Source organism: Aquarana catesbeiana, linkage group LG04, assembly GCF_042186555.1.
Source record: "Aquarana catesbeiana isolate 2022-GZ linkage group LG04, ASM4218655v1, whole genome shotgun sequence".
Lineage (NCBI taxonomy): Eukaryota > Metazoa > Chordata > Amphibia > Anura > Ranidae > Aquarana > Aquarana catesbeiana.
Window position 1 is genome coordinate 440,752,303 of NC_133327.1, and position 288,358 is coordinate 441,040,660.

Below are 288,358 nucleotides of genomic sequence, written 5' to 3' on the forward strand. Positions count from 1 at the left end.
CTTATAATATATGTATTTCAAGTCTACAAAAATCAAACTTAAAGCAAAAACCAATCAACTTTCTATTTCAACATTAGTATAAACATTTGGTACATTAATGTACTTAGGCCAAAAAAAACGATGCTCCAGCATTTGACAATATAGTTAGAAGGGCCCTGCTCAAAACAGCTTACAATATACAAGGGTAAGACATTAAAAAATAGACACATTAAACAAATCACATTAGAAAAGCAGGGATACAAATCAAGCTAATAACAAGCATGACTAACCTTTTTTGTGGTCAGAAGTCCTCGTCCCAAACCCAAAAAAAGTTACATGGAAGAATTATCATAAGCAAAAACAGTTAACAATTAATGCAAAATCCAAAAAGGCAGCGCACAAACTACATTGACACACACAGCATGGATGAATTAGCAGGAACCTTCCCTTTCATCTCAACCATTACATAGAAGTTGTAAGTCTAACATGTGAGATTTAGAAGCAATCATCAAACAACAGCCTTAGTGGGGTGTGGGTCAGGAATTATGCACACAAAACCCACAAAACCATTTCTATTCGTAACCCAATATACACCTCTGTGGTGTAAAACAGTCCTAAGTCCCAGAAGTTCAAGAAGTTAATCAATGCAGATGTACTGTGGAAGGCCAGAGAGCCAGTGAACAACCTGTTTCTGGCATATGCCATCTGTTTTAACCGGTTCCCGACCGGCCACCGCAGTTTTACTGAGGCAGAATGGCACGGGTGGGCGAAACAAAGTTACCTTATGTCGGGCGCGCATCTGCCTAGGGTGCGTGCACGCGCATGTGCCTCCTAGGCGGCTGCGGCGATCGGATTCGTTTTAGAACCAATCGGTCTCCAGGCAGGCCTGGACCTGCTGATCGGTTCTGATGAATTAAATGCTTCCCCTGCCTGTAAGTGTAAACACAGGCAGGGGAAGTGATGTCATTCCCCTCTCTGGAATTCTTTTCCGTTCCAGAGAGAGGACATCCAAACGTGAGATGCACCAACACTACACTGACACAGTACATGTAGGCACACATTTCACCCCCCCGATCGCCCTTTAGCCACTTCACTCCCTGTCACTGTGTCACCCAGTGCAGTATTCATATTTTTCTTTGATCACTGTACTGGTGTCATTCATGACAATAATCAGCATTAGGGTACACAGTAGTAGGCCCAGATAGCTCTAGGGACCCCCCTAAATGCCCCTAATACAGGTTTAACCCCTTGATCACCCCCAATCACCAGTGATTACCGTATTAGTGTCACGGGTCAGTTAGTTATTTTTTTTGTAGCGTCAGGGCACCCACCGTACATTACCTAACAAAAGGTTTAACCCCCTGATCACCCAGCAGGTGATATCAGTTAGGTTTTAGCGTCAGTTAGGGTCTGCGTCGCCCCAGGCAGTGTCAGATTAGTGCCAGTAATGCTAACACCCACACACGCACCATACACCTCCCTTAGTAGTATAGTGTCTGAACAGATTTATATCTTTGATCTGATCAGAACTATATTAGCGTCCCCAATAGTTTAGGGTTCCCAAAAACGTTAACAGTTTTTTTGGTAGCGTTTGAAGCAGTCGCTGACAGTCAGGTGCTCTTTTTTCCTGTGAGTCTCACTAGTTGTACCAGTAAATTTAGAGGTCAAAATGTCTAATCGAAGGTACACTAGTGAAGAGGCCTACACGTTTCTGAGCATGACAGATGTGAGTGAAGAGGAACTCGCCCATCTGTCAGATTCAGGCTCAGAATACAAACCTATAGACAGCAGCGGCACCCTGACAGATAGCTCTGATGACGGAGTAGTGGTCCCTGCCAAGGTCAGGCGTACCCAACCCCGTTCTTCTGCTGTTGAGGTGCAAGAACTGCAGGGCTCTCATATGGAGCAGAAAGCCAGTACTAGTGCCGCTCATCCTTCTGGTGAACTGGCAAGCACCAGTGGCCCAGTACATCCTGGTCGTACATCCAGCACTGCAATAACACTTGGTGACCTGGCGAGTCCCATAAGTGCAGTTCAAGCTGGTGAAGCACAACTAGTGTCCCACAGCTACCAAGAAGACAAAGGCAGGCCCGTCGAGCCCATAGTGCCCTTCCTGCTGCATTTTTCAATCTGAATTTGGAGCCCACCACTTCTGCAGCACCCGTACTTCCCCCATTCACTGGCCAACTAGCTCTATTGTGGACCAAAGCAATTTGTATGCTGGTCAATTCATCGCTGCTAATGCCCAGTTGACCCTTGCCAGAGATTGGAGACCTTTTACAGTCTCCAAATTTGCTCCTAACATTTGGGGCGGATTGCCCCCATGCTTCGGCATATATTTTTTAGGCAAAGATTGCGTTAAAAAATCAAGTTGTTTTATTGAGTTAATGTTTTATCATTACCATCGTTTGCTTTTCAGGTACGCCATTCAGCTGCAGCACTGATTTATTTATCTTGACAGCAACAGCGTTTGCTCTCATGATATGCCGCTATCTGTTGTCTGGGCGCTATAGTGAGTTCGATTTTGGGAGTATTTATTCGCCAGTGCTATTGTGAATTCTGTTTGGGTGCTAATTCGTGCTATTTGGTATTTTGAGCGCTATTTACCACGCTAGCGCATATTCATGCTATAGTAAATGACCCCCTATGTATACTGCTACATTCCTTTGGTGAAAATAACCCAAATCAGTGTATATAATTTAGTCTTTAGGAAAGTTATCCACAAACTATGGTATGTATATCCGAAAATAGATTAATCCTGATGCTCTGATGGCCTATCTCATTTCTTGAGGACTGAAAATGCCAGGACAGTGCAAAAATTCTCCAAATTACCCCCTTTTGGAAGGTAGACAGTCCAAGATATTTAGTAAGAGGCATTGCGAGTTCTTTGAATTTGTATTTTTTTGTCTAGTACAGCGTCATCATATAACTTGTGTGGCGGTGATCAAGGAAACAAATTGGCGGTGATCAAGCAACCATTTTTTCTGAAGGCAATGCACTCGCATTCAGTGTTTACTATTGTGATTAGCTGTGAGTGATTGGCCACAGCTAATCACATGGTACAGATGGGCTGTGATTGGCCCTGTCTGTACCATGTGATCACTGTGAACAATCACAGCGAGCAACACAAATGTACACATTGAATGGCATCAATGGAAGTCAACTATTGTGTACAATTGGTATGTGATCCTCTGTTATTGGTCACAGGGAGCACATATTACCAGCAGCAGGCTGATAGACTGATCTGTCATCAGATGTGTCCAGTGCCTGTGGGGCCTGCGCAAGGTGTGTTCTGGGGAGGACGTCATATGATGTCCACCCAGAACAATAGAGCTCCCACCTAGCCATCATTTGTCTATAGGCCATGTAGGAAGCAATTAAACATGAAGGAGTCCATCTAGTGTTGGAGTGCATGGTGACCTTTATTGTGAAGGTCAGTACAGAGAGGTAAAAGTTTGCTCATAAGAGATTAATGGTAGTGGAAGTGTTCTCCACCTGCACCTTCTGGCAGCACTTCCCTGGGAGTGATATACTGGTATATCACAAATTGTATGGGACTACTATATTCACAATTACATGGACTTTTGCTGTTTTATTGTTTATGATTGGTTGATAGTTTTTTTCTGATTATTTGATGATTGCTGAAAAGACATACAACATCAGATTACAGATATAGGTTATTGCTCGCAGATAAACTATTGGTAATAGCACAGCATTCATTCTTTTATGCACATTCAAATGTGATTATGTCACAAACAGGTACCACCCTTTACGTGTTAAATCCAGTCAGGGATTTCCTCATTTCATTATTTGAAGTTACCAGCCCATCTGAGTAACTGAGTACCTATCACCAGCCCATCAGTCTACCCGAGTACCCATCACCAGCCCATCAGAGTACCCAAGTACCTGTCACCAGCCCATCAGAGTACCCGAGTACCTGTCACCAGCCCATCAGAGTACCCGAGTACCTTTCTCCAGCCCATCAGAGTACCCGAGCACCTATCTGCGGCCCATCAGAGTACCCGAGCACCTATCTGCAGCCCATCAGAGCTCCTGAGTACCTGTCTCCAGCCTATCAGAGTACCAGAGTACCCGAGTACCTGTCTCCAGTCCAGCAGAGTACCTCAGTACCTGTCACCAGCCCAGAGTATCCGAGTACCTGTCTCCAGCCCAGAGAACCCGAGTACCTATCTTCAGACCATCAGAGTACCCGGGTACCTGTCTGCAGCCCATCAGAGTACCCGAGTACCTATCTGCAGCCCATCAGAGTACCCAAGTACCTTTCTCCAGCCCATCAGAGTACCCAAGTACCTCTCTCCAGCCCATCAGAGTACCTGAGTACCAATCTGTAGCCCATCAGCGTACCCAAGTACCTATCTGCAGCACATCAGAATACCTGAGTACTTATCTGCAGCCCATGCCTCATAGAATATACGTTGGGGTGTTTTCTTTTCAAAATGTGGTCATGTTGTGGGTAATTCCATTGTCCTGGTGCTCCAAGGCCTTCAAAAGTGTGATAGGTAGTCAGGAAATTATATGTGTACTTTATGCTCCTAGAACACCTGATGGTGCTCCCTGCATGTTGGGCCTCTGTATGTGGCGCGGCTGTGTAAAAATCTCACACATTTGGTATCAACATACTCAGGAGGAGTAGCAGAATGTATTTTAGGGGGTAATTGTATGTACAATGTACATGCTATGTGTTATAAAAATCTTATAGATTAAACACTTTGTGTAAAAAAAAAAAAAAAATACTTTTTCATTGTCTTTCCACATTTTCCATAAACTTTTGGAAAAAAATGACATCATTATGCCTCATAGAATGTACATTGGGGTGTTCACTTTTCAAAATGGGGTCCTTTTGTGGGTAATTCCATTGTCCTGGTGCTCCAGGACCTTCAAAAGTGTGATAGGTTGGAATGAAATTAGATATGTAATTTATGCTCCTAGAACGCCTGATGGTGCTCCCTGCATGTTGGGCCTCTGTATGTGGCCAGGCTGTGTAAAAGTCTCACATATGCAGTATTGCCATACTCAGGAGTAGCAGAATGTATTTTGGGGTGTAATTGGAAGCATGCTTATGATGTGTGTGAGAAATAATTTGTTATGACAATTTTGGGTACAAAAAAATAATATATATTTTCTTATTTTTCCCAAGGATTGTGGGAAAAAATTACAACTTCAAAAAGCTCACTATGCCTCTTACTAAATACCTTGGACTGTCCAAAAAGGGGTCATTTGGGGGGTATTTTTACTGTCCTGACATTTCAGGGCCTCAAGAAATCAGTCAGGTCAGTACATCAGGTGTGATCAGTTTTTAATGATTTGCACTATAGCTTGTAGACTCTATAACTTTCACACAGACTAAATGATATCCACTAATTTGGGTTATGTTTACCAAAGATATGCAGCAGTATAAATTGTGGCCCAAATGTATGAACAAAAATTACTTGATTGCAAAATGTTATATTAGGAAACTAAAAAAAGTGGTTTTTTTTCTAAATTTAGGGTTTTTTTTTACTTATATCACAAAAAATTAAAAACCCAGTGGTGATAAATTACCACCAAAAGAAAGCTCTATTTCTGCATTTCCTGTATTGAAGTGGTTAAGAAATTGAATAAAATATATATATATATATATATATATATATATATATATATATTTTTTTTTTTTTTTTTTTTTCTTAAATACTGTCAGTAGTCAGTATTCATGATCACTACCACATATAATGATGCTGTACTGCACTGGTGACAGTATGTAAAAATAAAATGTATTTCATTTCTTAATTTTCCCAAAAAATGTGACAAAAATTTACAACTTCAAAAAACTTGCCATGCCTCTTGCTAAATACCTTGGACTGTCTACATTCCAAAGAGGGGTAATTTGTGGGGTATTCGTACTGTCCTGAGATTTTAGGGCCTGAAAAAATTAGATTAGCCATCAGTACATCAGGATTGATCAATTTTCATATACAGTATATATACCATAGTTTGCAGACTTTTTACCTTTCACACATGTAGCACCCTCTACTTTTGGGTAGGTGTTATAATGGCATTTTTGGTAGTGTAGGACTTAGCTGCAGTCAAGCAGAGGAACTATTCAGAGTAGTACCTTCTGTTCAACTTGGGAGCACTGTACAGGGGAATTTACAAAGTGGATAGTCCGAATAGCCCAGAGAAGCAATAGATTCCAAAAGGGATCTACAAGGTTAAAGTTCAGTAACCCAAAAATGGCTACAGTTATGGATTATACCCTCATAAAGTGGGGTCTGGTGGAGTATCTCATATCTACCCATAGATAACCCAGAGCATCCCCATAAATAAAGTGCAAGAAAAATTAACTATTGTCTGTTTGGTGTGTTATACTTGGTGATGGGGAGGTCAGAAGCGGGGTGAATGGCAAATTGTTATGAACTACTCAGCAGCCCCTACGGAGGTACCGCTACACACAGACTAAATATTATACATCGATTTGGGTTATTTGTACCAAAGAGACGTAGCAGACTACATTTTTGCCTAAATTTATGAAGAAATATTATTTATTTGCAACATAAACTTAGAAAAATGTGTTTAATTTCAGATTGTTTGGTATTTTTTCCAAGTGGTGATTAAATCCCACCAAATGAAAGCTCTATTTGTGTGAAAAAAATTATATAAAATTCAGCTGAGTACAGTGTTGCATGACCAAGCAATGGGCAGTTAAAGTAGCACAGTGCTGAATAGCAAACAAATGCCCTGGTCATAAAGAGGGAAAACCTTCCAAAGGTCAAGTGGTAATATATGCTAAATATTTTTGTGCTTTTTCAAACATGCTCTAAAGAAAGTATAATGGCAGGAGTACACAGGACAGTTATCCACAGTAATCAATCTGTTATCAGTCTAATAAATCCAATAATTCTAGATTGCTGAGGCTTGAATTATGTTACTTTAAACTTTCACAATATAATGAGCAGGACCAGATTTCTATTATACAGTCTTTGGCCCTCAAAGCAACACACCTCTGCTAAAGTATTTGTTTTTACACATAACATTTCCTTGTTTTACTTCTCCTAATTTGGCTCTCCATTATAGTACTGTAGCACCCTCTAGGTAGGTAGGATTTTTTTATCATAGGGTAGGCAAATTTAGGCAGGCTTGGCTAGCAGCCAGGCCTGTTTGTTTTTATCTGGGCTGGGAGTGGCTTAGGGTAGCAGCTGATGACTCACAGGCAGCATCACTAAGAGCTCCCTCTTCTTTCTAGAGAAGAGGAGAGGTGGAACTGCCTGGGCTACTCTAAGAAGCCCTGACCAATCCGAAACTTGGATTGGCAGGGGGCAGGCTTCCTTAAGTACCCAGGTTCAGCCCAGCTGGGGAGGAGTTGGAGTTGTTTAGAGCTTGAAGGTGGAATGCTAGGCTGTCGGGGCCTTTGAGGGAGCTCCCCAGTCTGGGGGGGTGACCTTGGGCTCGGATGTGGACGGGGCTCTTCAAAAAATCATGAAGGTGTCTTGGACAGGAGGCACAGGAGGAGCACAGAGGACAGCAGGAGAGAGCATTGGAAGGCAAGTCTTCAAGGTGAGGAACAACTGGTCGCAGCCAGGAGGGCTGGTGAGTGACAAGCACAGTTACAAGGACTAGGAAAGCACGCCTGAGAGGACTAAGAGCATGCAGTCTGGGATGGGTGCAGAGCCAGAGGAGTGGAGTGTATTGTCAAGGGCAGTGGAGAGGGGCAGCTGCACCCAGGAGAGCTGGCAGGGCCTGAAAATGGGTTACTGGGCTTAGTAACTGAAGTTAGGACAGCTAGCACCAGAACTTTCTATCTGCTACACTATAGGGGCCCGTGGTCCCTGCCTGCAAAAGGCTATTGCTAAGGCCTGGCTGGAAAAGTCTTTTTTTTGTCTCTGCCACTTACAGTCTAGTGGTGGCTATACAAGCTTTGATATATGATCAATTTATTTTCCAATAGAAATAACTGATCAATAGGCGACAACATATTCAAACTATATGACACACATGGAAAAATGATAAAATATGCTAATTCTTACATATTTTGATTAGATGAATTAGAAGGTATGATGATAAAGTTGCTGGCTGGCTAAAGTTTTCAAGATATTTCACAATAAAGATTTATTCACAGGTGAGTATATTTGCCTATGGGGGGGTCTGATGATCATGATGCCTCATAACTTCTCACAAAGTATGGCAGAACAATGAAAATGGTACCACGCAGAAGTGTATAAATGTATCTTCACTTTTAAACTAAAGATTATTACCCAACCGTAGATTATTGTTCTTTTATTGCATGGTACATTTGCCGGGGTCAGATCTATGCATTATACAGTTACATCTGGTGGCTTGTGAAAGTGTCTTTGCCTAACATTTCCAAGGAACAGTTGCGTGATATTTTCCCTCAGAAGCCAAGATGCCTCGAAACTGTAAACAATGCAGATAAGTTCTGTTACGTTAGCGGTGAGGTCAGGGCCGGTGCTACCACTAGGCAAACTAGGCAGCTGCCTAGGGCGTCCTGCTGCCTAGGGTGCCTGGCCACTGGTTTTCCTACTCTCTTCAGCAAGCAACTAAGTCTCAGCATCAGCAGACAGCTGCCGCTCCGTTCGCACATGGTATCAGAGGTGCAGCGGTGGCTGTGTCCCGACTCCCGAATGAATGGAAGCAAGCAAACATTCGTTAATGGGCACTGGTAGGCTGCATCGATGGGCACTGGTAGGCTGCATTTGATGGGTGCTGGTGAGGCTGCATTGATGGATGCTGGTGAGGCAGGCTGCATTTGATTGGCGCTGGTGAGGCTGCATTGATGGGCGCTGGTAGGCTGCATTTGATGGGCGCTTCATTAAAAAGGTGGGTTTACATGGGCAGGGGAAAGGGGGTGGAGTCAGGGATGGAGCCAAGGAGGGGGGTGCAGCAAAATTAGGTTTCGCCCAGGGTGTCAAAAATCCTTGCACCAGCCCTGGGCGAGGTTACATTTGCATCTCAAAAGTGCAGTATGGTGGCAGTGGTAAAAAAGGCATACCACCTATATTTTTGGAAGCAAAATAGGGGATCAGGACAAGAGTTGGGCCCCTCATTATTGTTGCATCACATGTGTAACTTACCTGCGTCATTGGCTAAACAAGAAGGAAAAGCAGTCCCAATGGTGTAGAGGGCGCATGAAAATGTTACATGAAAACTAATAAATGAATGGAAAATGATGCTATTGATATCAATAAAAAGATAAATGTGTAATGATTGGGGTGGCACCATTCTCATTGCTATATCACATTTTGCAGAAAAGTTATGGAGCATAATCGCACATCCCCCTCATAATTTTGAATTATTTTGATGCAATTTTGACCTAAAGCTGTATCTTGGAAACTGGAGCCAATTAATACTCAGGACTTAAAGTGTTACTAAACCCACAACAGTAAAATCAATCTGTATATTATTATTATTATTATACAGGATTTATATAGCGCCAACAGTTTACGCAGCGCTTTACAACATGAGGGCAGACAGTACACTTACAATACAAATCAATACAGGAGGGATCAGAGGGCCCTGCTCGTTAGAGCTTACAATCTAGAAGGGAGGGTCAAGTGGAAGCAAAAGATAATAACCTCTGAAGAAGTCACGTGACGACACGCGTTAGGAGCACGGGACGCTGCCACACAACAGCTGATGTTACGAGCACGGCGCTCGCGGAGTTTTACCCCCCAGCTGTCTGTTTTTTTGTAAGTGTACCACTGTTTTTAACATAAATAAAGTGTGTTTACTGTACTGGATTACGCTATATGCGGTCTTCTTGTCTTGCTACCACATTATCTTTATGACGGATGACGGGTGGAGAGCCACAGGAGATATGAGATGTTAGAGGGGTCTACGGCCAGCAGTGTGGACTATACGAGTTCGGCACTCGTGGATTGAGGCTTGCGCTCATCTGCCACAAAGTGAGTGCAACCCCCCCTCCTCCTTCAGCTCGTCCATCCCCCCAGTGTCATATGGTATCACACTATATGCTGTCTATATGTTTTTTCCGTATGTGATACCTCTGCATTCACAAGCCATACCGGCAGCCGCAACCATTCTGGATTCCATATTCCACTGAGTGTCTTTTATGCTGTATACCTTACAGCTGTAAGGTAAGGGGCCTGTGTTCACTGAGGTGCCCCCATCAAAGACCACCCCCCTCCCTTCACCTGTCAATTTGTTTGGATGTCTACTTGAATTGTGACCCAGCATTATTACACTTGGTGGTGGGACTGTCGTCTATATTCAACACCATCATTATATTTTTATATATACATTTGGAGATCCACGGTTTCTATATTTTTCTGGAATTATATTTCCTTTTGCCATCACTATTTATCATTATTTATTGATTTATTGGTCAAGCGTTTCTGATTTATGTTTAAGATTTACTCACTAGCTCTTTTGTGCACCTAGTGAGATATGCATTATATGTCATCAGTGTGATTGCCCTTCTTATCATGTGCATTGCTCATTTTTATGTGATTCATTACCACTTTGCTTTTATACCTACACTATTTAGTGCTCTCTATCCATTCGTTTATTATATGCACTAGTCACTTTTTTAGTCATTTATTATACACTAGTGTGCTGTGTTTTGTTTTATATATTTTACCTTCAGGTCACTTGGCATATTTGCCAGATACACTCTAGTGTAGATTCCCCCCCCCCTTTTTTCCCATCCCCTTCCCCATCACAACCACCACCCCCCTCTAAGATAATAACTGTGGGGGATGAGCTGATGGAAAAAATGAAAATACAGTTGTTAAGTGTGGGCAGGGTAGGCTTCTCTGAAGAGAAGGGTTTTCAGGGATCATCTAAAAGCTAATAGAGTAGGAGATAAGCGGACAGATTGGGGTAGGGCATTCCAAAGGATTGGAGAGGCTTTGGAAAAGTCCTGAAGGCGAGCATGGGAGGAGGTGATGAGGGAGCTAGAGAGCAGGAGGTCTTGACAGGAACGAAGAGAACGAGTAGGTTGGTATTTAGAGACTAAACTAGTGATGTAGCTGGGGGCGAAATTGTGGATGGCTTTGTACGTAGTTGTTAGAATTTTTAATTTAATTCTTTGACCGAGCGGAAGCCAGTGGAGGGATTGACAGAGAGGAGTATATGCAGCATAGCATGCTTGTTATACTCACTGTGAACCCTAGGGGGTTAATCCTCTGCATTGTGTAAAAATGCTGTTTTATCCTGTATGCACAGATCCTCCTCTACTCTCACTGACTCCAAAGCATGTCCGGATAAGACAGAGCCTTTGGAGTCAGGCTGCCAGAGAGTTGTTTTTTCTTGGGAGAGTGCATGTGATCAGCACAGGGCCAATTAGCACTGTCAAAACAGAGGGTCAGAGGTCCTGCATCCTCATAGGACAGCCAGTGCAGTATGAAAACTCCTACTACAAGCTTTAACCAGGCACTGATAGAAGTTGCAAGACTTCTGTATACTTCTGATGAGAAAAGGTATTTAGCAGTTTATATTTACTAAAATAATTGCATTTCCATGTTCTGTGTACTGCGGGAGACCAGATATAGTGAATGCAGGGTCCTGGGTTTAGTAACACTTTAATTTTCCTTTATTAGTGACCCAATTCTGGTAAAATTTAGCTACTATCATTTCCTGAGGCTTTCTCCTTGTAGACTAATGTTACAATTGTAAGTTATCTCTGCATCTCTGTTTCCACCATGTAATCTCATAAACTGATCCTTAAAAAATACAATCTTATTCATGTACAAAGTATCACAGTGCTGTTGGTTGATACAAAATGAACAATAGTATTCTGCCCTGGCTGGCCGACTCAGTTTGATCAAATCTGACTGAAGTCTGATCTGATCAAGTCTATATCGATCAGTAGGGAAGTTATGGCTATTTTTATAAAATTGCATATCCATACATATACCTCCCAACTTTCTGAGATGAGAAAGAGGGACAGCTTTTTAGCAGAAAGAGATAATGCAGACCATGAAGAATGAATAAACCAAAAATGACTAGTTAAACCAAAAAGTGCAAATTCTCCACACTACTTTTCCTTCATACTATTTTCAAACGAAATAAATGCAACTGGTTGATTAATACATTATTTTATATTTATTGTTATAGACATCCATAGATCAGACCAAAAAAAGAGCTTCCGGGTACTCCACAGACATTCTGGTAGGTAATTGGCTCCTGTCTAAATTGGCCCTTGTACATGTTTGAATGTGAATTAGGGACCTTAGATTGTAAGCTTTTTAAAGGGGGAAGGACTAATGTGAATGCAAAATATATATGTAAAGCGCTGCCTAAATTTACAGCGATATATAAGTACCTGTAACAAATAAAAAAAGACAGATAAATGGGGAGGAAAGAGGGACAGAGGTATTTGGTGCTAAAAGTGGTGCCAAAAGTCTCAATAAAAGAGGGTTATCCAGGAGATATGCCATACAGCACAAATTTATTAGCTCACAGAAGAGACATAAGCAAATACTCTAATGCCGCGTACACACGGGTGGACTTTTTGACCGGACCGGTCCGACAGACTTTCCGATGGACTTTCAACGGACTTCCAATGGACTTTTGAACGAACGGACTTGCCTACACACGATCACACCAAAGTCCAAAGGATTCGTACATGATGGCGTACAACCGGACTAAAATAAGGAAGTTGATAGCCGGTAGCCAATAGCTGCCCTAGCGTGGGTTTTTGTCCGTCGGACTAGCATACAGATGCGCAGATTTTTCGACCGGACTCAAGCAGGGCTGGACTGGGACAAAAATTTGGCCCTGGATTTCATCCAGACCGGCCCACTTTAATTTTGCAAACACACACAAAACAGTATATAAACTATACACAATTGCGCAAAAAACTTACTAATCAGTTATCGTGACCAGTGGCATTAAATTATCCATCAATTACCATGACCAGTGGCATTAAATTACTAATCAGTTATCGTGACCAGTGGCATTAAATTATTCATCAATTACCGTGACCAGTGACATTAAATTATTCATCAATTACCATGACCAGTGACATTAAATTACTAATCAGTTATCGTGACCAGTGGCATTAAATTATCCATCAATTACCATGACCAGTGGCATTAAATTACTAATCAGTTATCGTGACCAGTGGCATTAAATTATCCATCAATTACCATGACCAGTGGCATTAAATTACTAATCAGTTATCGTGACCAGTGGCATTAAATTATTCATCAATTACCGTGACCAGTGACATTAAATTATTCACCAATTACCATGACCAGTGACATTAAATTACTAATCAGTTACCGTGACCAGTGGCATTAAATTATCCATCAATTACCATGACCAGTGACATTAAATTATTCATCAATTACCGTGACCAGTGACATTAAATTATTCATCAATTACCATGACCAGTGACATTATATTACTAATCAGTTATCGTAACCAGTGGCATTAAATTATTCATCAATTACCGCGACCAGTGACATTAAATTATCCATCAATTACCATGACCAGTGGCATTAAATTACTAATCAGTTATCGTGACCAGTGTCATTAAATTATTCATCAATTACCGTAACCAGTGACATTAAATTATTCATCAATTACCATGACCAGTGACATTAAATTAATAATTGACCAGTGGCATTAAATTAATAATTGACCAGTGGCATTAAATTAATAATTGACCAGTGGCAATAAATTATTCATCAGTTACCGTGGTCAGCGGCATTAAATTAATAATTGACCAGTGGCATTAAATTAATATTAATGCCACTGTAGCATTAATATTAATTTAATGCCACTGGTCAATTATTAATTTAATGCCACAGGTCAATTATTAATTTAATGCCACTGGCCATGGTAACTGATGGATGAATAATTTAACCATGACCAGTGGCAGTACATTTACAGTACAGATTTACCCCTCCCCCTCTCCCCCCGCCATGCTGCATATTCAGTTACTTTATAATTTAACCATGACCAGTGGCAGTACATTTACAGTACAGATTTACCCCTACCCCCCTCCTCCCGCCATGCTGCATATTCAGTTACTTTAAGTAACTGAATATGCAGCATGGCGGGGGGAGAGGGGTAGGGGTAAATCTGTACTGTAAATGTACTGCCACTGGTCATGGTTAAATTATTCATCAGTTACCATGGCCAGTGGCATTAAATTAATAATTGACCAGTGGCATTAAATTAATATTAATGCCACAGTGGCATTAATATTAATTTAATGCCACTGGTCAATTATTAATTTAATGCCACTGGCCATGATAACTGATGAATAATTTAACCATGACCAGTGGCAGTACATTTATACAGTACAGATTTACCCCTCCCCCCCTCCATGCTGCATATTCAGTTACTTACTATTACTAATTACTATTATTATTAGTAAAGTTATTACTATAGTGCTGCTTACTTGAATGATGACACTATAGACTTGGTCTCGGTCACTGTACTTGCTGGTGGCTGCCTGCAACTTGGTCTGGTATTATGGTTCCGATCCGATTCCGAAATTCCGAATCCTCCTCCTCGGCCTCGGCTCCTCTAGGTTGCAGTCTTGCAGGCTTGCTTTGCTACGCCCTGGCTCCGCCTCCTCCTATGTCACCGGGCCGCCTCCGCCCTCCGTCCGTGAGTGACGTCACGGCGCCGGGACAAAGAGGCCGCCCAAATGGCTATATTGTTAGGGGGAGTGCCTGGGGGAGTGATAATGCCTGTCACTGTGTTTGTGTGACGTGGCCGGCGCCGCCCGCCGAGTGCAGGAGCGGAGCCGCTCGGCGCCCGGCGACGCTCGGACGGAGAGAGACAGTGACACTGACAGTCAGAGTCATTGGTGTAGTGGCCCGCTGCCAATCGGCCCACTGGGAAACTCCCGGTAGTCCCGATGGCCAGCACAGGCCTGGACTCAAGTCCGTCGGACAAATTTGAAACATGTTCCAAATCTAAAGTCCGTCAGATTTTGGACCGAAAAAGTCCTCTGCAGGTCTGATGAAGCCCACACACAGTCGGATTCGGTCCGTCGGACCAGTCTGGTCGAAAGGTCCGCTCGTGTGTACGCGGCATTAGACAGTGGTTCTCAACCTCAGTCCTCAAGTACCCCCAACCCATGTTTTCAGGTTTTCCTTTACTTTTTACTTTGCACAGCTGCTTTAAATCAGCAAGCTGCTTGCTGTGGGGGCACTCAACAGGAAGGAGGGGCCAGTAGCACCGAAGAGGGACCCGGGAAGAGGAGGATCTGGGCTGCTCTCTGCAAATCCACTGCACAGAGCAGGTAAGTATAACATGTTTGTTATTTTTATAGAAAAAAAAATAGACTTTAAAATCACTTTAACACGCTGAGACAAGTGCATTTGTACATGTATTCTGCAGCCAACACAAAAACAAAGCTATTTCTGTTTGTTTTCTGTAAAGCTCACATGTATAAGCTATCTATTCAAAAGAACAGATTGCCAAGTAATTACTATGCAAAATCAAGGAGGAAGTATGTCCTTTAATAAAAAAACCTCACTGTTTAGAGTCACGGGAAGAAAATGATTTGAGTGATGTGAATTTTTCAATACTTTAACACTTCACAAGCCACCTTATAACAGTTTTTGCAAGATATGAAGTGTTTGATAAGCTTACTAAAACCCTGATAAATGTATTTCTTTGATGTGTTGACTAAGGGGGAGGGCTGAGCATGGCGTTAGCAATCAGGAACTGACAATTTCTACATAAACAGCAAAAAAAACTTGCCAGTGCAGTTAATGGCACAGACATACGCAGATCTATGCAAAACTAAAATCTCATGTGACTCTGAGTCTTTAGAGCAGCTAAAGAAACTGGATTGAAACTGGTCTGGTTTTGCAAAAAAATTAAAAGCATGCATTATTTATATCTAAGAAAATAAATGTTTAGAAGTTGATTTATTCATACTTTATAAATGTTACTATAGCGTAGGTGCACCTTTAAAAGATCCCCTGTCATGTGTGCCACCATCCCCCCCACCACATTTTTAAATTCCACAAAGCAGCACTTGTAAAAGCAGTGTATTTTAATAAAAGCAGTTCACACCAGTGTGTTGCACTGATAAAAAAGTAGCACACGGCGTACTTTTTTGCAGCATAACACAATGCTGCACCTGTAAATGCACTGCAATGCGCAAAGACGCAAGAATCAAAACAGTCAGTTGACATTTCCGTTACAAATAAAGTTTAGTGAAATTTCTAATAATTAAAAAGAAAAGTATTACAGTGCATCTTCAAACATAATGCAGCATGCCAATGCATGTCATATTGTGGAGTGAATGGACCCTCAACTGAAAAACATGGAGGTTGTCATTGAAGTGTGCAGATTAGTAGTTCTCATTTTCTAATTTGTATGTGTTTTCCAAACTAGTACTAGTGTCCTTTTCAGGACATCAGCAATGGTACCCCCAATATTTCTTTCAATGCAAGTTTCCTAATTGCAGTTTTTGCCTCCTATCTTCCTCAAGGATGGAACATTACTATTCTTCTCTACCTCCCCCATTGCCTTTGGAATTCTCACTCAAGTAACAGGGCTTGCTATTAAAAAATATTGGCTATACTTGGCATATATACCCAACTAAAGAAGGAGAGGACCCTTAATCTCTAAGGCTAGTGATGGAGTAAGCATATACTGTATATTCAAAGAATACTAGCGGAAAAAAAAACTAGGCCCTCAATGTAAACTGCCATGTCTGCTGCTTTCTGTTAAAATATGTGGTTCAAATGGCAGAGGAATAAGATCAGGAGTGTGCACATAAAGTCCAGTATACAATTAATGAAAAAGTATCGGAAATATAGAGGACCAGTATTTAAAATTCACACTTCACAATAAGTAACAGGGCACAGGCTAGCATTATCTATTTAAGAAATGTCACTTGGCTTACAATTCAGTCGGTGGGTGGCCGTGCTCTAGAGCAGAGCAGGGTTTTTTTCATTTTGGGTCGGTTGGAGACTGCGGACATACTACAGGAGACAGTCAGAGACTACCAGCATATTACAAGAGATGGTCAGAGACTGCACAAATGGTGCAGGAGATGATCAGAGACTGCAGGCATAGTACAGGAGACAGTCAGAGACTGCAGGCATGGTACAGGAGACGGTCAGAGACTTCAGGCATAGTACAGGAGACGGTCAGAGACTGCAGACATAGTACAGGAGACGGTCAGAGACTGCAGACATAGTACAGGAGATGGTCAGAGATTGCAGACATACTACAGGAGACGGCCAGAGACTGCGGACATACTACAGGAAATGATCAGAGACTGCCGGCATACTACATGAGATGATCAGAGACTGTACACATACAGTGCACATACAGTATTCACGGCGCTTCACTTTTTCCACATTTGCTTATGTTACAGCCTTATTTCAAAACAAATTAAATTTATTATTTTCCTCAAAATTCTGCAAACAATGCCCCATAATGATAATGTGAAAGAAGTTTGTTTGAAATCTTTGCAAATTTATTAAAAATTAAAAAATTAAAAATTACATGTACGCAAGTATTCACAGCCTTTGCCATGACACTCAAAATTGAGCTCAGGTGCATCCTGTTTCCACTGATCATCCTTGAGATGTTTCTACAACTTGATAGGAGTCCACCTGTGGTAAATTCAGTTGATTGGACATGATTTGGAAAGGCACACACCTGTCTATATAAGGTCCCACAGTTAACAGTGCATGCCAGAGCACAAACCAAGCTATGAAGTCTAAGGAATTGTTTGTAGACCTCTGAGATAAGATTGTATCAAGGCACAGATCTGGGGAAGGGTACAGAAAAAATTCTGCAACATTGAAGGTTCCAATGAGCACAGTGGCCTCCATCATCTGTAAAGGAAGACGTTTGAAACCACCAGGACTCTTTCCAATCAAACTAAGCGATCGGGGGAAAGGGGCCTTAGTCAGGGAGGTGACCAAGATTCTGATGGTCACTCTGACAGAGCTCCAGCATTTCTCTGATTAGAGAGGAGAACCTTCCAGAAGAACAACCATCTTTGCCGAACTCCACCAATCAGGCCTGTATGGTAGAATGGCCAGACAGAAGCCACTCCTCAGTAAAAGGCACACGACAGCCCTCCTGAAGTTTGCCAAAAGGCACCTGAAGGACTCTCAATTCTCTGGTCTAATGAAACAAAGATTGAACTCTTTGGCCTGAATGGCAAGTGCCATGTCTTGAGGAAACCAGGCACCGCTCATCACCTGGCCAATACCATCCCTATAGTGAAGCATGGTGGTGGTAGCATCATGCTGTGGGGATGATTTTCAGCTGCAAAAACTGGGAGGCTAGTCAGGATTGAGGGAAAGATGAATGCAGCAATGTACAGAGACTTGATGAAAACCTACTCCAGAGCACTCTGGACCTCAGACTGGGGCGAAGGTTCATCTTCCAACAGGACAATGACCCTAAGCACACAGCCACGATAACAAAGAAGTGGCTATGGGACAACTGTGTGAATGTCCTTAAGTGGCCCAGCCAGAGCCCAGACTTGAACCTGATTGAACATCTCTGGAGAGATCTGAAAATGGCTGTGCACCGACGCTCCCCATTCAGCCTGATGGACATTGAGATATCCTGCAAAGAAAAATGGGTGAAACTGCCCAAAAATAGGTGTGCCAAGCTCGTAGCATCATACTCAAAAAGACTTGAGGCTGTAATTAGTGCCAAGGTGCTTCAACAAAGTATTGAGCAAAGGCTGTGAATACTTATGTACATGGGATTTTTTTTTGTTTTTTATTTTTAATACATTTGCAAAGATTTCAAACAAACTTCTTTCACATTGTCATTATGGGGCATTGTTTGTAGAATTTTGAGGAAAATAATGAATTTAATCCACTTTGGAATAAGGCTGTAACATAACAAAATGTGGAAAAAGTGAAGCACTGTGAATACTTTCCGGATGCACTGTAGATGCCCAATCACTCTGAGGAAAAAGCCCAAATACTCAAAGGTTGTAAACAGCAATGGCCAACTTAGCCTATCAAAGGCTTTTTCAGTGTCTAAGCTAAGTAAAAGCGTCTCCATTTTTTGTCTATTGACGAGGTCCACTAAATTGATTATTCTTCTGGTGTTATCTTCCGCTTGCCTCCAAGGGACAAGGCCCACCTGTTCATTATGAATTAAAGAAGGGAGGACCTCATTCAACCTCACAGAACGCAATTTTGTGAAGGTTTTCAGATCCAAATTCAGGTCTTTGTCCAGTTTAGGTATTAGGGTAAAGAAGATCTTTAATCCCTCGAGATCCTCCCCCCCCCCCAACACACACACACACACACACACATACACATACACACATAAAACCATTAAATAGACGAGTCATGTGTGGAAGCAGAACAGGTAGGAAAGCTTTTTCATAATATTCATAAGGAACACCATCCGACCCCAGGACTTTACGATTCAGCAGGAGTTTAAGACCTCCATCATCTCCTCTTCTGTAATTGGGGCATTAAGGGAGAGCCTGTTATTTTCAAGGATTCAGCTCTCTTCTGTCAACAGTCATTTTCTTCCTAATCACCCAAATGTCACTTTGCTTGTCCCAGCAAAGTGCCCAGAACCCTTAGTTCCTTACAACAGAACATATCAGGTGCACTGAGCCCATTGTTATGTTGCTGCAGATACATGAGGACACTTCCAGGTATCAAATTTCCCACCACTTTCTGTACCAGGGACCATCGCCACCTTAGCAAATAGAGAAGTTAAAAATCCCCTGCACAGCATTAAAAACCTAATAGGGGATTTAGCATTTCCTCACTCTATCCAAAAAAATTTAAAAACGTTTTGACTTTACATCCACTTTAACACTACTAAGATTATGACCCAGTCCAAAAGCTCCATTGGACCAATAAACTGAAATGCTATATTCCCAGCAGACTTTGGAAGCTTCAAGAAAGAGAGGTCTGCAGTGGTAACTCTTTCAGCTCAGTTTCTTTAAGCACAATTAAATCTTGACTGCAGGGGGAAGAGAAGTAGACTGCCTACTATTCTAATATGTAAAAAATGGCTATTCCTTTGAACGTGCTTGTTCATCTCTACAGCAAATGCTGTGTGACTGAAAGCATTTTTTTTTTTTGGAACACATAGCAATGTGCAGATATCCACAAAAACGGGTGTGTTTGCATGATAAAAATGCACTGTAGATTGTGAAAAAAACATTCATTTATATAAATCATGTAACATCCAATCTTATTTGTTAGTTAAAAGATCCTAGTTATAATTCCGTGTAAAGGGTCAGTGTAAAATTCCCCTGGTCACCAATAACCCTGTCTCCTGTAATGTCTGAACCTATGAAAGTCAAAAAGTCCAAGTTTATAACTACACCCATGAGTAAACAAACACAGAATAAAGTGCATTTTATTGCACATCAATCTAATTAAAGTGTACGTTACTCCAAAAATTCTAATCACATGTATATGTCTGTTTTACTATGTTGTGGGCAAATTTAGGCTGTTCTTCATTGAGATCCTTATTTCTTTTGAAATGCCTGGAGATCCCTGTTCCCCCTCTTGCCTGTTTCATTCTGGTCATATCAAGTACAGCAGTACATACACGCTGGCATGGTCAATTTGTGTATCTATGTTCTGAATGGAGATATAGTGCCCATGCACAGCGTGCCTGTATTTCCCATAGTCAGTTTGGTTCGTCACCCCCCCCCCCTCATCCAGGCCCACTGTGTTGATTGACAACAGCTCTCAACACAGCAGCTTCTGGGATGCAGCGCACACAGACAGGACATACTTCCCCACTGTGTGTGAGATCATCCTCTGCCTACCCACTATACTGATATGCCCCCTGCTGTGTGGAAGAACAAACCAAAGGAAGCTGTACGGTCAAGTGATCTCCAAAGAAAACAAAATAAAAAGACGCAACACATTAAAATTTTGAACTCATAAAATCTGATTTTGGTAGACAAATAATACTCCTTTTCTTGCAGTTTACCTTTTCTGTATTCTGTTTACAAATACTTTAATCATGCTCTGGAGTCATACCACCCTAATTAGGTTAATTAGAGGTTATTCGTTCGAATCACATACTTTTGGTCAAAAACCTTGCAGGTTCACTGACAGAAATGGGGAGCAACCTATAATTAACCATTTCAGCCCCAGAGAATTTGGCTGCTCAATGACCGGAGCTCTTTTTTCAATTTGGCATTGCGCTGTTTAACTGGTAATTGCGCGGTCATGCAATGTTGTGCCCAAATTAAATTTGTGTCCTTTTTTCCCCACAAATAGAGCTTTCTTTTGATGGTATTTGATTGCCTCTGTGATTTTTATTTTTTGCGATATAAATGGAAAAATACCGAAAAAAAATGATATTTTCTACTTTTTGTTAATAAACTCAATTTTAGTCATACATTTAGGCCTTCATAGGTATTCAGCCCCTGCAGGTGAGGCTCTCTTCTCACCTTTTCCTTTTGTATGCTTGGCTGATTACCAGGATCACACCTTTATTGAGGTATATGATGGGAGTCCTTTTAAGCCACTGAGGACGGGACAGTCTCTAGAGTGCTACACAGTGGCATATACTGTGAATGTTTCAGACCACAGGAGGGGGAAAAATTTCTGGTGAGTGCAGCCGCAATAGGAGCACGATTAAGGCACGCATGGTGTGATCACCTATTGGAAAGTGAATTAGATCAAGCGTTGTTTCTTCACTGGCACAAGAGCACTTTATTGACTTGAATTATTGATATATTTCTGGACAATTAAACTGCACTATATATTTGTTTTTGGATTAATATTGATCCATTGGATTGCAGTGTCACATTGGTTTTGGTATTATATTATAATATCTCATTTGGAATATTTATTTATAAATTCATTTATTTATTATTAGATATGCACATATGTTTATTTATACAAATATTTTCAATATTATTTTTTATCACGGTCACTGTTTATTTATGTGGAGACTGCGCAGATGGTATGAACAACATATGCATAGTCAAATGAGCACTATTTACACACGCTTAATTGAGTTTTAAAGGATCATCACCTGTCACCAGGTGCACAACATAACAGAATAGCGCCACATCTACTTCGTTTTCCTTTTTCTTTTCATTCAGCCACATGTATTTGGTAAAAAAAATGTCAATAACCGTATATTTATTGGTTTGCGCAAAAGTTATAGCGTCTACAAACTAGGGTACATTTTCTGGAATTTACGCAGATTTTAGTTTATGACTGCCTTATAATCTCATAATCTCATTTCTTAAGGTGCTAAAATAGCAGGGCAGTACTACCTCCCCCCCCCCCCCCAAATGAACCCATTTTGGAAAGTAGACACACCAAGGAAATTGCTGAGAGACATGTTGAGCCCATTGAATATTTTACTTTTTTGTCACAAGTGATTGAAAAATGATAAAGAATAAAAAATCACACAAAGGTGTCACTAAATGATATATTGCTCACACATGCCATGGTTATATGTGGAATTACACCCCAAAATACATTCTGCTGCTTCTCCTGAGTATGGGGATACCACATGTGTGAGACTTTTTTGGAGCCTAGCCACGTACAGGACCCCGAAAACCAAGCACCGCCTTCAGGATTTCTAATGTCACGTACACACGACCGGACTTTCCGGCAGAAAAGGTGCGACGGAATCATTCCGATCGTGTGTGGGCTTCATTGGACTTTTTCTTTTTAAAATTCTGATGGACCTAGAAATAGAACATGTTTCAAATTTTTCCGACGGAATCAGTTCCTATCGGGAAAACCGGTCGTCTGTATCCTATTCCGATGGACCAAAAACGACGCAAGGGCAGCTATTGGCTACTGGCTATTGAACTTCCTTTTTCTAGTCCCGTCGTATGTCATTGCGTTCTAAAGGATCAGACTTTGGTGTGATCGTGTGTAGGCAAGTCCTTTTCAGCGGAACTCCGTCGGAACTCCGTCAGAAAGACCGTTGGAGTCTATTCTGACGGAAAGTCCGGTCGTGTGTACGCGACATTAGGGTATAAATTTTTTATTTCACTCCTCACTACCTATCACAGTTTTAAAGGCCATAAAATGCCAAGATAGCACAAAGCCCCCTCCCCCCCAAAATGTAGACACCCCAAGCTATTTGCTGATAGGCATGTTGAGTCCATGGAATATTTTATATTTGCCACAAGTTGCGGGAAAATGACAATTTATTTATTTATTTTTTTTTGCACAAAGTTGTCACTAAATGATCTATTGCTCAAACTGCAATTGGCATATGTGAAATTACACCCCAAATTCATTCTGCTGCTTCTTCTGAGTATGGGGATACCACATGTGTTGAACCTTTTGGCAGTCGAACTGCGTACAGAACCCTGAAAACCAATCATCGCCTTCAGGCTTTCTAAGGGCATACATATTTGATTTCATTCCTCACTGCCTATCACAGTTTCGGAGGCCATGAAATTTCCAGATAGCACAAAACCCCCCCAAATGACCCCATTTTGGAAAGTAGACACCCCAAGCTATCTGCTGAGAAGCATGTTGAGTATTTTGCAGAAAAAATTAAAAAAAATACATTTTTCTTTTCTTTCTTCATTTTCAAAAATAAATGAGATCTGCAAAATACTTACCATGCCTCTTAGCAAGTACCTTGGGGTGTCTACTTTCCAAAATGGGGTCATTTGGGGGGGGGCATTTTATGGCTTCAAAACTGTGATAGGTTGTGAGGAGTGAAATCAAACATTTACACCCTTAGAAATCCTGAAGGCAGTAATTGGTTTTCGGGGTCCTGTACCCTCCCAAAAAGTCTCACACATGAGGTATCCCCGGAGAAGCAGCAGAATACATTTTGGGGTGTAATTCCACATATAACCATGCCATGTTTGAACAATATATCATTTAGTGACAACTTTGTGCAAAAAAAAAATGTAATTTTCCCAAAACTTGTGGTAAAATATAAAATATTCCATGGACTCGACATGCCTAACAGCAAATAGCTTGGGGTGTCTACTTTCCAAAAAGGGGTCATTTGGGGGGGTTTGAACTGTCCTGGCATTTTATGCACAACATTTAGAAGCTTATGTCACACATCACGCACTCTTCTAACCACTTGAAGACAAAGCCCTTTCTGTCACTTTTTGTTTACATGAAAAAAATTATTTTTTTTGCAAGAAAATGACTTTGAACACCCAAACATTATATATATATTTTTAAAGAAAAGGCCCTACAGATTAAAATGGTGAGTGTTGCATATTTTTTTTTACACAGTATTTGTGGAGCGACTTTTCAAACGCAATTTTTTTGTCAAAAACACACTTTTTTAAATTTTAATGCACTAAAACACACTATATTGCCTAAATGTCTGATGAAATAAAAAGGATGATCTTATGCCGAGTACATGGATACCAAGCACGACATACTTTTAAATTGTTCACAAACATACAGCGACGACAAACTACGTACATTTTTAAAAGCCTTTAAAAGCCTTTAGAGGTTACCATTTTAGATTTACAGAGGCGTTCTACTACTAAAATTACTGTCCTTGATCTGACCTTCACGGTGATACCTCACATGCATGGTGCAATTGCTGTTTACATATGACACCAGACCGATGCTTGCGTTTGCCTTTGCGCATGAGCACGGGGGGACAGGGGTGCCTTTTTCTATTATTATTTATTTTATTACTTATTATATTTTTAAACTGTTCCTTTAATTTTTTTTAAAATAATTTTTATTGTTATCTCAGGGAATGTAATTATCCCCTATGATAGCAATAGGTAGTGACAGGTACTCTTTTTTGAAAAAAATGGGGCCTATTAGACTCTAGATCTCTCCTCTGCCCTCGAAGCATCTGACCACACCAAGATTGGTGTGATAAAATGCTTTGCCAATTTCCCAATGGCGTTGTTTGTATCCGGCGAAACCTAAGTCATGAAATGCTCGTAGCTTCTGGTTACCTAGGCCATAGAGATGATTGGAGCCATTTTGGTCTCTGATCAGCTCTATGGTCAGCTGGCGGAACCACCGACTACATTCTCAGGTTCCTTGTTGGGACAGGAGAGCATGAGAAAACCATAGAAGATGGTGGGAGTGGGGGGGGGGGATGTTCCCTCCCACTGCTTAAAAAAGCAGTCTAGAGGCTAATTAGCCACTAGGATTGCTTTTGCATGAAAGCCTGCTGGCTAAAAAGAATGATACCAAGATGATCCCTAAACCTGCAGGCATCATTCTGGTATAACCACTCAAAGTCCAGCAACATACCAGTACGCTGCTGGTCCTTGTTGGGCATACATTGTAATGTTCTTTTTTCATGCAGCCTGTGGGCTGAACGAAAAAAAGGGATTGATCGGTGGGTATGCCTACCATTAGAATACTGCCCTTCATCCACCCACTTCTAATTATGGGCATAAGTGCACCATTTTTTTTTTTAACTGTGGTGGTGAAACCACCTCCGACAGGGCTGGAGTCACGGCTTTACGTATCGTGGAAGCAAACGCTGTTGCTGTCAAGATAAATAAACCCGTGCTACAGCTGAATGGCGTACCTGCTAAGCAAATTATGGTTAACAATAAAACAAAGTAACATTACAGTATAATAGTAATGCCCTGTACACACAATAGGATTTTCCGATGGAAAATGTGTGATAGGACCTTGTTGTCGGAAATTCCGAATATGTGTAGGCTCCATCACACATTTTCCATAGGAATTTCCGACACACAAAGTTTGAGAGCTTGCTATAAAATTTTCCGACAACAAAATCCGTTGTCGGAAATTCCGATCGTGTGTACACAAATCCGACACACAAAGTGCCACGCATGCTCAGAATAAATTAAGAGACGAAAGCTATTGGCTACTGCCCCGTTTATAGTCCCGACGTACGTGTTTTACGTCACCGCGTTCAGAACAATTGTATTTTCTGACAACTTTGTGTGACGGTGTGTATGCAAGACAAGTTTGAGCCAACATCCGTCGGAATAAATCCATGGATTTTGTTGTCGGAATGTCCGATCGATGTCCGACCGTGTGCACAGGGCATAAGACTTACCATACCTGCAAAGCAAATACAATAAAACATTGCAATCCGTGCCTAAAAAAATATATGCCGAAGCATGGGGGCAATCCGCCCCTAATGTTAGGAGCAAATCGCTCCTCCACCCCTGCCCCCATGCTTCGACATATATGCTCTTTTTTTTTTTAACTGTGGTGGTGAAATTACCTCCGACAGCGATGGAGTCGCGGCTTTATGTATCGTGGGAGCAAACATCATTGCTGTCAAGATAAATAAACCCATGCTGCAGCTGAATGGTGCATCTGCTAAGCAAATGATGGTTAACAATAAAACAAGCATTACAGTATAACATACCATACCTGCAAAGCAAATACAATAAAACATAGTAAAAATAAAAGAGAGAGAGAACAATAGATATAGAACAATAATGAGTGGACAATAGAGAGCGAACAAAAGAGAGAAAACAATAGAGAGAGAGAAGAAAAATAAAACCACAACTATTTTTGTATTTTTTATTTTATTTTATTTTTTGTGTGTTTTTTTTTTTTTTGTTTTTTTTTTTCACTTTTTTGTAAAAAACTGTAAACTGAACGTTGCAGATTAGGGTCTCTCAAAATTTGATGGCCATCATATCTTTCGAGACCCTGTGTACGTGTGCCTAGGACTGTGTGGTGCTGTACCCTACGCTAATACTCAACTAGTGTGTGGTAGCATTTAAAACAGTCACCGATGCAAAGACCAGGTTGGTCAGACCAGGAGGGACAATAAAAGCGGGTGTCACGCCTAAATCTGCATTTACTGCAGACACAACATCTTCTCTGGGGTGTTCAGGGAGGACATAAGGAAAATGCCTCTCATGAAGCCGGATCACTGCATTTGGATTGGGAAGTTGGGCCAGAGCACCGTCCGTCTGGAAACAGAAGGGCTGTGACGATCTCTTCCTGGAATTTAAGGAAGGATCCAGTCCATCCTGAAGCTTTGTATAGTACAAAAGCGTTCAGCAGAGCCAATTGAAATAAATATACAGACACTTTTTTGTACCAGCGTCTGGCCTTATGGGCAATTAGGTACGGCGCCAACAACTTGTCGTTGAGGTCCACCCCTCCCATATTAAGGTTGTATTCGTGGACACAGAGGGGTTTCTCCACAACACCAGTCGCCATAGGAATTTGGACTGTTGTATCTGCGTGAAGCGAGGACAGAACGAAAACATTCCGTGAATCCCTCCACTTCACTGCTAACAAATTATTACACTTCAAGCAGGCTCTCCCCCCCCCGTCTAAGTCGGGATTCTACAAGCCGTTGGGGGAAGCCCCAGCGATTAGATCGCACGGTGCCACATGCTTCAATTCCATAATCAAAAAGGTGACTAAAAAGTGGCATGCTTGTGTAATAATTGTCCACATACAAGTGGTACCCCTTTCTGAATAAGGGTGACACCATGTCCCACACAATCTTACCAGCGCTCCCTATGTAGTCTGGGCAGTTCTCTGGCTCTATGTGACTATCTTTTCCCTCATAAACCATAAAACTATATGTATAGCCTGTTGCCCTGTCACAGAGCTTATACATCTTGACCCCATATCTGGCATCTGGCTTGCTGGGAAGATACTGTTCAATAGACAAGCGCCAGGCGAACTTAATCAGGGACTCATCAACGCAGACAACTTGATCGGGAGTAAACAAGGCTGCAAAACGTTGGCTGAGGTTGTTTACTAGGGGCCGAATTTTGTAGAGCCGATCAAATCCAGAGTCACCCTGAGGACGACAGAGTTCATTGTCGCTGAAGTGCATGAACCGCAAGATCTGCTCGTATCGTGTCCTGGTCATGGAGGCAGAGAACACGGGCATATGGTGAATTGGGTCAGTGGACCAATATGACTGAAACTCACTCTTTTTAGTTATGCCTATGAGGAGGGCTAGGCCCAGATAGGTCTTAAATTCAGAAACTGTAATTGGTTTCCAATCTCTGGCAAGGGTCAAATGGGGATTGGCGGCGATTAATTGACCAGCATACAAATTGCTTTGGTCTACAATAGATCTATAGAGATCTTCGGTGAAAAACAGCGAATAAAAATCAAGTGACGTAAAATCAACTGTTTCCACCTGAATTCCGGGTTGGCCAGTGAATGGGGGAAGTACGGGTGCTCCAGAAGTGGTGGGCTCCCAAATAGGATTGGTGAATGCAACAGTAAGGGCACTATGGGCTCGACGGGCCTGTGTTTGTCTTCTTCTTGGTGGCAGCGGGACACTACTCGTGCTTGCCACCTCGACAGCTTGAACTGCACTTATGGGACTCGCCACGTCACCAAGTGTTACTGCAGTGCTGGATGTACGACCAGGATATACTAGGCCGCTGGTGTTTGCCAGTTCACCAGAAGGATGAGTGGCGCTAGTACTGGCTCTCTGCTCCATACAAGGAACCTGTGGTTCTTGCACCTCAAGGAGAGCAGAAGAATGGGGTCTGGTACGGCTGACCTTGGCAGGGACCACCACTCCATCATCAGAGCTATCTGTCAGGGTGCCGGTGCTGTCTACAGGTTCGTATTCTGAGCCTGAATCTGACAGATGAGTGACTTCCTCATCACCACGCTCCAGATGACGTCAGAGTGACGAAACGCATAGGGGAGAGAAAGCATACGTCCTTGCATGACTTCCGGCTACAGGCGCTAGTGTCAGCAACATATGGTTGTATTATTCCAGTTGAATGTGAGTACCTTTCCACATGTTTATGTAATAAACAGTTTGATACAGTATCACGCTATTGGGTTCCCTCTCTCTTTTATGACGTTTGGTATATGATGGGAGCTCTTCTTAACCACCAAGGACGGGACAAACCCTAAATTGCTACACAGTGGCATATACTGTGGATGCCTCAGACCCCAGGAGGGGGAGAAATCTCTGGTGAGTGCAGTCAAAATAGGAGCATGAATAAGGCACGCATGGTGTGATCACCCACTGGAAAGTGAATTAGATCAAGAGTTGGTTTCTTCACTGGCACAAGAGCACTTTATTGATTTATATAATTTTGGACTATTGTTATTTACCAGTTAATATTGGCATTTGGAATTTTACATGTTGGGATATTATTCAGTTTTATATGTTTATTTTTCACAATACTCCTTTGGAATATTGATTTTTGATTATATTGGTTTATGGGATAAATAGAGTCACGGTGATTTTTGCCTAATTTATCACAAATGTTTTATACCAGTGTCCATAGATTGCGATATATCTAAATTTACATAACACGTTATTTATAGACCACTGATTTGCACTATATACACTTGGAGTATAAATGATCCAATACATAAGCAGTATTATATTGTTTTTTTTTGTTTTTTTATAATATCACTTATACTCATGTGTATTTAAATTGTTTTTCATTATCACGTCCAAAGGAGACCATACCATTTGCAAATAGTAGCTCATATACATATTTATAGGAACATCATTATACAATTTTAATCGGGGTTTAACTAGAAGCACCTGTCACCAGGTACACATTAAAACAGAACAGCACCACATATACTTTGGTTTCTTTTTCTTTTATTGATTCACTCCACCTAGTGGTAGTAATTGGTAGTGGCAGCGGTTCAGTTAGCATTCTTTCCAAATCCAACCCTTTAATTAGAAGCACCTGCCATCAGGAACATATCAAAACAGAACAGCGCCATATCTACTTTGTTTTCTTTTTCTCTCAGTGACCTACTCCACCTAGTGGTAGTAATTGGTAGAGGCAGCAGTTCCATTAATTAGCATTTTTCCAAATCCAAACCTGGAGCTGGTACTTATTCCTTTGCGCAGAAACATCCAATTTTCCTTTCCTCATCACTGTCATGCTCAAAAATGTGTAGGCCACTTCACTAGTGTAACTTTGATTTGACATTTTGGTCTCTAAATTTACTGGTACACTAGTGAGACTTACAAGAAAAAAAGCACCTGACTGTCAGTGACTGCTTCAAATGCTGCAAAAAAAACTGTTAGCGTTCGCAGGGATCAGGCCTGACTCTGTGAATGCTGCAGTTATGTGTTTTGTGTTTTTGTAAGTGACAGTGATCGATCGATACTGCACTTGGGTGGGCTGGGCAGAGGGGCTAAACGCAGATGCTAGCAGGTATCTTGGCTGATCCTGCTAACACTGCGTTTTTGGGAACCCTAAACTGCTGGGGATGCTAGTATAGATCTGATCAGATCAGATATCGATCCGTTCAGACACTATACTACTAAAGAGAGGTGTATGGTGCGTGCGTGGGTGTTAGCGCTATTGGCACAAATCTGTCGCTGCCTGGGGCGACGCAGACCCTATCTGACGCTAAAACCTAACTTGTATCACCCACCGGGTGTTTAGGGGGTTTAACCTTTAATGGGTAATATACGGCGGGTGCCCTGACGCTATAAAAAATAAACTAGCTAAACTGCGTCACCTGTGACACCTATACAGCGATCACTGGTGACAGGGGGTGATCAAAGGGGTTAAACCTTTATTGGGGGGGTTAGGGGGGTCCCTAGACCTATCTGGGCCTAAGACTAATTACCCTAACACTGATTTTTGTCAGTAATTACACCAGTACAGCAATCAAAAAAAAATCTGAATGCTGCACTGGGTGACACAGTGACAGGGGGTAAAGGGGTTAACTGGGGAGGGTGATCGGGGGGTGAAATGTGTGGCTATGTGGACTGGTGTCAGTGTAGTATTGGTGCACTTACCCTGAGATGCTCTCTCTCCTCTCTCCTCGGTCTGGAACGGAAAAGACACGAGAAGAGATGACATCACTTCCCCTGTCAGTGTTTACAGTTACACGACAGGGGAAGGATCTTATTCGCCAGGACCAATCACCAGGTCCAGGCCAGATTTCATTGGAGATTGATCGGTTCCTGATCTAATCCGATTGCTTCACGCATCCGGACCAACCTGCCGCAGTATAACTGCAGCGGCTCGTCCGGAACCGGTTAAGTACAAAGCTGATGCCTTGGTCAGATGAGTCAAAAGACCATCATTTTAAATGGATAACTCTGCCCCCTTTCTATAAAAGGGTGAACTCACAGCAGGGATTTTGTCGGTATGTTTTGGAGTTGTCAAGGACCCATGGCAATTCAGATGACAAATAGGGAGATTTCCTTATTTTTATTTGTTTTTATTCATTTTCCCATTGGAATGCATGGCTTCCCATACATTTTGTTTGATAATAGCTTGCTTATTAGCCCTAAAAATGGCCAAAATTAAAGAAGATGCACCACCATGATGCATCAACTTGGATCGCTCTTCAGGAGATTCCCACGCTGTTCTTCAGTTTGGTGAGAGAGCATCCGCCCGCCAATGCAATCTTTGCTTTATCCTATCTCACAGAACACTGTATATAGACACCCTACACCTGGAATTGCTTTATCCTTTCTCACAGAATACTGTATACAGACACCTTACACCAGGAATTACTCTAAGGATTACAACTAGCCAGTCACAGCTGCTTTGCTTTGACCACATATCACTGTGCCACATTCAGGATTCTTGTTCTATGAGCTCCAACTTGCCGGTGAAGATCATTGCGAGGCCTTGCATCCTGGACATTGTTATACTATTGCTATTGCCATTTAAAGGGACACACCCCTAAGATCTAGAATACCCCATCTCTTATTAGGATTAAAGGTATAATAGGCCCCTGTGGGGTTCCCCTTTTTGCAGTGATGCTATATACAGCAATTAGTGGTGTTCTTTAGATATTCATTCATTGATTGTCTGTTCCTATGTGCAGTGCTATTTTATATCCATGATTCCAAATTGTTTATTTAATTACTTCAGGGGACCTTTTCAACTGAGTTTTGGCTGTTTACCCAGGACTTCATTGACTATACCCTGTTTTACTTGACTCTCCATTTAAACAAGTCAAATCAGAGAGAGCTAATCAATCTGCATTGTAGAGTGTCAGGAGGGCTGGAAAGTTCGCAGGGTCAAAGTGGCGCAGATGAACATGCAATTCTAAGCAACCCCCAAGGGGGCAGTGCTACAAACAGATTCCTCAATCCTCACAAACAAAGTGGGTAGAGGAATCCCCCCCACCACCACATATATATATGGTTAGCAACACATACTGTATATGTAATGGTATGCCTATCTACCACAAGCTTTGCAGGGAGTTTCCTTGGACAGTTCTTGATGTTCTAATAGCATTTGGTGCATATTTTCCTGTGTGTTGTCACCACATCGGATATAATTTTTTATATAGTTTGGGGCCCTATCCCTTTGGTTTATTTGATCTGATTTATATAAATATCTGAGCTACACCATCAGTTGGTCTTAGAGACATCAAGGAGATTTTTGTGGATTTGGCTGATGATACTGTTTTTCTATATTGAATATATCCCATTAATATCTTAATCAGCACAAATCCTGAGGAATCGATTCTATTGCGAAATGCGTGAATCTTAAGCACTATTTGATGATTACATCCATCTGGAAATCTAAGTGCATGTGGTTTAAATGACATTGTGAATTTTAGGCTTCATGCACACTAGCTTAAAAAAAAAACACTTCTAGCAGCAGCTTTTGAGCATTTTTTCTCTACTTCCATAGGCAAATAGTGTTATCATATGTGTCCATGCACACTATTTTAGTCTAGAAGTGTTTTTGAAGCTTCACTTTCTAGAAGCAGAAAAAAAACCCTTTCTTTTTTGTTTTTGGGAGCGATGTGCCAGCAAAAAACATGCTGAATGCTCCTAACTGCTGCCAAAGCTGACACTAAAACATTATTATGACCGTTTTTCTGGCTTTTTTTTTCGCTTATAGTGCGCATGGAGCCTGTAACTAGTGATAAAATTTAAAGTCTCACTTGATATATTTACCCCATTCCTGGGGCAAGCACAGAGAAAATACAGGGAAGCTCAAAGGAAACACTGGATCAACCATCGGGGAAAGGTGGCGCGTATAGGTGCATTGCTCAAACATTCAGCAAGCTGCATGCTAGCCTTTTCTAGACAGTGCCCCCTCTGTAATTGTCTGGAAACTGCACACAGATGGAAAGACATGAAAGCAGACACGTGGAACAGGTGGGTGCGACATCCACTTGGAATAAGCGATCCCCCTACAGCGGAAACGCCTACGCTTGCAGAATACACTGATCAGCACTGAAGCAGCTTATCGAATTAAAGTTTTCCTACAATCTCGTTCCACAGAAGCTGATCCTTATATTGACTTCTGTTGAGCGGGAACGGCCATAGATTGATCAAAAATTCGACTGGTCCCTGCTGAACAGTCTGAATATTGATCCATCGATGGCCAGCTAAAGACAATCTCTGAGGACAAAAAAACCACACACAAACTTACAATATACAACAATGATAATTAAGCCCCATACACACGGGCCAAATGTCGGAAGACATCGGCCGGTTAAAAAAAAAAAAAAATGGCCGACATTTGGCCCGTGTGTATGCCACCCTGTCCTACAGACAGGGTGGCATACCATTTGTCTGGCTTCTGTTGGACGAGCATGCTGGAACCCAGCAGCTGACGACTCCCATTCAGTGCTCTCAGCCAATGGCATAGAGTGCTGATCGGAGTGTTCTGGCGGGGGAGGGGGGCTGTCAGCTCAGCAGGGGAGATCGCTGTACTAACTTCACATAGTTAGTACAGCGGCTCCGACCAGAGCTGATAGTTTCTTTACATTCAATCCGCTGGGCTGAACGAAAAAAAAATCATAGTGTGTACCAGGCTTTAGACTGGGATAGTTAGTGAGATAAGGAATGGAGGGGGCTATGGAATGGGGTGAGGGAGAGTCACAGAGGTGAGAGTGGTCTTAAAACCTCTTGGATAGTGATTTATAGAACTTAGATCCACATTTAGTCCACCATCTTTTGTGTCAAATAGAATAATCATTCTTAGTTCAAAAATTGTCCTTTCCTGGGTATTTTTAAATTTGCCATTAAGAACTAAAACACTCACATGATTGTAATTTCCTTGAGGGCAGGGTATGCAATATATGTGTAAAGCACTGCATAAGATTGACGGCTCTATATGAGTACATGTAATAATAATAATAATGTCTTCCATAGAGTGCTTTGGTTGTGAATAATGATATCCCTCGTGTGCAAAAATCATCTTCCTTATGTTTTTAATTGGCATGCCTGCGTACATTTTTTTTTTTTGTAATTTCTGTGCTGTTTCACCAATGTAAAATCTGTGGTTGGATTTTTTGTATTGAAAGAGGTACACAACATTACTGGAGGTACAGCTGTATGATCCTGTAACATTGCAGGTCTCTTTAACCACTTAAGCCCCGGACCATTCAGCTGGCCAAAGACTTTTTGCGATTCGGCACTGCGTCGCTTTAACTGACAATTGTGCGGTCGTGTGACGTGGCTCCTAAACAAAATTGATGTCCTTTTTTTCCCACAAATAGAGCTTTCTTTTGGTGGTATTTGATCACCTCTGCGGTTTTTATTTTTTGCGCTATCAACAAAAAAATAGTGACAATTTTGAAAAAAACGCATTATTTTTTTACTTTTTGCTACAATAAATATCCCCAAAAAATATATAAAAAAACATTTTTTTCCTCAGTTTAAGCCGATACATATTCTTCTACATATTTTTGGTAAAAAATCGCAATAAGCATTTATTGATTGGTTTGCGCAAAAGTTATAGCGTTTACAAAATAGGGGATAGTTTTAAGGCATTTTTATTAATAATTTTTTCTATTAGTAATGGCGGCGATCAGTGATTTTATCCTGCGACATTATAGCGAACAGATCGGACACTTTTGGCGCGATTTTGGGACCATTCACATTTATACAGCGATCAGTACAATTAAAAATGCATTGATTACTGTATAAATGTGACTGGCAGTGAATGGGTTAACCACTAGGTGGCACTGTAGGGGTTAAGTGTGTCCTAGGGAGTGATTCTAACTCTGGGGGGTGGGGCTGTGTGTGACACAACACTGATCACCGCTCCCGATTACAGGGCGCGGTGATCAGTGACAGTGTCACTAGCCAGAACGGGGAAATGCTTGTTTACATTAGAATTTCCCCATTCTTCCGCTCCGTGAGACGATCGCGGGTATCCCCACGGATATCGAGTCCGCAGGACCTGCGATCACGCTCACGAGGCTCCCGGTGGGCGTGCGCACGCCTGCAAGCCGCCTCTTAAAGGGCAACATACAGGTACGTGATTCTGCCTGTACGTGCCCTTCTGTCAACGTATATCGTCGTGAAGCGGTCGGGAATCGGTTAAGAGAGATTTTTTTGGCATAGTTTGCAGCCTTTTATGTTGCAAGACTTGGTTCTGGTATTTGTGCCTCCGTAATCGGAATAAAGTTTCCTGATGATTAATTTATGTCTGAGGTTGGTTGGTTGGCTGAAAGCCAAAATTGGGGTTTGTTGCAATATTTCTGTTAGAGCAGTGGTCATCAACCCTGTCCTCAGGGCCCACTAACAGGCCAGGTTTTATGTATTACCTTGGGGAGATGCAGACTAGAATACTGAAATCACTGAGCAGCAAATGATATCACCTGTGATGTATTTCAGTTATCTTGCAAACCTGGCCTGTTAGTGGGCCCTGAGGACAGGGTTGATGACCACTGTGTTAGAGTTTCATTGTCTGTTATTATGGGTAGCAAATCTTTGATTATCTTTCTTATCTCTTCTAGTGTTGGATAGTGGTTACTAAAGGCATACCTCCCAACTTTAGAACTAGGGACCTCCCAACTTTAGAGAATGAGGGACATTTCAGGATGAGTGACCTGTGGGGCTCGTAGCGTGCCATGGCGAAGAGTGGTATGGATAATGGTGGGTGTGGGGAGGCCAAACTTAACAGTGGGAGGGGCTTAAGGGGTATAGTTAAAAAAAAACCTAGGCTTCCTTGTACCGCAAAATATGCGTTGATTGCTGTGCCACAAGCAAGAGTATTACATGCACATATAAACCTCAGCACAATCAGTAAAAAAAAAGAGACTCTGTTAAAAAAAAAAGAAACAAATGAGACTATTACTGTACATATGCTTTTGTGCACACTGAAAATAGACAGAGTTAACACTTTGTCTGAGCCTACCTTAAAGCGGAAGAAAACCGATCCATTTACCAGTTTCATTTCCGGCACGTGCCGGATATGTAGCACTCCCATTGGTTGTGCTCTCAACCAAACTGTCAAACCATCCAATGGCTGGTGTCATAACTGATCACATGTGCAGCATCATGGCAGTTCTAGATTAAACAGAGGCAAATATGGCAGCTTCCTTGGCTGAAAACGATAGGGGGGGGGGGTAACTGAATTAAAATATTCAGGGGCTACTTAACAAACAGCAACTGTTGAGACACTTTGATGAGAAGTATAGAATGTACATGTATTGTATATAGTGCAGGAGTCTATAAGGCAGAGTCCAAAAAAAACCAGGGTGTGCAATGCACAGAGTGCAAAAGTCAGGAGTACATAATGCACAGAGTTCTGCAGACAGTGTCAGGTTTAGAAGTACATAACACACAAAGAGCAGGGTTCACAAGTATGTAATGCACAGTAAGCATCGGGAGTACAAAACAAAAAGGGTGCCGGAGTTAGGGTTGTGTAATGCACAGTGTAGGGGGCAGGAGAGTGCATAATGCTTTGCCACAAGCAATACTCTCCCCCAACATTACCCTTTCACCAACCCTCCCCCTCCAAAAAAAAAACAGTACTAATCTGCATGCTCACCCCTTCCAGCACAAATCTTTGTCCCCCACCCCAATCCCCCCAGCACAAATCCTTCCCCTCCCAGAACAAATCTGCCCCCCCCCCCCCAAATCAGCCCTCTCAGCAAAAAATCCCCTCACCCCAAGTTCCCCTTCTAGTTCAAATTCTCAAATTCTATTCCCCTCCAAATCCCCCCTCTAACACAAGTCCTCCTTCACCCCAATCCCCCTCCTCTCCAAATCTTCTTTCCCTTGACTCCCCCAATACCAATCCCCAATCAGTTATCTGTCACTGCAGACTTATCCTCTGCCTTCTTAGAATGTCTCTGTATTCCCCTAGTGCTGGGCTCGGATTACCTGCATCATACTTCTGAGCCAAGCAGAAAGCATTGTGGGAACTGTAGTTTCCTGAACAGACATCCTTGATCTGCAGAACTATCCATTAACTACATCTCCCAGCAGGCCATCTGTTCCAGGGAGTGAACGGAGTAAAAGGATCAGCAGACCAGGCCCAAGCCTCTCTTGCTTAATGGAGCTCATCAAGTAAATACCCCCTCCGCTGCTGTGCGAGAGGACTGCGGCCTACCACGTTACAACACGGAGCTCCCAGCTCCGACCCAGGAGGAGAATCCACCACCGCTTGCTTCACAAGGGGCATAACAGCAGCATTGCTGTAATTAGCAGGACCAGACGACTCACTGTTCCAGCAGCCAGACCGTCATCTCAGCCCGTTCTGCAGAAGGAAAAATTGACTTGGATTGCTCTTCAGGAATTTTCTACACTGTTCTCCACCTGCCCAGAAATCCAATACCAGCCACCAGCATACTCTACAGGATACTGTATACAGACACCTTACACCTGGAATTGCCTTAAAGATTACTACTGGTCAGTCTCAGCTGCTTTGCCTTGACTGCATATCACTGTGCCACACTTAGAATCCTTGTTTCTTTGAGCTCCAATGTGCCAGGGGAAGACAATAGCAAGGCCTTGCATCTTGGACACTGCTATTCTATTGCTATTTAAAGGGACACACCACTTGCACCTATATTACTTCTTTCATTAGGATTAAAGGTATAATAGGCTGGCCTGGGGTTCCCCTTTAGCAGTGGTATTATAGACAGCAACCAGTAGACCTTTTTGAAATCCATTCGGTATTGTTTGCTATGTGTACATTGATATTTTGAATCCTTGATTTAAACCTGTCATCTCATTGCTTTTGGGGACATTTTCAACTGAGTCTTGGCTGTTTATCCAGGACTTAGCTGACTAATACCCTGTTACAAGACTCTCCTCTTGATTAAGTAAAATCTGAGAGGGATAATCAATCTACCTTGTGTCGGTGTGTTATTTAAAGGTGTACACAACATGTCTGAACCTAGAGTGTCAAGAGGGCTGGACAGTTCACAGGGTCAAGGTGGCGCAGATGAACATGCAATTTTAAGGAACCCCCAAGGGGGCAGTGCTACAGAGGATAGTGTCAGATCTGAGGAGGAGCCTAGAGAGAGCTTCCCTCAACTGTGAGGGCTCATGCACACAGGATGTTTTAAAAACGCCAGCGCCACAGCAGTGTTAAAAACATCTGTTTAGCCGCATTTTTACATTAGCGTTTTTGCTCGGTTTCCCAAGTTTTTTGGTGTTAGTGTTTTTTCATTAAAAACGCTCTTTATAATTTTAAAACACATAAAAACATAAAACGCGGCTAAATGCAGATTGACGTGTTTAGACGCTTTTTTTGACGTTTTTTTTGTTTTTACTGTTCCTGGAAGCACAGGCTGTTGTTTTTTTCTACTGCCCCTAAACGCTTATGCCTCCAAACACCTCTGACAATTTGTGTGTGCATGGGCACATAGGCTAACATGGAGGGGCTTTTAGAGGCAGTTAAAAAAAACATCATACGACCCTAACAGCAGCTGTAAAAACGTCCTGTGTGCATGAGCCCTAACATGTATGTTTCTGACCTGGTAGAGATGCCAGCTGCCTTTCACGACAATAGAGCACACAGAAAAGTGATCACTTGTGTCTATCTGAGCCTACCTTGATGCTATGTACATATCAAAAGTTTTTTTTCCTTCAACCCAGCGGGCTGAACAAAAAAAAAACTGACAGGTTGCTGTACCAACTAAGTGATGTTAGTGCGGCAATCTCCCCTACTGTGCCTGTGTGTTATGACAGGGGGACTGCCCCACACTCATCATCACTGGCAGAAAATTGTCTGCTGCGCTGATCGGATGCTGGTTTTCCAGCATGCCAGTTTGACAGAAGCAGATCGTTAGACCGGCTTCTGACAGGCTGCTGTACACACTGGCCAAATGTCGACCAGTTTCTGTTGAACCTAGCATACAGGAGTAAGTAGCATACAAAACAACATATAGAGTGCAGCAGTCAGCCCCCCTGTTCACATCAAATTCCCCCTTTACATAATGAATCACCATCAATGTCCCCCCTTCACATCAGAGTCTCCCCACTTACATCAGGTTTCCCAGAATCACCCCTTAATATGAGAGTCCTCCTTACATCAGGTTCCCCAGAGTCAACACCCCTTACATCAGGGTCCCCAGAGTCACCCCCCTTACATCACAGTTGCCAAAGCTCCTCCCTTACATCAGAGTCTCCAGAGCCACCCCCTTACATCAAAGTCCCCAGAAACACCCTCCTTACATGAGGGTCCCAAGAGTCACCCCTCTTACATCTGGGTCCCCAAAACCACCACATCCTTACATTAGAGTCCCAAGAGCCACCACCCCTTACATCAGGGTCTCCAGAGCCACCACCCCTCACACATCAGTGTCCCCAGAGCCACGCACCTTACATCAGGGTCTGCAGAGTCCCTCTCTTTACATCAGGGTCCCTAGAGTCACCCCCTTTTACATCAGATCCCCAGAGCTACCCCCTTACATTGGGGACCACAGAGTAACCCTCTCTTACATCAGGGTCTCCAGAGCTACCCTCTTTACATCAAGGTCCCCAGAGTCACTCGCTTACATCAGGGTCCTCAGAGTTACCACAACTTACATCAGGGTCCCCAGAGTCATCCCCTCTTACATTAGGGTCACCAAAGCCACCCTCCCCTTTTATCATTACCCTGTATGGGCAGCCCCTCCTTGATTAAAAAAAAGACTGCCTAATGTAACACACAAAGATACGTTTCTCAGCAGCTCAGGGAGTTCAGAGAGGCCACACCTGATGAGGCAGAGGTAGCTGGGCAGAGCCTAATAGCATACAGCTACTCCAAAACACCCAACTACTCTGATTGCTACAAGAGTAGATTAGTTCCAGTGGGGTGTTCCCCCTGTGTCCTTGGGCATAGTCAGGAACCCATGGAGTTGTTGAAAAAGGAGTTAAATGGTCATGCCTGGGAAAAGAAAACTAATGTAGCCACCACATCTAATGTTATGAAAGGTGCAATATATTACATTTTTGGTTTTGGGTATAATACCACTTTAATTTTCTGAAAGTTTCCTTCCCCACTGTGCTGATCATACTCATTCTCACCCTCTTCCCCTGTATACTCACAAAGGTCTGGTGTCAAGTACACAATATTTACCTGTGGCCAGTGTGTCTTCTTCCCATAAAATTTGATGTGTCTTCCTACCCCATAGAAGACTACAAGGATCTACTGCATAGGAAGCAGGACCCAACATTTAGTGACAGTGCTGCTGATCTCTAACCTCCAGCAATCTACACACATGCCAGCACCAACAGCTCTCAACCCAACTGTTCATCGCTAATAACATATTTGCATCTCTCTTCAGTAGATCATGGACATGTAGCAGCCACAGTTACCTTAGTGATGGAAAACTTCCTGCACTGGGAGCTGATTTATCTGAAAAGATTGCAGCAGATTAGAGGAGATCAGCATTGTCACTAAATGCCAGGTTCACTCTAGAGGTTGTGTGAGTCACAATGGCACCAATACCAGCCACATGCATGGTAGTGGCAGGAATGTAATAACATTATGTTGCTACTACGCATGCACGGTAGTATTAATGTTCATATGTAGACGAGAGCCATCCATAACTGTCATACCCAGCAGGAAGCATATCCAGAGTGGTCCCTGCAGCAGGTGAGTCTGTTTTTCAATGGGACATGACCTTGTAATTTCTGGCTCTGTCAGCTCAGACCCCCGCCCTACCCCCTGGCTTCCACTGAAAATTATACAGCTGGCAGAGGCACCAACTACCACAATGCCTGCAACCATTCACCTCACAACCACTGCACCAGCATCCAACGCCACATTCCCCCATCACTACTATGCATGCACTCCCCTTGAAACCTACACAATCCTGCCCCATCACGCCGACATCAACAACCGCCACCCACGCTTTCACCACCACAGCTGACCTGCATTCTCCTCTGCCTGCACCAGACTTTGTACACAAACATCCACTCTCACCACGGCATCTAACCCCCATCCCCACTACCTGCTCTCACCACCTCTCATACTTCACTTGCAACTACACTTAACACCTGCCTCTGTGCTCTCTGCCACCACACTCACGCATGCCTCAGCATCTTCTGCCACTGTACCAATACAAACTACTATGAATTCTGGTACTGGAGTGATGCGCCCTTCTGTATTCAGCCCACTCAGTGAAGGAGCACCCATTTCCTAGTATAGGTTATATTAAAAATACAGTGTAGTTTTTCAGACAAATTTCATACACAACAATACCTCCCAACTTTCTGAGATGGAAATTAGGGACACCTATTAGCAAAAGTATGTAGGCATAGGGCGCACCCCCTGCCATGCCCCCTTAAAAAAAATCCTTTATACTGTTTTTTTGTAATTTACAAATGCAGCAATTTATAAAATTGGATGAAAGGTTTAGCACTGTAAAACCCTTTTTTAAAATTGTTTAAGATGATGTACAATTCATATAAAACTATATCCTATACAGTATATACACAACCATATAAAGCAGACCAAAATGAGGGACAAATGAGCAGGAAAGAGGGACACAGGGACTTTGTTACAAATGAGGGACAGCCCCTCGAAATCAGGGTCAGTTGGAAGCTCTTCATAACATACAATTTCAATGCACTTTTTTAAGATTCTGCTTAGTTCAACATATTTTCACTTTTGAGAAACTTGTTTGTAATTGCTAAATGCCTTTAAATGCCAAAAATGTATATGACCTTAAAAGTTTTGTAATATCAAGAAATTAAACAGCCAATGTCAGTGCACTGTACAGGAATTCTAACAAATGTGATTAATAATAGAATGTCAAGGAAAAAAAGCTTTGACAATTAATTGCATATACATAACATGTGAAAGCACCGTAATTTATATAACTTGTTAAATAAAATACAAACTTTTTAATGAACCACTGCAGGCTCAACTGCATAGCTATATAATATTATGTCTATGCAATGCTACACTATATAGTAAATAACATAATAATAAAAAGACAAATATATAAAAATTGTTACAGTACTTACAGACTACTAACAGATCAGTCTTCTGATTGCACAAGTGCATGTTTAGACAGTCAGTTGATGAAATGCACTAAAATAGAAATCTGTGCTTCTACCAGGAAACTGTAGAGCTATATTTACAAGTAAGCTATACAAATTAACCTGGGCAACTATTTTTTTTTACTTCTACTTCCTTCTAGGATAATAGCTAGCAAAATATTTGCCATTGTGCTATTGCAGCTTGGTATATACTGTATATTTCTGTGTATAATAAAAGAAATTAGTTTGGAGCACTGTTGAAAATGTGCAATTTTTAACCTTACATTACCTGCAAGGTAAAACACTTCTTTTAGTTAGCACCTTTTATCATAGAACAGCATTTAGAACACTGGTCATAAACCATAATTAAAAAATCAATATTATATTATTAGTTTGAAGTATAATAAATGCACAGCCTGATTTTTGCTAGCAATGCAAGCATTCCTTTTGACAATCTGGCAGTTTATGCAAAAAGATTATGGAACCTTGAGCTCTGCAACAAATCTAGAAAAAGCAGAGATCATTTTTAGACAAAAATAGAGAGTCCCCATACATTAACATCCTGTATTAGGGTGGCAGGGGATCTCAACAGATAAAGGGGCCTAAAGAAAAGGTAAAAACTAAGGTCTAAAGCAGTGGTTTTGAACCTTTTTAAGACCAGGGCCCTGTAAATTTTTCTTCCATGCCCCAACAGTAAATAATAAGGTTTATATGAGAATTCCAAACTTGTATGCATTGCAATGCTGGAAGGCTCTGGATGAGGCTGGGTGTCACCGTGTGTGTGGGGGGTGGGCTCAGACTTGGTGGCCCTGTAGGGAATGGATTTCTGGAGGGGGCTGGCATTTTGGGAGGTTGGTGGGGGCACTGTGGTGGCAAAGGGCTCCCAGGAGCTCACTGGGTACTGTTAGCTAATATAGGAAGTTGAGGGGCACTATGGGAGCCGGGAGGCACTGTCAAAGTTAAGGGATCTGCAGCTGGCTCGAGGCCCAGGAGAGGGGTGGCCACTCTATTGTCCTGGATTCCACATTTCGGGCCCAGGGACAACATGCAGCCATTTGTCACTTACTATGAAGCCTTGGGGCCCCTGAAGACATTAGTCCGTGTTTTACTTACCTAGGTGCCTAATCAAGCCAGTGAAGAAAAATATTCTTTAGACTGACATCTAGTAGATTTTTTTTTGTGTTGTCCATCTCTCTTAATCTTTCATTCTTCTGATCTTTTGCAATGGATCTTGCTGAGAGAAATATCAGATGTGGCACAAGTAACAGCTTTGTAGGGGGCACAAATTAGTGAGTCACATTCGACAGGGCAAAAACAGCGCAAAAGTTATAGTGTCTACAAACTAGGATACATTTTCTGGAATTTACACAGCTTTTAGTTTATGACTGCCTATCTCATTTCTTGAGGTGCTAAAATGGCAGGGCAGTACAAAACCCCCCAAATGACCCCATTTTGGAAAGTAGACACCCCAAGGAAATTGCTGAGAGGCATGTTGAGCCCATTGAATATTATTTTTTTTGTCCCAAGTGATTGAATAATGACAAAAAAAAAAAAAAAATTTACAAAAAGTTGTTACTAAATGATATATTGCTCACACAGGCCATGGGCATATGTGGAATTGCACCCCAAAATACATTTAGCTGCTTCTCCTGAGTATGGGGATATCACATGTGTGGGACTTTTTGGGAGCCTAGCCGCGTACGGGCCCCAAAAACCAAGCACCGCCTTCAGGATTTCTAAGGGCGTAAATTTTTGATTTCACTCCACACTACCTATCACAGTTTTGAGGGCCATAAAATGCCCAGGTGGCACAACCCCCCCCCCCCCCCATGAACCCATTTTGGAAAGTAGACACCCCAAGCTATTTGCTGAGAGGCATGTTGAGTCCATGGAATATTTTATATTTTGCCACAAGTTGCAGGAAAATGACAAACTTTTTTTTTTTTTGCACAAAGTTGTCACTAAATGATATATTGCTCACACAGGCCATGGGCATATGTGAAATTGCACCCCAAAATACATTCTGCTGATTCTCCGGAGTACGGGGATATATGTGGGACTTTTTGGGAGCCTAGCCGCGTACAGGGCTCCGAAAACCAAGCACCGCCTTCAGGATTTCTAAGGGCGTAAAGTTTTGATTTCACTCCTCACTGCCTATCACAGTTTTGAAGGCCACAAAATGCCCAGATGGTACAAAACCCCCCCCAAATTACTCCATTTTGGAAAGTAGACACCCCAAGCTATTTGCTGAGAGGCATGTTGAGTCCATGGAATATTTTATATTTTGACACAAGTTGCGGGAAAGTGACAATTTATTTATTTATTTTTTTGCACAAAGTTGTCACTAAATGATATATTGCTCAAACATGTCGTGGGCATATGTGGAATTACACCCCAAAATACATTCTGTTGCTTCTCCTGAGTCTTTTGTCCTTTGTCTTTTTCCCACAACTTGTGTCACAATATAAAATATTCCATGGACTCGACATGCCTCTCAGCCAATAGCTTGGGGTGTATACTTCCCAAAATGGGGTCATTTGGGGGGGGGTTTGAACTGTCCTGGCATTTTATGCACAACATTTAGAAGCTTATGTCACACATCACCCACTCTTCTAACCACTTGAAGACAAAGCCCTTTCTGACACTTTTTGTTTACATGAAGAAATAATTTCTTTTTGCAAGAAAATGACTTTGAACCCCCAAACATTATATATATTTTTTAAAGCAAATGCCCTACAGATTAAAATGGTGGGTGTTTCATTTTTTTTTTTTCACACAGTATTTGCGCAGCGATTTTTCAAACGCATTTTTTTGGGAAAAAACACACTTTTTTAAATTTTAATGCACTAAATATATTGCCCAAATGTTTGATGAAATAAAAAAGATGATCTTAGGCCGAGTACATGGATACCAAACATGACATGCTTTAAAATTGCGCACAAACGTGCAGTGGCGACAAACTGAATACATTTTTAAAAGCCTTTAAAAGCCTTTACAGGTTACCACTTTAGATTTACAGAGGAGGTCTACTGCTAAAATTACTGCCCTAGATCTGACCATGCATGGTGCAATTGCTGTTTACATTTGACGCCAGACCGACGCTTGCGTTCGCCTTTGCGTGAGAGCGGGGGGGGGGACAGGGGTGCTTTTTTATTTTTTTTTTTCTCTTTATTATTTTTTTGCATTTTTATCTTATTTTTAAACTGTTCCTTTCATTTTTTTTTAATCATTTTTATTGTTATCCCAGGGAATGTAAATATACCCTATGACAGCAATAGGAAGTGACAGGTACTCTTTTTTGAAAAAACTGGGGTCTATTAGACCCTAGATCTCTCCTCTGCCCTCAAAGCATCTGACCACACCAAGATCGGTGTGATAAAATGCTTTCCCAATTTCCCAATGGCGCTGTTTACATCCGGCGAAATCTAAGTCATGAAATGCTCGTAGCTTCCGGTTTCTTAGGCCATAGAGATGTTTGGAGCCACTCTGGTCTCTGATCAGCTCTATGGTCAGCTGGCTGAATCACCGGCTGCATTCTCAGGTTCCCTGTTGAGACAGGAGAGCCAGAGAAAAACACGGAAGACGGTGGGGCTGGGGGGGCATTCCCTCCCACTGCTTTTAATAGCAGTCTAGAGGCTAATTAGCCGCTAGGATTGCTTTTACATGAAAGCCGACCGCTGGCTGAAAAGAATGATACCAAGATGAGATTGATCGGTGGGTATGCCCACCATTAGAATACCTCCCTTCATCCACCCAGTTCTAATGATGGGCATACATGCACCGTATATATATGCCGAAGCATGGGGGCATCCTCCCGTAAAAGTTAGGAGCAAATCGCTCCTTTGCCCTCTGCTGCCCCCATGCTTCGGCATATATGCTGAAGTATGTAACTGTGGTGGTGAAATCACCTACGAAAGCGCTGGAGTCACGGCTTTATGTATCGTGGGAGCAAACGCTGTTGCTGTCAAGATAAATAAATCCGCGCTGCAACTGAATAGCGTACCTGCTAAGCAAATGATTGTTAACAATAAAACAAAGTAACATTACAGTATAACAGTAAGACTTACCATACCTGCAAAGCAAATACAAAAAAAATAGTAAAAAATAAAACATTTAACGCAACCTGTGCCTAAAATATATATATGCCGAAGCATGGGGGCATCCTCCCACAAAAGGTAGGAGCAAATCGCTCCTCCACCCACTGCTGCCCCCACGCCTCGGCATATATGCTGAAGTATGTAACTGTGGTGGTGAAATCACCACCGACAGCGCTGGAGTCACGGCTTTATGTATCGTGGGAGCAAACACTGTTGCTGTCAAGATAAATAAATCCGCTCTGCAGCTGAATGGCGTACTTGAAAACAAAAAAATGGTTACTAATAAAACACAGTAAAGTATAAAAAAATTGCATATCTGAAAAGAAAACACAGTAAAACATATTAACAATAAAACATTGCAGAATAGAATACAGTAAAAAAGAGCAGAACAATAGAGAGAGAATAGAGAGAGAGAGAACAATAAAATGACAACTATTTTTGGTTTTTATTAAATTTTATATTTTTTTTGTGTTTTTATTTTTTTTACACTTATTTTTGCAACTATAACTTTTGTAACTGGTACCAGGTTCGGGTCTCTCAAAATGTGATGGCATCTTGGGAGACCCTGTGTTAGTGTGCCTAGTCTGTGCAGTGCTGTACTCTACGCTAATACTCAACTAGTGAATGGTAGCGTTCAAAACGCATAGACCAGGATTGTCAGGACAGGAGGGACAATAATACCAGGTGTCACGCCTATATCCGCGCTTGCTGCAGTAATGACATCTTCTTTGGGGGGCTCGTTGGGTAGGGGTACTCAGGAGGACATAAGGAAAATGCCTCTCATGCAGCCGGCTTACTGCATTTGGTTGGGAAAGGTGAGGTGGAGCACCGTCTGGATAAAGAAGGGCTCTAACGATCTCTTCCTGGAATTTAAGGAAGGATCTAGTCCAACCTGAAGCTCTGTATAGCACATGAGCGTTCAGCAAAGCCAATTGAAATAAATAGACACTTTCTTGTACCAGCGTCTGGCCTTACGGCAACTAGGTACGGCGCCAACAACTGGTCGTTGAGGTCCACCCCTCCCATATTTTGGTTATATTCCTGGACACAGAGGGGTTTCTCCACAACACCAGTCGCCGTAGTAATTTGGACCGTCGTGTCTGCATGAAGAGAGGTAAGAAAGAAAACATTCTTATTATCCCTCCACTTCATAGCGAGCAAGTTATTACACTTGAAGCAGGCTCTCTCCCCCAGCCTAAGACGGGAATCTACAAGCCGCTGGGGAAAGCCCCGGCGATTAGGTCGCACGGTGCCACATGCTCTAATCTGTTGATCAAAAAGGTGATTAAAAAGTGGTACGCTCGTGTAATAATTGTCCACGGACAAGTGGTACCCCTTTCCAAATAAGGGTGACACCAAGTCTCACACAATCTTGCCAGCACTTCCTATGTAGTCAGGGCAGTTTGTCGGCTCTACGTGACTATCTTTGCCCTCGTAAACCATAAAACTACATGTATAGCCTGTGGCCCTGTCACAGAGCTTATACATCTTGACCCTGTATCTGGCACGCTTGCTGGGAAGGTACTGTTTGAATGACAAGAGGCCAGAAACCTTAATCAGGGACTCATCAATGCAGACAACTTGATGGGGAGTAAACAAGTCTGCAAAACGTTGGTTGAAGTGGTTTACGAGGAGCCAAATTTTGTAGAGCCGATCGTATTCAGGGTCTCCACGAAGACGACAGAGTTCATTGTTGTTGAAGTGCATGAACCGCAAAATCTGCTCGTATCGTGCCCTGGTCATGGAGGCAGAGAACAAGGGCATATAGTGAATTGGTTTAGTGGACAGAAAGGTCTTAAATTCGGAGACCGTAATTGGTCTCCAATCTCTGGCAAGGGAGGACTGGGGAATAGTGGCGATGTGTTGACCAGCGTATAAATTGCTTTGGTCCACAATAGATCTATAGAGATCTTCGGTGAAAAACAGCGAATAAAAATCAAGTGGCATAAAATCAACTGTTTCCACATGAATGCTGGGTTGGCCAATGAATGGGGGAAGTACGGGTGCTGCAGAAGTGGTGGGTTCCCAATTCGGATTGGCGAATGCAGCAGGAAGGGCACTGTGGGGTTGACGGGCCTGTCTTTGTCTTCTTGGCACTACTCGTGCTAGCCACCTCGCCAGCTTGAACTTCACTTATGGGACTCGCCACGTCACCAAGTGTTACTGCAGTGCTGGATGTACGACCAGGGAGTACTAGGCCGTTGGTGCTTGCCAGTTCACCAGAAGGAATAGCGGCGCTAGTACTGCTCTGCTGCATACGAGGGACCTGCGGTTCTTGCACATCAAGGACAGAAGAAGAAGTTCGGGGTCTGGTACGCCTGACCTTGGCAGGGACCACAACTCCGTCGTCAGAGCTATCTGTCATGGAGCCGCTGTCCTCTACAGAATCGTATTCTGAGCCTGAATCTGACAGATGAGTGACTTCCTCTTCACTATCTGTCATGCTCAGAAATGTGTAGGCCTCTTCACCAGCGTACCTTCGATTTGCCATTTTGGGCTCTAAATTTAGTGGTACACTAGTGAGACTCACAGGCAAAAAAGCTCCTGACTGTTAGCGACTGTATCAAAACGCTACCAACAAAAACTGTTAGCTGGATGGCCTCCCCCTCACCTCCGATCGCCGGGGAGAAATACCGACCGCCTCGGGCACTGGGGGAGGTCCGATCGGACCCCCCGCCCGCGGGAGGCAAGTAACGTACCTGTACGTTACTTTGCCTGCCCGTGCCATTCTGCCGACGTATATCGTCGTGAGGCGGTCGGCAACTGGTTAATAAAGGAATTGTCAAAAATTGCCTCCTGTCGTTTTTACTTTTTTGACACTTTTTTGGTGAATGGCTAGGGGTACAATGTACCCCTTACCCATGGGGGATTAAAGGGGGCTTCCAGATTCCAATAAGCCCTCCGCCCGCAGACCCCCACAATCAAAGGGCAATAGTTGTGGGGATAAGGCCCTTGTCCCCATCAACATGGGGACAAGGTGCTTTGGGGTAGACCCCAAAGCACCCTCCCCCTGTTGAGGGCAAACGGCCTGGTATGGTTCAGGGGGAGGGGCGCTTGCCCGTCCCCTCTTTCCTGGCCTGCCATGGCTGCTTGCTCGGATAAGGATCTGGTATGGATTTTGAGGGGTACCCCCACGCCATTTTTAGAAAAAAAAATTGGCGCGGGATTCCCCTTAACCACTTCAATACACTGTGTTATATATACTACACTGCCTGCACTGACTGAATATATAGTCTACACTAAATCCAGAGTGTATATATAATATATACATACATATATATATACATACACACACACGTCATTTTGTGGATGTTTCTACTGTCCCGGTGCTCCAGGGCCTCCAAAAATGTGATAGATAGTCTGGAAATGAATGTGTAATTTATGTGCCTATGATGTCTGAAGGTGCAGAGAGTAGGTGAGCCTCTTTAAAATTCGGTTGGTTAGCAGGCTGGTTGGTAAGTTGAGCAAAGAATTTTTTTTTTTTTTTTTAATGCGTTGCCCTTCTATGTGCTCCTTGCTGCAAAGGCCAGTTATAGGTAAGGGCAGTTGCCACCTATTTGTCATGTTTAAATACTGGTGAGGAGACCCACTAGATACCTTTGTTGCCATAGTGCTATATGCTGGGTGTTCAGTGCGCCCCGTGCCTTTAAGGAGGGGTGGACTGCCTCTAGGCTTATCTGCCCTCTGCCTATCCATTATAATGCATGTGCTTTCATTGTGGAGGCTCTCAACATTTAGAGTTAGGACTACAGAGACTACCGGGATGCCGTGACAGGGCTCTGTAGCTTACGCATGTATTTGCAAATGTATGCAAACTAAACCCGTTTTTAACATATGCTGTTGAGACAGGAAAGTTGGTTAGCAGGCTGGTCGCTAAGTTGAGCAAGGAATTTCTGTTTTTTTTTTTTTGTTCCATGCGTTTGCCCTTCCATGTGCTCCTTGCTGCAAAAGCCAGTTATAGGTGAGGGCAGTTTGTTTGTAATATTGGTGAGGGGATGCACTGGACACATTTGCTGCCATAGTGATATGTGCTGGGCGCCGATAGTGGCCATTTGTTTGTACTGGGGGAGGCATTGGAGGTAGAAGTGTACTGGGGGAGGTAGAGAAGGAATGTGATGTAAAGGGGGGATTGTGAGATGTGGGGGGGGGGGGGGGGGGGGCAGAGGACACTGACGTAAGAATAACATCGTTGCACCCCAGCCTCACCACCACCTGAATGAGATGAACTGTGCACTATAAATCAATGTTCTGTGTTACTGGGATTTGTATTCCTCTATAGCTGGTGCTATTATGCATTGCTGGAATTTGTATTCCTGGTGGTATTCCGTATCGCTTCTTTCTTGTTCTCCGCAGAGATGTAGACACCTCATCTTATTCAACTGCCCTTTCTCTTCAGTGTTGAGAGCACATAAAAGAAATATGAAACAGAGCAAAATAAAACTTTTTCATTAAAACAAAAGCTCAACCTACTACTGTGGAGTCACAATCAAACACTATAGAAAAAGACAATGAATCGAGCAAATCCAGCTGCTAGTTGTACAGTGGAACCTCGGTTTGCGAGTAACGAGTTTCGCAAACCGAGCACTGTACTTCTAAAATTCCTAACTCGGTTTGCCAGTGTTGTCTCGCAAAACGAGCAGGATTCAGGCTAAAAGCAGTGTGCAGTTCCACTTTGGCCTGAGGTGGGGAGCGCCGAAGCCGAGCAGAGTCAAAAGTTGCCATTCGGAAATGCACGGAAAGGCCCGAGGACATGTCGGCTGACCTCGGCAAACCTTGGAAAGGCTCGTGAACGGACTCTTTCCGAGGTCCGCCGAAATGTCCCTCAGGCCTTTTCGTCCGTTTCCGAGGCTCTCCGGCGCCCCCCGCCTCTGGCTGCTTGCGGTATTGCATCCCATTGAAGTCAATGCGGAATAAAATTATTTTCGGTTCCATTGACTTCAATGGGAAAACTCGATTTGATATGCGAGTACATTGGATTACAAGCATACTCCTGGAACGGATTATGCTCGTAATCCGAGGTTCCACTGTAGTTTGTCTCACAACTCGATTGCCATAACAGCTAAGAGGAAAAATTATGGTGATGCTGAGCAGACCTCTTAAAAAAAAAAATAAATAAATAAAAAACACACCCTTTCAATAGGCATTAGCTGGAACAATTTTCATGGCTTATTTTTTCAGAGGATACAGTTACAGGTAAAGTTTGCAGTCTTTTCCCCCAAAGATCTGATGCAAAATGATAAAGGCGCCAGTTAAAAGGGAAACCTTTGTATGGCATGAGAAAAGTAATAAGCACAAGGAGAATGTTGATAAACCCTAAAGAGAGACCTTTAGCTGTGTGTGTGTGTGTGTGTGTCAGAAGAATGGACGCCGCAATGTTTCAGCACAACACACACGTTTAACGTCGCTTATTATGTAGCTAAATATGAAAAGTCATTTCGAGATTTCCAATTGGAAAGCTCCCAATTGCACATATGCATTGGGAGCTTTCCAGTAACTGCCCGGCGACTGCGCTCTGAGCGCACTCTCACCACGGTAAGTGGTTTACACAGGCCCATGTATATACAGCCGCTCAGCGTGAAGGCCCACACGCCGCATACAGTATATGTGTTCCGCCAGCATGAAGAGGTTAAATACCTCATGCCTTGACCACTACTTATTTAAAGTGGTTTTTTTTTTCCCAAATCAAGTCATTTTTATTCAGAAAAAAGTTTTTCATACATCTTTCACATCCAGATTTAACCCTCCACCCCAAAATTTATACATACACAATTTATTTAAACAAAAAACACTACAGTAAATTTTTCCCCTATTTTTATACACATACACAGATTTTTTTTTTTGTTTTTTTTTTTTGTTTTTTTTACACCAAAGAAATGTAGCAGAATACATTTTGGGCTAAATTCACGAAGAAAGATTTGTTTGCAAATTTTTATAACAAAAACATGTTTTTGTTTTTTTTCCTCAATATGTTCGGTAGTTTTTCATTTACATAGCAAAAAATAAAAAAAACCCAGTGGTAATTAAATACCACTAAAAGAAAGCCATTGATATTAGGGATGCACCGATACCATTTTTTTACGAGTACAAGTACTGATACTTTTTTCTAGTACTCGCAGATACCAATTACCGATACCTACCGCAATTGTTTTGTTTTCACTTCAGCTGTCAGCAATGGTACAAAGCATTGAAAAGTTATAAACTATACATTTTCAATGTAAATATATGTTAATATATATGTGTAAAAATATTCACTAACAAAGCAAACAAAAAAAAAAAAAAAAAAGTTTTAATTGTTTATCATTTATAAAAAAAGGAGGAAAATAATTAAATGGAGAATAGGGAGTTTATTAAGGCTGATTCGAGTAAATTAAGAGTTAATAAGGGGTTAAACATTTGCTCATCGCTTTGATCTGCAGATAAAGAAACAGAAAGATACAAAAAGAAACAATGTTATTTTAGTGCTTCAGCTGAGCAATGTTAATTTAAGAAAAAAAAAAAAAAAAAAAAAAAGAAGAGCACCTGGCAATGTTTGAAAGCTCCCATTACTGGACTTCTTTAACACTTCAGCTGTCAACAGAGGAGACTCACTGACAGCTCAATGAACCGAGCTTGAAAGTATTGGTTTCAGGTATCGGTGCATTTACACGAGTACCGATAGTTGTGAAAATACTTGGTATCGGCACTGATACCGATGCTGGTATGGGTGCAACCCTAATTGCTATACAAAAAACATTCTTGAAGCAATACGCTACTTAGGTATACAGCGACCTAGCACTTATGGTACAACATAAAATGCACTATATTTACAAATATTTGTTTAGCATTTTTCCCTTTCATAATCAGATGTTAACCACAAGGGGAATTCCTCGTGCCATCACTAAGGGGATCCCCACAATATATTTGATACTTTCCCATGTATAAATATCCCCTACTGTTTTTTATTGAACAAAGAAATCCCCCATGTGGTATACTTTGCTTAAAGTGTCAACGGAAGCACTGAAAGAAAAAAAAAAAAGTAACAAGTTTTTAGTCTGTTATCTATCTTTTAATTACACATGTATATCACACATTGGAATATACGAATATTTTTTATTCTATAATGTATGAAATGGATATATGCATTTTCATTGTTTAAAATATTATGCCTCATTTTCACAAATGTATGGGCTGGACTCTGTTTAAAGTTCTACTTATTAAATAGAGCACAGCTAAATGCAAGATGGTAAGATTTCATGGCGACCAATCAGGATCCATCTTGCACTGGCCTGCCTTCAGTTAAATGAATAATTTTACTTGTTATAAATAATTGTGCTTTGCTCCTTGCAGTGCATATTGTATAAACGGTATAAGAAAATGTACCCCTACTCAAAAATTTTAGGCCTGTACAGGTAATTAAGCCTGAAGTTAAATATCCAGCATGTGCCAAGCCATGGTACACCGTGCACTTCCATCTGATATTCATAACTATGACCCTTTCTCTCTGCCGTTTGGTTTGGTTAGCCCACTGATGTTTTATTTGTTTTTCTATAATAGCAACATCTGCTTTACAATTAGACCCCTTTCACACCGGAGGCATTTTTCAGCTGCTTTAGCGCTAAAAATAGCGCCTGTAAAGCCTCGGCTGGAATCCCCGTGTGAAAGCCCGAGTGCTTTCACACTGGGGCGCTGCGCTGGCAGGGCGTCACAAAAAGTCCCGCAAGCAGCTTCTTTGCAGCGCTGCAGGAGCGGTGAATACAAAAAAAGCCCCTGCTCATTGAAATCAATGGGCAGCGCCGCCAAACTGTGGCTGCAGTGGCGTTTTGCGGGCGGTTTTAACCCTTTTTCAGCCACTAGCTGGGCTTAAAAGTGTCCCGCTAGCGGCCGAATACTGCCGCTACAAAAATAGCAGCGCTTTACTGCTGACGCCCGGGCGCTGGCAGTGTGAAAGTGCCCTAAGAGATTCTTGTGGGTTTCAAAATATTTAGAAGAAAAAAAAAAAAAGGGAAATTCACTTAAAAAAGGGAGGTTCCGCTGATTCTCCTCCAACCCACCCTAACATCACACAACCACGCCACCCTCACATCAGCCAGCCCCCCCCCCCATGGATTTTTTCTTTTTCTTCTGGGAGCACCGATTTCTGGTTCATGCTCGCTCCCATTTCTGCTCGGCTCGCACATGAGCAGTGGGAAGCCAGCTTTGAAACATCTGGATGTCACAGCCAGATTCTCATAAGCAAGAGGATGGCACTGGGGACCTGAAGATTGGCAAATAGCCGGCCCAGGTGATGACAGCACTGGAACTCTGGACTGGTAAGTGCCGGTTCACACTAGGACGACTTGTCAGGCGACAAGTAGCGTCCCGTTCTGTACAATGGAACCGTTCTAAGCGGAGCGACGCAAGTCGCTCCGACTTAGAAAAAGGTTCCTGTACTACTTTGGGGGTGACTTGCATAGACTTCTATACAGAAGTCGTTTTGCAAGTCGCCGTGGCAGACGTGTGCAGGTCGCTTCGGTGAGGCGACCTGCAAGTCGTGCCGCCCCTAGTGTAAACCGAGCCTAAGTGTCTGTATACTAAAAGACAGCAGCTGCAGTATTTGTAGCTACTTTTTTCACAATGACCAGAGCTCCTCTTTAAGCATTCTGTGACTGCAGAGATCCTGAACTCCTGATGGCGTGATAAGTTGCCCTGTTTTTCAAAGGGGATTTGTGCTTAAGTCAGAGGTTATCTATACAATGTAATACTGACATATAATCACACACATAGGTTGGACTTGTGTGTCTTTTTTCAACCTCACCTCCTATGTAACCTAATTTACCCTAAAATGAGTTCAGTGTAACAAACTGCAAATTCTGTGTTTATAGACTATGGAATGGTTTAAAACCCATGTCAGTGTTTGTGTGTGTGTATAATTTTCCCTTCACCTCTTTTTTTTTTCCTGTAGGCAAAAAAGGAAATTAGAGGAAACTTTGCAAAGTGATGGGAAATCCAATCTTAAAACAGTTCTCCAGGACAGGTGCCCCCATTGGAAGATTTTTCTACTCCAGTAACAGCTGCAAAATTTTGGATTTCACATCAGCATCTTTCTTGGTACTTGGACCTCTCTTTGTACTGCTTGGGACTTCTGTCTCTTCTCCTGTCCTTGTCTCTTTCTTTTGCATCCTCCCTGGAGCTATGGTAACTACTACGCTCACGGGAAGGACTACGACTTCTCCTGCCTTCTTTTTTCTCACTTCGCCTCTTCTCTTTGCAATAATCCTCCTCATGTCTTCGGTGGCGATCATTTCTATCAGGATCCTGCAAATGCAAAAAAGCTTATAAAATACATACAAAGGGCTAAGTGATCCAAACAACGCATACCATATATTTTAAGATAAATCAAGTTATTACAGGGATATTACAAGAAACTAAATATAATCTTTGTGTTTAGGGTCTGCACAGGGCCCTCTTCATAGTTATATTGCATTGAACAACTCAGCAATTAAATCCAAAATCAGCAGGCTAAAGTTAAAATGTACAAACAGAATTAGGGGGCACACCCTAAAAATGTGACAGCAAACAGAACAAAATAGATTTTAGCGCACAGGTACAAAAATAACATTTGAGCACCCCCCCTTCATTACCTCATTAGTTTCCACCTGTGTTATAGGAGTCATCCTCTTAGTTCTCCCATAAAGAGGAGTGTATTTCTCCCATGGTTGAGACGCAGGCTCTTGCATTCTATGAATAGTGTAGGACCCACTGATAATGGGGTACTTTGACACAGTAAGTGGGCTTGGCACTATATGACCATATAGTGTCACCAAATCCCCATATTTTTGAATATGTTCAGGTGTTTTTAAATAGCCTTGCAGGATTTAAATGTAATTTTTCTATGTTTACGCTATAATCCATTTTGTTCTGTTTGCGGTCTTATAGCAGCACCATCTTGAATGAAAACGCAAGTCTCTTTGTATATTGTATGGATCCTGACCAGGTCCCTTGGGCCGGAGCACCCCATCCCCCTTTCATTATGTCTCATTGGTGTCCACCTGTGTTATAGAAGGAGTCCTTTCAGTTCTCCCATAAAAAGGATTTTGGCTCCCATGGTTGAGACGCAGGCTCTTTCATTCTATGAATAGTGTAGGACCCACTTATAATAGGGTACTTAGACACAGTAAGTGGGCTTAGCACTATATGACCATATAGTGTGACCAAATCCCCATATTTTGGAATATATTCTGGTGTTTTTAAATAGTCTTGCAGGATTTAAATGTCATTTTTGAACACTACAATCTATTTTGTAAAGTTAAAATGCATCTGTGCAACCTGGATTGTAGTAATGTCATTGGTGAACAGCGTTTTTTTCCTTTCTCTTCGATATATTTTAGTTGTCGTGAAAACAGCAACGGAAGGAAAAAATGTTCCAGTGGGGACACTTTTAGCAGAGATTTCCCCTATTTGGGGTAACAGTGCTGAAGTATAAGTACAAGAGTTAGGCCCCTTTAAAACGAAGGGTCAGAACAGTTCCACACTGTCAGTTTTTCAGTTGGATCCGATTGGATAGTCCATTCACCTCTATGGACCAGCTGGTGTAAAAAGGACTTGTGTCCATTTACATGCACCTACTTCCAGTCCAATCCAGAAGGGGGTTTATCCTCCTCTGTCTAGGTGGATCAGAGGGCAGTCGGGTGTAAGTGTACAGTGGAGTCCATTTACTCCCAGCTGCTGACAGAGCAGAGCAGGCTCTGTCTGTGTCAGCTCTGCATAAACTGAACAGACATGGATGTGTCATCCACTCACTCTGCTCTGACAGATCTCCTGCTAATCTCAATGGAAGTTTTTAAATAGATTCCTGTATAGCTCATTGAATTATAGCCCCCAGCTGTACATAAAGCACCCGTTATTAAATTGTCAACTTCCACATCTTCAGAAGGCAGTACAGATTCCCATTATAAAACAACCAAAAAAACCCAGCACACTTGCCAACTAGTAAAAAACACACAAGGATAGTCAAGGAGTCTCACCCTTGTGTATGTTTCTGGAAATGGGAGGATTAGATAGCAAACACAACACAGCTCTACAGTCCAGTTAAAAATACCATTCACCTGGTTGCATATCAATCGTCAAAACGGTGTGTTACTCTGAATCAGATCAACATATAGTAAAAAGGGGGAAGGACTAGAGAGTTCAAAAAGGAACAAACTGGTAATAGTAAAAAATGTATATTTTCTTTATTATGAAAAATTTCCACCAAAATATTATTCAAAAAATACCTCCACCACTAAGTTATAAAATATGATGATAACGTTATCAAGACATAGATGGCCACAACAGTCATTCACCCTCATTCAAATCATAAACCAGCTAATAAATATCTTCCTCCTCTAGGATTTCATTTATCAGATACATGGAAGCTAAAATGCCAATAGTCACAGAGGAAGTCCATAGGCATTTCAACATATAATTGCTGGGAACACTGAAATCGTGTATATGGAACAATTACAGATAGTCCTAGAGGATCACTAAAAAATTTTACCAAGTTGAGGCTTAGAATCAAGGACTAGGACAGAGGAGGGTTGGTGTCTGTGTAGTATGGCAGAATCACAGCAAGTGAATCACTGTAGAATAAACGAGCCAAAGTTCAGTCTTAAAGCACAGATTTCATGCATCTGATGAATATCTTCCTCCACTAGGAATTCCTATATTAATTAGCTGGTTTATGATTTGAATGAGGGTGAATGACTGGTGTGGCCATCTGTGTCTTGATAATGTTATCATCATATTTTATAATCTAGTGGTGGAGGTATTTTTTGAATAATATTTTGGTGGAATTTTTTCATAATAAAAGAAAATATATATTTTTTGCTATTACCAGTTTGTTCCTTTTTGAACTCTCTAGTCCTTCCCCCTTTTTTCTATACACTTGCCAACTAGCCTGCAAAAAAAAAAAAAAATTGCCCCGGTCTAACAAGTTCATGTAAAAGACAAGGTTTAGTTGCACACATTTGCATATGTAAAAGCCACAGTGCCCCAAGGCTCCTACGTATACTGTGGTCCTAACTCTATAGTTTTGAGGGTCTGCAAGCTGGACCACATATAGCAGTGGATAAATTAAGACAGGTTAAAAAGGTGCAGGGACACCATGGACACCCAGCAACAGCACAATGGCAGCTGAAAGCACCCGTGTGTTCCCACGCACCACCCCAATCTATAACTAGCCTTTACCGTAAGGTGCATATGGAAGGGGCCTAACACACTAAAAAACAAAAAAATTCCCAGCACACTTACCAGCTAGCCTGCAAAAAAACAAAAAACAAAAAAAAACAAAATGAGCCCTAACAGTACAGTACAGATTCCCACCAGGGGGACTGGGGCTTAATCTTGGTTTGGGAAGAAATGGGAGCCTCTTGTAGAGCCTTGGATCAGCACCAAGGTGGATCACAGGGATCTGTTTCAAGACAAACACAAAATTCTTTTAAAAGAACTACAAAGTGTCCACACTTTAGGAAATTTCCCAGAGAGACTTTCCTTTTCCAATAAAGCCTCACCTAAAAATTCCTCATAACCCTGGCCACTCAGGCTCTATTTTTTTTTAGCAAGCCCAAGAACCCTGACCGTTCAGGGAGACTCAGCTCAGGTGGGAAAGAAGGGACTCGTTCACCGAGGGGGGGGGGGGGCAGAAAAAAAAAGGCAAAAGAACCACTGAGCAGGGTGGAACAAGGAGGAATCCCCTATAGGGACTACCCTGTGAGGAACAGAAAAGGGGGCACTTTCCAAGGAAACATGTTGCAGGGAGCCACAGATGACAGTCCTGACCCCAACCAGAGGGTGAATCGTAAAGTATTTGATATGCATTCAAGGCAGCACATAGGAAACTGGGAGAAGCCAAGGCTTGACTACAGCTGCAGGGGCAACAGAGAAGAATCGATTCTTACGGAAGAACCTTAATAGAAGTAACCCCCCTGAACAAAAGAGGAGGGCTCTGCTTGGACAAGAGTACCTGAAGAAGGCCCCAGAGGGACAAAAAAGGTCACAGCCAGCAATGAAGAATAACAAACCTCCTGCTAAGAGTACACATGGAGTGTGAATGTGTTAGAAAGAAGATATACCCGAGACGTGCAGCAAAGGGTACGTGTTTGATGATTCTAAATAGAACAAGTTGGAGGGTGAACAGGAACAGCTCTAAGCCATAAAATTCTGTGCATATGCACAGAAAGTAGAGATTTGATAAACTACACTCTCCATGCAGCATATTAGGGCTAAGAGCCTTATCAGAACTTAAAGGTTGAAACAGAGCACTTTCTTTAGGAAAAAGCTTGTTAACCCCCTTGCAATAGAAATAAAGTTAAGTACAAAAAAAAAAAAAAAAAAAAAAAAAAAAAAAAAAAAAAAATTAAAAAGTAAAAAAACAAAAAAAAAAAAAAAAAGACAAATTCTGCGTAAACAAATGCACCACACATATACTGTACATTAGAGGTCGACCGATATGGGTTTTTCTCTGGCCCATACCAATATTTAGAAATTGGGGCGGCCGATGGCCGATATATGATGCCGATTTTTGTGGCCGATTTAAAAAAAAAAAAAACTCACCCACTCCACTCCTCCCTGCTTGCTCCTGTCACTCTACAACACACTTGATGTCCTCAGTACAGATGGCACTGGTTGGCTGTGGCAGGTGGCACTGGTTGGCTGTGGCAGGTGGCACTGGTTGGCTTAGGCAGGTGGCACTGGTTGGCTTAGGCAGGTGGCACTGGTTGGCATTGGCAGGCGGCACTGGTTTGGAACCGACAGATGGCACTGGCAGGTGGCGCTGGCACGTGGCACTGATTGGCAGGTGGCACTGATTGGCAGTGGCACTGGTTTGGAACTGGCAGGTGGCACTATTGGCACCAGCAGGTGGCACTGATTAGCATGGTACTGGCAGGTGGCACTGATTGGAGTGGCACTGGTTGGAGGTGGCACTGATAGGCAGCACTGATTGGCGGTGGCAGGTGGCACTGGCAGGTGGCACTGATAGGTTTCACACTAAGCTGAGTGTAACTGTGTGTGAAACTGACAAGTAACAGAGAGATGTCAGAATTGAGATTAATGTCGGGATAGGGGGGACCCAGCAGTTATCAAACCACCAGCCAATGATTGGGCTGCTTAAGAAAAGGGACGGGGCCACATACACGTAGCGGCCCACCCAGATCCCATCCCATTGGCTGGTGTTTGATAGCTGCTGGGTCCCGTCCACCCCCGACATCAACCTCAATTTTGACAGATTCCCCCCCCCCCCTCTCTCTCTCCTCTGTGTTATGTGTCAGTTTCACACACTCAGCGGCTCTGGCAAGCATCAAGCGCCGCGCTGAGTGTGGAGAAGGGAGGAGGAACAGCGGCCAGTGTTAAATATCGGCCTAATTTTGATAATAATCGGCCTCGGCCGATATATCGGTGGACCTCTACTGTACATTGCCAGAGAAAAAAGAATTCTAGGTCCCTCATATACAGTTAACTTGCAACTGATGAGCTGTAAAGGAATATAAAGTGTCACCAATTGATAATTTCAAAGTACCATCATTTTTTTTTCCATTTTGCAGGCACACAAGAATTTTAAGGCCTGACATATTTGGTATCCATTTACTCAACATAGCCTGCTCTCTTACAGTATTTTGTACAAAAAAATGGCTGCTGGGGGTTTTAGGCAATTTTATAGCCTAAAATGTTGGTTTTAATGTGTGAAATATTTAAAAACTGCTCTAGATTGGAAGTGGTTAAACAAAATCTAAAACCTGACATGAGAATTAAAGTGGATGTAAACCCCAAAAAATATTTTCAAATTAAGACTCATATCTGTTACAGCAAAGGATGTCATTTCATCTGTGCCCAGTCTTGCCGTGAAGTTAATCCAGCTCTGAGCAATCCTCTTATCTTTCTTCAGTAAGATAAAAAACACAAAGAGAAATAGAAGTCCCTTCTTCCCTCTTGCTGTGACTGACAGGGGAATTCCTTATTTCATGCATGAGTGTGAGAGAGGCATTCTGTGTACTTCACATCCCCCCTCTTCTCCAGCTCTCCCAGGATTGGCTGCTCCACACCTCAGCATAAATGGGGGAGCTGAAGTCATGTGGTGACTTTGGTAAATTTCCCGGGGTTTGACTGGAAGTTAGTGATCATGGGGCATAATCCACGAGACCAGCAGAAGTTCAATGTAAGAAATATCGATGCCTGGCCAAGGGGAGTGTAGAGGTGGATAGGGAGTCTGACATCACGACTCCACCCACCGAAACCTGGACAACAGATCTGCCCACAGAATCCAGAGTATTGCAGGGCTCCAAACAGCTAAAGGGGAGATATTTGACAGGTAAGGATACATGCAGGAGGCATGTATATCCTTAAAGATCACCACTATGGAAATAATTTAGAAATGATGAGAGTGGGTTTACATCCACTTTAAGTAAGCTACTTTTGCATCAAAGTTGCTTGACTGTCATGTTGATCCAGTGGTTTCTGGGTCTCTGACTTAGAACAGGCGTAGATATCAGAAATTCCGAATTTTCAGACTTTGTTTGCTCTGTGCTGGTTTTCGAGTCTGTGATCCAGAGCTACTAAAGCCAGACTGTCAGGAAACTAGCATTCTCAAGAAACCAGCAAATGCATTTATCTTGTGATAATTTACCAGGAGGGTGGGGCTTGATTATAGGGCTTTAGTTCTAAAGTTCACATTTAGAGCATTACGTAGGCTTTGCAACATCAAGGTTCAATCTACAATTTGCATGTCAATGTACTGTTTGTGATACCAGAATATTTTAACATTGCTGCAAATGTTTAAAGAAATGAACATATAATATATATATATATATATATATATATATATATATATATATATATATATATATATATATATATATATATATATATATAAAAAAAAGGGGGTCATGTTTAGCAGTGCAAGTTGCATAAAGTACCTTTGACTTTTTTGTTCTCCTTTCATCTTCATCATCAGAGTAGTGGCGTTTCTTTTCTTTTTTATGTTTAGAATGTCGATGACTTTTGCTTGTCTCCTCTGCATTGTCTTCGATCAGAAGATCATATTTACTGCTAAAGATTGTCAAGGTTGTTTTATTTATTTTTTATTTACAAGGATAAAAATATCCCTTACAGAATGACAACCTCTAAACCAGTGGTTCTCAACCTCAGACCTCAAGTACCCCCCCAACGGGCCATGTTTTGGGAGCTTCGCTTAGATAAACTAGCTCTTAACACCATGTCATTGATAACGATTTAAAGCAGCTATGCAAAGTGAAGGAAAACCTGAAAACATGGCCAGTTTGGGGTACTTGAGGACCGAGGTTGAGAACCACTGCTCTAAACAGCAGTCCATAAGGGTGCCCCCCCTGGAGCATACATGCTCCACAATTAAAGTTTTGCAACACCAAGATCAGCGGGGAGGTGCCTTGCATTGTTACAGCGCAAGGCTTTTTTGTTTGTTTTTTTAATACTTTACTGCAATGACATTTCAGTCATTGCTATGCACTGCAGCTGTACTGCAGTTTGGCGATGGATGGCGACTTCAGATGAGCTGCGGTGTGCTGTGGAAAAATGTGAGTATGCTGCATTTTCTGTACCACATCCCTCTGCTGAGTTGTGGTGTGAATGGGGCACACGGAAAACAATTATTTTCTATTTACCATGGAATTTGCCTCTGCTGATTCAGTGCAGAATAACAGGTAAATGGGCACAGTGTAAACATGGATGACCATCATATTATTTCTTTCAATTAACCCTATCTAGCAGGGGTACAGTACATGTAGTAGACACAAAATATATATTTTTTTCTCAAATGTATGTCTTATTGTGCAATCTAATTGGGAGAAAAGTGATGTTGAGACCCTTGACCTCATGGGCTTAGGAAAAGCTGCACCACCATCCTGTGCAACAGCAATAGATCTCATGTCTGATAACAATTCTAGAGACACAGTCTGCTTTAGAGGTGTGACATTTTTATAACCCTAAATACAATTTATTACATTTTCACTCTTTAGTTGTAGGTTAACTTTGTGGAGTACTGATAAATATAATGAACACTGGAAAAAAAAGGGTAGTTTTACCTTACCAATGCCTTTTTAATATATGAACAGTGTACAAGATTAGTTTTGTGATAAGAGACAAGCTATACTTACATTTTCCAATCGGATATAAAAACAGACATGCATTTTTGCGATCTATAAATGCATATACAAAAGAGATCACCTTGATACCACATCCATTATTACACATTTGGGGACATTTACTAAAACTGGTGTACACAGAATCTGGTGCATCTGTGCATAGTAACCAGCTTCTAACTTCAGCTTGTTCAGTTAAGCTTTGACAATAAAACCTGGAAGTTCACTGCTTACTATGCACAGCTGCACCAGATTCTGTGTGCACCAGTTTTAGTAAATCCCCCTATAGTGTATTTATGAATGCACGCAAATTTTGAATGCAGAGTGTAAAGCTCCATCTACTGGCTAGAAAGGAGAATGTAATATTTAATATGCAACGGACTGAACCACCATTATATTCTCATTAAAAAGCAAAGCTTACCTTGCAACATAATAAATGCACATTTCAAATGTGTATAGAAAAACCATTACATCTGTTTTGCAATTGAAAGCAACTTATTGAAAGTTAATAAACATTTTTTGAGTTAAAAAGGAGGCTTAAAGTGATTATAAAGGAAATTTAAATAAATTAAAAAAACATCTCTATACTTACTTGCTCTGTGCAATTCCATTGCACAGAGCGGCCCAGAATCTCCTCTCAGGTACCACCCCTCTGGTGCTCCTGGCCCCTCCTCTCTGTCCTGTGCTCCCACGGGAAGCCACTTCCCATGGGGGGCACTAGTGCATGCTGGCTTCAAAGCCCCGCTACTGCATCCATCGACACAGAGGGACTTGGCCCTGCCCCCCACTCCCTCGTCACTGGCTTTGCTGGTGCACCAGCGGCTGTCAATGAGACATGGAAGTGAAGGGAGAGAAGAGCTGCAGACGTGCACAGCGTTGGATCGAATGAGGGATTAGGTAAATAAGGGGGGGTGAGGGGCCAAAAACAATGCCTAAACATTTTTTACCTTAATGCAAGTGATAAAAAAAAAAAAAATAAAAAAAAATAAAGTTTAGGCTTTAGAACACTTTAACAGACATCTGCCTTTAAGATTACTTTGGTATATGCTGGAAAGTATCCCTGCTCAGGATCAGTTGTTGACCAATTGCTACTTAAACTGTACATAGCAGATAAAAGAGATTTTGGTTGATTAACCACTTACCGCAAAACGCCGTAGCTGTACGTCGGTACTTTGACGTAGAATACCGGGGTCACAGCAGCCATAACCCCGGTATTTACTGAAACGGCGGGCAGTCCTCTTATCTTAAAGTGGTCTCCACTGCGAGATCATGTTAATCAGCGACGGGAGAGGTGCCCACCCCCCTCCCGTCGCGTTTGGGTGGTCTCCGCTGCTTACCGGACCTGCCGTTAGCGGCGGAGACGATCTGGTATTTTCCCCTCAGAGACTGAGTTGAGTGAGGGAATGATGGCCCCCACTCGACTCAATGATGTTAGCGACATCAAACTTCCCTTCCGCCAACGGCCTTAAAGAGGATTTATTTTTTTATTGAAATGAAAAAAAAAAAAAAAAAATTAACTTTTCTTTTTATTGCATTTAAGTGTAAATGTGAGATCTGAGGGGCCTTTTTGACCCCAAATCTTACATTAAAAAGAGGTCATGCTTTTTTTCTATTACAAGGGACATTTACATTCCTTGTAATAGACATAAAAGTGATTCAAACTTTTTTTTTTTTAAAAAGGGACCGTGTAAAAATAAAAAATAAAGTAAAAGAAAGAAAAAAAAATACACACATTTAAAGCGCCCTGTTTTGCCATGCTCGCACGTAGAAACAAACGCATACGCAAGTCCCACCTGCATATGTAAACAGTGTTCAAACCACACATGTGAGGTATTGCCATGATTGATAGAGAGAGAGCACAATAATTCTAGCTAAAGACCTCCTCTAACTCAAAACTGGTAACCTGTAGAAATTTTTAGGAGATTTAAGGGTCAAAAAGTTTGTCGCCATTCCACGAGCGGGCGCAATTTTGAAGCATGACATGTTGGGTATCAGCTATCAGGTATTTTTATTCCTGCACTACCATGCAGAAAAGCTAGTAATAAAGGAAAAGCAGCTTGCACCGAATGTGGTCCAGCCTGACCCTAAGAACTGGCTTATTTACATGTTGGGTATCAATTTACTCGGCGTAACATTATCTTTCACAGTATAAAAAATTGGGAATTGGGCTAACTTTAAGGTTTTCTTATTTTAGAATTAAAAAAGGTGCATTTTTTCCAAAAAAGTGCGCTCGTAAGACCGCTGCGCAAATACAGTGTGACAAAGTATTGCAACGACCACCATTTTATTCTCTAGGGTGTCTGAAATAAAAAAAAAAAAAAAATATGTTTGGGGGTTCTATGCAATTTTCTAGCAAAAAGGATTTTTACTTGTAAACAAGTTTGAAGAATAGGCCTGGTCCTTAAGTGGTTAAAACAGTAAAAGGCAATTCACTTAGTTAAGCATAGCATTTCAACAAGCAAACATTAGATCCAGATTTACACAATAAACTGCCCGTTTCAAATCTCTTTAAAACATTAAAAAAATATTCTAAATCAGGGCATTGACAACACCCGTTTCTAACCTTCAAATTCTCTAATTTCTTTCTGAACCATACCTTTTAACATCTTTTTTAATCCAAACTCCTATTGATATTAAAAGGTCAGAACAAGAAAATAGATACATCACATAAGATATGCAAACGTGCATAGATATAACGGATTAGAAAGGATCATATCCACCGTGTCAATAACTTCTAAATCTATTGCTAGGAGTTCTGTAAGCGAGGAGGGTAAAAGTGACTAATCTGTGCACCAGTTCAAAAAGGTGCAAAACAAATGAAAAAAACAGAAAATAACTAAACAGATTTAATAAGGCGGGAATATCAAAAGCCAGTATACCATGGGAGATAATGTCAACACTGATTAAAGCTGCAGCAGCCTATCCATTACTAGTTTTGGGGGGCCAACCCTGCTGAGTCTAGCCACCTTTGCCAAACCAGCTGAAACTTATGTATGACACTACAGTGGCGGCAGGCAATTTGCTTCCTCAGTATTAAATAATTAACATTATCCATTGTTTAACTGTCGGAATGGTGGAGGCCATCCAATATCTTGCCATCCACTTTCTAGCCAAGTATATTGAGTGAGTGAGATCATTGGGTACGCTCCTGGTTGGTACAATTCAGGGTCCAGGGCACCCAATAAGCACACTGTTTGTACCACTTGCATCTCTTAGCTTTTCATATTGCAGCAAGCTTTTAGAAAGCCAGCCCAGCTGTTTAACTGAGGTAGGAGAGATTCACCCCTGTCTAAAATGGACACCTCCATATCATATGGATAAAATCGCCTCTATGAGGTGTACATTTTAGACAGGGGTGAATCTCTCCTACCTCAGTTAAACAGCTGGGCTGGCTTTCTAAAAGCTTGCTGCAATATGAAAAGCTGAGAGAGTTTGTGTGATGAGGATAGGGCGATAAAGGATATCGATTCCAAGGCCAAATCCCATTGTTGACCATCTATCCCTTCAATGTCTTATCCATGCTGCCCTCCTGAATGCTGCAGGGTCTTGTATGGAGGCAAGCAGCTATTGATATATACGATAGAATACCCCTCTCTTCTCTGATACTGAGACTACTTCAGCAATTACAAGGGAGTCTGATTCATGAAGTATTCTGATGCGGTTTTGGGCTTGGAGTGCGTGCCAAAGCTGCAGGTATTGGTAGAATGGTTTTTGAGATAGCAGAAATTCAGACCGTATTTGATCATAGGATTTAAGTATACTACCAGAGAATGTCTGATCTATATAAAGTAAACCCCTACAACTCCATTCATGGAAGTCCTCTAATATAGCCAGCTCAGGGGTATATCGTGTTATTCCACAAGGGGGTGAATCCGAACCCCCCCCCCTATAAATTTCAGAGAGGTCTTTAAGGCACTCCAGACTCTACGCAGAAGAACCACAGTAGGGGAAGAAGGCAAGAGAGCTGGTAAATCCATCTCTAAATGGCAAATTGCAGGTAAAGCAGGGTCAGAGGTAGTGATTAGGTCAACTATGGGATCTCCATTAATCTATTTGTCCCAACCCAGCTAATTCCTGAGACTGGGCAGCAAGGAAATACATTTTAGGATGGGGCACCTCTAGGCCGCCCTTATCTCTGGCATACTGCATAGTGGCAAGTTTGATTCTAGGCTGCTGCTTTTTCCAAATAAGGTCTTGAAAATGGGAGTCAATACATCGGAACCACCTTTGAGGAATCTACATAGACGAGGAATGAAAAATGTAGAGCAGCTGGGGCACTCAAATCATTTTTTATTAAAATAACTCTGCCGACCACAGATAGGGGGAGCTTATATCAACTAGGACACTTCAAGCGCTGTTTATCTAACAGGGGGGCCAAAATAGGATTTTTATAACAGCTTACCTGTAAAAATCCTTTTCTTGAAGTACATCACGGGACACAGAGCACCATAGTAATTACTATGTGGGTTATAGGCCACCTTCAGGTGATGGACACTGGTAGACCCTAAACAGGAAGTTGCCTCCCTATATAACCCCTCCCATTACAGGGAGTACCTCAGTTTTTGTAGCAAAGCAATATACATATGTCCCAAAAGAGGGGAGGGACCTCTGTGTTCCGTGATGTACTTCAAGAAAAGGATTTTACAGGTAAGCTGTTATAAAAATCCTATTTTCTTTATCGTACATCACGGGACACAGAGCACCATAGTAATTACTATGTGGGATGCCCCAAAGCAATGCTATCTCAGGGGAGGGAGACACAAACAATCAGGGCGTCATCAGACCTATACTGCTGCCTGCAGAACACTGCTCCCAAAGGCGGCATCCTCATGCCTTTTTTACATCCACCTAATAGAATCTAGTGAATGTATGGACCGAAGATCAAGTTGCGACCTTGCAAGTCTGAGTCATGGAGGCTTTGGTGACGCATCGCCCATGAAGCACTTACTGCTTTGGTAGAGCGTGCTCTAACTCGAAAAGGCAGTATCCTCCTATATATATATATATATTAGATTTTGACGCTGCCTGACCCTTCCTGGGCCCTACTGGCAGCACAAACAAAGCATCAGTCTTCCGTATCTGAGCAGTTGCTTTCAGATAGCCTAACCGCTCTCACTACATCGAGAGAGTGTAATAATCCTTCTTCTGCAGAACGGAGTTCTGGAAAAAAAAAAAAAGTTAGGGAAACATCTTTGGTTCCTATGAAAACTAGATACTAACTTGGGTAAAAAAAAAAAATATATGATGTGTGAGGACGCAGCATCACCTTATCCTTAAGAATGATTACGTATGGCTCTTTACAAGAAAAAAGCTGCCAACTCTGGAACTCTTTTTGCGGAAGTTACCGGAACCAAGAACACCAAATTCCCTGTCACAAGGATCAAGGGGACATGGCGCAAGGGCTCAAGAAAAGCTGATCTTGTAAAGCCAACACAACCACACTCAAATCCGTCTAACTTAATTTCTGCTCCTAATTGTAGGAAGGCAAGAACTCTAATTATGACATACTTCCGAGGATGCCATCTTTTGGTTTCACACAAGGAAATGTAGGCCTTCCAGACCCTATAGTTAATGTTCCTAGAGGCCGGCTACCTTGCATTAATCAGGGCAGTTGCTACTGAACCTGAAAGCCCCCTACTCCTTAGAATGTAGGTTTCAATAGCCAAACCAACACATTTAGCACTTGTAAGGCAGGATGGAACACCGTCCCCTGCGAAAGCAGGCCTGGCCGAGATGGAAGAGACCAAGGGTCCCTTTACTGCCATCTTTAAGATTCCTGCATACCAGGATCTACTGGGCCACTAGAATTACCGGCTTCTGTTTCTCCCTGAGCCTGCGTAACAGCCGCAGTAGCAGCTGAACTGGAGGGAATGCATAGATCAGTGAGAACTGATTCAAAAAGTCATTAAAGCATCTGGCCCATAGGCGAGCGGATCCCTTGTCCTTGACACAAACCTGTCCAACTTCTTGTTGAACCTAGATGCTAATAGATCTATGTTCGGGGGTACCCCCTTTCTGGCCATTGGCTAGAAAGACATCGGGATGCAAGACTATTCTCCCGGGAACAACTGTTGGCGGCTCAGAAAAACTCGCCTGCCAATTCTCCACCCCTGCGATAAAGATTAAAAAGATAGGCAAGGAACACGTTTCCTCTGCCCAAGTCAGAACATGGTTTACCTCACTCTGGGCTGCATAAGTTCTTGGTGCCCCCTTTTTGGTGATTGAAATAGGCCACTGCTGTGGCATAGTCGGACTGTATCCTGACGCAACCTGAACGTCCAGGCTATTAAAGCCAGACGTACTGCCCGAATGTCCAGGATGTTGATGGGCAAGGACTTCGCAGACTCTGATTATTTTCTTTGAACAGTGGTCTCTTCTAGGACTGCTTCCCAGCCCCACAGGCTGGCATCCGTTGTTACAATTTTCCAAGTAACTGGAATGAAAGTTTTCCCTTCCTGAAAATCCCTGGTTATCAACCACCAACTGAGACTCTGGCGCACCCTTGGGGCCAGATTCATTGGATAATCCAAGGCTTAGGCCTACCTGTTTCAAGCAGACAGAATACTGTATTTCACCAATCTTGAAACTGGACATATGGACCTGCTTCGAATGAAGCCAGCATCTTCCCGGGCAACCTCATACAAAGGCGAACGGAAGAACCCTTCCTTGCTTTGACCACCTGGACCAGCTCAGCTTCCTTATAGCATTGATTTTGCCTGGGACAAAAATAATCCTTACTGATCGCAAGGATGATTTCTCTAGGTTGAGAATCCAGCCCAGGTGTTCCAGATAACTGACTGTACTGGACACCCTTGGTTTAACTGTGCCACCGACAGACGACCTGCTGTCGTAGATCAAGGTATGCCATTACAGCTATACCCTTGGCCTCTTAGTCTTGCTAGTACTGGGGCCAGAACCTTTGTAAATACCTGGGGAGCGGTGGCTAACCCAAAGGGCAAGGCCACGAACTGAATGTGGCGCTGTACCACCGCAAAACCCAGAAATTTCTGATTAGCTGGGAAAACTGGCACATGTAGATATGCATCTTTGATGTCTATTGTTGCTAGAACTTCTCCTCCCCGTAGGGTGGATACGACTGACCGGATTGACTCCATGTGACAAGAGCGGATTTTTAGGAAGCAATTCAGATCTTTAACATCTAAAATGGGTCCGACATCTCCAATCGGTTTCAGTACCGTAAAGAGATTTTGAATAAAACCACATACCCTGCTTCTTCTGAGGGGGTCTCTGTGATTACCCCCCCGAGACATCAATCCCTCCTTGGCTGTGAGCGTCTGGGCGCCTGGCCAGACGGCCCCCTCACGAGGGGCACCCGTGCTCGAGGCTTCCAAAGCTCCTGAGCCCCCTCTGCCCATCCCGGGTAAGGGGCGGCGGGGCCCATGCAGTACCCGGCTTGGTCTGCCAGCGGGCCTCGAAGCAATCTAGCGCCAGACATAAAGGCTTACTTTTCGTAGGGTCTCTGGAGGAGTAGCCTAGAGCTACAACAGAGATGACTGATCCGTCAAGGATCTCTTCTTGCCAAGCCCCTGAAAAAAAAACAAAAACACAGAAGTCTTCCCTCCTTCTTGATCGAACGGGGGCGCCCCCTCATAAGGAGGTCTTGGGACTCTGTTTTGTAGGCCTCTCCCCTCAGGCAGTTCCGTAGTTTTATGCAAATAAACACATAGGTAAATAATTCCAAAAGAAAGCAAGTATATACGTATACAGTAATGTATGCAGCATGCATCAAAGCAATATGCCTCTATGGAAGCGTGTGTTCATGGAAGCATGGTCCATACAAATATGCTTTTAGGCAAAATATGAAAGTGCACGCTGTACAGTCGCATTCATGTAGCACGTGCCATGGAACAAACATTTTTGCAAAGCATGCGTTTACGAAACATGGTATGCAATACGTATCTAGGTAGACATGCATTTCCTATGAGAACATAAGGAATCATGTATATTTAACCACTTCACATCCCGCATATTGTCATAGGACGTCCACAGGAGGGATCTCCCATCCTGGGCGGGCGTCATATGACGTCCTGGGCTTCCCGTCCCAGGCATTTTTATGATCATGTAATGCGATCACATGTTTTTAAGTGATCATGGCTGCTTCCTTGTTTAAGGGCCTGGTGTGGGGAAGGGAAATCTGTTGCCTTTCTTTCCACTGCAGGAAGAGGATGCGATTAAGCAGCTAACCTCTATAGTAACCCTTTTAACCAAAGCTGAGGACAAACGTCTTCAGTAACAAACAGGGGCTGGCACTGCTGCTCCCTGCTTTGTCTGGTGAGGAAGGTACTATGGAAGCATGACCAGGGACCTCAGAGCCTGATGTAGAGCCCTGTCTGTTCGAGAAGCCAGTTAGACCAGCTTCCGTCAAACTGGGGGGGTTGAAGTCTGTGCTGTCAGAATACAATAGTGTTGTTTTTTTTCGTTCAACCTACTGGTTGAAGAAAGGGAATAAATAAACACCCATACCGCTACAAGTATATCCATATTAAAACCAGGACAACGTGATCACACACTTCCATGAAATTCTTGGCTCACAAAAAGGAAGGTTTAAAAAGGCAATGAGCTTAAGAGTGCACACTATAAAAAGATACTCTTGTTTAGGTCGGGCTTTGTCCTTTAGGGCAAGTTTGGACTGTTTTCCCATTTCCGTTTCATACGCTTTAAAGTCATCTTTTGTATACTTTCCCCCTGGAAAAAACAAAAAAAAAAAAAACAAACACTTTTGTACCCAATTTTCTACAATTCCTAAAGGTTAGTAAACAGATATTCCCTGAGAAATACGGTTTAAAACAGTTGCGCATGTTAGTAACACTTTGCAGTAGAGAGTCTACACTAATCCTCAGCTTTCCACCAGGCTGAAAACTCTAATAATATCTGTGCAGACATCTTGTCCATTAAAAAAAAAAAATCCAACACTAACTAAAATGCTGCCCATAAACTGCAATGTTTATCAGAGGGAAGCCATCAAGGAAACCCTAAACAAGGTGGCATAATGTTTTTTAAATATACAGTTTAACTATTTTTTTCAAAGTTTACATTTCAAGCTTTTATAAACTTGGGGAAAATTCATGGCAAAAAGCTAAAATATTTTGTCTGTCTTAGAGAACGCAACAGCATTTACGATTGACTGAAGGAGTAGCAAGCCTAAAACTGAACTTTACTTGTTTTAACTGTTACAAATACATGCACCAAAAAATATTCTATTAGTATAATAATGATGGTACCTTTTCCTTTCCACTTCACTTTAGCAACAGACTGACTGAAATCCACATGTATTCGCCGGTCATCAATAAGCACATTGTCCATCTTAAAATAGGCTTTCTCACAGTCTTCCTCCTGTTTAACAAGTAAACAAATATAAGCAATGTGCGTAGTTGATATTTTTAAAATCGACAACAAACACTAAGAATCAATACCTTTTCAAACTCAATAAAAGCATAACACAATGATTCACCAGTCTTCCAGTCTCGAATTATCTCACAGCTGGAATTAAAAAAAAAAAAAAAAAAAAAAAAGGGGGGGGGGAGAAAGTCAAGATAGACAATAGAGGTAAACAAAGCAAGGCATATTCATCCACGGCTACTAATAATTATAATACTTATTAGCTTCTGAGCATTCGTGCTATACAGGCATGACTGTACAGACAAGTCACCACTCCAGGTGGGTCCACATTTTCCTGCCATAATACTCCAGATGCTTATACAGCTTATTTAAGCTGTCCTCAAACCCCACACCCCGTTCGCTGTTTTTTATTTTTTCCCCCATCCTAATAAGGTGGATGAAGGAATCCACGGGAGGTATTCTCACTTCTGCACCACTGTCACACCACACTGATCAGTGGCTGCAGTCACTGACTGAACAAAACATTTTGTTTCGAAACTTTTTATTTTAAGAATGATCATTTTATTTTCTATTCTTTAAGGGGGGTCAAAATGACATTTGCTTGACTATAGTGACAAAAAAAAGAAAAACACATTTTTTGAAGAAGCAGCCTTCTATGGAGGCACACGGCGGAGCCAGAAACAATGGCGGGGGACGTGAGAAGAGGAGGTTCGGGGCCGTCCTATGCAATTCCATTGCACAGAGACGAAAGCTATTGGCTATTGCCCCGTTTATAGTCCCGACGTATGTGTTTTACGTCACCGCGTTCAGAACGATCGGATTTTCCGACAACTTTGTGTGACCATGTGTATGCAAGACAAGTTTGAGCCAACATCTGTCGGAAAAAATCCATGGATTTTGGTGTCGGAATGTCCGATCAATGTCCAACCGTGTGTACGGGGCATAAGGGAACACAGTTAACCCTTTAATTGCCCCTGATGTTAACTCCTTTCCTGCCAGTGTCATTTATACAGTGTCAATGCATATTTTTAGCACTGATCACTGTAATTATATCACTGGTTCCCAAAAAAATGTGTCAAAAGTGTCAGCTAGGTGTCCGATGCAATGTCGCAGTCCTGCTAAAAGTCGCTGATCACAGCCATTACAAGTAAAAAAAATTAAAGTTACGTACCGGTAACGTCTTTTCCTGTAGTCTTTCAGGACAGCCACTATAGAGAGATAGTCTCCTCCCCTTCCTCTGGAAACACTGCGCCAGCCCATAAATTCTCTCCTCCCCTGCCGGACCTCAGTTCTTTCAAGAGTACCTCCGGCCAGCTGGGGAGACACAAGAACACATTAATAACATACCAATCAATATCATTACCATATTGCGTTCTGGTCTTTAATAAGACCCCCCCAAGCTTAGGGTGGGTAACTAGGGCTGTCCTGAAAGACTACAGGAAAAGACGTTACCGGTACGTAACTTTAATTTTCCCTTTTCGTCATTTCAGGACAGCCACAATAGAGAGGATAATCGAGCACTTACCAATTAGGGTGGGACTACAGCTTGCAGAACTTTTCGCCCAAAAGCCTGCTCACCTGCCGCCACCAAGTCCACTCTGTAATGTCTAACGAAAGTGGAGTAGCTGGACCAGGTTGCTGCCTTGCATATTTGCTCTGGCGTTGCTCCAGCCTTCTCTGCCTGGGAAGTTGCCACTGCTCTGGTGGAGTGTGCCTTTATGCCTCTAGGGATCTCCTTCCCTGCTAAAGAATATGCCTGCCCAATAGCTAATCTAAGCCACCTAGCAATCGTGCGTCGGGACGCTCTGAGACCCTTTCTGGCCCCAGAAAACAAAATAAATAGAGAATCAGACTTCCTTATTGTTTTAGTCATCTCTAGGTATTGTAGGATACACCTCCTTACATCTACAAAATGAAATTTTAGTTCCCTTTCACCTGAAGGATTGGGGCAAAACGAGGGTAGGACTATTTCCTGGCTTCTGTGAAAGCCTGACGCCACTTTAGGCAAAAAAGCTGGATCAGTCTTAAGGACTATCCTGTCTGGCAAAATAACACAAAAAGGAGGTCTAATTGATAACGCCTCAATTTCGCTGACCCTCCTGGCAGTTGTCACTGCTACTAAAAATACTGTTTTTAGGGTAAGCTCCCTTAACAGGCACTTGTCCAATGGCTCAAAGAGACTTCACGTAAGGCTCTGTAAAACCAGAGATAGGTCCCACCCGGGAAAGGGAGGACCCCTGGTAGGTCTCTGTCTTAAAGAATCTGACCACCCATGGATTGGTAGCCAGAGACTTCTCCAGATAAGAACTGAGTGCTGAAACCTGACTTTTAAGGGTACCTACAGATAAACCCTTGTCCGCTCCACACTGCAGAAACTCCAACACAGCTACGGGACTCTGCACCGAGAAGGAGTTTTCTATGCACCATTTGTTGAAAAGGAGCCAGACCTTTTTGTAAATCCTACGTGTCTCCTTTTTCCTACTGTTGAGGAGGGTAGAGATTAAGCTCTCCGAAAACCCCTTGGATCTTAATATACCCTCCTCAGTAGCCAGGCCGCTAATTTCCACTGCTGCACCTGTGGGCAGAGGACTGGACCCTGCGACAGAAGATCCTTTCGAGGTGGAAGGAAAAGGGGCGGCTCCGCTGCTAACTGACAGGATTGAAAACCATGCCCTTTTCGGCCAATGTGGAGCTACTAGAATGAGAGAGGTGCTCTCTAGTTGAAACTTCCTCAGAACCGCCGGTAACAGCACTGGAGGAGGGAAGGCGTAGCATGTCCTGAAATGCCAATTCTGAGACAATGCGTCCACCCCCAGTGCTCCTTCCCCTGCATTTAGGGAGTAAAACCAGGGGGTTTTCGCGTTGTCTTTTGAAGCGAAAAGATCCACTTCCGGGGGTCCCCATTTCTTGGATATGAGATTGAAGACCTCCTGGTTGAGGGCCCAATCTCCTTCCTTTAGACTCCTCCGGCTGAGGAAATCTGCGATTATATTCCTCTCCCCTCTCAAAAAAACCGCTGAGAGTGAGAGGGTGTTGGACTCGGCCCAGCTTAGAATATCTTTTGCTAGGGCCAACAGACTTCCGCTCCTGGTGCCTCCCTGCTTGTTTATATAGGCCACGGTGGATGAGTTGTCCGACCGTACCTGTACATGGTGGCCCTGGAGTTCCTTTTTGAAAAATCTGAGGGCTAGGCCTACTGCCCTCAGCTCTTTCCAGTTGGAAAACCTTTGCAGTTCGTCGCCCTTCCATGTGCCCTGCGCTAGAAGGGATCCCAAATGTGCCCCCCAGCCTTTGCCACTTGCGTCGGTGGTTACGATCTGCGGGACTGGGATAAGCCACAGACGTCCCTGTGACAAGCTCACTTCCTTCCTCCACCACCAAAGAGATCTTTTTATTTGATGGGGAACCTGTACTAAGGTGTCTAGATCCCTCTGACTGTGGTCCCATACTCTTAGTACATATGACTGCAGGGGACGAAAATGTAATCCTGCCCACTGCACCGCTGGAAGAGTAGACGTTAGAAGGCCTAACGTTGACATTATGGACCTTTTTGACACCAGATGGTTGCACTGGAGGGAGAAAACTGCTCTGTCCAGCTTTAGAATCTTTTCCCTTGGAAGGAAAACTCTCAAAAGCGTAGTGTCCAGCAGGTATCCCAGGTACACAATGCGCTGTGAGGGAAGGAGACTGGACTTTTCTAAGTTCAGCAGCCACCCCAACCCTGTTAGTACCCGCTTTGTAAGATCGAGGTCCTTGATCAACTGTTCTGGGGATACTGCAAATAGGAGCAGGTCATCCAGATAGGCTATGACTGACACCCCCTGGAGTCGCAGGAAGGCCAACGCCTCTGCCAGTACCTTTGAGAATATGCGGGGCGAGGAGGATAGCCCGAAATGCAGTGCTTGAAACTGTAGATGCAGTATTGTACCTTTCAGGTCTATTGCTAACCGGAGAAACTTTTGGGAGGTTTCTGCGATAGGGACGTGTAAATATGCGTCTCTGAGGTCCAGAGACACCATGTAACCGTTGTGTGGCAGCAGGGCCCTGACCGTAAAAATTGACTCCATGCGGAATCTTTTGTAGCAAATTGACCTGTTTAAGGGTTTTAAATTCAGAATCAACCTGAATTTCCCTGAGGGTTTTTTCACCACAAATACATGGGAATAGAACCCCTCTCCTTCCTGTCCCTTTGGTACTCTGTGAACTACGTTCTGAATCTCCAGTTCCTTCAGGGCGTCTACCAAAGCTTCGGCCCTTGCTGTGCAGGGGGAAAGCTGCGTAACAAGGAACCTTTGCGGGGGGGGGGCTTTGAGAATTCCAAGAGATACCCCCTTCTTATGACCCCCAGGATAAATCGATTGGGTGAGAGGGTCTCCCACTGTGGAAGGAAGGCCCCCAATCTTCCTCCCACTGTGCCTAGAGAGTCATTGATCTTTGCGGGCTTTCTCAGGAGGGCGAAAAATCGCCCCTCCTCTGCCCTTGCCTCTTTGGCCCCAAGTTTTCTTCCCTCGTTTGGGAGATTCCTTGCCTTTTTTCGGACGAAACCCCTTCCTTGCCTGAGCTGGGGCTTTCCGTTTAAGCGGAAAGGACTTCTTTTTGTCCGCCGTACGGTCTAAGACCGTCTCTAACCCAGGGCCAAAGAGTAGATCACCTGTCAGGGGTATCCCGCACAATTTGACTTTAGAGGCGGTGTCCCCCGGCCAAGTTTTCAGCCAGAGCGCTCTTCTGGCCGAATTTGCCAGCGCCGCTGATCTGGCCGACATACGGACTGACTCTGCCGAGGCGTCTGCAATGTATGCGATTCCTCGCAGAATCGTGGGGAACGAAGCTAGGATAGTTTCCTTGGCTGTGCCAGCTTCAATATGCTCCTGAATCTGGAAAAGCCAATGTTCTAAATTGCGGGCTACCACAGTAACAGCCATTTCTGGCTTTAAATTACCCACAGTTGAATCCCTTGTCTTTTTTAGAAGTGAGTCTATCCTCTTGTCCATGACATCCGACAAGGCCCCCATATCCTCGAATGCCAGGTCTGTGTGTCTAGAGACCTGAGAGAAGGCGGCGTCCAATTTGGGATTTTTATTCCAAATGGACCCTGCATCCTCTGAAAATGGGAACCTTCTTTTAAGGGAGCTAGAAAAAAAGGGTTTCCTCTCAGGATCCTGCCACTCCTTTTTAATCGTTTCCACCAGAACTTCATGTACTGGAAAAACTTTTCTTTTTTGATCTCCCAAGCCCTTATACATAAGGTCATGGAGGGATAGGGGTTTCTTATCCTCGTGTATACCGAGGGTTGTATATATTGCCCCTAAGAGGTCTTCCACCTCATCCAGGGACAATTTATACCTGGAGATTTTTCTGGACTCCCCGTCCTGGTCGTCCCCTTCGGACTCCTCATGGGAGTCAGACGTGCCACTGTCCGGTTGCCTCAGCTCCACCCCGGAAGGGCCTGACATTTCCTCTGCCATAACTAAATTAGAAGATCTGGCAGGTGCAGAGCCCTGAGCATGAGGCGGGGTTGTATCCTGCTGAATGGGTTTAGAGGGAAGCTGAAACGTCTCAAAAAACGTTTTAAAGGACGAAAAGGTGGATGACAGCTCCTTCACAGAAGCTGCCAAACCAGACTGCTGTTCAGATTCCCTTTCCTTAACCAGGGAGTCTATGCATTCTTTACACAAAACCTTAGTCCATGCTTCCCCTAAACTGTCTCTGCAAGAGGCACACTTCCTTTTAGAGACATGAGTGGACTTTGTTTTTTCTGTAGATTTCTGAAATTACATACAAAAACCACATATTACATTCAGCATGTTTAAGTGGAAACAACCCTGGGAGTGTACCAGAACCACCTTAAGGGAACTGCGCACACCCCCCCACCCCCTGACCACCCAGGGGGTCTGCCCCCCCCCTCTAAGTAAGGAACCATACATGAGGAGGAGCAATCCTTAGATAGAGAGGACCCTTCCCCAGGGAACTCTTACCTTTGGAAGGCTGGAGATAGCGTCCGTATGAGTTGCAGCATCTGCCTCAGACATGACTGCAGGTGGTTGCCTGTGTAGTCTCACACTGTCTCCACGTGTAGCGACTCACTCCAGCCTGAGCCCGGCCCCCTATCAGCACCGCGACCCGGAACCGGAAGTCGCGGGTCAAAGGGAAAGCGTCCGCCCCCCCCACCGGAAATGACGTCACCCGTCGTCCGGCCCGCTGGTTCCAAATTTTGCGGCCTGTACAGAGTACAGGGAGAGCGGACAGTCTCCATGCTGCGGCCCTGTGGACGCGATAGGGGTCCCCCACGACCTGATGCTGCGCTCAGCAAGGAAGGGGTGGCTTCAGCTGCGGTAAGCACCGCCATTCTTTATCCTGGAAGCCGCTGCTTCCCTAGGGATGTTTCTTTAAAAAGAAAAGCCACAGTCTCCCTGACTGCACCCGGCCTGGTTCCTCTGCACAGTGTCTCCCCACCGGAGGAAACACTAATAACTGAGGTCCGGCAGGGGAGGAGAGAATTTATGGGCTGGCGCAGTGTTTCCAGAGGAAGGGGAGGAGACTATCTCTCTATTGTGGCTGTCCTGAAATGACGAAAAGGGAAAAATAAATAAAAATGCTATAAATATATCCCCTATTTTGTGGACGCTATAACTTTTGCGCAAGCCAATCAATATAAGCTTATTGCGATTTTTTTTTTTTACCAAAAATATGTAGCAGAATACATATTGACCTAAATTGAGGAAGAAATTCGATTTTTTTAATGGATATGTTTTATAGCAGAAAAGTAAAAAATTTGTTTTTTTTCCCCCAAAATTGTCTTTTCTTGTTTAAAGTGCAAAAAATAAGAACCGCAGGAGGTGATCAAATACCATCAAAATAAAGTCATTTGTGGGAAAAAAAAAATGACATTAATTTTATTTGGGTACTGTGTCGCATGACCACGCAATTGTCAGTTAAAGCAATGCGGTGCCGTATCGCAAAAAATGGTCTGGTCCTAAGGGGGTAAAATCACTTTAAAAACAAACAAAATTGCAAACTAGTTTCAAAAAACAGTCGTCAAGTCATCAAATGTACTGAAAAATGTTGTAAGAATTTGCATTAGAAAATATCCAGATTAAACCGACTTCCTAAACGATAGCTGGTGGAGATTAGAAATGGTCCTCTAAATTCATGGAGGGGTTTACTTGAGATCACTCTATGATTAAGCACTAAACTACATGAAACTTGTCAGAGGTTTAGGTGCTCTGGATGTACCCTATTACATCTCAAAGATTTATAAACAACAACATTTTCTGGTTTGTGTAATGCATTGTGTAAAGCACCTGCAGCAGCAGATCAGTGTATTCTGATGACAGGGATGTCACCCTAAAGTCAGAATACAAAATGGCTCTTCAGGAAACATTACCCCTCAACCACATCGAGTGTGTGGATGGGAGTCAGGTTTTTTTGGTCAACCAGCTGGTTGAATGAAAAAAACTAAATATACACACACACACACATACACACACACACACACCAATATCTATGGGCTGCTTTAGACAGTAGGCTCAATTCACTAAGCTGTAACCATCATTAATGTCACAATAGCCTCTATTTTCAGCAAAGACTTCCAATAGGAGGTGAAAGAAAACATCACATGGCTAAAAAGAAAGATCACTATAGTAAATACAAGCTTGGTGAAATAAAATGTATATGTGTTGCCTAAATCTATTTTTTCAGTTTTGGATAAAGTAGTGAGGATAGAACTGCATTTTTTTATTGCGGTTTGTGTCCCTGCTGGGGAGATTAACCTCATAAATTTGTCCTGGGGCTGAAAGTGGGGAAAAATACCTAACTGAGGATTTACCTTACTTTGGAGAGATTTCCTCTCCTTTAATGTTGTATCAACAGGACAGAATTTTTTTGGGACACAGATGGTGTCCCAAAAAACAACCCCCCCCCCCCCCCCCAAAAAAAAAAAAACAAAAAAAAAAAAAAAAAAAAAAAAAAACACACACACAAAGACCAAAAACACATGACAGGTTTTGACCATTTGAAAAAAAACTTGAGTAAAAATATACCTTTTTATAGATCCAAATCGGGAAAAGATAATCTCCAAATCCTCATCTGTTGTTACAGGATTTAGTTTGCACACAAAGAGTACATTTTCAGGTGGCTTGATCTCTGCATCTGGTATGTCACCAACCTTTGAAATGAGCAGTAGGCAGTGTCACACAATTACAGCAACAGTACAATGCTGTACAAAACCACAGGGGCAGCATATATTAAAGAAGCATTTATAGGTTTATTAAGTCCGGCAGTTTAAAAAATTATGAGGTAAAGGTGCCTTTTGTGTTACTATACGTTTCCCTTGTAATCTTCTCGATCACTTTAAGCATTATTGTGATTTTTAGAGGAGCCCAAGCAATCATTACTGTTTAAAATACAAGCAAAAAGGATTTCTGCGTTAAATGGTTATCCTTTTAAAGTGGCTGTAAAGGTAGAAGGTTTTTTACCTCTGCGTTGAGTTAAAAAAAACCTTCTGTGCTCAGCTCCCCCCATCCAGGCCCCCCTTATACTTACCTGAACCTGCCCTTGATTTAGCGATGTGCATGAGAGCAGAGGCGCTTTCGACTCTCTCCCTCCTCATTGGCTCCCGATGCGGTCACCCACAGCCAGGGGGGGTGGGAGTGACAGGGGTCAAGCTATGCTCTGTGAGTAATGGACACAAAGAGCTGGCTTGGAAGCCAGTCTGTACAAGTGCCCCCCATAGCAAGCAGCTTGCTATGGGGGCATTCAGCAGACAGGAGGAGCCAGGAGCGTTGGCTTGGGACCTCGAAAGAGTAGGATCAGGGTTGCTCTGTGCAAAACCATTGCACAGAGCATGAAAGTATAAAATGTTTATTTACCAAAAAATAAGGTTTACAAGTCATTTTAAGCTGTTATAACTGAAGCAATTACTGAAGCATCCAGTTGGAATTTTTACAGTAAATTAAATTAATATAAACCCATATAGTGATGATCAATGTTGCATTGTATCCCGATAACTGAAAAAATATGGCAGTTAGGGTTTGTTCACTGTAATGTACCTTGCTTATATTCCACAGAGAGAATCTTAGCTTGGACCACCATAGTAAATTGCTTTTGTTATCATGGATAGTGCTGTAGATAAAGCTGGACATAGTAAAAATTTTCTTTTTGGGATTCAATTTTATTTTAACGATTTTTTTTTTTTTTTTTTTTAATATAAAGAAAAATAAATAACACAAAAAAAAAAAAAAAAAAAAAAAAAACCACACACAGCAGCTACTACCGGTACTAAATGTGGCTGGTGACCAAATGTTCTTTTGACTCTTGAGGAAACAGTTTGAAGCTAAAGTGGGTTAGCGGTGAATCTGGGCTTTAAAAGGTACTTTCCCCTCCTTCCCTCTTCACTTCTCCAAGGAGACTGGTTAAATAATTCCTAGCACAGACCGTTAACGAACAGGCATTAACAAATGGCAGCTTGACAAGGTAATACTTTTTTGTATGTTAAAAAAGTTTTGAATATGCATTTGGAGGGTAGGTGATCTTTACCATTTCCAGCAGGACAGCTCTGGTCTTGGCTTCTTTCTCTGCCAGCTGTTCTTCGACTTCTTCTACTGACTTTCCTTTGTTGTCGTCAATTTCTTCATCTGCACCAATCCTCCCACTCTATTTATTGTATAAAGAAAAACAAACAAAACAATGATAAACATATAAAGGACATCTTTTTCCAAACTCAAAATCAGAACAGAAATGGCCTTCCATACATTAACTCAATAATGTAATAATATATTCTATGCAATACCTCAATAAAGTTTCTTTGAATAGGTGAACTGGTAAGACAATACACTGAAATGTCTCAGAAAACAACACTGAATACCTAGTAGTCTCATTGTTTTCTGCAGTCATCATGACTAGGTCCAGTAAAAGGAAGAGTAACAGTGAAAGTTCTAGCTAATAGATGACAGCATTGAATTTTATGAGGCAAATGTGCAATATATTCAGCATATTGTTCAATCTTTGCTCTGCTAACGCCTATTTCTGAATCCACAAGATTCCAGTGCTCACCACAAAGTATCCAAATCGATCCCAAAATAAGGAGGCACAAAGTCCATGTATAAAAAAAAAAAAAAAAAAAAAAAAAAGAAGAAGAAAGAAAAAGAAGTAGAAGGCTGCAAGGAAAGCAGCTGTATCCATAGATGTTTTATGTGGTCACAGTCATTATTTATTAAGGCTAATAGGAGCTGCAGGCTGCATGTCCTATGCCAAAGTTAAACATTCTGGGAATGGTCCAGAGATGCAACAGTCTTGTTCTGCACAAAACACACTACTACAACTCAGCAAACCATCATAAAACCTGATGGTTAGTTACTATATGTATGATAAAAAAAAACAAAAAAAAAAAACAAAACACACCACACACACACACACACACACACACACAAGGGTGCAACTCCTCGTGCATTACCAACATACAATTTATTGACTCCAACAAATGGATACTCACAAGTGGTTAAAAACAACAGGCATATAATGCATATGCTTCAGCCTTGGGTGGTGACCCATTGTGACCATTTAAGAAACGTCAGGACACTGGGTGGGTTCAGCTCTGAGGAAGAGACTTGACTCCCGAAATGCATTAGCTTTCCAAATCAGATGTTTTTGTGATGGGACTCACCGCCTAAAACTGAAGTATATGAGTTACATGCCTGTTTTTAACCACTTGTATTTGTTATTGGGGATTGAATAAGTGGTGCCGTTGTAATGCACGAGGAGTCGCGCCTTCTTATGTGCGTCTTTTAGAGTTGACTGGAGATTTCCTGATCCACGGAGGGCTTTACCTGAAGAAGTACTGAGCATTTTATTTGTATGGATAGATGTATAATATATATATATATATATCTATATATCTATCCAATGGCTGCACTGCTATCAATCTATCCAATCAAGAGCCGTGAACCCAGGGCAGAGGGACAGCGCGTCCCCGCCGGGTGAAGTTACAGGGCTCAGGTAAGTAAAATGGGGGGGGTCTGGTCACTGCCAAGTGTTTTTTCACCTTAATGCATATGATGCACAGATTCTCAATTGGATTTAGATCTGGACTTTGACTGGGCCATTCTAATACACAAATATGCTTTGATCTAAACCATTCCATTGTAGCTTTGGCTGTATGTTTAGAGTCGTTGTTCCGCTGGAAGGTGAACCTCTGCCCCAGTTTAAAGTCTTTTGCAGACTAACTTTCTTCTAAAATTGCCCTGTATTTGGCTCCAGCCATCTTCCCATTAACTCTGACCAGCTTGAACATCGCAATAAGACACAACATTATATCAACTGTGCAATTTAATGTTATGTTTAATGGTATGTTTTTTTTCTCCTATGTATGTTCTCAAATGTGTCCTATGATTAAATAAATAATACATTTGAAAAAAAAAACTCTGACCAGCTTCCCTGTTCCTGCTGAAGAAAAGCATCCCCACAACATGATTCTGCCAACTACCATGTTGCACGGTGGGGATGGTGTATTCAGGGTGATGTGCAGTGTTCGTTTTCCGTTTGGTTTCAACTGACCAGAGCACCTTCTTCCACATGTTTGCTGTGTCCCCCACCTTGCTTCTCGCAAACTGCAAACGGGACTTCTTATGGCCTTCTTTCAACAATTTCTTTCCATTTTCAGATAGTGGATTGAACAGTGCTCTGTGAGATGTTCAAAACTTGGGATGTTTTTTTAATTTTTATAACCTAAGCCAGCTTTAACCCTTTCACGCCTAAGCCTATTTCTGACATTTGGTGTTTACAAGTTAAAATCCATATATTTTTTGCTAGAAAATTACTTAGAACCCCCAAACATTACATATAATTTTTTTAGCAGAGAATCTATAGAATAAAATGGGGATTGTATGTTGTATTTTATGTCACACGGCATTTGTGCAGTGGTGTTTTAAACGCAACTTTTTGGGAAAAGGGACACTTTCATGAATTTTAAAAAAACAAAACAGTAAAGTTAACCCAATTCCTTTGTATAATGTGCAAGATGTTACGCCGAGTAAATAGATACCAAACATGTCAGGCTTTATAATTGCATGGCAAACTACGGTACCTAAAAATCTCCATAGGTGACGCTTTACATTTTTTTTATGGTTACCAGATTAGAGTTATAGTGGCGGTCTAGCACTAAAATTATTGCTCTCACTCTGACGATTGTGGCGATACATCACGTGTGATTTGAACACCGTTTACATATGCGGGCACGACTTCCGTATGAGTTTTCTTTGCTGCGCGAGCTCACAGGGATGGGGGCACTTTAAATTTTTTATTTTTTTTATTTTTATATTATTAAATTGTTTAAAAAAAAAAAAAAAATAACTTGATCACTTTTATTGCTGTCACAAGGAATATAAACATCCCTTGTGACAGTAATAGGTGGTGACAGGTACTCTTTATGGAGGGATCGGTGATTCTGAATACTGTATATTTGTTTTAAAATCCGGCGCCATTGGCAGACGAGTAAACAGGAAGGGACGTTGTGATGTTGCTTCCGTGTTTACATTCAGGAGACTGGAACGAAGCAGTTTCCGGCTTTGTGCCAGTCTGTCTCTAGCCGCCGGAAGTGGCAGATCAAAGATCGGGTCTCCCAGTGGGACGGGAGGCCCGGTCAGAGCGGCAGGAGGTGGCGATGTCCCCTCCCGCTCCTCCGGGATAACAATCAAGTGGCTTTTAGCCGCATTGGTTGTTATCCCTGGATAGCCGATCGCCCGCTCTAAAAAAACGGTACCGGGATGATGCCTGTAGCTGCGGGCATCATCCCGATATAACCCCCGAAAGCCGGGGCCGCATATCTGCGTACACTCGGCGGGAAGGGGTTAAAGTTCTCCACAACTTTATCCCTGACATGTCTGGTGTGTTCCTTGGCCTTCATGATGCTGTTTATTCACTAAGGTTCTCTAACAAACCTGAGGGCTTCACAAAACAGCTGTATTTATACAGAGATTAAAATTACACACAGGGGGACTCTATTTACTAAATTAGGTGTCTGAAGGCAATTTGTTCCACTAGATTTTAGTTAGGGGTATGAAAGTAAAGGGGGCTGAATACAAATGCACACCATACTTTTTAGATGTTAATGTGTTAAAAAACAAAAAACAAAAAATTGAAATCATTTATCATTTTCCTTCCACTTCATAATTATGTGCCACTTTGTGTTGGTCGACCACATAAAATCCCAATAAAATACATTAACCTCTTTGATTGTAACATGACAAAAAGTGGAAAATTTTAAAGGGGTATGAATACTATTGTATGTATGTAATTACCAAAAGTATTGGAACGCCTGCCTTTACCCGCACAAACTTTAATGGCATCCCAGTCTTGGTCCGTAGGGTTCAATATTTGAGTTGGCCCACCCTTTGCAACCAGAACAGCTTCAACTCTTGGGGAAGGCTGTCCACAAGGTTTAGGAGTGTGTCTATGGGAATTTTTGACCATTCATCCAGAAGCACATTTGTAAGGTCAGACACCGATGTGGACGAGGAGGTCTGGCTCGCAGTCTCCACTCTAATTTATCCCAAAGGTGTTCTATCTGGTTGAGGTCAGGACTGTGCAGGCCAGTCAAGTTCCTCCACCCCAAACTCGCTCATCCATGTCAACCTTGCTTTGTGCACTGGTCCAAAACATTTGGTGGAGGGGGAATTATGGCGTGGGGTTGTTTTTCAGGGGTTGGGCTTGGCCCCTTAGTTCCAGTAAAGGAAACTCCTTAAGGCGCCCAACCAAGACATTTTGGCCAATTTCATACTCCCAACTTTGTGGTAACAGTTTGGGGATGGCCCCTTCCTGTTCCAACATGCCTGCACACCAATGTACAAAGCAAGGTCTGTAAAGACATGGATGAGCGATTTTGGGGTGGAGGAACTTGACTGGCCTGCAAGTCCTGACCTCAACCCGATAGAACACCTTTGGGATAAAATTAGAGGAGAGACTTTGAGCTGGGCCTTCTCGTCCACATCAGTGCCCGATCTCAGAAATGCGCTTCTGTAAGAACAGTCAAAATTTCCCATAGATACACTCCTAAACCTAGCCATCCCAGAAGAGTTGGGTGGGCCAACTCAATATTGAACCCTACAGGCCAAGACTGGGGTGCCATTAAATATCATGTGCATGTAAATGCAGGTGTCCCAATACTTTTGGTAGTGTGTGTGTGTGTATATAATGAAAAAATTCAGAATAAAAGAATCTCCCTGCAAAGGTAATATAATATGCATCACATACTAGCACACTATGATAATTTTACCTTAAAAACAAAGTCTGCCAGTGAAGCGCTGTCACGGGAGTTGCGGTTCATATCACAGAGCTCTGAAGGAATGGTATGGGTATGATGTCACCAGTAGCTGCTCACTGGAATATCTCCTAAACGGTGAGCGTTTAAGAGATATTCATTTTACCTACAGATAAGCTTACCTGTAGGTAAAAATAGGTGAAAAGAGTTTACTATCACTTTAAGATTTCTTTTACTAAAGTAAAGCAGTTAAGCACCTTCAATCACTGTGAAAGAGCCTAATTTTATCTAACATAATAAGTGGGCCCTTAAAGGGTAAATTGTGCTGTCCTCAAGTAGTGACAGGAATCCCTTTCATATGCCCCTCTTGTATTCATGTTGGTCATTTCAACTGATGAAGGAGAGATAATCGTACTCAGACTATTCTGGATAGGGGATAGGAGTCTGTGGAATTATGTACCTCTTAAAGAAGAACATGTATATTGAGTTGCAGCTTTTCTGCACGGAGTTTGCATGTTCTTCCCAGTTTCCTTCCACTCTAAAAGACATTCTGGTAAGTTATTTGGCTCCTGTCTAAATTGACCCTAGTATGCATGTATGCAAGCATGCATATGAGGTAGGCACCTTTGACGGTAAGCTCCTTAAGAGCTGGAACTGATGTGATGTGAATGTATATGAAAAAGCACTGTGTAAAATTGTTGGTGCTATATAAATACTTACATCTAATTGCTCTTTGGTGGGTTCCGGGGAGCGATCTGGAATAACCAGTCCTTGTGGATCATCAAATGGATCATCTAGAATCACAGTATGGTTTATCCTAAGACAACACAGTATTTCATGTTTATTAAAAATAAAACTGTCAATTCTAAAACAAAGCGTAAGTGTATTGAACAAAAAAAAGTCACAGAAGCTTTTAAAAAACTATTTTTTTTTTTTTTTTTTTTTTTTTTTTAAGTATATGAATTTGTAAACGGAGATTTTTTATTTTTTTCTTAATTTTTGTATAGAATCTTTGATTTGCACTACACAGGATGAACTGGATTGACTGGTGTCTTTATTCAACCTTACCAACTATGTAACAAATAAAACTTTGTTTTTATGACACAGCATTTACAGAGCACCAAGATAGCTAAAAAACCAGAGCAGCATTAGCACCTTGCCACTTGACTGGCTTTGTCTTCAGCCTTTCCAAACCTTTCTAAATATTACTTGGCTGCCCAATTACGCCTCTTGGCTTCCTGACTCACTTTGCATGCATACAACCACTGGACGGAGTTGGAGAAGTTATGGATGGCCCCAGTCCACCCAAACTCCATGCTATGGAGTTCCTTTCCTCTTACACACCAAACTCAGCTACCTTACATTGCCCCGTGGCCCTTCTATACACTTTGTGTCGCCAGGCCCAAAGGCTATACCCATTAAACTACAGCCGCGTTAACTACCTCCTTTTTTATTTACCCCCACTATACCAGACAGCCTAACCTCCCAGATGTCTACAGTATGGAAAACTAGAGGCCTCTTCCACTTTGACCACTTGGTGGATCACAGAACTAGGATTTTGCAATCTTTCCAGGAACTCCAGAAAGCCCATGATCTTCCTAAACAAGCCTTTTACGGTTACCTACAAATCAGATATTACGCCCAATCCTTGACAAAAACTCTTATGTTTTTTCAATTGACCCCATTTGAGAGACTTTTTTTTTGATGGCCTGTCTAGTAAAGGGCCGATCTCCCAAATTTACAACATTCTAAAATTTCCCTGCCTTCTCATACCCCCTCCAAAACATCTCTACAAGTTAAAGTGGGAACAAGTTTTAGGAGAGGAGCTCCTGGCAAATATGGTTTCAGGCAGCAAAGAGCTCCATTTGTACTTTGTATAAAGAAAACCAGTATAAAATTACTTTCACTGGTACTATACTCCAGACAAATTACGTTCTATATATCCCACTGCAGATGATAGATGCTGGAGATGTAGGAGGGGTTGTGGGAACTCTCCAACATATTTTCTGGTCCCATCCACTATTGCACCTTACTGGCAGGCAGTGCATGTACTCCTCCATCAGGTCTTTGACTCCTGGATCCCATTAACCCCTAAAGCCTTTTATGGGCTTAACACCTATAACATCCAAACGACTGTTATCGCATCTCTTTACAGCAGCATGGTGTTTAATAGTGCTTTGATAAAAACAGTGGACGCCACTTTTTTTGACAGAGCGCCATGCTAGGATCCAGGATGTTCAAAGAATTGAATATCCAACGGCCTCTCTGAATGACTCCACGGATAGTAGATCTGCAAGATCTGGCTAAAATGAGAAATCACAATTTTTTTGCTTAGACTAAAGATCATGATTCTCGTGACCTAACAGCTTTCACATTATACAAAAAAAATGGGCTAACTTTAAGGTTTAGTTTTTTTTTTTTTTTTTTAATTCATTAAAGTGTATTTTTTCCCCCAAAAATTGCATTTTAAAGACCGCTGCACAAATACAGTGCGACATAAAATATTGCAACAACCACCATTTTATTCTCTAGGGTCTCTGCAAAAAAATAAATAAATAAAATAGAATGTTTGGGGGTTCCAAGTAATTTTCTAGCAAAAAATACTGATGTTAACTTGTAAGCAACAAGTGTCAGAAAAAGGCTTAGTCTTTAAGTGGTTAAACTGACCTCATTTACAGACCAAAGTTCATTCCTTTGATCTAAAAGATACTTTGTTTATAAGCAAACAAATTCAGCAGCTCCAGGTGGGTGACAGTGCTCCAAAGTAAACAGTTTGTAGGTAGGGGTGCACACCTTGTCATTGCAGCAGAAACTAGTGTGGAACAAAGAATGAAGGAACAAAGAATGGCCACACTCCCATACACGATGCAATTCGGACTTTTTGGAAAAATAAAAAAATCAGCACACAATGGTACATAGGCAGGGGCACACGGGTGACGCATTTCACACGACTTGCGTGGGGTCTGACAAAGCATGCAAGTCATGTGAAATGCATCACCTGTGTCCCCCTGCCTATGTACCATTGTGTGCGTTTTTTACTTTTTCAATAAATTAAAATTGCATCTGTATGGGAGTGCAGCCATCCTTTGTTCCTTCATACTTTGTTTATAGTCATCTCCCAGCGCTGACAATGTTGCAATAAACTTGGCAGGCTGCCTGTTTATTTTTTTGACAGCTGTCAGCAGAGAACTCTCTGCACTAAATAAATGCTGAATTAAGATCGTGAGAGGGATTGAATCGAGATCGCAATTTTTTTAACGATTAATCATGCAGCTCTACTGGATACACATAAGAGGACCTGGGAGTTGTGGTGTGCCACAGAATACCCCCTTGATTAACGCTGGTCATCATTGTGTATAACCCATCCTTTTCTGCTTGGGGGTGGGTGCGGGGGGGGTAGGCGGGCTCCTCTGGTTCGCAAGACACATTGGACATCTTTCGCTCTTTTTTTTCCCCCTCTCGCCTCTTTATTTCCTCGTTTAGGTCTCTTTTTCTTCAAGAGACTATGGTATACTGCCGATTCCTTGTTTCTATACCCACTCTATGCTTAAATTGGCTTTCTTTAAAGCAGTAAGCAGAGTTTATTATAAGGTAATTATGCCTGATATAACTTTTGGATGTGCCTTTCTTGAGCAGTTCAATTGAGTATAACTGAATCTGCCCTCTCACTCTGATGTATTATCAGTCGAATTGGTCCCGGTTTGTATGTTATTGTGGACCCCCCCCACTTTTTCGGTTGTCATCTGTATTGTGGGGGTGGGGGGACACCAAAAAAAACTTTTAGACTGAATCATTTGATAAAATTCTAAATCATTACATTTAAATTGCAGCAATGTCACCTTTGGTGAAGATGTTCTTTGGCAAATAACATACTTACTTTCCTCCCTGGTTGGATGTTAAAGGCCAAGTTCACCTTTTTGCACCATGTTTCACCTGTTTTTAGAGTCTAACATGGTGCAAATGTCTACCACATCATCCCTGCTGGCAACAGTAAATGGGGTCTTTTCTCCCCCCGCACCTGGCATCACATTAGAAATCACCACGGCTGGCCAGAGCTTGTCCCTTACAGTCACATCATTCATTCACAAACATCTGTGAATTAACGAACTACAAGTCTCATCTTCCTCCACAGCAGATGAACTTCTAATTCTCAATGGACTGCCAGTAATCAGAGCACTCATAGTCCATTGAATCTTCCTCCAGCTCTCCAACTGATACAGCCTGTACAGAGATGCATACAGAGAGCCGGAAGAAGAGTCTGCAGGAGCCTGGCATTGCACCTGCAATCTACTGATCGCAGGTGCAATGCTTTGTAGGTTCCTGCAAAATAGAAACATTTTTTATTTTTTTTCAAAGGTGAGTCTTTAATCACTGTTAATGCCAATTAAACAGAGGTAAACTGCAAAATCAGCAATGATAAATATCATTCCATACAAAAGTTTATCGGCCTCTGAACACTGCCATTTACATGGTTTAATAAATGCAAACAGTAACTGTTGATTCTGCCACAAATCCAGTGCTGTCCTATCACAGATTGCGGTTTCCAAATCAACCTGTGCCCCTGTCTCCAGCAGTTCATGTTTCAGCTAAGTTAGGATCAGTTTGCGGTTTCACCCTAGGTCTCTTTTATTCCATTTCTCTACCGAACCACTTCAGATTTAGAAACATGCTGTAGATCTTTTTCACTCTGAAAGTTTAGATGCTCTTGCACTTCTGCTGTAAACTGGTTATTAGTAAGAGTACTGTTGAACACTTCCTCCAAATTCAAGTCTGGGAGAGCAATTTAAACCTGCTCAGTGCATTTGGTAGATAGTTGCCTGCGCAAAGACCTATATGACTGTTACCAGGCTCCTATCCCCATGAACCCTGTTCCAGTTCTGATACTCGTTTACAGCCAATGTTAGTTTGACGATCCTTATTATCTGATCGCTGTGACCTTGCTTGACTGGGCCATGATAGTGGCTTCCATATGTAACTAAGGGCCGCAAACCGGGAGCAGTCCACAGCAAAGCTCATCATCCCTTGCTGGGTACTCTGGAGAACAAGGAGGCATTCCTTGGACCCTTCACCTCAGCCTGCTTCACGATACCTGTGCCCTGTTAACGCTGCAATTTTATCTCAAGTAGTCTCATCTTCCTTCCTAGGTTTCAACTTATCTGCAGAACAACCTCCTCAAGGAAGAGGGCCAGGGGGTAGGGGGGAGGTAGTGTAGAATCCTAAAATACCTTCTGTACTAGAGTAATAACTCTGTTCCTCCATAAATACAGTACAGAGAAAGTTAGTGTTGTCACCCTAGGACATAAGGCCCTGTTTAACACGGGGCAGGTCTGTTTTTTTTCAGCAGGAGATCTCTCCGCTCCCGGATCTCCTTCTGTTCGTTTTCAAATCGGAGGTAGGCAGGTGCAAACAAACAAATGGATATAAAAGTCTGATCGGGTCCGCCTGAAAAGTTGACAGGCAGACCCGTTTAGAACGCTTGTGTGAAAGGGGCCTAAGGTGTTACTGGCAGGATTATCATCAGGTAATCTCCCACCACACATGCAAAATTATGCTCATCCAGTCCAAATAGGTTCCAAAGACTAGTTGGCAACTAACCCCCAACCACTGACTTGACCATTAGGCGAACCCTCGGACTTAAAGCAGAACTTCACCCAAAAGGAGGAAGTTCCGCTTGTATGCATCCCCCTCCACTGCCACATTTGGCACATCTTTTGGGGGGGGGGGGGGGGGGGGGGTGACATATTTGAATGACAATACGCTCAACATTGAGTTTACATATGAGCATAGTAAGGACATCATAAACTTTTCAGACATCACACTTATAGGCAGCCAGGAAACGGAGTATTGATACCAGAACTTTCCGCAAGCAAAGTGCAGGAAATTCCCTGCTCCTGGCTACCGGTTGTCACCCCTCCCACACTAGTCGCTCAATCCCAGTTTGGGAATTTTTTTGGGCCAGGAGAAACTGTCCACCTTGGATAGCTTCTATGATGAGTGTCAAAATATTTCTAAACGTCTTAGAAATCGTGGCTACCAAACAGTGGCATCTAGATAGAGCCATTGCCTCTAATAAGAGTAGAGACGATTTGATCTCCAATAGAAGTAAATCCAAGATTAAATATATGGGAGGCAATTGCCCTGTAACATTTGTAACTACCTTCTCCAAAGAATACAATCAAAATAAAAAAAAAAAAAATCATTTTAAATGGAGATGGTGATCTGGTGAATGTTTTGACTAATGGCTACAGTTTTTCTTGCCGCCGGGCATATACCCTGGGCAAGTCACTGTCCCCCAGCTTATACTGGTCAGTCTTACCTTCCAAAAACCTGGCTTAGTACCAAAGGCTCATACAGCTGTGGTCTGAACACCTGTACATACTGCAGTAAACAGATTAATTATTATTATTATTATTATAATAATAAATCACAAGTCCATGACTTCCTATCACAACGGCAAAACATTCCCCATTAGGGATTTTATTAATTGCAGTACAAAATATGTGATATATGTAATTGATTGCAGCCTCTGAGGGTTACAGTATGTAGGATGCACAACAAGGTCTCTGCACACTAGGATAAGTGAGCATTATAAAAAAGGTACTGCCTCATGCAATAATGCATGATGACAATATGGCCCAAATTTACCTTCTGTGCAGTGCAGAAAATTAAAACAAGCATGGAGGGGACACACACAGAAGACTTCTAGAACAGGAAGTGAGATGGATCCTTTCTTTGGGGACACAGATCCCCGCTGGAATGAATTACAGATGGGATGTAGATTTATCCCTAAATAGTGCAATCCACTTCCCTCATCCCTTTTCCGACATTATGCTTCTGTCTCAGTTTCTATATTTTTAAGTCTTCACTAACTACTTAACATTTTTGACTTTTGTTGAAACATGTTTACGAGGTCTTTTGCCTCTCCTGTTTTATACATAGTGGTTTAACATGATGCCATATGGACCTTACACATGAGCTACATGCACCAGCATAGGGATTATTTTTTCTTCTATGATTTATCATTATTGATATGTTTTTCTTTGTGACGTGTGTGTGTGTAGGATGATCATGTATAGTACTCCACTGTGCTTTTATATCTTGTGAAACATCTTTTGAAACATGAGATTATAGATTTTCTCATCTTTTGTCTCAATTCTTTTCCTGCATTTTGGCACCTTGATTATTAACTTCATTGCTCAGTTAATTGCTTCAATTTATCATGCAAATTGATTTTGGGATGTAGCTTATGAGTATAAATGTATTGCCACTTTTATATTCAACATGCTACGACTAAGGCGGTTGCCAAAACACATCAGTTGTTTTCCTTGTTTTTTTTTGTAACCAGCTATTAAAATTGCTATATGGGACTACAGAGTTTCCGGCTCAATCCTTTAACTTGTAGGGGGAGAGGTACCTGGTTTTGATAGGTACCCAATACGACTTCTAGGTCAGATCACTGCGGCGATCTGTGCCAGAGGTTTGCGCGTCTTCGTGGCACACTTTGGGCCCCTTAGTACCACTTGAGCATTGTTTAAACGCCACGACCTGAGTATTGTTGCTGACCATGTCCATCCCTTTATGACTACAGTGTAACAATCGTCTGATGCCTACTTCCAGCAGAATAATACGCCATGTCACAAAGCTCAAAAGGATCTCAAACTGGTTTCTCGAACAGGAAAATGAGGTCACTGTACTCCACTGGCCTCCGCAGTCACCAGATCTCAATCCAATAGAGCACCTTTGGGATGTGGTGGAATGGGAGATTTGCAACATGGAAGTGCAGCATCTGTGTGATGCTATAATGCCAATATGGACTAAAATCTCAGAGGAATGTTTCCAACACCTTGTTAAATCTATGCCATGAAAAATGAAGGCAGTTCTGAAGACAAAAAAGAGGGGGGCCAACCCGGTACTAGCAATGTGTACCTAATAAAGTCTCACACACACACACCCTTACAAAAGTGAGCACACCCCTCACATTTTTGTAAATATTTTTATTATATCTTTTTATGCAACGACAACACTGAAGAAATGACACTTTGCTACAATGTAAAGTAGTGAGTGTACAGCTTGTATAACAGTGTAAATTTGCTGTCCACTCAAAATAACTCAACACACAGCCATTAATGTCTAAACCGCTGGCAACAAAAGTGAGTACACCCCTAAGTGAAAACGTCCAAATTGTGCTCAACATGTCAATATTGTGTGTGGCCACCATTATTTTCCAGCACTGCCTTAACCCTCTCAGGCATGGCGTTCACCAGAGCTTCACAGGTTGCCACTGGAGTCCTCTTCCACTCCTCCATGATGAGATCACAGAGCTGGTGGATGTTAGAGACCTTGCGCTCCTCCACCTTCCATTTGAGGATGCCCCACAGATGCTCAAAAGGGTTTAGGTATGGAGACATGCTTGGCCAGTCCATCACCTTTACCATTAGCTTCTTTAGCAAGGCAGAGGTAGTCTTGGAGGTGTGTTTGGGGTCGTTATGTTGGAATACTGCGCTGCGGCCCAGTCTCCGAAGGGAGGGGATCATGTACTGTGACATACCGAAGTAGAGCATGTTGCCATTCATGGTTCCCTCAATGAACTGTAGCTCTCTAGTTCCGGCAACACTCATGCAGCCCCAGACCATGACACTCCCACCACCATGCTTGACTGTAAGCAAAACACACTTGTCTTTGTACTCCTCACCTGGTTGCCGCCACACATGCTTGACACCATCTGAACCATATAAGTTTATCTTGGTCTCATAAGACCACAGGACATGGTTCCAGTAATCCATATCCTTGGTCTGTTTGTCTTCAGAAAACTGTTTGCAGGCTTTCTTGTGCATCATCTTTAGATGAGGCTTCCATCTGGGACGACAGCCATGCAGACCCATTTGATTCAGTGTGCAGCGTATGGTCTGAGCACTGACAGGCTGACCCCCTCACCCCTTCAACTTCTGCAGCAATGTTGGCAGTACTCACACGTCTATTTCCTAAAGGCAACCTCTGGATATGACCCTGTACACTCAACTCCTTTGGTCGACCATGGCAAGGCCTGTTCTGAGTGGAACCTGTCCTGTTAAACCACTGCATGGTCTTGGCCACCATGCTGCAGCTCAGTTTCAGGGTCTTGGCAATCTTCTTATAGCCTAGGCCATCTCTATGTAGAGCAACAAGTTGAACTTCCAGTGACCAGTATGAGAGATTGAGAGTGATAACACCAAATTTAAACACACTTGCTCCACATTCACACCTGAGACCTTGTAACACTAACGAGTCACATGACACCGGGGAGGGAAAATGGCTAATTAGTCCCAATTTGGACATTTTCACTTAGGGGTGTACTCACTTTTGTTGCCAGCGGTGTGGACATTAATGGCTGTGTGTTGCGTTATTTTGAGGGGACAGTAAATTTACACTGTTATACAAGCTGTACACTCACTACTTTGCATTGTAGTATAGGTGTAATTTCTTCAGTGTTGTCACATAAGATAAAATAAAAAGATTTACAAAAATGTGGGATCTGTACTCACTTTTGTGACACACACACAGGGTAAAATAAGTATTGAACACGTCACCATTTTTCTAGGCAAGTAGATTTCTAAAAGTTGCTGCTGGCATGAAATTTTCTCCACAGGTCAGTAACAACCCATGCAATCCATACATACAAAGAAACAAAAAAAATAAGTTCAGAAATTAAGTTATGTGTAATAAAATGGACTTATGTCTTTTTTCAACCTGACTAACTATGTATGTAACTATGTAAAATGGAATGACACAGAAAAAAAAAAAGTATTGGACACATGGAGAAAGAGAGGTGCAAAAATGCAATGAAAGCCAAGACACCAGCTAAAGTCTATCAGTAATTAGAAAGCAATCCGGCCCCTTGTCAGTGCAAATTATTATTCAGTCTCAACTGATGGTCTATAAAAAGGTGTCTCATTACCAATGTGTTACCCAAGAAACACCTCATGATGGGAAAAAGAAAAAAAAGAGTTTGGTCAAGACCTTCGCAACTTTATTGTTGCAAAACATACTGATGGCATTGGTTACAGAAGGATTTCTAAACTTCTGAATATTCCAGTGAGCACTGTTGACGCCATAATCTGGAAGAACATCATTTCACCATAAACTGGCCACGACCAGGTTCTCCTCGCAAGATTTCTCACAGCGGAATGAAAAGAATTATGAGCCAAGGATCACTTGCGGAGAGCTTCCGAAAGACCTGGAATTAGCAGGTACAATTGTTTCAAAGAAAACAATAAGTAATGGACTCAACCACCATGGCATGTAATAACACGCTCACCACGCAAGACTCCATTGCTGAGAAAAAAGCATGTTGAAGCTCGTTTAAAGTTTGCTGCACAACATTAAGATAAGCCTGTGAAATACTGTACTGGGAGAATATAGTCTGGTCAAAGGAGACCAAAATTGTACACACAATGCCATAATACACACCATGTTTGGAGGTCAAATTAGGGCTGGGGAAAAAAAAAAATTGATTTGAATCTTGAGTTGAGAGGTCAAATCGATTCAAAATTTCAGCAAATCGATTTTTTTTTTCCCACCAGGATCGGCGCGGACACCGCGTCGTTTCTGAGGAGCTGCAGGCAGGAGTTTTTAAGCGAGGCCGTGGCTTCGGCCTAGTCCGCGAGGCCGGACGCAGCGGACTAGGCCGAAGCCGCGGCCTCGCCTAAAAACGCCTGCCTGCAGCTCCCCAGGACCGGCGCGGTGTCAAAACTCGATTTGATTTAGTTTTTAAAAAAAAAAAAAAAAAAAAAATCGCCCAGCTCTAGGTCAAATGGCATTGCACATCACCCCAAAAACACCATACCAACAGTGAAGTTCGAAGGTGGGAACATCATAGTGTGGGGCTTTTTTCAGGCAAAGTTCATATTATTAAAGGAAGGACGAATGGGGAGAAAAAAAAAAAAAAAAAAAAAAAAAAAAAAAAAAAAAAAAAGATACCAAAACATTCTTGATAAAAATACGCTGCCATCTACCAGGATGATGAAGAGGAAATGAGGTTGGACATTTTAGCAAGACAATGATCCCAAACACAAAGCCAAGAAAACTCTCAATTGGTTTGAAAGAAAGAAAAGAAAGCTGATAGAATGGCCCAGCCAACCACCTGACTTGAATACAAAAGAAAATCTATGGAAAGAACTAAAGATTAGAGTTCATAGAAGAGGCCCACTGAACCTTTAAGATTTGTGTGGAAGAACGGGCCAAAAATCACACCTGAGCAATGCATGCAACTACTTTCTTTATACAGGAGGCGTCTTGAAGCGGTCGAAAAAGGATTTTGTACAAAGTATTAAATAAATTTCAGTTAGCATGTTCAGTACTTTTTCCCTGTGTCATTTCATTTTATTACACAGAACTTAGATTCTGAACTTATTTGTTTGGATTTGAATGCATGGGTTGTTACCGACATGTGGTGAAAATGTCATGTCAATAGCACCTTTACAAATATATTTACCTAGAAAAATGGTGACGTGTTCAATACTTATTTTACCCGCTGTAATTACAGTGCCTTGCAAAAGTATTCACCCCCCCATTGCATTTTTCGTGTTTTGTTGCCTCATAGCCTGGACTTAACATGGATTGTTTGAGGATTTGCATCATTTAATTTACAGAACATGCCCACAACTTGAAGATTTTTTTTTTTTTTTATTGTGAAGCAAACGACAAATTAGGACAAAACAACAGAAAAAGTCAATGTGCATAACTATTGACCCCCCTAAAGTCAATACTTTGTAGAGCCACCTTTTGCGGCTATCACAGCTCCAAGTCGCTTTGGATAAGCATCTATGAGCTTGCCACATCTTACCACTGGGATTTTTGCCCATTCCTCCTTGCAAAACTGCTCCAGCTCCTTCAAGTTGGATGGTTTGCGCTTGTGAACAGCAATCTTTAAGTCTGACCACGGATTTTCTATTGGATTGAGGTCAGGGCTTTGACTATGCCATTCCAACACATTTACATGTTTCCCCTTAAAACACTCAAGTGTTGCTTTAGCAGTGTGTTTGGGGTCATTGTCCTACTGGAAGGTGAATCTCCGTCCTAGCTTCAAAAATCACACAGAGTGGTACAGGTTTTGCTCAAGAATATCCCTGTATTTAGCACCATCGATCTTTCCCTCAACTCTGACCAGTTTCCCAGTCCCGACTGCTGAAAAACATCCCCACAGCATGATGCTGCCACCACCATGTTTCACTGTGATGGTGTTCTTTGGGTGATGTGATGTGTTGGGTTTGCGCCAGACAGTTTTCTTTGATGGCCAAAAAGTTCAATTTTAGTCTCATCAGACCAGAGCACCTTCCTCTACATTTTGTGAGTCTCCCACATGCCTTTTCGCAAACTCAAAACGTGCCATTTTGTTTTTTGCTGAAAGTAATGGCTTTCTTCTGGCCACTCTGCCATAAAGCCCAACTCTATGGAGCGTACGGCTTATCGTCGTCCTATGTACAGATAATACAGTCTCTGCTGTAGAACTCTGCAGCTCCTCCAGGGTTACCTTAGGTCGCTGTACTGCCTCTCTGATTAATGCCCTCCTTTCCCGGTCTGAGTTTTGGTGTGCGGCTGTCTCATGGCAGGTTTGCTGTTGTGCCATGTTCTTTCCATTTGGTTATGTTAGATATGATGGTGCTCCTAGAAATCATCAAAGATTTGGATTTTTTTTTTTTTTTTAAATAACCTAACCCTGACTTGTACTTCTCAGCAACATTGCCCCTTACTTGTTTGGAGAGTTCCTTGGTCTTCATGGCAGTGTTTGGTTAGTGGTGCCTCTTGCTTAGGTGTTGTAGCCTAAAAAGGTGTGTATATGTAATGACAGATCATGTGAAACTTAGATTGCACACAGGTGGACATAATTTCACCAATTATGTGACTTCTGAAGGTAATTGATGGCACCAGAGCTTTTTATGGGCTTCATAACAAAGAGGGTGAATACATACGCACATGCCAATTATCAGTTTTTTTTTTTATTTCTCAAAAATAGTTTTATGTATATTATTTTGTATGCCCCTTGCACCGCAAGTACAGGAACGTATAGAATAAAGCATTTCACGTGAAAAAAAAAAAAAGGATTTGAATTGATACCTAAAGGGGTTAGAGAGGAACTTTACATTTAGTAAAGTTTGCCTTTGGGGAAACAGCCCCCATACTTACCTTTAGCACCAGGATCTTGACCGTTTGGCCATGTCAAGTGTCAAAAAAGTATTTTCTTCAAAACAGTCCAGACTGGGCCATGTGCCTACCACGCATGTACAAGTTGATCTCCACTCATTCCTAGGGATGGCTCCATACTTTGTACAGCTGAAGTATCATATGAACCCATCCATAAGAATGAACAAAGACTGTGGGGGACGTGCTGTATGGGCAGGGCATGGCCAAGACAATTTAAAAGAAATGGCTGGGTGGCATTCAGTTTTGATTTAAATTTAGACTGCGCTTCAGACGCTGTAGCTTTAAATGCTCATTCTGAATAAAGTCTAACACATCAAGAGGAGTTGTTTTGTATGCAAGATGCCAGCTATCGTGAGGATGTTTATTAATTCATTCTTTTATTAGCTGGTTTTTAGTTGTTGCCTTTAAAGCAGAGTTCCACCCAAAAGTCATTTGCCCCCCCTTCCGGTGCCACATTTGGCACCTTTCGGTGGGAAGAGATACCTGTCTTTGTCTCCACTTTCGGGAGTCCGGGCCACAGCACATTATGTCCGCAGCTCGGCTCCCTCCTTCCTCAGCCGCCGGGCCAGTAGGAGAGCGCATGCGTAGTAGGGACCCGGTGTGAAGCTGTAATGCTACACTCTCCCGGGTTCTCCTACCCGCCAATGGCGGCGGCAGCACCCGACAGCTGATGGAAACATCAGCTGTGGTGCCGACATCGCTGGACTCCAGGACAGGCAAGTGTCCTATATTAAAAAAAAAAAAGTCAGCAGCTGCAGTATGTGTAGCTGCTGGCTTTTAAATTTTTGCAGGGGTGAGCGGACCTCCGCTTTAAGGTTTTATTGATTTCTCATTTCTGCCTATGGAAAGTTTTCCAAAGAATTTGTCTTAAAGGATAACAATTAGCTGCTCTTGTAATTCCTCCCATACAGTGGATATAAAAAGTCTACATACTCCGTTAAAAGATAAAATCATTTCAGAACTTTCCACCTTTAAAAAGGTGACCTATAAACTGTACAACCCAGTTGAACAACAAACTGAAATCTTTTAGGTGGAGGAAAGTAAAAAATAAAAATAAATAAAGGTTGCACAAGTGTGCACACCCTTAAAACCAATACCTTTTTGAGGCTCCTTTTCATTTTATTACAGCACTCAGTCTTTTTTGGGTATGAGTCAGCATGGCATATCTTGACTTGGCAATATTTGCCCACTCTTTCTTCTGGTGAAGCCATTCCTTTGTTGATTTGGATGTATGCTTTGGGTCATTGTCAAGCTGAAAGACGAAGTTCCACTTCATGTTCAGCTTTCTAGCAGATGCCTGAAAGTTTTGTGCCAATATTGACTGGTATTTGGAACTGTTCATAATTCCCTCTTCTTTAACCAAGGACCCTGTTCCATCTGAAGAAAAACAGCCCCAAAGCATGAGGCTGCCACCACCATGCTTCACTGTGGGTATGGTGTTCTTTTGGTGATGTGCAGTGTTGTTTTTGCACCAGTTCAACCTTGGTTTCAGACCATAACACATTTTCCCCACATGCTTTTGAGAGACTTCAGATGTGTTTTTGCAAAATTTAGCCGGGCTTGGATATTTTTCTTCGTAAGAAAAGGCTTCCGTCTTGCCACTCTACCCTATAGCCCAGACATATGAAGAATATGGGAGATTGTTGTCACATGTACCACACAGCCAATACTTGTCAGATGTTCCTGCAGCTCCTTTAATGTTGCTGTAGGCCTCTTGGCAGCCTCCCTGACCAGTTTTCTTCTCGTCTTTTTATCAATTTTGGAGGGACTTCCACTTCTTTGTAACGTCACTGCTGTGCCATATTTTCTCCACTTGTTGACTGTCTTCACTGTGTTACATGGTATATCTAATGCCTTGGAAATTCTTTTGTACCTTTCTCCTGACTAATACCTTTTAACAATGAGATTTCTGATGCTTTTGAAGCTCGCTGTGGACAATGGCTTTTGCTGTAGGATGTGACTAAGAAAATGTCAGGAAAGAACTACTAGAACAGCTGAACTTTATCTGAGGTTAATCAGAGGCACTTTAAAATAATGGCAGGTGTGTACTGACTCCTATTTAAACACGAGTTTGAATGCAATTGCTTAATTCTGAACACAGCTACATCCCCAGTTATAAAAAGAGGCTGTGTGTACACTTATTCAACCATATTATTTTAGTTTTCTATTTTTATAGCCCCCCCCCCCCCCAAAAAGATTCCGGTTTGTTTTTCAATTTTGTTGTACAGTATATAGGTCACATTAAAAAGGTGGAAAAAGTTCTGAAATTATTTCTTTGTCTCAGAAACCTGACATCCACTGTAAATTGTCAAAAGCATGTGTGTTCCAACTGAAGAACAACCCTGAACTACAATTTTATTACTGGGCAAAATAAAAAAAAAAAAAAAACCTTAGACTTACCGGTAACAGTATTTCTACGAGTCTTACAGGACAGCACATGGAGAGAGCGCAGCTCCACCCATTTCCCAGGAAACCCTGCAGTCACCACTTTAAAGCCTGGACACTTTCACCATGGCCTCAGTTGTTACCTAGTACCTCCAGCCATACTGAAAATATAAGCAGAACATAGCAACAATACCACAGTAAAATCACAATCAAGGGAGGGTCATAGATGCTGTCTTGAAAGACTCGTAGAAATACCGTTAACGGTAAGTCTAACTAAGGTTTTCTCACCTCATCTTTCAGGACAGCACCTGGAGATAAGTAGTAGAGTAGTTACTCTAGGGTGGGACCACCTGGGGATAAAAACACACAGGCGCCACTCTAAGTGAAGTATAACCATAAATTTATTGCAAAACAAAAAACACAAACGGATATGGGTACCCCCCAAAGAGTAGGGTAAAAACAAGCATTTTTTGGCACCAAGCAGGGGGTAGTTGCTGGTGACTCAGAGCGAATTGCGCCAGTGGTCGCCGATGCTTCCTGGAGCTAGAACACACAGGGAGCCGAGAGATGACGTCACTTCCGGATTGTGAAGGCCCATTAGGCAACGCGTTTATGGTGCATGCACTCCTTCAGGCCTCTAGGGGGGGATCACCACCTGCAGGACCTTCCTGCCAAAAGAATGCTCTGGTGCTGAGAGCAAGTCCATCCTATAGTGACAAGTGAAGGTGGAGAAACTCGTCCACGTGGCTGCTTTGCAGATTCGTCCTGGCGAAGCATGCATGTCACAGCACGGGTTGAATGGGCCACTACCCCTGCAGGAGTTTCTATTCATATAAGCTTCTTTGATGGCCATCCGAAGCCACCTTCCAATTGTGTTTTTAGAAGCTCCGCAGTCCTTATGCAGCCCCGAAAACAGAACAAACCGAGAAGTGGATGTCCTAAACTGTTGTAACCTCCAGATAGTGTAACAAGCATCTCTTTACGTCCAAACTGTGAAACTCCCTTTCTTTAGGACAAGGTGGTAATGGACAGAACTATCCCCTGGAATCTGTGGAAAACGCAAGAGACCTTTGGCGAAAACCCCAGGTCTGTCCTCAGCAACTACCCGGTCTAGAAAAACAGTCAAAAAAGGTTCAATAATAGATGAGGCCTGCACCTCGCTGACCCTTCTAGCCAAGGTAACTGCCATTAGAAGTGCTAGTTTTAACTACCAATCTTTAATTGTAGCTTCCTCTGGTGGTTCGATAGGCCTTTTAGTCAGACCCCGTAGACAAAAGATAAGGTCTGGTGTCACTGGAAAACCACCTCCATCCCAATATATGCAAAAAAACAGGAAATCGCCCCGGGACTTTAAATAAGGTGAATGCTGTTAGCCAACAATTGACAGAGTAAATGCAGTCTCAAAATTTATTAAAATTGTCATGCAAACATAAACATGAATCATAGCCAAGCCACTGAAATGATACATACAGTAAAAAAGTCATTACACGTATCATGGTATAAAATGTACATTGCAAAGTACACAGGCATGAAAAGTATTCCAACGCGTTTCACAAGACCATGCTCACTTCATCAGGGGTAGATGCGTGTGTAGTACATCAAAGGCTGGATTAGACTATCAATTGCTGGATACCCAGAGGTGGCAGTAATGAGCGTCCGGCTCGGGAGCTGAGGAGGCAGAGGAAAAACCAACCCAACAGAGCACAAAACGGGGGGGGGGGGGGGGGGGCAGACATGGCCGGGAAGGGGAAATGTGGCACCAAAATAGTCAGACCCCGCAAAACCACAGACAAATCCCACTTGGGGGGGGGACCTTAAAACTGAACTGGCCTAGCTCTGGCCAGTGCCTTAAAAAAAAAAAAAAAAATCTAAAATGGTCAAAAGGGTCTTGAGATAACTATCTCTAAAAATACTGACAACGCAGCTACCTGAACCTGCCATGGAGAGCAATTTTTTGAAGTGCACCAGGTGAAACATTTCCATGCTTTAAAATAAATGGCCCTTGTGATCCTTTTTCCTGCTATCTAGCAGAGTACAAATAATCTACTGGACAAACACTTTCTCTTCTAAGATTTTCTCCTCAGTATCCAGGCTGCCAGCCTGAGATGACCTACATTGGGATGAAGAAGGGGCCCCTGACTCAGCAGGTCCCCTCGTAGAGGTAGAAACCAATGGGGCTCTACTGCTAACTTCAGTAGGGTCGAGAACCATGCCCTCTTGGGCCAATACGGGGGTAGTAAAATTAGGCTTGTGGCTTCTCCCTGTAACTTTTTGAGCACTAGAGGAATCATCTGCACAGGGGGAAAGGCGCAACGCAAGTGGAGGGTCCAGCGCGTCCAGACCAGCTGCTTGGTCCTACCTGTTCAGAGAGAAGTAGACTGGTACTTTTGCATTTGTTTGAGATGAAAAAAGGTCGACCTGGGGAACACTCCATCCATCTACTATCATCTAGAAGATATCTGCATTTAGGCTCCATTATGACTCTAGCACCCATCTTCTGCTTAAGAAGTCTGCTGCTTGATTTAGGCTGCCCTTTAGATGCACTTCTGTCAGGGATGCCAAGTTGTCCGTGTCAGAATCTGGAGGGCCAAAGTTAGAAGAATCCTGCTTTTTGTGCCCCCTTGCCTTGAGATGTAGGCTGTGGCGTTGTCTGATAATATTTGGAAGTGTTGGCCCCTGGTTATCTCTTTGAAGGACCCCAGCCCCAGGAGAATGGCTCTTAGCTCTCTCCAGTTGGAGGACCTCCTGGTTTCCTCATTTGTCCAGGACCCCTGGGCCATCTGGCTCTCGAGATGTGCACCCCACTCCCAGGAGCTTGCATCCGTTGTCAATGTTTTTTGCTGTCCAGAACAAACCCTTTTAGATTTGTTTGGTTTGACTCTTCCACCACCATAATTTCCTCTTGACCAGAGAGAGAATCCTAATTTGTTTATCCAATGACTCCCCGTAAGACCATATCTGCAGAATTGCCTGCTGGAGGTCCCTTGAATGGAGGTGGGCCCACTGAACAGCTGGGATTGAGGCTGTGAGAAGGTCCAGCGGGGACATGGCTGCCCGAACCAAAATAGATACGTTAGTCTGGACCTTCTTCACCGCACCTTGCACCTTCAATATCTTTTCATGCACAGAGTTGATGGTATAACCCGGGAATTTGATCTGGGAAGAGGTCAGGTTCGACTTCTCTCTGTTCAGAAGCCAGCCCAAACTTTCTAAGTGGCTCTGCGTCTTAAGTCCCTGTACAACAGGTCGTTTGTGTTGGCGAATAAAAGGAGATCGTCCAGATAAGGTAGGATTGAGACCCCTCCCACCCTGAGCGGTGCCAAAGCTTCCGCCATAATCTTTGTGAAGATCCTTGGGGAAAAGGAGAAACCAAACGAGAGGGCCCTGAACTGAAGATGCGACACCACTCCCCCTGTCCTGATTGCCAAATGCATATACTTTTGTGATGCTGGTGTTCATTAGAAATTTTTTGTACTGAATGGACCTGTTCAAGATTTTTTTTTTTTTTTTTTTTGTGAATAAAACCCTAGTCCTTCCTTAGGAACTGGGATGATTACCTTCTGTTGTAGAAGTTCCTGCAAAAGGGACATCATTGCTAAAGATTTTTCTAGATCCTTGGGAACCTGTGTTACATTAAACTGTGATGGCAGGGTTTCTGAGAACTCAAGCCCGTAACCCTCCGAGATCACCCTGAGGACAAAACGCACTGGATGTCGCCCCCTTCCACTGTGGGAAAAAGGACTGCAGCCTTCCTCCCAGTCGGAAAACGGCTTTTCGTGATAAATTAACTAGTGTCGAAGATCTTGCGGACAGTCTCACGGATTCTGCCAAGGCGTCTGCCATGTAACCTACTGGACTTTGTAAGACTGGCAGAGTATCCAGCAAATCTCTGCGAGAGGTCCCTGCTTTTATATGACCTTTTAACTGTTCTAACCAGTGTTCCAAATTCCTGGCTACTACACAGTTGAAGCCACCACAGGCTTGAGATTGGCTAGCATAGAGTCCCAGACCTTTAACAGGGAACCAGCTCTCTTATTCATAGTGGCTTTCAAGGCCCCCATATCCTCGAACGCCAAGTTGGTATTTTGTGATACCTATTAGGGGAAGAAGGGATGGAAGCAAAAATAGCCCAGGTGAAAAGAACTGCTTGTGGCTCCTCCTCCCACCACCAGTTCCTCTGGCGCCATCATGCAGAGGGCATCCGGCAGCTTTATTTCAAATTTTCCCGGTTCTTTTGCTGGAAATACACCAGCCGAGGCTGCCTTCCCCTCCTGCATTCCAGCGACCGGAACTGGAAGCCGCTGCACACCGCCGGAAGTCCCACCCCATCTGGCAGGGATGTTGCCAAGGACAAGTGAAGGCCTTCATGCTAGAGACGCCGTACTGCATAGCGCAGCCCCCGCCCTCAGGTCTATCGATGCAGGACCATCCTCCGTCCGGCCTCGAGGAGGAGAGAAGCACCGGAACACTCCCCTCCCATTGGGGGGGGGGCTGACCAGAGAAGATCAACAATATGCAGAAAGGAAAGGAAAGGGTATGCCCTTCGCCCTTTCCCACCTGGAGAGAGAGGAGCACACCCCTGGTCCCCTGCAGCGCTTCTACCATGGCGGAGGAAACACTACAACTGCGGCCATGGTGGAAGTGTCCAGGCTTAAAGTGGTGACCGCAAAGTTTCCTGGAAAATAGGTGGAGCTGCGCTCTCTCCAGGTGCTGTCCTGAAAGATGAGGTGAGGAGAGAGAAAAAAAAAAAAAAGGGGGGGGGGGGAGAGAGAGAGATAAAAGTTTAATGTTACTGCAGCAAAGGATCAAGTTCATTCATGGTTTCAGATGCAAAATCTCAATTAACATTGGAGAACCTGTGGTTTACAGAAAACTGGTCCTAGAGAATAAAACATATCCTGCATACCTGATGTCTTGATAAGGAACAAAATCTTTATCCACAAAAGCCTCATTAATTTTCTTCAGTACATCCATTCCTTCCGTTACTTCTCCAAATACTGTGTGCACCCCATCCAAATAATCCAGATTCTCCCCTGTTGTGATCAGAAACTAAAAAGGGAAAAAGGAAAATCATAGAGTAATCCTAAAAGAAATCAGTTTACAGAGTAGTGCAAAAACACAAAATATGGAGTGGAAAGGATTAAAATGTGCATTCACAGTACTGTTTAGAAATAAAACATGTAATGGATCAGATTGCACACAATGTTGCAGCTACAGACAGCAAGGAAAAACGTGGCCAGGAGTACATATATATATATGTAATCTTAAAGAAAAGGTAACGAAGGACATCGGGAGCAATAGGTATATGCACAAGCGTGTGTATATATGAAAGAATAATTTTTAGAATTTCTCTAGCAAGGGGGACGCCTTTTAGGAGTACACTGGGCAAAATTAAAGACACTGCTACCAAAGAAATTGTTAATAAAATTCTGTTGTTGCCTTCTGCAATTCATTAGCTATCGATTAGAAAACAGCATTACAAAATGACTAACCAAATATATAAATATTTTTTACAATATTGTTACGGTTTCCTGAAATTTTGCTTTAGACTAAAATTAGCCTTCTTCACTTACCTGAGATCCATGCTGATCACTGCCATTGTTCACCATTGACACTGTTCCCACTTTTTTGTGTTTTATCCGTGGCACTTTTTCAGGTTCAAAGTAACGAGCTTGGTCACCATACAGTTTACTAAAGGGAATACGAGAGACTTGTTTATAATCATAACAAGAACTCCTACTGTGCAGAACTCAAGGGACAAAGTCATTTTGCATGGATAACAGTGATGGTTGTCAGTCCCTCTAAATTCTTACAGAAAATCTCCGTACCCATCATCAGCTACATCGTGCAACAGTAAGTGGCACTTGACATTCCCCCAGGTAAATTCAAAAGCACAGAACAAGGCTCCACCACCCCATTTCCAGACACTACATTCAGCAGCAACTCTGGACGCTCTCCATCCAACTGTCAGAAGACATTGCTGGCAATCAAAATGCACTTTAGAAAAAAAAAAAAAAAAGTCAAACTCTAGTCAGTTACCCACACAGTGTTGTGCTTTATAACAATCATTAGGACTGTACTAACACTACTTTTACCTCTATAAAAGCTGAACGAAGACCAGTCTGCTGCAGAACTTTATTATAGTAGTCATACATAATAAACATTATACAGCTAAAGTGCGTTATTGAGTTCCCTAGATAGGACTTCATAGGACACTGACTGTGTGATAATACTCTGTTTAAATGGGCTTTGTATATATTACACACCAGGTTTCTGCAATTTACTTGCCAGCAAGGAATTTCGATAATACCCAGGTCTGGCAGCACAAAGGAAGGAGTCTAATCAGTGTTGCTGAATGGAGATGAAAACCCTGTATTGCTTTTCCTATATGTAGGCAAGACAGTAAAGTGGCAGAAACAACAGGAAAAGGAAATTGTGTAGCCCTGAAACATACCCATATTAGATGAAGTTAATCCACATTTAGAAAATAAAGTGCAAGAAAGCTGAACAAACATACCTAAAAATAGATTCTCCTCCTCGGCCTGTTCCCAGAGGATCACCAGTCTGTATGATAAAGTCTCTCTATGAATAAAAAAAGGAATTATATTAGGGCACAAGGGAACACATAATCAATGTTACTTGGCAAGTCCAATCCCAAAACTGATCCTCTACACTTTAAAGTTTCTGTGGCACGCTGACAAACTGAGCTAGCCGACGGTCAGGCATCTGGGTGGATTCTGACATTATTGTCGGGATCCCTGAAGAGCCTGGACGGGCTTTGTGATATCAGCTGACAGCAGGCTTTAGCCAGCTTTCGGCTGAATCTGGGTCACAGGAGTGCAGAACTAAGTGCATTTCTGTGACCCTTTAAATTTCTCCAGGACCCCACCTGTAAGCTACCATTACCAGAATTTCCTTCAATGGATTCTACATCTATTTTGGCTCTAACAAACTATCTATAGTGATCTGAAAGATAGAATTCTAATCCAAGTTAAGGCAGGATAAGGTTTACATTGTAATATCTCGCCAAGCAGTCAACAGATGGCTTTATTTATGGAAAAAATAACCTCCCATCAAAAATTAATCAGAATTCAGCATCCATTGTCTAGTACACATTGCAATGTGAATGCACAGATCTGTCTTTCTAATGGTAAAATAAATCACAACTAAAACCCCCTATTACTGCCAAGGAAGCAGCCATCTTAGCCTCTGTTTGTTCTGCAGTTGCCCTGTTACTGCACATGTAATCCATTATGACATCAGATGGTTTGAAACTTCGGATGAGAGCCTATACAAGCACACTAGTAACTAACTAGTTACAGGGGGTTTTTCACTGTCAGGGCAATAAGGATGTGGAACCCTCTTCCACAATTGGTGGTGTCAGCAGGGAGTATTGATATTCTTAAAAGACTCTTAGACGTGCATCTTAAAGAACACAACATAGAGGAATATGGGAAATGATTATCAACAATGACACACGTACACCTACACAGGTTGAACTATTGTCTTTATTCAACCTTACCCACTATGTAACTGTATGCAACTATATAACAGTTATCATTCAAGGCATGCCTTGAATTTAAAGTGGTTGTAAACCCTTACATACATTCAGTGAAGTGACAAACCTCAGGTTATAGACAGACGAAACAAATCCTCCAATATTTGTTGTGAGATAGTAGAGCAGACTGCAGGTCACCTTCATGTTGCAGGGCTCAGTGTTCTCCTCTGACCACAGTTATCCACAAGTATGTATGTATGTATATTCAGTTTGTTTCTATTCTTTGCTTGTGACATCACAAGCTGACCCTCCTGTCCAGAGCCTGGTTCCCAATATCAAGAGAAATGTCACAGCACGGATACTTGGGATCACATCACACCCCTGCCTTGCAGAAAAACTCTGTAAAAGGGAGCGATTGCGGTACTTAGCATAAAAAAAAAAAAAAGAAGAGCTTACCAAGTGACACAGAGAGAATAAGACACCCCCCCCCCCCAAAAAAAATATAAATAAATAAGTATATATGGATCCTGCTCCTTTAAAGCATTTTATACAGCACAGTGCTTGTGCTGTATAATTTGGACCCCTGTAACACCTAAAAAACCTGGCCGATCCTGCCAGTTTCTCCCCTTCCCCATGCAAACAGACGATGATAATTATGGCTGCTAAGCCCCTGACATCGTGGTCTGTTTGCATGCCTCCGTCATCCGCAGCCTGCTCTCCTAGGTCTGTCTCCTCTGTGCTCCTCCCCCCTCTCTGCGTGTCACCTTGTGACAATGCCGCCTCATCAACCTCCTGCTGCAGGAATATCCAACATATTTTAATACTATCCATTTTGTTTCCTAATAGAGTGCCCCCCTGTCTGTGTGTTTTATAAAAGAAAAAAAAAAACCCTCCTTCACCGTGGCTCCCGGTGGTCACATGCCCGGCCGTGTCTCTCCTCCTCCTGACATCAGCGGGGTATCCTCAGCCCCGCCCACTGCTTCTGCAAGACGGGTAGAGAGGAGACACAGCTGGTTACATGATCGCCGGGAGCCGCCCTGAAATACGGTAAAGGAGGATTTTTTTTAATAAAAAAAAAAAAAAAAACACAGACAGGGGGGCACTGTATTAGGAAACAAAACAGATAGTATTAACATGTGAAAGTGGGTTAACCACTTCCCGACCGCCGCACGACTATGTACGTCCTAAGTTTGAACGGGGATATCGTTGTTATGGCAGCAGCTAGCTGCCATAACCCCGGTATCCCCGTTTTCGTGCGGCGGCCGGCTTTCAGATAAAAGTGGTCCCTGCGGCGGATTCGCCGCGAGATCACTTTTATCGGTGGCGGGAGAGGGCCCCCCCCTCCCGCCGCCCTCCACCGCTTACCGGAGCCGTCGGTAGCGGCAGAGGCGATCGCGTCCTCTGCCGTGGTGTGTATAGAGACGAGTGAGGCCAAGATGGCGCTCACTCGTCTCCATGACACTGCTGGGCGGAAGCGACGTCAAAACGTCACTTCCGTCCACGCCTCTTAAAGGCATATTTTTTCAAATGTCATTTTTCTAAATTACTTTTTTTTTTTTTTTTTTTTTTTTTTATTGCATTTTAGTGTAAATATGAGATCTGAGGTCTTTTTGACCCCAGATCTCATATTTAAGAGGTCCTGCCATGCTTTTTTCTATTACAAGGGATGTTTACATTCCTTGTAATAGAAATAAAAGTGACACAATTTTTTTTTTTTTTTTTAAAAAGTGTAAAAATAAATAAAATATTGTAAAATAAATAATAAAAAAAAAAAATTTTTAAAACCCCCCTGTCCCGACGAGCTCGCGCGCAGAAGCGAACGCATACGCGAGTAGCGCCCGCATATGAAAACGGTGGTCAAACCACACATGTGAGGTATCGCCGCGACCGGTAGAGCGAGAGCAATACTTCTAGCCCTAGACCTCCTCTGTAGCGCAAAATATGCAACCTGTAGAGTATCAATTTATTCGGCGTAACATTATATTTCACAATATAAAAAAAAATTGGGATAACTTTACTGTTTTATTTTTTTTTCAAAAAAGTGATTTTTTTCCAAAAAAAGTGCGCTTATAAGACCGCTGCGCAAATACGGTGCAAAAAAAAGTATTGCAATGACCGCCATTGTATTCTCTAGGGTGTTAGAAGAAAAACCATATATAATGTTTGGGGGTTCCAAGTAATTTCTAGCAGAAAAACCTGTTTTAAACATGTAAACACCTAAAATCCAAAACGAGGCTGGTCCTTAAGTGGTTAACAACCACTTTAAGTGTTGAGCATGACACAAGAAGCCCCTCACTTTTTGAGGATGCTGGTGGTGCGTTTACTCTGCCAGACTTATCAGCAGGTTGGGTCCTTCCATCAGCCTCTGATGGCTCCCTCTTTTCCTTTATTCCTGATACTATAAAATGGAATAAATATCCATCAGAAGAGCAAAGCCTACTTTTTATTGGCCAAGGCAAAAGGACAGATATAAAAAATAGCTCAAGCACACATCTTCAAGAAATGAAAGAAAACGTTTAGATGGTTTAACTCTTCAGCATCTCAGCAGATATTAAATTAGGATTTTGAAATACTGAACCTTTAACTTGAATCAATATATTAAACAATTACCAGCATTTTAAATGTCAAAACCACAAAGATTAATTTTAATGTCTATGCTAAAAAAAAAAAAAATTAAAAATCATATTATATAATACTCACCTGCACATTGTGCACAAGCCCATAATTATAATATTTTATCTTGCACAACTTCAGAAAATTTAGGCAGGCTGAAAAAGAAAAACATAGTAGTTAATAAGAAAATATATTATTGTACAGTGGTGGGGGTCACTTTTTTTTTTTTATCTTTATGCCTTATTCACATGGGTGTACCTATCTATAATCCTGTGTGAAGAGCTGTCTCTGCCTGCAGGGGATGCACAGGTGTTCTGCAGGCAGTCCCATTCATGTCAGAGAGGTGTAGTTTTATTATGAAACCAAGATCAAGTACACGTGGACAGAACCTTAAATTCCCCAGGTTGTTTCAATATGGACCTAAACAAGAAAGAAGGGGACCCAGGTAGTCCCAAGAATGCCAAAGAAGGAAGAAGCTACCACGTTATGTGATCAAAAAATATACAGAAAACTTTATTGAGACATCTATATAAAAACATGTGATGATAAGGATCCCACATCTGCGGATCTAAACCACACAGGTGGGATCCATACCTCCACAGTATAAAGAGACCATATAAAAATAAAAAAGCAAATGACAACGTTGTATTAAAAATAGACAGTGGTGGGTCGACCCACCTACCCCTTGATACCCCTTCCACTTCCTAAGACCCCCAAGGAGACCACACAAATATATTGATGGAGAAATGGAGTCTTCATCCAGGAAGTTTTCAACTGCCTGGCTCCTCTACGGACTTTCCTTACAGTAGTATGGCTATGGAACTGTGAAACAGTGCCCTCCAGTGGCTGTTCATTCCCACAGCAAACAGTGCACCAGCAGCACGCTGACACGGAAGTCCCAGTACGCTAAGCCTGTCTCTCCACTGTCTCTTCACTGATGGCAGCCCACACGAGGATTCAGAGGCAAAGCGGGAGCCGAGTCTCCACACGCTGACCCCATGCCTGCATGGAGGGAATCTGCCGGCTATCGTGCTGAACAGCAGAACGGGTAAGAACCGAACACTTTGAAATTGACTTATACCTGTTGCTGCACTGCTACATATCACATCCCCCATGCTCAGACTGGTCAGCCGCACAGCGCTGTACACTGTATAAACATTGAGATGGTTACCACATGCCCAGCATAGGAGCCAGCTCCGAGGACAGGACTGTACACATCCCATTATTAGTATCTTGGGTACTGTTGGATGCCAAGATCGTATGTCCATTCAAACAAATATAAGGAACATATGCGATTGTTGAAGCATCAGTGCCGGTGAGACTCTCCCTTCTATAGTCTATATACTCTATTGACATTGATCCTACAGGTTATCTATCCTAGTTCCGGATGTGACCAACCGCACTGGCTTAACCTGGATTAGGTGTCATTACTACCCTGTCTTATTTTGACACACAGCGATTTTCCTTATAATGGTCATATTAGACATCCTCACCCATGGTACACCACTGCATGTTGAGGACTTGAATTTCATGTTGCCTATCAGTGGATGCATATAATAATATTGGGTTAAAGTGGTAGTAAACCCGCTGGCTTTTTTTTTTTTTTCCCCTACACCTGTAAGGGAAAAGGCATAATGAGCTAGTATGCACCGCATACTAGCTCATTATGAGATACTTATCTTAGAACGAGGCGCCAGCATCTAACCCTGTCCACGCCGAGGGAGCTGACATTTCTCCTCGGCGTGTCTTCCGGGTATCGCGGCTCCGGCGCTGTGAGTGGCCGGAGCCGCGATGTCGTCACTCCCGCGCATGCGCGCAGGAGACTTCTATCCGGCAAGCTCCGGAGTTTGCCGGGCTGTCAGCCGAGAATCCCCTGTGCGCATGCGCCGCTGCAGTCAGCGGCTCATTGCGAGGGGAATATCTCCTAAACCATACAGGTTTAGGAGATATTTTTTGTACCTACAGGTAAGCCTTATTATAGGCTTACCTGTAGGTAAAAGTTAAAAAAAAGGGTATACAACCGCTTTACTCTACCAGCCGTGACACAGGCATTATTGGGTATTACTGCCCATACCCTTATAACAGAGTGGGCTCCCCCCAGTGGCTGCATTTCAAGTCAACAGCTCCAATGACTCCATTTCTCCATCAATATATTTGTGTGGTCTCCTTGGGGGTCTTGGGAAGTGGAAGGGGTATCAAGGGGTAGGTGGGTCGACCCACCACTGTCTATTTTTAATACAAACGTTGTCATTTGCTTTTTTATTTTTATATGGTCTCTTTATACTGTGGAGGTATGGACCCCACCTGTGTGGTTTAGATCCGCAGATGTGGGATCCTTATCACATGTTTTTATATAGATGTCTCAATAAAGTTTTCTGTATATTTTGTGACCACATAACGTGGTAGCTTCTTCCTTCATTGGCATTCTTGGGACCACCTGAGTCCCCTTCTTTCTTGTTTAGGTGCATCATTTTGTGCTATTTGGAAAGGAGCCCGTCAGTTTGACGAATCGTTTAGATCTTTTCTATATAATTATTTCAGTACATGAGTTGATTCACACGTAAGGGGTGGTTTTTTTAGTATCATTGTTTCAATATGGACACTAGTTCTGGTGACCTGGGGGTCCCCAAGAAAATCCCTCACTTTGCAGGGATCTCCGCTCACTTCCTGTTTGGCAATTGGACAGGAAGTGAAGGGAAATCTCCACAATGGGACACAGATGGCAAAAAAAAACCCCGTTAGACTTACCGGTAACGGCATTTCCAGGAACATTCCAGGACAGCTACTTGAGAGATGATTGGCTCTGCCCTCTACAGGATACACAAATCAGATACCATTTAAAAGGCCCCTCCCTTTCCTCTGACCCTCAGTTGTTTAGAATATCAAGTAAACCTCCACCAAAAGTGGTGCACTCGGCAGAATAGGGTGGGAATATAGACACTGTCCTGGAAGGTTCCTGGAAATACTGTTACCGGTAAGTCTAAACGGGGTTTTGTTCCCCCCCTCACCTTCCAGGACAGCTACTTGAGAGGGTAAGCAAGATTCTATACCTTAGGGAGGGATGACAGCCTGAAGCACTTTCCTACCAAAGGAGAGGTCCTGGCTGGAAAGCATCTGTACTCTATAATGTTTGACAAATGCATGAGAGGAGGACCAGACGGCAGCTTTAGAAATTTCTTACCATGAAGCCACCGCTCTTTCTGCCCATGACGTGGCCATGGATCTCGTTGAATGAGCCCTAATTCTAGGAGGGGTGCGACCTGACACTTTGTATGCCTCACAAATAGCTCCCCTAATCCATAGTTACATAGTTAGTCAGGTTGAAAAATGACACAAGTCCATCCAGTTCAACCTTAACAACAATAAATAACATAAAAAAATATCGTACAATCCAATATACCCTATTCTATACCCACAGTTGATCCAGAGGAAGGCAAAAAACTCCAGCAGAGCATGCTCCAATTTGCTACAGCAGGGGAAAAAATTCCTTTCTGATCCCCCAAGAGGCAATCGGATTTTCCCTGGATCAACTTTACCTATAAATGTCAGTACCCAGTTATATTCTGTACATTTAGGAAAGTATCCAGGCCTTTCTTAAAGCAATCTACTGAGCTGGCCAGAACCACCTCTGGCGGGAGTCTATTCCACATTTTCACAGCTCTTACTGTGAAGAAACCTTTGCGTATTTGGAGATGAAATCTCTTTTCCTCTAGACGTAAAGAGTGCCCCTGTGTCCTCTGGGTTGACCGTAAAGAGAATAACTCAACACCAAGATCACTATATGGACCCCTTATATATTTGAACATGTTGATCATATCCCCCCTTATTCTCCTCTTCTCAAGAGTGAATAAATTCAGTTCCTTTAATCTTTCCTCATAGCTGAGCTCCTCCATGCCTCTTATCAGTTTGGTTGCCCTTCTCTGCACTTTCTCCAGTTCCCCGATATCCTTTTTGAGAACTGGTGCCCAAAACTGAACTGCATATTCCAAATGAGGTCTTACTAATGATTTGTAGAGGGGCAAAATTATATATCTCTCGCTCTAGAGTCCATACCTCTCTTAATACAAGAAAGGACTTTGCTCGCTTTGCAAATCGCAGCTTGGCATTGCATGCTATTATTGAGCTTATGATCCACCAAAACCCCCAGATCCTTCTCCACCACAGATTCCCCCAGTTGTACTCTCCCTAGCATGTATGATGCATGCATATTCTTAGCCCCCAAGTGCATAACTTTACATTTATCAACATTAAACCTCATCTGCCACATAGTCGCCCAATCAGACAGTGCATTGAGGTCGGCTTGTAAGTTGGAGACATCCTGCAAGGACGTTATTCCACTGCATAGCTTGGTGTCATCTGCAAAGACAGAAATGTTACTTTTGATCCCAGTCCCTATATCATTTATAAAGATATTAAAAGGTAAGGGTCCCAGCACTGAACCTTGGGGTACACCACTGATAACCTTAGACCATTCAGAGTAAGAATCATTAACCACTACTCTCTGAATTCTGTCTTTTAGCCAGTATTCTATCCATTTACAAACTGATATTTCCAAGCCTGTAGACTTAACCTTACACGTGAGCCGTGTGTGGGGAACTGTGTCGAACGCTTTTGCAAATTCCAAGTATACCACGTCCACAGCCACCCCTCTGTCCAAGGTTTTACTTACCTCTTCATAAAAAGAAATCAGGTTTGTCTGACAACTTCTGTCTTTCATGAATCCATGCTGTCTGTTGCTTAAAATGTTTTTTTCCAGCAAGAACTCGTCTATGTGGTCTTTTATTAAACACTCCAGTATCCTCCCGACTATAGAAGTTAAACTAACAGGTCTATAGTTACTTAGTAATGACTTTGATCCCTTTTTAAATATAGGCACCACGTTCGCCCTGCGCCAATCCAGTGGCACTGTTCCCATCATTAATGAGTCCCTAAAAATTTGATACAATGGCTTTGAAACTACAGAGCTCAATTCTTTTAGGATCCGTGGGTGGATGCCATCAGGTCCAGGTGCTTTATCCACCTTTATTCTGTCTAAATAATTCTGGACCATATCACTTTTGAGCCATTGTGGATCATTCGGGACTGTGTCACTACCACCCCCATTATGGACATGAGCTCCCCCATGCTCCTTTCTATACACAGAGCTGAAAGAAGTATTTAATAAATTTGCCTTCTCTTTGTCCCCAGTCACCCACTCTAGATTATTTTGTAAAGGGCCTACATGCTCAGACCTGGCCTTTTTACTATTAATATGTTTGAAGAATTTTTGGGGGTTTGTCCTACTATCTTTTGCAATGTCGTTCCTTTTGAATTTTTGCATCCTTGATTTCCTTTTTACATGTTCTGTTAAATTCTTTGTAACATTTAAATGACACTAGTGTTCCTTCATTTTTATATTTTTTAAAAGCTCTTTTCTTATTGTTTATAGCTTCTTTAACTTTGGCCGTGAGCCAAAGCAACCTAGCAATAGAACTTTTCAATGCTTTGGAACCCTTCTTGGGGCCACTGAACACCACCAACAGTTGGGAGGAACTCCTAAAACCACTGGACTAGATAATGCAGAAGACATCTCTTCACGTCTAAAAGACTAAATCTTTCCTCCTTCGCATTCTTGGGAGAGGTGCAGAAACTAGGAAGGACTACCTCCTGGGACCTATAAAAGTTGGAAGAAACTTGAGGGTCTTTACAGGAAAGAGACTCTAGATCAGAAATCCTTCTCCCTGACGTAATAGCTAAAAGGAAGGAAATCTTGAAATAAATAAATTTCAGGGAAGCCTCATGCAAAGGCTCAAAAGGAGCCCTTGTTAGCGCATTTAACACGAACGACAGATCCCAGGGAGGAATATGTTTGATGACCTCGGGATCATGTCTAGATCTGGCTAAAAGGAACCTCCTGACTAAAGGATCCTCCACTAGTCTTCTCTCTGTAAACAAAGATAGGGCAGTGTAACGAGCCCCTGCTCGATCGGCTCCACTCTCCCGACACTCCTCTGCTGCTATAGAATCAGATTGCAGATCGCAACATCTGATGGTTCGGTCATCAGATGCTCCGGGACTAGAACTACAGCTATGTGCCGTTCTAATCCAGTTGTGTAGCTCAGAACAAACACCAGGCAGGCTGTATGTAAGTTCAAACAGGAATCTCTCTTATTGACAGGAACACAGGCTCTTTTATACAGTAAAAGAGGAGGTGCATACCTCCTGCTCATATTACTCTAACAATACACCTGTAACTTAACATGAGCTAGTTTACTAACATGACCTTTTGCCCAGACTTGTGGTCACCGAGCTTCACACAGTACATTATACATTATCATAAGTACAACCACAGGACATTTTCACAATAGCAGGAGCTAATTACAACTAAAAATACAAACAGTGTTCTCCCCCCTCCTCAGCCTAGTCATCAACACTTATAGTAGGAGTAGACTGTTCGTCTCCTAGCCAGTCCTGGAGGCTAATGTGATCAGCTCACTCAATTAACATGTTGAGTTCAGAATCAAACAAACCAATAATAGTCTTTACATATATATCCTGGGAGATATTGGGGATAAATATTACTGTCCCATTTTAAGCAATCCAAGACATACCCTCCAAGTCACCATTTCCCATATGGCATACACAGGGTCCCCAGAGTGTGTGTCCTGGGGGACCAGGACCCGAATCCACAGTAATACCACCTCAAGAGTCCCCAGGCATACAGCTCACAAAGAGCACCGTTCCCCCAAATGCCAGGGCCCATAATCGGTCGGCAAGAGGCTTGCAGTCAGTCCCCTCCAACAGTTTCTATCCCGGGTGAGTCTGTCACAGGCAGCAATCTGAACCCTAAGGGCGCTGACAGAGTCCCTTTTCTACTCCCCCCCTGAAAAAAATTCAATATACAGGGAGTGGAAAAATAATCTAAACCGATTTTCCTTTGCCAGGGAATAAAAAAGTTTTCCCATAGAATCTTCTCGTGACTAACTTACGGCTGTCCAGGATAGTTTGAATAACCCTCTCTGAACAACCCCTTAACTGTAGGATGCGCCGCTCAGCCTCCAGGCCATCAAATGGATGGTCTGAGGGTTTGGATGCAACACCGGTCCTTGATGGAGCAGATCCTTCCGAACTGGTAGGGGCCAGGGAGGATCCACAGAGAGGGCCCTCAGAGAGGAAAACCAACTCCTCCTGGGCCACTAGGGGGCAAACAGAACAACTTCTGCCTGGTCCTGAATAATTTTCCGAAATACTAGAGGTAAGAGGGGAAAAGGAGGGAAGGCGTAGGCCAGAGTGAAATCCCACGGGAAGGAGAGAGCATTCGTCCCCAAGGACCCCGTCTCTCTCTCCAGTGAGAAGAATGTCAGCAGTTCTCTGTTGAGACTGGAGGCAAAAAGCTCCACTGTGGGAAGACTCCATCTTAGCACAACCTCCCGGCACGTGCCTTGATGTAGTTTCCAACCGCTGGCACTGATGCTCACCCTGCTCAAATAGTCCGCCAGCACATTCTCTGACCCCCTGATGTGGACTGCCCTGACTGAAGTAACATTGATCTCTGCCCAGGACAGAAACTGCTGTGTTAACGTTAGAAGCGACTTCGAGCGAGTGCCCCCTTGCATGTTTAGGTACGCCACAGTTGTGGCATTGTCTGAGAAAATTTAATAGGTCTTTTGAATAGACCCTCCCTTCCAGAGACACAAGGGCTTTCCCCACCGCTAGAAGTTCTCTGAAATTTGAGGAGCGGCCTGCCTCCTCTGGCAACTAGGCTCCCTGGGCCTGCCAGTCCTGTGAGTGAGCACCCCAGCCCCACAGACTGGCATCTGTGGTAATTTTTACCAGGGTATGTTGTGCCTAATCCTTCCCTCCCTGCAGATGTTCTCGCTGCTCCCACTAGGGGAGATCGAGAAAATCCTCTCCTGGCAGCTGCACTAGCCGATCTAGAGAATTCTTCCTGCGATCCCAATGGAGTAAAAGAAATGCCTGAAGGGGTCTGGAGCGTAATTGGGCCCAAGGCATCCCTGGAATGGCCGCAGTCATCAACCCTAGCAGCTGCATGATCCGCCGAAGGGAGGTCTAAGGGAGCAACTTGAAGGCCTGCACGGAGAGAAGGATTTTCAAAATATTCTCCCTCGGGAAGAAAAATGTTTTGGACAACAGAGTCTATTAGATAACCCAGGAAAAGTATGTTCTGGGAGGGCACCAGACAAGACTTCTGATGGTTGACTTTCCACCCCAATTCCTGAAAGGTCCGTAAGACCAACTGCAGATCCCAAAAAAAGGACTCCCTGTCTCGAGCAAAGATCAAAAATCGCCTAGATATGGGACAATTGACACACTTTGTATCCGAAAAAGAGGCCATGACTTCGGCCATGATTTTTGCCGAGAGACCAAAAAGGAAGGGCATTGAACTGCCAGTCACTTGGCTCGTTTTCCATGAGAACCGCAAACCTGAGGAACCTTCGGTGACTCTGGCAGATTGGTACATGAAGATAAGCGTCCTGAAGATCCAGGGTAATCATGAAGACCCCTGGCAACAACAGACTTTTTACAGAATAAATGTTCTCCATTCGGAAACGCCTGTAGACTATGTATTTGTTCAGGACGCTTAAATTGATGACCATACGAAAGCCACCGGAAGCTTTCTTGACCAGAAAGACATGAGAATAAAATCCCTGATACAGGAGAAATAACTCCCTTGTTTATCATGGCTTGCCGTCTCTCTTGGTCTCTTGGCAGATGGGTGGGGGGTGGGAGACTTTTGCATTCCAACCTGTAACCCCTTTCCAATGTTTGAAGAATAAAGGAATTGCCGGAAATCTCTGCCCATTCCTTAATGAAATGAGACAACCTTCCCCCTACCCCTATCCTGGGGTCACTGGGGATATTTGGCCAGGGCTGAAGGAACAGAGTCCCCGCTTTTTGCTTGTCTTTGTTAAGAGACCATTTCTTCTTTGCCTGTTGGCCTTAAAATTAGCCTTGTTTTGGAAGCCACGAAAATGGGGTTATTCTGGGGTTTATCCCCTTGGAAAGAAGGGAACCGTTTACCCTTCTCAGAGGAACGAGCTAGGACCTCCACTAAGGAGGAACCGAATAATAGCTTGCCTTCAAAGGGAATGCCGCAGAGCTTATTCTTGGAGGTAAGATCACCTTCCCAAGATTTAAGCCAGATAGCTCACCTAGCTGAATTATTGAGAGCAGAAGCCCTGGCTGCAGATTTTACGGAATCTGCTGCTGCATCAGCCAAAAAGGCAACTGACTTGGCAATAAGTGGGAGAGATTCCCTAATCTCTTCTTTGGAGGTGTTGGATGAAAGAAGATCATTCAGACGCTGAACCCATACGTCTAGGTTCCTAGCCACACAGGTGGATGCTACTGCCGGACCTAAAGAAAAAGCTGAAGCATCCCAGGCCTTACGCAACAATGACTCGGCCTTTCTAGCCATTTGATCCTTGAGGACCCCAGAGTCTTCAAAAGAAAGATCTGACCTCTTGGACACCTGCGACATAGGGGCATCTAATCTAGGGCACTTAAAGAAAATACCCTCGAACTCAGATTGAAAAGTAAACCTTCTTTTGTGTCCTCTAGACTGGAACAGCCTTTTTTCAGGCTCTCTCCACTCAGAAAGAATCATGTCCTTAAGTGACTGGTGTACTGGAAAAGCTCTCGATTTCCGCCCCTGTAGACCCCTATACATTTTATCCTGTATAGATTGGGCTTGCTGTGGCATCTCAATCTGCTCCGAGGTATATATTGACTTAAGTAGTTCGTCAATATCTTTAACTGGAAAAAGATACTTAGAACTACCCGTATCCTCCTCTGATGCAGATTCCTCATCATATGAAGAAACTGGATTCTCACCTTTTTCCAGATCAGAAGTATTGCGTGAACTAACGGTCTCAGACACTAACAGGGGAAGGGATCTAGCTGAGGCTGAAGGTTCTTGGGCTATGGGCCTAGAGGAGGAAGGCCCTAGACCAGTTACCCTGTCATTAAAGGGACCGAAAGGAGTCTACTACCTCCTTCATAGAAGATAACTCCTTAAAAGAGGAAGTCTTTGAACTAGCTCCGGATGGGATACAATCCTCACAAACTAGTTTTTTATAACTATCAGAAAACCTGGCCCTACAGTTCCCACATTTCTTCTTCACCGGTTTGGCCTAGAAAAAAGCAGAAACAAGAACTATAAACGAAAAATTTCCATACAAAAAAAAAAAAACCCCTGCTGTAGAAGTAACTATCCACACACCAGGGTCGTAGAGACAATCTGGTGCTGTACCATTAAGTGCGCCTGTCCGGCATTTAGCAAACTTATCGCCAAGCAGCATGTCCTCAGTGTAACGATGCCGTGCTTCTTTAACAAAAAAACGTGCTCGGAAGTGCGTCATGTGGCTTCTGGTTCCGGCGCCATCTTGCCGCGTCACCGGAAGTCCTCCGACACCATCTTGGTACACCGCAGTGAAGCACGAGGAGGACACAGATCCACACAGCTAGAGCTGGGGAAAAAAATGGAAGGGAGTTGCCACCACTCACACCACCAGGTAGGCAAGTAACCCCAGAAATAGGGAACCCTTCTGGTAGAAGACTATCACCCAGAACTTGGCCACAACTAATACTGGATGATACCAGAGAAGGGGGGGTCTACCAACCAGTTACCAGACCTAAGAAAACAAAAAAAAACATGTCAGTGCTCCTGGAGGGTCTGGAAACACAAAACAACTGAGGGTCAGAGGAAAGGGAGGGGCCTTTTAAGTTGTATCTGATTTGTGTTTCCTGGTGGAGCCAACCATCTCTCAAGTAGCTGTCTTGGAAGGTGAGGGGGGAAATAAACCTTATAGGGGTTACTACCCTCCCTTGCTCTATCCAAAATAAAAAGAAATGTTTTTTGCCTATAGTTCTACTTTAAACTAACTGGAGGAAAGTTCAAAACTAATCTTAGAAAGAATTATTTTACTGAAACGGTAGTTGATGCTTGAAATATAGACTTCCAGCAGAGGTAGTAAGTCAGTCATCAGTAAGTGGTTCCAAAACATGCATGGGACAAACATAGATCTACTGCATCAGACAAAAAGTTAACGAAAAAAAAACTAAATAAAAAAACATGTATATATAAAAAAGGGGCAGACTCGATGGACCACTTGGATTTTTCTGCTGTCACTTTTCTATGTGTATTGGGGCGCAGCAGCTATAAAGGACCCAGCCGCTGGTCTCAATTTGATAGCTGTGCAGGTGCATGTGCCCAAACGCACACTATCTGCGTTGAGGGTCATGAACCCACACAGCTGTCAAATTGGGACCAGTGGCTGTGTCCATGTAGCCGCTGCTCCCTAATAGACATTAATAGGACTGCCTGCAAACCTGTGCATCCCTTGCAGGCAAAGATGGTTCTTCGCATAGGTTTACAGATAGGTACACCCATGTGAATGAGGCCCTAAAGTTTTTTTTGCACAGATCTGAAGATAGATAGATAGATAATTAGCACTGAAAAGTGAATTTCCATGAGGAGCATATCAAGAAGAGCAACCAAAAGAGCTATTGAAGTAATAAAATATCAGCTCATAAAAATAGCAGATCTATGAGGCGTCTATTGAGGGCTCGTTTTTATATACTGCAGCCGCTGGTTTGCACTGTGCAGGGGGCAGTGCCAATTCATCATAATTGAAGCATCCCACAGTTTACTTTATAAACCTTATTGAAATGCCACAAGTTTCATTCAAAAAAAAGCGCACAACACTGCAGTACACTGGTGTGAACTGATCTCATGACTCAGGGGCAAAATTCCTCGTGTTTAAGCTGGGACTGTTTGGACATGGCTGCCCAACACAGACCAACACATATGGGATGAACAGCTAGATTCACATCTCAGCTTTTCCTGCAGCTTGTGTTTGCATGGGCACAGCAGCCCATACATTTGAATGGGCTGCTGTACCTGTGGGAAATGCAGGGAAAAAGTCCCTGCACCTTTTGTTAACCACTTCAGCCCCGAAAGATTTGGCTGCTCAATGACCAGGACATTTTTTGCGATTCGGCACTGCGTCGCTTTAACTGACAATTGCACAGTCGTGCGACATTGTACCAAAACAAAATTGACGTCCTTTTTCCCCACAGGTAGAGCTTTTTTTTGGTGGTATTTGATTACCTCTGCAGCTTTTATTTTTTGCGCTATAAAACAAAAGAGTGACAATTTAGAAAAAAAAATAATATCTTTTACTTTTTGCTATAGTAAATATCCCATTTTTAAAAAAAAAAAAAACACACATTTTTCTTCAGTTTAGGCCAGTGGTTCTCAACTCCAGTCCTCAGGACCCATCAACAGGCCAGATTTTAGGTATTACCTTGGGGAGATGCAGACTAGAATACTGCAATCACTGAGCAGCAAATGATATCACCTGTGATGTATTTCAGTTATCTTGCAAACCTGGCCTGTTAGTGGGTCCTGAGGACAGGCGTTGAGAACCACTGGTTTAGGCCGATATGCATTCTTCTACGTACACTTTTTGTAGCTGCTGACTTTTAAATGGGTGGAACTCAAAAGTTAAAGTGGTTGCAAACACTTACGTATACCCAGTGAAGTTACTGGCCTCAGGTGACAAACAGAAATTAAACAAATCCTCCTAAATAAGTTGTACCTGTTTATCTGAAGTTCTCTCTTCATCTAATCAAAGTGTAGAATTTATAAAGCTTGTCTGAGCTTTCAGAAAACAGGGAGTGGGGAGCTGAAGTTACACTTTGCAGAGCTCAGTGAGGAGAGCTCTGATTGGAGGGAAGGAACACACCCCCCCTTCACACAGCAACAGAGGAGCGTCCTCCCATCACCATTTTTCACTTGGTGTCAGGAAAACTTGTCAGAAGTGACTGATGCTGATAGCAGAGGAATGAAACTGCAGACAGAAATAAGACTTTGTGCCCTTAATTGAGATAAGTACACACTATAGAGAGATATGCTTTGTTCATATTTCGTGTCTGAGGTTTACAACCATTTTAGGCCAGGTTCACACATATGCAGCCGTGGTTCCCAGCATGGGGTCTGGTGCGTTCTTGTTCACCGGTTCCGATCCAAATTTTGCCTGAATTCGCACGTGAACCAACCCTTTTGGGATGTGGGCCACGTCCGCCTCGGACGTGTGTGAACCAGCTCAATTGAGAGTCGGTCACACTCACTTGTAATGCGAATTGGACATGGGGAACCCTGAATTCAATTTGCACATATGTGAACCCGGCCTTAAGTCGAAGCCACACAGAAAGCGCATAGTGCAAAAGCACCCATATGGCATCCCTGTGTATCTGAAAAAGAGCAGCGTGTTTTGGGTGAGGGAACATGTTCCATTTACACCAGGGGTCTCAAACTGGCGGCCCTCCAGCTGTTGCGAAACTACAAGTCCCATCATGTCTCTGCCTGTGGGAGTCATGCTTGTAACTGTCAGCCTTGCAATGCCTCATGGGACTTGTAGTTTTGCAGCAGCTGGAGGGCCACCAGTTTGAGACCCCTGATTTACACACTATTCCGCACCAGTGTGAGCCTGGACTAATGGAGCTGAAATTGAACAGGATTATGAGATGTGATTTATAATAAACAGTGATTTTCCAGCTATTGATTAGAACCCAATGGGGAATGTCTGCCATATCAATGAAATGGGTTGGGGACTACAGATCAATTATTCCGATCGTGAGATCTGGATGAGAAAAGAAATGGATCATTTACTGAAGGGTATGCCTTCACTTTTGCTAGTATTGGAGAATGATAAACATGCATACCGTATTTTTATTCTGCATTATGCTCCTGGGAAGCAACACAATGGGAGAGATCTACTAGAACCAGCGCACAAAGAATCTGGTGCAGCTGTGCATAGTAACCAATCAGCTTCCAGGTTTTATTGGCAAAGCTTATTTGAACAAGCTGAGGTCAGAAGCTGATTAGCTACCATGCACAGCTGCACCAGATTTAGTAGATCTCCCCTCTTCTCCCCGACATCAGACATAAGGTCCCCCAACATCACATTACCTCTGGGTCTTTCTTCAGTATAAAGATCTATGACGATGTCTCCTAAAGTGGTCTCCAGAAGTACAGCCATGACTGCTAGTAGAAGCCGCCTTCCTAGAAGAGCAAATAAAGAACATAAACTGTCCTAATCTATGTACACAAATCCGAACACCTCCATCAACACGTAGTCTTAGAGCGCTGTGCACAGCATAAACCTCCAACAATATGATTCTCTCCAGGCTAACTACCGCATGTCACGTATTCCTTCCCTCCTAGGTTGGCATACGTTAATTACGTCAGCAAATAAACGTCCAATGACAGAGAGCGGGAAGCTCAGCAATACAATGAAATCCGTCGCAGGGAGAATGACATCCCCGCCAATCACGGAGCGGACAAAGTGGAGGCGTGGCCTCGCTTCCATATTTGGCTAGTATTGCGGAAGTAGGAAGGTTGTGATTGGCTGAAAGGTAGACAAGGTGTAAGAAGTTTGGTATGGAGTTGTCATCTTCCTGGATAGGGGCGTGTGTCTGCTGAAAAAGAGGAGCTGCAATTTTGGCCTCGTCTCTTCCTGATCCCAGTTAATGTGTGACCGAGGATGGAGAAGAGTACAGTGCGGTGTATAGGGCCGGCCTGGAGCTGTCTGTCTGTGGCTTTCCTTGTCTTCCTTCTGTGTGACAGCCAGAGCATTGCAGGAGGAGCCCCCTTTCAGGTAGTCTTAATCCATACACCTCTAGGGCTGCTAGTAATCAAGGCTGTGTTCCTGTATCACATACCCACTCTGACAGGGACCGTCCTCGACTCCGACATGGACCGTCCACGACTCCGACAGGGACCGTCCACGACTCCGACAGGGACCGTCCACGACTCCGACAGGGACCGTCCACGACTCCGACAGGGACCGTCCACGACTCCGACAGGGACCGTCCTCGACTCCGACAGGGACCGTCCTCGACTCCGACAGGGACCGTCCTCGACTCCGACAGGGACCGTCCACGACTCCGACAGGGACCGTCCACGACTCCGACAGGGACCGTCCACGACTCCGACAGGGACCGTCCTCGACTCCGACAGGGACCGTCCTCGACTCCGACAGGGACCGTCCTCGACTCCGACAGGGACCGTCCTCGACTCCGACAGGGACCGTCCTCGACTCCGACAGGGACCGTCCTCGACTCCGACAGGGACCGTCCTCGACTCCGACAGGGACCGTCCTCGACTCCGACAGGGACCGTCCACGACTCCGACAGGGACCGTCCACGACTCCGACAGGGACCGTCCACGACTCCGACAGGGACCGTCCACGACTCCGACAGGGACCGTCCACGACTCCGACAGGGACCGTCCACGACTCCGACAGGGACCGTCCACGACTCCGACAGGGACCGTCCACGACTCCGACAGGGACCGTCCACGACTCCGACAGGGACTGCCCCCCACTTTTTTTTTTCTTGTAAGCAACCAATGTCAGAAAAAGGCTTAGTCCTGGGGGGGGGGTTGAGTACAGAGGAGAGTTGCGGATGACAGAATCATGTTAATGGACCACGGTGAGCAGCCATGATAAACCGTGGTCAGTTTGCAGGGAAGAGCGCAGGATCAGCCAGGTATTTCAGGTGATGCAAAGGGCCAAATGACACAGCTCAAGCACTGTGCTGTTGTTCATGCTTTAACCACTTAAGGACTGGAAGGATTTGCCCCCTTAATGACCAGGCCATTTTTTGCGATAAGGCACTGCTTCGTTTTAACTGGCAATTGCGCGGTCAGGCGACGTTGTACCCAAAAAAAATTGATGTCTCTTTTTTTCCCCACAAATAGAGCTTTCTTTTGGTGGTATTTGATCACCCCCGAGGTTTTTATTTTGTGCGCTTTAAACAAAAAAAGCGTGCCAATTTTGAAAAAAAAACAATATTTTTTACTTTTTTGTTATAATAAATACCCCAAAACAAAAAAAAAATCAGTTTAGGCCAATATGTATTCTTCTACATATTTTTGGTAAAAAAAAAAACGTAATAAGCGTATATTGATTGATTTGCGCAAAAATAGTGTCTACAAAATATGGGATAGATTTGTGGCATTTTTATTTATTTATTTTTTACTAGTAATGGCGGCGATCTGCGTTTTTTTTTTTAGTGGGACTGTGACATTGCTGTCGGCGGACAGATCGGACACTTTTGTCACATTTTTTACATTTATACAGCGATCAGTGCTATAAAAATGCACTGATTACTGTAAAAATGTCAATGGTAGGGAAGGGGTTAACACTAGTGGGAGATCAAGGGGTTAAATGTGTTCCCTGGGAGGTGTTCCTAACTGGGGGGATGGGCCTGACTAGAGGAGGAGAGATCTCCGTCCCTAATTTCTAGGAAGAGCAGTCTCTGTGTGTGTGTGTGTGTGTGTGTGTGTGTGTGTGTGTGTGTGTGTATATATATATATATATATATATATATATATATATATATATATATATATATATATATATATATATATATACATATACATATACATATACATATACATATACATATACATATACACATATACACAGTCAGGTCCATAAATATTGGGACATAGGCACAATTCTAATCTTTTTGGCTCTATACACCACCACAATGGATTTGAAATGAACAAGATGTGCTTTAACTGCAGACTTTCAGCTTTAATTTGAGGGTATTTATATCCAAATCAGGTGAACGGTGTAGGAATCACAACAGTTTGTATATGTGCCTCCCATTTTTTAAGGGACCAAAAGTAATGGGACAATTGGCTGCTCAGCTGTTCCATGGCCAGGTGTGTGTTATTTCCTCATTATCCCATTTACAAGGAGCAGATAAAAGGTCAAGAGTTCATTTCAAGTGTGCTATTTGCATTTGGAATCTGTTGCTGTCAACTCTCAATTTGAGATCCAAAGAGCTGGCAATATCAGTGAAGCAAGCCATCATTAGGCTGAAAAAACAAAACGAACCCATCAGAGATAGTAAAAACATTAGTTGTGGCCAAATCAACTGTTTGGAACATCCTTAAAAAAGAACGCACCGGTGAGCTCAGCAACACCAAAAGACCCAGAAGACCACGGAAAACAACTGTGGTGGATGACCGAAGAATTCTTTCCCTGGTGAAGAAAACACCCTTCACAACAGTTGGCCAGATCAAGAACACTCTCCAGGCGGTAGGTGTATGTGTGTCAAAGTCAACAATCAAGAGAAAACTTCACCAGAGTGAATACAGAGGGTTCACCACAAGATGTAAACCATTGGTGAGCCTCAAAAACAGGAAGGCCAGATTAGAGTTTGCCAAACAACATCTAAAAAAGCCTTCACAGTTCTGGAACAACATCCTGTGGACAGATTAGACCAAGATCAACTTGTACCAGAGTGATGAGAAGAGTATGGAGAAGGAAAGGAACTGCTCATGATCCAAAGCATACCACCTCATCAGTGAAGCATGGTGGTGGTAGTGTCATGGCGTGGGCATGTATGGCTGCCAATGGAACTGGTTCTCTTGTATTTATTGATGATGTGACTGCTGACAAAAGCAGCAGGATGAATTCTGAAGTGTTTCGGATAATATTATCTGCTCATATTCAGCAAAATGCTTCAGAACTCGGCGACGGCGCTTCACAGTGCAGATGGACAATGACCCGAAGCATACTGCGAAAGCAACCAAAGAGTTTTTTAAGGGAAAAGTGGAATGTTATGCAATGGCCAAGTCAATCACCTGACCTGAATCCGATTGAGCATACATTTCACTTGCTGAAGACAAAACTGAAGGGAAAATGCCCAAAGAACAAGCAGGGACTGAAGACAGTTGCAGTAGAGACCTGGCAGAGCATCACCAGGGAAGAAACCCAGTGTCTGGTGATGTCTATGCATTCCAGACTTCAGGCTTTAATTGACTGCAAAGGATTTGTAACCAAGTATTAAAAAGTGAAAGTTTGATGGATGATTGTTAATCTGTCCCATTACTTTTGGTCCCTTAAAAAGTGGGAGGCACATATACAAACTGTTGTGATTCCTACACCGTTCACCTGATTTGGATGTAAATACCCTCAAATTAAAGCTGAAAGTCTGCAGTTAAAGCACATCTTGTTCGTTTCATTTCAAATCCATTGTGGTGGTGTATAGAGCCAAAAAGATTAGAATTGTGCCTATGTCCCAATATTTATGGACCTGACTGTGTGTGTATGTATATGTGTGTGTGTGTATATCTCTAATCTCTAATCTCTAATCTCTAATCTCTAATCTCTAATCTCTAATCTCTAATCTCTATCTCTAATCTCTATCTCTAGCGTTGGGCCCCTTATTGCTCTTTAAGGCGGCCGATGTAATGTATACCTACGGCAATTTGCCCAGGAGAGCCAACCTGCCGTAGTATGATGGCGGCTGGTCTTAAAGCGGTTAAAAGATCCTTCTATTTTTTTTTTAATTTTTTTGTTACAAACACTTTATAAGCGGGAGGGGGGTTGAATCAAGATCGCAATTTTTTTTTTTTTTTTTTTTTTTTTTTTTTTAATATTAATCATGCAGCTCTAATTTTCATCATACAATACATGAAGTAGAGTAACATAAAGGGGGAAAAAAAATTAGCAATCACAGGTATCACTAATTCCTGTGCTAAAGCAGTAAGAAGTAGTAACTATAACATTGCAGCTGCTGGTCTCTCCATGTCGGAACCAACCACTCTTGGATCATAAATCGTGCATGGCAGCAAAATGCCCATACACCTCCCCGGCTGCAGCCCAGCTGTGGGTGGAGCAAAGAGCTGACCACCAGCGAGGCCAGACGTAGACTCACACAAGGTCTAATAGTCGACCTCTGGCCATAAATGAACAACCCAAATAAAAATAAATAAATATCGCTTTAAACGACACGCTAAAAATATTGAGATATATAGGGCTTGAAAGCACTGCTCAAGTGCCTAAATTTAGCATTCACACATGGTTTCCTGGCTGCTAGAAAAAGGGGGGGAAAAAAAGAAGGTAAATGATTCAAAATTAAGATTGTTGATTACTATATTACTCACCAATGGCTAGTGTGGTAGTGAACGGATGGACATCTGATCCCTTCCCCCTGGGCAGGGGAACTCGCCAGGGATGCCCACTGTCCCCTTTACTGTATGCCCTAGCGGTGGAACCCCTCGCCATTTCCCTTAGGCAGAACCCACACATTCATGGGCTACGGGTGGGACCTGTGACAGAGACGCTAAGTTTGTATGCAGATGACATGCTTCTCTATCTAGAGGATACTGGCCCATCACTACAAGCAGTCCTATCGACCATCGAGGAATTTGGTAAACACTCAGGTCTCAGTATGAATTGGTCCAAATCCCAGATCCTCCCCCTTGACATGACATCTCCAACACACAGTGCAGCTTCCCTCCCCCTACAGAGAGTTGCCTCTATCAAATACTTAGGTATAGAGATAACTAGGCACCCACTGGACTTTATCGCTAACAATATAGAACCGCTTTTCTCTTATTTAAAATCCCGTACACAAACATGGGCAAGACTCCCACTGGGAATAATGGGTAGAGTCAACTTGTTTAAGATGATACTATTGCCAAAGTTCCTTTATGTGCTCTGGAACTCCCCAATACTTCTTCCCCTTAAAATCTTTAAAACAATTGATAAAATTATTAATTCTTTTATTTGGGGCCCCCATAGACACAAATTGGCCTGGAACACGCTCAAGAACCCGACCTCCTCCGGAGGTGCAGCCTTACCGGATTTGTACACATACTATATAGGCAGCTCAGCTCTCACACTTTTATTACATTCACAAGACCGATGGAGAAAGATACCAATTCTTAGTATGTAAACAAGCTAATAGTAATTTGTATTCCCCATTACAAGTCCTATTTAGAGGTGGGAACAGAAGGCATAAGAGAGAAGACCGAAACTTGCTACTGTCCCAACATAGAAGCGTATGGGAAAGGGCGACCAAACTTATTGGAGCCGACTTCTTTCACTCGCACACACCCCTATGGCGCAACCCTCAACTGAATGAGCTGACATCCCTATCTGGGGCCACCAGTTGGGCCGCTAAGGGGATAGTATTCCTATTCCAGGTCATTACTATATTTGGTGTGAGACATTTCCAAACACTATGTGAGGAATTTGACCTCCCCCTCCACATGCAATTTAGATACATGCAACTAAAACACGCGCTCCAGGCTCAGTTTGCGAATGGTCTCCCAAACCCACAAACACTGTCTTTGGTAGATGTAATAACAGGAACAAACCCAGATAAACTCATCTCTACCCTATACACTGTGCTGCGAAACAAGTCGGTAGCAAGGATCATTGACACAGCAAGGATTAGATGGGAAGAGGACGTAGGGCCAATAGACATCTCGGACTGGGAGGATATACTCGAGAATGTAAAAAAAAGTCACCTAAGATTTCAGAACGCCTGACTCAACTGTATATAATACACAAATCCTATCTCACGCCTTCTAGAATTGCCAAATTCTCCCCACATCAAAACCCGCACTGCCCAAGATGCTCTAGTAACCCGTGCTCGTTCTTCCACCTACTATGGCTATGCCCGGTGATACAAAGTTACTGGACACAGATTATAAAATTCCTGCATGATCACATGGGTTCACCGGTCCAACTTAACCCCAAAGTATGTCTCCTCGGTCTACTTCCAGATGCCACCACAGATAGATCCCTAGTCATATTTCTCAGCGAGTCATTATTTTGCGCCACAAAATTAGTTGCTAAACATTGGTTGAGCACAGACCCTCCTACCATACAGTCTTGGCTTAGAGAAGTGAATGTGTCATTACCATACAAAAAGGTTATGTACAAACACAGGGGATGTCCAAACAAGTACCATAAAATATGGGATAAATGGTTAAACAATGCCAATACATGTGTGAGCTAACTTATTATGTTAAACTGTATACCCGATATATGAGACACGGTAATTGTCTAACACAACGCCGCAATGTGATATACTGTAGCCTGTACCAAATGTTATAACTCCTATCTTTGATAGTGATAACATGTGGAAAATGCCAATTGCCGTTACTTAAAGCCTTATAGGTATACATGTACTGCCACACTCCTCAGGTTACATTGTACTTACCTGCGTTCAATGTACAATATCCTTTCCTACGCCTGTATGTCATGTAACTATCAATGTATGTTGACCTTTTTTTTGTTCACAATAAACATGTTCTTTTAAAAAAAAAAAAAAAAAAAATTAAGATTGTTGCTGTGCCTGGACAAGTTGTCTAAACGTTGGATCCGCCAGGGCCAACAGTGCTACATCTAAACTGGATGAGACCGAGAGCGACCCAGAGACATGGTTCTTCCATGGAGCCAAGATAAAGTCAAAACATTCCAGGGAACCCGTACAGGTAGCAATCCACTCCTCCGCCTCCATAATCTCCGTCATCTTCCCAAACCAGTCATGTTCACTAGGAACATTTACTCTTCAAGTAAATTTAGTATAAGACGTTTTGCAGCATTGAGAGGGTGAGGGAGAGTGCTATGTTTATAATGAGAAAAGGGAATGTGGAGCACGAAGTGTTCGGTAAAAGGAGAAGATCAATATGCATTTCTAAACCATGGATCAGAAGTTCGATAGCACAGGGCAGTCTCGCCACATATGGAGGAATGAACCTCTTTGGCCACATCCCCTCCAAATAGATCCGAAATGGATAGGTAGATCCTGGCAAGAGATGTGGGCACTCGATACCATCTCAGCAACAACTTGTATCTGTTTTCTTGAGTCTTGGTATCTACTGAACTGGAGTGCGTCTGTTGGTATAGATGGTGCAGGCGCTCATCAGTAAACTCACATTGGAGGACACATTCCCACTCTCTGATGTAAGAGCCCTTGCACACTGGGGCGGGGGGCGGCGTCGGCGGTAAAACGCCGCTATTATTAGAGAAAGGGTTAAAAACCACCGCAAAGCGCCTCTGCAGAGGCGCTTTGCCGGCGGTATAGCCGCGCCGTCCCATTGATTTCAATGGGCAGGAGCGGTAAAGGAGCGGTATACACACCGCTCCTTCACCGCTCCGAAGATGCTGCTGGCAGGACTTTTTTTTACCGTCCTGCCAGCGCATCGCTCCAGTGTGCAAGCCCTCGGGGCTTTCACACTGGAATACAAGCAGCGGCACTTTCGGGGCGGTTTGCAGGCGCTATTATTAGCGCAATAGCGCCTGCAAACCGCCCCAGTGTGCAAGGGCTCTAAAGTGGTTTGGGAATAGAGGCAGCTGAAGCAAGAAGCTTCTAGAGGGTTGAAATCATATGGGGAACAGGGTTCCTGGCAACCCACAGGCATTAAAATTCAGTAGGGGTAGACCTAATTTAAGCCATATGGTGTTGGGTAGGAAAAAAAGGTCACAGAGCTGGCGATCTCTCCGAAAATCAAAAGGGAAGCTGCCAAACTGCTCCCTAAGGGTAGCAACTTGAGCTAAGGTACCACCCAACATGAAATGGGTAAGCTAACATCTCTGCCACTTACCCATGTCCCAAAAAAGGTCATCTTCTCACCCGGGGGAACCAGGGGAAACCACCTACTGGTGCTAACAGTGATATGGGAGGGGCCAAAGCTAGAGATTTATTTAATCTATCCCAGATCCTGAGGACATGGACGTTCAACGGGGAGACCCACTCTGAGAAACCTCTACCACTCGGGGGGGGGGGACTCACAGTTGACAGGTTTCTACCCGCAATAGTTTTTTCAAAGGGAACCCACAGTTTAGTGGAAGTGTGAGACCTCCAGAATTCCCTGTAGCGCAACCGCCTGATAATATTGTTGGACATCAGGTATTCCAAGGCCTCCCATCCATTTGGGCCGTTGCAATAAAGCTATGGCAAGTCGTGGTCATCTACCACATACAAACTAGATAAAAAAGCTGCGGAGCTCCACAAAGAAGTGTTTAGGCAGAGGGACTGGCACCATCTGCAGTAGAAAAAGTATGCAGAGCAAAACCATCATCTTAATGTTTATGCGGTTGATCCACATGAAAGTAGTTCTGTCTCAGAACTGTATGTCAGGAGTTTCCTTTTTAATAAAGACCAGTCACCGATTTCTCTCCCTGTGCAGGGTGACTTGTCTCTGCCCCCTGGAGATGAAAAGGCCTGGGGAAAATAAAAATGGAAAAATTGAGGGAATCGATTTCCCCCCCCCCCCCAGCTGTTTTTTCAGGGATTATTTGGGGGGGGGGGGGGGTGGAATATGTTCTTTTACAAATAATACATCTATGACATGGTATTCACACTATATAACATGAAGACCTTAATGAAAAATTTTTGAGACTTTATCTAGTCTTAAATTATTGCAAGTTCTCTCAGCTAAAGACAAGCCAATCGTGGAACACAATTTCAGAAGTAACACTGTACTTCTCAATGCAGTTCTCAAACAAGAGATATATGCATTTCTGCCACTAGGGGGCACTGCAGAGGAAAGGCTCCAGTTTAGTGCTTGTGGGGTCCATCTTGTACTTTCTACAGTTGGGTTGGAAAACAGATGATAGTTTCTGTTCTCTCAGACCTTTAAAGTGGTTGTAAACCCATGGGGACAAACAAAAAAAACCTGCAGGACAAAGGCATAATGAGCTAGTATGCATAGCATACAATTTCTGCTGAGAGCAAAGCTGCAATTTGCAAATATTGTGAGAAGAAATCTTCTTTTCCTAATGCTACAAGGATGACAAAATATATCCTTGCATGCCAGAGATGCTCTAAAGATGTAAAAAATACATTATGGATTTCAATTATAATGAAAGTGTAAGGCACTTTCCCTCCAGAATTCTCATTCTAAGTTTAGTTTAGTTACTGAATAAGCTGTACATTTATTTCAAGCATAATACCTATTGTATATACACTGCATTTAACCTTCCCAGTGTAACAAAATGACTTTCAGTTTGTAAAACTACTCCACGATAACCCCCCCCCCTTTTTTTTTTTTTTTTTTTCTATTTGTTTATGGCTTTAGAATTTTCGGAAATGTTACATTACATCCACTGCCCCCGCCTGTAGTTTTCTGCAGGCAGTCTGTAGTGAGTGGGGCCTGCTGGACCCTAGGGGGGAGAAAATCCTGTACCTTTACTTCAGTCACCTCCTAGATCTTACTCAATCAGACATTTCATTACATGCACATCCAAATGTAGCAAACCATACATGGGCAGAACTACCAGATCATTTTCAATACATGTAAATGAACACATTAATAACCTTTAAAGGCATTAAAGAACATACGGTTCCAAAACACTGTTTGCTGTCATCACAGGGATCCAAGTGGGACATCCTTTGTGGCACCATGTAGAGGGAGATCAACAAAAAGGGGGGTCTCCCAACTAGAGACCCATTGGATTGTCATGGTTATGCAGTAATGTGTGTCTGTCAGCTCACCTTTCCTTCTGTGTTCACCTTTAGAGGCCAGCCATCCTCACCTGACTGTTTAAATAATCTTTCCTCAGCATAGCTCCACCCTGGTCTCTAATTTGGAACACTATATTAACCTGGGCATTGCAAGCCATCCTTGCTGATCAACCATTGTGTATTCATTGTGTGTTTGGCTTCCTGTTTCCTGCTTGCAGTGTGCTCTTCGCTTGTCTCTGTTACGGACCTTGGTGTGTTCTCGACTATTCCTGTCTGCTCGTGACCCTGACCTTTTTGGCGTGTCCCTGACTATCCTTGCTTGCCTGTGACCCTGAACCTTTGGCGTGTACTCTGTTGTTCCTGTCTGCTAGTCGCCCTGACCTCTGCCTTTATACCTTTACCAACCTTGCTGTTCTAGCCTGCTGCTTCCTTCTCCTGTAGTCTACCGTGAGCTGTGAGACCCTGGGGCCGCGACCTGGAGCCAGACTGCAGCGCAGTCCATCCTCACCACTAGAGGTTCTGGTGAACACCTGCTGGCTCTTAGACTCTGCACCCTGGGGAATCTATGCTCTAGCTCCCACTGGGATCTGTGTCAGTGTTGCAGTAGACCTGCTTCCTGGACCTCCCAGGGTTCAATCCGCAGCAGTCAGTTCTAGGGTCCACTATCTTAGCGGTGCACTTCCGACTTCTAAGGAGTGCATCTGTCACCTGGTCTCAGGTGACCTGACATGGATCTACAAATTGAGATCCTTTATCCCACACGGCATGAATGTTGAGTGGGATATAAATGCTTTTATCAATAATGGATAATATTTCCCCTCCATCCACATTACTGGTATTATCTGTATACATATGTTTTGACATTCCCTTTTTTCTTTTTCTTTTGAACATTAGCACTATCCACATAGCTATAATGCACATATGATAGTTTGAGTGATGGATCCTTATCACCCATATAATTACTCCATTCAGTTGCGTATTGCGGCCCACTCTTAGCCCCGGTTCACACAGGGGCGGCACGACTTGCAGGTCGCCTCAGCGAGGCGACCTGCAAACTACTTCCGAGGCGACTTGCAAAACGACTTCTGCATAGAAGTCTATGCAAGTCGCCCCCAAAGTAGTACAAGAACCTTTTTCTAAGTCGGAGCGACTTGCGTCGCTCCTATTAGAACGGTTCCGTAGCACAGAACGGGAGGCGACTTGTCAGGAGACTAGGTCGCCTGACAAGTCGCCCCTGTGTGAACCGGCACTTAGGGTTTATTTGCAAATGTTTCATTTATATTTAAAGTGTAAACCCTCACATATACCCATTGAAGTGAACAGCCACCGATGAAACCAATCTCCCTATATAAGTTTTTTACACGTATATCTGTTATCATCTTCTTTAGATACTATTTATAAAGTGCCCTTCTTGTTAGGATTTTTTTTCTCTTCCTAGTTATCATTGCAGAGAAGTCTGGGCACACAGCCAAGACAGCTGATTGGAGGGAAGGCACACACCCCCCTCTACACATAGGTAGAGACTCTCAGCTCTCTCCATTGTATCATTCAGGGCTCTGCTAAACTATGGCAACCTCCCCCGACTCAAAATTCCTGTTGGTTTTATCATATGCACGGAAAACTTATCAGGCTTCTAACGGTGGAACACAGCAAGAGAAAGCTACAAGACACAGGGCTTTGGAGAGAGATAAGAAAACATTGCAGATCTATCTGCCCAGCTCAAATTTAATGAATTGGCTTTACATTCACTTTAAGTCACCTTTGCTGAAACTGGAGATGTTTTTTACTTATTGTCTATATGTATTTATTTATATTTCTGTATTTGTTCTCTGATTTGTTTTTATGCCAATGATATTTTAGACTTCCACTCAATAGGGGACAACTATAATATATTTTTTTCATCTTTTCAATTTGTTTCTTTTCTATTATTTTTTTTTTTTAAAAAAAAAAAACAAAAAAAAAAAAAACAAAAAAAAAAACAAAAAAGAAGGGGGCAAAACCCAACGACAACAAAAATAGATTTCCTCCCCCTGCTGTATCTCAGCCCCCCCCCCCCATCCTCCCATCCTCTACCCAGACCCAACATTGTCCCTCTCCCATATTGATTCATCTTTTATTTTCATTGTCCCAGGCCTCTACCCAGCTTTTCCAGATGGCGTCAAATTTATCTTGGCTCCCTCTATGTGTATAAATAAATTCCTCCTTTATTATGGCTTCTTTTATTTGTGTTCTCCATTCTTCGACCGTTGGGGGGTATTTAGATATCCACTTCTGAGCAATTAGCTTTCGTGCCTGAAACAAGCCTCTCGTCATTGCGGTATGGGTATGTTTTGAAATATTTGGTTCCTCCACTATATTTAATAAACATAAATTTGGATCTAGTGAAATTTCTATACCCAATGCGCTATTTATGTTTTTAATTATATCCTGCCAGTAACGATGGAGTTTGGGGCATTTCCACAACATGTGTATTAGATTAGCCGGTGCACCACTGCATCGGGGGCATAAGGGGGATTCCCTGCGTTTCCATTTAAATAGTTTTTCGGGGGTGTAGTATGATCTATGTGTAATAAAAAGTTGTGTTAATTTTTGAGTAGCTGACAGAGATACCTTTGGGATCGCAGACAAGACCTCCGACCACTGAGCGTCAGTCAGTGCTCCCAGGTCTCGTTCCCACTGCGACCTGGCCGGTACCACTATAGTTTCCTTAAATTTACACTGCAATATCTCATATATTTCAGAGATCAGTCCCTTCTTTTGATCCCTTTTCTTCAACAATATTGTTATTTTAGAGACATTAAGCTTAAATACAGATATACGGGCCTGGACATGAAAAGCATGTCTAAGCTGGAGATACTGAAAGAACCTCTGTCTTGGAATCCCGAATTCCTCAGATATTTGCGCAAATGATTTTATCTTATCGTTCCAAAACAGTTGTTCCACATGTCTCAGCCCCTGAGTTTGCCAAAGCCCAAATCCCTCCAATCTCTGCACTTCCTCATAATTTGCGTTATTCCATATTGGTGTATAGGAAGTATAACCTGTAATGTTAGTAATCTTTTTTATTGCTAGCCATACCTTACTGAATAGCTCACCTGTCATGAATTTCTTATCTTTTTGAAAGGTTTTTGTCTCTAGTAGGGACATCAGTGAATATCCCTTACCCAGTGGAAGTTATAACCCCTGTATGGGATCATTCTCATCTACCTCTGTCCAGCCAAAAAATTGCTGGGTTTGTGAAGCCAAAAAATAATTTTTTGGATGTGGGATAGAGAGTCCCCCCTCATCTTTAGCCAGCATTAAGGTTGTTAATTTAATACGTGCATATTTTTTCTTCCAAATGAGTTCGCGAAAGAGCGATTCTATCCTTTTAAACCAAAATGCGGCTATCCACATCGGGCAATTATGAAAAATGTACAATAATTGTGGGGCCCAGATCATCTTTATAAGATTGGCTCTGCCAATCACAGTTAGTGGGAGTTTGCACCAGGTCCGACATTTATCTTTAAGCCTAGTCAATAGTGGTCTAAGGTTAAGGTCCACATAGTCCCCCACTTTTCGAGTTACCTGGATCCCTAAATACTTAATTTTATGTTTTATTTGCACAGTCTGGTAATGAAATTTTGGCTTTATGTAGTGGCATCAATACCGACTTCTCCCAGTTGATGCGAAACCCAGAAAACTGTCCAAATGCAGATACAAGTGCCATGAGTTCCTCTAGGGATTTTGTGGGGTCGCTCAGAAAGATTAAGGCATCATCTGCATATAAGGATATTTTGTCCTCTCTTCCTGCACGTCGGAATCCCTCTATCCCCGAAGACTGTCTAACTGCGGCGGCCAATGGTTCCACCGCCAATGCAAACAGCAACGGGGATAGAGGGCAGCCTTGTCTAGTTCCCCGGGACAACGGGAAAGCTGGTGACATAGTGTCATTGATACGCAGCCTTGCCCTAGGGTCTTTATATAATAATTTTAGCCAGGTTATAAAGCCTGGACCTATACCAAAGGCAATCAATACCATCCATAGATACTCCCATTCTACCATGTCAAATGCCTTCTGGGCATCCAATGACAGAATGGCACCGGCTCCCCCGTCGTCCATTGGCAATTGCAGATTCAAAAAGAGCCTGCGAATATTTGTTGCTGCTGATCTGGAGGGGATGAAACCTGTTTGGTCCCTATGGATCAAAGTATCAATATGTCTGGATAACCTATTTGCCAAGACCTTAGCTAGTATTTTAACATCAGATGTAAGGAGAGATATTGGGCGATAAGAACCGGGCTTTAGTGGATCTTTATCCGGTTTTAGAATTATGATTATTATTGTTTCCATCATCGATTTAGGGAGTTCCCGTGTGACATATGCTTCATTGAGTACTTCGAGGAGTTCTGGGATCAGGATCTGACCGTATAGTTTATATATCTCCACGGGGAGTCCATCCATCCCTGGAGCTTTGTTGTTTTGAATTTGTCCCACCGCTTCCTCCAGCTCTGCCATTGTTATAGGAATATCCAAGGATTCCCTTTCTATTGAGGTCAGCTTGGGCATAGTTAGATTATCTAAGAATTGTTCAGTCTTTTCCTTTACATTTAAGTTTTCAGATTCATACAGCTGTGAATAGAAATCTACAAATATCTTTTGGATGCCCTCTGTATCATACTTTACTGTCCCCTTTCTGTCTTCAATAGCAGCTATAGTGGATGGGCCTTCCTGGTTCCGTGTTATCATTGCTAACATATGACCCACCTGTTCCCCCATTTCATAGTGCTTTTGGTTCTGCAAGAATCTATTATTCTCTGCCTTGGTTAAGACCAACTTTTTATATAGATTCTGCGCGTCCTGCCATGCTCCAAATTTCTCCCTATTGGAATCTGATGTGTATTCTTGTTCTGTTTGCTTAACTCTCTGGGTTAACTCTTCCTCCCACTGTCTTGTGGCTAATTTAATTTTAGATATTTCTTTAATTATTAGGCCTCTAAGGTATGCTTTCATTGTATCCCACACCATCATCGCGGAACTTGAGCCCTTATTATCTCCAAAAAAGCCCATTAGCAGTTGTTTTATTTGACTGCTCTCTGGGATCAAGGATAGCCACTGTGGATTGACTTTCCACATTGGCCGAATCAGGTGTTCTGTCCACTCCAAAGTCACAGTTAATGGAGAGTGATCCGAGATTCCCCGTGCTTCGTACTGAATTATTTTTACTAATGGGAGAAAATGACCATTTCCCAAGGCCATGTCAATTCTGGATAGTGATCCATAAGTACTTGAATAGCATGAGTATTCTTTACTGACCGGGAATCTTACTCTCCATATATCTGATAGACCCATCTCTTGTATCTGGCTGGCCCATCTTGTGACCTTTCCCCTCCCATTACTCTTTTTGTTACTTTGCCTGTCCAACTCTTCATTTAGTACATTATTAAAGTCCCCAATTATCACTGTTGGAACATCAGGCAGTTGTGCCATTTTTTCAAAAACCTTTTTTAAAACGTCGTCTTTATATGGAGGGGGAATATACACATTCACCAAGAGGATTAGTCTATCATTTATGGAGCATAATTTATTTATTTTATTTATTTCAGGTACTTATATAGCGCCGTCAATTTACGCAGCACTTTACATATACATTGTACATTCACATCAGTCCCTACCCTCAAGGGGCTTACAATCTAAGGTCCCTAACTCACATTCATACATACTAGGGACAATTTAGACAGGATCCAATTAACCTACCAGCATGTCTTAGGAGTGTGGGAGGAAACCGGAGTACCCGGAGGAAACCCACGCAGGCACAGGGAGAACATGCAAACTCCAAGCAGGTAGTGTCGTGGTTGGGATTCGAACCAGTGACCCTTCTTACTGCTAGGCGAGAGTGCTACCACAGCATAATAGCATCAAATATCGACCAGCCGGATCTTTAATACACTGCTTACAGGTAAACCTAATAGCATTCGAAATCAAAATACTCACACCACGGGAGTATGTAGAATATGTAGCATGAAATTCATATTTATATTTAAATGTACAAAACATTTTGTCATCTTCATTCCCCTTATGTGTCTCCTGTAGGCAGACTATTGCGGGATTGTAGAATTCAATTAGTTCTTTTACAGCACGTCTCTTTCTACCATCCCCCAATCCTCTGACATTCCATGACATCACTTTGATTTTACTTGTCATCTTGCATCAAAAGAAGACAAGAATACAAATAGAGTAAGAATTTTTTGGGGCATAGCAGAGATCCCCGAAGGGTAGGAGAGGATGAGAGAGAGGGGGCCGAGAGGGGTAGATGACGAGGAGGAGGAGAAAGAGTGAGAGAGTAAAAAAAAAAAAAAAAAAAAATTTCATCTTTAAATACAGAATTAATTTTATTGCTTCAAAGTGAGACTTGGTAGGTTACCTTGGATATTTTGTGGCCATCTGCGAAAATCAAAAGGGGCTTGGTGACTTACTACAGAATGTGGCCATCTTTACAATCGAAATGAGGCTTGGCTGTTCATTCCATATGCATTGTGGCTATTTTGTAAACTATAGTGAGGCATGGTTAAAGCCCGAATTGACAGCAAAAGGGTTTTCCCCTTCTGAGTGGGTGTTGATAAAGCGTGGAGACGAGTGTGATCTCCATGCCCCCGATGACGTCAATTGTGTATAAGGTGGAGCTTGTGCTTGTGATGTCACTAGGCACACTTGTACCAGGATACTGATGGATTTGATCCTAGGACTGGTTGTTTTTCTATTTAAGTGCTTGTTTATGAGATTTCATAAATCTTGTGAGTGGCTAGCTTTTTTTATTTAATACATTTGTATACAGTTTTACACTATGTGGTTTCCCCCCCCCCCCCCTCCCCAGTTTTGTTCTCTTATATGATATGATGGAGTATCTTATGTGGTTGTTTGGGAGACTGCAGTGGCCATTGATAATGAGGAGGAGAGAAAGGTTCCCATTACAGATGACACATTAGTTAGTACAGCCTATTTGACTTTTAAGGGTCTGCATTCTCTGGTAAGAGTCCATTTTGTCTTATGGTGGGTGGTACCACTGGGTGATTCACATTCTGTATTGGAATTTACACCATACACCCGATCTCTTCACCATCCTGGATTGAATTGGGACTTTGACGCTTTCTTTTTTTGATTTTCACCAGGGTGGATTTGATTTAAATCACTAGTAAAAAGGCTTGATTTAAATCAACTCTATTTAAATCATAATTTTTAAAGAGAAACTGTCATCTCTGTCCCGCAGCAGCTCCTCCTCTGACCTGCTGTTTACTCGCCTACAGTCCCATTCACTTTACTGGGAAGGCTGGTGATGTGGCAGTGACACAAGGTGAGGGACGTGGTGGCAGCAGGTGAGTGGATGCCCGCTAACAGGCGCTGCCATGATCTGAAATGACAGGTTCTCTTTAAATGTAAGGACTCATTCTTGCTGGTAGTTACAATCTTTAATATTTGCAAACCAAATTTAAGGTTTCCTATTTTGACCTTGTAACTGTTAGGTTAGTAAAACAGCAATATCAGGACCAATTCAATCATACAGTTTGTAGTGTACATAGATTTGCAAAACAATGGGATAAAGGAATATTCCTGAACTTTGTTATAACTCTTGGTCACTGTGACATTGTGTGAATGCATCAATGCAGTGCATGGTATCTCCAATTGCAGGGCTTGGATTCATTGAATGAGTTTACCAAAAATGTAAATATTGCAGAATATACAGCCTCATGCTACATAACTAAGCTCAATTTCATGCTGAATAAACAAAATTATTAATGTATCTTAAATAGAAAACTATCTTTACATAAGGTTTTTATTAAAATAAATTTTGATTAAAAATCAAAAAAATCGATTAAAATAAAAAAAATCTGATTTTATATCCACCCTGATTTTCACACATCAGACTGTGTCTACACCATATCAGACTTATTTTGGGACTTCTCACATAAGCTTATTTTAATTCATGTTTTTATTTTCTGTGTGTGTATAGATAGATTATCTAATTTATCACTTTTTAGCGTGGCAAAGATTTGTGCATTTAGACATTTGTGACTCCTCTATTAAACTTAGTAAAACTGTCTTACTTGGGCAGTGCTTTGTGAGGACAGTCATGTCAGAGACTAATCTTTATGATATATAATTTTCATTGTTGGCACACATGGTAGTGCGTGGTTTGGTTCAGGACAATGAATGTATTTGTTCCGTGCCCAATAATGCAGAGCAACCAGTATGTTATAGATATGATGTATCTGTCTTGTTGTAAATGTGTTTAGTGTATGCATTTATTGCTTTTATCTGCCATATAGAAAACACAATATACTGCAATGATTGTACCTTTTTTTTTTTTTTTTTTTTTTTTTTTTTTTTTTTTTTTTTTATTTTGTCTTTAGGAGCTTATAAGTGTTAACGTGACAGCACAGCATGACAATAAGACGGTAATAGAACAGGTGAGTGTTTGTTTTTATAGTGATTTACTGGGCAATTTCACAGAAAAATATCAATTTATTTAGTATTTATTACAGGTACTTATATAGCGCCAACAATTTACACAGCTCTTTACATACATATATTGTACAATAGCATCAGTTCCTGCCCTCAAGGAGCTTACAATCTAAGGTCTCCAAGTCGCATACACATACATATGTAATACATAACACATAGATAAATCAATACAGTTTATCTTCATGGCAAAAGTATTTATGGGAATTATGGGGTTTATTTACTAAAGGCAAATCCACTTTGCACTACAAGTACACTCGGACGTGCAGTCACTGTAGATCTGAGGGGGGCATGCAAGGGAAATAAAAAAAAAAAAAAAAAAAAAACAGCATTTTTGCTTGTACATGATTGGATGATATAAATCAGCAGAGCTTCCCCTCATTTCGATCTTCCCCTCAGATCTACAGCGACTGAACTTCCAAATGCACTTGCAGTGCAAAGTGCATTTGCCTTTAGTAAATAACCCCCTATGTGATGAAGCCAGAGCTGTTTTTTAGAAACTCCAGTACTACTGGGAAAGACAGCTTTTATTTTTGCACAGTGGGAAAAGGTTAAAACCCCTGTTGGGTTTATATTGCTATATCTGTACTAAGTGTGAAGATTTTTTTACTTAGTACCTGTGCGATCACCTGAAAGTGAAGTTAGCTAAATTCCTCAACGTTATTTCATCATTAAATAATGCGCTCTGGGAATCCTGACCAAGGGGTTGGTAATAAAATACATGGTAATTGAACTCCCCCCCCCCCCCCCCCCCCCCCCCCCAAAATAGAGTAGGAAAAGCTGAGACCACCATAAGGTCACCAGGGCATAAAGTGAGATAAACAGCTCCCAAATGGAACATGGCATGATTGCCTTTAATGGTAAAAGGATGGAGCAAATTGAACCATGGGTTTTTTTTGTTTGTTTTTTTGTTTTTTTTTTTGGGGGGGGGGGGGGGGGTTCCAACCTATGTAAGTATGTAGTTTATGCACTATGTTTTACTTTTAGCTGACTGAAAATGTGTATTTTATTATTGAATCTTAATAAAGAAGCAAGCAAAACCATCATTTTGTTTCCTTTAAGATGGCAAGGAATGCATTAAGGTAAAAAAAAAGTAATGAATTTAGAACCACTTTTAGATCAACATAACAGCCACCAGGCAAATAAAGTTTTTAAAAATAGACTTCAGCGATGAAAGCCCCTGTGTTTCTTTCAGTACAGGTTTTCTTCAGTCTATTGCTTTAAATGGTATGTGTATAGTCTGATTGTAACAAGCAATTTACGTACATATGAATAATAATTTAAATCAACAAAATAAGTTTATTCTTTACATGAAATAAACATGAAATGTTTCCTAACAAAAACAGAACAGTGCAAAGCATTTTGTAGAAAAAGATTGTTAAAGTTTATAAAAAAATATAATGGCTTACTCGTATTTAACCACTATTTGCCTTCCCAATGTTTTTGTTTTACCTAAAAAGATTTCCCCGGGATCTTGATATCACTTTGTCTCCGTTGTAAGGGTTTGTTCCACTTCCAGGGTATTGTTGTATTGCTGTATTACAGCCTTTTTTTAACAATTAAAATAACTAGCATGCCATAATTATGTGTTACTTTATTTTACTTAGTATTCATTGGAGGTGTATATCTTCCAAAACATAATTAGTATAGCATAGTGCAATTCATAGAAGTGATATGCACAAGCATTAGGTTACTGCTTTTATTTTCACCTCTGTACATTTTTTTTTTTTTTTTTTTTTGTATATTCTCAGATCTGTTTCCTGAGGATAGCCTCACCCTATTCCTGTTTAACCCCAGCTGATCCTAGCTATTAGTCTCAGACCATTCTACTCTTCCTGAAGTTCAAGAATTGGCTTCATATACCTACATCCATCAGTTAAATAAAGAATCATCCTTTAAATTGGCAGACTTTAAGAGAAATTATAAAGAAGGAAGGAAGTTGAGATTAGGGATCCCTCAAGAACAATGGCATCAATGAAAATCATTCTAATCAGTATTTGTTAATCCACAATGTTCCCTTATAGATTTGTTTCGCTGGCATACCACATTGTTATTTATTAAACCTGAATCAATTCTTTAAAATGTAGAAACAACCCCTGGTGAGGATTCCTAAAGAGTATTATTGAATGGTGTAAAGATCATCGCACCAACGTTCTATAATATTGCTGACAACATACCCCCTCTGATGGGTCCTTTTTACGTCTATGTAACATCTAATACTTGATAGAGATGTTTCTAAATCGGACTCTTATTTCCATATGTGGATTATTTTTCCTAAAATGTATTTGCATAGTAAGATTAATATTTTGCTGCATAAAAAACAGATATATCAATGTTTTCTTGCTGGAATTACTGGCTTTATTAATAATAAAATGTTTTTTGTTATCTTTAAAATAAACCAAATTATTAACTGCCACTTCAACCAGAGTGCTGAAAAAACTTCTTGACGGCGGGGGTCTCCCTCTGGAGGCCACTGGCTTTCCGATAGTCTGTCTGGTTCAGCTGTATAGTCTGCCTCACACAGAGCAGTGACAAAGATGTAGAAGTAAAGAAAGTGACCCAGAGTCTGCGATGACTGACAGGTAAGTAGTTACGTGCTGTAGCTGGGACAAACTCACTGGAGGCTTCCATCTGCTCACTTCAACCTGTGGTGGCATGGTTGTGTCTGCATCTTAGTGAGCTGCCTTTTAAAGTGCACCTGATTTAAAAAGGTGAAGAGTTTGTTATGGGGAAGCTCTAGAAATATTAGTGTGCGTAATCCGTACCCTGAAAAGCCGCCTGTCTTGAATTCTTCCTGGAAAATATGGGTGCACTTCTTGTGCCTACAACTTCATAGCTGTATTTCTGCATTGTGAAATTCAAGGCATTGCCACTGCCATTAACATCTAGTTTTGAGAGTTTTGGAGTGCATTTAGTGGTGTCACTACAGCATTGTTCGTTTGGCTTTTTTTTTTTTTTTTTTTTTGTGTTGGTGCTTTGCTTCCTTATGTCAATGCTTCTTTTCTACCAAGATGGCTGCCCCCACAAGGCATAGCAAATTTCACTTGTAATGAAAGGGGCTTCCACGCCTTCTCTTTTTTTTTTTTTTTTTTTTCGATTTATTCGTGTATTTTTTACATTCAGCTGTCAGCGGGGAAGCCTGCTGACAGCTGATGACTCATCAGTTGTTAAGGATGTGGCGGACAGCTTCCCGGCCACCTCAGCAATCAGCTATATACAGTGTTTGAAGTTCAGGTCAGTCACTGTTTTTTGTAAAAAAAACAGATGAATAATGGATGTCAGCAGACATGTAAAAATTGACATCCATATCATATTTGATCCATTTTTTTTTTACAAAAAAAAGTGACTGAACGCCCGTGTGAAGGACCTTGTATGTGTAGGGACCCTGTATATAAAGTGACTGGTTTAGCTAATTTTTAAACTGCTAAAAGCAGTGGGTGTGTTTACAAAAAAAAAAAAAAAAAGAATGCACTAGCTTAATATCTGCTGAAGGGCAGAACGTTTGGACTAAAATTGTCAATAGTGTGGGTCTCTCATAGGAATATAAATTCTCATTTATAACTTTATCCTTTTATTTTCCTTTAACTCTGCATATCTCTGACATACTATGGTTTGCTATCACATGAACAGGAACTGATGGAAAATCTCACTGGACACAAACAGCCATAGAAGCCAGGCAGATGTATTATCTGTATATATTATTACCTGTATAACCTCATACTTTTGGGCTATACGTTGGCTTTAAGGCCCCTTTTCACACATGCATATCCGTTATACAGATTCCGCTTGCTTAGCAGGGATCGATCCATTGATCCCAGCTGAGCCGGCGGATGACAAATCCATCTCCGCTCACTGTGCAGAAACAGACCTGTCTGATCTCCGCTCTCCTCTATGGGGAGATCGGATGAAAACGGACCGCTTGTCTGTTTTCATCCAATCCGCCAGGGGGTTGGAAAATAGGACCACCATCCGTCTGGACTTGGCAGATCGGAGCGGATAGGATCGGATATCAGCAGACATGTCACCGCTGACATCTGTCGCTCCATAAAGATGCATGGACCTGAATGGTCGGCATGTGTGAAAGGGGCCTTAGAAGGTGGAAGAAGCATTGTTATGTAAAATTATTTTTTTTGTTTTTGTATAATCTTTATTACTACGTTTTCAAAGTACAATATATAGAAATACAAATGTATAGAATATGGAGGGTGTTGCAAAAGGAATAAAGCAGAGGCTAAACAATCGGCATGCATTTCCCATAAATGCATGTAGGAACATTAGGTAAAATTAGGAGTTTGTAAATCCTGTGAAGACAAAGACAGTGAGGTTTATTTACTAAAGCTGGAGAGTGCAAAATCAGGCTCTGCATAGAAACCAATCAGCTTCCAGGTTGCATTGCCAAAGCTTAATTGAACAAGCTGAGGTTAGAAGCTGATTGGCTACCATGCACAGCTGCACTAGATTCTGAGTGCACCAGTTTTAGTAAATCATTATCAAACCATTATCAAAAAAATAAAGTATGCAAATGTAGCATGAAAATATCATGAAATTGCAAGATTGGTTAGCAGTGACATGCAGTATCTCACAAAAGTGCATACACCGCTCACACTTTTGTAAATATTTATTATATCTTTTCATGTGACAACACTGAAGAAATAACACTTTGCTACAATGTAGTGAGTGTACAGCTTGTATAACAGTGTAAATTTGCTGTCCCCTCAAAATAACGCAACACACAGCCATTAATGTCTAAACCGCTGGCCACAAAAGTGAGTACACCCCTAAGTGAAAATGTCCAAATTGGGCCCAAAGTGTCAATATTTTGTGTGGCCACCATTATTTTCTAGCACTGCCTTAACCCTCTTGGGCTTGGAGTTCACCAGAGCTTCACAGGTTGCCACTGGAGTCCTCTTCCACTCCTCCATGACGACATGGCTGAGCTTGTGGATGTTAGAGACCTTGCGTTCTTTCCCCTCTGTTTTGAGGATGGTCAATGCAGACAGATGCTCAATAGGGTTTAGGTCTGGAGACATGCTTGACCAGTCCATCACCTTTACCCTCAGCTTCAGTAGCAAGGCAGTGGTCATCTTGGAGGTGTGTTTGGGGTTGTTATCATGTTGGAATACTGCCCTGCAGCCCAGTCCTGGAAGGGAGGGGGATCATGCTCTGTTTCAGTATGTCACAGTACATGTTGGCATCCATGGTTCCCTCAATGAATTGTAGCTCCCCAGTGCCGGCAGCACTCATGCAGCCCCAGACCATGACACTCCCACCACCATGCTTGACTGTAGGCAAGACACACTTGTCTTTGTACTCCTCACCTGGTTGCCGCCACACACGCTTGACACCATCTGAACCGAATAAGTTTATCTTGGTCTCATCGGACCACAGGACATGGTTCCAGTAATCCATTCCCTTAGACTTCTTGTCTTCAGCAAACTATTTGCGGGCTTTCTTGTGTATCATCTTTAGAAGAGGCTTCCTTCTGGAAAAACAGCCATGCAGACCAATTTGATGCAGTGTGCGGCGTATGGTCTGAGCACCGACAGGCTGACCCCCCCCCCCACCTCTTCAACCTCTGCAGCAATGCTGGCAGCACTCGTACATCTATTTCCCAAAGACAACCTCTGGATATGATGCTGAGCATGTGCACTCAACCTCTTTGGTCGACCCATAGCGAGGCCTGTTCTGAGTGGAACCTGTCATGTTAAACTGCTGTATGGTCTTGGCCACAGCGCTGCAGCTCCATTTCAGGGTCTTGGCAATCTTCTTTTAGCCTAGGGCGCTAGGCCATCTTAATGTAGAGCATCAATTCTTTTTTTCAGATCCTTAGACTTGCCGTGAGGTGCCATGTTGAACTTCCAGTGACCAGTATGAGAGAGTGAGAGTGATATAACACCAAATTTAACACACCTGCTCCCCATTCACACCTGAGATCTTGTAACACTAACAAGTCACATAACACCGGGGAGGGTAAATAGCTAATTGGGCCCAATTTGGACATTTTTACTTAGAGGTGTACTCACTTTTGTTGCCAGCAGTTTAGATATTAATGAATGTGTATAAAAATGGAGAGAACCGCGCTAACAGAAAATATAAATAAGCAGCAGCATATAGTGCGATTACACCAAAATTCTAAAGTCCTGTAAATAAGCTGCGCTAAGAGTTAAATAATAGTCCATATAGATAACATCAAAAAAGAAAGCTTTATGAATCCTTCCAGAGTAAAAACACCACCACCGTGCACTTAAAAGCAATAGTGTCAATCCACCGTAGTAGTTGATCCTGCTTACCAGATGGCAAGCATAAAAGGGCGAGTGGCTTTAGCCCAGCCAAGGCCTTTTAGCTTGCTGGCACTCCCGGTGTTCCGGTAGGGGGGTAAAACTCCAGGCTCACATAAGATGTCCACATATCCCCATTTTGCAAAGGAAAACCCGGATAACTCAGAGGAAAGAAAGACTTGCCATAGTGTAAAATCCTCCAGATATTTTAGTTAAAAAACAAGTAGTCACTTACATTAAAATTTGCAGAGTTGCGTGTACGAAAAGCAGGCCGGCATACAAACAAAACGGAGCCCGTTCTCTCACTCCGAAAGCGTGGTGACGTCACGCTTTGTTTGTATGCCGGCCGGCTTTTCGTACACGCAACTCTGCAAATTTTAATGTAAGTGACTACTTGCTTTTTAAATAAAATATCTGGAGGATTTTACACTATGGCAAGTCTTTCTTTCCTCTGAGTTATCCGGGTTTTCCTTTGCAAAATGGGGATATGTGGACATCTTATGTGAGCCTGGAGTTTTACCCCCACACCGGGAGTGCCAGCAAGCTAAAAGGCCTTGACACTATTGCTTTTAAGTGCACGGTGGTGGTGTTTTTACTCTGGAAGGATTCATAAAGATTTCTTTTTTGATGTTATCTATATGGACTATTATTTAACTCTTAGCGCAGCTTATTTACAGGACATTAATGAATGTGTGTTGAGTTATTTTGAGGGGACAGCAAATTTACACTGTTATACAAGCTGTTCACTCACTACTTTGCATTGTAGCAAAGTGTTATTTCTTCAGCGTTAAAATAAGAAAATATTACAGTGCACACATGCAAAAAAAGACCTTTACCTCCAGCAAGGCAAGTTTAAAACGCCTAAACATTTTCAAAAAAACATTATCAAAAAATATGGGATTTGGTCACACCATATTGCTATATGATGCTAAGCCCACTTACTGCAACAAAGTACCCCATGATTAGTGGGTCCTACACTATCCATAGATTGAGAGATCCTGCTTCTCTGAACCATGAGAGCAATACACTCTTCTAAAATGGGAGAATCTTGAGGTCTCCACCCATGACAAAAGTGGACATGAGAGGTACTTAATGAGGGAGTGGGGTGCTCCTCACCCAAAGGGATTTGGTCAGAATCCATACAATAGACAAACAAGATATTTGGGGGGCACACCCTAAAAGATGCATTAAAGATGGTACAGCCGGGGTTGTGGCCTGGCAAGCGATGGTGTAGGACGCAGATAGCGGGAGCTCCTCTTGCTGAAATCCTGTATCTCAGCCTGACTGCGGATTAAGATATATAAAAGCTCTTTACAGACGCTGTTTCAACCCGGGATCCGCTATGTCACCACCGAAAAAAAACGACAGCGACGGCGAACAAGCTTGCTAAATATCGGCATGACGGAGAGGATGGACAGGCCAAAGATGGCACCGCCACATGTTCAGGAGAAGACTGTCAGAATGCTGATACAGCCAAAGTACTGGATGAAATAGCAGCGCTTCAAACCACTCTCACGACTAAGATTGATGAGGTTAAAATTGACATCTCACTCCTGAGACAAGATCTGTCCAAAGTTAAAGACAGGGTCACTGAAACTGAAGCCCGCATAAGCACTGTGGAGGACATCCTAAACCCACTACAGCACACTACGGAAGACATGAAGCGACAGCTCCAACAGCTCCATTCTCATCAGGATGACATGGAGAACAGGATTCGCAGATGCAACCTCAGATTTATTGGCCTGCCTGAAAGGGCTGAAGGTAAAGATCCAGCGGAATATCTGGAGAATCTCCTCATTGCCACATACGTCCGAGAGGCTTTTTCAGTGATGTTTGCGGTGGAAAGGGTACATCGTATACCAGCTAAGCCCCCACCTACAGGAGCACCTCCCCGCATTCTTATTGCTAAGTTTCTGAATTTTAAGGACTGGGTTAAGATTATGCGGCTTACAAGAGAGAGAGGAAACATACAGATAGAAAATGGCCACGTGGCTGAGGTACAGCGCAAGAGATCACAATTTCATAATGTCAAGCGTCGCCTAAGGGTACTGCACCTTAAATATGCCAGGCTCAGGGTGGAGGAAGATGATTGGGTGCAATTTTTTGAGACCCCACGCAGCGCAATGTCATTTCTGGACCGCTGAGACAGACCGACCTAGTTGGTATACCGGAAAACTGCCACTGTAAGTACATTCGCCTGCTTCCCTTACCGCATAAGAACCCAGGTTGAATGTGTCCTTTACACAAGCTTAGCATACTGTATGTCTGTCTGCACTCCGCTGCTGGCAAAATCGAAAGAACCACATCAGCCGGGACTTATGAGATTACATGGGCTGTGTTTCCTGTATATGCTACATCCTATGCTGGGTTTGGTGAGGATGTTTGGGGGCTGTGTGGTGGTTTTTTTTTTTTTTTTTTTTTTTCTTCCCCCTTTTTTCACCCCCCCCCCCCCTTCTTCCTTTTTTTTTTTTTTTTTTTTTTTTGCCAGAGAGCAGAAGACATCTCCTATATAAGCAAGAGGATGTAATAGTTTCCCTATATTGCTCTACCACACTCTGTTCAGTGAACAATCGTCCCCATAGGACTAAGGTTACCAGTTGAAATGTACCAAGTATCGGTATTAAGTCATGCACCTCCAGCCAGGTTTTTATGCTGGATGTTGGTAATTTTGACAATTTGTTTAGGGTATTGGATGCTCTCGCCATGTTGGGGAGGTGCGGAGCTGGGAGGAATGTTACCCGTGTACAGGGCCTGAGTTCTGAAACCAAAAATTGTCTATATAAATGTTGGATTTGTTTACCAGATACACACATGCATAGGTATGGGTACAATAAGAGGCATGCTACAAAAATGTGGATGTGCAATGTTTTTAGTTATCTTGACCCTGGTGATCTGCTTCATGATTTTCCACCGAATGATTAGATGACTACAATTAAATTCCTGACTTGGAATGTGAGGGGACTGAGAGATAAAATCAAACGCACTGCGGCCCTTACATATTTAAAATCACAGAAAGCAAATGTGATAGTTCTAACTGAAACCCATGTTACTGGTCACCTACAAGCTGCATTAAAGAGGCCGTGGATTGGGTGGGCATACCATAGCGCGCGCACACACCAACTTTTCTAGAGGGGCCACCTTAATGGTAACTAAAAAACACTCCATTTGAATTTATATCCATGGAGTCGGATCACCAGGGCAGGTTTCTATTCTTACATGCTACTATAGGGGGATTACCTGTGTTAATGATAGCGTGTTACATTCCCCCCTTACAGCTCGGAAGTGGTTAGGGCAGGCCTATCTTTTATGGCCCAGTATCCGACGGTCCCAGCTGTGTGGATGGGGGATTTCAATATGACAATGAACCCCTACTTAGATTGCCCTGCACAGTCCGGGAATGTGGCTAATGCAAATCGACAGACTAGACTATGTCGAATTATGGCGGAGTTTGCGCTAATTGATGTATGGAGGTATAGGAATCCCACTGCAAGGGCATATACATGTCATTCTACTAGTTATGAGGACCCAGGGCCTTGTCAGACCATTCCCCAAGTTGGATACAGATGTCTATGCCTAATATGGTATATATATATATATATATATATATATATATATATATATATATATATATATAATTTAATCCATTTTGGTTGTCAGCTTTGACGGACCATAGCTCTATAGAAAGAGAACTGAAGTTTTTTCTTCCCAGCCTATCAAAGTCTCCTATGCAGGAAGAGTATTGGATAATAGAATTACAAGACTTAAAATGATAGTGCGTTTGACGGAAGACACACTGCGGGACTTGGAAGAGGCGTATAACACTCATCCTTCTCCTGACAATCTTAACAAAGTTAAAATGCAAGAACGGGTGGTGTCACAATTATAGGTAGAAAAAGCCAAGCAGCGGTTGTTTTTCTGTAAGACAAGAATGTACGAACATGGAGAAAGGGCAGGGAAAATGCTGACATGTTTAGCTCACCTAGAGGATAAACCGCCAATAGTAGTATCATTGCATGAAACAGATGGCACGATTATCACAGACCCCGCACTAGTGGCCGCAAAGTTTTTACGATTCTATGGGGAACTCTATGGTTCAAAATGCAACTACACTCCCCAAGAGATTCGATCATACCTGCACACGATACAATTTCCACGTCTAAATTTAGAACAGTTCCAGGCATTAGAGGCCCCCATTACTGCCCAGGATATAGATATAGCAATCTCCCAGTTGGCAAAATCTAAAGCCCCGGGATTAGATGGTTTACCTCTAGAGTTTTATACCACATACTCAGAAACACTTACTCCAAAGTTAAAGACTCTTTTCCGCTCAATTTTTGAAACGGGAGTGCTTCCCCCATCAATGCAGGAGGCCCGAATTATAGTCCTCCCCAGTCATACAGCCCCATTTCCTTATTGCCAGTAGATATTAAAATATTGGCTAAGATCTTATCCTCTAGATTAAATTCAGTTATCCTATCTTTGATCCACCCGGATCAAACTGGGTTCATGCTGGGGAAGAACACAGAAATGAACATCCGGAGGCTGTTCATGAACCTACAGGCCCAGCATGATAATGCAGGAACTAGAGTGGTGGTGGCACTTGACACAGCTAAGGCGTTCGATTCTGTCGAATGGGTCTACCTTTGGGAATGCCTGGGTTGTTATGGGTTTGGCCCCAACTTTATAAAATGGGTACAGCTTTTGTACCAGACACCAAAGGCGAGGGTGTATGTGAATGGGTGGTTATCCGATCAAATTTCCCTGGAGAGGGGCATGAGACAGGGCTGCCCTCTGTCACCTTTGCTGTATGTCCTTGCAGCTGAACCCCTGGCAATGGTGATTAGAGCGAGTCCGGAGGTAGTAGGCCTTAGATGCGGAGACTCTTGGGAAAAGCTAGGTCTCTATGCAGAGGACACAATCCTATACCTGGTGGATCAGGGTCCCTCATTACAAGCAGCATTGAAAATGATAGAAACAATGGGGAAATACTCTGGCCTGAGAATTAATTGGGAGAAATCACAAATTCTCCCCATAGATCAATTTCCCCCTACAGCAGTTGTGCTGGAGCTTCCTTTGCAGAGAGTAGCGGAAATTAAATATCTGGGTGTTAAAGTTACCAGAGATCTCAGAGAATATATAGCCCTAAATATAGAACCTTTATTCTTGGTGCTTAAATCCAAAACACAAGTCTGGTCAAGATTACCTTTGGGAGTAATGGGCAGAATCAACTTAATAAAAATGATTCTGCTGCCCAAAATTTTATATATGGTATGGCATGTTCCCTTATATATCCCACTTAAAATATTTAAACAAATGGAAGCCATCTTGAACTCCTTTGTATGGGGTCAAGGGAGACATAAGATAGCATGGCATATTCTTAAAAATCCCACTCTTGAGGGAGGATGTTCTCTCCCGGATATCCAAGGTTATTATGTGGCCTCACAACTGTCGCACATATACTACTTTAATACTACTGAAGCTCAGAGATATAGATCTTTAGTGTGTGATGAGCCGGGAAATGTATTGCTTACCCCGATTCAGGCAATCTTTAGAAAGGGAAAATATCAACATAATGCTGCACGTTTCAATATGGGCGTGTTGAAACATCATTTAAAAAATGTGGGAAATAGCAACTAAGAAACAAAATCAGTCCAACATACATTCACACACCCCGTTATGGCTAAATGACCACTTACCTGCGCTGAAAACGATACCTGATCCCCAGATTTGGGGATGCACTGCAGATGGGCCTTTAAGCTTCCAGTCACTCAAGGAAAGATTTTCGCTTCCAAACCAGCTACTGTTTAGGTATTTTACAGCTCAGACATGTGCTTAGAGCGCAAATGGCTTTCATTGACATTACTCTTGACACCCCGTCGGTTGTTGGTATTATACTTGGAGCAGACTCAACTAAGCTTATATCAAATCTGTATTATGCCCTTAGATTACATAGATCTCATAAAATATCCAAAATAGCAAAAGAAAAATGGGAACAAGACTTGATAACAGACTGGGTAGAAATCTTGGAGGCCATTGGGGTGGCTTCCCCTAAATTATTGGATAGATTAACACAGCTAAATATTGTGCATCGCACATACATTACACCAATAAAATTGGCTAAGTTTCAACAAAATAGAAGTCCTATGTGTCTACTGGCTCCGGGTTCTTTTTACCATTTAATGTGGAGCTGCCCGAAAATACAATCCTACTGGTTACAGGTAATACAGTTTCTACATGACATTATGGGCTCACCTGTGGGTCTTGATCCAAAATTATGTCTCCTAGGTTTACTACCTGATGCTGATGTAGATAAATACCTAGCTATATTTTATATCTGAAACATTATTCCTAGGAAGGAAAGTAATAGCTAAAGTCTGGATGCAAGCAATGCCCCCAACAATACAAAATTGGAAAAAAGATACAAATGATACCCTTCCCTATAGAAAAATTATGTATACTCAGAGGTCGCCTGCAAAAGTTCTCCAATATATGGGATCGTTGGCTGGAGGATAGTGAAACTTGTACTATATGAATTGCAGTTGGAAATTGTGACCAATTTGTGAATTACTCTGCCTCAACATAAGTATTAGATACACATCTGTACACAGATATGAAGTCTGCTGTGACTGTCAACGTTTGTATATCTCATGATAGAATGTATACCTCAACTTGACCCAATTGCACTGTATATGTATAACTGGTATAAACCTCAATAAACTGAATTTCTGGTTAAAAAAAAAAGATGGTGCAGCCATAAGACCGTACAGTAGAAGAAAATATTACAGCGCACACATGCAAAAAAGACATTTACCTCCACTTTTAAACACCTAAACATTTTCAAAAAAACTTTTTTTTTTTTTTTTTTTAAATTTCTTCAGTGTTGTCACATGAAAAGATATAATAAAATATGTGAGGGGTTTACTCACTTTTGTGAGATACTGTACATGTATAATATTCCACAAACGTCATCCTCCTGCTTTGGGGATAGAATGTGTTACCAAGACGTTAGAGTGGAAAAAAATAAATAAAACCAGAAATCATGAGTGGAGTAATTTTATTATGATTCTATTCCTTTTTTTTTTTTTATTTTTTTTATGATCATTATTTTTGCTTTTTTGACATAAAGGTGGCTTTTAACATCAGCTATGATAGAGGACAGATGCAAGTGAATGGATTTCCCTTAAGTAAAGGTGTTTCAAGAATATCCTGCAAAATGGAAAAAAGTAAGAAACTTGTTATTTAATCCTGGCATGGGGGGATTGTGCGTGCATGTTGTGTGCATCGTTGTAACATGGGGAAAAAAGAGTAAACCATTTATGTATTTACCAATAGAGTGAAGAAAGGATAGAAATGCTTGGCTTTTATTGCTGTCTGGGGCCTATCAGCAGACATTTCTACTCTCTTCCAGTTTTGATGGCTGGGTTTTCACCAGGTCAAAGAAAAAAATGGGAAACGCTGTGATAGGGACACAACAGCTGTAAAATCGTAACCTTACTCATACAGTACAGGACACAGGTAAAGTATTCATAGACCCTGGGTTATAGACTTGTACCTTCAGGTGATTAGACGCTGGCAAAGCTTTGGGGGACATGTCTCCTTGCCTTCTCGCCTATAACCCTACCCCACTCTATGAGTACTTTGCTGAGAAATCACTCTTAGTTTACCCATTATTATGATCCCTTTTTTTTTTTTTTTTTTTTTTTTTTTTTTTTTTTTTTTATTCTTTAACTCTTCAATCATTATCTTCCCTGCTTTCTAATGCCACAGATAGTAGCCGTGCACCAGGATGGGTGCAACCTTGCTAAAACCTTGGGGCACTGGATCCTGCATGAACTCTCACCTTGCCACTTAGCATAACTCTAAGGGGGTTGATATACTAAAACTGGAGAGGGGAAAATCTGGTGCAACACTGCATAGAAACCAATTGGCCTCCAGGTTTATTTTCAGTGTTTAATTGAGCAAGCTGAAGTTAGAAGCTGACTGGCTTCTGGATTTTCCATGAGAGTTTCCAACAAAATATCTTGTCAACCTGGAACAAACATGCTCCTTCTCTCTATCTATGCTCCTTTTCCCAATTAATCAAGAAATTCCCTAAATCTATGGACCTTCAGCCCAGCCTTAACAGTAGGGAAGGCTTTCCCGCCTTACAACTGGAAAGTGATAACAGATGACAGTCTTTCAGGCTGGGGAGGAGTGTTCCAGTCCCTCACAGTCCAGGTAACCTAGTTATCTGTGAAGGCCAAGCTCCCCATCAACATCCTGAAACTGGCTCTGCAATGCTGGACTCCCCTAATGCAAGTACAACCAGCCAGGGTGCAGTCAGACAATGCCATGGCTGTGTCCTACGTCAACTATCAAGGGGGCACCAGGGGTAACGCAGCCTTTAAGAAAGTAAGCTTCCTAAACTAATAGACAGAATCTCACTGTTTAGCGATCCCTGCAGGCCACATCCCAGGAGTGGACAACTGTAAAGTGGACTACCTCAGCTGCCACAGCCTGGATCAAGGGGAATGGGCCCATCACCCAGACATCTTCAATCTATTATGTCAAAAATGGGGGAACTCTGGATGTAGACATACTACCCCCCTGATTCAACAACAAACTACCTCTTTGTGGCCAGGACCAAGTATCATCCTGGTATACAGACAACTTCTGGCCTCTCCCAAACAGGCTATATCTGCTGTCTCAGGACCCTCTATTCCATCCTGCTTCTGTTTCTAGCTACAACAGCATGGCTGTTGAAGCTCAGGTCCTAAGAGATAAAGGGGGCTCTCTGAGTCTGTTAATCCTACTTTGCTGAAAGCAAGAAAAGCCACTTCCAGAAACCTCTATTATCTACCTGGAAACCCCCCCCCCCCCTTTTTTATTTTTTATTCTTTATTTTAAACTTTTTAGCAAAATACGGAATGCGGATACCATTAAAAAAGCAAATTAACATGTCTGGAAAACCCTCTACAAATAGTACTAAAAGAAAAAGAAAAGCTGTGGCTTCACAGAAAAAGCAGGTGCCCCTGTTCCACCTTCAGGGTTTGCATTATATGTGTGTATGTGTGCTATAATTCTGGGCCTCCAGAGTACGGGGGGAAAAAATGGGGAGGGGGGAAGCAGTAGAGTGAGAAAAGTTCAAGCAGGCGCTCGACCCTAGAAGTCCCATACAATGGCCCTTGAGGCAGAAGCGGCCTCCCAGGAGGCAAGGATACCTTCCACTCATCCACTATCTTTCCTCAATTTTTTGTGTAACCAAACACATATCGGGGGAGCAATAGGTTGCTTCCAGAAAAGCGGGGATGCGGGTCTTGGCAGCATTAAGTAACTGAATCGTAAGTGAGCTTTCCTTTCAATCTTCTTCCCTTTTTTTTTTTTTTTTAATATTTTGAAAAAGTAGAGTACAAACATACACACGAAAGTGAGTCCAGAGCACTGGCGGGACATAGTAAAATATATGGCTTGGTATACGTAACCGAACAGGGAAGGACTGAAAAATATCCAAATACCACATTATCATCCATACAACAAGCAATAGGACCATCTGTCCTAGAGAATAGAACATCTATACCATGTTTTCCTGTACTCTATGCTCTCACGGGATATACATTGTGAGAGAAAAACGATGCATACAAAGGGGGAGATAAGTAAAAGGGGGAAAAAAAAGAGGAAAAAGAGGAAATGTGGAGGAAAAACAATAAGGCACATTAAGAAAAAAAAAAAGGCTAGACTGCCGATCTCTAAAGGTTAGTCTGGAAATAGGTGGTCCATGGGCTTCAAGCCCATTCAAATCGTTGTGAAGTGCCATTAAATTTGCTGGCGAGGTGCTCGTTGAGCATAATCAGAGACACTTTGCGCAGGAACATAGAAATTGAAACGAAGGGTCGTTTCCAAGAGCAAGCTATAGTGAGCTTAGCAGTCAATAACTTAAAGAAAATCATTCTTTGTGTTGAACAGGGGAGCTTCTCTAATGGTTCATTTAGTAAGGCAACACGGGGAAGTTGAGGTACCGGGGCCCCCAAGAACGCTCCTAATTAAGGCAAAGATGTTGTTCCAGAAGCCCCGCAGTTTAGGAAATTCCCACTAAGTATGATACATGGTGCAATTAGAGTGACCGCCTCAAAAGCACAATGGCGAGGAATTCTTAAAGAGCCTTAAGAGACAAGAAGGGGCCATATACATCTAGTTATAACTTTCACATTCACTTCCACCAAGGAAATTTTTGAAACACTCTCTTTTATGCTGAGTGGAAATAGGTGTGCCAATGGTCCGAATCCTTCTCCCAAGCCAAGTCCCAGGCCCACATGTAAGACAGTTTGTCAGCGGTTTCCAGCAATAGCCTGTAAATGACCGAAATCCCACCTCTCTGACCCACATTGTGGGTGCTTCATTTTTCCTAAGAAGTTACCCTGGGATCCACAAGAACCCCTGGTCCCAAATAGGAAATGGGAAATTTGGAAGAATTCGAAGATCTTCAAGGTAGGCATTTTCAGTTTGGATCGACCATTGTAGCAAGGTAAAGGGTTCCCTAGGGGTCAAGAAGTTACCGATCCTATAGGTACCTTTTATTGAGCCACCATCGGAAGGCCTCCGAATCCAAGCCCAGAGAAAAAGTGGATTATTAAAAAGGTGGGACAATGGGTAGAAGGGCGATTTATAAGGTTATGATTTCTCCTCACCCTGTCCCACATAGCCCAGCAATGAGACAGCATAGGAGCCAAAACGGGAGACTGGCGCTTCATGGGTTGCCATTTAATAAAGAACTAAGGACACTGCCACTCTCTCCATAGCTATCCATTTGGGATTTTCATTGCGAGAGTCATCCACTGAAAATTTGGCCAGCTGGGCTGCCTAATAGCACTTTGCTAAATGCGGGAGACCAAGTTCACCCTCCGTCGTGTGAGCGAAAGGAACCTGTTTCGGATGGTGAACGAGACCAAGCACAGTACTCTGAATATGGAGAGCAGTGGTGTCCGCTGGGCCTCCTGGGCATAAGGAGAGCCCTGGTGGCTGAAGACTGTAGTGAGTCGGTATCATCTGGTGCGGCAACTAGCTTCTCAGCTATGCGTCCATCTTGTTGGAGCCCAAGCATGCCTGACCTTTTATAATGTTTGGATGACATAGGAGTTAAGTGAAGCAGATAGACTGCCAGATCGTCCCCCATTTGAACATTAGTGAGTTTGAATATGAGGTCACAAACCTTTTCCCAGAAGGGCTTCAGAGCCATACAACTCTAGAACATATGGAGGTATATGCCCTCATGCTGGGAACAGTGCCAGCACAAAGGGACCCTGTACCAGCGCTTCTTGGATAGAGCTGGAAAGAGATGCGGTGTCCCCAAAATGCAAAATGCATGTCTTATGCTTTTCGGGAAAACTGATGGCCAAGTCATACTCCCATTTCGCAATGTTGGGTGGGTCTATATGGCCCGGCGGGCGAGAAAGTAGCTCATCAGGTAAGAATAGATCATGTTGAATTGGGGAGGATGAAGTGCATACATTTTCAAACTCGAGGTAAACGCGTTCCAAAATGGAAAAGGCAGGTCCGTCATTAGTTAGTTCTGACAAAGATTTACAGCCTGTAGGAGTAAGAAATACCGCAAGGCGAAACTGATTGAACCCATCAGAAATATTGTTAAATTACCTCTCCTGCAAAGTGCCCTTTTTTGGTGCTGTCAGACATGTCTCTCTAAGCTGTCAGCTCTCACTTGTAAGGAGTTGTTCCTTATCCTTCACAATGACAAGGTAGTCTTGAGCCCAAGACCTTTTTCCTTCTAAGATAATATCCATCTTCCACCTCAATGAGCACATGATCCTACTATCCTTATGCCTTGCTCCAAAGTATCAGAAGGAAATCTCTTGATGACCTGGATGTAGTTGGAGCCATTAGAGTCTACCTTAAAGCAACACTTTTGATCAGGAAGGCCGATTCCCTATTTGTTTTGTTCTCAGGACCTCGAAAGGGACCCCCCCCCCCCCCCCTGCTTCTAAATCCACCATTGCTCGATAGACAAGTAATCTCATCACTAAATATTGCACTCCTAAGGACAAATCTCCTGTGCCTTTTACGTGCCCACTTCACCTGATTAATGAATGTACTCAGGGCTTTCTGGCACTAGGCCTCTGTAGCCAAGGCCGCCACCTTGTCCTCTGTTCATACTTTTACAAAGTTCTACCAGGTTGACTGCAGCGGTACTCTAAAGTTGGGTCTTTTAACCCTTGTTGCGCCTTTTGGCACAGTTGTATGCCTTTGTTGTTGCCCATTGTTATCAGTGATTTGCATGTGGATGTCCCAAAGCCTGTGTCCTGTGCGGTATGAGTAGGATAAGTGGAATGTGAACTTGCCTGTAAATTCCATATTTGGAGTACAGTACAGGACACCCTCCCTTCAATTCCTTGGTTACTTTCATTGCTTGCTACAAAACCGAGGGCTCACGCAGTGGGGTAGGGTTAAAGAAACAGATGCCCAGGGTGCATATCTATGAAAGCTTTTCCAGTGTCCAAGAACTTGCTGGCACGAGCCTATAACCCTGTTGCTATGAATAATTTGCCCGTGTCCTGTACTTTACACCAATATTTGAAATTTGCAGGTAAATTAACCATTTCCTCGGCCACGCTATAGCCAAAAGACAGCTGTAGCGCGATCGTCCAGTTCTGGAAGAGCATCCTTGGCTGTCCTCCCAGAACCATGCCACCTGGAGCACGCTCAGTGATTGCTGTGTCCTTTGGACACAGGTGATCATAAATCAGTAAAGGGCCAATCACAGCGGCTCTTTAGCATGTGATCAGCTGTGTCCAGACACAGCTGATCACATGTAAACAAACTTGCTGGTTATCCTGCATACCTTTGCTCATGTGCTGTCACAGAACAAGGTAAGGAAAACTGGCAATTCTGACAGTGATTATCAGTGCATCCCTATAAGTGCTACCTCATAAACGCACGTCAGTGAAGGAGAAAAACTACCTATTTGCAAAATGTTTTAACCGAAACAAAGATGGCGTTCTTCCTTTTTTTTTTTTTTTTTTTTTTTTATTTAAATTTTTTGTTTGAGCAAAAAAACAAAAAAAAATGTGGTAATTAAATACCACCAAAAGAAAGCTCTACCTGTTTAAAAAAATTGATAAACATTTTCATATGGGTACAGTGTTGCATGAGTGCACAAATTTCATTCAAAGTGTGACAGCGCCAAAAGCTGGAAATTTGCCTGGGCAGTAAGGGAGCGAAAGTGCCCAGTTTTTGAGTGGTTAAAATTGCTTTTTTTCCCACCCCTTTTGTTAGAAGCAGGATCTGGTCCATTTCCTCAGGAATAGAGCTTGCAACATTCTGTTTCTTTCCCCCAGTGAGTAGAAAGTTTTAGAAGAAAAATGTCGTGTTCATACTGGTAACAGCCCTGTTTAAGTCAGTTTGGATGTTTTAGAGAAAGACCGAGTGTATTTAAAAGGGGAAAAAACTTATGGAGATTTTTCTGAAGGAACTTCTTTGTTTACTTGAACATAAAGATACTTGCATGCCTTTTGTGTATCACGTTCTACACATAAACATGTCGTGGGCAGTTCTTATCTAAAGGTTGAGCCACTATTTTTGTACCCGTTAAGAATATTGAGTTTATACTTGCCTGTATACCCTTCAGACTTTAATAAAAACTTACACTGTTAAAAAAAAAAAAAAATTTGTTTGGGACTGTGCTATGGTAAAGTATCTACAGTAAAACCTTGGATTGCGAGCATAATTAATTCCGGAAACATGCTTGTAATCCAAAGCACTTGTATATCAAAGCAAATTTTCCCATAAGATATTATGTAAATTCAGCTGATTCGTTCCACAACCATTTATTCATAGGTCCTTCAGTTTATAGTCCATATAAAAAGATTATAGCAATGTGATAGGTTGTGTAACCATAAAATGTCCATTTACAAATGGCAGCCTCCACAAGGGGATTGGAAGCAAAATCCAACAGGAGCTACAGTTTATAAAAGAGAAGAGAGGTGCCTCTAAGTGTAACAATATGGTTACATTTATGGTTACATTTATTGAGGTACAACATTTAGAGCCCATTCACACAGGGGCAACACGACTTCCAGCACGACTTTGGGAGGCAACTTGGACACGACTTGAGTATGAATCACAGCACGACTTGGGGCAACTTACAACACAACTTGAAGTCGCCTCCAGGACAGGGAACTTTACAAGTGGCCAATCAGAGCTTATCAGCTGTGTGTGAGAAGGAGGGGGCCGGCTGTTTAGTGGAGGAAATTACTTTGTTTCCTTTCTGCTTCCTGTAAAGTTGCCTCAGTATGAACAGTGATCAGACTTGGAGGCAACTTCCATTGAAATCAATGGGTACAAGTTGCCTTCAAATCGGATTGAAGTAGTACAGGAACCTTTTCTGAAGTCGGAGCGACTGCAGTAGTGTGCATTAAGACAGATCCATTCACTTACATTGATTTATTCATGTAGCGCGACTTGAGGCGACTAGGGGCGACTTGAAGTCGGATCCAAAGTTGCCCCTGTGTGAATGGGCTCTTAGCAACTCACATGATTTGAAGATTAAAACTGCCACATCTAAGTATGCAGGCATATGGGGTAAAGCTGTCCACGTAGACCGTCTCTCACCGCTGTCAATCTTCGCTCGTGACCGGGAAGACTACCCTGTAGTAGAGCGATCTGTAAGCAAGGATTGAAACGCTTGTGGAGTGCAGCCTGGAAGCGATGACATCGATGGCGGTGAGGAGGATGATCTGTGTGGACAGCTTAAGGCCCCTTTCACACTGGGGCGGTAGGGGGCGTCGGCGGTAAAACAGCGCTATTTTTAGCGCTGTTTTACCGCGGTATTCGGCCGCTAGTGGTGCGGTTTTAACCCCCCGCTGGCGGCCGAAAAAGGGTTAAAACCCCTCGTATAGCGTGGCTATAGCCGCGGTATTTCTGCGGTATAGCCGCGCTGTCCCATTGATTTCAATGGGCAGAAGCGGTTTAGGAGCGGTGAATACACCGCTCCTTCACCGCTCCAAAGATGCGGCTCGCAGGAGATTTTTTTCTTCTCCTGCCAGCGCACCGCTTCAGTGTGAAAGCCCTCGGGCTTTCACACTGAACAAACAGCGGAGGCTGTTTAGGGGCGGTTTGCAGGCGCTATTTTTAGCGCAATAACGCCTGCAAACCGCCCCAGTGTGAAAGGGGCCTTACCCCAGATACCTGCATACTTAGATGTGCCTGTTTTAATCATCAACCATGTGAGTTGCTGAATGTTGTACCTTCGTTAAATGTAACCATATTGCTACACTTAGAGGCACCTCTGTTCTGTTTTATACCCAGTTGTTTATACTCTACTCTTCTATCAAGACAGCGCTTGTTTAAGTCAGAATTTATTTAAACATTTTGCTTGTCTTGCTAAACACTCTCAAACCAAGGTTTAACTGTATATCCTTTTGATATATCCATTTTCATACTGTCCTCTGCACACCAGTTGAAACATAAAATCGGGCTAATGCATGTGGTGTCCAGTTGCTAAAATAGGAAACGGCTTATACAGTATGTATATTTACATGCATTTTACGTACATGCATGTTTTGCTATTAGAATTATCACTGTCTACTTTACTTTACTTTTATTACAATGTCACTAGCTAAATTGCTGTTTATTAGGCCTAAAGAACCTTGTGGTGGTTTTTTTTTTTTTTTTTTTGTCCCCCTTTTTCTTATCTTTTTGCGGCATGTATCTCCTATTGCAGATTTTTCCTCAATCTCTGCTTGTTTAATCCCCTATGAGCCGAACAGGAAGTGAGGGTAAATTTTTTTTTTTTTTTTTTTTTAATGGAAACCCAACAACTTTAAAAAAAAAAATGACTAAACATACACTGGTTCTAAAGTGCTGCTCTCTCTTTTTGAATTCACAGGATACACTGAGAGCAGTGGGAGCCATTGCTTCTGCCAGTCGAATCCTGTGAGGTGGGAGCATGGGGGGGGGGGGGTGGTGGTGTGTGTGGCCAAGCTGAGCCATGCTGCATGTGGATGCACACAGTCTGGCTGAGGAGCACGCCTGCTCATGGTGCCATCTCAGTACACGGCTTGCTAAGGGGCACTCGTTAAGAGGAGCTGAGAGTGCCAGTGGGGTACTCCAGAACAGGAGATAAGCCTCCACTATCTGCAATACCATTGCACAGAGCAGGTAAGTATAACTGTTTGTTTATAAATGTTAGCGTTACAGTAACTTTAAATCTGATTGTTGATGGGTGGATGACATCTCTTTACAGTGGATTGGCCTCAGAACTGCATTGACATGTTTTACACTTTAATAAAAACCTTGATTTAAAAAAAGTGGTTCTAAAGACAGAAGGTTTTTCTCTTTCGTTCATTGACGGACACAGCTCCATTAATCTTGACCGTAGGGTTATTACTCCACCTTCAGGAGAGGACTAGGCAGAACATGTATTACATGTGAAAAGCAACAGAACTGTACAGCTCCGCCCAGGGTGTGGTCCCTCTGGTAATAACCCCTCAGCCTGCTTCCTGCAGCTCAGTTTTTTTCTGCCTAGTGAAGAAGGACCTAGGCTCCCTGTTGGGACCATCGGTCCTGGGGATTTGTTTCTGGATTTTTGCCTTTTGCGCAAGATTTTAAGATCGTGTGATCTTCTATCAACAGCCAGCTGGGTGACAGGCTGGATATTCTAGATCCTTGTAGTCTCCCCAGCCTGGTCATCAAGCGTGTGCAGGCCCTAGCTACGCGCTGGGTCGGCCACGACATGCCCCTCAGGCTCCAGGGGCGGCCGGTGAGCACAATGCTCCGGGGCACATATATGACCAGACTACGGATGTCTTTGTCACAGTGTGCCGTGGCCCGCAGCCACCCCAAACTGCTCAGTGTGGGTCTGTGATTGGATGCCTCCAGCTTGTCCGGATGGTAAGTACAACTCTTCCTGTCTTGGCAGGACAGAGCAGCTGGGCATTCCCTGGGAGGTCGATTAGGGGGTCCCGGGGTCCCTCTTCTCCCTTTATTCTCTCATTGTCCCCGCGCCCCCCCGTGGGGGATGCTGCATGACTGGGCTGTAGTGCGCTGTGTGTACCTGAGCCAGGGGTCCCACAGGGGGCTCTGATCCTTGATTGGGGGCTGCGCTGACTGTCTGTGTCTCTGTGCTGTCATCTGTCTCTCTAGATGTCTGTGGGCTCTGCATGTGCTGCTGCCATAGCGCTGACCGCCGCAATTATCTGTACATTTTCTGTGTACAGCAGTGATCGTCTGCCATTTTCTGTTAGCCTCTGTGAGAAGCTTGGCGGCGGCCATTTTCTCTGAGTTTGGTGGCCCTATTCACTGTTTTTTCTTCCTGTACAGGGCACCCGGCGGCCATTTTCTTGTAGCCTCGGCGCGGTTTTTCCCCACAGCGCTGGTTCCTGTGCCACAGAACAGCACGGTTTTTGTTCCTGGACACTTGTGAGCTGACACAGGATACAGCCATCAGCAGCAGCATGACGCAGCACTCGGTCAGGGTGGTGAGTTCTGCGGTGGGGGCCCCTCAGTCTGTAGCAGCTAGGAGGGTGGAAGAAGCACCTTGTCCTAAGTCCCCAAGGGTGGCAGACAGGGTGGGTCAGCATGACGTCAGCAGCAGGCGTTTCTTCCCCAGACCTCCCTGCAATTGCAACCGGCTCGCCTGCAAGTAGTGCAGTGCCTTTGGAAGCTTTGTCGAGGTCATTGAAACGTTTGTTGCTAGGGTGGAGGCGGCGTGCGGGCACAAGAGGGGAAAGAAACCGCCCCTGCCCCCCCGTCCTCCGGGGAGAGCTCTGATTTAGACTCGGGCCCCGCAGTGACTGGCGGCCCCTGTTCTGATGTGTCAGAGGATGCTGACCAGGACTGATCGGACAGTGAGAATGATTCTGGGTCCACGCAGGAAAAAGCGCTAGCTGGAGCACTTATCACCGCTGTGCGTGATACCCTGAAAATACAGGATGCGGCAGGATCCTCTGCCCTTTTGGGTCCCGTAAGCCAGCCCGTATCTGACTTACTTTGATAAGTTCATATACAAGGAATGGGGAAGCCCGCAACGGACCTTTTCGGTCCCAAAAAGAATGGCGGTGCGTTAGCCCTTTGAGGAGAGCCTGCTTAAAGAATAGTCGGCTCCCCCGGTCGTGGACCCCCCAGTATCCAGGTTAAACAAAGTAACCACGATCCCGGTAGAAGGGACTCCCTGCATTTTAAGGACCCCACCGTCAGGAGGACCGAGGCAGTGGCAAGAGTGCTACCGCATGAAGGTTGGCCCCCGCCCAACACACGGGTGGGGGGTCGCCTTCGGGAGTTTGCAGTTCGGTGGACCTCTCGGCTGTCTGACCGATGGGTCTGCGAACTGATTTCATCGGGCTACAAGATAGAGTTCCTCTCTTGGCCACCAAACAGATTTTTTCCCTCCAGCATACCCTTACTCCTGGCTCGCCGGGAGGCCCTGTTTGGGGCAGTAAGGGACCTGCTCAGCTGCGGGGTGATAGTGCATGTTCCAGAAACTGAAAGGTTTCAGGGGTTCTATTCCAATCTGTTTGTAGTCCCCAAAAAGGAAGGGGTACGTCCAATCCTGGACCTGAAAGCCATCAATTGCTTTGTGAAAGTACAGAGGTTCAGAATGGAATCAGTTTGCTCCGTAGTCGCTGCACTCCATCAGGGGGACTGCCTGGCATCTCTGGATATCCAGGATGCATACCTGCACATACCCATATGCCTCAGGCATCAGAGGTTTCTGCAATTTGCAGTAGGGGAAGTCCACTACCAGTTTGTGGCTCTCCCCTTTTGGTCTGGCTTCAGCATCCTGATTCTTTACCAAAGTATTGGCTCCAATTTTGGCGTTGTTGCGACAACATGGAATCGCAATTGTGGGTTACCTAGACGATCTCCTTCTGAAAGCAGCTTCTGCCTCAGAATTAAGAGAGGATGTGGCGATCACCATGCACACTCTACAAGAGTTTGGGTGGGTGTTCAACCTCAGGAAGTCGGTACTAGTGCCGACTCAACGTCTGGAGTACCTAGGCTTATTGCTGGACTCCGTAGAAGTGAGTGTTTTTCCCTTCGGACAAACTGCAGACTCTCAGGAAGCTGTTGAGGAACCACAGGTGGTCTTCGCTGCATTTCTGCATGCGAGTTCTGGGCCTTATGGTTCCACACCAGAGTCCTGCAGAAGGAGATATTGTCCAAATGGGACAAATCTCCGTTATCCCTGAATTGGCAGATTCGGGTGAGCCAGTTAGTCAGGGACTCTCTTCTCTGGTGGCTGAGATCTCCGGCCCTTCGGTCCGGGAAATCATTCCACCTCTTCATTGGATGGTGATCACAACACACGCCAGCCTGACCGGCTGAGGTGGAGTATTGGGAGTATAATCGACCCAGGGCCTCTGGTCGAGGGAGGAATCCCAGTTACCGATCAATGTGCTCGAGCTTCGAGCAATCAGGCTATGCCTCTCCACATGGTTGATGAGACTACAAGGACGTCCGATCAGAATTCAGTCAGACAACTCCACGGTGGTGGCATATGTCAACCATCAAGGAGGAACAAGAAGCTCGGCTGCAGCACGGGAGGTCGCTCACATCCTTCGGTGGGCAGATCGACGCATACTGGCCCTGTCGGCCATATACATCCCGGGAGTAGAAAACTGGCAGGTGGACTATCTAAGCCATCAGATGCTGGACCCAGGAGAATGGGCTCTGCATCCGAAGGTGTTCAGGCTTCTTTGCCTACGGTGGGGCACACCAGATGTGGTCCTTCTGGCCTCTCGGCTCAATCAAAAGGTGAGGAGGTTCGTGTCCAGGACAAGAGATCCTTGGGCAGACACGTCAGACACATTGGTATCTCCATGGGAGCAGTACCAGCTGATTTACGCCTTCCCTCCGCTCAAACTGTTACCCCGTCTGCTCCACAGAGTGGAGGCCGAGGGGATTCCAGTAATACTGATTGCCCCAGGTGTCCTTGGTACGCCAACCTGGTACGCCTGGTGGCAGATGCTCCTTGGCGGTTGCAGATGCGGGAGGACCTCCTATCGCAAGGTCCGATACTCCATCTTGCTTTACCGTCGCTGGTTTTAACGGCATGGCTGTTGAAAGCCAGGTGCTAAGGAACCGAGGTCTGTCGGACTCGGTAATTTCCACTATGCTGAGGGCACGAAAATCTTCTTCTCGGAAGATATACTATCGTACGTGGAAGGCTTATATCTCCATGTGTGAGGAGATGGGGTGGCGCCCACGCACCTATTCCGTGGCCAGGATCCTGCTGTTCTTACAGCAAGGAGTGGACCAAAAGTTAGCCTTGAGCACCGTCAAGGGACAGATATCAGCCTTGGCTGTTTTTTTTCCAACGACCCTTGGCGTCTCACTCATTGGTGAGCACTTTTGTGCAAGGGGTTCGGCATGTAGTCCCTCCGGCATGTCCACCCCTACCTCCGTGGGATCTGAACCTGGTGCTCAGTGCTTCAGAAACTGCCGTTTGAAAACATCAGGGAAATTCCTTTTGTTGACTCTTTCTGAGAAAGTGGTCTTTTTAGTGGCTATTACATCTGCCAGGAGGGTTTCTGAGCTGGCAGACTGGTCTTGCAAGTCGCCCTATCTGGTTATCCACAGGGGTAAGATGGTGTTGCGTCCGCAACCTTCCTTTCTGTCGAAGGTGGTTTTGGCCTTCCACCTCAATGAAGACATTGTGTTACCATCTCTGTGTCCTAAGCCGACACATCCTAAGGAGGTGGCCCTCCATTCCCTGGACGTGGTCCGGGCTCTAAGGGTATATCTGTCTGCCAGGGCTCCCTTCCGGAAGTCGGATTCTCTGTTCGTTTCGGTGGCTGGTCCGAAAAAAGGGCTGGCGTTCTCGTCGACTACCATTTCCAGGTGGATCAGACAGATCGTGGTCAAGGCTTACGCCTTGAATGGGCAGGTGCCCCCCTTTCCTGTCACAGCCCATTCCACTAGGGCAATTGGGACCTCTTGGGCTTTCCGACATCAAGCGTCAGTCTTCCAGGTGTGTAAGGCAATGACTTGGTCATCCGTTCACACTTTTACAAAGTTTTACAAAGTTGATGTAAACGCATCTTCGGATGCCTGCTTTGGTTGCAAAGTTTTGCAGGCGGCCATGTAATTGTTGCAATTTACACCATTTCCTTTTGTTAGAGAAAGTTACGCTTTAAATGTCAATGCATTCTGATGCATATGTTGACCACAAGTTCTGCTGCGGTTGGTTCAGGTGGTGACTCCTCCGTTGGGGAGCACCTCTGGTTGTGGGTGAAGTTATGTTTGCTGTTCCCACCCCTCGTTATGACACACTGCTTGGGGACGTCCCTACGGTCAAGATTATTGGAGCTGTGTCCGTCAATGAACGAAAGAGAAAATAGGATTTTTGTACTCACCGTAAAAACCTTTTCTCTGAAGTTCATTGACGGACACAGCACCCACCCCTCCTATTAGTTTACGTTATACTGCTTGTTGACGTACTGAGCTGCAGGAAGCAGGCTGAAGGGTTATTGCCAGAGGGACCGTCCCCTGGGAGGAGTTGTACAGTTCTGTTGTTTTTCACATGTTCTGCCTAGTCCTCTCCTGAAGATGGTGTAATAACCCTACGGTCAAGATTAATGGAGCTGTGTCCGTCAATGAACTTCTGAGAAAAGGATTTTACGGTGAGTACAAAATCCTATTTTTGCATTCGATGCATGTACTGAAATATGTAATGCAGACTGCATACACTGCATATAAAACTAACTTTGTTTTATTTATAGCAGTCCAATAATTTTTGTTACAGTGGATTATGGATTGCCCTATGAGCCGTTGAACGTGGTACATGAGGCTTTGGTCAGCATGCGATTACTCGTTTTGCATTGGCCTATGAACTCCAGTACTGGAGAAACTAAGATAATTGTTCAGCAAGAAATGGTTGAAATTGATGGAAATCAGGTTAGTAAAAAAGAATGTTTTGTACTGTTGGTGTGACATAATTGCCATATCTCCATTTTATGTGTGTACAGTGCCTTGAAAAATTATTCATACCCCTTGAAATTTTCCACATCTCATGTGGAAAGTGGAAACCAAAAATGTAAATGTATTTTATTGGGATTTTATGTAATAGACCAACACAAAGTGTAGTAATTGTGAAGTGAAAGGAAAATGATAAATGGTTTTCAATTTTTTTTTTTTTTTTTTCTTTTACAAATATCTAAAAAGTGTGGCATGCATTTGTATTCACTTTATTCTGATACCCTGATAACTAAAATCTAGTGGAACCAATTGCCTTCAGAAGTCGCCTAATTAGTAAATGGTCCACCTGTGTGTAATTTAATCACTGTTCCGTGAAGCCCTCAGAGGTTTTTTAGAGAACCTTAGTGAACAAACAGCATCATGAAGGCCAAGGAACACACCAGACAAGTCAGGGATAAAGTTGTGGAGATGTTTAACCACTTCCCACCCGGCCTAAAACAGAATGACAGCTGGGAAGTGGTTCTGTTATCCTGACTGGGCGTCATATGACGTCCAGCAGGATAACATGCCGGTGCAGGGCGCCGAACGAGACGTTTCAGTCTGACGCACCGCATCTCCGATCGTGATAAGAAGCCTCTGGCAGCTCACCAATCACAGCTGATCACTGCGTGAACCAGGAAGTGCCAGTAAACGGCATTCCTCAGTTTGCGCTGACAGGGAGAGCCGATTATCAGCACAGACCCCATCAAATGTACCAATAAGCTGCCAATCGGTGCCCAGTCAGTGCCCCATCATAACCCCCTGTCAGTGCCCATCACAGTGCAAATCAGTGCCCAGCATTAACACCTGTCAGCACCTGCCCATCAGTGCCATCTATTAGTGTCCATCAGTGCCGCCTGTCAGTGTCCATCAGTGCCACCTATCGGTGCCCATCAGTGCTGCATATCAGTGCCGCCTATCAGTGCCCATCAATTCTACATATCAGTGCCACCTTTTAGTGCCAACTCATCAGTGCCCATCGGTGCTGCCTCATCATTGCCCGTCAGTGAAGGAGAAAACAAAATTTTATAACAGAAACAAAGAAAAAACTTTTTTTTTTTTTCAAAGATGTCGGTCTTTTTTTAGTTTGTTTAGCAAAAAAATAAAAACCGCAGAGGTGATTAAATACCGCCAAAAGAAAGCTCTATTTGTGGGAACAAAATGATAAAAATTTAGTTTGGGTACAGTGTTGTATGATCGCGCAATTGTCATTCAAAATGCGACAGCACTGAAAGCTCAAAATTGTCCTGGGCAAGAAGGGGCGAAAGTGCCTGGTATTGAAGTGGTTAAAGCAGTGTTAGGTTAGAAAAAAAAAATCCCAAGCTTTGAACATCTCGCGGAGCACTATTCAATCCATCATCCGAAAATGGAAAGAGTATGGCAAACCTACCAAAACATGGCCGTCCACCCAAACCGACAGGCCAGGCAAGTGGAGCATTAATCGGAGAAGCAGCCAAGAGGCCCATAGTAACTCTGGAGGAGCTGCAGAGATCCACCACTCAGGTAGGAGAATCTGTCCACAGGACAACTATTAGTTGTGCACTCCAAAATCTGGTCTTTATGGAAGAGTGGCAAGAAGAAAGCCAATGTCGAAAGAAAGCCATAAGAAGTTCCCTTTGCAGTTTGCGAGAAACCATGTGGGGGACACAGCAAATATTTGGAAGAAGGTGCTCTGGTCAGATGGGACCAAAATTGAACATTTTGGCCTAAAAGCAAAATGGTACGTGTAGTGTAAAACTAACACTGCACATCACCCTGAACACACCATCCCCACCGTAAAACATTGTGGTGGCAGCATCATGTTGTGGGGATGCTTTTCTTCAGCAGGGATAGGGAAGCTGGTCAGAGTTGATGGGAAGATGGATGGAGCCAAATGCAGGGAAATCTTGTTGAGCCTCGTACACACGATCGGATTTTCCGACAGGAAATGTGTGATGACAGGCTGTTGGCAGAAAATCCGACCGTTTGTATGCTCCATCGGACAATTGTCGGATTTTCCGCGGACAAATGTTGGATAGCAGGTTTTAATTTTTTCCGCGGATAAATTTCTGTTGTCGGATTTTCCGAGCGTGGGTACACAAGTCCGTCAGACAAAAGTCCAAAGTACAAACATGCATACTCCGAAGCAAGGACAAGCCAGAAGCGGACGGTCTTGTAAACTAGCATTCGTGATGGAGAATTAACAATTGTGACTTGGCAAATTATGAAATCTCGAAATGCAGCGCACAATTCTCTTCTTCTTTATTTAATGGGATAATAATGAAGCTGCTTTGCTGGTGATACTGATGGAGTTATCGCAAACAAATTTTCAAAGGCTTTTTTTTTTTTTTTTTTTTTTTTCTAGTGATATCAAGAATATTATTATTATTATTATTATTATTATTATTATTATTATTATTATATATTTTTTTTGGGGGGGGGGGGGGGGCGGGCAAGTTACCACAACACAATTATCCCGTAGTTTTTAAGATCAAAGATACAACTATGTTGGTGTCCCTTGTCAATTTTACATTGTATTTTTTTAAATGTAACTGCTTGCTCCCAAACTGTTATTTGAAGTAAAACACATAGCCAAGTATTATTCTACACTATTTTTTTTTTATTGTGCATTAAAAAAAGAAAACAAATAAAATTAGACATGCTATCTGCCAATAGAACTTAACCAAAAAGTGCATTCTATGTATCCAAAAATATAGAAAATACCAAATCAAATCATTATTCAACCAAAAAAATAATGTCAAAGCAATAACTCCAAGGCCAATAATAAATAACACGTTATCTCCTCCGATTCCGCAACCTTTCTGTTTGATGAACGGCCGTTCAGAAACGAACTGGAAAGCACGAAATGAAAAGCACCAGTCAACACTCTAACACGAAATTAGCAGAAGGAGCCCAAAGGGTGGCGCTAAAGAGCTGAAAAACCATGTATTACGTCACTACGTTCGTGATTGTTGGCCAACAGTTGTGTGCCGTGTGTATGCAAGACAAGTTTGGGCCAACGCCCTTCGGACAAAATCCACGGTTTTGTTGGCCAACAATCAGATCGTGTGTACGAGGCTTAAGAGTCTGCAAAAGACTTGGGACTAAGGTGAAGGTTCACCTTCCAGCAGGACAACAACCCTAAACATACAGCCAGAGCTACAATGCAATGGTTTAGATCAAAGAATATTCATGTGTTAGAATGGCCCAGTCAAAGTCCAGACCTAAATCCAATGTAGAATCTGTGGCAAGGCTTGAAAATTGCTGTTCGCACGGGGGGAGATGGGCGGAGCCTAGCGGAGCAGACATGCATTGTTAGAGCTCCGCACCGCTGAGAAGAGAAGGACAAAGCGGAGCCTGCAGGCTCAAAAGGTATCCATTTGAACCTTTTTGCCCCAGGGAACAAACTGTGAAAGTTTGGGCAGGAAATATGGTACTGGGAGGAAACCGCGGCAGAAATAAAAATCACCTCACAAAGAGCTCACAGGCACTCACTGCAACTAAAGCAGCTCCAGTCACCTCACAAGATACAGCATCAGGGCGCTCTCACAGACAGAAAATGTCACAGCAAGACTCTCCATTTGAGTCAGATACAGAACAAATCCTCTCACAAACTTCTCCACAAGCCTCCTCAGCATCCCCAGTAATATTATTACAATTTGAAAAGATGCTTCATAAGGCTTTAAAACAAACCTCAGAACAAATAACAAAAAGCCTAACCAAAGAAATAAGAGAGCTGGGAAACCGCACCGCAGCCTTAGAAATAAAAATGGATGAAATTGAAATTACAACCCAAGTAAATATAACAGAATTGGAACAATTAAAAAAAGAGAATTTAATACTTCAAACTAAGCTCGAAGATTATGAAAATAGAGCCAGACGTTCAAACTTGCGCATAAGGGGAATACCTGAAACTGTGACAGACCTGCAATCTACTATTACTGCTCTATTACAAGAACTAAAGCCAGATATCCCTATTGAACGTTTAGAACTGGACAGAGTACACAGAGCCCTCACAGCCAAAAAGAAAGATGGACCCCCACGTGATATAATCACAAAATTTCATTATTACAGAACGAAAGAACAAATACTAATTGCTGCAAGAGAAAAAAAGGAACTTAATTTTCAAGGACACAATTATCAAATTTTTGCTGACCTATCCCAACTTACTATTACTAAAAGACGATCCATGAAACCCCAACTAATGGAACTGCAACGCCACAACACTATGTATCAATGGGGCTTCCCCTTTTCAGTCAGATTTAACTACCAAGGTACAATTTACAGAAGCAGATCAGCAGATGAACTACAACAAACCCTTTTAAAATTAAATCTGACAGAACCCACAAGCAGCAACTCTCCCACACACAGAAGAATGGCATCATCTTCACCTTCAGGCAGCACTCAGAAAATTTCAGAACAAAATGGGAATCATCATTCTCACAAAAGAGGCCGTTATGCCACATCATCCATGGACCGAGAAGATTCAATGGACTGACATCCTAATTCCTGATATCTCTTCATTTATTATACTAAGAGATGGTTCTCTATAAAAAAACCTGTATTTATAACTGAATGTAACTGAATTCTGATAGTCACACACTGTGTGGGATCATGTTACATTCCAGTTATATTTCTTATTACTTCTGATTCATATAGCCTTTAGAATATATAAGTGAAATAAGGAAATTCTTGTTCAGTTATATATTATCAGGTAATAACAATAGATTTATTACTTTTTAGGACAAATATATTCAATAATCCAGAAGTAATGGAAGCTTTTTCTTTCTTTTCTTAAAACAAATATATTATTACCTAACTAGTTCCTAGAATTATGTTTTTGTTTGTTCTAATCTTAAGCAATACAACCTCAATTTTATGAGTTAACATAAAAGGGTTAAAATCCCAAAATAATTCAAACTATCTTCATCAATACCAAAGTTATTAACAGTACCTTTCTAACTGAATTATCTAGCCTAGGGCAAGACTAACCATATACAACCACCCTGGAATAAATAATTTCAACAAACTATATTCTGCACTCCAATTAATGAAACATCATTTTGATGTCTTTTGACATAGCACTTCTCTCCTGTAAGCGGAAGATCCGTGTACCCCCATTAGCCCTCCTGATTCTCCCAACCATATTATGTGGGAGTGTGACGAAGGCACTTATTTCCCTGAGAGAGATATTTATTCTTTTTCACGGGTAAATTGTGATTACTTGCAAAAAATAATTTATACAATGTATCATCTAATCTCATATGTTTTTTGTTTACTCTTTACTCCAGAATTCACTGGTTTCTTTTCTATCTATTCATCTCTTCAGTCCACACAGGTTGATCTGCGCAGTCAGCTCTGCATAACAAAAAGTAAGTCAAAACTATTTGATCTGTTGCCATGGCACCACTGAATATACTTTCCCTGAATGTTCAGGGAATAAATGTCCCTCAAAAAAGGACCAAAGCCTTCCGTACTTTCCATAACAAGAAGGCTCACATAGTATGCCTCCAAGAAACAAACTTCACCAAAGATTCTACTCCAAAATATATTTCTCCTTTTTATCAACAAATTTACACGGCTTCTGCCTGTACCAAGCAAAGGGGAACTCTAATTGCATTTCACCGATCCACACCATTCACCTTATCATCAGAAATTAAAGACCCAGAAGGTAGATACCTGATACTCATGGGTTATATAATGGATACAGCAATCACGGTGATTTCCTACTACGCTCCTAACAAACAACCTACACCATTCCTCTCACATATATTACAAGTGATTAATACACACAAAATAGGAACAGTGATAATGTGTGGGGATTCGAACCAGGTCCTCCTCCCATTTCTAGATAAATCACCTTTTACACCATCCAAAATAACCTCTAGATTACCTTTTTCTCAACTTCTTTCCAAATACAATCTGGTAGATTTGTGGAGAGAAAGTAACCCAATGAAAAAGAAATTCACTTATTTCTCGCACCCTCATCAAACCTTCACCAGAATAGATCATATTTTTCTAACAATAGGAATGATACCAGAAATTATTGCATCAGATATAATTCCGATTCCGTGGTCTGACCATAATGCAGTATACACTACTATAGCCTCAGCCATACCAAAAGCGCATGACCCAACGTGGTACTTACCGGACATAATGCTCAAACACCCACTACATCAGATGGCCATTGAACAAGCTTTAAAGGAATACATATCAATTAATAATACAACAGACATCTCCCCAATAACACTGTGGGAAGCTCATAAGCCTGTCTTGCGTGGTACAATACAAAGACAAATGGCACTATTTAAACGGGAACGCAAAAATCTAGCAAAAAAACTAGAACTCAATTTTAATGCAGCCTACATATCATTTCAAGATAATCCATCTCAGAGTACAAAATCTCATCTGGAAAAATCTAGATTGGAATACGATCTATTTCTCACTGAGTCAGTTGATAAATCCCTCAAACGCTCCAAACACAATTTCTACATGAATACAAACAAACCAGGTACATATTTGGCTCGGGCATTAAATTCAACTAACAAATCTTTCAAACCAATATGTTTGAAATTATCAAAAAATGTTTACACTTGTAATCCAGTTAAAATAGTCCATAAATTTCACTCACATCTCGCAACTTTATACAAGACAAACAATGAATTTAATCCTACAGAGGCTGAATCCTTCTTCTCAAAAATAACCTTACCTGAGTTATCTCAGAATCAAAAAAGCAGTTTGGATGAGCCTATAACTATAGATGAAGTTGCTAACGCCATAAAAGACCTAAAACTTAACAAAAGACCAGGCCCAGACGGCTACTCGGCTTTATACTATAAAACATTCTCAGAAATACTCTCTCCCATTCTCACTGAAACTTTTAACAAACTTCTAGATGGACATTCTTTTCGGCAAGAAACACTAATGGCAATTGTTTGTATGATCCCAAAACCCCTTTCTGATGATACTTCCTGTGTGAATTATCGGCCTATCTCTCTGTTAAACCTTGATATTAAATTATTAGCAAAAATAATAGCAAAACGCCTCAATAGCATTATAGGAAAATTACTACATAGAGATAGGGCTGGGAAAAAAATCGATTTGAATCTTGAATCGAGTTGAGAGGTCATATCGATTCATATCTTCTTCAAATCGATTTTGTTCGTTTTTTTTTTTTTTTTTTAACAGCACCGCGCCGGGCCTGAGGAGCTGCGGGCACGATTTTTCAGGCGAGGCCGCGGCTTCGGCCTAGTCCGCGAGGCCCGACGCTGTGCATGGGTGGGTGGGTGTGTAGGCGGGGTAATGGGCGAGGCTGTTGGTGGAACACTGCTGTGTATTGGAGGGCTGTGATATCAGAAGGAGGAGGGGGTGGGGGGATCACAGGGACATTCCCGGGCTGCAGAGAGAGAGAAGGGAGGGTGAGTCAGAGCTGCCTGTATGGTGTATTTCATGAGATACTGATAGCCATGTGATCACTGCCAGAAAGAATAATACCTCAGAGGAGAGAAGTCACATCACATCCCATTCCATATATTCACCCTTCTTAAATTTCATTACACAGCACTGTGCTCAATATATGACAATACCCCCATATGACATCACACAGCAATGTGCTCATCACTGTATACTGACATGCTACATCACTGAATACTGACACACTACATCACTGAGTGATGTAGTGTGTCAGTATACGGTGATGTAGCGGCGTGTCAGTATACGGTGATGTAGCGGCGTGTCAGTATACGGTGATGTAGCGGCGTGTCAGTATACGGTGATGTAGCGGCGTGTCAGTATACGGTGATGTAGCGGCGTGTCAGTATACGGTGATGTAGCGGCGTGTCAGTATACGGTGATGTAGCGGCGTGTCAGTATACGGTGATGTAGCGGCGTGTCAGTATACGGTGATGTAGCGGCGTGTCAGTATACGGTGATGTAGCGACGTGTCAGTATACGGTGATGTAGTGTCACCTGTCACCACCGAGCTTGCCTCAACCTGCTGTTGTTGCTAGGTACATTTTCCTTGCAAAGAATGTTTAAAATGCACTTACATTTTTTTTGAAATTTTGTTTGTTGATGCACTTTAAGATAATAAAAAAAAAAAATCGGATTCGAATCGTGAATCAAGTTTTTTATAAAAAAATTGCAGATTTTTTTTGGGGGTTAAATCTCCCAGCCCTACATAGAGATCAAGTAGGCTTCATGCCAAATAGACAGGCAGGCGATAATATACGCAGGGCAGTGTTATTGGCACATATTGCTAAAAAACGGAAAATCCCTTTTATGTTTTCTATCTCTCGATATCAAGAGGGCATTTGACACAGTATCCTGGCAATATATGCAATATTCATTACAAAAATGGGGTTTTGGACCCCACTTTTTAACATGGATCAAAGCATTATATAATAAACCCAAAGCCTATATAAAATATGCTGGATACAAATCTGAAGCCTTTAATATCGAAAGAAGTACCCGACAGGGTTGCCCATTATCTCCCTTATTATTTGCCCTTATACTCGAACCCATGGCCCAATACATCAGAACAAACCAAACTATAACTGGCATTGAAGTAGGAGGTATTACACACAAATTATGTATATTTGCAGACGATATATTACTTTTTCTATCATCACCACAGGTCTCTGGTCCTAACTTAATACCAGCTCTTGATGGATTTGCAGCCCTATCCGGCCTTATGATTAATCCTAAGAAATGCCTAGTGCTTAATATTTCACTCACAAACATGGAATTGATCCCGGCTAGGGCTGCACTCCCATTCACATGGGCAGAAAAATCAATCCCATATCTTGGAATTCATTTAACAGCATCTCATTCTGACTTATTCTCAACCAGTTATCCTCCTGTATTAAGACAGATCACAAATCTAATAAAACAATGGTCGCAACTTCCTTTATCCTGGATAGGGAAGATTAATGCAATCAAAATGACTATTCTACCCAAATTGCTTTATCTATTCAGAGTCCTCCCTATTCCAATTCCTTCCTATTTTTTGAGAATCGTACAAAAAAGAGCAACTTCGTTTATAAGGGGCTCTTCTGAACCACGTATACCTATACACACACTACATCTTCCCAAAAATAAAGGAGGCCTGGGATACCCTAATTTTACTAACTACTACAGAGCAGCACATTTGGCCAGTCTGTCCAAATACCATGCAAAACAGGAAATCCCATTATGGGTATTTATAGAGGCTTCAGAAAATGACCCTCTATTAATATCAAATTTATTATGGCTTGATCCTAAAGACAGCTTTAAAATTCATAATCCCATAACTAAACACTTCTTATCTCTCTGGGATAAACTAAAAACCAAATATCAGTTACAATCTCCACACAATCCTCTCCTTTCTTTTATCAGAAATCCGGCCTTTTATCTGGCATGGATCTACCCAAATTCTTTTAAAGCTTGGACAACATCAGGCATTCAGACACTAAATGACTTCATAGCATCTAAATCATTCCTTTCATTCCCATCGCTTAGAGAAAAATATGATCTACCAAACTCTGAGATATTTAGATATCTCCAAATCAAAAATTTCTATACACCATTCCTAAAGGGGGATACACCATTATCCCAATTATCCATTTTTGAATCAATCTGTACAAAAGATCCATTTGCTAAAGGTACAATTTCATCACTTTATAATCAATTATATGGAGTAGCAAATCTTAATAGACCCTCTTAAGTTCAGAGGTGGGAGGAGGACCTGGGACGAACTTTAGAAGACACGGACTGGTCTAACATATGGCTCACATCTAAGTCATCTTCACCCAACATCTTAGCACTGGAGACAAATTATAAAGTCCTAACTCGCTGGTACCTTGTACCCGCTAGAGTGGCAAAATATTCACCTAATACCTCAGCTCTTTGTTTTCGAGGATGCCCAGAAATAGGCACATATTTACACATATGGTGGACGTGCCCAGTAATCCAAACCTTCTGGAAGGAAGTCTTCGTGATTGCATCTAAAATATTTTAAAAAATAATACAACCAGATCCATATTTAACTTTACTTAATCTAAAACCGGAATGGTTAACACTCTCTCAATTCAAACTTATGATCCAACTAATAACGGCTGCAAAACAAACAGTGGCCAAGGCATGGAAATCTCCTACGTTGGTACTAGCAGAAACAATTCACAGAATGAATAATACAATTTCCCATGCTAAGATGGTAGCCATCAATCAAATTCCAAAATTTGAAAAACTTTGGCATCCTTGGATAAAACAACAGTTCCTGTCAAACTTCAATGACTCTGTCCTGTTGCCATGGTAACAGATTAAATGACTTACAGAGACACCCATTCTAAGGCTTCAAAGAGAACTAAAAAGAATAATAAACTGACGAGCGGGACAACCTTGTGGACCATACCTCTACCTTTCCTTGTCAAAAGAAGTTTATTGAGTATACAATGTTATAAAGATACATAAAGTAAGTTTACAAGGATCTATAAAGTAAGCTCATTGTTTTACAGTAGGGTTTATATAGGTAAATATCATGAAATTTCAAATATTAAACATTGGGTTCAAGTAAACCTAAATTAAAGATATATATAATTTCCTTAGTTACTTTTGTAGGTATTTTAATGATTTATACCTACTATACATATTGTTTACAAGTAGAGTGTATATAGGTCAAATAAATTCTGATAATGAGCTTTAATCGTAAGGTGGGGAAACATACCTCTACCTTTCAACCCTTTTTCTTCTTTCTCTTTCCTTTTCTCCACCTTACGATTAAAGCTCATTAAAAATTTATTTGACCTATGTACACTCTACTTGTAAACAATATGTATAGTAGGTATAAATCATTTAAATACCTACAAAAGTAACTAAGGAAATGATATATATCTTTAATTTAGGTTTACGTGAACCCAATGTTTAATATTTGAAATTTAATGATATTTACCTATATAAACCCTACTGTAAAACAATGAGCTTACTTTATAGATCCTTGTAAACTTACTTTATGTATCTTTATAACATTGTATACTCAATAAACTTCTTTTGACAAGGAAAATTGCTGTTCGCAGACGCTCTTCATTGAATCCGACAGAGCTTGAGCTATTTTGCAAAGAAGAATTGGCAAAAATTTCATTCTGGATGTGCAAAGCTGGTAGAGACATCCCCAAAAAGACTTGCAGCTGTAATTGCAGTGAAAGGTGGTTCTACAAAGTATTGACTCAGGGAGGCTGAATACAAACACACGCCACATTTTTCAGAAATGTATTTGTAAAACATTTTGAAAACCATTTATCATTTTTCCTTCCACTTCACAATTATGTGCTACTTTGTGTTGGTCTAACCACATAAAATCCCAATAAAATACATTTACGTTTTTGATTGTAACATGACAAAATGTGGAAAATTTCAAGGGGGTATGAATACTTTTTCAAGGCCCTGTACATTTAAAATGCCAAAGTGATACTTCTCTTATCCCTTATCAGTATCCCCTTATACCTTATCACAGTTTATCAACTTTTAGATGTCTTTCTTTCATTCATAAAGGATACCCTCTTGTATTTTGTGTGAATTTAAAGTCTGGTATACACAGAGTGTTTGTTTTTTTTTTTTTCATTCAACCCAGTGGGTAGAACAAAAAAAAAACCTGTCAGCTTCGGTTGGAGCTGCTGCACTAACGATCTGATTTTAGTTCAGCGATCTTCCCGCTGAGGTGTTGTTTTCAGATAGGGGGGCGCCCCCTTCCCCGCCGCCAGAACACTCCGGTTGGCTGCTGCACGTCGGACAGAAACCAGCCAAACAGCCGGCCTCTGTTGGACCAGCTGGTACATGAGCCGAATGTCGGCTGATTTTTTTTTTTTTTTTTTGAAAAATGTTTATTGGGTTTTACAGCATACAGTAGTATACAACAGAGTATAAGACGGTTATTAATCAATTACAATCAAGATCTTCAGACAGCAAGAAATTCTTATAACGAGGGAGGGGGGGGTCAAATAATTCACATTTACCATCTTGTCAATATAATTGAGCAAAACATTGCTCGAGATAAGGAAACTTAACACCTTAGCACCTTCAGGAGTGGAGGCAGCGTCTGCATATACCTGGCTAGAGATGAGATACATTGGTCAGGGTATAATAGCTAACCTGACTGGTCTTACTGAAAAATAATAAAAGGGGAATGGTGGATGTTAAGGAGCAATATGGGCTTGTGGGCATCCTACGGCGGCTTGAAGGTAGAGGGGTCCGAGGTGGGAGGTATTTTTGAGGTTGCCAAGGGAATTGGTGAGATCTCTCCTTAGGTACCAATCCATGAACCTGAATGGGTGCATTATAGCTATCATTGCTTGTTGAGTGAATGTAGCTTCCATGTTTCTTCTCCATCTCTTAAAGCGTGAGATCGAAAATTAAGGGTGATGGTATCTAGTCTCTCTAGATAGAAGAGTGAGGCCAAGGCTTTTTTAAACGCTGATAAAGTAGGTGGTGTAGCTGAGATCCAATGAGACATAATAGTTCTGCGAGCAAGTAGGAGGCACAGATGAGCCCATTGTGGAATATTTTGTGGGACCATCGTTGATGAGGGGGGTGATGGAGGTATACTGAACAGGCAGAAGAGACAGTCCTTAGTCAACAGAGTTTTGTGAATTTCGTTGATGTAGGCTATCACATCATTCCAGTAAGTAGCGATCTTAGTGCAGTCCCAGAGACGGTGGAGCAAGGTGGGGCGAGGTAAGGCACACCAGGAACATTGCGTTTGAGTTGGGTCCGCTTTGTTGAAAAGAAATGGAAAATGGGCCCTGTGAATAATTTTGAATTGCGTCTCCCTTCATGTTTCGGATGTGGTAAGATTGCGAATAAGTCTGTAGCCCTCAAGGATCTTTTCTGGCAGGTTGTCGTCTCCCAGTATGTGAGACCATTTTTGAAAAGGTTTGAGACAATACTTCCGTGCTTGGTGTTGTATGAGACGGGAATATATATTGGAGATAGAATAGTTATTGCTTTTAAGAAGAGTGTCAATACAGGATGTTTCAAGTGGATCAGACTTAGGGCCATAACAAGAGTTGAGATAATCGATGAGTTGATGATGGAAAAAAACGTGAGTTGGTGGTAGTGAGAATTCCCGCATCAGGGTTTGAAAGGGTTTGATTTCGCCAGGCTTGTTATGATAAATGGACGTGACATTGGTAAGGCCTCTGAGTTTCCACTGGCCAAAAGCTTTATGGATAATAGATGGAAGGAACATAGGGTTGCCTTGGATTTTCAGGTGGCGAGATGCTGGATGGCAGTCTGAGTAGCTTTCTTACTTCTCTCCAGGCAATGACCGTATCCTTGATAAGTACACTTGTTTTGAGGTGGGGGGGCAAAGCATTGGGATTGGAATGGAGGATGGCTGAAAGGTCATAAGGGTACGCCATAGCTTCCTCCAGGGCGTAGTTGGAATATTTAGATCCTCCAGTTAACCAATCTAGGCCCTGTCTAAGTAGACATGCTAAGTTGTAAAAACGCACATTGGGTAGTCCCGCCCCGCCCTCGCTCTTCGGGAGACATAGTTTTTGCAGCGTTATGCGTGTTTTTTTGCAGGACCATATGAAAGCAGTTAGGGCTTTCTGGAGTTTTTGAATATCAGTGTCTCAGTAGGAGAGGTATGGTCTGCATTGGGTAAAGCAAAAGACACCATTTTGAAAAGGTGACATCACCCAAAAAGCGAGAGAGGAAGGGCCCCCCAAGCTTCCAGCTCCTTTACAATTTTGGTTATTAATGGGGGGTAGTTAAGTAAATATAAAGAAAATGGTTCACGTCCTATCTGAATACCCAAGTACGTAATATGTTGATTGGCCATGGCTAGCGGAGATAGATGTCTCCATTTTTAGTGTAGAGGTGGGGGTGTAGTGCTAGGACCTCACTTTTGTCAAAGTTAATTCGGAATCCCGAGCAGAGTCGGAAGTCTGTAAAAAGTTGTTTGAGTCTGTCAAAGTCTGATATGGTATCGGTGGAAAATAGGAGTATGTCATCCACAAACAGTGCTGAGCAGAGAGTGTGGTCGCCTAGAGTGATGCCACTAATCCCAATATCCGAGTTTAGTATTCTAGATAGGGGTTTGATTGCTAATTTGAACAACAATGGGGACAAGGGGCACCCCTGTCTCGTTCCCTTTTGTTAGGGGGATCGTGTCAGAAACAAAGTCAGGAGTGACAAGGCGTGCGGTTGGGGAGGCATACATTTGCAGCAAAAATCGCATAATTTGACCCGAAAATCCAAATTGTTCCATCGCCTTTTTTTATCACGTATTTTGGCCAGCAGAGCGTCAGCAGTAAGTTGGTCAGTCTGGTCAGCTTTATATAAATTAGTGTAATACTCTGCAAGTAGATTACTAATCTCGGCAAGCGAGGTAACCAGAGAGCCTGCCGCATCTCTAAGGGTAGAGATGCGAGTAGGATGTCTAGGTCCTGAGCATAGTTTGGCCTGCAGTCTGCCTGCCATGTTACCGAATCCTGTGAAAATGTAGCTTAGAGTAGGACATTTTAGCCGCTTCATGTTGTTCTGCCCAAAGGTCAAATGTATTTTTAGCCTGTCTCCATTCTTGTATGTTCTCTAAGGTACGGTTTAGTGTTAGCCGCTCATGAGCCAAGCGTAAAGCTTCGCTTGACTGACTGCATTGTTGTCTGGTTCGTTTTTTAAATTGGGCGGTATAGGAGATTATTTTACCCCATAGAAAAGCTTTACCGGCTTCCCAAAAGAGGTTTGGGTCAGTGATGTGAGCTCCATTGGTGGAGATGTAATCCTTCCAGGCACCATATAGTGTATGTCGGAAGTATTCACTATCCGCCAAGTATGAGGGGAAGCGCCAGGTAGGGGAGGGGGATGAACGGGTAGCTTGGATTACGTGTACAGCAATAGGGCTGTGGTCCGAGATTCTGGCGTCTTGTATGTCTGGGGCACTTATTGAGGAGATTAGAGCAGGGGAGGCAAAAAAGTAGTCTATGCGGGAAAAAGTGTTATGTGGGGGCGAAAAAAAAAATCCGTCAGGTGCATTAGTCGCCAAACGTCGACGAATTGCATGGAGGCGATGGATTGTGCCAGGAGAGTAGAGTTAGAGAGAGGGGGGGTATGTGTACGTGATCCATGTGATGGGGGGGCATGTGCGATCAGACAGCGTGGACATAACTGAATTAAAATCCCCACCCATTAGGTGTAGTGTGTCAGGGTTAGTTAGCACCCATTTCACCAACTCCTGAAAGAAGGAGGCGTCAGGTGAGTTAGGAGCATAAATGTTGGTGAGTGCAACAGCTTTATCATCTAAGGTCAAATGTAGGGTTATTTTCCGGCCCACCTTGTCTACCGTAACATCTCTAACAGTGTGTCGTAAGTTTTTGTGCAGAAAGATAGCGACACCCGCTTTTCGGCCTACCGCATGTGAGCCATAGACAGATCCCACCCACATTTTGCGAAGGCGTTTTTAAATCGTCTGCGGACAGGTGTGTCTCCTGAAGCAGAGCCACATCAGCCCGGAGACGCCTCAGGTGCCTAAGGATGGACATGCGTTTATTTGGGGAACGTAGCCCCTTAACATTCCACGAAACAAACTTTAGGTGACTCCCATCAGCAGATTGCGACATGACTGGGAATAAAGTTTTTTGGTTTAGGGGTTTGCAAGGGAACCCCTCTAAGTATAGTATCTACCATTTGGGAGTCACCAAAGCGCCGTAAAACTCCTGAAGACATAGGTACCAGGTTGGCAAACATGAATTTCAGCTTATCTAAGCAACAGTAGATTATAAACATTAGTAAGGCATAGTATCAGGTAAGGAAAAGCAGAACGAACAATACGGACTTCTCTTTTTTCCACGTGAGGTTCACCTACCTAACATAGCTCCCGCCGGACACTAGCTCCTCACGCAGGGGCAAGGTTTGGGCTACGGGGGGGTGGGGGGAGGGAGGGAGGGGGTGAGGGGAAAAGGGAAAAGAGGGGGGGAAAGGGAGGGAGATGGGTAGAGGATCAGAAGGAAGGGTAGTCAGAGGGGGGAGTTCCCATGATGGAGCAATGCAAGTTTTAAGCATGTAAACAGTATGGTAGGCTTAGGAAAGGGGAAGGCCCATCTCCAGTGTCTAAGCTACACAGGTGCAGTAGCTGCGATTATTACTAGTGATCCTGAAGAGGATCTTCAACCAGATAGTAGGTGGCTACCCCAGGCACTGGGGTGAGAGACCATAAATCATAAAATATAAAACTTTAAGCAACAGGCTGATATAAGTATTTCTTCATAAAGTTCAGTCATGACGATTTGGAGAAACATTGAAAGTACCTATAACACAAAGGTGAAAAGAGAGATAAGAGGGGGTAATACTACCCGTCTGTGGAAGCACAGGTGATGAGGGTGGTGCTTTGGAGTCTTTCAGCGATTCCCAGAGCGGTCCTCTTGATTGGTGAAGAGGCTGCATTCGTATGGAGGTTTGGTCGGGCTTCGAGGATGTTTAGGAGGTGCAGTTGAGTAGGACGAAGATGGTGAGCCCTCTGCAGCGGTGCTGTGTTCCATTTTCGGTGCTTCTAGTGGTTAAGTAACTTTCCGCCTCATCAGGTGTGTTGAAGGTGAGGTGTTCTCCTTCAGGAGTTTGGATGCGGAGGACAGCTGGATAGGCTAAGGAGAATCGAATTTGATTGTGATGATGAGTGGAGCAGATCGACGAAAACGCTTTACGTTGTTTCATTAACTCCATGGAGTAATCCGTAAAGAGCAGCAATTTTGCGCCATCCACAACTAGCGAACATGAACGACGAAATTTTTGCATTATAGCATTCTTGTCAGCATAGTTCAGGTATTTCACTATGACATGGCGAGGTTTGGTGCGCGTTTCTGAGTACTGACCCATGCGGTGTGCACGTTCAGTAGTGCAGGGTATGCGGAGGCCCAGTTGCTCTGGGATGGTTTTTGCGCATATATTTGTGAGCTGAGAGGCTGGGATCGATTCTGGTAAGCCGATTATGCGCAAGTTGTTTCTTCTTGAGCGATTTTCCAAATCATCGAGCTTGTCCCAGTTTGTGGCATTGATGCGTGCAAGTGCCGCAGATGAAGCTGTGCATTCGTCTTCAAGCAATGATATCCTCTCCTCCACGTGGGTGATACGCTGAGCCTGAGCCTGGAGTTCTATATGAAGCTGCTCCAGCCCTCTGTGTACAGCTGCATCCACAGTGGCCGTCAGTGAGGGTCCCAGCAGCGTTACCACAGCCTGGGCAATGCCTGCGGGGGATGTAGGATCTGTCACCGCCAGGTCAGAAGCAGAGAGAGGCTGTGGCTGCATCTGAAGCAGCTCTGCTGTGCCTGGGGCGGCCGTCATCTTGGCCGTGTCGGCCATTGTATCTCCCTCCGGGGGTACCGTGGAGGACACCGTCCGTGCATAGGATCGCTCCACAAAGCGATCCATCTGTGCCTATAAAGGAGCGGAGGTAGTAGGGGTCCCCCCCGAAGCGGTAGCAGGTTTATATGCCGGTTTAGTGAGGAGTGGTGCGGGAGCTGAAGCTGTTCACCTCCTCCTCATGTGGCGCTGGAACCGGAAGTTCGTCGGCTGATTTGTCTCCCGATGTTCGGCCCGTGTGTACAGGGCTTATGTTAGAAATCTTCCACTGCATTTTCTGCATGGACCTTTTTTTTTTTTTTTTTTTTTTTTTTTCTCCAGCCTAAATTTCCTTTACCCCTTAGTCCTTTTATTTGCCCTTCTTGGCACTCTTTCCAGTCCCTTCTTTTTATGAACTGTTACCCAAACTTAAGGCTCGTACACACAATATGAAAATCGGAGGGAAAAATTCATGCAAAAAGCTGTCTGCTGATTTTTGGATCATTGGTACGGTGCTTTCGACAGCCGATTTTTCGCTTTTTCGTCAGACAAAAGCTGTATGTGCAGACTATACATTTTTTGTCGGATGTCAACTCAACGTTTTGATTTTCGTTTCATTAGTACGGTTTTCATACAAAAAAATTTGTAAGAGCAAGACTACGCATGCTCAGAAACTAAAGAATACATACAAAACTATTCAACACATTACGTCACTTCTGACGTTGTATCCTGTCATACGAAAATTTTTGTATTGTGAGTAAACTCTTCACTTTCAACATGAGACTAGCATGCCACAAAAAACGGACATTCGTCGTCCAAAAATCTAAGTGCGTGTACGAGGCTTTAGACTGGAAATGTGAGGTTGTACCAGTTTTTTTGCTTTTGGGAATTTAGAAGCCACAAACTGGTATTAAATGCTTGTACTGAACCTTATGTTCTACAACAGGGGTAAGCAACCTTTAAGAGGTGGAGAACAACATGAGAGTTCGAAGATTATTAGAGTTCAGCGTTTTGTTTAAAAAAATAAAAAATTAACTAGACCTAAGTAATCCAGTAAGAAAAACTTAAAAAAATAAAACGAATGTCACTGTAAATATACAAACTTGGCCTACCTTTTTTAAAAGTGGATGGTGTCAGTCAATAGGACAGTGGAGGGTGTCAGTAATTTTTATTTTTAATTTTTACAATAAAACAGAGCAGGAAGCGCACCTTCCTGCTCTTTTCTTTCAACTAAGGAGTGGGGGAGGAGTTTTCAGAGCACACCAGAATTTGATGTGTTCGATCTGGAAAACATGATACATCCAAGTAGAAGTCCTCCCATACCAGAACCGAGGGGATTTGTGAAGATCCATCTATACATGAGACACCTGAGCAATTTAGGTTTACCTATGTGATGGTTTAATCATTCCTGCTTGTGTGACTCATTACCATACGGTATTTGGGTTTGCAATTTCTGGCAAGCGCATTATCCTCCACGGTGGAGGGATTGACATGATGGTGGTCGTTTTCATATAGGGAATGTCACTCCAAGCACTGTTGTGGATTTTGATTTTATATGGACACTTTCTTGATGGCCCTTTGTGGAATTTCATGGTTTTTATTTTTGCACTTTAGTGGTGTGATTTTTATATTACTTTATCACTTTGATTGTGACTTATGTTTTTATGTATGATCATGTCATGCATTATTTAGTGCTGCACTAAGGGGGGGCGGGCAGCAAAAAAAAAAAAACGAACAAGGACAGGATGGGCAGCGGGGTAGGCATTTACTGGAACTGATCCTCCTGCAGCAGCTGTATGCTGGTGGGAGGGAGAGGAGAAGCTCGCTTTCAGCTGGTGCAGGAGGAAAGTAAAGAGGATCGCTGGAAGACAGATATTTAAAAAAAATCTGCAGGTATTTTAAAAGTCTGCTTAGGAAGCCGCCTTAGGGGGCCAGGGTGGATTGGGGGGGGGGGGGGGGGTACAGTAAAATCCGAATCCCCATCCACTTGCTGGGATTTCAGATTTTTAAAATGCTGGTCTATAGGAGGGGGCAGTGGACACTGCTGGGGGGGGGGGGGTGGGGAAGGGGAACCAGAAGTCACTTCTATGGGAGTGAGGAGTCAGTGGACACTTCTGTGGGGGGGAGGGGTGATGTGATGGGCAGTAGATGACACTGCTATGGGGGTGGCCCTGCTAATAGCACTGTCCTCTGCCCCTTCACATCACCTTACATCCCCGCAATGATGTCCCTTGCCCCCCCCCCCCAATAGCAGTATCCTCTTCCACCATCGCATCACCCCACACCCCTACAGTAGTGTTCTCTTTCTCCCCATAGCAGTGTCCTCTACCACCTTTTCACATCACCCCTTTCCCCCATAGAAGTGATAGAAGATCCTCCTCTTCTCAGGTCCCTGGCTGGAGCTCCTGGCTCCTCCCTCCTGTGGAGTGCCCCCACAGCAAGCAACTTGCTATGGGGGCACCTGAGCTGAGCTTCAGCTCCGTGGGTCCATTGAGACACGGATCAGTGGTTCGGCTCTGCCCCTCTCTCTCCTGATAGACTAACTGAGTTTGACAGCAGCGGGAGTCAATGGCGCCTCTCCTGTGTCAGGCAGGAGCGTCCCGGACTGCCGAGGCATTTGTGAACATTGCTGGATAGAGAGGGGACTCGGGTAAGTATTAGGGAGGCTAAAGGGGGCTGCTGCACACAGAAGTCTTTTTATCTTAATGCATAGAATGCATTAAGATAAAAAAACCTTCTGCCTTTACCATCACTTTAAAGCTTGCCGACCGGCTCACGCCGATATACATCAGCAGAAGGGCACGTACAGGCATATCAACGTACCTGTATGTTGCCTTTTAAGACGCGGCTTGTGGGCACGCACGCGCCCGCCCGAGCTCCGTGAGTGTGATCGCGGGTCCAGCAGACTCGATGTCCGCGGGGATCCCCGCGATTGTCTCATGGAGAGGCAGAACGGGGAAATGCTGATGTAAACAAGTATTTCCCCGTTCTGCTTAGTGACACTGATCACCGCTCCCTGTAATCGGGAGCGGTGATCAGTTTCGTGTCACACATAGCCCATCCCTCCCACAGTTAGAACACATCCCTAGGACACACTTAACCCCTACAGCGCCCCTTCCCGTTTAACACCTTCACTGCTAGTCACATTTACACAGTAATCAATGCATTTTTAATCACACTGATCACTGTATAAATGTGAATGGTCCCAAAATAGCACCAAAAGTATCCGATGTGTCCGCCATAATGTCGCAGTCACGATAAAAATCGCTGATCGCCGCCATTACTAGTAAAAAAAAAAAAAAAAAAAAAATATAAAAATGCCATAAAACTATCCCCTATTTTGTAGACGCTATATTTTTTTTTTTACCAAAAATATGTAGAAGAATATGTATCGGCCTAAACTGAGGAAAAAAAATGTTTTTTTTATATATTTTTGGGGGGATATTTATTATAGTAAAAAGTAATGTGTTTTTTTCAAAATGGTCGCTCATTTTTTTTGTTTTTAGCACAAAAAATAAAAACCGCAGAGGTGATCAAATACCACCAAAAGAAAGCTCTATTTGTGGGGAAAAAGGACGTCAATTTTGTTTGGGAGCCACGTCGCACGACCGTGCAATTGACAGTTAAAGCGACGCAGTGCCGAATCGCAAAAAGTGCTCTGGTCTTTTGCCAGCCAAATGGTCCGGGGCTGAAGTGGTTAAATAAGAGCTGCAAGTGAGATGCTAGCTAATACCATTATGTAATATATACATGTGAATACAATAATAATTTACCCACAGTGGGTTTTTTTTTGATCGTTATAGGTTTATCAAAATGTGACAGTGGAAATGAAACTAGTAGTCAGTAGAGATATGGAAGTACTTCAGCACATGATATCAACTGTAATTTTGAAAGATACTTGGCTTTACTCCATTCCAAGGACCAGTGATGTTTTATTTACCTTTCCGAATATACCGCAAGCAGGTGAGCTCCACTTTTAAAGAATAAATGTGTCTACTTTTTTTATTTACATTGCAGAGTTAGTGTTACTTCCTGGCTGCATGCATTTTCATCTTCAGTATATGAACATTCATAGAACGGTATAGTTGTATGCAGTTGTACTTCTATAACTAAACGGGATTCTGGAAGTTTGGGGAAATTTCTAGAAGCTGGAGGGCAGTGGCAAGGAGGGTTGATCTTCATACTTAGGGGAGTTTGGCCAATCCCAAGGCAGTGGGCCTTGAATGGTGGCTGAGCCAGCCCTTAAATGTGGATGAGTCATGCCAGCAGGGGGTGTCGGGTGGAAGATAGAGTGTTGAGGATACTGTCGGTGGCCCTGGAGGGGAGCCCCTGGACTGGAACTTGGGCTGGCTTGGGAGGATCCTGACAGCAGTGCGGTTTGAAAGGAATCTTACATTAGAAGCAGCGGGAGCAAGGACAGTGTGAGTACATTAGCACATTCAGGGACTTACAAGGGGGGAGGGTGCCACATGTAGCAAGCCTTTCTGGAAGACAGCATTGTGCTTAATCTTTCCTTTCCCTTGCCCTGGGAGCTCTTTGGAGTAGCCGGGTGAGCTGGTGAAGAAACGGCTAGATGGGCTGTCATTTTCAGCTGTCGGTAGAGCTGGGATCAGTGTCTACAGGGAAGTTGGAGATGCTCTGGTTTACAGCTTACAACACTTTGTGCTACTTTTCTAAGGTACTGGCAGTTCCTAGTCCTTTTTTTTTTTTTTTTTAAATTTATTTTTATTCAAATTTTCCTTATAAGACACAAAGACATAAGGACATATACAAATTGGTTGTCTAGCTTGTACAGGTAATGTCGCAAGTACATCAGGTAAAAAAAAAAAAAAAAAAAAAAAAAAAAATGAAAAAAAAAGAAAAAGAGAGGAATACATCCATGCAATACAATTTTAACATATAAGTGAAAAGGGGTTTTTTGGAATTTTTGGGCCGCCCCCCCACTGCCCATAAAGGCCTATACCTATTAACTAGGAATTACATTTAATCGTCGATTCTTGGTATCGTAACTGAAGCTAGTCCAACATTAGTAAGCAATGTTCATTTCCTCCAGCCACCCACTCCAAACCTTATTAAATTTCAATTGGCAGCCTCTATTAAGATAGGTATCTTTATATAGTGGAAGATTATCGTTAACCAAACGTTTCCACTGGACATTTGTGGGGGGATAGGGCTTCTTCCATTGAAATGTTATGGTTTTCCTAGCGTAAAATAGAAGCAAACCAATCATCGTGCGTTTAGCTACAGCAGGAACTAATTTTTTTATAAGGCCCAACATACAAATCTCCATAGACAGTGGTAGATTAGTGGATGCAATTTTATTGATTAGGCCTAGTACCTCCCCCCAGAATTGTTGTATCTTTGGACAATGCCAAAAGATATGGGAAAAATCTCCGGGGGTGTAGCTACATCTCCAACACTTAGGGGAGTGGGCAGGATTTATCAAATGCAGTTCCTAGTCCTTAATGGGATTTTGCATCTTTTATTATTAAGATTATCTTTTAAAACTGCCCTTGTTCAGGAAGAGGACAATTCTGAATCATGTACATAGGGAGGAAGTTGTCCTTGTTTTGTTGAGTCAAGCTGGGTAACCCATAATTCCTACTCCCCATCCAAGTTATTACCCCTAATAAAACAACAAAAACCAAGCTCAAAGACTGTTCCTTGTGTCTGGAGAAAGTGTGGAAAATGCTTGTTGCCTGGCTGTGCAGGAGTGGGGAACCCAGTCATCTGCAACCCCTGGGGAGTAATGCTACACTTATATCTATCCTTTTTTTTATATAACTACTAGAATCCTATCCACAAATGTATTCTACCCAATATGAAATCCTCCTATGGAGGTGCCCAAAGTTGCATCTATATTGGAAGAAGGTTATAGAAACTCTTAAAAAGGTCTTCTGGGTTTAGGTTCCTGAGGACCCTAAACGATGCTTATTGGCTATATTAGATAACCTTCTAGTTGAGGATACCTCTAGGCAGGCTATTGCTAGAGCCCTTTTTCAGGCCTGCAAATTATTCTGGGGTACTGAAAACAGAAAAAAGTTGTCACTTTACATCAACTAGGAAGAGATCCACCTGGCTAATTGCACGCTTTAATATAGCAAGAAAAACAACAATATTATAATTTTGTGACTAAATATAGTCCATGTAGTCTGTGAAAAAGCACTTGAAGGCAGCTTCCGTGGAGTATTATGCCACGTACACACGGGCGGACTTTTCAACGGACTAGGTCTGCCGGACTTTGACGGACTTTCTGAATGAACGGACTTGCCTACACACGATCAACCAAAGTCCGACGGATTCGTACGTGATGACGTACGACCGGACTAAAACAAGGAAGTTGATAGCCAGTAGCCAATAGCTGCCCTAGCGTCGGTTTTTGTCCGTCGGACTAGCATACAGACAAGCGGACTCTTCGACCGGACTCGAGTCCGTCGGAAAGATTTGAAACATGTTTCATTTCTAGGTCCGTCGAACTTTTGGGAAAAAAAAGTCCGCTGGAGCCCACACACGATTGAATTATCCAAGGGACTCTGGTCCTCCGGACCAAGGCTACCGTAAAGTCCGCTCGTGTGTACGCGGCATCAGAAGCAAAACTCTGTGTGATGGAGGAGAAAGCACAAAAAAGCGCCAATTTAAGTGCAGTATAAGATATAAGATACAATTTATTTGGACACAGGATGTATTGTACTCACAAAGATATATGACAGGTAAGCATTTCACCAAAGTGAAACGTCCAGGGGGAATCCATAAGGGAGTCCAACGGGGTGTCCAGCCGTGAGTCCGTCAGAGGCAAAGACGTGGGAACCGTGTAGCGGGTTGCGCCAGTGGATGCTGGCGATTCCTGGTCCTCAGAAGCCCGGGATGCCGTTCGATGACTCCCTTCCGGTCTGACTAATTGGTCAGTAGCAGGCGACGCATTTGCAGAGCTTGCGCTCCTTCTTCAGGCCTCCTTCTCCTGTGTCCAAATAAATTGAATCTTATACTGCACTTAGATTGGCGCTTTTTTGTGCTTTCTCCGCCTATTCCGGGGTACTGGAAGTCTACAGACCCTCCCACAGTGAAGGAATGAATTACTCAAATGGATGATACCATCTGACTTGAGAAGTTAATTTACCAACACAAAGGTAGTAAAAGAAAAGTTGATAAATTATGGTCCCCCTGTCTGGATGTTCCGGGTTTAGCCCCCGGTGGATCATGTTCTGGACCATATACTTTCAACAGTTAAGAGGCTACCGAACTATGTATTTAGAGGTCCCATAGTAATGGTTCTGAAGCGATACCTCTATTCTTATTAAGAGAGTGTTCATTTGTGGTGCACATTGCTTTAAATGCACGAATGTTACTACTTGCAGACTTTGTATACCTATTTTGCTCTGGACTTTGTATGGTTTACTTCTTCTGCTCAATAAAATTTTTTTGTTTGTCAAAAAAAAAAGTATTGTGCATTTTAGCGCTTACCTTGTAGTAAAGTTTTATGTCACATTTACCTATTTTTTTTCCTTGTGCTTGCCGCTCCATAAAAAAAAATTTAAGAAAAGTACGGCTTTCCTTTTTTTATCTTAGCTGCTAATACCTAAAAAAAAATTCCAGCCCACTGAGAACTGCACCCTTTCTGTTAACCACTTCATACCCCACCCATAGTCAAATGACGTCCACAGGAGGGATCTCCCATCCTGGGCGGGCTTCATATGACGTCCTGGGCTTCCCGGCCGTTTAGGGGGCGGGCGCGCGCACCCGCCGCGTCACTCAGGAGCCGGTGCGAGTGCCCGGCACCCGCGATTGCCGGTAACAGAGCCGGGACGTGGATCTGTGTGTGTAAACGGGAGAGGAGACCGATCGTGTGTTCCCAGTACAGAGGAACACTGATTGGTCTCCTGCCCTTGTGAATCCCCTCCCCCTACAGTTAGAATCACTCCCTAGGTAACACAGTTAACCCCTTGATCGCCCCCTAGTGTTAACTCCTTCCCTGCCAGAGACATACAGTAATCCGTGCATTTTTATAGCACTGATCGATGTATAAATGTGAATGGTCCCAAAATAGTGTCAAAAATGTCCGATGTGTCCGCTGCAATGTCACGATAAACGCAGATCGCCGCTATTACTAGTAATAAATAAATAAAAATGCTATAAATCTATCCCCTATTTTGTAGACGCTATAACTTTTGCGCAAACCAATTAATATACGCTTATTGCGTTTTTTTTTTTTTTTTTTTTTTTTCAAATTGGGATATTTATTATAGCAAAAAGGAAAAAATATTGTGTTTTTTTTTTTTTTTTTTTTTTAACTTGTCACTCTTCTTTTGTTTATAGCGCAAAAAATAAAAACCGCAGAGGTGATCAAATACCACCAAAAGAGCTCTATTTGTGGGGAAAAAAATTATAAAAATTTAATTTGGGTACAGTGTTGTGTGACCGGCGCGCAATTGTCATTCAAAATGCGACAGCGCTGAAAACTGAAAATTGGCCTGGGCAGGAAGGGGGTGAAAATGCCCTGTACTGAAGCGGTTAAAATAGTTTCATACCTGTGGGAGGGGCTACAGTGTTATCTGGAGTCATGCTGACTATGTGCACAGTCCATATTCCCATCGCACACATTCCTGGAATGAGCTCTTAAGGTACTGGGTGCTGTAGCAACCGCCAGCTGGATACTGGAACCTGTACGATAAGTAGATATTCGCCAGCACACCAAGGATCATCAGTTTTGTCCAAACTGTTTGTTTGTTTTTATTCAAGAAAGATCACAAAACGGTGTAGTGCAATGTTTCGGGGCCACGCAGGACCCCTTCGTGAGGAAGGGGTCCTTTGTGGCTACGAAACGTTGCACTACACAGTTTTTTGTGATGTAATCTATCTTTGAATAAAAACCGTTTGAATGAAATTGGTGTGCTGGTGAATACCTAGATGCCGACAATGTGTGGTCTGGATCCACCCCCTTCCCTCTCCTCTGTTTGATGTCGGCTCTGCTCACTCCCAAGGGTTCAGACAGTACACTCTGTTTCCCCCCCCCTCCCCCAATCTCCCTCTCCCTCCTTCCATCTCCCTCCTCCTCAGGCTGTTCTGAGTACACAGACGCCAGCAGCAAAAGCAGCACTTCAGTGACTGTAAGTTCTGAGAGGTCACTGAATGTGCTGTGTATGAGTATCTACTGCCTTCTGTCCCAGCGGTGACTAAAGCCTCGTACACCCGATCAGATTTTCGGACAAACGTTTGTCCATTTTTTGTTGCATGCTAGTCACATATCGAAAGTGAAGAGGTTACTCGCCATACGATAATTTTCATACGACAGAATTCAACTTCAGACGTGACAGAATCTGTTTGAATAGTTTTGTATGTATTCTTTTGTTTCTGAGTGTGTAGTCTTGCTCTTACGTTTTTTTTTTCGGACGAAAACCATAATAATGAAATGAAAATCGGACGTTATCTTCACATCCGACAAAAATGTTATAGTCTGCACATCCAGCTTTTGTCTTACGAAAAATCGGAATGGGCTGTGGAAAGCACCGTACTAACGTTCCGAAAATCGACAGATCGTTCGTCGGACAAAATTTACTTCCAATTTTCGTATCGTGTGTACGGGCCTTTTAGACTGTAATATTTACGATCTTGCCAAGCAGACTCTGTTTTCTGTGTGAGGTCATGTTACTATATATACAGAGCTATGTGACCAACATGCTAACTCTAGTTTGCTGCTTTGATATGTGCCCATGCAAGAAGCTTGGCCACATCTCCCAGGAAAGGAGGGACAGAGAAAAGGGGGGGGGGGGGGGTTGCTGAAGTTGTATCCACCCCTCTATACTTTCAAATGCCTACTGGAGGGTTACTGGGTGCTACGTGAAAGATGAAGTGCACCTGGTGGAAAAACAAAAGGAGGTAGAAAAGGGAACAGCTGATTTGTTATGATGGTAAAATTTTGTTAATTAGTTCACCTGTCCCATACTCTTCCTTTAAATAGAGATTTGCTCTGTAACCACTGGAAGATGGTCTGTAGACAACTTGCTCCCTTTGTAAAGCTTTGTGTATATATGGCTGCCCATATATTTTGTAAACTATACATAGAGATGGGGGTTTTCAAAACATTAGCAAGATCCGTCAACATAATTTACATTAAGTGGATCTCTTTCAAATGTATATCTTGGGATATAAAAAACAGTATGGGTTTCCATTAATGTTAACCTTTAAATTAGAAGAGCAGCAAGGGGGCTGCCATTGCTGACCTCCTAAAGATGTTAGTTGCCTGGCTGTTACGCTGATCTAGTGGTTTCACTAATGATTCAGAACTCGAGCATGCATATAGGGAAAGTAAAAGTAGTGTCTGAAGTTATCTGCACATTTATTCTGGGTTAGTACCTCCCAAGTATTAAAGGAAAAGAAAAGCCTCACAATAACAGCCAGGTAGTTAGCACTTCCAAAATGAGGAGTTGGCTTTGGCAGCCTCCATGTTTTTCTCTGGAGACATTTCTTCAGAAAGAAAAGTAGACCTCAAAAGGCTGATCATCGAATATTGGCCATCCCCCAGTCACAGATCTGGAACAAGTATGCAGATTGGGAAAGTCAGAAGTAATCATCTCCATACATGTTTCAGGTCAGGGACTCCAAAAGCTGTCAGAATGACAGCTAGAAAATTGCCACTTTTAAATGAGGGTTTAGTAAGGGCAGCTTTCTTGTTTCTCTCCAGACCTTTCTCTATATTTGACTCCTTTTCTCCAGCAGGTGATCGTGTTCCACAGGAAACCACCAGGGATTATAATGTAAGGCAGAACACGACTGTGGATGAAGATCCATTTCCAGGAAAGCTTCCAGAAACCCCTCTCCAAGCAGTGATCCCAGCTTCATCCTATAAGGTGAGGTAATGTCTGAGGATTTTGATTTAACTTTTTGCGTTTAGGTACAAGTTAACAACATCCCATAGCAGTTTATAGAACGGACAACCTTCTCTGTGTGACATTGTATTGTTTTTGGAGTCCTCTTGACTTCAATAGTCCTGGAAGGTTGCATACCTGTGTGGCTTCTCTTACTCTTCACATCTCTGCTGTGCGCTTTTATCTAAACAAAAACAGATAACCATCTTCACTGGTCTCACGATTCGATTAGATCACGATTATCTGGTCAACGATTCGATTCGATTCGGCGATGCATCACGATTACTGACGAGCTCCCACTTCTGCTTGGGCCGCCTAGGCGGCCCTTCCACCCTGCAATCTTCTGGGACACATCACAGTTCCCAAAAGATTGCCCCGCTATGCAGGACAGCGCAGTGAGACATGCGCACCCGGCTGTGAAGCTTCAAGCTGTCACAGCCAGATGCCCACAGTAGTATTGCCAGCGCCGTGGACAGGCGGGGGAGAGAAGGGAGGGTTTGGGTGGCCAGGTCGCTGGATTGTGGGACAGGTGAGTGTCTTTTTATTAAAAGTCAGAAGATGCACTTTTTTGTAGCTGCTGACTTTTAATAAACAAAAAATTTACTGGAACTCTGCTTTGAATTAAAAATAACCTCACTCCCTTAAAAAGTGCACTAATCCGGTGCACTACAGGGTACAGAGATTCACACACACACACGGCTGCTGGGCGGTCAGAAGGGATAGAATCCACAGATGACAAACATCCCTGTGAAGTTCCCTGTACTGACCAGTGGCAGCCGGTGCTCAAAATATTTTTGGGGGGTGCAAACAAACTGAAAAATACTGAACCTCCCCCATCAAATGCAGCGCCTCTGTGCCCGTCAATCGCAGCCACCTGTGCCCGTCAATCGCAGCCACCTGTGCCCGTCAATCGCAGCCACCTGTGCCCGTCAATCGCAGCCACCTGTGCCCATCAAACGCAGCCACCTGTGCCCATTAAATGCAGCCATCACTAACCACCCCCCCACCACAATGCATGGGCCACCACTGGTGCTGACAGTTCCTTGGCATTCCTGTTTGCACCTTCCAGCACACTAGGAGTTAACAGTGGAATGTGCACAGGATAGCCAGGGACCTGTCAGCATGGAGCGAGAGGTGTACGGTTACGGTTTTTAAAGTTACTTTCGTTTAATAAATGTTGTGCTACTATGGATGATGTACCCCCGCTGTATGTGCTTTTTAAAAAACGATGCCACTTTATACCGAATTTCCCCGTAGTACGATACGATCCCGCTCATGTGACTTCCGGCCCGTCCCGCCCCTCTCCGCTCTCCTCTCGCGTGTCTCCCGAGTCCTGACGTCAGCAGGGAATTCTCAGTCCCGCCCGCTGACTATAGTTATCGTATCAGAAGAGAGGCGGGCGGGACTGAGAATTCCCCGCTGACGTCAGGACTCAGGAGACGGGAGAGGAGAACGGAGAGGGGTGGGACGGGCCGGGAGTTACATGAGCGGGATCGTATCGTACTACGGGGAAATTCGGTATGAAGTGAAATATTTTTTTAAAAAGCGCATACAGCGGAGGACACATCATCCATAGTAGCACAACATTTATTCAAAGAAAGTCATTTTAAAAATACGCGAGGGGCGGGGCTAGTCATCATGACGTCACCCGACATCGATTTTCCGGGCCTTATGCATCGTTGCCGCATCGGGGACACCCGAATCGCGATGCAACGATTAATTTCAGCACCCATAGTATGTGTGTATCAACCACATGTATCAGGACCAAATCCGGCGGACAATCCGATCATGTGTGAGCTTCACCGGACCTTCAGCGGACTTTTCCAGTTGCAAATCTGACAGACTTTAGATTTGGAACATGCTTCAAATCTTTACGTCATAACTCGGACCCAGAAATCCGCTCGTCTGTATGCTAGTCCGACAGACAAAAACCAACGCTAGGGCAGCTATTGGCTACTGGCTATCAACTTCCTTATTTTAGTCTGGTGTACATCATCACGTACGAATCCGTTGGACTTTTGTGTGATCGTTTGTAGGCAAGTCCGTTCGTTAGAAAGTTCGTCGGAAGTCCGCCAAAAGTCCGTCGAAAGTCTGTTGGACAGGCCCGTCTGACTTTTGTTGCTGAAAAGTCCGACCGTGTGTACACGGCATTACAATTAAGAAGTTTTCACAACTACCAGTCAATATAAAACTGGCTTTGAAGTTTTTTAAATTGGTGTCAGATTAGGCAGAGGTAAGAAGCTGTACAATTCTGACATGAGTAAAAACAGATCTACCATCCACATATAAGGCATACTTTCAAATCTTGTTGCAGATTACGTTGAAATCGGGTAAATTAGGTAGACTTGCCATCTTAAGCACAATAGCAAGGTTTGCTGGTATGCATTGGCAGTCCACTGAGTGCTTTCTGTAATCAACACCTTAGTCTTCAGTCTTGGCTACTATATTAAGATATATTAATTTCATAAAAGTGTGTAAGATATGTGTAAAACCACTTTTGTCTGATATCTTCTAGGTGATGTGCCAATTTGCAGATGATCTCAGAGAAAAACTCTGTCTTATCTGGAACGCGCTATATCCTGTCTTAATTAACTTTATAGAAGTTTTCATTGTGGGAGTGATTGCTGCTGCTCTTGTCTTACAGCTACTAAAGTTGATTTATCCATCAAGAGAACACAAGTAAGATTTATATAATATCTAGAAGTGTTACATAGTTGGTAAGGTTGAAAAGACACAAGTCCATCAAATCCAACCTGTGTGCGCTTTTATATCAATATTACATTGTATATCCCTGTATGTTTTGGTTGTTTAGGTGCTTATCTAATAGTTTAATTATCTATGCTCCCTGCTGAAACCACTGCTTGTGAAAGAGAATTCCACATTGTTACTGTAAAGAACCCTTTACGCAGTTTCCGGTTAAACCTCTTTTCCTCTCATTTTAGTGAATGACCATGAGTCTTTTAAATGCTCTTTCGCGGAAAAGTTTTATCCTTATTGTGGGGTCACCAGTACGGTATTCGTACATTGAAATCATATCCCCTCTTAAGCGTCTCTTCTCCAGAGAGAATGAGTTTGGTGCTTGTAATCGTTCCTCATAACTAAGATCCTCCAGTCCCTTTTATGAGCTTTGTTGCCCCTCTCTGTACTCACTCCATTTCCAGCACATCCTTCCTGAGGACTGGAGCTTAGAACTGGTCAGCATACTCCAGGTGCGGCCGGACCAGAGTCTTGTAGAGTGGGAGCATTATCGTTTTATCTCTGGAGTTAATTCCCTTTTTAATGCATGCCAATATTCTCTTGGCTTTGCTTGCAGCAGCTTGACATTGCATGCCGTTGCTGAGCATGTCATCTACTAGGACCCCCAGGTCCTTTTCCATCCTATATTCCCTCAGAGGTTCTCTCCCTAGTGAGTAGATTCCATTCATGGTTTTTGCCACCTAAATGCGTTATTTTACATTTTTCTACATTAAACCTCATTTGCTATGTAGTTGCCCACCCCCATAATTAGTTCAGATCTTCTTGCAAGGTTTCCACATCCTGCGAAGAAGCTATTGCCCTACTTAGCCTAATATCGTCCACAAATACAGAGATTGAGCTGTTCACCCCATCCTCCAGGTCGTTTATGAATAAATTAAATAGGATTGGTCCCAGGACAGAACCCTGAGGGACCCCACTTTCCACCCCTGACAATTCCTAGTACTCCCCATTTATCACTACCCTCTGAACTCGCCCTTGTAGCCAGTTTTCAATCCATGTACTCGCCCTATGGTCCATGCTGACAGAACTTAGCTTGTATAGTAAACGTTTGTGGGGAAACTGTATCAAATGCCTTTGCAAAATCCAGATACACCATGTCTACCGGCCATCGTTCATCTAGATGGCAGCTCACCTCCTCATAGAAGGTTAATAGATTTGTTTTTGTTTAGCAAGAACGATTTTTTATGAATCCATAAGATTAAGTTTTGATAAAATTCATATGTTATCGCTGGCATTTACTATAGAGAATTTGTATTTTATTCATAACTTTGGATAAACAAAATAGAAAATTTGAGTGTACATTAACCACTTGAGCCCCGGACCATTATGCTGCCTAAGGACCAGAGGTCTTTTTCCAATTTGGCACTGCGTCGCTTTAACTTTTAATTGCGCGGTCATGCAATGCTGTACCCAAACGAAATTTGCGTCCTTTTCTTCCCACAAATAGAGCTTTCTTTTGATGGCATTTGATCACCTCTGCCGTTTTTTATTTTTTGCGCTATAAACGGAAAAAGACCGAAAATTTTGAAAAAAAAATGATATTTTCTACTTTTTGTTATAAAAAAAATCCAATAAACTCAATTTTAGTCATACATTTAGGCCAAAATTTATTCGGCCACATGTCTTTGGTAAAAAAAATGTCAATAAGAGTATATTTATTGGTTTGCGCAAAAGTTATAGCGTCTACAAACTAGGGTACATTTTCTGGAATTTACACAGCTTTTAGTTTGACTGCCTATGTCATTTCTTGAGGTGCTAAAATGGCAGGGCAGTACAAACCCCCCCCCAAATGACCCTATTTTGGAAAGTAGACACCCCAAGGAAATTGCTGAGAGGCATGTTGAACCCATTGAATATTTATTTTTCTTGTCCCAAGTGATTGAATAATGACAAAAAAAAAAAAAAAATATTTACAAAAAGTTGTCACTAAATGATATATTGCTCACACAGGCCATGGGCCTATGTGGAATTGCACCCCAAAATACATTCAGCTGCTTCTCCTGAGTATGGGGATACCACATGTGTGGGACTTTTTGGGAGCCTAGCCGCGTACGGGGCCCCGAAAACCAATCACCGCCTTCAGGATTTCTAAGGGCATAAATTTTTGATTTCATTCCTCACTACCTATCACAGTTTTGAAGGCCATAAAATGCCCAGATGGCACAAAACCCCCCCAAATGACCCCATTTTGGAAAGTAGACACCCCAAGCTATTTGCTGAGAGGCATGTTGAGTCCATGGAATACTTTCTTTTTTGACACAAGTTGCGGGAAAGTGACAATTTTTTTTTTTTTTTTGCACAAAGTTGTCACTAAATGATATATTTCTCACACAGGCCATGGGCATATGTGGAATTGCACCCCAAAATACATTTAGCTGCTTCTCCTGAGTATGGGGATACCACATGTGTGGGACTTTTTGGGAGCCTAGCCGCATACGGGGCCCCGAAAACCAAGCACCGCCTTCAGGATTTCTAAGGGCGTAATGTTGTGATTTCACTCCTCACTACCTATCACAGTTTTGAAGGCCATAAAATGCCAAGATGGCAGAAAACCCCCCCAAATGACCCCATTTTGGAAAGTAGACACCCCAAGCTATTTGCTGAGAGGCATGGTGAATATTTTGCAGCTATCATTTGTTTTTGAAAATGAAGAAAGACAAGAAAAATGTATTTTTTTTTTTTTTTCTTTTTTCAATTTTCGAAAGTTTGTGACAAAAAGTGAGGTCTGCAAAATACTCACTATACCTCTCAGCAAATAGCTTTGGGTGTCTATTTTCCAAAATGGGGTCATTTGGGGGGGGGGGGGGGGGTTGTGCCATCTGGGCATTCCATGGCCTCCGAAACTGTGCTAGGCAGTGAAGAGTGAAATCAAAAATTTACGCCCTTAGAAAGCCTGAAGGCGGGGCTTGGTTTTCGGGGTCCCGTGCACGGCTAGGCTCCCAAAAAGTCTCACACATGTGGTATCCCCATACTCAGGAGAAGCAACAGAATGTATTTTGGGGTGTAATTTCACATATTCCCATGGCATGTTTGAGCAATATATCATTTAGTGACATCTTTGTGCAAAAAAAAAAAAAAAAAAAAAAAGATTTGTCTCTTTCCTGCAACTTGTGTCACAATATAAAATATTCCATGGACTCGACATGCCTCTCAGCAAATAGCTTGGGGTGTCTACTTTCCAAAATGGGGTCATTTGGGGGGGGGTTTGAACTGTCCTGGCATTTTATGCACAACATTTAGAAGCTTATGTCACACATCACCCACTCTTCTAACCACTTGAAGACAAAGCCCTTTCTGACACTTTTTGATTACATGAAAAAATAATTTTTTTTTGCAAGAAAATTACTTTGAACCCCCAAACATTATATATTTTTTTTTAAAGCAAATGCCCTACAGATTAAAATGGTGGGTGTTTCATATTTTTTTTTCACACAGTATTTGCGCAGCGATTTTTCAAACGCATTTTTTGGGGAAAAAACACACTTTTTTGAATTTTAATGCACTAAAACACACTATATTGCCCAAATGTTTGATGAAATAAAAAAGATGATCTTAGGCCGAGTACATGGATACCAAACATGACATGCTTTAAAATTGCGCACAAACGCGCAGCCGCGACAAAATAAATACATTTTTAAAAGCCTTTAAAAGCCTTTACAGGTTACCACTTTAGATTTACAGAGGAGGTCTACTGCTAAAATTACTGCCCTTGTTCTGTCCTTCGCGGTGATACCTCACATGCATGGTGCAATTGCTGTTTACATTTGACGCCAGACCGACGCTTGCGTTCGCCTTTGCGCGAGAGCAGGGGGGGACAGGGGTGCTTTTTTATTTTTTATTTTTTTTCTTTATTATTTTTTTGCTTTTTTATCTTATTTTTAAACTGTTCCTTTCATTTTTATTTTTTTTTAATTAATTTTATTGTTATCTCAGGGAATGTAAATATCCCCTATGATAGCAATAGGTAGTGACAGGTACTCTTTTTTTTAAAAATTGGGCTCTATTAGACCCTAGATCTCTCCTCTGCCCTCAAAGCATCTGACCACACCAAGATCGGTGTGATAAAATGCTTTCCCAATGGCGCTGTTTACATTCGGCGAAATCTAAGTCATGAAATGCTCGTAGCTTCCGGTTTCTTAGGCCATAGAGATGTTTGGAGCTATTCTGGTCTCTGATCAGCTCTATGGTCAGCTGGCTGAATCACCGGCTGCATTTTCAGGTTCCCTGTTGGGACAGGAAAGCCAGAGAAAAAACATGGAAGACGGTGGGGGAGGGGGGGGGCATTCCCTCCCACTGCTTGCAAAAGCAGTCTAGAGGCTAATTAGCCACTAGGATTGCTTTTACATGAAAGCCGACCGCTGGCTGAAAAGAATGATACCAAGATGATACCTAAACCTGCAGGCATCATTCTGGTATAACCACTCAAAGTCCAGCAACATACCAGTACGTTGCTGGTGCTTGTTAGGCATATATTGTAAACCTTTTTTTCATGCAGCCTGTGGGCTGAACGAAAAAAAGATATTGATCGGTGGGTATGCCCACCATTAGAATACCTCCCTTCATCCACCCACTTCTAATGATGGGCATACATGCACCATTTATATATGCCGAAGCATGGGGGCATCCTCCCACAAAAGGCAGGAGCAAATTGCTCCTCCACCCACTGCTGCCCCCACGCTTCGGCATATATGCTGAAGTATGTAACTGTGGTGGTGAAATCACCTCCGACAGCGCTGGAGTCACGGCTTTATATATCGTGGGAGCAAACGCTGTTGCTGTCAAGATAAATAAATCCGCGCTGCAACTGAATGGCGTACCTGCTAAGCAAATGATGGTTAACAATAAAACAAAGTAACATTACAGTATAACAGTAAGACTTACCATACCTGCAAAGCAAATACAAAAAAAAAAACATAGTAAAAAATAAAACATTTAACGCAACCTGTGCCTAAAATATATATATGCCGAAGCATGGGGGCATCCTCCCGCAAAAGGCAGGAGCAAATTGCTCCTCCACCCACTGCTGCCCCCACGCTTCGGCATATATGCTGAAGTATGTAACTGTGAATCACCTCCGACAGCGCTGGAGTCACGGCTTTATATATCGTGGGAGCAAACGCTGTTGCTGTCAAGATAAATAAATCCGCGCTGCAACTGAATGGCGTACCTGAAAACAATAAAATGGTTACCAACAAAACACAGTAAACGGTAAAGTATAAAAAATCTGAAAAGGAAACATGGTAAAACATAATAACAATAAAACATTGCAGAATAGAATAGAGTAAAAAAGAGAAGAACAATAGAGAGAGAGAGAGAACAATAAAACAACAACTATTTTTGGTTTTTTTATTTTATATTTTTTTTTGTGTTTTTTATTTTTTTTTTTTTTTTTACACTTTTTTTTAGTAACTTTTAACTTTTGTAACTCGTTCCAGGTTTGGGTCTCTCAAAATGCAATGGCATCTTGGGAGACCCTGTGTTAGTGTGCCTAGTCTGTGCAGTGCTGAACCCTACGCTAATACTCAACTAATGTATGGTAGCGTTCAAAGCATTCACCCATGCAAAGACCAGGATTGCCAGGACAGGAGGGACAATAAGACCGGGTGTCACGCCTAAATCCGCGCTTGCTGCAGACACGACATATTTTTTGGGGGGCTCGTTGGGTAGGGGTACTCGGGATGGCATAAAGAAAATGCCGCTCATGCAGCCGGCTTACTGCATTTGGTTGGGGAAGGTGAGGTAGAGCACCGTCTGGAAACAGAAGGGCTCTGACGATCTCTTCCTGGAATTTAAGGAAGGATCCAGTCTGTCCTGAAGCTCTGTATAGCACATGAGCATTCAGCAAAGCCAATTGAAATAAGTATACAGACACTTTTTTGTACCAGCGTCTGGCCTTACGGGCAACTAGGTACGGCGCCAACAACTGGTCGTTGAGGTCCACCCCTCCCATATTAAGGTTGTATTCGTGGACACAGAGGGGTTTCTCCACAACACCAGTCGCCGTAGGAATTTGGGTCGTCGTGTCTGCATGAAGGGAGGTGAGAACGAAAACATTCTTCTTATCCCTCCACTTCATAGCGAGCAAATTATTATACTGCAAGCAGGCTCTCTCCCCCAGCCTAAGACGGGAATCTACAAGCCGCTGGGGAAAGCCCCGGCGATTAGGTCGCACGGTGCCACATGCTCCAATCTGCTGATCAAACAAGTGACTAAAAAGTGGCACGCTCGTATAATAATTGTCCACGTACAAGTGGTACCCCTTTCCGAATAAGGGTGACACCAAGTCCCACACTATCTTGCCAGCGCTTCCTATGTAGTCAGGGCAGTTTGTCGGCTCTACGTGACTATCTTTTCCATGGTAAACCATAAATCTACATGTATAGCCTGAGGCCCTGTCACAGAGCTTATACATCTTGACCCCGTATCTGGCACGCTTGCTGGGAAGGTACTGTTTGAATGACAAGCGGCCAGAAAACTTAATCAGGGACTCATCAACGCAGACAACTTGATGGGGGGTAAACAAGTCTGCAAAACGTTGGTTGAAGTGGTTTACGAGGGGCCGAATTTTGTAGAGCCGATCGTATGCAGGGTCTCCACGAGGACGACAGAGTTCATTGTCGTTGAATTGCATGAACCGCAAAATCTGCTCGTATCGTGCCCTGGCCATGGAAGCAGAGAACAAGGGTGAATGGTAAATTGGGTCAGTGGACCAATATGACCGCAACTTACTCTTTTTATTCAACCCCATGAGGAGGGAAAGGCCCAGAAAGGTCTTAAATTCGGAGACCGTAATTGGTCTCCAATCTCTGGCAAGGGAGGACTGGGGATTAGCGGCGATGTGTTGACCAGCGTATAAATTGCTTTGGTCCACAATAGATCTATAGAGATCTTCGGTGAAAAACAGTGAATAAAAATCCAGTGGCGTAAAGTCAACTGTTTCCACCTGAATTCCGGGTTGGCCAGTGAAAGGGGGAAGTACGGGTGCTGCAGAAGTGGTGGGTTCCCAATTCGGATTGGCCAATGCAGCAGGAAGGGCACTATGGGCACGACGGGCCTGTCTTTGTCTTCTTGGTGGCAGCGGGACACTACTAGTGCTTGCCACCTCGCCAGCTTGAACTGCACTTATGGGACTCGCCACGTCACCACGTGATACTGCAGTGCTGGATGTACGACCAGGTTGTACTAGGCTGCTGGTGCTTGCCAGTTCACCAGAAGGAGTAGCGGCGCTAGTACTGCTCTGCTCCATACGAGAGCCCTGCGGTTCTTGCACTTCAAGGACAGAAGAAGATTGGGGTCTGGTACGCCTGACCTTAGCAGGGACCACAACTCTGTCGTCAGAGCTATCTGTCATGGAGCCGCTGTCCTCTACAGGTTCGTATTCTGAGCCTGAACTTGACAGATGAGTGACTTCCTCTTCACTATCTGTCATACTCAGAAACGTGTAGGCCTCTTCACTAGTGTACCTTCGATTTGCCATTTTGGGCTCTAAATTTAGGGGTACACTAGTGAGACTCACAGGCAAAAAAGTCAGCGACTGTATCAAAACGCTACCAAAAAACTGTTAGCGATCGCAGGGATCAAGCCTGACTCTGCGAACGCTGCAGTTATGTGTGCTTAGTGTTTTGTAAGTGTCAGTTATCGATCGATACTGCACTTGGGTGGGCTGGGCAGGGCTGGGCCGAGGAGCAAAACGCAGGTGCTAGCAGGTATCTGGGCTGATCCCGCTAACACTGCGTTTCAGGGAACCCTAAACTGCTGGGGAGTATAGATCTGATCGGATCAGATATCGATCCGCTCAGATACTATAGCACTAAGGGAGGTGTATGCTGCGTGCGTGGGTTTTAGCGGTACTGGCGCTAACCTGACGCTGCCGGGGGCGACGCAGACCTTATCTGATCCTAAAAACTTAACTTCTATCGCCGCCGGGCAATTAGGGGGTTAAACCTTTATAGGGTAATAAACGGCGGGTGCCCTAAAACTATAATAAACTATAATAAACTGTAATAAACTGTAATAAACTACAAAAAACAAACTATCTAACCAGCGTCACCCGTAACACTTATACGGTGATCGCTGGTGAAAGGGTTAACTAGGGGGCAATCAGGGGGTTAAAACCTTTAGCAGGTAGTATATGGGGGTCCCTGTCGCTATAAAACACTGACAGCGAACCTATATACTTACCTCCCTAACTAGCGTCACCTGTGTCACTAATACAGCGATCAGAAAAACGATCGCTTAGCGACACTGGTGACGGGGGGTAATCAAGGGGTTAACTTTTATTAGGGGGGGGTACCCTGGACCTAAGGGGGGGTACCCTAGACCTAAAGGGGGCTAACCTAACTGCCCTAAAACTTTTAACTGACACAAACTGACACCAATGCAAAAAAAAAAAAAATGCTATTGGTGTCAGAGTGACAGGGGGTACAGGGGGGTGATCAGGGGGTGATCGGGGGGTGATGGGGGGTGACAAGTGTGCCTGGCGTGTTCTACTGGATGTGTAGTGTTGTGCAGACTTACTTGATGTCTTCTCTCCTCGGCGCGGCGACGAAAAGACCGGCTCGAGGAGAGATGACATCACTTCCTTTCCCTCTGTTTACATTGCAGAGGGAAAGGAAGCATTCTCATTCGCCGGGAGCGATCGGGAGGGGGTGGCCAACAATGGATGGCCACCCCCTCACCTCTCATCGCCCGGGAAGAAATGGCGACCGCCTCGGGCACCGGGGGGGGGACCGATCGGACCCCCCACCCGCGGAAGGCAAATCACGTACATGTACGTGATTTTGCCTGTCCATGCCACCTTTTTTTTTTTATTCGCCCAAGGGGCTTTTAAAAATACCCACCTACTTCCTGGTGCTGTCACCAATAGTAATTTCTTTTTGCCAACAGTCCTCAGTCTTCCAGGTTGAATGATGGCCAGCAAGGGCATGTACCCTGCCTCCAGGAGTCCTTTATCTTGTATCTATTGTAATCACAAGAATACGATTTTCACAAATCCTCTTCCATGACAGCTGCTTGAGAGATGATTGGTTTTGCTTTCAACAGTAAACCTAAACCAGAAAGAGATTAAAAAGCCTCTTCCTCCCTCTCATCCTCAATTGGTTTGTGTTTCCGACCATCTAGGAGTACACTTTGTTGTGTTTGTTTTGTTTCCCCTGGCTCTGATAATTGTGGTTGTCAGGCCCCCCCTCAGGAGACTAGGTCCTGGTATGCCTGTGTTCCAGGTCAGGTTACTTGAGGATTTTTTCCTTTTGAAGACATGTGCAGGATCTTGTTGCTTGACTTATGCAGGCAACTCCAGCAGCCTGTGTTTTTTTTTTTTGGCCTGTTCCTTCTGATGCAGTAGTGGCAACGGTGGTCATCGGTCCCCCTGTGTTTTTTTTTTTTTTTCTTTCCTGCATTTTTCCAGCAGTATAGCATTTCTATAAATGTCCACTGTATGGTAGAATGAGGAGGACCAAGATTGGCACTGGCTCCGTTCTGGCACCAGATGATGACATACTTTTCGGTGCGCGTGACTTGCACTTCTGTTTGCCCAACTAAAAGCATGGACATCCACACCTTGACACTGTTCTATTCTAGATTCTGATTGCCAAAAGGAGCTGAAATCGGGCCAGCATTAAACCAGGGAATACTACAGGCTACAGTAGCAGAGGGCATACTGCTGAGGGTCCTAGGCTGTACAAAGGGCCCAGGCAGAAAGCCTCCTAATTAATCGCCCCTCTATGGAACCAGGTGGAGAGCCATCAGGGACTAATGAACCCTCCTGGGCAGGCTAGGTTGGAGTCCACCTCTGCTTTAAGAGCTACACTTCCTAAGATAAGCCCATACCAAATAGATTGTAGTCATTGCTTTAGGTTACTAGGCTGTTAACAAGGCTTTTTCTACTCATTGTATTTAGGGTAGTCTAGTCTATTAAGAATGTGGAGGTTGTAAACTTAAGCTTTCTGATTTGTATAGCAGGATTAGAATCTGCCATTTTGCATAAGGGTTTTTATGATGTTCATGTGTGGGGGTAATGCTTCATTAAACTGATGTGCTTGGATTGGACACTTTTCAGTTTTCGTTTTGTTTTCTTTACCTTGTATCAGTTGTTTCACATGTGGTGGCTGCAGTTTGCAGTGTCATGGCTAATTGATTCCCTTATGTCCGTCAATATATGCACCTACTTTCCCTATTTCACCAGAGGGACAAGCAGATTCTTCTTTCGGGCATACGTATGACTTGCCATTTCTATATGTGCATCATAAATGTTTTATGAAACAAACACATTGCTTCATGCATGGTAAGCTCTCTTAATTGCTTTCACCTTTCATCTTATTTCCATTTAGTTTTCATCTGAAATAGCCCTAGACTCTAAGTTCCAAGGATTGTGGAATATGTAGTTTCTTCATAGTCTTTAGCCTACAGACAGAGGTCATGCCGTTATCTGTGCAGTGGTATGTGGCATGGCTTTTTTCCACTATAGACTGTCCACTATAGACTGTACAGACCAACAAATGATGCCATAAATGTACATAGTAGATTTATTATTCCTTAAGGAGGGTTCAGGTTGGGGTATGCTTTCCCCCTATTATGTTTACTGCCCCTAGTGATCAGGAAGATCATCCAGGACCAAGCAGAAGTATTTTTTTTATCCCCATGGGTCCAAAAAGGAGCTTGGTCTAAGCTCCAAAGTCTCTGGTACTCATTACACACTGAAATCTACAGATTTATTGATCCAGGGACAGATTTTTATCTGGATTCTTAGTACTTACACCTTATGGCCTGGAGACTGAAAGGAGGGTTCTCGAGAAAAGAGTATGTTCGTATCCCTTTTCCCTTATTGGCTCTTAACACCTTCCTTCTTAGCCATAAAGTGAATACCAGGAAACTATACACCAAAGTCTGGAAGATTTTTTTTATTCCTGGCAAAAACTAATTGGAATACATTTTAATTCAATTCCTACAGTTCCGGATTAGCTCCGGGAAGCAGTTAAAAAGGGTTTGTTGCCTAATATCCTTAAGGTGTAGGTGGTGGCTCTTTTGTTTTTCTGGAAATTAGATTGACAAAGATCTATCTAACTTCTATTTTTTTTGTGGTCTCATCTAGGGCCTAGTGCCTCCTTTAGTATCATGGCCTAATGGATTAGAGATACCATTATTTCAGCATTCATCAATTCTGGCCAGTTACTACCTGCTAGAGCTCACTCTAGGTTGAAGGCCGCAGCAGGAACAAAGAGTGCAGGTACTTTGTGAGAAATTTTACTTGCCTGTAATCTCCACATGTTGAAGAACAGTACAAGACACAGGCTGAGTATTCATAGACCCTGGGTTATATGCTAGTACCTTAAAGTGGATGTAAACCCGATTCATGAAATTTGAGCTGGGCACATATATCTGCAGTGTTTTTCTTCTCTCTCCAAAGCCTTAAGTCCCGTGGCTTTCTCCTGCTCCATTCTTCTGTTAACAGCCTAATCATTTCTGACAGGTTCTCTGACACGTGATAAAACCAGCCTGAAATTTGTCAGGGCGGGTGCTATAAATAGATTAGCAGACAGCTGGTCAATTCAGAGCACAGCTCTGCAAGTCTCTACCTATGTGGAGGGGGTGTGTGTGCATTTCCTCCAATCAGCTGTCTCACAGTGTATGGCAAGACTCCCCTCCCCTTGCTGCAACAGGAAGAGAAAATTTTAACAGGACGTGCATGTTCTAAACAGTATATATAGCTGAAGACAGCAGATATACATGTAAAACTTATGTAGGAGGATTTGTTTCATCTCTGTGTATCTTCTGAAGATGTTCGCTTCACTGGGTATATGTGAGGGTTTACAACCACTTTAAAGTGGTTGGACACTAATGAAGCTTTTGAGGACATGTTCCCTGGACATCCCCCTATAACTCTGCCCCACTCCATGAGTCCAGTTTTGTAAAAAAAGCAATGCAGAATAACCCAGGAATACTGTACTTCAAGATGCAGAGTTTTTCAGGTGAGTCAAAATATCTCTCTTATTGTACAGTACAGGACTCAAGCTAAGTGTTCAACACTGGTTGTAGGCCGGTAGTTTCAGGTGATTGGATGCTGGCAAGCTTTTGAGGACACATCGAAATACAGGACACAGGCTGAATTTTCATAGACCCTAGGATGTCCCCAAGCAATGAATGAGAATGGTGGGCAACAATCAGGGGAACAACTGTGCCAAGAGGGTCAACAACAAAGGCTCAACCAACCCAACTTCAGGGTGCCATTGCAAAAACCTTGTGGCTGAAAGCTGCATCTGCAGAAGAATGGAAGTCCACCTGTTAGAACTTTGAAAAGGTATGAACAGAGGATAAGGTGGCAGCCTTACAAAGCTGGGCAACAAAGGCCTGGTATCGGAATACCCACGAAACACACATAGACCAGGTGGAGTGAGGGCGTAAGAGCACAGGAGAAGTTTTGTCCTTTTTAGAATGTAAGCTGTAGCAAAGAGCTGTTTTATCCATCTAGCGATGGTGGACTTGGAAGCAGGATGTCCCTTGCAAGGTCTTGAGGGTAGGACAAATGGGGACTATTTTCCTGATAGAAGCTGTAACTTGGTGCTCTGATAGCTCTGACTGCACAGGGCAGTGAAGTGCATTTTCCTTTGGTGCACAAAGATGACAGGACTATGTCTTCTTTGAGATGGAAAACTGTTGCCACCTTCGGAAGAAAAGATGTCTTCAACTAAGCCTACCCTGCTTTGTGGAGAATGAGGAATGGCTTCTCGGAAGAAAGAGACGCTAACGCTAAGTCTGACAGACATGATGGCAACCAAGAATGACACTCCTCTAAGGCGATTTCCCTGATGGGGTCAAAGGGTGGTTTCTGCAGGGCAGAGAGAACCAGATTGATGTCCCAGCAAGCACAGAGTGCTGCAAGGGGGGCCTAATCCAAGGAACACTTTGCGTAAAGGTCCTAATGAGGAATACCAAGGCTGGAGGTTTTTGAAAAAGAATAGACAAGGCTGAAACCTGTCCTTTGCTTAAGGCCAAGTCTGGTCAAGTCCCGATTGTAGGAAGGCCAGAATGCATGGCACAGAATAATCTCTGGATTGAAGTGCCTGTGTTCACGCTATGCAAAGAAGGATTTACAGGTATGATAGTAAATCTTTCTGGAAATTTGCTTTCCTTGCTTTTAGTAAAGGCATAATGACAGACTCCGAGACCCCTTTAAAAACCTAGGCTTTAACAGCCATGCCATTTAAAGCCAGTGAATGAGAAGCAGGTTGTAATAGAGGGCCCTGAGACAAAACATCTAACCTGTTGGGAACAAGGCCTGTGGTTATCTCCTATTAGTCTGAATGTATCTGTATACCAGGTTCTTCTGGGTCAGTTTAGCGCAACGATAATCACCATTTTCTTTTTTTTTCTTCTCTTTCTCACTTTTGTGGAATAGGCGAGGTAGAATGCACACTGGAGGAAAGGCATAAATCAGCCTGAACTAAGACCAGGGGATTATCAAGGCATCCAATGTCAGTGATAGTGGATCTTTGGCCCTGGCTACAAACAGCGGTAACTTGTTCAGTCTGGAAGCCGGGAATATCCATGTCATGGTTTCCCCATTTCTGGCATATGAAGTTGAAAATGTCGTGGTGAAAGGCCATTCCCATTTGTCCAGGCAAAGGCTGAGGTAATCCGCCTTCTAGTTGTCCAGTCCTAGGTAATGGACAGCAGAGATCGCAAGACGGTGACTTTCTTTCCATGAGATAATTTGGCTTGCTTTTTTCAAGGCTGCCTGACCCTGGTGTCTTCTTGATGGCAGCTCTGGTGTTCTCTTAGATAAAGTAAAAGTGCCACACCCCTATATGTTAGATCATTCTATGTTACGGTGTAAATGATGGGATTTTTGAGGCAAAGCTATTTTCCATAAAGTATTTCCTTTTATTGTAAATATAAATCATGCTATTCTTCTGTACAACATATCATAAAATAGATCAATGATACAATATAGCCATTGTTTTCAAAACAACATTTTATAGTGGTAGTATAGACATATGCTGGTCTTATGCGGCCTGATGCATTGGAATGAACCACTTCCTCATGAGCCGCCAGTCTATTTTAATGTATCAAAATGATCTAGAAAAAAATATACATATAGTATTTGTATATTATGTGCGATGCATATATGAAGTACCAGTATGACTTGAAGACCCAGCCACTCAGTTCATGCCATGGAAAGGGAAATGGGGGGGGGGGGGCTGTGAGACGAGGCCCAAAAAGGGGGACCAAAAAGCAGAGGGAGGCTACCCCAAGGCCCCGGAAACTATAACTAAATACTGTATATGAAAAATCAAGACAACCATGAGAATCGCTATATCTGGATAACAAATAAACAAATGGCCAGATTTCCAAAGCTTGCCAGTTGCAAGGAGAGAGCTTTGTTCACAGCATCCTGTGGGATCCTTCAGTATATACTAGAGGTATCTGACAGATATATTCAAACAAGCTAGACAAAGTACATTGCACTTAAAGGATGGTATATAAAACAGGAACACCCACATAGTCCTGATAATGAATACCTGATGTAAGAAAAACAATACTTCAGTCTTTCATTGATTGGGCCTTCTCCCACACAGGTAATAAACTTTTGAAGATATTCGCAACAGTTATAACAAACGATTATGGGGAGGGCTGTAAAAACTACAATGCAGTAAGGGCTAGTAGTGAATCCCCCAACTGAGTCCACAGTCCTGTAATCACACTACAGCCAAACCTCAAACTATGCTCACAAGCTTGCCAATATCTATAGATACTGGCCAGAATGTACAAATACACATACCTTTATAATGAATGTCCGTGCACATAGAACTCCCCTAATTGGGGTAGAGGATCCAAGAGCCCTACAGGGATATGCTCTCCCCATGCTTATATAGCCCCTTAATGGGGCACAGGTGGCCGGAAATCGCCTCAGGACGCATACAGCACCTGGGTGCACCAGGATGGCCACGGCAGACTCGAGAGCCCACCGCTCCCCTGTGCACGCATGCCTATTTGTGATATGAGATAAACTATGCCCACCGTCACGCAATTGACGTGAAAGCAGGGCACAAACCGCTCCCCATTAGGGAGTGTGCGGTCTGCACTCACCCTAATAAAAAGGCATTCAGAGCAACCCTCGCATCTATACATGTCTAAGGGGCTGTGGTGTTCTCTTTATAAGGGGGTGCAGTGTCAACCTTATACTCTGAGCTCCAGGATGTTGATTAGGAGCTTGGATTCTAACAATGACCATATTCCCTGAACTGTGAGGGACTGGAACATTCCTCCCCAGCCTGAAAGACTGGCATCTGTTGTTATGACTTTCCAGTGATTTGGAAGGAATGGTTTCCTTGATATTGAGGTTGGGCTGGAGATCCACCAAGGGAGAGTCAGGGACAGGAGGGGAGGAGCTGGAGTCATAGACATCCTAGTCAGAGGAAGACTGTGCATCTGAACTTTGCTCCTCAGTTCCCATCTCGAGAGAGCCCTAATTAGTGCTTGGCCTCGCTTTCACCCAGGTCCCCCAAATCTTGTCGAATTTTTTAGAACATTTGCTGTTCATATATGTCAATTTGTACAGGGGCAAGACTGCGTCATCTGTTGACCTCCCTTGTGAGACTTTCGGTGGATCAGATAATTTCCACTTAAACTAGTTTTCCTGGCGTAAAAGGCCATGTACAAGATAAACAGCCGCTTATGCGTGTTGGGGGTAATAGTATCACAGATACCCAATAGGAGAACCCTAGGATCGACAGCCAGATTTAGCCCTTCAATATCATTGATTTCTCCTTCCACTCCTTTCCAGAATTCCTGTATCAGAGGACAAATCCAGAAAACATGGATGAAGGTCCCTATGTCATTCAGACATTTGGGGCAGTGGTCTGAAATGTAAGTTGAATGTATCTAGTCCCTAGCAGAGATCATCAGCGGGATGTATTGTTGGACTCCCTCATCCCAATCCTCCGAGTCAAGGGTAGGAATATCACCCTACCAGCTGTTAAAGAGTTGTGTGTTTTTATCAGTATCCCTGGAGGTGATTCTGAGGTATAGGGACGAGATTCCTATCTGTGTGCGGGGATCCAATCCTGGGAGGATGTGGAGGCATATGGGATAGGGAGAACAGGAGGGACTTAGACCAATTGATCTTGATGCCCCAGAAAACCCCAAAGCGGTCTAGCACGTCCTGAGCCACGTCGAGGCATTCCAAGGCATTAGGTAGGTATAACAGGGTATCATCCGCATACAGGGAAATTTTTTCCCGTAGGGGACCAATCTAGATGCCAGGGATCCGTAGGGGTGATCGGATCAGTATGGCTAGGGGCTCTATCGCCAGTGCGAAAAGGCCAGGGGGATGCACAGACTTTTTAGAAGAGCAAGAAGAGGTGCTAGGGTCTTTGTGAAATGGAGAGGGCAGGGGATAGGCCAAATGGCAGAGCGACAAACTGGAAGTAATTTAGGAGAGCCCTCTGATTCCTCCTGTATTGTATTGTAACTGTACTGTCTGCCCTAACGTAAAGCGATGCGCAAACTGTTGGCGCTATATAAATCCTGTATTATATTAATAATAATTGCCTCCTCCTGCAAGTGTAGAAAATGCTAATGAAGTGAATAAATTGGAACACGCAGGTGGGCATCTTGACTATCTATCAGCATATTTTGTGACCAGTATTCCCATTGTCTCAAGGAGGCAATTGCTGACCTTGTGAATTCCATGCGAAATTTTGAAATTTGAAAATATTTTGTTTCGGGATTTTAGGTCCAAGATGGGATGAACATCTTCATTGGATTTTGGTACTATGAACAGGTCAGAATAGAATCTTTTGACTCTGTCCTGTAAGGCTACTTTTCACACTGAGGCTTTTTCAGGCGCTAAAGGGCTAAAAATACACTGTAAAATGAATTCCAAATACAGTTCTGGTTTCTTGATAGTTAAAACATATCAAGGTATATCCTTCAGAATTGTGGGGTTACATTAATGGTAAGGATTGCAGGGTGACCTGGCCTTATCTGTTCAAGTCCCCTTTTCTGTTGTATTATGAGACCGTGAAGTTGATTGCAGATTCAGAAGAGAAAATAATAAAGTAATTAGGCCAAGAGTGATTTCTTCATATAGAAAAAGAGGTCCATCACCTTAGGACACTAGCAAAAAACTGACAACTCAAAGTGGGGTAGGGGGGTAGGCCTCAAAAGGTTGCCAGGGTCCTGTGTTATATGATTTAAGATACCACATTAGGCAAGAAAGACTCACAGCCTGAGCACCGTTTTGTCTCTATGTGAAAACAGAAAGGATTCCTTGCAGTATAAGGCCACCACTCTTCTTGCAGATGTGAACTACAAAGAAGGAATGTTACCAATGGGTTCAAACAAACATTTCTAAAGTGCAGAGAGAACCATATTTTAACCTCACAAATTCACTGGGGAGTGAACAAGGGGAATCTACACGAGAAACTCCCTGTACAAAGGTCTTAATCAAGGAGTGTGAGAGACCAACAGTCTCTGAAACAAAATAGATAGAACAGAAACATGACATTTTTGATGGTGATGAGAGCCAAATGCTGCGCCAGACCTAGCTCTAGGAAGGAGTGGATTCGCCCCACAGAGAAATCTATAGCATTGAGGCCCAGAGCCTTAAAAAAGTGAAGTATGTCGAGAGGGGCAGGAGGCGGAGCCTAGTGGAGCAGACATGCATTGTTAGAGCTCCACACCGCTGAGGAGAGAAGAGAAGGACAAAGCGGAGCCTGCAGGCTCAAAAGGTATCCATTTGAACCTGTTTGGGCAGGAAATATGGTACTGGGAGGAAACCGTGGCAGAAATAAAAATCACCTCACAAAGAGCTCACAGGCACTCACTGCAGCTGAAGCAGCTCCAGTCACCTCACAAGATACAGCATCAGGGCGCTCTCACAGACAGAAAATGTCACAGCAAGACTCTCCATTTCAGTCAGATACAGAACAAATCCTCTCACAAACTTCTCCACAAGCCTCCTCGGTATCCCCAGTAATATTATTACAATTTGAAAAGATGCTTCATAAGGCTTTAAAACAAACCTCAGACCAAATAACAAAAAGCCTAACCAAAGAAATAAGAGAGCTGGGAAACCGCACCACAGCCTTAGAAATAAAAATGGATGAAATTGAAATTACAACCCAAGAAAATATAACAGAAATGGAACAATTAAAAAAAGAGAATTTAATACTTCAAACTAAGCTCGAAGATTACGAAAATAGAGCCAGACGTTCAAACTTGCGCATAAGGGGAATACCTGAAACTGTTACTGCTCTATTACAAGAACTAAAGCCAGATATCCCTATTGAACGTTTAGAACTGGACAGAGTACACAGAGCCCTCACAGCCAAAAAGAAAGATGGACCCCCACGTGATATAATCACAAAATTTCATTATTACAGAACGAAAGAACAAATACTAATTGCTGCAAGAGAAAAAAAGGAACTTAATTTTCAAGGACACAATTATCAAATTTTTGCTGACCTATCCCAACTTACTATTACTAAAAGACGATCCATGAAACCCCAACTAATGGAACTGCAACGCCACAACATTATGTATCAATGGGGCTTCCCCTTTTCAGTCAGATTTAACTACCAAGGTACAATTTACAGAAGCAGATCAGCAGATGAACTACAACAAACCCTTTTAAAATTAAATCTGACAGAACCCACAAGCAGCAACACTCCCACACGCAGAAGAATGGCATCATCTTCACCTTCAGGCAGCACTCAGAAAATTTCAGAACAAAATGGGAATCATCATTCTCACAAAAGAGGCCGTTATGCCACATCATCCATGGACCAAGAAGATTCGATGGACTGACATCCTAATTCCTGATATCTCTTCATTTATTATACTAAGAGATGGTTCTCTATAAAAAAACCTGTATTTATAACTGAATGTAACTGCATTCTGATAGTCACACACTGTGTGGGATCATGTTACATTCCAGTTATATTTCTTATTACTTCTGATTCATATAGCCTTAGAATATATAAGTGAAATAAGGAAATTCTTGTTCAGTTATATATTATCAGGTAATAACAATAGATTTATTACTTTTTAGGACAAATATGTTCAATAATCCAGAAGTAATGGAAGCTTTTTCTTTCTTTTCTTAAAACAAATATATTATTACCTAACTAGTTCCTAGAATTATGTTTTTGTTTATTCTAATCTGAAGCAATACAACCTCAATTTTATGAGTTAACATTTCTAAACAGTTGCATATGAATAAAATATGTAATTGTTTACTCTAAAAGGGTTAAAATCCCAAAATAATTCAAACTATCTTCATCAATACCAATGTTATTAACAGTACCTTTCTAACTGAATTATTTAGCCTAGGGCAAAAGTAACCATATACAACCACCCTGGAATAAATAATTTCAACAAAAACTATATTCTGCACTCCAATTAATGAAACATCATTTTGATGTCTTTTGACATAGCACTTCTCTCCTGTAAGCGGAAGATCCGTGTACCCCCATTAGCCCTCCTCATTCTCCCAACCATATTATGTGGGAGTGTGACGAAGGCACTTATTCCCCTGAGAGAGATATTTATTCTCTTTCACGGGTAAACTGTGATTACTTGCAAAAAATAATTTATACAATTTATCATCTAATCTCATATGTTTTTTGTTTACTCTTTACTCCAGAATTCACTGGTTTCTTTTCTATCTTTTCATCTCTTCAGTCCACACAGGTTGATCTGCGCAGTCAGCTCTGCATAACAAAAAGTAAGTCAAAACTATTTGATCTGTTGCCATGGCACCACTGAATATACTCTCCCTGAATGTTCAGGGAATAAATGTCCCTCAAAAAAGGACCAAAGCCTTCCGTACTTTCCATAACAAGAAGGCTCACATAGTATGCCTCCAAGAAACACACTTCACCAAAGATTCTACTCCAAAATATATTTCTCCTTTTTATCAACAAATTTACACGGCTTCTGCCTGTACCAAGCAAAGGGGAACTCTAATTGCATTTCACCGATCCACACCATTCACCTTATCATCAGAAATTAAAGACCCAGAAGGTAGATACCTGATACTCATGGGTTATATAATGGATACAGCAATCACGGTGATTTCCTACTACGCTCCTAACAAACAACCTACACCATTCCTCTCACATATATTACAAGTGATTAATACACACAAAATAGGAACAGTGATAATGTGTGGGGATTTGAACCAGGTCCTCCTCCCATTTCTAGATAAATCACCTTTTACACCATCCAAAATAACCTCTAGATTACCTTTTTCTCAACTTCTTTCCAAATACAATCTGGTAGATTCATGGAGAGAAAGTAACCCAATGAAAAAGAAATTCACTTATTTCTCGCACCCTCATCAAACCTTCACCAGAATAGATCATATTTTTCTAACAATAGGAATGATACCAGAAATTATTGCATCAGATATAATTCCGATTCCGTGGTCTGACCATAATGCAGTATACACTACTATAGCCTCAGCCATACCAAAAGCGCATGACCCAACGTGGTACTTACCGGACATAATGCTCAAACACCCACTACATCAGATGGCCATTGAACAAGCTTTAAAGGAATACATATCAATTAATACAACAGACATCTCCCCAATAACACTGTGGGAAGCTCATAAGCCTGTCTTGCGTGGTACAATACAAAGACAAATGGCACTATTTAAACGGGAACGCAAAAATCTAGCAAAAAAACTAGAACTCAATTTTAATGCAGCCTACATATCATTCCAAGATAATCCATCTCAGAGTACAAAATCTCATCTGGAAAAATCTAGATTGGAATACGATCTATTTCTCACTGAGTCAGTTGATAAATCCCTCAAACGCTCCAAACACAATTTCTACATGAATACAAACAAACCAGGTACATATTTGGCTCGGGCATTAAATTCAACTAACAAATCTTTCAAACCAATACGTTTGAAATTATCAAAAAATGTTTATACTTGTAATCCAGTTAAAATAGTCCATAAATTTCACTCACATCTCGCAACTTTATACAAGACAAACAATGAATTTAATCCTACAGAGGCTGAATCCTTCTTCTCAAAAATAACCTTACCTGAGTTATCTCAGAATCAAAAAAGCAGTTTGGATAAGCCTATAACTATAGATGAAGTTGCTAACGCCATAAAAGACCTAAAACTTAACAAAAGACCAGGCCCAGACGGCTACTCGGCTTTATACTATAAAACATTCTCAGAAATACTCTCTCCCATTCTCACTGAAACTTTTAACAAACTTCTAGATGGACATTCTTTTCGGCAAGAAACACTAATGGCAATTGTTTGTATGATCCCAAAACCCCTTTCTGATGATACTTCCTGTGTGAATTATCGGCCTATCTCTCTGTTAAACCTTGATATTAAATTATTAGCAAAAATAATAGCAAAACGCCTCAATAGCATTATAGGAAAATTAATACATAGAGATCAAGTAGGCTTCATGCCAAATAGACAGGCAGGCGATAATATACGCAGGGCAGTGTTATTGGCACATATTGCTAAAAAACGGAAAATCCCTTTATGTTTTCTATCTCTCGATATCAAGAGGGCATTTGACACAGTATCCTGGCAATATATGCAATATTCATTACAAAAATGGGGTTTTGGACCCCACTTTTTAACATGGATCAAAGCATTATATAATAAACCCAAAGCCTATATAAAATATGCTGGATACAAATCTGAAGCCTTTAATATCGAAAGAGGTACCCGACAGGGTTGCCCATTATCTCCCTTATTATTTGCCCTTATACTCGAACCCATGGCCCAATACATCAGAACAAACCAAACTATAACTGGCATTGAAGTAGGAGGTATCACACACAAATTATGTATATTTGCAGACGATATATTACTTTATCTATCATCACCACAGGTCTCTGGTCCTAACTTAATACCAGCTCTTGATGGATTTGCAGCCCTATCCGGCCTTATGATTAATCCCAAGAAATGCCTAGTGCTTAATATTTCACTCACAAACATGGAGTTGATCCCGGCTAGGGCTGCACTCCCATTCACATGGGCAGAAAAATCAATCCCATATCTTGGAATTCATTTAACAGCATCTCATTCTGACTTATTCTCAACCAATTATCCTCCTGTATTACAAATCTAATAAAACAATGGTCGCAACTTCCTTTATCCTGGATAGGGAAGATTAATGCAATCAAAATGACTATTCTACCCAAATTGCTTTATCTATTCAGAGTCCTCCCTATTCCAATTCCTTCCTATTTTTTGAGAATAGTACAAAAAAGAGCAACTTCGTTTTATATGGGGCTCTTCTAAACCACGTATACCTATACACACACTACATCTTCCCAAAAATAAAGGAGGCCTGGGATACCCTAATTTTACTAACTACTACAGAGCAGCACATTTGGCCAGTCTGTCCAAATACCATGCAAAACAGGAAATCCCATTATGGGTATTTATAGAGGCTTCAGAAAATGACCCTCTATTAATATCAAATTTATTATGGCTTGATCCTAAAGACCGCTTTAAAATTCATAATCCCATAACTAAACACTTCTTATCTCTCTGGGATAAACTAAAAACCAAATATCAGTTACAATCTCCACACAATCCTCTCCTTTCTTTTATCAGAAATCCGGCCTTTTATCCGGCATGGATCTACCCAAATTCTTTTAAAGCTTGGACAACATCAGGCATTCAGACACTAAATGACTTCATAGCATCTAAATCATTCCTTTCATTCCCATCGCTTAGAGAAAAATATGATCTACCAAACTCTGAGATATTTAGATATCTCCAAATCAAAAATTTCTATACACCATTCCTAAAGGGGGATGCACCATTATCCCAATTATCCATTTTTGAATCAATCTGTACAAAAGATCCATTTGCTAAAGGTACAATTTCATCACTTTATAATTAATTATATGGAGTACCAAATCTTAATAGACCCTCTTACGTTCAGAGGTGGGAGGAGGACCTGGGACGAACTTTAGAAGACACGGACTGGTCTAACATATGGCTCACATCTAAGTCATCTTCACCCAACATCTTAGCACTGGAGACAAATTATAAAGTCCTAACTCGCTGGTACCTTGTACCCGCTAGAGTGGCAAAATATTCACCTAATACCTCAGCTCTTTGTTTTCGAGGATGCCCAGAAATAGGCACACATTTACACATATGGTGGACGTGCCCAGTAATCCAAACCTTCTGGAAGGAAGTCTTCGTGATTGCATCTAAAAATATTTAAAAAAATAATACAACCAGATCCTTATATAATTTTACTTAATCTAAAACCGGAATGGTTAACACTCTCTCAATTCAAACTTATGATCCAACTAACAACGGCTGCAAAACAAACAGTGGCCAAGGCATGGAAATCTCCTACATTGGTACTAGCAGAAACAATTCACAGAATGAATAATACAATGTCCCATGCTAAGATGGTAGCCATCGATCAAAATCAAATCCCAAAATTTGAAAAACTTTGGCATCCTTGGATAAAACAACAGTTCCTGTCAAACTTCAATGACTCTGTCCTGTTGCCATGGTAGCAGATTAAATGACTTACAGAGACACCCATTCTAAGGCTTCAAAGAGAACTAAAAAGAATAATAAACTGACGAGCGGGACAACCTTGTGGACCATACCTCTGCCTTTCTACCCTTTTTCTTCTTTCTCTTTCCTTTTCTCAACCTTACGATTAAAGCTCATTATCAGTATTTATTTGACCTATATACACTCTACCTGTAAACAATATGTATAGTAGGTATAAATCATTTAAATACCTACAAAAGTAACTAAGGAAATGATATATATATCTTTAATTTAGGTTTACGTGAACCCAATGTTTAATATTTGAAATTTCATGATATTTACCTATATAAACCCTACTGTAAAACAATGAGCTTACTTTATAGATCCTTGTAAACTTACTTTATGTATCTTTATAATATTGTATATTCAATAAACTTCTTTTGACAAGGAAAAAGTGAAGTATGTCTTCCATGTCAGGTGATAGATTTTGAGGAAAGTTGACTTCCTAGCTTTTAACATCATAGCAATTAATGATTCAGAAATGATCGAGTCTCAGAACCTGAATTTTAACAGCCATGGCTTTAAATGGCGACCATAAAGCAAGATGGTAAATTGGTCCTTTTAAGACAGAAGACCTTGGATGATCTGGTAAAGCCCATGGGGCATCTGCCAGGTCAGAGTAGTTTATCTGCCTGGGCCAGTCTGGAGCATTAAGGATCACTGAAATGCCAGATGAGGAAGAGGATGCAGGATAGAAAAGGTATAGATCGGGGTATATTGATTCCACAGAGTCACAAGAGCATCCACTGCTTCCTCTAGAAGATCCTTGAATCTGAAGACTAGCATTCCCCACCTGATACATGTCCTTGAATATCTTGGTGTGTAAAGACCACTCCCATAGGTTCATGACTTTGCCAGATCAGGAAGGCTACTTGCCAGTTGTCTACAGGTGGAATATAAGAGGTAGACCAGGCTGTAACATGTTCTACCCTTGATATAGGATCAGATGTACCTGTGATGCCACATAAATACTTTTTGGTTCTTCTCTGGTTGATGTTCAACTAAGTCTGGATCAGGTGACCCTCCAGCAGGATGGAGCAGCACTGCAAAATCAGCCATATCAACTGAAGGTACACAATTGGGAAATGAGCCTCCAACGACCATGTCCCTTGCACCAACCAGGGCCCAGGACTCTATCTGTCCTAATCTGTAAAAGAGGGGAAGAAAGGACTTCCAGAACTGAATTCCTAAACCACAAAGCCAGGGACACCCTGGTCCTTGTTGCCAGGTGAATCGGTCTGTCTAGAAACTAGACTGACTTGTTCCACAATGACAGTGTTGTGTTGCAGAGGTCTTTGAAAACAGGAGTGCCATAAATCACACCCAGGACTTTGCCAGATGACTACCAAACTAGAGCGCTGGAATCTGACAGTCTAAAGTTCCGCTGTGGTAGAAACACACTGTGGCCTGTGCCATGTTCCGAACTAGACCCAGATACTCCAAACAAGAATTCAGTTTCACAGATGATTTCTGAAGTTTTGGGATCCAGCTGAACCATTGTACTAGCTGGACAGTGAAGGCTATATTGCCTGACCGATACTCTGCTGACTGTTCCCTCAACAGGAAGTTGTCTATCTGCAATTGGAATGCTTTGATAGTGCATCAGGGCGAGCACTGGGGCCAACACATTAGTAAACACAAGGTGCAGACAAGAATCTGAAGGGCACTGCCACGAGCTGGCAGTGTGGCGGACCCACAGAAAAGCAAAAGCCGATGCACCAAAAAGACAGGATTATGCAAACCCATGTCCCTTGATGTCCACAGAAGTTAGACAGTCGATTTTTGGATCCAGTTTAGGAACTGTGAATCGGTTGGCGTAAAACCCCTGAAAATCTTTTGCCACAGGAGCTGGAGTGAAAACACTTTGGTCCAGAAGACCTGAAAGAGCATGATAGAGACCTGATAATCTGTGCCTTCTTAGTGTGGCTGTCTAGCCTTTTCTTGTTTTTTTTCATCTTCTGTTGCAATCAGAGCCAACACCCGATCCACACCCAGGGGTCATTAAGCAGTAGGGGAAACACGCTTCCTAGAGCGGCATTTTTCTATTACGTTTTGGACTGGATGCTCTTTTGCCTGCTTGGTTCCTGTTTTTCCCCGGTGACCTGCTGCAAGGTGTAATATCACACCATGTATACCCTCTGCCAGTTACTACGTATGAAAGTTCATCAGCGTCTGCATCTATTGATGTGAACTACAGCAAAACCCTCACAGCGCTATTGGATAATCCATTGAGATCGGGCCAATGGGGTCATACATTACAAAAGCCTGAAGGCGGGCCTATTACGCTCCAAGTTGTTGTTCCAGAAACTGGAGAATCTGATGGCTAAGGAGATAAGGTCCTTCTGGGATGTCCACACATTGACTGAATATATTACTTTGGAACATATCCCTCAAAGTTTAAGAATAAAAAAATTCCCTACTTTTGAGATCTTTGATGATAATTCTAAAAAGGAATGGACTGACACATTATCTGCTTGTTAATTAAACCAATTCAAATTATAATTGATTCAAGAACCCAGGAGTTGGAAAAATTACAGGGTGAGATCCACTATCCAGAAGTATTTATCTGCATTACAGCAGACATAATGACATAATTACATAATGATTTTTCCAACTTGGACTGTCGTTTAAATAATAAATTGGACAAATTGGAGAAGGATGTAATTGTGGGCAAAAAGGATAAAATGGCTAGAGATCAACTGGACTATGAAAGTAATAATGTTTAGGAAAAGAGTGCTTCTTCCAAATCTAATCGCAGACTTAAGCCTTTTACAACTAAAAAGTGGGTCAGTTTTTCAGATCCTGAGAATTACTTACTCAATGATACTCTGGCGGCCACTGCCTCGGACTACTCTCCCGAATCAACTAATCGATTAACCGATGAAAATTGGCGGTAACCATCCAGAGTTTAAACAGCAGTGTCCAGGTGTCCAAAGCAAAAAGAAGACAGATGGCCCAAAAAAAGTGAGCAGGAAAGAGACACCAACGAGGAAGGTAACGGCAGATACCAGCTTCAAGGCCAGAATCAGAATTAACTGTTAATGTCATAAATCTGTCACAACGACCTCTCAGTGACTGATGTGCCCCTACTGTCTAAAGGTTTACATTTTTTGTCCTAGTCATCATTTTGATCAATTTAGTACTATATTAGATGTCAATAAATTTGTACGCACATTAACTCTTAAACATTATTTTGACACTTCGAGAGATGTGGGTATGGAGAGCCTGGATGATACGGATCTGACGGGTGAGTCCTCTGTTCCTCCCCTTAAGTTTGATGTTTTATATGAAGATGTGTAAGGTGAATCCGCGCAATGGGTATAGTGCTATTGAGATATACAGCTGCTGCCGCTACACATACATTTCCACCTGGGTGGAATGTATTAAAATGTATATAGAAAGCAAGAGTAGGTATGGCGCTGCCCTTCTGAAATAAAACTTTTTTTTTTTAATTTTGTTACGGTGGTGAGCCCTTTTATTTATGTGTAAGTATCAAAGAATGAAAAAATAAACAACAAAAAGTATATAAAAATAAAAAAAATCCCAATGTGTTCTGAGGATAAATAATACTATTAAACAAAATGTATTTCAAAAACAGAAACGTGAGTGTAGGTGTTTAAGTCTCTGGCAGGAATTTGCCAAAAAGTTTTCTTTCTTTTATAAATATAGGATCCTATTCTAATACCTATATGTGATGTTGCTTGAGTGTAAATTATTCAATTCAAAATACCGTGCTACTTTTTTTAAATACAAAACCGCAATCTTATAATGCATATCATATGTGAATTAACAAGGTGCAAATAGTGCTTGTAAAAGTGATAATATTTACATCAAAGTGACTTGTGTGCTAAAAACCAGTGTTATTGGAAAAGAAAATTTCTTTTTGTTGCAAAAAAAGTCTTTTGGAATGTTCCAAGGGATATTTCCTCTTTGGAAGACAAATTCAAGGGAAATTTCTTGTCCAGGTGCTGGCTTGGTGGTTGTGCCTCAACAGCGTGCTCTTATTATGCTTGCACTCACCGGATCCACTTCCCCCTGCAGGGGTACGGGCGGTCACAGTGTGTGCCACTGTGTAGCAATTCTGGGTGTCACCGGTCTGTGCTTTGCAATGTTGTTTATCGGTTTGCATAAAAGAGAGGAGGAATTATTGTGACTGATACAATGTCGTACTCACATTTACAAGGTAGGTATTAAGCATGAAAAAAGAGAGAGAGTTCCGTCCTGAACAGCCTGTGTTCGTCTAGCCTGAGGTGACGCAAGACGTACGTAAGTCCCGCCCTACGCGTTTCATCATCAGACGTCAAAGCCCCAGTAGACGTCTGATGGCGAAACGCGTAGGGCGGGGACTTACGTACGTCTTGCGTCACCTCAGGCTAGACGAACGCAGGCTGTTCAGGACGGAACTTTCTCTCTTTTTTCATGCTTCATACCTACCTTGCAAATGTGAGTACGACATTGTATCAGTCACAATAAAGTTTCCATATACGGTTTTACACTATGGGTATTCCTCCTCTCTTTTATGCAAACCGATAAACAACATTGCAAAGCACAGACCGGTGACACCCAGATTTGCTGCACAGTGGCACACACTGTGACCGCCCGTACCCCTGCAGGGGGAAGTGGATCCGGGGAGTGCAAGCATAATAAAAACACGCTGTTGAGGCACAACCACCAAGCCAGCACCTGGACAAGAAATTTCCCTTGAATTTGTCTTCCAAAGAGGAAATATCCCTTGGAACCATCCAAAATACTTTTTTGAAACAAAAAGAAATTTTCTTTTCCAATAACACTGGTTTTTAGCACACAAGTCACTTTATATATCAGCACAAGTCACTTTGATGTAAATATTATCACTTTTACAAGCACTATTTGCACCTTGTTAATTTTACATATGATATGCATTATAAGATTGCGGTTTTGTATTTATTTGAAGAAAGTAGCACGGTATTTTGAATTGAATAATTTTATACCGTAAAACAAACAAAACCGTAATTACACACCGTAAAAAAAATTTTTATTTCAGAAGGGCAGCGCCATACCTACTGATGTTTTATATGCCCTATGTGATTTGGAGGATCTTAATCATGAATCTAATCCTAGACCATTGGAGTTGTCAGGTGATTGCACAGTCATTCCATTCAAATTGCGGTCTGATTTTTACCCTGTTAATTCCTGTGGTAAGGATAATGGACCTCTATCAAAACGATTACTCCGCTGCTTAATAATCTTACAGATTTTGAGAGAGGAGCACTTCGAGATTTGAGCAGGGATGACCGCATAGTTATCAGGAATGCGGATAAAGGGGGTGCAGTGGTAGTGTTAGACTCATATAGAAATCAAGCCATATGCCAGCTCTCTGACAGCAACACCTATTTAAAACTTAGAGGGGATTCTACACCTTTGTTTAAAAAAAGATTTGTGTGGGTTGTTAGAGCGGTTAAGGCAGGCATTTTCACTTCACAGGAGAGAGATGTTTATCTCTGAAGCGACCATCATGCCCATTTCTCACCACCTACTTAAAGTACATAAGGGGTTATGCCCATTATCGGGTAGACCTATTGTGGCAGGTATAGGGTCTCTTAACGAACAATTGGACCAATGGGTCGATCATCAACTGCAACCTCGTGTGTCTGAATTGCCGGAATGTCTTAGAGACACTAAGCAGTTGCTTATTGACAATCCAGGATTATAGATGGAGTTCAGATTTTGTATGGATTACTTGTGATGTCAGAAGTTTTATATTCATCCATCCCTCACTCTCTGGGGCTTCAAGTGGTGTCTTTTTTTTTTTTTCTTGAAGCACTTCAGTAATTATTCACTTATGCACCAGGAATTTGTCCTGCTTAGTTTGGAGTATTTCTTAACTCATTTTTTATGTTAGTTGGGGACTACTACCTCCAAAAATGCGAAGCCTCTATGGGAGCTAAGTCCTCCCCCTCCCTGGCCAATATCTACTTGGGATGGTGGGAGAGGTCCTGCATTTTGGGGCTGGCTGTCCCCATCGTTCAGCGATAGTTTTTCTGTCGCTACATTGATGACCTGCTCTTTACCTGCACCTTACCTGCACCAGAGAGGTGGGCAATTTAGGTAATTGGCTTCTATGTCTCAATGACAATAATCTCAATCTGCATTTAACAGGCCACATGGACCCTAGGTCCATGGAATTCCAGGATGTCACTGTTGTAGGTGAATGCGATAGGATAGTATTTAACTCTTTAGGAAACCTTCAGCTTGTAACACTCTATTGAGAGCGGACTTAGGCCACTCTAAGCACACTATAAGGGGTATACCGGTGGGACAATTTTTGAGGCTTAGGCGTATATGTAGTAATGATTCAGTTCCGGATGGAGGCTCTGACTATGAAATTACACTTTAAAGATAGAGGGTATTCGAACTCCATTCTAAACCAGGCTGTTAATATCACCACCAATATGGCTAGGGAGGATTTACAAAGAAGTAATAATGACAACAAATACAAAAGAAGTCATTCTAAGTCCAGTGAGGTCCCTGTGTTTTCTACCCCCCATAGTGCTGAATTTGGCAAGATCGAACATATAGTCAGACAGTATCTTCCAGTTTTGCATAAAGATTCTGTTTGTGCCCAAAAGGGCAGTAGGGCACCTACTATAGATGGAACTTTGTCACCTAGCTTATTTACCAGTAAACAATGCCTTTCCCATTGGCTACAATTTAAAGGTTATTTTCAGTGCGGATGGATGTCCATGCTGCATTCATATCAAGAGGGGGGATGCCATCCATTCCACTGCTACAAATAGGGACCACAGAATTCAGACATTTAATAATTGTACTACTAGATATCTAGTGTACATTATTACTTGTGATCTGTGCTCCTTACAGTATGTGGGTCGTACTACCCATAGCCTAAGGGATAGCCTCCATGATCACCTCTATCTGATATTCATAAAGAGCATTCTACTAATGTGGTGAAGCATTGAAATGAATGTCATGGTGGTGACGTTATCAGCCTTCATATACAAGGGGTTAAGAAGATGGTGTCCCCCAAGATGGGTGGAAACAAATTTAGAATACTTTGTAAAAAGGAGATCCTTTGGATCTTTAATTTCCATTCTAGAAAACCTTTTGGTCTCAATTTTGAATGGGATGTCACCCAATTCTATGAATAATATTTATTTCGATGAACAAAATATGTTTTTGCCCCTAGGCAGTCATTTACATCTTTTTGTATTTACTTTTTATATTTGCATTTTTTTGTATTTTCTACATTCTTAATACACAGTGCTGTGTTGTGTTCTCTTTTCTCCATATAGTGACAGGTTGTTATGTTCGATGATTTTCTGTGTCAGATGATGTGGACTATTGTGGCCATTTGAATTTTATTTGAGTTATGTCATATTACACGCTTTTGAATTTTTCAATAATGCAGTGGGTTTAACTATCACTATGTATATATTGTCCACTATATAAGTGCAGACACTGGCAAAAGCTTGTTTTGCCACTGTTTTTTGTATACCTACACTGCACTTGTGCAATATTTATTGAACAGTATAGTGGTTTAAACTGGACACATGATTGCTTATTGAACTTTTTTAGGTGTCATAACAACTATTAAAAGATATTTCTTTAAGTATGTTTTGTTTTATGGTATAGTAGTATGTTTTATATATCTTTTTCTATGGTGGTTTAAGCTAAATAGCTGATTGGATTTCGGATGAATGTCCAGTCCCCTATTGATGCCCTAATGGATACATGTTGATGTTATCTACTGATTGGATAATTACCTTTTAGAATGCTTTACAAGTTGTTGAATATATCCATTCCTGCATCCAGAACTTCAACTATGAGTAAGCACCAGTTTGGGGTGTGAAATGTGTTAGCTGGCATGTAGTTCATCATCTTTGCTGTATGTCAATTATGTTCTTATTACGTGGAAATAAAGAAGTTTGTGTCGGAGTGTGGCTGTCCAGCATTGTCTTGGTTTCTTCAGGAGCATTCACCCATATGATGGTTGCTTTAAGGCACTGTCGCATTAACAGTGGGGGCAGTGCTCTCCCCGCCCCAACAGGTTGATCCCCCTAGTTTTAAAATCGTATGCACCACATCACTAAGACTCAATGGTTTCTTTAACTTGGGAGCAACTGCAGAACTACTCCAACTCCTCAGAGAAAAGCTTGTCTTTGAGGGACTGGAGCAACTCAGAATCATACAGAGTCTCAGTGGCTGCCAATGCCTTGAAGCAGTCCAGATACAGAATCTGCAGGGGAAGACATAGGAGTGAACTTATGGCACTGCGAACATTTTGGACCATAAAGTCTTGCATGACTGTAGTAAAAGTCAGCTGAGAGGGCAGGGAAGCCAGCCACACCTGACAGAGCTAAGGAGAACTCCTGAAGATCGGATAGATTCTAGGAGCAGAGGGCAACATGATTTAAGGCTATAGATGTCAATAGATGCATTAATAGAATCACTGCAAGTGCCATTTGTAGAGTGTGAGCTGGGGACACCCAGTACAGCACAACTGTTCCATCTGTGTTTTTGGATTCAGAACTCTAACTGCATGGTGGTAAGGTGACTTAAGGCTCAAGGCCTCCTGTACTGACAAAACCAAGACTGCTAGTAACTGGAGAGGATGGGATGGTCAGAGGTGACCAAAGTCTTTGGAGGTGAGCATCAAATATGGTTTGAAGATCAAGTTGTGACTTTCCAAAGTGAGGAGAGTGCTTCCTCAATGCTATACAGCAAGAAAGAGCATGGGTGCACCCAGAGGATGATATCAGAACAGTGTTTAAATTTCCCCATTCCACTGTGGAATGGGTTAAACGTGCCCAGTGATATGTAATTTGATGTAAATACTGATGCATGACCCAATTGGCCCACTCAGAAAATGAGTCTAAAGAGATAGGGCCCAAAAATCATGCCAGCGGCTCTGGACATTGAAAGAACTCTGTGGCTAACTTTTACTAGAATAGTCTGGAAAGTGCCCTAGTACCTAATGGTGGTTACTTCCAGGCTAACCTGGAGACGTCCAGACACAGCACTCCAAAAGCAGGCAGAGTAAGACAATGCTGGATAGGTCACTGTGGTGTATACATGGCAATAGAATAGGTCACTGTGGTGTATACATGGCAATAGAGAGGAGAGGGGACATATCACATGTCCTCAACATGGGGGAGGTGCTTTAGGGCAGGGGGGGGCTCGACCATTTCCTCCCCCACCCCAGCACCTTGGGCCTCTTCCCCACAACCCTGGCCGGTGGTTGTAGGGGTCTGCGGGTGGTGGGCTGGTTGGTATCTGGAAGTCCTCTTTAACCGCCTATGTGAATGAGTATGGGGTAGTACCCCTACCCGTTCACCAAAATAAAGTGTAAAAAGTGAGTAGCGTGTTGTCAGGACAAGTCTGATCATTGGAGTAAAGCAGGCTGTGTTCCCAGCATAGCTAGGGAACTGACCACACTGTGTTCCACTGTTTTAGTGTGGTCAGTTTTTAATATGAAAGCAAAGAGATTGGCAGGAACTCCGGGGATGTCGCACAATGGAAGCAATACAAAAAGAACAGGATGCTTTGTCATACAAATACATTTTACAACAGGCACATATCAGGAATATGAAATGTTGGATTTACATACTGTGCATATTTTAAAATGTTATATATCAGTCTCTTTTGAAGTGCCCTTCATTTGAACATTCTTCTGTAATGTCTGTCTTCTGTGTTTTATAGAGGAATTCTGCAACCAAATGATATCAAGGATTCTGCGTTGTATGTTCCCTTAATTTTAAGCCCTGAAGAAGTAACCGTGAAAGCACAGGAGGCTGGAAATATTATATAAAGCCATTATTCCCCTCCGTTTTACCTTCAAAGGCCTGCATCCAGTTATGATATTCAGATCGGACTGTCTGACTTAAATTATGGTAAAATTTTTCCCATCATTGTAAGACTGACAAGTAATGTGCATTGTAACAGAAGGTATATAGGCACTCATCCTTTTGAGTGATGACTTTAAACACTATTTCCCAGAGGCTAATTTCCACATCTATTATTTATGACATGGCCTTTACAAAGAGGCACGCATATAATATTCTCTAAAGCATAAGATGTGTTTAAAGCTTCCCAGTGCTGTAAAGTACAAATAGGCAATGTCTGCCGTTAGGGTAGACTATGATTGAAAGCTTGGTGCAGACAATTCCCACCCAGGGGCGGACTGACCATTAGGGAACTTGGGCACTGCCGGAGGCCAGTAGGAGTAGAGTGCCTCCATCCCAAGGAATCCCTGCTTATCCCGGAGCCCATTGCGGAACAATTTTCAGCACTGAGCTCCAGTTACTAGACTGACGGGTTCGCTAGGGTCAGGTACTCGGGATATCTTCCCCCACATCTCTTGTGGGGTGCCCAGGCTCCCTCTCGCAGTGATGCCCCTTTGTTTCAGCTGACATCTCTCCCAGCTGAGCCTGCACACCACACAGAGCTCACTAAGGATCCTCCTCAGACAGGAGGGGAAGGAGCGACATTAAACTGCGGGAGCAACACTGAAGATTTTGAGGTCTGTGCATAGTCTATGGATAGGGGAGGGGGTTGGGGGCAGGTAAGAAGTGATGGGAGAGGGGGATGTAAGAGCATATGTGCTGGAAGCAGTGTTCGAGGGGAGAGAACATGTGCTAGTAGGGGCAGGTGGGGGGAATTAAAATCTGAACCCAAGTGGTTAAAGCAGGCGATAAGGAGGCATTGTCTTGCCTCATCACATCACCTGCTTTAACCCCTTGATTCCCACACTAGCATGCTGCTACTGCATGCATTGCACATGGTTGCAGAGTGGGCCCTATTCACTTGAATGGGTCGCGATCACTCACTAAAAGCAACAAGGGCTATAATTCCTACCACAGCATGTGTACATCCTCAGCTGCTGCAGCTAAAGGGGGTAGAGACCAATGTATGTAATGTGGGCAGTGTGGCAGGGACACAGAGGGGCCCCCATGAGTTGTCAGTCCGCCCCCACCTATCTGCTGAACACAGTAGCTGTAAATATACAGGCCTACTTGTGCAGTTACAAGACGGTACTAAATAATACTCTCAAGGCAGCCCATTTGTCCATTGATTCTTCAAATATATTTAAATGAATATGCATTCTGGGCAAGTTATAACCTTTTATTTTATGTAAACAACATAGGTCAAAGTTCTTTCATGCCAAATTGTCTGTATGAAGAACTGTTTCTTTTGCTAAGAGTGAGCAATTATACTCGCCCTTAAAGCGGAGTTCCACCCAAAAATTTAACTTCTGCTTTAAGTGATGGTGACCCCCTGGCATTTGGCATGTCGGCTGGGCGCCCATAGTTAGAAGGCTGGCGGAGAGGAGCTTCGTTTGCCCACATCGCTGGACCGTGGGACAGTTGAGTGTCTGATTATTAAAAGTCAGTAGCTACACTTTTTGACTTTCAAATGGGTGGAACTCTGCTTTAAAATTTTAGTGCCACCTAAAGAGTGCAAAATTAAAAAAAAAAAAAAAAAAAAAAGTTTCAAATAACTTGGCCATGCTTTGTACCAGAAACATCATTTTAAAGGGTTTATTACATAATTAAATGTATTTTTTTCTATTTACAGTAAAAGTAGTTTTTTTTAAATGAACAAGATTAAAAAAAGTTTTAAGAATGTATTTCCATTTTGTCTATGATTACAATATTGCAAAAAAAGAAACCATTCTAATCTGCCCCCACAAAAAACAATGTATACAACTTAAGTAAAGACACTGTTTATGCTGAATAAATAGGCTTGTGGTGAAAGTAGAAATTGCTCAGGTCTATAAAGGTATGAGAGCTGAACTGGTTAAAAGTCTTGAAATTTTGTTCTAGCTAGTAATCCCTCTCATGTCCCCCACCAATCCTGTTTTACTAAGAGCTGAACCCCCCTTCATTTGTCCGGCCAAGACAAACCCTTGGATAGTACCACTATCCAGTGAGAGTCCATCAATGGCTGATAAAACTATTGTGCTAGTGGAGTGGATACTGGACTTCAGCTGGTTTGGGCTCCGTGCAGAGGCAAGTCTTCACACAGAAGTTAGAACCTTAACAGTTAGGCTCGGTTCACACTAGTGTGTTCCGGTTGTGGGAATCGCATTGATATCCCCACCCGAATCGCACCGCTCTTGTGGGACACGTGGGGCTGCCATTCATTTTGAACCCCCCGCCCCCGTGCATCTTAGCCAGCAGCGCGAGTTTTTAAAAAGCACCTTTTTGTGCATTTCATGCACCAAAGCAGCCCATTTAAATAAATGGGCAGCCGTGCCAAGCAAACGTAGGCAACATGGCCCGCTCTAGTGTGAACCGAGCTTTAGCAAAGTGAACTAGTGGTACTTACTCTTAAGCCGCGTACACACGATCGGATTTTTCGACGGGAAATGTTGGATGTGATCTTGTTGGCGGAAAGTCCGACTGTGTGTATGCTCCATCATACATTTGTTGTCAGACTTTCCGCCAACAAATATTGGCTAGCAGGTTCTCAAATTTTCCACCAACAAATTTTTGTTGTCCGACTTTCCGATCGTGTGTACAAAAGTCCACGCATGCTCAGAAGCAGAAGCGCTCGGTCTTGTAAAACTAGCGTTCGTAATGGTGATATCACATGACTATTGTTGGCCAACATTTGTTTGACCGTGTGTATGCAAGACAAGTTGGAGCCAACAACATTCCACGGTTTTGTTGTCGGAAAGTCCAATCGTGTGTACAGGGCATTAGTCTTTTTGAGGTTTTAAAACGAGGTCTTGCCTAACAGGTTTGTTTTTAAAATAACCTTTTCAGATATATTTTGTGTTAAGTTATTAAACTGTATATACAAATGTCAGATTTGGTTCCTAAAAGTGACTTATTTTTAAGCAAGCCAAATTTGTTTTATCTTGCCAATAAATGTAATGTAAAAAAATTTGTCACAAAATCTCTTGCAAGACTGGAAGCAAAGTATTGGTTTTTGACACTGTGCCATGTCTGAACTTTCGCACTAATTTATATGCAGAATGAACATTTTATAAACTAGTGCTACTTTTGCCTTTCATGCCCTGGATTTGTTTCACTCAACAATGTATGTTAGTTTATATTACCTTGCTCACTGTAGTTTTTAAAGTCCTTTTTTGCAAGCTGGTATTTTTTGCTTTAGTACAATTCATAAGTAAATTCACCAACAGAATGTTTCAACATGTTTTGAGCCCTGTAACCATTTCTCATAATGAAGGGCATCAAAAATGTATAGCTACTTCCATTAAGAAAACTAAAACCTTTTCTCAGGATGGTGTTCTAAGTGATTTTGCTATCCACAGGGATAGATACATTAGCTCATATTTGTATTAATCAAAAGCAGGGAGGTCTTATTAAATCTTTAGTGTAATGTTTTCAAAGATAACCAAATGTTTAAAAAAAAAAAAAAACAAATGCGATTTGTATCACTTGCTAATTTTCAGTTTTTTTGTTAAAATATATGAAACTGTAAAATTAAATAAAATGTTTTGTATTTACCATGACTGAGTTTTCTGATTTGCCCCCTCATGATTGTTTGTAAACTTTATAAACTTTTATACAGACTAACTGATATACACGGATTTGGGTTATTTTTACCAAAAAGATGACATTTTGTCCTACATTTATGAAGATAGATTTGTTAGCAAAATTTTATAACAAACTTTATTTTCTCGAATCGTCTTCCAGGGCAGCATCCGAGAGATAGGCTCCTCCTCCCTAAAACAGAAAACACATTAGTCCACCATTATAAATTTCACAGCCTTACCTGCGTGCCTCAGTTGTTTGTGTTTCCTCTGGACCCACAGGAGCTGCAAGAAATGTTTATTTTTACTCTGTCTCTGTGCTTGTTGCAGGAGATCCCCTGCCAGCATCCCATACAGCCCAACGGGCCTTGGGAGGGCCAGCAGGAGCAGCAAAATCTGAGCAGTATTGCTCTGCCTGAGATTTCACCTCTACTGAGGGGTCTGCAGTCATCCCCCCCCCAGGCTGCAATAAGACACTGTCATCTCCCCCATGCCGCTGCACTAGGGCCTGCTGCATTTTTTTTTGGCAGGTCTGGGAATCTCCTCCAGCCTTGTGTCCGCGCTCTCTCCATGGTCATGGCTACATGTGTACTAGGGAAGGGGATGGACCTTACCCCGCCACAGGCTTCCGTTGTGCCGGTCGGGTAGGTCGTTCTTACTTTTTGTTTTTTTCCTCTGGTCTGCCTTTTTTTTTTTTTTTTTGTCCCTGGTGTTTCCGCAGCCGGTACCTCCGTGATGCAGAGTGGCCTGCCCGCTTTCCGCGCTCGCCGCATATGGCGTCCTCAGCTCACCGCGGTACAGGCCTCTCCATGGAGGATCTGTGGGGTGTACCAAGATGGAGCCGGCGCGGTGTGTTGTGGTCATTTTCCCATAGGCTGTCTCCGGGAGAATGCAGAGCGGGACACTCGGGACTTCCGGGGGCAGGAATTTAAAAAAAACAAAACAAAAGTGTATATGTTTAAAAAAAATTTATATATCTCAATATTATTCAGAGTGTCTCCCTTCCGATTCATTTTGTACACCTAGGAGGAGAATACCAACCGCAGCGGCATGTGCAGGTATATCCACCAACCTGCACGGGGTAAGCTGGGGGTGGGGCCGGAGCTTATGCAGGAAGCAGTTAAAAAGGCCCCTCTAAGCAGAGGATCTTGGTGGCTGACCATGTCTGATGCTTCTCCACCCTGCCCTGCAGATCCTGCGAGCCAGGACAGCTCCAAGGTAAGCCAGATTACTCAAGAGTTATCTCTGTCTTAACCTTTCCATAAAACTGCCTACTTACAGGCAGTCTTTGACCACCTACCTCACGGGTACCTTTTTTTACTATGCTTGATTTTAGGCAAAGACCCCTGAGTAAAGGAAAGCGAAAGGCAAAACATGTGCTTTATGTGGCCACCGGCTTTCCCCCGAATGGAAAAAACCCTATGTCAGAAATGCATAGACAAAATGGTGGTCAAAGAATCGCAGGGGTATTTGAAAGATCTGCTCAACACTTTCAAGAAAGAAATTCAGAGCACCATGGCGCCACTACGCTCAGTTATTGAAAAATTGGAAGCGCCATCAAGTATCGGTCAGGCCAGTATCCCATCTACCAGCGGAACATGAGTTCCTGCAGGGAACAGGCAGAACAAGAAGAGGATTCACATGAATCTGAATCGGAGGATGGAATTTGCTCAGACTCTGAGGAAGATGACACTGCAGAAGGCAGCCTATTTCCCTCAGAGGACACAGATAGTCTTCTTAAAGCCATAGCTGACATGCTAGGCATTAAAGAGCAGTAAACTGCAGAGCTCATGACAGAATGTACAAAGGGCTACAGCCCAGAAAACCCAGAACATTCCCTGTACACTAAACCCTCAAAGACATAGTCAAAAAAGAATGGGAAGACCCAGAGAAAAAACTCTTTTTATACCAGCCACAGTCAAACACAGATACCCGTTTGCAGAGACAGACACCAAAACCTGGGCTAAATGCCCCAAACTGGATGCCTCTCTGGCAAAAGTCACAAATAAATCTGACTTAGCCTTTGACGACGCAGGTACCCTAAGCGACCCCATGGATAAGAAAATAGAAGCCCTCCTAAAGAGGGCATGGGAAGCAGGGGCCGCAAACCTGAATCCGGCTATAGCTTCCACCTGCACAGCCCGAACTTTGCTAATCTGGTCAACCCAGCTTAAAGAACTGCTGGAGAATGACACACCCAGGGAAGAATTAATAAAAACCATCCCTGGGCTAACCAGAGCGGCAGCTTTCCTAGCTGATGCCTCAGCTAAAACTGTCAGAATATCCTCCAGGGCCACGGCACTATTGAACTCAGTCCGAAGATTATACGGGATTCCATTCACTGGAGACCTACTTTTCGGGCCTGAACTAGAAACAGTCCTGGACAGGACCGCAGCAAAGAATAAAGGTTTTCCCCAAACCAAAAAGAAGCAAGGGAAGGCGCCCTTTCGGCAATTTAAAAAATTTAACAAGCCGGGGGCAAAAAAGCGCTGGGGACAGCAAAACAAAAAAGGCAAGGGTGAATTCATCCTCAAGCCTCCTAACCAAAAGAACAAAAAACAATGACTGTCACCAGGTGGGGGGCAGACTTGCGGCCTTTTCCCGTCAATGGGAGAAGGCAACAAAGAACAAGTTCATCTTGCGCACCATAGTGGACGGCTACGCAATAGAATTCTCCACCCGCCCCCCAACCAAATACCTAGCAACCATGCTGCCAAGGGACAACGATCGAGCAAGGGCCTTTCTGGAATCCCTGCAGAACCTACTGGATCAGAAGGTGATTCGCCATGTACCTCAAGAAGAGGAACAAAGGGGCTTCTACTCCCATATCTTCGCAAAAAGGAAAACATCAGGCAAGCTAAGACTTATACTGAACCTCAAACCACTCAACCGAGGGATAAAATACAAGAGATTCAGAAAGGAATCTATTTACTCGATCAGGAACATCCTGCCACGGGAGACATTCATGGCAACACTAGACCTACAGGATGCCTACCTACATGTCCCCATAAGGGGACATCATCAAAAATTCCTGAGGTTCGCAATACAAGGGCCAGCAGCTACTCTACACCTACAATACGCAGCTCTCCCTTTCGGAATCTCTTCGGCACTAAGAATATTCTCAAAGATAATGGCGGAAGCATTAAAAGGTCTAAGACAGCAGGGTATTGGAATAATACCTTACTTAGACTACCTACTGTTCTTTGCGGACTCGGCAGAAATCCTAGAAAACAATCTGCATACCAGTATGTCCTATCTGCAAAACCTGGGATGGATAGTGAATGCAGAAAAATCTCAAATGACCCCAAGCCAGAGAGTGGTATATTTGGGATATGTGCTGGATTCCAGACTGTCAAAAATTTTTCTAACAGAAGAAAAGAACAAAAAAATTACACAGGCAATAACCTCCCTTTTAGGGACCAATACCATAACAAGGAATGACCATACTAGGACTGATGACATCTTCCATTCCAGCCATCACCTGGGCACAGATTCACATAAGACCTCTACAGAACTACTTTCTGTCTCAGTGGAATGGCAGGCAAGCATCCCTAGACAAGTCCATTCCTGTCCCAACCACAGTCAAACAAACACTCCAATGGTGGCTCAATCCACTTCGATACATCGAAGGGCGCAGATGGGCTCAATCCGATCCAATCAGGATCACCACCGATGCCAGCGCCCTAGGCTGGGGGGCCCACTCTGCTCACAAGGGAAATGGACATCCAAATGGTTCCAAGCCTCCTCAAACTTGAGAGAGCTAAAAGCTGTGGGGGAAGCACTAAAAGCTTTCAAGCCAGCGTTACAGGGCAGAGACATAAAGGTGCAATCAGACAACACCACGACTGTGGCATATCTAAACAGACAAGGCTGATGGCGTCAATCCTACTATGGGCAGAAGCGAACATAAGGTCAATATCAGGTATCCATCTGAAAGGAACTGACAATACGCTGGCAGACTTCCTGAGCCAGAAAACCATAAGACAGACAGAATGGTCACTGAACCAAACAACCTTTGCTCAAATCACTCAAAAATGGGGAGTACCCGAGGTAGATCTATTGGCTTCCAAGGCAAATGCAAAATCACCAATATTTTTTTTTTCCCTGGACCCCACAGATGGCAACAGCGGGGTAGATGCTTTCAACCAAAGCTGGAGATGGCAACTGTGTTATGCATTCCCTCCAACTGCCATAATCCCAAAGGTGATTCAAAAAAATCAAGGCAGAGAAAACGACGGTGATACTAATAGCACCGCACTGGCCCCAGAGAGCATGTTCAGCCACTTGAAAAATCTCAGCATACAACCTCAGCTGACACTGACAGACCGGCCAGATCTGCTGTCACAGGGCCCAGTCAACCACCCAAATCACAAGATCCTGAGGCTTTCGGCTTGGTTACTGAAAGGGTAAGACTTCAGAACAAAGGGCTGTCAGACAAAGTGATCAATACCATCTTAAACAGCAGGAAGCCTGTAACTAGGGCTATCTATGAGAAAGTAAGAAAAAAGTTTGTCTCCTGGAACAAAAACAAACCAATTTCCAACAGAGGGATAATCCCAACAATTTTAGATTTCCTACAAGATGGTGCAGACAAAAACATCTCTCCAGGCACATTGAAGGTACAAGTTGCAGCACTCTCCTCGGTCGTGGATACCAGATGATCCGCTGATAAAGCAATTCCTAATAGCACTTAAAAGAGCTAGACCAGCCAAAATGTACAGAACTCCAACTTGGGACATGGCCACAGTACTAAAGGGCTTTCTTTCCCCTCCATTTGAAGCAATGGAAAAAAGCTCGGACAAAAACCTCACTTTAAAGACTGCACTCCTTCTGGCCCTGGTAGCCGCCAGAAGTGTGAGGGAAATCCAAGCTCTGTCTATAATAGAACCATACTGCCTAATACATTTAGACAAAATAATTCTCTCCCCAGATCCAGCCTTTCTACCCAAGGTCTCTTCAATGTTCCATAGAACCCAAAACATAGTCATACCTTCACTTCCAAAAACTATGGATAGTAGGAAAAGAAACACTTACAACAAACTAGATGTAAGAAACACGCTCATAACATATCTCGAAAGAACGAAGGAGTGGCGTAGAATGACCTCCCTTTTCGTCCTTTATGCAGGAGTCAACAAAGGGAAACAGGCTTCCAAGAATACCATCAGCAGATGGATAAGGATGGCCATACAGACGACCTATGAGGCACAGGATCTCACTCCACCAAGTGGAATCAGAGCGCACACAACCAGAGCTTGGGCAACCTCGGTCGCAGAGAAAGCAGGGCAGCGACATGGTCGAGCTTCAGTACCTTCGCAAAGCACTACCGTATAAGCCAGCTGTCCGACCAAGACCAAGCATTTGGTCGCAAGGTGCTCCAGTCTCTATCCCCACCCTAGTAAGTATTGCTTGATACATCCTCTCGGATGCTGCCCTGGAAGACGAATCGAGAAAACAGTTAGGTACCTGGTAACTCTTTTTCTAAGACGTCTTCCAGGGCAGCACTAGTTCCCACCCTTGAAATGACAAATACCGGGTACAGCAGGGGAGCTTTTGAGCTTACTGGGAATTCCTTCGGTGCTTTAATACAACTGAGGCACGCAGGTAAGGCTGTGAAATTTATAATGGTGGACTGTGTTTCCTGTTTTAAGGAGGAGGAGCCTATCTCTCGGATGCTGCCCTGGAAGACTTCTTAGAAAAAGAGTTACCAGATACCTAACTCTGTTTTTCCCCCAAAATGCTCAATATTTTTTCGTTTATATACCAAAACATAAACCCAGTGGGTATTAAATACCACCAAAAGAAAGCCCTATTTGTGTGGCAATAAAAAAAATAAATAATTTGCATACAGTGTTACATGACAGAGTAATTGCCAGTTAAAGCAGCACAGTAAATAACAAAAAAAATGGTTTAGGTCATGAAGGGAGTAAAATATTCTGGTGGTTAAATAAAGGAAAGAACTGCTTTTAGCGGAAATCCTACAGTGCATTCGGAAAGTATTCACAGCGCTTCACTTTTAACGTTATGTTACAGCCTTATTCCAAAGTGGGTTAAACAATATCCCATAATGACATCCATGAAAGAAGTTTGTTTGAAATCTTTGCAAATTTATAAAAAAAAAAAAAAAAAAAAAAAAAATCACATGTACACAAGTATTCACAGCCTTTGCTCAATACCTTTTGTTGAAGTGCCAAATTACAGCCTCAGTTCTTTTTGAGTATGATGCTACAAGCTTGGCACACCTATTTTTGGGCAGTTTGTCCCATTCTTCTTTGCAGGACCTCTCAAGCTCCATCAGGTTGGATGGGGAGCGTTGGTGTACAGCCATTTTCAGATCTCTCCAGAGATGTTCAAGTGGAAGATGAACCACCCCAGTCTGAGGTCCAGAGCATTCTGAAGCAGGTTTTTGTCAAGGATGTCTCTGCACATTGCTGCATTCATTTTTCCCTCGATCCCGACTAGTCTCCCAGTGAAAAACATCCCATGATGCTGCCACCACCATGCTTCACTGATGGGATGGTATTGGCCAGGTGATGAGCGGTGCCTGGTTTCCTCCAGACATGACGCTTGCCATTTAGACCAAAGAGTTCAATCTTTGTTTCTCATGGTCAGAGTCCTTCAGGTGCCTTTTGGCAAACTCCAGGCAGGTTGTCATGTACCTTTTACTGAGGAGTGTCTGACGTCTGGCCACCCTACCATACAGGCCTGATTGGTGGGGTGCTGCAGGTTATTCTTCTGGAAGGTTCTCCTTTCTCCACAGAGAAACACTGCAGCTCCATCAAAGTGACCATTGGGTTCTTGATCGACTCCCTGACTAAGGCCCTTCTCCCCCGATCGCTCAGTTTGACCGGGCAGCCCGCTCTAGGAAGAGTTCCAAGCTTCTTTCATTTATGGATGATGGAGCCCACTGTGCTCATTGGGAACTTCAATGCTGCAGAAATTTTTTTGTACCCTTCCCCAGATCTGTGCCTCAATGCAATCCTGTCTGAGGAGTCCAGACAATACCTTGGACTTCATGGCTTGGTTTGTGCTCTGATATTCACTGTGGGACCTTATATAGACAGGTGTGTGTCTTTCCAAATCATGTCCAAGCAACTGAAGTTACCACAGGTGGAACCCATTCAAGTTGTAGAAACATCTCAAGGATGATCAGTGGAAACAGGATGCACCTGAGCTCAATTTTTGATTGTCATGGCAAAGGCTGTGAATACTTATGTACATGTGATTTTTTTCGTTTTTTATTTTTAATAAAGATTTCAAACAAACTTCTTTCACATTGCATCACTTTAACTGACAATTGCATGGTCGTGCAACGTTGCACCCAAACAAAATTGACATCCTTTTTGTCCCAACAAATAGCTTTCTTTTGGTGGTATTTGATCACCTCCAGCGGTTTTTATTTTTTGCGCTATAAACAAAAAGAAAAGAGAAAATTTTGAAAAAACACATTTTTTACTTTTTGCTATAATCAATATCCCCCAAAAATATAAATTAAAAAAATTTTCCTCAGTTTAGGCCAATGTGTATTCTTCTACATATTTTTGCTAAAAAAAAAAAGTAAATAAAAATCGCAATAAGCGTATATTGATTGGTTTGCGCAAAAGTTATAGCGTCTATAAAATAGGGGGTAGTTTTTGGCATTATTATTATTAGTAATGGCGGTGATCTGCGATTTTTATTGTGACTGCTACATTATGGCGGACACATTGGACACTATTTTGGGACCATTGTCATTTATACAGCTATCAGAGCTATAAAAATGCACTGATTAAATGACACTGGCAGTGAAGGGATTAAGTGTGTCCTAGGGAGTGATTCTAACTGTGGGGGGATGGGCTTCAACTCACATTACAGCGATCACTGCTCCCGATCACAGGGAGCAGTGATATCTGTCATGACACAAAGCAGAACGGAGAAATACCTTGTTTACATTGGCATTTCCCCGTTCTGCAGCTCCATAACACGATAGCTGGGAGACCGGCAGACAGAGTCCGCTGGTCCCAGTGTATGTGGCGGGCACGCGCGCCTGCTAGCCACGGTTCTTAAAGGGGACGTACAGGTACGCCCATTTGCCCACTGCTGCCATTGTGCCGACATATATTGGCGTGCAGCGATCGGCAAGTGGTTAATCTATTTTGGAATAAGGCTGGAACATAACAAAATGTGGAAAAAGTGAAGCGATGTGAACACTTCCTGGATGCACTGTATGTTCAACTTTTTTTTTCCCCTTTGTCTTTAACACAAGGGGAAAAAAATGTTTATTAAAGTTACCCTTTAAAAAAAAAATAAAGGAATGACAACTTGGTTTAAAACAGGCATCTAAGCCTAGTAATATAAAATATATACACACACACAGTACATTCACATTTTAGTTGAATTATTCATGTCCTAATAATATACTAACACGTTGAATGAAAACAGAGCTTTTTATTATTTATTGAATTATAGATATTACAAAAAACACAACAGGATCCAGTCCCAACACTACAAATATAATGAAAACAATTAGAGCACATATGCAACATGCACAGAAGAATCAAAGTTACCTACCACCTGCATAGCAGGCTCCCTCTGGTGCATTTTTTTTTTTATTTTAACGGCTACCACTTCCATGAATTGAGGCAGTAGGCCCCCGAAGATCCTATACAAAGAGGGCACTGATTTTTAGGTGCACATGACATGTGCTCTTTAAGACTTAAGGCAGAAATCCCCCCCCCCCCCCATAACAAAAAATGGCTGTTCAACAAGAACCAAACTCTGCTATCCACTTTTCATATTTTTCAATGTCTGTCGCAGATACTGATTTAGAGACTTTCTTTAAAGCTGCCTCAAAATCTTCCATTGTGGTAGGCATGTGCATGTCATCCTTGGAAAGATTTCGAATTTCTTCTGGAGTAAGTCCTTCAATACGTCTTCTCATTGCCATCAAGGAAGCATCTCTGTGTACGCAAGAATACAATGTTAGTCCAAACCACTAGACACATTCTATTCATAAAAGTTTGACAGTCTGTTGTATGCAAAGTATTGGTTATTTACAGAATACCTGCATTGAATGAAATATGTATCCTTTTAAGGATCCAGGTCTCTGGCTTTCATCATATCACAATCGCTACTCCAGTAAAAGCATACATATTCAAGCTTAAACTTCTTCTGTTCCCTACAAACTATTAGGCAAGGCAAGGATACCAATTCATTCACGAATGAGCAAACTGGATGTACACAGGGAGATCTAGAACCTGTCAGCCCCGGTTCACAACCTAGCTGCCTGACAAGTTGCATCCCGTTCTGTACTACGGAACCGTTCTAATAGGAGCGACGCAAGTCGCTCCAACTTAGAAAAAGGTTCCTGTACTATTTTTGGGGCGACTTCAGGCGACTTGAATTGACTTCTATACAGAAGTCATTTTGCAAGTCGCCACTGAAGTCATGTGCAGGTCGCCTCCGTGAGTCGGCCTGTAAGTCGTGTTGCCCCTGTGTGAAACGGCAGTAAAGCCATCTTAGGAATTATGGTTTTCACCTGCCTGGCTGTGCAGATGTCAAAAGGTTTGTCAATTACTGACTAGCTAAACAGAGTTTCACACATTAGCAGGTAAAACATTCTGTTTTCCAGCCTTATATTCATATTTGCCTGGTAGGGATGGGCGAACAGTTCGGGCTGAACTTTGGTTGTTCGGATGTTCTGCGAACACCGAACAATATGCAGTGTTCGGGGCAAATTCGAAAGCCGCCGGAACACCGTTAAAGTTGCTCATATTAAAAGGCTTGTATGCAAGTTATTGTCAAAGTGTTTGGGGACCTGGGTCCTGCCACAGGGGACATGTATCAATGCAAAAACATTTTTTTTTTTTTTAAATAGCCGTTTTTTCGAGAGCAGTGATTTTTTTTTTTTAAAATGCTTAAAGTGAAACAATAAAAATGAAATATTCCTTTAAATATCGTGTCTGGGGGTTGTCTATAGTATGCCTGTAAAGTGGATAATTTTTGCCGTATTAAGAACAGTACCACAGCAAAATGACATTTCTAAAGGAAAAATTGTCAGTTAAAACTGATCGCGGCTGTGATGAATTGTCGGGTTCCAGCAATATAGATAAAACTCATGGAAAAAAAGACCATGGGATCCCCCCCCCAGTCCATTACCAGGCACTTTGGGGAACCCTGAACCAAAATTTAAAAATAAATAATTTCTTGGGGGTCCCCCTAAAATCCATACCAGGCCCTTCGGGTCTGATGTGGAAATTAAGGGGAACCCTGCGCCAAATTTTTTTTAAAAAATGGTGTAGGGATCCCCCCCAAAATCCATACCAGACCCTTATCCAAGCACGCAACCTGGCAGGCCGCAGGAAAAGAGGGGGGACGAGAGAGCCCCCCCCTTCCTGAACTGTACCAGTCCACATGCCCTCAACATGGGGAGGGTGCTTTGGGGTAGCCATCCAAAGCACCTTGTCCCCATGTTGATGGGGACAAGGGCCTCATCCCCACAACCCTTGCCCGGTGGTTGTGGGGGTCTGAGGGCGTGGGGCTTATCAGAATTTGGAAGCCCCCTTTAACAAGGGGACCCCCAGATCCCGGCCTCCCCCCCGTGTGAAATGGCAACGGGGTACAAGTACCCCTACCATTTCACAAACAAAAAAAAAAAAAAAAATTGTCAAAATGTTAAAAACGACAAAACACAGCTTGGGACAAGTCCTTTATTTAACCACTTCCCGCCCGCCCTATAGCGGATTGACGTCCGGGAAGTGGTTCTGTTATCCTGACTGGACGTCATATGACGTCCAGCAGGATAACATGCCGCAGCGCGCCCCCGGGGGCGCGCATCGCGGCGATCGGTGGAGCGGTGTGTCAGTCTGACACACCGCTACACTGATCTTGGTAAAAAGCCTCCGCCGGAAGCTCTTTACCACGTGATCAGCCGTGTCCAATCACGGCTGATCACGCGGTCAATAGGAAGAGCCGTTGATCGGCTCTTCCTCACTCGCGTCTGACAGATGCGATTAGAGGAGAGCCAATCGGCGGCTCTCCTGGCAGGGGGGGGTCTGCGCTGATTGTTTATCAGCGCAGCCCCCCCTCAGATCACCACACTGGACCACCAGGGATCGCCACTAGGACCACCAGGGAAGGGGCAACATGTGGATGGCCAGGTATGTACCCCATGGCCATCCACATGTGCCCAGTGTGCCAATCAGTGCCCACAAATGGGCACTGATTGGCACCATTATGTTGCAGTAAAGCCCAGCAATGCCACCCTTAGGGGCATCACTGCAAACAAGCAGTGCCATCAGTGCCACCCATCAGTGTCCATTCATGCCACCTGTCAGTGCCCATCAGTGCCCATCCATGCCCATCTGTGCCAACTATCAGTGCCACCCATAAGTAACCATCAATGCCGCCTATAAGTGCCCATCTGTGCCACCTATGAGTGCCCATCAGTGCCGCATACCAGTGCCACCTATCAGTGCCGCCTATCAGTGCCCATCATCAGTGCCCGTCAGTGCCACCTCATTGGTGCCACCTCATCGGTGCCCATCAGTGCCGCCGTATCAGTGCCCGTCAGTGCAGCCATATCAGTGCCCGTCAGTGCAGCCATATCAGTGCCCGTCATTGAAGAAGAAAACGTACTTATTTACAAAAAAGTTTTAACAGAAACAAAGAAAAACTTGTTTTTTTTCAAAATTTTCGGTCTTTTTTTATTTGTTGCGCAAAAAATAAAAACCGCAGAGGTGATCAAATACCACCGAAAGAAAGCTCTGTTGGTGGGAACAAAATGATAAAAAAATTTGTTTGGGTACAGTGTAACATGACCGCGCAATTGTCATTCAAATTGCGACAGCGCTGAAAGCTGAAAATTGGTCTGGGCGGGAAGGTGTCTAAGTGCCTGGTATTGAAGTGGTTAAAGATAAAAAAGTCCCACGGTGGCCATTCATCTTCTTCTATCACGCCGCCCAGACCGAAAAATAAAAAAAAAAAATCCACGACCCACCCACTTCCATGGGAGGCTCCTGCCGTCTGACGCTTTTTCGCTTGTGACAGTTCTCATATAACTGAGGGCAGGGCCACACAGTGACGTAAACGGGTGGCCCCGCCCTCAGTTATATAAGAACTGTCACAAGCGAAGAAGCGTCAGACGGCAGGAGCCTCCCATGGAGGCGGGTCGGTTGCGGATTTTTTCTTTTTTCGGTCCGGGCGGCGTGATAGAAGAAGATGAATGGACATTGTGGGACATTTTATTTTTTTTAATAAAAGGACTTGTCCCAAGCTGTATTTTGTCGTTTTTAACATTATCACACTTTTTTTGTGAAATGGTAGGGGTACATTTGTACACCCGTTACCATTTCACACAGGGGGGAGGCCGGGATCTAGGGATCTCCTTGTTAACATTGGCAGATTCCGATAAGCCCCCCGCCCGCAGACCCCCACAAGGTGCTTTGGGGGGCTAGCCCAAAGCACCCTCCCCCATGTTGAGGGCATGTGGCCTGGTACGGTTCGGGGGGGGGGGGGCTCTCTCGTCCCCCCCCCCCGCTTTTCCTGCGGTCTGCCAGGTTGCATGCTCGGATAAGGGTCTGGTATGGATTTTGGGGGAGATCCCTACACCATTTTTTTTTTCAATTTTGGCGCAGGGTTCCCCTTAATTTCCATATCAGACCCAGAGGGCCTGGCATGGATTTTAGGGGGACACCCACACAATTTTTTTTTTTTAATTTTGATTTGGGGTTCCCCTCAATATTCATACCAGACCCAAAGGGCCTGGTAATGGACTTGGGGGGGGGATCCCATGCTCTTTTTTGCAATGAGTTTTTTATACCCGCGATCGCCTCATGGAGAGGAAGAACGGGGAAATGCTAATGTAAACAAGCATTTCCCTGTTCTGCCTAATGACACTGACCCTGATCACCGCTCCCTGTAATCGGGAGCGGTGATCATGTCACACATAGCCCCCCCCCCCCACAGTTAGAATCACTCCCTAGGACACACTTAACCCCTACAGCGCCACCAAGTGGTTAACCCCTTCAATGCCAGTCACATTTACACAATAATCAATGCATTTTTAATTGCACTGATCGCTGTATTAAATGTGAATGGTCCCAAAAGTCCGATCTGTCCGCAATGTCTCAGTCACAATAAAAATCGCTGATTGCCACCATTACTAGTAGTAAAAAAAAAAAAAAAAAAAATAAATGATATATTATATGATTTTTTTTTTTACCAAAAATATGTAGAAGAATACGTATCGGCCTAACCTGAGGGGAAAAAAAAAAATTTTATATAATTTTTGGGGATATTTATTATAGCAAAAAGTAAAAAAAAAAAAAAAAAAAAAAAAAAAAAGATAGCTCTATTTGTGGGGAAAAAAGGACGTCAATTTTGTTTAGGAGCCACGCCGCACGACTGCGCAATTGTTAGTTAAAGCGACGCAGTGCTGAATCGCAAAAAGTGCTCTGGTCTTTGGGCAGCCAAATGGTCCGGGGCTTAAGTGGTTAAAGGAATAATACATTTTTATTGTTTCACTTTAAGCATTAAAATAAATACAAAATAAAAATCACTGCTCCCGAAATACGGCTGTTTTAAAAAAATTGATACATCCCAAACACTTTTTATGACAACAACTTGCATATAAGCCTTCAAAATGAGCACTTGATTATTCATGTTCGTGTCCCATAGACTTTAATGGTGTTCGTGTGTTCTGCCGAATATTTTGCCTGTTCGCATATTCTGCTGCGAACCAAACAAGAGGGTGTTCGGCTCATCCCTTTTGCCTGGAGCACTTTGAGTGCTCTAAAGTATTCAAAAACACTTTCAAAATTTTGCTAAACAGTTGTATATATAGAATTATATTTAATGTATTATGGATATAATGAGCATGTGTAGGGATGAATGAAAAGATAAGCACTCAATAACTAAGGCCAGCCATACACGGTGCAAATTTCTTTCCTGCAACCATGGATTGCAGGAAAGAAATGCACACAATTCCCCATCAACACAGACAGTGCCGACAGGGGAAATCGGCAATTGTCTTCATCCCCGCAGTGTAAGACAGTGATTATTGCTAGCGAATCCGGCAGGCTGGTCAGTCGATCAACTTGATACATTCTGCCTGCCTATTCCTGCTGAAGGGGTCAAGTTTCAAACTGTGTATTGCTGGCCTAAGCCTATTATGATACTATCCTTTCTTGCAATATCAAATTTCTTTAAAATGAAATGCTAGACTATTAATCCCTACCTAACTAACTAGGTATCACTGACATGCAGATACATATTTTGTAATACTTTATTAACCACCTCAATACAGGGCACTTTCACCCCCTTCCTGCCCAAGCCATTTTTCAGCTTTCAGCGCTGTAGCACTTTGAATGACAATTGCGCGGTCATGCTACACTGCACCCTAATGAAATTTTTATCATTTTTTCCCCACAAATAGAGCTTTCTTTTGGTGGCATTTGATCACCTCTGCTGTTTTTATTTATTGCACTATAAACAAAAGAAGAGGGACAAGTTTGAAAAAGCACAATATTTTTTACTATAATAAATATCCATTTTTTTTTTTTTTAAACAAAATTTTCCCTCAGTTTAGGCCGGTATGTATTCATCTACATATTTTTGGTAAAAAAAAATAAAAAAATTGTGCAGTAAGCATGTATTGATTGGTTTGCGCAAAAGTTATAGCGTCTAAAAAATAGGGGATAGATTTATAGAATTTTTATACTAGTCATGGCGGCGATTTGCGATTTTTATTGTGACTGCAATATTGAGGCGGATATATCGGACACTTGACACATTTATGTGACCACATTTATACAGTGATCCATGCTATAAAAATGCATTAATTACTGTGTAAATGTGCGTGGCAGGGAATGGGTTAACACTAGGGGGTGGTCGAGGGGTTAAATGTGTCCCCTAGGGAGGTGATTCTAACGGGGGGGGGAGGGGACTGACCGATCGGTGTCACTATTTACAAGGGACACACCATCGGTCTTCTCTCCTCTGACAGGACGTGGATCTGTGCGTTTACATGCACAGATCCACGGTCTTGCTCGGTTGCCAGGCAATCGCGGGTGCCCGGCGGACATCGTAGCCGCGCGCATCCAGTCCCCAGTGACGCCAGCTTTTTTGTAGTGATGAAGTTTTCAAAGCATGTATTAATGCTTATTAGGGAACAACCCTGCTTTCTCAGCCATGCACTTCCTCACCAGCTTTCTACCAACGAAATTTGCAAAATCACTGTTATTGAAGAATGATAAGGTCAGCTATCTGAACTTCTGCACTAATCACCTTCTTCCCCCATACAACTTTGTGAGAAAAGGACAGTCTCTTTATGGTGAAAAAATATATACTATTGCCAGACAATTCAACAATAATCCTCCTTTTATATCTTTTAACATCTGTTTAACATTTTTATGTATGTTATTTAGCTGTGAAGGGCCACCCTTGTGTAAATATGCAAAGTCGTGTAACCACTGCTGGGATCAAAAGGTACCCCCCACAATTTTCATTAGCTTACAGATGTTACCTAAAGCACCAGAGCGCAAAGAGAACTTGTAGTTTTTACCCTTATGTTGGTGGTAGGTTGCAGATGAACCCTAAAGTCACCTTAAACCTGAAAATTATTTTATCAGGCGACTACCAGGGCACCAAAGTTCAGGCTGGGCTTTGACTTTCACGAGTTTTCCCATTGTCGACTGGTTTCTGGTTTTCCCTATCAGTTGCTAATGTTTGGCTTTCCAATTTCATACATTCTCTACTCTTGGCATTATCCTCCAGAATCCCTTCTTTTCAATTTTGTGACTTTCTATTGAGTAACTGACTTCACGGCTCAGTTCTGAATTTTTCAACATTAAAATAAAACTTGCAAAATCAAATTTTCCTTTGCAGTACAACCTCCCAAGTTTGAAGGGCATGTATAGTGGTTTTGTATATGTTCTCTAATTATATGGTAAGAGAAAACAAGGTAAATATGAAATACTGCACATGATTCTTTACTATCTTTTGTAAAAAGCCTGTTTACAAAACCTCATTAGCAGCAATTTGGGAGCTTGCATCCCTTATAAAACTACTCCATCCAAGGTTAATCAAAATGAGTCTCAATCCAGGCAGCTACTTCTGTGCTATTTAGGTATCCCATAGTGTTCTGGGAATCCTTTGTCATGTAACACATTTAAAATTTGTAAAACACAGCATTGTATACACAAAATAAAAAATAAAGAAAAAAAAATACCTAAAACCCTGGTACTTTTATTTTAAATGCTCCCTCTTAAAGCAACCAACCCGTATTTCACTTTTTGAAGCACAGGTCTCATCTTTACATGAGGGCCGCAAGAAATTAGAACATTTTCACTGAAAGTTTCCTTTACTATGTAAGCAACTGTACATTTAATTGTAATCTCCATATTACAATATATAAAGACATACCTGCACACATTAGTAATATCTGCACCAGAGTAACCTTCCATGTTATGTGCTATGCTTGCAATGTCAACATCATCTGCAATCTCCAGCTCTTTAAGGTTTATTCGCAGAAGCTCCTCTCTTCCTGTAGCTGAAACACAAAGGTAGCTTTTTCATATGTGTATCTTGATATATGCGATACATCCATCTTCTTCTCTCCTCCTCCCCCCATTCCTATAGTACTTGGTAAAACCTCCCTTTCCCTTACTTAGTACCCATTCTTCTTTGATTGTATTTTTTGTTCTATATTATTTGGCATGTTTAAAATGCTAATCAATAGGTTTATTGATCACACTTTATATTACACGTAGAAAATCTATGCATTTATTTGAACTAAAGATGTGATACGATGCATTGTTACAGTTCCCAGCCTTAGTGGGTAACCTTGTGTTGCCTTAAAACACTGCTTTAACAGTGGTCCTCAAGGTCCACTAACAGCGCATGGTTTCCACAATGCCAGAGGGGCGCACCACTGCCATTAAGTGCAACTTCAAACTTAACATCTTTCTTTGCTTTAGCTTAATTAAAGATCAGATTTTTACTGCCGCCTGTGTCCACTAGGAGGGAAGAGATAAAAACTTCTCCTTAGATTTCCCCATTGTCCCTGTGCCAGTGACAAACAGCTTAAAGTGACCCCATCACCACCGGTTCACTTATACAAAACAGGTCATCTGTAAAAGTATTATGTATATATGGGGGTGTGTGCCGTTTAAAAAGCCTCTGCAAAGTACTTTACACCTCCGGGTGTGCAGAATACTTGCTCCTGCTCCAGACACTGTTTTTTTCCATGGTCTCATACATCACCACAGGATGTATGAGCCAGCTAGAGGAACCACAGGGGGTGGGAGCAGGTATTAGATCCCTGGTGCCCAACCTGCGTCCCTCGGACTTCAGCAGTCTGTAGTGGGGATGTTGATTATGGTAATAGCAGTGATCTCTACTAGCCTCATGTTGAGTTCCCCCTGTAGCTCATAAGTTGACAACCACTGTATTAAACTCATCTGATGGTCGAATACTTACAACGGCTGGGGAGTAAAGCTATGGAGTGGCGAAAGTCACTTTAACAGATAATGCCCTAAAACAAAATGGCTTTAAAAAAGGTCATTTATAAGTTTAATATTTTACTTATACATGTAAAAGATCTGCTTAATGTAGATAATCTTGTTGAAGTGTGTAAAAAAAACTCTTCAAATAGTTTGTAGTTATATACGCATATAGAACTGCCATATTTAATTAGGCTCAATAATATTTTTAACAGAGGAGTCCATCATACTAAATCAGAAATACAATACTTTTTACAAGCTCGAATACTAATGATCAAAAACAAAAAACAAAACACATAATTCCAAATCTCTAGTAGTGGCAGGTGTGGTACTGCAAAATTTCATACTAACTACAGGGTAATGGAATGTAAATTCTTTTCTCCAAACGTCGTCTCAAAGCTTCATCAATATCCCATGGAAAGTTTGTAGCTGCTAGAACCATTACCATTCTAGATGGGTCCTCATTCTCAGATGTACCACCTACACCTAGGATAGAAAAACAGTTTAAGAAGACAGTACAAACAATTACTTTTTCTTAAATTTTTCAGCATATGGTAAAAAACCTAAACATTGTCTGTATTAAAACAGTACCCCAAATAAAGAAACCTTATGTCCCTAAGGAAAAAAAAAAAAAAGGGTGAAATTATAGTGAGAATTTATATCAATGTGTGTTACCATTTTTAAAAAAATCGGATTTTTGTAATCATTGTAAATCTTTTTTTAGAGTGTATTTAGGGACATATGAACCTAAACCTTTGGTTATACTGTCATCTATAGGAGGACATTGGTAAACAAAGAACTGCAGGCCAGCCCAGGTTAACCCCTCTATTATGAACATGCTTCAGTTTTGTAGCAAAGCGGTACAGAGAGCATGATCAAAAAGAGAGGGGCGGGACCTGTATCCCTTAACGAACTCCCAAAAAAAAATAATTTTTCCGGTGAGTACAAACATCTATTTTCTTCTTGTTCATTGAGGGGCGTAGGAATTTAAAGCTCTGTGACATCCAAAAGTAGCCTAAATGAGGGATACACTGCAAACAACTGCTAAAGCCCCCCCAAAAAAAACAGAGAACTGGGGACTGCCAAGAAGATTGAATGGTCCACTTAGAAATAGTGGAACGAGAAGCCAGAGCACGAGCACCTTTACAGGGTTGACCCCAAATTACAAAAAGAACAATCCTTAAGTTAAAAAAAAAAAAAAAAAGGAGGGACAGATATTCTCAGTTGGATCTACTTCCAGACAATAGAGGGAAATTGTCCTTTTGCTGAACTGGAGTCTGACAGAGGGAAAAAGGAACAATGTCCTGGCTGAGTTTAAATGCCAATGCCCGTAATTAACCCACTTACCAACCAGGCCAATTCTGACATTTCTCTCCTACATGTAAAAATCATCATTTTTTTCCTAGAAAATTACATAGAACCCCAAAACATTATATATGTTTTTTTTAGCAGAGACTATAGAGAATACAATGGCGGTCATTGAAACTTTATCTCGCACGATATTTGCTCAGCAATTTTTCAAAAAAACAGTTTTGTGCTTTAAAAAAAAAATAGTAAAGTTAGCACAATTTTTTTGCATAATGTGAAAGATAGCCAACATGTCACGCTTCAAAAATATGGGGTCAATAAGACCCCCCATCTCACCTCTAGGCTGGGAAGCCTGAAATCCCAAAGAAAAAAAAAAATATATATATCTTGGCTTTCCAGCCGAGGCGGCGCCGTTTGTTTGAATGCAGAGGCCAGGCGTGACGTCATAACATCGCACCCGGCATTCGACGATCATAGAGACTCCGGCGACCATCTGGTCCGCCAGAAATTTCTATGGTAAATACCCGGGGCCGGCGGATTCGTTCTCCGACTCACCGATCACAGCGGTGAGTTGGTAGAAGCACCGGAGAGCGGCGGGAGGGGGAGGCGGCCCCCCTCGCCGCCTGTAAGAACGATCAAGCGGCTGACCAGCCGCTATGATCCTTCTTACAGTGCAGGGAATCGCCGGCTGAAAAAGCCAATATCTGAATGATGCCTGTAGCTTCAGGCATCATTCAGATATCCCCCCACAAAGCCCAGGACGTCATATGACGGCCAGCCGTCGGCAAGTGGTTAACTGTGATTGAACATAAGGTTTAGTAATTTAAGTAAACTTATCATCTGTGATAAGAATTATGAACAGTTCTGGGTGGAGCGACCATATGATAAAAAAAGTAGAGGTGGTTACCATCCATCTGCACCAAAAGCTCTGCTTTAACTCTCCTGCTGGCTTCATGCTCTTCTGAGGTGCCTCTGCGGCTGCAAATTGAGTCAATCTCATCAATAAATATGGTCGTTGGGGCGTAGAATCTTGCCTAAATGTAAAAATTGCAGTTAGAATAAGAATATTTTAAAACCTAAAAAAAAAAAGTAAGCTTTATAGTTGGACTCTATACAAACAGTTGAACAAACCAGAAAACATATTTAGGAGCAGTTTTACCTGCCAAAGAATTTGCATATATGTTTTTGTCAATGTGAACTTGGTGCCAAGTTATGAATGCTGCTCAAGCTGAGGAAGCCAAACTCTTGCAGTCACAAGGGAAAAAGGTGCAGGCTGCCAAAAGTTGCTCAACCGAAGCGATATACGTATAAAATCAAAGAAGCACCACACTCCCGTCCCGCCAACATAGTGTAGGCTTGAAAAAAACCGTAGCCCATGAATATCCGCTAAAGCCATACCACCTGATATGTTTCATGCCTCCCACCGGAGCTTAATCATAGGGTAGGGATACCCTATGATTAAGCTCCAATAGGTGGAGCGAAACATGTGAGGGGGGGCGTGGCTTTGGCAGAAACTTATGGGCAGCGGCAGTTTTCAGGTCTACACTAGGTTGGCTAGACAGGAATGCGGCGCTTCTTTGATTTTATACGTGTAAGTTTTTGTCAACTCGGGTTGACCGTCTCAGAAAGTGCTGAGATTTAGACAACCCCTATGGACAGCACAGCAGGCCTGATGCTTAAATGCAGTAGATAATTTAAGTAAACAAACCTGAGTCACCTCCGTGCCCTTAGCTTGCTACTAAACAGTGAAATGCAGCAACAAACGGACGATGTCCCGTCTCTGCTTTTATTCCTCTATGATCATGTAGCAGAGCCTAAATGGTTTATAGCATTGCTTCCTAGTCTGAATGGTGCTGTACAGGGTATTGCAAGAGGCTATAATCAAGTCAGGTATTTACACTAGTTTCTAAAAATGAATTGCAAGTTTTAATCCTGTATACATAAAATGCATTACTTTGACATTCCAGTTCTTGTAAAATGAGGCAATCACTGGATGTTTCCTTGTATGATAGCAGCTTCATAAAGCAAAAAATAAAAATAAAAAAATCATTGGGTAAAGCTAGTAGGTTATCCTCATTAAACTGAGTAGTCCTGTTTTTTTTTTTAATGGGGGACTTAATGGGGTCTATGTATAAACAAAATTTGCCTTGTGGAGGTCTTAAAGTGGATGTAAATCCAATTCATGAAATGTGAGCTGGGCACATATACAGTATCTCACAAAAGTGAGTACACCCCTCACATTTTTTTTTGTAAATATTTTATCTTTTCATTTGACAAAACTGAAGAAATGACTTTGCTACAATGTAAATTAGCTAGTGTACAGCTTGTATAACTGGGTAAATTTGCTGTCCCCTCAAAATAATTTAACACAGCCATTATTGTCTAAACCGCTGGCAACAAAAGTGAGTACACCCCTAAGTGAAAATGTCCAAATTGGGCCCAAAGTGTCAATATTTTGTGTGGCCACCATTATTTTCCAGCACTGCCTTAACCCTCTTGGGCATGGAATTAACCAGAGCTTCACAGGTTGCCACTGAAGTCCTTTTCCACTCCTCCATGACGACATCACGGAGCTGGTGGATGTTAGAGACTTTGCGCTCCTCCACCTTGTGTTTGAGGATGCCCCACAAATGCTCAATAGGGTTTAGGTCTGGAGACATGCTTGGCCAGTCCATCACCTTTACCCTCAGCTTCTTTAGCAAGGCAGTGGCCATCTTTGAAGTGTGTTTGGGGTCGTTATTTTGGAATACTGCCCTGCGGCACAGTCTCCGAAGGGAGGGGATCATGCTCTGCTTCAGTATGTCAAAGTCCATGTTGGCATTCATGGTTCCCTCAATCACCTGTAGCTCCCCAGTGCCGGCAGCACTCATGCAGCCCCAAACCATGACACACCCACCACAATGCTTGACTGTAGGCAAGACACCTATCTTTGTACTTCTCACCTGGTTGCCACCACACACGCTTTACACCATCTGAACCAAATAAGTTTATCTTGGTCTCATCAGACCACAGGACATGGTTCCAGTAATCGATGTCCTTAGTCTGCTTGTCTTCAGCAAACTGTTTGCGGGCTTCCTTCTGGGAAGACGGCCATGCAGATGAATTTGATGCAGTGTGCGGCATATGGTCTGAGCACTGACAGGCTGACCCCCCCGCCACCCCTTCAACCTCTGCAGCAATGCTGGCAGCATTCATATGTCTATTTCCCAAACACAACCTCTGGATATAACGCCAAGCATGTGCACTCAACTTCTTTGGTAGACCATGAGAGGCCTGTTCTGAGTGGAACCCGTCCTATTAAACCACTGTATGGTCTTGGCCACCATGCTGCAGCTCAGTGTCAGGGTCGGGGCAATCTTCTTATGGCATAGGCCATGTTTATGTAGAGCAACAATTCTTTTTTTTTTCAGATCCTCAGAGTTCTTTGCCATGAGGTGCCATGTTGAACTTCCAGTGACCAGTATAAGAGAGTGAGCGCAATAACACCAAATTTAACACACCTGCTCCCCATTCACACCTGAGACCTTGTAACACTAAGGAGTCACATGACACCGGGGTGGGAAAATTGCTAAGTGAACCCAATTTGGACATTTTCACTTAGGGGTGTACTCACTTTTGTTGCCAGTGGTTTATACATTAATGGCTGTGTGTTGAGTTATTTTGAGCGGACAGCAAATTTACACTGTTATACAAGCTGTACACTCACTACTTTACATTGTAGCAAAGTGTAATTTCTTCAGTGTTGTCACATGAAAAGATATAATAAAATATTTACAAAAATGTGAGGGGTGTACTCACTTTTGTGAGATAATGTATCTGCAGTGTTGTGTTCTCTCTCTTGAAAGCACTAAGTCCTGTGCGTTTGTGCTGCCCAGTTCTGTTATCAGCCCGATAACGTCTGGCAAGTTCTCCGAGATGGCAGCCTGGACTGTGTGTCAGGGGAGGTTGCTATAAATAGGTTAGCAGACAGCTTGACTTGTAAAAACAGAGCTGTGAAAGCATTTTCCTTCTGCCAATGTGGAGGGGGGTGAGTGCCTTTCCTCCAATCAGATGTCACACAGAGTATGTCAGAACGAACGACACCTATTGCTGAATGAGGAAGTGAAAATTCTTTAGAATTCTTACATTGGTTAAGAATATAGCAAGATGAAGACAGCAGATATGCAAGTAAAACCTATGTAGGGAGATTGATTTAATCTCTTTGTATCATCTGAGGCTGTTCACTTCACTGGGTATATGTGAGGGTTTACATCCACTTTAAGCATTCACACAGGCACAACAAATTATTACTATATGGTTTGCAATATGGTTATGTTCTGACTGCAGTATTTTTCTGAAGTACCTCAATCAAAAAAAAGAAAAAATGAATTACAGCATTGTTGCCATTAGATGGAGCTGACAATCATAGAAGATAATCACAATATACTGATTGTAAACCCAATTCATGAAATTTGAGCTGGGCACATAGCTGCAGTGTTTCCTTATCTCTCTCCAAAGCACTATGTCCCGTAGCTGTCTCTTGCTCCGTAGCTCTGTTATCGGCCTGATAACGTCTCACACGTTCTCTGAGACAGGAGATAGAAGTGTGTGTCGGGGAGATTGCTATAAATAGATTAGCAGTCAGTCTACCGTCTCAGCATTTTCATTCTATTAAATGTGGGGGGTGGGGGGGTGCGCCTTTCCTCCAATCAGCTGTTCCTAGTATAATCCAAGCCTTCTCTAACAGTCCAGAATGGGGAAATGAAAATTCTTACCCAATGTACGAATTCTAAAGAATATAGTAGGATGGAGACAGAAGATATACATGCAAGAATTATGTAGGGAGATCGGTTTCATCTCTGTGTATCATTTTAGGCTGTTCACTTCACTGGGTATATGTGAGGGTTTACATCTACTTTAAGACTTCAATGCAGCATTTTTTTTTTTTTTTTTATACATAGAGCCTAATGTGTATGTGAATCAAAGCTTTTTTTTTTTGGTTTTAGTTAGTGGGGATAGAATAAAACCATTGTCAGGTTTTTATTGCTACCAAGGACTATATAAAAGATTTCCCTCGTGTTATTGCCAGACACAACAGTTTCACCAATCAGGAATTAGAGCAACACAGACAGAAATGTACTCGCGGTAAAATCATTTTTGCTCTTTTCAATGGAAGATGCAGCTCAATGTTACATCACCTACTGGGTATAGTGCCAACTGCAAGTGTAGGACACCAACTACAGCTGAAAAAATAAATGACAACCCAAGAGCAGACCCTGCCATGAAACCACCAATGCATCGACTTTCACTGCCCACCCACTCTTTGCTCTTGCTACAAACCTCCCTTTTAATTGAAGTTCAACACCAGAAGATTGAAATCTGGCAGAATTCTTGCAAGGCTTCCAGGTTAAGGTCCCGCTCTCCCTGATCCAGAATTTTTTAACAGAAATAGGTCACTTGCCAGATTTCTATCCTGGTATGTGTACTGTGGACAGAGCTGACACATGACTCCCTACCCAGCTTCCAGCACTGCTACAGCGCTCTAGTTTCCCCCCTCCCCAATGGTTTATGTTGTGGACAATGTGTCATTGTCCAATTATTACCACACAAGGTGTCCCTTCAGGAGGTGCATCCACGAAGCAAAGCCCATCTAATCACTTGAAATTAGATACATTCATGGATAGCAGGGACTCTTCCAGGCTCCAAGAACCCTGAATGGACCAGAGACCCAGTATTCCTCCCCAGGATGGCCTCTGTCATTACTATTTTCCAGCACAGAGAGAGAAAACTTCCCAGGTAGCAGCAGGGGAAAGCTGAATGACAAAATTGAAGATGACTTAGACAACTTACCTTGATCTCTCTGTCCAGAGAGTGAAGACTGCTACCGCGATAGCCAAAAACTTGCACACGGTGTCAAATGGATGACCACCTGCAAGCATGCAGTAGGGAAAACCTGAAGTTGTAATTTCTGTAGTTTTTCCATTGAAAGGAACATTTGACTTGGCTGGTATCCAAGACCAGCGCTTGGTATGCCAGACAAAGTGAAAAAGAACTTGTTCCAGTTTGGCGGTATTGGCCACCACTGAACTGTCTTGTTCTTCAGTTGTACAAAGCGCCCTTCACATGAAGGTGCAGATCATCTAAACCAGAACTATGTCCTCCAATGGAAAAAGAAGAAAATGCTTTGTCTCAAACAGAATAGGGGACGATTAGAGCCCCATTCAACTTTCTATTCTATTCTTGTTAGACTTTATGATTACAGAATTTGTTCAGTTTTAGCCACTCCACTCTTTTTGCTTGTGTTTTGGATCACTAAAAGAGCGAATGTCTTTTGAGTTCACATACACATTCCTTGACATTATAGTCATTGGGAACACTCACCTTGTAAAAAAAAACAAAAAAACACATGCATTTTAAAATTGAAATAAAAAACGCAAAAAACATTTGTGTATAGATATATAAAAAAAAAAAAATTACATACATACCTTTTTTATAAGTGATCACGTTCCCTCGGGGGTGTCAGGACAAGTCTGATCATTGTAAGCCCCAGCACAGCTAGAGAACTGACCATAATGTGTTCTCCTGCCTAGGGTGGTTAGTTTTTAATAGAAAAGCATAGGGACTGACAGGAACACCAGGGATTTCATACAAAGGAAGCAATACAAAGAACAGAATATTTTCTCATACATGTAACAGCAGGCATAGATTGAGAATATGAAATGTTGGTTTTACATATTCTTAAGATGTAGAATGACACCTTGGAATTTAAGAAGACTACCAAATGATTACAAGCCTTCATAACCCTTTAAGAGCAACGCAACCCTTCACTATTAGGGCCCTTTCACACTGGGGCGGGCGTCGGCGGTAAAGCGCCGCTATTGTAAGCGGCGCTTTACCGTCAGTATGCGGGGGCGGTTTTACCCCCCGGCTAGCGGCCAAGAAATAGCCAGAGGCGCTTTGCCGGCGGTATAGCCGCGGCGTCCCATTGATTTCAATGGGCAGGAGCGGTATACGGTATAGAGCGGTATACGGTATACAGCGGTATACACTCTGCTCCTTCACCGCTCTGAAGATGCTGCTAGCAGGACTTTTTTTACCATCCTGCCAGCGCATCGCTCCAGTGTGAAAGCCCTCGGGGCTTTCACACTGGAATGAAAGCAGCGGCACTTTCGGGTCGGTTTGCAGGCGCTATTATTAGCGCAATAGCGCCTGCAAACCGCCCCAGTGTGAAAAGACCTTTACATTCCCTTCATCTTGCTTCATAGCCAGGAGGAGGTTCTGGCATTATTTGAAGTTGACCTCATTAAACATAACATTGATCATTAAGAAAAAAAAATAAAAGGTTTGCTTCACCTATCTACAAACACATTGTTCCAGAAGTGCTTAAAGAGATTGTAAAGCTTAGTTTAAAAAAACAAAAAAAACACACATTATACTTACCTCTTCTGTGCAAGGGTTTTGCACAGAGTGGCCCCAATCCTCCTTTTCTGGGGTGCCCCCGCAGCGCTCTTGGCTCCTCCACTTCGAGTGTCCCCACGGAGAGCAGCTTTCCATGGGGGCACTCGTGCAAGCGCGTTCCCGGAGGTTTGCTGCTGTGTCCATTGACACAGACAGCAGACCTCGGCCCTGCCCCCTGACTCATGTGTCACTGGATTTGATTGACAGCAGCGAGAGCCAATGGCTCCTGCTGCTATCAATCTATCCAATGAAGACCCGAGACAGCGGCTGAAACTGCTGTGCTCGTCCCCTTCGCTGGAACGATCAGGCTCAGGTAAGAAAAAGGGGAGGTCTGGGGGGGTGCTGCAGCAGAAAAGGTTTTTCGCCTAAATGCATAGAATAAATTAAGGTGAAAAACTGAGGGTTTACAACCCCTTTAAGGCATCCAGGGCTTTAGCAAAATAGAGATGGTCTGAAAGGTTTTTGGAGAGCAGTAATGCCTTCTGCGTTAACCTTCTATGAACAGTATATGAACAGAGTGTTCAATGCTTTTCCTCTGTCTACTCATTAAATGCAAAGGTTATCAAATTCAGGAGATGCCTGCAAATCCTAGGCTGTCAGGTAGATGGACTACGTTTTCATCAATCCTTACATAACTCCAGCATTGGCTCACAAACTGCCAAGCAGACTGCACCACTGGGTCTGGAAGTAACCCAAGAAGTCACAAGCTAAAGCCACGGAGATTGCATTGGAATAATAGAGCAAGACCAGAAGCCTCAGATGCCTTATTCATGCATATCTACATTAAAAAAGGAAAACAGCAGTTTCTTTTCTAGTATGGCAATTTCCCATGGCAGTAGCCTCTTGTAGTATGGCAATCCTTTGCAGTAACAATCACTCTTTTTGAAGTGATGTTTTTTTAACCTTAATCCAGAAACTGCCTACGGCCAGCGTCTCTAAAAGTATGGCAAGAGTATACCAGAACACGCCAGCAATTATCTTTTAACATAGCAATTTTCGGTAATGACAGTCTATTACAATAAGACAGTCTCTGTAAAAGTGGTAAAATAAAGGTCAGTTCAAGTTTTGGGGCACTGGGTCCAGGTATGAGTCTACAGACACAGCCCCATCCCACTGCTAAAAAGGCATAACGTATACACTCACCGGCCACTTTATTATGTAAGAAAGGGGATTTAAGTGACTTTGAACATGGCATGGTTGTTGGTGCCAGACAGGCTGGTCTGAGTATTTCAAAAACTGCTGATCTACTGGGATTTTCACGCACAACCATCTCTAGGGTTTGCAGAGAATGGTCCGAAAAAGAGAAAAATATCCAGTGAGCGGCAGTTGTGTTCGACGAAAATGCCTTGTGATTGCCTTTGTTGATGTCAGAGGAGAATGGGCAGACTGGCTCGAGATGATAGAAAGGCAACAGTAACTCAAATAACCACTTGTTACAACCAAGGTATGCAGAATAGCATCTCTGAATGCACAACACATCGAACCTTGAAACAGATGGGCTACAGCAGCAGAAGACTATACCAAGTGCCACTCCTGTTAGCTAACAGAAAAACCGAGGCTACAATTTGCACAGGCTCTCCAAAACTGGACGATAGAAGATTGGAAAAACACTGCCTCGTCCGATGAGTCTCATGACATTCAGATGGTCGGGGCAGAATTTGATGTAAACATCGCAGTACGGATCCATCCTGCCTTGTATCAACGGTTCAGGCTGGTGGTGGTTTAACCCGGCAAATTCGCCCCTTGCTGCCCAGGACAACATTTTCAGCTTTCAGCACTGTCGTACTTTGAATGACAATTGCGCAGTCATGCAACACTGTACCCAAACTAAATTTTTATCATTTTCTTCCCACAAATAGAGCTTTCTTTTGGTGGTATTTGATCACCACTGGGGTTTTTATTTTTTGATAAACAAACTAAAAAAGAAATTTTTGAAAAAAATTTTCTTCGTTTCGGTTATAACATTTTGTTTTCCCCTTCACTGATGGGCACTGATGAGGCGGCACCAATATGTAGAATTGATGAGCACAGATAGGCAGCACTGATAGGTGTTACCGATGGGCACAGATTTGCAGCTGTGGTGGGCACCTCCCATGGGAGCTGCGCTGATGATCAATGTGCCGATTATCAGCACAGACCCCCCCTCTGACAGGGAGAGCTGCCGATCAGCTCTCTCTCTCAGCGTGAACCGAGGAAAGCCATTTACTGGCACTTCCTGGTTCACGCGATGATCAGCTGTGATTGGTCCCAGCTGATCACATGGTAAGGAGTCTCCGTCAGAGGCTCCTTACCACAATCGGAGATGCGGGGAGTCAGACTGACATGCCGCACCAGCGATCGCCCCTCGCTGTGCGCCGGCATGTTATCCTGAAAGATATCAAATGACGTCCAGTCAGGATAACAGAACCACCGCACGGCCGTCATTCTGCTATAGGCCGGGAAGTAGTTAATGGTGTGGGGGATATTTTCTTGGCAAACTTTGGGCCCCTTAGTACAAACTAAGCATAAGTTAAATGCCACGGCCTAACCGAGTATTGTTGTTGACATGTCCATCCCTTTATGACTACAGTGTACCTAACTTCCGATGGCTACTTCCAGCAGGATAATGCACCGTGTCACAAGACTCAAATCATCTCACCACTTGTTTCTTGAACATGACAATGAGTTCATTGTACTCCAATGGCCTCCAGTCATCAGATCTCAATCCAATAGAGCACCTTTGGGATGTGGTGGAACAGGAGATTTGAAAATCTGCAGCAACTGTGCGATTCTATCATTTCAATATAAACAAAAATCTCTGAGGAATGTTTCTAACACCTTGTTGAATCTATGCCACAAAGAATGAAGGCAGTTCTGAAAGCAGAAGGGCTCCAACCCGGTACTAGCAAGGTGTACCTAATAAAGTGGGCAGTGAGTGTATATTCTGTATGTATGCATATATTACAATTAGTTTATGTGTGAGTATATACTGTGTGAATATGCACTTGTTTATATCATATGCATACACATGTTGAAGTGTGTATGCAGGAATACTGTTGGGTGCAAGATGTTAACATTTATTTTTCTAAAAATTAGGGTTGCACCGATACCAGTATCGCTACCAATACTAGGCATTTACACAAGTATCAGTACTCATGAAAATGCACCGATACTTAAAACAGATACCTTCTGGCTCAGTTGTCAGCAGGATTATCCCACTGACAACTGAAATGTGCACAAAATGAATGCAGCAGTTATCAGTTGTTAACCACTTGACGACCGCCTCACGCCGATTTACGTCGGCAAGGTGGCACGGACAGGCAAAATCACGTACATATACGTGATTTGCCTTCCGCGGGTGGGGGGTCTGATCGGACCCCCCCTCCGGTGCCCGAGGCGGTCGTCTTTTGTCCAGCGGCGATCAGAGGTGAGGGGGAGGCCATCCGTTCGTGGCCCCCCCCTCGCGATCGCCGCCGGCCAATCACATCATTCCTTTGCTGCTGTATGCTAAACAGCAGCAAAGGAAATTATGTCATCTCTCCTCGGCTCGGTAATTTCCGTTCCGGCCCGAGGAGAGAAGACAGGTATGTGAGTGCACAACACACACACACACACACACACACACAGTAGAACATGCCAGGCACACAAAACACCCCGATCGCCCCCCCCCGATCCCCCCCAATCACACACACCCCCCCCCCCAATCACACACACCCCCCCCCCCCCCCCCCCCCGTCACAAACTGACACCAGCAGTTTTTTTTTTTTTTTTTTTTTTTTCTGATTACTGCATTGGTGTCAGTTTGTGACAGTTACAGTGTTGGGACAGTTAGTATTAGCCCCTGTAGGTCTAGGATACCCCCCTAACCCCCCCTAATAAAGTTTTAACCCCTTGATCACCCCCTGTCACCAGTGTCGCTAAGCGATCATTTTTCTGATCGCTGTATTAGTGTCGCTGGTGACGCTAGTTAGGGACCTAAATATTTAGGTTCGCCGTCAGCGTTTTATAGCGACAGGGACCCCCATATACTACCGAATAAATGTTTTAACCCCTTGATTGCCCCCTAGTTAACCCTTTCACCACTGATCACCGTATAACTGTTACGGGTGACGCTGGTTAGTTCGTTTATTTTTTATAGTGTCAGGGCACCCGCCGTTTATTACCGAATAAAGGTTTAGCCCCCTGATCGCCCGGCGGTGATATGCGTCGCCCCAGGCAGCGTCAGATTAGCGCCAGTACCGCTAACACCCATGCACGCAGCATACGCCTCCCTTAGTGGTATAGTATCTGATCCGATCAGATCTATACTAGCGTCCCCAGCAGTTTAGGGTTCCCAAAAACACAGTGTTAGCGGGATCAGCCCAGATACCTGCTAGCACCTGCGTTTTGCCCCTCCGCCCGGCCCAGCCCAAGTGCAGTATCGATCGATCACTGTAACTTACAAAACACTAAACGCATAACTGCAGCGTTCGCAGAGTCAGGCCTGATCCCTGCGATCGCTAACAGTTTTTTTGGTAGCATTTTGGTGAACTGGCAAGCACCAGCCCCAGGCAGCGTCAGGTTAGCGCCAGTAGCGCTAACACCCATGCACGCACCGTACACCTCCCTTAGTGGTATAGTATCTGATCGGATCAATATCTGATCCGATCAGATCTATACTAGCGTCCCCAGCAGTTTAGGGTTCCCAAAAACGCAGTGTTAGCGGGATCAGCCCAGATACCTGCTAGCACCTGCGTTTTGCCCCTCCGCCCGGCCCAGCCCAGCCCACCCAAGTGCAGTATCGATCGATCACTGACACTTACAAAACACTAAATGCATAACTGCAGCGTTCGCAGAGTCAGGCCTGATCCCTGCGATCGCTAACAGTTTTCTTGGTAGTATTTTGGTGAACTGGCAAGCACCAGCCCCAAGCAGCGTCAGATTAGCGCCAGTACCGCTAACACCCACGCACGCACCGTACACCTCCCTTAGTGGTATAGTATCTGAACGGATCAATATCTGATCCGATCAGATCTATACTGGCGTCCCCAGCAGTTTAGGGTTCCCAAAAACGCAGTGTTAGCGGGATCAGCCCAGATACCTGCTAGCACCTGCGTTTTGCCCCTCCGCCCAGCCCAGCCCACCCAAGTGCAGTATCGATCGATCACTGTCACTTACAAAACACTTAACGCATAACTGCAGCATTCGCAGAGTCAGGCCTGATCCCTGCGATCGCTAACAGTTTTTTTGGTAGCTTTTTATTGAACTGGCAAGCGCCAGCGGCCTAGTACACCCCGGTCGTAGTCAAACCAGCACTGCAGTAACACTTGGTGACGTGGCGAGTCCCATAAGTGCAGTTCAAGCTGGTGAGGTGGCAAGCACAAGTAGTGTCCCGCTGCCACCAAGAAGACAAACACAGGCCCGTCGTGCCCATAATGCCCTTCCTGCTGCATTCGCCAATCCTAATTGGGAACCCACCGCTTCTGCAGCGCCCGTACTTCCCCCATTCACATCCCCAACCAAATGCAGTCGGCTGCATGAGAGGCATTTTCTTTATGTTCTCCCGAGTACCCCTACCCAACGAACCCCCAAAAAAGATGTCGTGTCTGCAGCAAGCGCGGATATAGGCGTGACACCCTCTATTATTGTCCCTCCTGTCCTGACAATCCTGGTCTTTGCATTGGTGAATGTTTTGAACGCTACCATTCATTAGTTGAGTATTAGCGTAGGGTACAGCATTGCACAGACTAGGCACACTTTCACAGGGTCTCCCAAGATGCCATCGCATTTTGAGAGACCCGAACCTGGAACCGGTTACAGTTATAAAAGTTAGTTACAAAAAAAGTGTAAAAAAAAAAAAAAAAAAAATATATAAAATAAAAAAAAAAATAGTTGTCGTTTTATTGTTCTCTCTCTCTCTCTCTCTCTATTCTCTCTCTCTTGTTCTGCTCTTTTTTACTGTATTCTATTCTGCAATGTTTTATTGTTATTCTGTTTTATCATGTTTGCTTTTCAGGTATGCAATTTTTTATACTTTACCGTTTACTGTGCTTTATTGTTAACCATTTTTTTGTCTTCACGACTTTGAATGGTTATGCCAGAATGATGCCTGCAGGTTTAGGCATCATCTTGGTATCGTTCTTTTCAGCCAGCGGTCGGCTTTCATGTAAAAGCAATCCTAGTGGCTAATTAGCCTCTAGACTGCTTTTACAAGCCGTGGGAGGGAAAGCCCCCCCCCCCCCGTCTTCCGTGTTTTTCTCTGGCTCTCCTGTCTCAACAGGGAACCTGAGAATGCAGCCGGTGATTCAGCCAGCTGACCATAGAGCTGATCAGAGACCAGAGTGGCTCCAAACATCTCTATGGCCTAAGAAACCGGAAGCTACGAGCATTTTATGACTTAGATTTCGCCAGATGTAAATAGCGCCATTGGGAAATTGGGGAAGCATTTTATCACACCGATCTTGGTGTCATCAGATGCTTTGAGGGCAGAGGAGAGATCTAGGGTCTAATAGACCCCAATTTTTTCAAAAAAAGAGTACCTGTCACTACCTATTGCTATCATAGGGGATATTTACATTCCCCGAGATAACAATAAAAATGATTAAAAAAAAAAAAAACTCTTCTAACCACTTGAAGACAAAGCCCTTTCTGACACTCATTGTTTACATGAAAAAGTTTTTTTTTTTGCAAAAAAATTACTTTGAACCCCCAAACATTATATATTTTTTTAAAGCAAATGCCCTACAGATTAAAATGGTGGGTGTTTCATTTTTTTTTTTTTCACACAGTATTTGCGCAGCGATTTTTCAAACGCATTTTTTGGGGAAAAAACACACTTTTTAAAATTTTAATGCACTAAAACACACTATATTGCCCAAATGTTTGATGAAATAAAAAAGATGATCTTAGGCCGAGTACATGGATACCAAACATGACATGCTTTAAAATTGCGCACAAACGTGCAGTGGCAACAAAATAAATAAATACATTTTTAAAAGCCCTTAAAAGCCTTTACAGGTTACCACTTTAGATTTACAGAGGAGGTCTACTGCAAAAATTGCTGCCCTCGATCTGACCTTCCCAGCAATACCTCACATGCATGGTGCAATTGCTGTTTACGTTGGACGACAGACCGCCGCTTGCGTTCGCCTTAGCGCGAGAGCAGGGGGCGACAGGGGTGCTTTTTTTTTTTTTTTTTTTTTTTTTTTTCTTTATTATTTTTTTTGCTTTTTTATCTTATTTTTAAACTGTTCCTTTCATTTTTTTTTTTTTTTGACATAAGCTTCTAAATGTTGTGCATAAAATGCCAGGACAGTTCAAAACCCCCCCAAATGACCCCATTTTGGAAAGTAGACACCCCGAGCTATTTGCTGAGAGGCATGTCGAGTCCATGGAATGTTTTATATTGCGACACAAGTTGCGGGAAAGAGCCAAATTTTTTTTTTTTTTGCACAAAGTTGTCACTAAATGATATATTGCTCAAACATGCCATGGGAATATGTGAAATTACACCCCAAAATACATTCTGCTGCTTCTCCCGAGTACGGGGATACCACATGTGTGAGACTTTTTGGGAGCCTAGCCGCGTACGGGACCCCGAAAACCAAGCACCGCCTTCAGGCTTTCTAAGGGCGTGAATTTTTGATTTCACTCTTCACTGCCTATCACAGTTTCGGAGGCCATGGAAAGCCCAGGTGGCACAAAACCCCCCTTAAATGACCCCATTTTGGAAAGTAGACACCCAAAGCTATTTGCTGAGAGGTATAGTGAGTATTTTTTTTGTCTTTTTTTTGTCATTTTTGTCACAAAGTTTTGAAATTTGAAAAAAGAAAAAAAAAAAAAAAAAAGTTTTTTCTTGTCTTTCTTCATTTTCAAAAACAAATGAGAGCTGCAAAATACTCACCATGCCTCTCAGAAAATAGCTTGGGGTGTCTACTTTCCAAAATGGGGTCATTTGGGGGGTTTTGTGCCACCTGGGCATTCCATGGCCTCCGAAACGGTGATAGGCAGTGAAGAGTGAAATCAAAAATTTACACCCTTAGAAATCCTGAAGGTGGTGCTTGGTTTTCGGGGCCCCGTACGCGGCTAAGCTCCCAAAAAGTCCCACACATGTGGTATCCCCATACTCAGGAGAAGCAGCTGAATGTATTTTGGGGTGCAATTCCACATATGCCCATGGCCTGTGTGAGCAATACATCATTTAGTGACAACTTTTTGTAAATATTTTTTTTTTTTTTTTGTTATTATTCAATCACTTGGGACAAAAAAAATAAATATTCAATGGGTTCAACACGCCTCTCAGCAATTTCCTTGGTGTGTCTACTTTCCAAAATGGGGTCATTTGGGGGGGTTTTGTACTGCCCTGCCATTTTAGCACCTCAAGAAATGACATAGGCAGTCATAAACTAAAAGCTGTGTAAATTACAGAAAATGTACCCTAGTTTGTAGACGCTATAACTTTTGCGCAAACCAATAAATATACGCTTATTGACATTTTTTTTACCAAAGACATGTGGCCGAATACATTTTGGCCTAAATGTATGACTAAAATTTAGTTTATTGGATTTTTTTTTATAACAAAAAGTAGAAAATATCATTTTTTTTCAAAATTTTCGGTCTTTTTACGTTTATAGCGCAAAAAATAAAAAATGCAGAGGTGATCAAATACCATCAAAAGAAAGCTCTATTTGTGGGAAGAAAAGGACGCAAATTTCGTTTGGGTACAGCATTGCATGACCGCGCAATTAGCAGTTAAAGCGACGCAGTGCCAAATTGGAAAAAGACCTCTGGTCCTTAGGCAGCATAATGGTCCGGGGCTCAAGTGGTTAAGGAGCAGGCCCGCTGCGTCCTTAACTGATGACTCATTCATCTGTCAGTGGGCTTCCTGCTGACAGATGAAAGTAAAACAACAGGGGACAGCTGCCGCTAGCCATCGGTGTGTGTGGAGGAGCCAAACCTGTGGAGTCGGCCATGCTTGGAGGGAGGAACAGCCTGGATGTACCACCACAGGGGAGTGTGGGTATGCAGGAACGCTTCCTTCATCAGCCTTTCCCTTGCTCAGCCCTCCAGGTGAAGATTTGACTGGGACCTGGGAGGTAGGTGTGGAGCTGGCCATGCCTTCTCTCTCGGCACTCAGAGCTCTCCTCCCCCCTCAATCATCTCTGCTGTGTGTGCAGACAAGCTAAACACTTTTTAGCTAAAGCCTGGAGTCTGTACACAGGAACCATCATTACTCCCTGTGCTGCCTTTCCCAAGAGAGGAGCCCACTGCTGACAGTTCTTTGACTAATTGGGATCCCAGTGTTAACCCCCCCCCCCAATTGGCTAATCAGTTCAACCCTGTACTGTCTATGTGCTATACAGCCCATCTGTTAGGCTAGACAGAACCCCATGGTTTAACCCAGTACTGCCCTGGAGTGTGGACTAAAATATAGCTGTACTAAAATCAGGTCCAATTGTTAACACTGTGCATATATATGTTAGAAGGCTGTCCGCAAGCTAGCCTGCATTTGTAGGAGGAGTCTGAGGGCTATATATCCCTCCTTGTTGGCTCGTTTCTGGGTTGCCTACCCACGTCAGTTCCGGGTCCTTGCTGAGCGGCGGTCGGCTGCTACAGTGGTGGCAGTTCCTCTCGGTGCTCACGCCGGGTACCACCGGGCAGTCCGTCCGACCACCCACGCTTCTCCCGTTGTTCACGAGGAGGAGGGGTGATTTGGCCGCCTGCCAGCGCTTATCTGTGGTGTAGTTCTGGCTCCACGTGGGGGCCGCCCGCTTCTCCCGGTGCTCACGCCGGGGGGCTCGGCCGCCCACCTGCTGCTATCCGTCATTATGCTCCAAGCGGCCCGCCCATTTCCCCCGGTTATTCAGGCTGGGGGGGGGGGGGTGATTCGGCCACCAGCTCCTATCTGCTGTGCAGTTCTGGCTCCACATGGGGGCCGCCCGCCAGTTGTTATCCCAGTGGTCTAGGGGTGGGGGAGTGTGATCGGCTGCCCTCCTGCTTCTCTCCCTTTGCTCATCCGGTTCCAAGGTGGCCGCCCGCCCGCTTTTCCCGGTGCCCACGCAGGGCTGCTCCTCTCTCCCTGCATATCGGCATCTCTGCTTAATAGCCAGAGGGTATCACACCAGTCACAGCAGCATGGAAGGGCCGGAAGTGGAGCGAAGGGACAGGCGAGGCTTGTAGTAGATGTACATGCTGTAGTATTGTTTGTGGTTTTAGTTCATGACCAATTATTATCTCATCAGGTCACATTCTTGTAAGCAGGGCTTGGCATACCTGGGAGGTTGGCAAGACATAGGGGGGACGCTACCACATGATACACTGCTTGCTTTTCTTTTTTTATGTCTTCTTTTGACTGTCAGGTACGCAGGAGTGTTGGTTGTCTGTTCCCATTTTCTCTAATTTGTGTTTTAGCTAGTGCTCACATCCAGGATCTGTCACGTCTAAGGATCCATACAGGCTGGAGGTTTCGTTTTTAATTGATTGTCGTCCCACAATCTTCTCGCCCGTATACCATACGTCACACATGCACGTTCACCATTACACCTTTACTACTACCCACCACGGTCTGTGGGTACATCAGCCCTAAGTGTTCGTTTTTAATTACCTGTCTTGGCGCTGCAGGTTGCTCGGGCTCGTTCACTGCATACTAGGGTGGTGTCATTAGGTTCACATTCACGCACTGTTGGTCTTGTCATTTCTGCACCTCCATCCTCATACTTGTCAGGTACGTAGGGGTGTTGTTGGTTGTCTGTTCATTTCTCTAATTGGTGTTTTCATGGATTAAGGCAGGTCGCGTGTTTCTGAAGCGACAAATTCGCATTTATCTCTCAAGGCCGCATGGGGGTTCAGGGCATGGCAGCACCCCATCATGGCTGGGTTTTATTACTGATCGCAGTACATGTTTCCATGCATGATTCTTCAACCCAGATTCATGCAGTACTCAATGTGCTCTTTACGTCCATGCTACATTGCTAGACAGAATGGAAGGGTTCATAGCCCTCTCAGCTAGTGCAGAAGTGCCAGCTGTGACCCCGGCTCCTGCTTTTCTCAGGGCGCCGGCAGGTGATGTTGGATTTTCTTCACAGTGGCATGTGGAACTGGGTGCAAGCCTGGTCATAGGTGGTCGGTCTGACCATGGTTCTTTATTCAAAGTTCTCCGTGGGCTTCTACCAAGGGTGAGAAGATTCATGATTATGTCTTTGGCTTTTGCTGCATAATGCCTCTGCATTTTGGCCTCATCTGCCAATACTATCTAATATCCTTCAGGTGACCAGCTTTTCAGGCCCCCACAAACTCCTGTCAGTCTGTCCTTTTTTGCAACTCATCCTCTCAAGCCAGGTCATGGCGTATTCAGAGTTAATCAGGGATGCTCCTTTTGGCACGGCTACCAGTGAACAGCCAGGTTCCGTGGTGTGTCAGATTCCTGTCTCCTACCCTTGGCGCAGTTCCCATTTAGTGTTCTAGGCAGTCCCCCTTTTGCTTCACTTACATTTCAACATAATTAAAATAGATGGTCAGCCAGGGGTTGGTGGTCTTTATTACCATACTACAGTACAGTGTCGGTTTCAAGTACATGTCCTTCTCTGCAATATTCCTCTGCTCAGCTCATTCTTCCTTTTCCCCATGCGTCCTCTCACTACTACAGTTCGTTCTCATGTCCAGGTTTCTTTCCAGTCAGGCTCATATCCTTTACCCCTTTCTGGTTATTCGTCAGGATCGGAGGCAACTTAGTAGGTCCTGACAGGGGCTCCCTTCTTTTATCATCAGGTTCTTGGGGTGCTGGAGATCCTCCTGTTTAGCAGTTACATACGCAACCCCCTTTCATAGTCATCTGGGCATTCGCTATATTTCTGGACTGAGGGTTGTTGCTAGCTCTCCATTGCAGCTTCACATCACACCTACTTTATGTCTCTTTTTGCCCTCTTTTAGGCATACTGACCAGCCAGGCCAAGGCACACCTCAGGTCTTGGTAGTTAGGACTATCACATTTCCAGGTGAAGACTCTGACTAATAATAATATATATATATATATATATATATATATATATATATATATATATATATATATATATATATATATATATATATATATATAAATAAAGGTTGACAGGCTGTAGTGACCACTTTGGTGGGCATGTCCCTGTGCTGTGTGAGCTGAGGAATGGGAGTCTGCCATGCTGTGATCTGTAGTGCCATATAAATTCTCTATTTCTCTCTTTGACGCTTCCCCCAACCACCACACTCTTTTTCCCCTGTCTCTCTCTCCCACTACACCCACACCCCACTCTCATCCTGACTTCTGCACTCAATACCCTATATATTATGTTACTTACTTCGGCACTCAAACATGTTGTATGGACTGCAGGAGGAGGGGATGGAACTAGAGGAGGATGGAGGATGACAGCATGGTCCTCATAGCTGTGGGGCCAACAGTGCCAAGTGTTGGGAGTGCTGTGTTTCTTCATCACTTGGTCTCATCCAGATGGTAATATTACACAGAACACTGATGGATACTGGAGACCCCCCTCCCTGCTGCTCTTCATCTTGATCTCCCGAAATGCCAGAAATAGGTATCGTAATTGGTATCGGTGAGTACCTTAACTATCGGTACTCGTATTCATTGAAAAAAAAGTGGTATCTTTTGCATCCCTACTAAAAATACATACTTGTTTTCAGGCACAGAAGTTTTGCTGCCAAAAGTTTTTACCTAGCCGAATATAAATATGAAAACTCCGGCTCAGAGCTGCTTAAGTCAAATTGGAAATTGCCTACACACCATTTCAAATAGAAGGCGAACAAGCTTCTCAGATTCCCCTCTGTACTTCGATGTAAGAGTTGAAGAAGAAACGTTGAAGAATGTAGTCTTGCACTCTGTTGCAACAGCCTTAGCTAAAAGTGTTTTGCCAGTTCCAGGTGGACCGACCATTAGTACGCCCTACAAAACGAACAAAAAAAAAAAAAAGTCATAATTAAATTAAAATACTCAATGCCATTTTTGGCGATATACAGCAACATTGTATCAGTTTGAAAACACAACTCTGTCAGGTTTGATTTTTCTGTAGCTATGGGACATATTTCCTTCCTGTGTGGTCTAAAGTGGGTAAAAAGTGAGCTTAGAGTGAGGAAGACGAAGAACCTTCTTTTTGCAGTCTTTGTCACTGTTGGTGAAATATCGCTGTTGGGCACCAGGACAGGAAGTGAGATGGTGATAAACTTTTCAGGAGGTAATAACCTTTTTCCACCCTAACTGGTGTTCGCAATCCAAATCCAATCCAATCCAAAGTACATCCAAATCCAGTACGCTGCATTGTTTTACCTTCCACGGTCTTCTGATTCCTTTGAAGAACTCTGGCATCCACATTGGTAGCACTACAGCTTCTTTCAACAATTTCTTGGCTTCTTCCAAGTCTGCAATATCATCCCTAAGTATAAAGCATATGTAGCATTAGAACAACAAATGAGGAAAGAATAACCTTCTAAAACAATGTATTTTAGAGGTTGAAACAGCTGACAAAAAATAGTATGCTACATAACCTGCATAATTCCATTAGACTGCAAGAGGGAATAACTACATAAAAAAGGGACAAGCATCACCTGTTTTTAGCTCTGTTTTATGTAACAAAACATTTTACAACAGTCATTCATCTGAATTTGAACAATATAAATGCAAAGTGCACATATAAATTACATTCAACAGCACATTTCAGTGTATTGCCATGCATTTTTGCTGTGGATTTTCACATACTTTTTAAATAAATTAAATTATCACAGCACCCCCATATGATACTTACCATCGAATATTGGGGTTCTGTGAAATGATGTCCCTTTCAAGAGCTTCCACTAAATCCTTATCATAACCAGTACCATCAAATTTCTTTTGCTCATTCTCAGAAACATCAGATTTGTTCTAAACAAAAAAAAAAACACACAGGTTTATCAATAGCATTAAAAAAAAAAAGATAATAAAAAAACCAAGGATGCAAGAAGGTGAACAAACTGTTGAAAGTAGAACTATGGCCAAAAAATAATAAAAAAATAATAGGGTGCTGTAGCACTTTGAACCCCCATTTCAAAAAAGTTGGGACGCTGTGCAAAATCTACATAAAACAAAATTGTAATGATTTGCAAATATAAACCCATATTTTATTCAAAATAAAAAACATATTGAAACTGAGAAAATGTACCATTTTAAGAAAAAAAATAAGGTAATTTGAAGCTGATGGCAGCAACATAAATTAAAAAAGTTGGGACTGGGCAACAAAAAGCTGGCAAAGTAAGTGGTACTAACAAGGAAGAGCTGGAAGAACACAACTGAGGTTAATTAGTAACGGGATTGGGTATAAAAAAAAAAAAAAAAAAAAAGAAGAGCATCTTAAGGAGTTAAGGTGTCTCAGAGGTAAAGATGAGCAGAGTTAAAATTTCGTAAAAAGCGGTATCTAAAATTGGTTGAACAATGTCAGAAAACTGTTTGAATGTAAAATTGCAAAGACCTAAATATATCATCTACAGTACATAATATCAAAAGATTCTGAGAATCTGGAAAAATCTTTGTGCAAGGCACAAGGCCAAAGCGCAATATTGGATGCCCATGATCTTCGGGCCCTCAGATGAGATTGCATTAAAAACAGACATGATTCTTTGGTGGACATCACTGCATGGGCTCAGGAATACTTCCAAAAAAGCACTGTGAACACAGATTGAAATCCCATCCAAAAATGAAAGTTAAAGCTCTATTATGCAAAAAAATATAATCCAGAAATATATGGATCATATTTTTATTAATATGAACATGATCCAGAAATGCACTGCACTGGGCCAAAGCTCATTTAAAATAGTCTGTGGTCAGATGAATCGACATCTAAGATGACGTCTTTCAGGGAAGACATTGCATATTTCAGCAGGACAATGCTAAATAGCATACTGCATATATAACAGCATGGCTTCATAGTAGAAGAGTCTGAGTGCCCAACTGTCCTGCCTGTAGTCCAGGACAATCACCAACTGAAAATATTTGGCTAATCTTGAAACAAAAAAATAGGACAAAGACCCAGAATTGTTGAGCAGAGAATCCTATATCAGGCAAAAATGGGACAACATTTCTCTCCCAAAACTCCAGCAACTGGTCTCTTCAGCTCCCAGACATGTACAAAGTGTTGCTAAAAGAAGAGGGGATGCTACACTGCGGTAAACATGGCCCTGTCCCAACTTTTTTTGGAGAAGTGTTGCTGCCATCAATTTCAAAATTACATTTTTTTTTCTTAAACTGGTACAGTTTCTCAGTTTTCATATATAGATTTTACACAGCGTCCCAACTTTTTTTGGAACTGGAGTTGTAATTTAGTTTCCACGCCAGCTGCAAGAAATCCCAAACATGCAGCCATTCCTCAAAGTAGTGCCAGGACCGGGATATGCCAACAGATGGGGTTGGTGGTAAATAACACCACAATTGCAGTCAGTTACTACCTTATCTTCTTTCAATCTGTTTACTTGATCTTTCTTTTCCTTGGCACGAGCTGGCTTTGCTTTCTGGTTATTTCTTGAAGGAGGGTTTGGGCCCCTGACAGCAGCACTTATGCGATTATTTTGCACCCGATTGTCATTGAACTGGGAAGATGATGTTCTTTTCCTTGGTCCCGGTGAAGGTCTTAAGGGGGAAAAAAAAAAAAGAGAAAACCATATATTATATATTTATTATTGGTACTTGTATAGCGCCATCAATTTATGCAGCACTAATTATATATATACACATACATATATATATATATATATATATACACATACACACACACATACATATATATATACTCCCCTGTAATGATCACACTTGTCCTGACACGCCCCTGCTGCACAGCCGTTCACTGGGAAGCTCAGTGTGCTCCCCCCCCCCGCCCCCACTCTTATGCAGCTGAGAACAGAGAGAAGGTATTCGCGTATATATAAAAAAAAAAAAAAAAGTAGAAGTATGTTTATTTTTATATCTATACAAATATGTTTTGCCTTTTATGCCTATTTTAAACTTAATGGGTTGTTTTACAAGGTGATCGGTTACAATCACTTTAAGGCCCCTTTCACATTGTAGCGACTTAAAAATCGTACGATTCTGCTGCGATTTTGACACGGTTTTTAGGGAATGCCTGTGTAAACTTGGTCTATGGACCTCAACCTGCATGAAAGTCGGACCAAAGTAGTAAAGGGACTACTTTGAAGTCGCACATATATGAATGGTCAATGTAAATAAATAGAGTGCATGATCAGGTGATCTTATACTCATGAAAAAATACAGATCTGCTCTATAGAGATTTAAAGAAAAAAAAAATGCAAATGTACCAATAGTTTTTATAACTTGTAAATACATCCTAATGCAGGAAATGTAGTGTGGTGGTGTTCTAGCTGTGGGGTTTGTGAGCAGTCTGTTTTATGAGATGGATCCAACTGCTGCTTACCAGTGTAGTCAAATTATACCTCAAGGCAGATTGATTACACAGACCTCATATCTAGACTACAGGGTGGCTCATTTTTCAGCATCCTTTAGAGCCACTCAAACTTGCATGCTGGAACTAGAGTGTATCCCCCTACACTGTGTGCATCAACAGAAACACAGCTCCATAACCTAGGACACAAGGCACTCCCCTGGTCCTCCCTCCTCCACTCCCTTCTCAAAAGAGAATTTGTGGATACACTGTTAACTCTTTCCTTTAAAAAAACAAAAGTTCCAGTAAACAGCAATGAGAGAGCAGGAGCCAGAAGCATGGGAAATTCTAAACTTCAAGTGTCGAGGTAAGAATTTTTACAGATAGTTTACAGCTGAATACTACTTCAAGTCACTAAGCAATGGCATGTGTTATTTGCTATAACTAATGTTATTTTCAACAATGTCACAGTAATTTTCAGTTCTCATCAATCCTCATTGTTGAAACCAAAAATTATGCCACGATTACTATATTTTCATAGACCTTAAATTGATTCTTTACATCTAGCTCATTTCTTGTCCCTCTAGGACATCGATTTGGCCCTGCACATTAACAAACTGTAGGTAGAGAATAAAATAAATAAACAAACATAAAGGGACTTTCACACGTTACGAAAAATATCAAAAATAAGCTAATTTTCCTTTAACAACCAAACCACCACTGACTTGCTGCCTTTTTGTAATCCTTAAAAAGGAAAAGTGGGGCCAAAGCTTTTTTTGGCTATAATTCTCCAATGGACTACAGGAGTGCAGTTCGTTCTGCACTCCTGTGACCCATTTTCAGCCGACAGCGGGCTAAAGCCGTCAGCTTACGTTACTCAGCCAGTCCAGGCTAATGCATAATCCCCACTTTAGAAAAATCGGGATTCACCCAGATGTCTAGACTGGCAGCTGGCTCGGCATCTCAGCAAGCTGCTGGGAGACTGAGCGAGCTGCTCCTGCCCCCTGCACAGCCCAGTGCTCCAGTGAGCGCTGGCAGAGCAGAGAGCTGATGACTGACAGTCACCGACTTTCTGCTCACCAAAGACCGAGAGCTGAGCAATCAGTGCTCTTTGCTCAGTTCTCAGTCTTGGAAGCAGCAGGGGTCCATCTTGGCGAGTACTTTTTTTTTTTTTTTTTTTTTTTTTTTTTTAAAAAGAACCCATACTTTCTCTCTTTTATCACAGCTCTTAGATCATGTCCCCAGCTTTTTTGCCTGGACTACTAAAACATTTTTCTGCACACTTTTACACTTCTAAAACTCTCAACTCTACAATTTGTCATCAAGGCTGCTGCAAGACTTATCTTCAGTACTTCTAATCTTCTGCAGCTAATGGAGATGGCAAGGGTAGGATATTTTCGTCAGCTCACCTACGCTCAGCTGGTACTGGTAAAGACCAAACTTCTCCATCCTGGGAAGGTAAATCATGGTGTGCTGCTTTCAGTGGAGAGCGGTCAAGTTTGAAACTTTCCAGCGTAGACATTATGTCCTTCACATGCTTAGCTTCCACACTGATCTCTTGCCAAACCTGCCAGAAAGCATTAGATAAGTTAAAAATCATCAGATATCTTGTTTTTATGTTTGCTTTAAAGCAGAGGAGGTGTCCAACCTTTTGACCTTCCTGGGCCACATTGGAAGAAGAAGAATGGTCTTGGGCCACACATAAAATACACCAACATAAATGATAGCTGATGAGCAGAAAAAGTTGGGCAGATCACAAGTTAATGATCACTGATCTAGATAGTGTACCTGAGTAATAAAACTATTTTTTTGTAAAAATGTTTATTATAAAAGTAAAACGAGTGCAATATTTGACAGTGTTCTTGATAAACGAACACATCAATATCTGGTTTGATGAATGTAGTAGCATTCTCAATGAACTCTCAAGGTGCTCATCAGATACTTTGAAGAAAATCAAAATTTTGAAGTACGTTTACCCTTTTGTGTTGGGCCTCCTTCATAGCCACCTTAGGCCACACGCTGCTCGTGAGCTGCATATTAGACACCCCTGCTTTAAAGTTTAGGCTCAGTTTTAAAATAATCCCTTGATCCTACCCCTCACATACTCCACCATTCATCAAATGGCAATTTAGCAAGATATCTTTGCCACATATGGAATACAGACTTCAACTGTCATGTCAAAATATATTATGAAAAATCAAATAGCTTAGGGACTTGCTACTACCTTTATGAGGCGCATATTACATATGGAACCTAACTGCATCATCCTTGGTCAGTTTTTGGTTGCTTGAGGGTCAGGAACTCCCCCAACTGACCACTTCCGGGAGGCAAAAATAGGCTTTACTTGTGCTCTTTGTCATGTGGTTTAGGATCAACTTCCGTCACATGAGGCAGACTGCAGTGAAAACAGTGTTCAACTTCCCAGCAGTTCGCATCTGTTACACATCTGATGTTTAGACCCGAGTGTCCTGTTGCGTGTGTATACAGTGGATTAAAAAAAATAAATAAAATCTACACACCCCTGTAAAAATGCCTGGTTTTTGAGATGTAAACATAATCAGACCAAGATAAATAACTTCTGAATTTTTTTTCAACCTTCAATGTGACCCATAATCTGTGCAATTCGTATAAAAACAACCTGAAATCTTTAAGGGCCAGTTCACAGCATAGAAACGCAGCCCGGATGCGCTCCAGATGCTTTTTTGCATGTGTTTTTGATGCATTTTTGACGCAGTCCAGTGCATTTTTCCCCCTTTACCTTAAGAACATGGGTGTTCCAGTGCGTTTTGGTGCATTCCTGTGAGTTATTGATGCTTTTTACAGCGTTCCAGTACAGTAAAAATTCAGCATGTTCTAATTTTTTTTTCTGGAACTGGAACGCACTGGAACTGCAAGCACTGGTGTGAACTATGTCATTGAGAACCAAATAACCTACTTTCTATGCGTTTTTGATGCAGAAAAAAAAAAAAAAAAAAAAAAAAACGCACTGGACTGCATGTGGTGTGAATTGGCCCTAAGGGGGGGAAGAAAAAAAAAAACAAAAAAAAACATATCATGTTGCATCAATATACACAGCCTTTAACTAATACCCTTTTGATTTTACATTTGATTTGGCATTTTTACAGGGGTGTGTAGACTTTTTATATCATATATATCAAAATTATCAAATTATATATATATACACACACATACATACACATTATATATACATATACACACACACTGTAAAGTCATGAATAACATATAACCCAAGTTGACTTTATTAATCATATCTGAACGGGAAAACATTAGATCTTTATTCTAACAGTGCCTACAGATAAAAAGGTGATTTATTTCAATCAGAATTTTGCATTTTCAATCTTTTATGCAACAAAAATAATAGATGTAATGGTGTACTGTGGAAAAAAGTACACCCTTGGCATCAAAAGCTGGTATTGCCCCATGTAGCAAAAATGAATTCTTGTAGACATTTTGTAAAAGCCTCTAACATTGACTTCAAAACTTTTTACCACTTGCATGAACTGCCCATTTCCAAAATCATCCTATTCATTTTCTATGATAATCAAGAGCTTTGATCAGGGCAGTCCCATAAGTCGCTAATTTCACAGCGTCTTATAGTAATGGTGGATAATTAGCATTCCCTATGATCTCACTGGAAGGAAAATGTAGTCACCCTTGCCTAGCACCAAGAGTAAGTGAAGGATTAGGCAAGTATATTCAATGACTTTTTTGTAATTTAAAGCAGCCATTGTTGGAGATCCTGATATATTAAGCAGACCTTTGCAGCGTCTGTTTCAAGAGTTGTTGCAGCTCAGACCAGTGATGTAGAATAATTATGCACACTCTCTCTATATTTTTGAAAGTTTGCTTTCGTATATTATGCATTAAATTAATACTGCTGTTGCAACTATTATTAAGCCCATAAGTTACTGGTATTAAACAGGAGGAAAAATTAAAAAAAAAAAAAAAAAAGTTACATCCAGCACTTGTCTGAACACGTGAATATATAAAAACAGAATCACATTCCAATACAGCATGTGCATCCCTAAGCAATTATGTATTAGTAATATGCCACCTAAGGGAAGTGGAATGTTACATGGATAAGACATGAATAACCAATGTGTATTGAACAATATTTTGAATTATTTTAGCATACCAGAAAATGGTAAATCAAGGATGCATCACACAAGACATCAACATCAGTTGTGATGTAACTTCAATGAGCAATGTGATCTGAACGCAAAAAGTGATGATCTGCTAATTTATTGGGAACATTTAGAAATCGTAGCGTGCTTAAAAGTAGCTGT

The 288,358-nt window shown here is 42.7% G+C and overlaps 4 protein-coding genes across 8 annotated transcripts in view; 1 reads left to right on the plus strand and 3 right to left on the minus strand.

The window, feature by feature from the left end:
- The window catches only part of ZC3H12D (zinc finger CCCH-type containing 12D), a 106,477-nt gene extending 64,389 nt beyond the window's left edge, over positions 1–42,088 (minus strand). Inside the window, exon 1 of the mRNA XM_073627442.1 lies at positions 41,974–42,088. The gene's annotated coding sequence lies outside the window, so the exon portion shown is untranslated. The remainder of the gene's footprint in view (positions 1–41,973) is intronic.
- A 9,687-nt stretch (positions 42,089–51,775) lies between these two features.
- On the minus strand, positions 51,776–126,753 carry PPIL4 (peptidylprolyl isomerase like 4). 2 transcript variants are annotated; one of them, XM_073627444.1, is made up of 13 exons: positions 126,452–126,753; positions 112,564–112,631; positions 108,883–108,947; positions 107,939–108,056; positions 107,272–107,414; positions 87,522–87,618; positions 82,085–82,201; positions 80,590–80,714; positions 72,625–72,691; positions 72,433–72,544; positions 71,800–71,896; positions 61,991–62,120; positions 51,776–55,358 (listed from the first exon to the last, which is right to left on the minus strand). In XM_073627444.1, exons 1-13 carry the CDS (start codon positions 126,519–126,521, stop codon positions 55,137–55,139), a joined length of 1,431 nt encoding a protein of 476 aa, XP_073483545.1. In that variant the 5' UTR covers positions 126,522–126,753; the 3' UTR covers positions 51,776–55,136. The 2 variants fall into 2 exon arrangements, with proteins under 2 accessions (XP_073483545.1, XP_073483544.1); XM_073627443.1 differs by having other exon boundaries at positions 61,991–62,123; positions 126,452–126,752.
- Positions 126,754–126,834: 81 nt separating this feature from the next.
- On the plus strand, positions 126,835–239,447 carry GINM1 (glycosylated integral membrane protein 1). 2 transcript variants are annotated; one of them, XM_073627447.1, is made up of 8 exons: positions 126,835–127,139; positions 145,153–145,209; positions 158,666–158,762; positions 173,270–173,421; positions 194,571–194,730; positions 201,481–201,611; positions 204,145–204,308; positions 237,661–239,447. In XM_073627447.1, exons 1-8 carry the CDS (start codon positions 127,026–127,028, stop codon positions 237,767–237,769), a joined length of 984 nt encoding a protein of 327 aa, XP_073483548.1. In that variant the 5' UTR covers positions 126,835–127,025; the 3' UTR covers positions 237,770–239,447. The 2 variants fall into 2 exon arrangements, with proteins under 2 accessions (XP_073483548.1, XP_073483547.1); XM_073627446.1 differs by having other exon boundaries at positions 126,836–127,139; positions 201,478–201,611.
- Positions 239,448–249,871: 10,424 nt separating this feature from the next.
- The window catches only part of KATNA1 (katanin catalytic subunit A1), a 73,155-nt gene continuing 34,668 nt past the window's right edge, over positions 249,872–288,358 (minus strand). For 2 of the 3 annotated variants that reach the window (XM_073627448.1, XM_073627450.1), the window contains exons 3-11: positions 285,461–285,618; positions 283,105–283,285; positions 281,433–281,548; positions 280,958–281,063; positions 280,418–280,576; positions 261,155–261,281; positions 259,291–259,425; positions 257,861–257,987; positions 249,872–250,398 (exon numbers count right to left, since the gene is read on the minus strand). In XM_073627448.1, coding sequence (XP_073483549.1) covers positions 250,200–250,398; positions 257,861–257,987; positions 259,291–259,425; positions 261,155–261,281; positions 280,418–280,576; positions 280,958–281,063; positions 281,433–281,548; positions 283,105–283,285; positions 285,461–285,618 — 1,308 coding nt within the window. In that variant the 3' untranslated portion in view covers positions 249,872–250,199. The remainder of the gene's footprint in view (positions 250,399–257,860; positions 257,988–259,290; positions 259,426–261,154; positions 261,282–280,417; positions 280,577–280,957; positions 281,064–281,432; positions 281,549–283,104; positions 283,286–285,460; positions 285,619–288,358) is intronic. The other variant, XM_073627449.1, reaches the window with a different exon arrangement.

Coding starts and splice junctions, on each gene's coding strand:
- PPIL4 (XM_073627443.1), bottom strand. CDS start 126,521: ATGGCTGTACTTCTGGAGACCACTTTAGGAGACATCGTCATAGATCTT. Junction 112,632..126,451: donor TACTGAAGAAAGACCCAGAG/GTAATGTGATGT, acceptor TTTCTTTTTCAG/CCTGCCTAAATTTTCTGAAG. Junction 72,545..72,624: donor CTTTTATTGAGTTTGAAAAG/GTATTGATTCTT, acceptor CTTGTTAAACAG/GAGGAAGACTGTGAGAAAGC.
- GINM1 (XM_073627446.1), top strand. CDS start 127,026: ATGGAGAAGAGTACAGTGCGGTGTATAGGGCCGGCCTGGAGCTGTCTG. Junction 158,763..173,269: donor ATCCTGCAAAATGGAAAAAA/GTAAGAAACTTG, acceptor TTTTTGTTACAG/TGGATTATGGATTGCCCTAT. Junction 204,309..237,660: donor TATCCATCAAGAGAACACAA/GTAAGATTTATA, acceptor TGTGTTTTATAG/AGGAATTCTGCAACCAAATG.